Here is a 285,684-nt window from a genome sequence, read left to right on the forward strand (position 1 = left end):
GACAGAGCCTCAAGCTGTCGCCCTGGGTAGAGTGCTGTGGCATCACAGTTTACAGCAATCTCCAACTCCTGGGCTTAAGTGATTCTCCTGTCTCAGTCTCCCAAGTAGCTGGGACTACAGGCATCCACCACAACACCTGGCTATTTTTTGGTTGCAGCCGTCATTGTTGTTTGGCGGGCCCGGGCTGGATTCGAACCTGCCAGCTCAGTTGTATGCGGCTGGCGTCTTAAACTGCTTGAGCCACAGGCGCCGAGCCTCTAGAATGTTTTTAAATGCTCACCATATTTCACAACCCTTCCCAATCTGTAGTTCTCCACTTTAAAGGAATTACATGAAGAACTCTGGCAGAAAACGTGTAAGAGAAGATTCTCAGGGAAGCAACAAACAAGTATTTTGGGTTTTCAAAGTATTGGATTTTGCCAAGCTGGAGTACACTGGCTCACAATATAAAAATTATATTTGCTAAAAGAAAGGAACATGTCTATTCTATGCAGCCTGAAAAAAAAATTTTTTTTGAGACAGTCTCATATGGTCACCTTGGTAGAGTACTATGATATCATAGCTCACAGCAACTTCAAACTCTTTGGCTCAAAAGCTCTTCTTGCCTCATCCTCCTGAGTAGCTGGGACTATGAGCACTCACTATCTGCCTGATTTTTCTTTTTTTTTTTGCAGTTTTTGACTGGGGCTGGGTTTGAACCCACCACCTCCGGCATATGGGGCCAGCGCCCTACTCCTTTGAGCCACAGGCGCCGCCCCTGAATTTTCTATTTTAGGTAGAGATGAGGTCTCACTCTTGCTCAGGCTGGTCTGGAACTCCTGAGCTCAGGCAATTACATCTGCCTTGGCCTCCCAAAGTGCTAGAATTAGAAGCATGAGCCACTGTGTCTGGCTGTGGCTTTAAATATTTAAAGGTAGCTTGCTTGGACTAGAAAATAACAAACTGCACAGTCTACAAGGAATTGGTATGTATGTAAATATAGAATTATCTTGTACTGTATATAATGCATGTTGATATGGTGAAAATTCTTTCTGGAAATAAAATACTTCAGAGAAATTAAAAAGGCCATTAATTTCTAACTTTCAACAGAATGAGACACCACAATGAAGGCTTCATGAATAATTTATTCCATTTGAAGTTATGTTTTTTGTTTTTTTTGTTTTTTTTTTTAAAAAGTATAAACCTTTTCATTTCCTCAATCACAATTTGTACAACTCAGTGTTATGGCATTCGGCAGCAATAGTGTTTGTTCCTTATTCTTTTTTGTCACGTTAAAAAGAAAAGCAATTGGACCATATTAAATGTCACGGCTAAACAACAACTTTAAGACGCCCCTTCGTAAAGTGACCAAGCGATTTTGAGAAGGTTGATGCTGACATGTCCAGTAATGATGTCACAATTTGTAGTTTAAAGCCAGTAACTTTAAGATTCACAAATCCAGTTTACTTTCAAAACTAAAGCTATTTTAAAACTTCATGAATACATCAACCTGAGGAGTATTGTAGGTCCCAAATCCAGTTTTTAAATTTATACTCCACAAAAAAGAAAACACATATATAAAAATTTAAACCACAGTTCTGGGCCCATTAAAATACCAAGAAAAACCAAGGGGTTAAGATTTCCAGCTGATTTTTTGGGAGGTGGGACAAAATAAAAATGTATATTAAAAACATTTTTTCCTTAATTTAAACAAACTAAAATCTTAAGAGGAAACCCAGATCAAAATATCACTCACACAACCTTAAATGTATTAATAGACTGATATGCGATGCCATAGTGGATGAGTAGCAAATTATATGATGCAACAGCATTTAAAAACTTCCTTTTAATCTATTCAATTTGAACATTTTAAATAATGCGACATAGTATTTTGATATTACAGTATTAACATAGTGCTTGATTAAAGATCTGCAAATCTTTGTAGTAACACATTAAGTTAAAAAATTACCTCAGAAGGTAAATACGAAGACCAAAGGAGAATATTTTAATACAGTAATCTGTGCCATACTGACAATTGAGTACGAATACAGCTGAGGATAGTTGACTAAGTAGTAAGAGCTTAATTTTAGTGGTTTAAGAAAAGTTTAGAAATATTTAAAAATTACACCTACTTTAAAATTTAAGGATTACATATAAGTACACTTGGTGGCCTTCTGGCCAAACAATAAGGTGTACAGAAATTTATTCATACAGTGTTAATTCACAGTCCTGATAACTGAATGGCTTGCATAAGAAAGGTATGGCTAGATGTTTCTCACTGGCTGGAAGCAGACATTACATAATTAATCTTCTAAAATGCCAAAATACTGAACTTCCACCCTGTTTTGTAATGGGTAACTGCACAAAAAAACAGACAATAGCACTGTAACAAAGAAGTCAAGGTGTTGGTAATCCACTGCTATAAAGTATTATATTTTGCTTGCCTACTTAAATAAAACAAAACTACCTATACTTGTCTGTCACGGTATATTAGTCAGATCCATCATCCTGCACAAAAGTCTTAATTTATTTTCTGAAATAAGTTTAGTGACGTTTTCTAATGGCTATTTAATAACTTTCTATTTGAGTGTGAATTGATACATGAAGGGAAGGAAAAACATCCTGTGTATTTGGGAACAATTTCCTGATTCCCAGATCAAGAGGAATTATATACTGGGTTCCCTCCTTATGGCTCCACATAAAAAAAAGTCAGGGAATGACTTTTTAAAAATCTATTTTCAAACAGAGGTACGGTTACCATGAGAATATAACTTTTATTATTTAAAGTCACTATTGACCTAACCATATAAAAAAGGATACTCTTTTTATAGAAATTCCAAATAAGCATCTTTTCCTTCAAATGTCAGATAAGTTTTTTTTTTTCCCAAGAAAGTACAGGACAAAACATACCATCATAATCTGTGGTATGTTAGTATAATTTTTAAAAAATGCAGAGATGTGATCTTTAAATTTAATACCAAAATATGCTGACCATTGGGATTGCATTATAATTTCAAAGAAATGATTGAAAACTTTTGTCACCAATTGTGTTTTCTGGATAGAAAAAACAAGACTTGCTAATGTTTTTATATACACAATTTGAAGAAGTTAAATTCTTAAGAAAGTGATATTTAATCTAAGCATATAGTATTTACAAAACAAGTTTCAGTAAAAAAACAAAAACAAAAACAAAAGTAGTTCTGTAAATACAACTGACTTTGTCCTTGTAGATAATTAGTGACAAATAGAAAGTTTGTTAGACTGCTTCCAAGAAACATAGGTAGACTTGGCGACTGTGAATTCAAGTCAGCAATGCAAGTAGGAAGCTCACTTGGGCTCTCTTGTGAGCAGCACTGTAGAAAGGATTTTTCAAGCGGGTAAAGACTGCATAGAAGCAGTTATCTTGGCATGTGCAAACAAGAAGGGGAAAATTTGTATTGAAGGAAGGGGTGAATTAAAGTCCCTAAAATTCAAGTCCCTTCTTTAGGGAGGTGAGAACCTCCTTGGCATATGCCCTACCTTAATCTGAGCTGTGTAATAGAAAAGTACAGACTCTGATGTTTGGGACTGCCATGTCCAAACCAAGAAAATTAAATAAATAAAAAAGGCAAAGGGAAACAGGTTAAGTTTAAAAGGTGGTTCTTTCACTAGTGGAATAGAGTCTGAATACCAGAATTCACTGAGAATCTATTTACACCACAGTTTGATTGCACGCACACACCCATACATATGCATACTCTCACACACATTCCCAATCTTTAATTTAAAAAAATGTCAAACAATCAAGAGAGATTGTTCTTAAAATAATTTGTAAAATGCCTAGAGCTGGGCTAAATTTCAACCTTATAGCAGATCCTGAAGATAAACTTCATAATTAATATTCCCATGCCTAAATGTGCCACTGCTAAAACTGAAAAAAAATTAAGCATGTAACAATGAACACCAAAATTAGTTTAAGCATTCAATAGCAAATGTCTTTTTTGTAAAACTAATTTTCTTCCACTGGAAATGGCCTGAAATATTAGTCATAGCCCTAAACCATAGTACAAAATATAACTGAAGAATTCTCATTTTATTCTAAGTTAAACCACCTAACAATATCACTTGTATATTGCCATCATGTTATTCTGTAAAGGTGTGATATATAAAATGCTGTAATACCTGGTACCTTTTCAATTTATAAACACAGTGAACTTCATTACTGTACATGTACTTTGCAACTACAGCTTAGCTGTAAATCCTCCACACACAATGGTATGGACATAGTTCCCTCTATCCCAATTAAACTGTACATCAAGACAATACAAATTTACTGTCCCACCCACCCCCTTACAAAAAAATAATACTCTAAAAGCAACCCTACTGCAACTTTTTAATTAAGACGATTACATATATTTTAGACCAATTGCTTTAAAGCAAGAAGGCAGCATTAACCTTCTAGGAAAATTTTTATAAAAGAGGTTAAGAAATATAAGACAATTTATACATTTAAAAACTTACAATAAATAAGAGATGCAGGCATTTTTGAATACTAGATACTATAATCCAATACAAGAACATCTTGATGTTCTGAAGCCATATGTTGAAATTCATATGTTGAAATTCATTGTTCTTCATGTTTCCTCTCCATGCTTTTAATATTCATTTAACATGACTGGGTACTATGGCTCATTACTTTTCACAAATACTGTGACTGGGAAAAAAAAGGTTAATTTTTGCTACGAAAATGTTATAATACGTTGTGTGTGATCAGTCATCATCCTAAAGAGTTCAGTATAGTCCATGAAAAATAGCAGGGTTATATATATCGCCCCTCCCCATAAGTCAAAACAATATTTGTTGAAGTAATAAGAACTAGACCCCATCAGAAATGACTTTCACTGAGAAGATAACTGCAACTTAATCTGCAGTGAAATATCCTTTTTTCGTGTCCTGTTCTTGCACAGTTCTGTCAAGTGAAGATCACAGCATATTCATGATAAAGTTATATAACTGATTCAGCACCACAAAATGAATTGGGAGACATGAGCGTCTGTCCTGGATTGCAGGGTCACAGGTTAGCCAGGAGAGTGCATTGTACTGTTCCAAAACAAACCTGAAAAGCAAATAAATTATATATAAGTCATGCATTTATTTCTAATGTAGATTATGAGAGCAGTTTTTAATTACAACATTTAAGATCCAAAATCACCTTTAAAAAGAGTGGAAGGCAGGGAATGGAGAGTCCTTGAGTAAAAAATAACTAGGTTTCATAAAAATCATTCTTAAAAGTAGATTACTGATGACAGAAAAGCAGTCCCCTTTATCCCAATTAAACTGTACATCAAGACAATTGGCATGTGCAAACAAGAAGGGGAAAATTTGTATTGAAGGAAGGGGTGAATTATAATCTGAATGATACGACTTATCTAGAGCTCTGATGGTACATAACTACAAACTCAGGCCAAATGTGAGAAAAATATATATATGAGGATCAACATTATATTCTTTTGAAGTTGCAGTGGCAAACCCTTAATAGTAAAAGAGCTATACCTGAGGACATCTGAAGTCTGATTTGAGTCAAGTGGGTGGGAGTGTTTACTGTGAAGCAGCTCGTCAGATTGCACTGAAGGCACGTGGAGGTGCAAAGAGGCCTAAAAAGGTAACAGGTAATCAGTCAGCAATGGAAAAAAAATGTTATTTAGTTTTACCTTATTCTCCCAGTGCATCTTCCCTAATAAAACAAATTTTTGTCCTACGTTATGAATGAGCACCACTATAAAAATGCTTGTTCTCTTTGCTTAACTCTTTCATTACAAAGGTAATCTTTAAGGGCAAAACATATCCTACTTCCTTTTCTTTAGCTTTACTGTTTTTTTTTTTTCCAGTTTTTGGCCCGGGCTGGGTTTGAACCCACCACCTTCAGTATGTGGGGCCAGCATCCTACTCCTTTGAGCCACAGGGGCCACCCTAGCTTTACTGTTTTTGAGACAAAACAATCCCTTTAAAAAGGCATTTCTGATTCTTTTCTTTTTTTTTTTATTTTTGTAGAGACAGAGTCTCACTGTACCGCCTTCAGTAGAGTGCTGTGGCGTCACTCGGCTCACAGCAACCTCTAACTCTTGGGCTTACGCGATTCTCTTGCCTCAGCCTCCCGAGCAGCTGGGACTACAGGCGCCCGCCACAATGCCCGGCTATTTTTTTTGTTGCAGTTTGGCCGGGGCTGGGCTTGAACCCGCCACTCTCGGCACATGGGGCTGGCGCCCCACTCACTGAGCCACAGGCGCCGCCCCATTTCTGATTATTTTCTAAGACTACTCTACTTAGATGTGCAAAGTAAATGTTTAAGGGAGCACTAAACTGCCAAGTATAGTTTGTCCCTAAGTTACACAAAACTTACACATACCTAAGTCCAGTACTGAAAAAGTAACAGGAATAAGCATAAGTAAATATTTTACTTGCAGCACTGTAAAACTGAAACAAGTCAACCTTTGGCTGAAATGTGAACACTTTTAAGTAATACAGTGCACAGAGGCCTTCTTTTTGCCCACTCAATTTCAGAATAATAATAGAAGCCTGTTAACAACTGGCACACCTATTTAGTGATGGCAATGAATAGTGGGAGAAAGGAATATGCCACTCTACATTTCAATTAAACAAAATGAATCATTTTATGAGTCAGTACCATAATGGTGTTAAAAAGCTATGACAAGACAATAGTGGTGTTCACTATAGAAATTTTTGGTACCTCTCATTTCATACACTATAAAAGGTATTATTTTACATTTAAGGGTTCTCTCCTTTACAATTATGTGTATAAACTTTACTTTTTTTTTTTTTTTGAGACAGTCTCACTTTGTCCCCCTCAGTAGAGTGTTGTGGTGTCATAGCTCACGGCAACCTCAAACTCTTGAGCACAAGTGGTCCTCCTGCCTCAGTCTCCCAAGTAGCTGGGACTACAGGTGCCTCCTACAAAGCCCGGGTATCTTTTTTTTTTTTAAGAGATGGAGTCTTGCACTGACTCAGGCTGGTATTGAACCTGTGAGCTCAGGCAATCCACCTGCCTTGGCCTTCCAGAGTGCTAGGATTATAGGCGTGAGCCATGGCACCCAGCGATATGTATAAACTCTTGTGTCACACTTTCAGGAATATAACCAAAGTGCTTGATTTATGATTTATAAACAAAATCCTTACATTGCAGATCACTATACATATTTTGTTTGTTTTTTGTAGAGACAAGAGTCACACTTTATCATCCTCGGTAGAGTGCCGTGGCATCACACTGCTCACAGCAACCTCCAATTCCTGGGCCCAGGCAATTTTCTTGCCTCAGCCTCCCGAGCAGTTGGGACTATAGGCGCTCACCACAACGCCCGGCTATTTTTTTGTTGGTTTGGCCAACGCTGGGTTCGAACCTGCCACCCTCAGTATATGGGACAGGCACCCTACCCACTGAGCGACAGGCACCGCTCAGCAGATAACTATAAATTAAAAAAAATGTAATTAGTGTCAGTTCTGTAATTGCTATGATAAAAATATATTTTTTTAATTTTTAATTTAATTTTTTTGGAGACAGAGTCTCACTTTGTAACCCTTGGTAGAGTGCTTTGGCGTTACAGCTCACAGCAACCTCAAACTCTTGGGCTCAAGCGATTCTCTGGCCTCAGCCTCCCAAGTAGCTGGGACTTCAGGTGCCTGCCACAATGCCCGGCTATTTTTGTTGTTTTTATTGCAGTTGTCATTGTTTTACTGGGTATGAACCTGCCAGCTTTGGTGTATGTGGCCAGCACCCTTCCCACTGAGCTACAGGTGCTGCCTGATAAAAATATTTTTAACCATCTAACCAACAATCCCCTATTCTTCCAAGCAAAGAGAAACATATCAGTGATTTTATTGCCCATATATGAAAAATAAAAATGGGATATATAAAAAGAAGGTGAACAGAATTATGGTTAAGTTATGCCTTACCTGGTAATTCAGAACCAGAAGTCCTAATCTTGTTATACTGTATCTGAGGGTGAATGCCCACTTTACACTATCCTCTCTGCAAATATTGAGTAGAAAAGAATCTGTATAGTCCTTTGGACTTTTTGTAGTGTTTCCTAAAAAAAATGTGTCCTGAAATACTAAGGTAATAAACTATTAAGAAGTGTTACACAATCCTTTTTTTCTTATGTATTAAAATAAGTTTAAGAAATGCCAGGTAAACAATCTTATTTCCTGCTGTTTTTCAGAGCCTTTAGTGTACATACATATATTGTGACTATAAAAGGAGACCGATAGTTATGTGCTGTGCTTCCCAAGGGACCAAAGAATTATTAGTTTTGTTGATGATCCAAAGACTACTATTCTGCAGAAAATCCCTTCACAATATGTTCTTGTATTGAGATCTGTATAGACCACTGCACATATATTGGAAGGAGAAGAAAACTCACATGATAAAACTAATTATTATCTTGGTTGACACTCTTTAAATATATTATCTCATTAAGAGGCAATACAGATCACTGGCTATTGTACTCTTTATGAGCATGCTATGGAAGTCCATGTTTAATCTTAAATGTCACTGACTCAATGAGATATGGTCTAAAGGGTATCAAGATTTAACAGCATCAGGCTTGAAATATAGCCCGAAGAAACTAAAGCCTATTATCTTCTATTTTTACCTTAACCAAAGCTTAAATATTAAAATTAGCATGACTAATGGAATAAAAACAGTCACCTTCTGTGAGTTTACCGAAGTCAATCAGATCTGAACTTGTTATTCTGAAATAGGAGCAAGAGTGACAGCAGAAATCACCCCTTTATAAGCATCCCTGTCTCACTTTATTTTACCATTTTATGATTTATCTTGACTTCAGTTATATCACTAATGAATTTGTTTTAATAAGTCACTATGGATCTGAGAATCTCTTTACTGTACTTAAAACCCATTCACGAGGGCGGCACATGTACCCAGGGGGTAAGGGCGCTGGCAACATACACCGAGGCTGCTGCATATGAACCAGGCCAGCTGAAAAAACAATGACAACTGCAACAAAAGAAAACATAGCTGGATGTTGTGGTGGATGCCTGTAGTCCCAGCTACTTGGGAGGCTGAGGCAAGAGAATCACTTAAGCCCAAGAGTTTGAGGTTGCTGTGAGCTGTAACGCCACAGCATTCTATCCAGGGTGACAGCTTGAAACCCTGTCTCAGGAAAACAACAACAACAACAAAAAAAACCCATTCACTAATTTACACAAAGCTAGAAAGCTTATTATAAGGAGGCAGTAAATGAAATTAAAGGCCAAATGGGGTGGCTTATGCCTATAATCCCAACACTCTGGGAGGCCGAGGCAGGTAGACTGATTTAGCTCATAGGTTTGAGACCAGCCTGAGCAACAGCAAGACCCCGTCTCTAAAAACAGCTGGGCATTGTGGCAGGTGCCTGTGGTCCCAGCTACTTGGGAGGCAAGAGAATCGCTTGAGCCCAAAGAGTATGAGGTCACTGTGAGCTATGACACCACAGCACTCTACCGAGGGTGACAAACTAAGACTCTGTTGTAAAAAAAAAAGAAATTAAAAACAAGTGTTGTTACTATAATTATAAATCTTTCTTGAGTCCAGAAGTTTGAGACCAGCATGGGCAATACACAGAGCCTCCATCTCTACAAAAAATAAGACACTTTGCCAGGTATGGTGTCACATGCCTGGATCAGAGGTGAGATGATGCTTGAACCTGGAAGTTCAAGGTTATAGTGTATCATTGTACCTTAGTACTCACTCTGGGTAGCAAAGCAAAACTCTTAAACGAAAATTTTAACTCAAACATAATTCCCTAAGTAATGCAGCATAATAGCAGTGGCAGTACAGTTATGATTTAATTCAAAAGATAACATAATAATCATTTAAAGATTCAGGTTTTAGTCTTGAGTTTACTACCAATTTATAACTTTAGACAGGTATTTTTCTGGATTTAAATTATGATCACCTAAAAAAAATGAGAAGGTTAGATTAGAGATAATATATAAAAGTTTCTTTCAGCTCTAAACTTCCGTATGTGCAGTTGAAAATACAGATTAATCATCCCAAATTCAAAAGTATCTAAATTTGAAACACTTCTGGTGCCTAGCATTTAAGACAAGAATATTCAACCTATACTATGAGCAAGGGTCCTGGAGTTTGACTTAAGAATAATTAAAGTTCAAATTTAATAAAATTTAAAAATTACAGTTGTTTTATAATTAGGTAATTCTCTTTGTGGTATTGTCTAGACCAGTGATTTTTTTTTTTTTAGACCAGTGATTTTCAACTGCTGTGCTGTAACAGGTTCTTAGGTGTGCCACAAAAACTTTGAAAGAACATTAACTAAATTATTTTCGAAAGAAGTTCAAAGCACAGTTCAAAGCATATTCTTTCTTTCACTCTTTTTTGATTAACATAATTTGTGTGCCACTCAAGTTTAACTATAGGTTCAAGTGTGCCGTGAGATAAAAAAGGTTGAAAACCGGGGTCTAGACGGTCATAAGTAGCAATGCATTTAAGAACACAGAACTTGGACAAGCTATAAGATTTCAAAAAGTCACATATATTTCTCATGATTTAAGTCCTCAATTAGGCTTCTTTAGGAGCTAGCATAGAAACAGCAATACCTTAAGAAAAAGGGGACACTGATATTGTGCTTGAGGACATGCTGACCAGAACCAGTCAGGTAATGGACCCGCTTTGGCAGTTGATACAAAGTAACCCAGGGCCAATGGTTGCTGAAGAATATTAGTTACTTCATCATGAGATTCTGTTGAAAGTAGCCGATCAGTACCCTGACCCTTAAAAAGACAAAATTAAAAGTGTATTAGTTCATCTGGCATAGCTAAGCACCCGATATAAATACAGAATGGCTTACTGCAAACAGTTCATTACCTTATGATAGCAATTTAACAAACTTCTGACCGATATTGAAAAAAATCAATTGCTGTATACATAGAGTATTACAATTAGTAATAGCATTAAAAGATTGAGTTTTAAGAGTTGCATGAGAGGGCAGTGCCTGTGGCTCAGTTGGTAAGGCGCCGGCCCCATATACCGAGGGTGGGGGGTTCAAACCTGGCACCGGCTGAACTGCAACCAAAAAAAAATAGCTGGGCGTTGTGGCGGGCGCCTGTAGTCCCAGCTACTAGGGAGGCTGAGGCAAGAGAATCGCGTAAGCCCAGGAGTTGGAGGTTGCTGTGAGCTGTGTGATGCCATAGCACTCTACTGAGGGCCATAAAGTGAGACTCTGTCTCTACAAAAAAAAAAAAAAGAGTTGCATGAGAAAACGAATATGACAGTTGTTTATGTCAAGCCAATGTGGAAGGGGTTATGTGTACACCTTCACAGCTGAGTGAAAAATACAAATATGTTCAATGAAATTTCTAAATTTTTTTTTCTTTTCTTCTTTTTTTTTTTTTTTTTTTTTTGAGACAGAGTTTCACTATGTTGCCCTCGGTAGAGTACAGTGGTATCACAGCTCACAGCAACCTCCAACTCCTGGGCTGAAGTGATTCTCTTGCCTCAGCCTCCCAAGAAGCTGGGACTACAGGCGCCCGCCACGACGCCTGGCTATTTTTTGTTGCAATTGTCATCATTGTTTACCTGGCCTGGGCTGGGTTTGAACCTGCCAGCCTTGGTTTATGTGGCTGGTGCTGTAACCATTGTGCTATGGGCACAGAGCCTCTAACTTATTTTCTAATGTTCCCTCAACTAATGCCTAATAATTGTACTGCAATCTAAAAAGTAGATTTGATTTGGCTTTGTTTAACTAGCACTATATATAACATGTAGTTGATACTATTTGGAAAGCATTATGGCAACAAAAAGGAAATTACTAAGTGATGTTCACATCCTTTTTATTATATCATTACCTATAACAGAAACAAATATTTAAATGTTCAATATTTTGGGAATAATAAATTATGGTATAGGGGCGGTGCCTGTGGCTCAAAGGAATAGGGCGCCGGTCCCATAAACCAGAGATGGCGGGTTCAAACTCAGCCCAGGCCAAAAACCACACAAAAAAAATAAAAATAAAAAATAAATAAATAAATTATGTATAACGAAAATACAATATTAAAATTCCAATTATACTTATTGAAAGTTCCAATATAGTCTGGGTACAGTGACTTGCGCCTATAATCCCAGCATTCTGGGAGGCCACAGTGGGTGATTGCTTGAGCTCACAGGTTTGAGACCTGCCTGAGCAAGAGTGAGACACTGTCTCTAAAAATAGCCAGGTGCTATGGCAGGCACCTGTCGTCCTAGCTACTTGGGAGGCTAAGAGAAGAGAATCGCTTGAGCCCAAGACTGTGAGGTTGCTGTGAGCTATAACACCACAGCACTCTACTGAGGGTGACCAAGTGAAACTCAGTCTCTAAAAAAAAAAGAAAAGAACATTCCAATATAAGCATGTGGAAGGAAGGTAATTCGCTAAATGCAATAATGGTTTTATTAGGGAGGTGAGACTATTGGTATTTTTCCATATATATGTGTATATTTCTTTCACAATCTCATTTCTTTACAGTTGAAACAAATAAACAAACAAACAAACAAACAAAAACAAAAAGAGGAGGAAGCAGGTAGTGCCTGTGGCTCAAAGGGGTAGGGCACTGGTCCCATATGCCAGAGGTGGCAGGTTCAAACCCAGCCCCGGCCAAAAAACCCCCCACAAAAAAACAAATAAATAAAATTAAATCAGATTAAATGAAATAAAATTGGTTTAAGAAAAAAGAAAAAGAGGAGGAAAGGACAAAAGGTAAGAGTAGGCAAAGATTCTTCCCTACTAGATTTTTTTTTGCTCACAGCAACCTCCAACTTTTGGGCTTAAACAATTCTCTTGCCTCAGCCTCCAAAGTAGCTGGGACCACAGGTGCCCGCCACAACACCAGGCTTTTGTTGTTGTTGTTGTTATTGTTGTTTGGCAGGCCCAGGCTGGATTCAAACTTACCAGTCCTGGTGTCTGTGGCTGGCACCATAGCTGCTGAGCTATAGGTGCTGAGCCCCTACTAGATTTTTTCATTTATTTTTATTTGTATATACTCATAGAATGCAAGTACATTTTGCTATCTTCATATATTGCATTGTGGTGAAGTCAGGGCCTTTAATGCGTCTATTACTTGAAAAATGCATATTGTACCTACCAAGCAACCTTGCATCCTCTTCCACAACCTCTCCACCCCACCAAGTCATTCTACTCCCTGCTTCCAAGTATACAAACTATTTAGCTCTTCCTTATAAGTGAAAATATGCAGTATTTGACTGTGTCTAAGGTGTTTCACTTAAGATAATAGCTTCAGTTCCATCCATGTTGTCGCATAAGACATTTCATTCATTTTTATCAAAGAATAATATTCCATTGTGTATATATGCCACATTTCCTTTATCCAATCCTTTATGAGACACTAAGGTTGACTTGCAATAAGCATTAGTGCGGAGATCTTTTTTTTTTGGAGACAGAGTCTCACTATGTCACCCTTGGGAGAGTGCTGTGGCATCACAGCTTACAAGCCACAGACTTAAGTGATGCTTTTGCCTCAGCTTCCCACGTAGCTGGGACTATAGACGAGGGCGGGGATCTTTTTATATATTGATTTCTTTTCTTCTGCGTATACCCAGTACTGGGATTGCTGGGTTGCATTGTAGTTCTACCTTCAGTTCTTTGAGAAATCTCTACACTATTTTCAATAAAGATTGCACAAATTTACATCCCCACCAGCGTATATAAGAGTTCCCTCCTCTCTGCATCCTTGCCAATATCTGTTACTTCTTGTCTTTTTAATAGCCATTCAGATTGGTATAAAATGACACTGCACTGTGGTTTTAATATGCACTTATTTTACGATTAGTGATATTAGACATTTTTTCATACACTTCTTGCTCATTTGTCTTCCTTTGAAAAATGTCTATTTGTGTCTTTAGCCCACTTTTTAATGGAGTTATTTGGGGTTTTCGTTGTTTTTGTTCAGTTGTTTGAGTTCCTTGGAAATTATGAATATTAGTCCCCTGTGGTTACAAATATTTTCTCCCATTTCACAGGCTGTCAGTTTACCATGTTACTTCTTTTGCTGTGCAAAAGCTTTGTAGTTATAATTAAGTCCCATTTGTCTATTTTTGTTTCTGATGGCAGGGCTTTTGAGGTCTGAGTCATAAATTCGTTGAGCAGACAAACGTCTAAAAGTGTTTTCCCTAGGTTTTTCTCCTAGTATTTTTATAGCCTCTGATGTTAAATTCAGGTCTTTAATCCATCTTAAGTTGTTTTACATGGTAAGAGATAGGGGCTCAGTTCATTCTTTTGGATATAGCAATTCAATTTTCCCAGTACTGTTCATTGAACAGAGTGTCCTTTCCCCAGTGTATGTTGTCAGCTTTGTTGAAGATTATCCGACTATATGTAGCTTTCTTTCTTCCCTACTTTAAAAAAGCAAATTCTAAACATACGCTTACTATATTCATCAAATGATCACTATACATACTTTCAGTCAAATAAAGATGTGTTAAACAATGAATCCCAATCGGTTGATTTTTGGGGTTTTTTTTTCTTTTTTTTTTTTTTTGAGATAGTGTCTCACTATGTTGCCCTCAGTAGAGTACCATGGGATCACAGCTCACAGCAACCTCCAACTCCTGGGCTTAAGCAATTCTCTTGCCTTAGACTCACTCCCAAGTAGCTGGGACTACAGGTGCCTGCCACAAAGCCTGGCTATCATTTTGTGGCAGTTGTCATTGTTGTTTAGCTGGCCCAGGCCAGGTTGGATCCTGCTACCTTTGATGCATGTGGCTGGCGCCGTAACAACTGTGCTATGGGTGCCGAGCCTTATTTCTTTCTTTTTAAGACAGGGTCTTTCTCTGGCACATGCCACTACGTTTAGGTAGTTTTTCTACTTTTTGTAGAGATGGGGGTGTCTCAGTCTTTCTCATGCTGGTCTTGAATTCCTAGCCTCAAATGATCCTCCCACCTCGGCCTCATGAAGTGCTAGGTATATAGGGGTGAGCCACCCCACCCGGGCCCAATTAGTCTTTCTTTCTTTCTTTTTTTTTTTTGGCCGGGGCTAGGTTTGAACCCGCCACCTCCGGCATATGGGACCGGCGCCCTACTCCTTGAGCCACAGGCGCCACCCTCTTTCTTTTTTTTTTTTTTTTTTTTTCTTTTTGAGACAGAGTCTCAAGCTGTTGCCCTGGATAGAGTGCCATGGCATCATAGCTCACAGCAACCTCTAACTCTTGGGCTCAAGTGCCCAATCGAGTGCCTCGGTTTTCCTATTAGTTTTTTTAGTAGAGATGGAGTCTCAAGTTTTGCTCAGCAGCCTGAGCAAACCCATGAGTTCAAGCTATTCACCTGCCTCGACCTCCCAGAGTGCTAGGATTACAGGTGTACAATGTCTATTTCAAATAGAAAGACAAGACAGCCTGCTTTCATAACTGCTAAAAATCAAAGAGGAAGTGGGTGGTCAGTGTTTTACCTGTTCTTATGAGAATATTAAATAATTCCATACTTTTTTTCAGATAAAACTGTTTAATTCTCAATTTATTCTTATAGTTGGGAATAATTCATTGTTCCGTATAGGTTTTTTTTTTTTTTTTTTTTTGAGACAGTGTCTTACTATGTTGCCCTCGGTAGAGTGCCATGGTTTCACAGCTCACAGCAACCTCAAATTCTTGGACTTAAGCAATTCTCTTGCCTCAGCCTCCCAAGTAGCTGGGACTACAGGCACCAGCCACAATGCCAGGCTATTTTTGTTGTTGTTGTTGTCACTGTTGTTTAGCAGGCCTGGGCCGGTTTGAATGTGCCAGCCCAGGTGCATGTGGACGGTGCCCTAACCACTAAGCCCGGGCACCAAGCCAGGGTTTGTTTTTCTTTTTTTTTTTTTTTTTTTTTTTTTTTTTTTGTAGAGACAGAGTCTCACTGTACCGCCCTCGGGTAGAGTGCCGTGGCGTCACACGGCTCACAGCAACCTCTAACTCCTGGGCTTCCGCGATTCTCTTGCCTCAGCCTCCCTAGTAGCTGGGACTACAGGCGCCCGCCACAACGCCCGGCTATTTTTTTTTGTTGTTGCAGTTTGACCGGGGCTGGGTTTGAACCCGCCACCCTCGGCATGTGGGGCCGGCGCCCTACTCGCTGAGCCACAGGCGCCGCCCGGTTTGTTTTTCTTTTAAAGATAGAGTCTCATTTTGTTGCCCTGGAGAGCACCACGGTATAGTGTCTCATAGCAACCTCAAACTCTTGGGCTCAAGCGATCCTCTTGCCTCAGCCTCCTAAGTAGCTTGGGACTACAGGCACCTGCCACAATACCTGGCTTGTTTTTTTAGAGACAGGGTCTCGCTCTTGCTCAGACTGGTATTGAACTCCTAAGCTTCAACAATCTACCCACTTTGGCCACTCAGAGTGCTAGGATTACAGGCTTGAGGCACCACACCCAGCCCCATATAGGTTTTTTTGTTTTTTGAGACAGACCCTCAAAGCTGTTGCCCTGGGTAGAGTGCTGTGGCATCACAGCTCACAGCAACCTCCAGCTCCTGAGCTTAGGTGATTCTCTTGCCTCAGCCTCCCAAGTAGCTGGGACTACAGGCACCTGCCACAACACCTGGCTATTTTTTGGTTGTAGCTGTCTATGTTTGGCAGGCCCAGGTTGGATTCAAACCCACCAGCTCTGGTGTATGTGGCTGGCACTTTAGACGCTTGAGCTGCAGGCGCCGAGACCCCATATAAGTTTTTGTTTTTTTTTTTGAGACAGAGCCTCAAGCTGTTGCCCTGGGTAGAGTGCCATGGCATCACAGCTCACAACAATCTCCAACTGCTGGGCTCAAGCTAGTCTCTGTTTCCACCTCCCAAGTAGCTGGGACTACAGGTGTCTGCCTATTTTTTTTTTTTTGGTTGCAGCCATCTTTGTTGTTTGGCAGGCCCAGGCTGGATTCGAACCCGCCAGCTCAGGTATATGAGGCTGGCGCACTAGCCGCTTGAGCCACAGGCGCCGAGCCCCCCATATAAGTTTAATTAAAATTTTTCATTTCTTGATTCTGTTACATATAAAATTACACATGCAAAAAACATGTAAAAAGACATGTTTTGAGCACATTATGTGAGATGAAGGTCTATAGTAAAAGTTAACCTTTTACATAATTTTTGAGATTATCTCGAACCCTAGTAAAGTGTTATATTTCTTCAATCATTCTAAATTTCATAAAGAATGCCATTTTTCTATTTTTTTTTTTTTTTTCCTTTTAAGACAGAGCCTCAAGCTGTTGCACTGGGTAGAGTACTATGGCATCACAGCTCATAGGAACCTCCAACTCCTGGGCTCGAGCAATTCTCTTGCCTCAAGCTGGGACTACAGGTGCCCGCCACAATGCTTGGCTATTTTTTGGTTCTGGTTGTTACTGTTCTTTGGCAGGCCCAGGCTGGATTCGAACCCACCAGCTCTGGTGTATGTGGCTGGTGGCCTTAGCCACTTGAGCTATAGGCGCCATGCCAATTTTTCTATGTTTATTATATTTAAATTATATGCATTGTGTTTTCCTTTTATTTTTAATTATATAGGTAATATATACGAATTATAAAAAGTTTTTGCAATGTGTAAAACACACAAGTATAATCTTATTATAATTTCTTTCCCAAAGGAGCTACTTTGGCATTTTAGTATTGTGCTAAATAGTTATATGATCTATGAATAATTTTTAAAAAAATTCGTCCATTAGATTTTCAGGCCTTAGCATAATTTTCAATTGCTTAAAAAGTTACTTGATTTTATTTATCTTTTATTTACTTGTCTGTAAGCAGATATACCTTTTTAAAAATATAGTTAATTCCTCAACTTGTATGTCCTTCAAAAGCATCAACTGTCTCAAGACAATGGATATTGCCTATTGTACCAAACATCTTACAAATTCAGCTTCTGGAACATAAAATGGTGGGCCTGCATGTTTACTTGGACCATAAGAAAAAACAGCCACAGGTGATGAAACTTTTTTTTTTTTAGTGACAGAGTCTCACTTTATTGCCCTTGGTAGAGTGCCGTGACATCACAGCTCACAGCAACCTCCAGCTCCTGGGCTTAGGTGAGTCTTTTGCCTCAGTCTCCCGAGTAGCTGGGACTACAGGTGCCTGCCACAATGTCTGGCTATTTTTTGTTGCAATTTGGCTGGGCCTAGATTTGAACCCACCACCCTGGGTATATGGGGCCAGCGCCTTACTCAATGAGCTACAGGTGCCACCCGGTAATGAAACCTTTTTCTCAGCAAGGACATTACGTTTGCATAGCATTCACAATCACCTGGATTAATGGCTGCTAATGCTCCTCTACCCCAAATCCTATCAAATTCACTAATATTTGTTCTAGGAAGATCAAAAATGTAACAATACAATGAAATGGTCCCTGAAGAACTCTTAAAATATTTCGGCTCTAGGAATTTCTGTGATTGGTTCTTCTGAGTAAGAGAGATTCTGCTTTGCAAAAAATTCTCACACCCCAAGTTCACAAATTTCCACACCAAATACACTGTGTCCTAGGTCTGCAAACTATTTCATCTAACCTGCTTTTCCACAAAAAGGAAAAAACTACCCTCTTTCCGCTCTCACCTTAAAGAAAGTATCCACCTTTAAGAAAAGTATCCGAATGCTTCTTTAATAACCTGCATTATTTCTATCTCAAAGTCAGTTTCTGATAGAGGATTTCTTGGTTATATACCAAACACTTCTTATAGATGTCCTTATTCTTTCTTTCTTTCTTTTTTTTTTTTGAGACAGAGCCTCAAGCTGTCACCCTGGGTAGAGTGCCATGGCATCACCGCTCACGGCAACCTCCAACTCCTGGGCTTAAGCGATTCTCTTGCCTCAAGTCTCCCAAGTAGCTGGGACTACAGGCGCCTGCCACAACGCTTGGCTATTTTTTGGTTGCAGCCATCATTGTTGTTTGGTGGCCAGGGCTGGATTCGAACCCGCCAGCTCAGGTGTATGTGGCTGGCGCCTTAGGTGCTTGAGCCACAGGCGCTGAGCCAGATGCCCTTATTCTTAATGAAATGCAGTTCTGGGGTTCACCCACTTGTCTTGCCATTCTTTCAGTGTTAGTACTTGATTTTTCTGTACCTCAGTATCAGGGTACTCTTTAATGACAAGTAAAGTTTTTGTAGTATCTTCATTTTCGTATGTCTCCAAGGCCTTGTTCACAGCAGGCTGCCTACCCAAATATTTCTATTCTTTTCCTTGTTACAGACCTGATGAGAATGACAGCTCTTAGAATCATATAATAATTCTCAAAGATACTGTAATCCCATACCTGAGTAAAAGATATCATGAAGTGACACAAAAACTACAAAGGGAGGACTAATGCCAAGTCATCTAGAAAATATGGATTCAAGGGAAAGCGGAGCCTTAGAGACCCTCTTAAGAATGTACAATTCAAAGCACTGATGTCTATGAGGTATAAGTGCCTGAGTAGATTGTTAACCTCACTTTGTAATTTCTAAGAAAAAAATTGTTCTATTTCATATATTAATACATTACTAAGTTAATGAATGACTTTATAGATAAACTAAACTTTTATAACAAAGTTACCTTGCCAGCATCACTTCCATGGGGGTAATGAGATCCTGGAGAATGTACAGGAGACCCAGTTGGAGATGCAGGAAGAATATTAATGATATCAGGGTCAAGATCATCTCCTGTATCTAACAAATCAAAGATAACCATTCCATCTGGTCCATCTAAACCAGGAGAAAGAAAAGGAATTAAATAATCCATTTTCTATACCCTATGGTCATTTACCAAAAAAGTGAAATGAATAAATTTTAAGGAAAATGTAAGGTTAATTTAACCAGCATTTACTTAGTGTCTACCATGCGCCAAATCTTGTGCTAAAGGCCATATAAATAATCATGCATCAACAAGTATGTGGTAGTCTAAATAATGCCCCCCCAGATGTCCACATCCTAATTGCAGGAATCTATGAATATGTTACCATAAAGGACTTTGCAGATATGATCAAGCTAAGGATCCTGAGATGGAGAGATTATTCTGGATTATCCGGGTGGTTCCAATGTAATCACAGGGGTCCTAATAAGAGGGAGGCAGTAGGGTTAGAGTTAGTGAAGGGGATGTTAATGATACTACACTGTGGCCATGAGCCAAAGAATGCAGGTGGCCTCTAGAAGGCAAGAAAACAAATTTTCCCTCAGAGCCTTCAGAACAAATCAACCTTGCTGACACTTTGACTTTAGCCCAGGGAGACTCATTTTGGACTTCTGACCTCCAGAACTGTAAGATAGTAAACACATGTTGTTTTAAGCCACTAAATGTTAACAGGGGTGTCCAACCTTTTTATTTCTCAGCTACACACAGGAAAAATAAGAGTTGTCTTGGGCCACACATAAAATACACAAACACTATGAAAGCCGATTAGCAATAAAAAGGTCTGTGTACATTTTTTGTGATATCCAACACCACAGATAAACCAGCATGTGGCCCATAGGCTACAGGTTGGACACTCCTGGTGTAATACTTTGCTACAGCAATAGAAAACACAAAGCAGGGCAGTGCCGGTGGCTCAGTGGGTAGGGCACTGGCCCCATAAACCAAGCGTGGCAGGTTCAAACCCGGCCCTGACCAAACTACAACAAAAAATAGCTGGGTGTTTTGGTGGGCGCCTATACTCCCAGCCACTCGGGAGGCTGAGGCAAGAAAATCGCCTAAGCCCAGGAGTTGGAAGTTGCTGTGAGCTGTGTGATGCCACGACACTCTACTGACGGCGATAAAGTGAGACTCTCTTAAAAAAAAAAAAGAAAGAAGAAAGAAAAGAAAACTAACACAAAGCAAACACAGTATCAGTATGTAGGAAATAAAAATGTGTTTTAAATGGGACTATAGGAGTCCCCCTTCCCATCAACAGAGAATATGCTCCAAGACACTCTGCTCCCAGTAGATGCCTCCTAAAACTCTACATAGTGCCAAATTCCATAAATCCTATATGTATTTTCCTAATCATAAATACCTGTAACAAAGTTTAATTTATAAGTTACACAGAGAGATTAATAACAATAATAAAATAGAACATATACAACAAGGTACTATAATAAAAGCTGTATGAATGTGGTCTCTCTCTTTTACTTTCTTAAAATATCTTATTCTACTGAACCATGACTAACTGAAAGCACAGAAAGCAAAACCACAAATAAGGGAGGATTACTGTATTCATGATTAATACTCTATCCTTTGTTTATTAAATAGTCAAATTATATAACACACTAAAAGAAGGGAGAGAAATACCCAGACTTGTGATTTTAGAGATGTGACATTTTTTAAGGTAGCTCAGAGTAACAACAGATTATTTATTTTCTCTGCTACTAAAGAGATCTATAAGTTCACCTAGAAAAGTACTCTTTCCCCTAAAAAAAGAAAAGTTATGCATAGTACCCCCTACTCTGACAGTTTATATTATTATTTTGGTGAATCAGGATTTTATTTTATTTATTTAATTTTTTAAAATTTAATTTTTTAAATTTTTTTTTTTTTTTTTTGTAGAGACATAGTCTCACTTTATGGCCCTTGGTAGAGTGCCGTGGCATCACACAGCTCACAGCAACCTCCAGCTCCTGGGCTTAAGCGATTCTCTTGCCTCAGCCTCCCGAGCAGCTGGGACTACAGGTGCCCGCCACAGCACCCGGCTATTTTTTTGTTGCAGTTTGGCCGGGGCTGGGTTTGAACCTGCCACCCTCGGCATATGGGGCCGGCACCCTACTCACTGAGCCACAGGCGCCGCCCTTTTAAATATTTTTATTTAATTTTGTTTTATTTTATTTTTTAGAGATAGGGTCTTCTCTGTTACCCAGGCTGGAATACAGTGGTAGATCATAATTCACCACAGCCTCAAACTCTTGGCTTGAAGAGATCCTTCTGCTTCAGCCTCCTAAGTAGTTGGGACTACAAATGTGGACCACTGCACCAGGCTTATTTTTTTTTCTGTAGAGACAGAGTCTTGCTATGTTGCCCAGGTTGGTCTCAAACTCCTGGCCTCAAGCAATCTTTAGCCTCCTGAAGGGCTGGTATGAGCCACCAAGCCTGTCACAAACTGAGATATAAAAAGATATAAAATGTGCTTATATACAGGTATTTCAAAAGCATAAGCATAAACCTGTACAAATGTTTTATGAACAACTATTACCTTTTAAAATAAGTAAAGATTTGGAGAGTGGCTCATGCCTGTTGTAATCTTAGGAGAATTGCTTGAGGATAAGAGTTTGAGACTAGCCTAAGCAGGAACAAGACCGCCCCCCAAATTCCATAAAAAATAGAAAAATTAGCTGGGCATGGTGGTACACATCTGTCTTTAGTCTCAGCTACTTGGGAGGCTGAGGCAGGAGGATCACTTGAGCTCAGGACTTTTGATGTTGCAGTAAACTATAATGATGCCACTACACTCTAGCCCAAGTGACAGACTGAGACACCATCTAAAAAAAAATAATATAAAAACAAAAATAAAAATGTAAAGATTATAATTCATAGCACCAGTTCTGAGATAAATAAAGTAGAAAAGTGGGTGCATTATTTTCCAGTTGCGGCTTTAACAAATTTTATAAACTGCTGACTTAAAACAACACGCATTTATTCTCTTACAGTTCTGGAGGCCAGAAGTCTAAGATTAGTTTCATTGTGCTGAAGTCAAGTTGTTGGCAAGGTTGCACACCTCTAAAGGATCTAAAGGAGTATCTGTTTCCTTGTCTTTTCCAGCATTGAGCACTGTATTCTTTGGCTCATGGCATTTTCCTCCATCTTCAAAGTCAGTGGCATAGCATCTTCTGAATTTACTTTCGTCTGATGCCACCACACGATCTTCTCCTATTCCTTATAAAGTCAAACCTCCCTCCCCCTCCCTCTTATAAGGATACTTGTTGTTATTGTTTAGGACCCATCAGCATAATCTAAAATAATCTCTTCATCTCAAAATCCTTAACTTAATCACATCTGTAAAGTCCACTTTCCGTAAGGTAACATTCACAGGTTTCAGACATAGGACATGAATATGTTTTGGGAGCCATTATTCAGCCTACCAAAATCGTCAATACTTAAAAATCTTTTAGGAACAATTCACCTACCATTGTTGGGATTAAAAGCTAAATCCAAATTTTCAGTGGTATAAGTAGCTGAAGCTACTTGCACAGAAGCAGAAGTAGGGAACACAAGTATATGAGTACATGATGTATCCTGTGGGGTATTTAACTGAGACGTCTGCATGTTTAGAGTAGTGCTTCTTCCAAATACAGAACCAGTTGACACAGAATCTGAATAGAGAATGAAAGGCATTTTCTTTTAAAAATGAAGAATAATTTTTATATGATACTCAAAAACTTAAATGTATTAAGAATTAAATCTGATATAAATTAAAGATAGCTAACCTGGCATAATAACAAAAGAGCCTTGAGGTTCCATAGCTACTAAGCAAGCACTCAAAATGCTGGGGGAGTCTGCAGCAGAGATACCACACATTCTACACATGTCTTTGAGCCTTTTACTTAGAGACTGCAAGTTTCGACGACTCAGCAAACAGCTCCAATCTGTGGGCATCAATAAAAATACATACGCATATATATTCAAAGTAACAGTATTGTTAATACATTATAGAACCAAAGTTAAAATGTGAAAGAAATAGTACATGATTTTTAAATTAGTATATTCCTCAAACAAAAGCCATTCTCAAGCCAAAAGTCTTATTGTTGATGCTACTCAATATCCTTTATCCCCCTAACTTTAGTGTACACTACATTCAATAAGTATTTGTTGAACAGAGGACAAATTGAACAAGCTGAAAGTAGAAAAAAACTGAAGACAACAAATAACTGTGGTAATGACACTGACATTAAAATTAAAAAATAGTAAAATGTCATTTTAAATTTTGAATTAAGCCATTTATCACCTAGACTATGTGGTTCCTCTTTAAAAACAAAACAAAAATTTTATTTTCTGCTTTTTTTTTTTTGAGACAGAGTCTCACTTTGTCGCCCTTGGTAGAGTGCCATGGTATCACAGCTCGCAGCAACCTTCAACTCCTGGGCTTACGTGATTCTCTTGCCTCAGCCTCCCAAGTAGCTGGGACTAGAGGCGCCAGCCACAATGCCTGGCTATTTTTTGGTTGCAGTTGTTATTGTTGTTTAGCAGGCCTGGGCCGGGCTCAAACCCACCAGCCTCAGTGTTATGTGGTCGGTGCCCCACTCAGTGAGCTATGGGTGCTGAGCTGATTTTCTGCTTTTTATTCAGCATATACCTAGATGTGGTCTGAATAGCTTATGAATTAAAGCAAAAATATAAATAATAAAAGCATAATTTTACCTTTCAATTCTCCATGACCAATTCTTCCTAGACGACCAATTACAACTCTCCACGGTAATGAACTCATTTGTACAAGTCCTAAGCACCATTCCCAAAGTTTCTGTAGACCAAATCTTCTAGCAGAACCTTTTTTCCGACGAGCCCTATTATATGGAAGAGACAGTCATAAACATTTCTAATATTTATATGACATTTTAAGAGAGCTCAAATTTGGGAAAAACCGGTCACTTAATTTTAATGCTTTACACTTCACACAAGTCCTCAAAAAAATATCCGTAAAATCATAGGCTTTGTAGCAAGTTTATGTTTTCTCAACATATAGTATAATATAATAAAAAAATTTAAGTATATATTATAAGTGTCCACAAACCACTTCAATTCATTAGAAACAATGCTCTATACTAGCAAACTTTTTGGGAGAAACAGAGTTTCACACTATTCCCCAAGCAAGAGTATCAGGGGATCAGCCTAGCTCATAGCAACTCCAAACTCCTTGGTTTCAGCGTTCTTCCTGCTTCAGCCTCCTGAGTAGCTGGACAATAGGCACCTACCACAACACTCAGCTAGTTTTTCTGTTTTTAATAGACATGGGTCTTCTCTTACTCAGCTGGTCTCAAACTCTTGAGTTCAAGCAATCCTCCAGCCTCAGGCTCCTAGAGTGATCAGACTATAGGCAGGAGTCAATGCAAATTTTCTTTTTAAAGAGCTAATATTTTAAGTTTTATAGGTCAATAAGATTCTGTTTCAGTGATTTAACTTTGCTGCTACAGCACAAAAGCAGCCACAGATGATACCTAACCAAACAGGAGTCACCATATTTGGCCCATGGGTTGTAGTAGGCCAATCCCCGCTCTATATGTAGGTTGAAGAATGCCCAACAAACACCACACTTCTAGGACCAGACAATACTGTTTTGTGTTTTCTGCATATGTGTCCTTTATTAGGCAAGTTTGTTACACAATTACCACGCAGCTGAGCAACAGTAGCTACCACGAGAGTACCAAAGCACTGTGCCTTATTAATTTATATACAATATTTCACTTCATCCCAACAATGCTATGAGATAAATAAAACCATCCTCTAGATTTCACAGATAAGTAAGCTGTAGCTCAGTTGGCTAATCTTATTTTGTTAAGATTACATGACCAGTAAGTGGCAGGCCTGAGAATTTGAACTCAGATCTCTGACTCCATCATTGTACCTTTTAACCATTAACTCACTTCTACTTTATTAAGATAGTAAAATGGCGCGGTGGCTCACGCCTGTAATCCCAGCACTGTGGGTGGCTGAGGAGGGAGAATCGCTTGAGCTCAGGAGTTCGTGACTCGCCTGAGTGACAGTGAGACCCCAGCTCATGAAAAAAATGGAAAAACCCAGCTGGGCGCCGCGGAGAGCGCCTGTAATCCCAGCGGCTTCCGGAGGCTGAGGCAGCGGGGTGCCTGCAGCCCGAGTCTGAGGTTGCAGTGAGCTACCACACCCACTGCACTCTGCTCAGGGGCATAGGGTGGGACCCTGTCTCAACAATAACAAAAAAGATAGTAAAATGGCAATACTATCTTTTTCTACTCTCTTCCTCATCGTTCACAGATAAGCAAGCATATTCTTTCCAAAGCTCAATTAGCACAAATACCATATAAAAAAATCAAAACTGTGTCAAAGATGTAGGGTAGGAAGCACTGTTCTAAGATTTTTTAAATACAGTCAATAAATATTTATAAATAATAATACAAAATTAATGTTTCTACATTGTTTCTCTAGCAACACTACTCAATCATTATTTCTGCATATAACCTATTTTCTAAACTTAAAGTAACAGAACTTTTTTTTTTCTTTTTTAGAGACAGAGTCTCATTTTATCGCCCTCAGTAGAGTGCTGTGACGTCACAGTTCACAGCAACCTCCAACTCCTGGGCTTAGGCAATTCTCCTGCCTCCGCCTTGTGAACTATAGGTGCCCACAACGCCTGGCTATTTTTTGTTGCAATTTGGCGGGGGCCGGGTTCAAACCCACCACCTTGGTTTATAGGACCAGCACCCTACCCACTGAGTCATAGGCGCCGCCCAGAACTTTTACATAAGAAGAAAATAAAGGATATAACCCAGATCTTACAACTGAATACCACTGCATGGATTTTATTTTCAGATTCTCTTAAGCAGTGTTCATTCACCTTGAAACATGTTAAAAGTTAAGATTTATTAAGCGGTAACTCAATAGGAAGCTAACCTGTTGTGTCCTACCTGCTATATCCTTTAAAAGTAACTTGCTATGATACATACTGCCAAGGAGAATTATAAGAAGGCCATCATTTTCAGAAGACACCTTAGCATTTAAATGGTAAAAATTGCAGTCAACTATTTTATTTCTTTTTATTTATTTTTGAGACAGAGTCTCACTTTATGGCCCCTGGTAGAGTGCCATTGTGTCATAGCTCACAGCAACCTCAGACTTGTGGGCTCAAGCAATTCTCTTGTCTTAATCTCCTGAGTACTTGGGATTACAGGCGCCCGCCACAATGCCTGGCTATTTTTAGAGATGGGGGTCTTGCTCTACCTGGTCTCAAACTTGTGAGCACTGGCAATCCATCCGCCCCAGTCTCCCAGAGGGCTGGGATTACATGAGTGAGCCACCGTGCCCAGCCCTCAGTGAACTATTTTAGTAAAGTAAATGAACTCAGTTAATTAGGGTCTATGACTTGGATGGTACATGAGGAAAGTTTAAATGTTCTATAGATGCTTTAGTAGATTGCTTAATTGCAGATGGGCCTTCTCATTCCATGTTTCAAAAATTTTCAGCTAAAATCACTGCCTCAACCTTTGTAACACAGAACTGCGGGATCTTAATCTTTTATTCTCATGTAAAAGAAATTAAAATTATTTTTAATTATCTTAATTATATAATTACTCTTCTGGGATGCCAACATCAGAGGATTGTTTGAGCTCACAAGTTCGAGACCAGCCTGAGCAAGAGCAAGACCCTGTCTCTATTAAAAAGAGAAAAACTGAAGCAAGAGGATCACTTGAGCCCAAGAATTAGAGGAGGTTGCTATGAGCTATGATGACACCATGGCACTCTACCCAGGGCAACAGCTTGAGATTCTCTCACAAAAAAATAAAAAATAAAATTATTCACTACAGAAGACACCCACAATCCAAGTCTTAATATTTTAATGTATACAAACCTTCCAAATGGCTTTCTAGTCATTAAAAAATGATACATAATGTGTGCATATCTATGAATTTTTAAAAATGAGATGATATGATACACTTAAGGAAATATAAGTACCTATTTGGAACATTGATGTTAATGATACAAGTTTCTAAAAGTTCTCCATACAGATCTGTACAAGATGCAAGAATCCACCTTTGATCATGTGATAAACAGTAGCCCACAAAAAGAACATTGTATTTCTGTCCAGCTTCTCCAAATGTTTCTCCTAGCTCTGTCTGTTTGTCCTTCACTGGAGCCAGAATAAAAGGAGGTGTATAAAGCCGAATACACTCTGGTCTCTGTAAAATAAAAAATTACGGTACTATACAATCTTAGAAAAATGTTTTATAGAAAATTATCTACTCATTCATAAAATAATTGAAAATGAGAGGTAAACAAAGAATTTCACTTAGTTTTGCATAAAATCATAAAATGTATAGTCATTCAATAACTTTGGTCAGGAAAAATATACTTACATCAGGACTCTTAAGAGCAGTTTCCAAGGCTAAACCTGGACCAAACCCAGTCAATGTTTTCACATTGGTTGAGGTTGGAAGTGGTCTCCGACACTGGGTAAAGGCCGAAAAAGCCAGGGATTTTAAATGTTGAGTATAGATTTGTCTATCTTCATGCTTCACAGGTTGCAACAAGTACTGACAAGGAATAATCTAAGAAATAGAGGCAAATATTACAAATGTTAACCTTCCAAAACAGAATAAAAGCAACTGTGGGTCTAAAACTCTAAAACCAGTTTACGGGAAAATCTAAACAAAACTTAATTTACATAATAATTTAAAGAATTATGTTTCCCTATCTATTAGATAGCTTTTTAGTAGTAAATTTTAACCAATGGATCCTGAATAAAGGACTATTTAAAAATCTTTAAAATTTTCTACACAGCAATTATACTAATATTACCATTAACTAGTCCTATTATAGTATATAGAATAAGGAATTCAAATTTTCTTCAAACAAATTGTGACTAATTTCTTTCTACAGGAAAAATATTTCATGTGTGTAATGCAATCTTTTTATTTCCTATTACTGCTGTGGTATGGTATAACTTTAACATTTACCTATAATAGGCTCTCTTTTAAAAAAACCCCTCTTAATATTTCATTATAATGTCACTTAAAGTAAAATCAATATAACAAAATTTGGCTTTTAGATAACCAATTTGAATACAGGAAAGTAATATCTCAAACTTCTGACAACAAACTGCTAAATATATAAGTAATTCATAACATTTATCACTCTTACCTGGACAGAAACAGTACTCTTGATATGTGGGGGAAGAGTCTGGACCATTTCTAGAAAGCATCGAAGTAGCCCCAAAGTCCATATATTAGAAGAGTTAGTGCTTTCATCTTTATTTTCATATGTAAAGGGATCAATTATATAAACAACAATTGCAGGTGGATAGGTTATGGCATGTGAATCACCATCTGTGGGGATTCCTACTTTATCCCAGTCCATCGTGCTAAAATTTGAGGTAGAAATAAGAAAAAAAGTTGTACTTGAGGTAGCATCAAAGCAGGTTTTTTTTTTTTTTTTTTTTATTTGCAGTTTTTTGACCAGGGCTGGGTTTGAACCCACCACCTCTGGCATATGGGGCTGGCGCTCTACTCCTATGAGCCACAGGCACCGCCCAAAGCAGGTTTTTAATAACCTTTTCTCCCCTCTTTTAGTTGGGAGATGTCAGAGAAATTCTCTGAAAATGGAGGGCATTTCCTTTTTCCCAAAGTGACCCATAAACATGTACATGTAATTTCAGTGTACAAAGACCCCTGCATTAATAGATCGGCCTTTAAAAGAAAAAAAGAACCAGGCATGGTGGCTCACGCCTGTAATCCTAACACTCTGGGAGGCCAAGGCGGGTGGATTGCTTGAGCTCAGGATTTCCAGACCAGTCTGAGCAAGAGTAAGACTAAAAAAAATAGAAAAACTAGCTGGGCTTTGTGTTAGACACGTGTAGTCTCACCTACTGGGGAGGCTGAGGCAAGAGGATTGCCTGTGTCTGGGAGTTTGAGGTGTCTGATGACGCCCCCACACTCTACCCAAAGTGAGTCTCTGTTGGGGAGAGGGAAAGAAGAGAAGAATAAATGGGCACAATACAAGGGTACTGGCACACCTCCTGGGAGTGGGACTCAACTACAACAGGGACTTTACCTAACAAATGCAAACATCATAACCTAATAGTTTGTACCCTCATAATAATCCCAAAAATATCTTTTCTTTTGAGAGTCTCATTTTGTCACTCACCGTAGAGTCCTGTCGTGTCATAGCTCACAGCAACCTCAAACTCCTGGGCTCAAGTGATCTTCTTGCCTCAGCCTCTGGAGTAGCTGGGACTACAGGTGTCTGCCACAACCCCTAGCTATTTTTAGAGATGGAGTCTCACTCTAGCTCAGACTAGTCTCGAACTCCTGAGCTTAGGCAACCCACCTGCCTCGGCCTCCCAGAGTGCTGGGATTACAGGCATGAGCCACTGTGCCCAGCCCAATATCTTTTTTTTTTTTTTTCCAGACACTAGAGCAGCAACATCAAACTCCTGGACTCGAGCAATCCTCCTACCTTAGTTTTGCTATTTTTAGTAGAGACAGGATCTCGTTCTTGCTCAGGCTGGTCTCTAACTCCTAAGCAAGTGATCTACTCACTTTGGCATCCCACAGTACTAGGATTCCGAAGTGAGCCACTACACCCAGCCAAGAATAAAATTCTTAAAATCACAGAGTATCAGAAACAAAACATTGGTTAACGCTTAAGAGATAAAACTGACGCAAAGGTAATTCTCTTAGTTTGAGACCTATTATAAATAGCTCTCAAAATCAAAAGCCGGCTAGAAGCAGAGATAGACTAGAAAGAAATGAAGTTTTCAGACTTAATCAATGGTCTATAATTTTAAATTATATACATTTACAGCATATTTCATAACTTCAGTGATGAATAAGCTTCATTATTTGATGGGTGCTTTGATTTTTTAACTTCTAATCTAGATACTTGAGATGGGTGGATCAATCTGGGTAACAGATTGATTTTACCCACATATGAAGGGTATAAATTTGGGTATAATTGCATCCTAGGTAGTGACAGATAAAACTAACCTTAGGCTAACCTAACCTATATCAGAAGCTCATTCAACACCATCATCATAAAAGGAATGAGAACTGCCATCATCATAAATAATTTGGAATTTGGCTTGGCACCTGTAGCTCAGTGCTTAGGGCACCAGCCACACACACTGGGGCTAGTGTGTTCAAACCCCGCCCAGGCTGCTAAACAATGATGACAACTACAACAACAACCAAAAAAAAAAAAAAAAAAAAGCCAGGCGTTGTGGGAGGTGCCTGTAGTCCCAGCTACTTGGGAGGCTGAGGCAAGAGAAACGCTCAAGCCCAAGAGTTGGAGGTTGCTGTCAGCTGTGACACACACAGAACTCTAACAAGGGTGACATACAGTGAGACTCTGTCTCAAAAAAAAAATTGGAATCAATGTGTAAAGTATTTAATGAACAATCATACTGCAGATAAGAAAACATGCTCAAAAAGTTAGACTGTTTCCAAAGTCACAAAGCTAGTAAATAGCAGAGCTGAGATTCAAATCTTATTAAGAAAGCCTCCGAATATGTGGCTCAATAGTGGCTTCCCTGACCTGAACGGTGGCTCATGTCTGTAATCCTAGCAGTTAGGGAGGCCGAGGCGGGTGGACTGCCTGAGCTCACAGGTTCAAGACCAGCCTGAGCCAGAGTGAGACCTCATCTTTTAAAAAACAAATAGCTGGGCATTATCATCGGCGCCTATAATCCCAGCTACTTGGGAGGCTGAGGCAAGAGAATCGCTTAAACCCAAGAGTTGGAGGTTGCTGTGAGCTATGATGTCACAGCACTCTACCAAGAATGACAAAGTGAGACTCTCTCTCTCAAAAAAAAGTGTCTTCTCAATCACTGGATTGATTTGCACAGGGAAAGCTACTTGACAGTTATGTCACAGAAAAAACTCAAATGTCATAATTGTACTGAGTAAATGGCTTCAACGTCTTAAATTCTGATCCTGAGATTCTAGGATGATTCTATGATAAAAGATTTTATGAATAGTTTTCATTATAATTTTTATACATATTCAACATTATAAAAACAAAAATTTCAAGAATAAGATAAGAAAATGCTTTATGTTCATTCATAATAACTATTTTATTTAGGGGAAAAAAGTATCATATAGTTCTTATATTTCTGCAAACATCAGTATTTTATTTTATTTTTTTTTGGTAGAAACAGAGTCTCACTTTATCGCCCTTGGTAGAGTGCCGTGGCATCACACAGCTCACTGCAACCTCCAACTCCTGGGCTTAGGCAATTCTTTTGCCTTAGCCTCCCGAGTTAGCTGGGACTACAGGCGCCCACCAGCTATTTTTATTGTTGTTGTTGTTGTTACAGTTTGGCCGGGTCCTGGTTTGAACCCACCACCCTCGGTATATGCGACCAGTGCCCTACTCACTGAACCACAGGCGCAGCCCAAACATCAGTATTTTTAATGTTACCTTTCAGACACATCAGGATGTGGCTGAGTGGGAAGGGAAGACGACTCTCCAGAAATTCCCGCCGTCTGAAGAGCTGATGACTGTTGCCCTCCTAGCTGACCATTCTGAACTGTACTTGCTTGTGCAGACATGGATCCTGCAGAATTACTGTTCATACTGCCAAAGGGTGGAAATGAAGGTAGTTTATTTGATGATACTCCACTATTCAGGTTGGAAGATGATGACGATGAAGTTGAAGCTGTGGTTAAAGTTGAATTAGCTGTGGGAACTGAAGTAGATATGGCAACACCTGAAGTCAGTGTCATAGTGCTGCTCACTGCAGATGCTAAGGTGGCAGACGGAGTATTACCATTTCCAGTATTTGTCATCTGAGGTGGAGTAATCAAAGATTGACTTGAAGAGGCAACTAAATTTGGCTGGGAGAGTAGAGAGCTGTCCAATGGCTGGGAAGCAAGATAAGGACCTAAAGAATAAAAAATAGGTAGCAGATTTAATTCTTTATTTCATCAACTGGTTCTTTTATGCTATTATATAAACAAAATGATAATCTAGTTGATGCTTTCTTGGCAATTATCACCTCTAACCACTTGTTAACAATGTGACAAACACATAGTATTAGCTTTCTATCTTCCCCTAGAAACTGAAGAAACAAATATAAGATGGAATTGAAAACAGTAGAATTTTCATTCAAAATTAAGGAAATGACTACTATGAAAGTGTAACAAAATTCTATTTCATAGGCTCAGCGCCTGTGGCTCAAGTGGCTAAGGCGCCGGCCACATACACCTGAGCTGGCAGGTCTGAATCCAGCCCGGGCCCGCCAAACAACAATGACGGCTGCAACAAAAAATAGCTGGGCGTTGTGGTGGATGCCTGTAGTCCCAGCTACTTGGGAGGCGGAGGCAGGAGAATCACTTGAGCCCAGAAGATGGAGACTGCTGTGAGCTGTGATGCCACGGCACTCTACTTGGGGCGACAGCTTGAGGCTCTGTCTCGGAAAAAAAAAAAAAATCTATTTCATAGGCTAATTGATTAAATGTAAAATATAGTATTTAGCAAATTTTTTGTTTGTTTGTTTGCAGTTTCTGGCTGGGGCTGGGTTTGAACCCTCCACCTCGGGCACATGGGACCGGTGCCCTACTCCTTTGAGCCACAGGTGCCGCCCATTATTTAGCACATTTTTATCACACCATTCAAAGGATACCTAAATCAAAAGTTGAATACTGGCTGGGTTCAATGCCTCACTCCTATAATTCTAACACTCTTGGAGGCCAAGGTGTAGTTTGTCTGAGACCAGCCTGAGTAAGAGTGAGACATCCCCCCCCAGTAAAAATAGAAAAACTAGCCAAGCATTGTGGTAGGTGCCTTAGTCCCAGCTACTTAGGAGGCTGAGGAAAGAGGATCACCTGAGCCCAGGAGTATGAGGTTGCCCATGAGCTATGACGCCACATAGCTCTACCAGAGCGACAGAATGGGACTCTGTCTCAAAAAGAAAAAGAAAAAGAAAGTTGAATATTGAAGAGTGGGCATAGTTACTCATGCCTATAACTTAGCACTCAAGGAGGGTGAGGTGGGAGGATCACTTGAGCTCAGGAGTTCAAGACCAGCCTGAGCAAGAGTGAGACCTATCTCTACTAAAAATAGAAAAATTAGCCAGGTCTCATCATGGGCACCTATAGTCCTAGCTACTTGGGAGGATAAGGCAGGAGGATTACCTAAGCCAGGAGTCTGAGGTGGCTGTCAGCTAGGCTGATATCATGGTACTCTAGCCCAGGCAACAAAGTGAGATTCTGCCTCCCCCCACAAAAGTTGAATATTGACTACATTTGGAGCAAATTAAAATATAAAGTAGTAGAATGTTATCACTGGGTTCAAATTATAGGAATATGTAATGCGATTCAGTTTGGATTAAATCTAAAGGAAAAGTCACAGAAATTTATTTCAAGAGTGTTACAAGCAAGTCTTCACTCATTTTCTTAGCTACAATAAAGTACTATATTTTGGTATTGTAGAGGTTAACTGAAAATTATTTTATTTCTCAACTACTAACAAATTGAGAATCGTAATGTTAATAAAACTTAAAACATGGCTTGGTGCCTGTGGCTCAAGCGACTAAGCCTCCAGCACATACACCTGAGCTGGTGGGTTCGAATCCAGCCCAGGTCCGCCAAACAACAATGATGGCTGCAACCAAAAAATAGCCGGGCATTGTGGCAGGTGCCTTTAGTCCCAGCTACTTGGGAGGCAGAGGCAGGAGAATAGCTTGAGCCCAGGAATTGGAGGTTGCTGTGAGCCATGATGCCACAGCACTCTACCCAGGGTGACAGCTTGAGGCTCTGTCTCAAAAAAAAAAAACTTAAGACATCAGACCCTACAGAATCAACAGAAAATAGTTTATAGCCCACAATTTCCCCTCCTGCTTGAGGGGATCCCTATACCAGGAATCAACAAACTTTTTCTATAAAGTGTAGACAGTAAATATATTTGACTTTGCAGCCATATGATTTCCATTACAACTATTCAGCTCTGATTCTGTAGCACAAAATTTACGTAAATAAATGAGGACAGCTGTGTTCCAATGAAATTTTATTTATAAGAACAGCTGGTGGACCACATCACACTTCGCTAACACAATAAGTACAAATTCAATATCTAGGCTGGGCACAGTGGCTCATGCCTATAATCCTAGCACTCTGGGAGGCAAGTCGGGTGGATTGCTTGAGCTCATGAGTTCGAGACCAGCCTGAGCAAAAAACAAGACCCCCATCTCTACTAAGAACAGAAAAGCTGAGTCAAGAGGATCGGGTGAACCCAAGAGTTGGAGGATGCTATGAGCTATCACACCACGGCACTCTGCCCAGGGGTAAGGATTGAGACTCTGTCTCAAAAAAAATAAAAAAATAATATAATAATAATTAAATACCTAGGTCATATCTGCAGACTTGTGCATAGAGCTTGAGTTTAGAAAACGCTTCATTGTTACCATCAGTTGCCTGAGAAAACCATTCTGCTACCAACTTTTCTGATAGTTTCTTTGATGCAGTAGATCCAACTCTCATGATTCCATCCGTTAAGAGTCGAGAAATGGGTCTATGTTGACCTAATCGACAAGACTACAAATATACACACAGAAAGCAGAATGAGTAAATGTATTATAGTTTTTTAGGTACACATTATAAAGTATTGAAGTTATTTAAAATAAGCTTAATCATTTGTAATTTGTAATTAAGTCATTTGAGATAAAAACAAAGGTGAAAAAAAGTCACAAATCTTTTTCACTTTTACTTTAGAAATTCGCTAAATTTCTTTCAAAATTAAAATATCTCTAATGAAAAACATCTAGATAATAGCAATAGCATTGGAACCACTGGTCTGAATAATGAAAGTCTGCAGAATGCAAAATTAAGTGACCACAAAAATATAGTAATTTCAACTACATCTACCCCAACTGATAAATTATAAATGCATATATTCTGAAGAAAAAGCAAATAAAAATTGGTATATAAATGCACTATATATCTGCCAGATCCTTCCTCTACTTCTGTGGGCCAATGATTTTTTGTTAGAAGCAGCCCAGTGACAAATGAATTTACATTAGATTAAGAAAATGCAGATGATTTCTTTACTGTAAGAATTTCAAAGCTAATATGAACTGTGAGTTTCTAAACGTTTCTTCAAATTTATTTCACCTATAGAAATGTTTTCCTGAGAGGATTTTCAAATGTTCTAAATAACACCCTTTAGGAAATGTTTGTTTATTAAAAAAAACACATTAGGCTTGGTACCTGTAGCACAGTGGTTACAGCACCAGCCACAATACACCAAGGGTGGCAGGTTTGAACCCAGCCCAGGCCAGTTGAAAAACTGCAACAAAAAAATAGCTGGGCGTTGTGGCAGGCACCTGTAATCCCAGCTACTTGGGAGTCTGAGGCAAGAGAATCGCTGAAGCCCAAGAGTGTGAGGTTGCTGTGAGCTGTGACATCACGGCACTCTACTGAGGGCAACATAGTGAGACTCTGTCTCAAAAAAAAGAAAAATAAATTAGATATAACTTGTAATTATGTGAAAATTTACAAGGAAGCTAAACCAGCCAGACTTACAATTCAGATCATAAAAAAAATTAAAATGTAGGTCAGGTGTGGTGGCTCACAACTCTAATCCCTGCACTTTGGAAGGCCAAGGCAGAAGGAGCAATTGCTAGAAACCAGGAATTTGAGGTTGTAGTGAACTACAATAGCACCAAGACCCTGCCCAGAAACCCCCCAAAAGAGGGAGAAAAAATGGAAAACTTTAAAGACTGAATTTCCAAGCATTTCTGGGGAAAAAAAGGTATGATAAAGTAAGACTCTACTGGCTCAGCGCCGGTAGCTCAAGCAGCTAAGGCGCCAGCCACATACACCAGAGCTGGCGGATTCGAATCCAGCCCGGGCCTGCCAAACAACAACCCCAAAATGACCAGGTGTTGTGGCAGGCACCTGTAGTCCCAGCTACTTGGGAGGCTGAGGCAAGAGAATTGTGTAAGCCCAGGAGTTGGAGGTTGCTGTGAGCTGTGATACAATGGCACCCTACCCAAGGCGACATCTTGAGGTTCTGTCTCAAAAAAAGGAAAGACTTTATGTCCCATAGCATTTATAACTTAATAATCATTGCACTTAGGGATGACTACAACATGGAAATTATTATTTTTTTAAATTTTAACTTATTTTATTTTTTTTTTAGAGACAAGAGTCTCACTTTATCGCCCTTGATAGAGTACCATGGAGTCACAGCTCACAGCAACCTCCAACTCCTGGGCTTAGGCAATTCTCTTGCCTCAGCATGCTGAGTAGGTGGGACTACGGGTGCCTGCCTAGCTATTTGTTGTTGTTGTTGTTGCAGTTTGGCTGGGAGTGGGTTAGAACCCGCTACTTTCAGTATATGGGGCCAGCGCTCTACTCACTGAGCCACAGGCACTGCCCTACAACATGGAAATTATTATTATTTTTTTTGTGTGTGATTTTTGGCCAGGGTTGGGTTTGAACTCGCCACCTCCGGCATATGGGACCGACGCCCTACTCCTTGAGCTACAGGCGCCGCCCAACATGGAAATTATTAACTAAAACAACAGTCAAGAATCTCAGACATGAAATAGACCTTAAAGATATCTAGTATAGCTTCATTTTACTTATAAGAAAAGTGAGATCTAGTATCATTACCTGAGATCCTAATGAATTAGGACTAGAATTTTTATAATGTAATTTTTTCCCTACTCAATAATGCTACCCTTTCCTATTAGAAAAAGTTACTTAGTCTGACATCATTCTGTCCTAATTAACTGAACTGTCCAGCATATTTTATATATAAACATACAAATCGTAAGGTAGTTGTTTTATAAATACCTACCTCATATATTGCAGTAAGATCTCTAAAAAAGCTTTTGGCTCCATTTAACAAGGCTTCATTCTCTGGACATAGTACAACATAGGCTATATCTCTTTGAGATCCATAGGGTTCCAGCATAAGTCTCTCCCAATAAGGAAGAGCAAATGGAGAAAGCACCAGAAAATCATAATCATAACCCAACAAAAACGTGGGGATTGGCAGTGGTTCTGGGGATTCATCAGTTCCTAAATAAGAAAGACATTTTTAGAAAACACTTAAAAACAACAAATCTTTTTATTTAAATGTCTGAAGTTAATGAAGTCATTATTAGTAAAAATATTTGATTAAAAAAATTTATAACCAGTGATTGAGACATTTCAACGGGTGGGAATTCTTTTTCTTTTTCTTTTTTTTAGAGACTGAGTCTCACTCTATTGCCCTCGGTAGAGTGTTGTGGCATCACACAGCTAATAGCAACCTCCAACTCCTGGGCTCAAACGATTCTCTTGCCTCAGCCTCCTGAGTAGCTGGGGACTACAGGTGCCCGCCACAACACTCGGCTATTTTTTGTTGTAATTTGGCCAGGGCCAGGTTTGAACCCGCCACTCTTGGTATATGGGGCCGGCGCCCTACCCAATGAGCCACAGGTGCCATGGGAACAGGTGGGAATTTCTAAATAGTCTATATAAAATATATTTGACTACCTTGTTTTTTTTTTTTTTGAGACAGAGCCTCAAGCTGTTGCCCTGGGTAGAGTACCGTGGCATCATAGCTCACAGCGACCTCCAACTCCTGGGCTTAAGTGATTCTCTTGCCTTAGTCTCCCAAGTAGCTGGGACTACAGGTGCTGGCCACAACGCCCAGCTATTTTTTGGTTGTAGTTGTCGTTGGTTAGCAGGCCCGGGCTAGATTTGAACCTGCCAGCTCTGGTGTATGTGACTGGCACCTATCTTGAGCTACAGGTGCCAAGCCTTGAGTACCTTGATTTAACTGGGAAAAAATCTGAATGAAAAAAACCCACACAAATATAATTTAAAAACATGAGAGAGTTTAGAATTCAAAAAAAATTTTTAGATATGAGAGTGTCACTATGTTGCTCAGACTTGAGCTCCTGGCTTCAAGTGATCCTCCTTAGTCTTTGGAATAGCTGGGACTATGGTGCCTATCACTGCACCCAGCTGGAGGGGTGTTATGTTCATTTTTAGTAAATTTTGGCTGAGGAAATCTTTCTAATATTAACATAAAATCTATCCATTTAAAAGTAGATTCATCTGCCCATAGGCTGTGGCTGATGCTGGTAATCATAGCAGTTTGGGAGGTCAAGGTGGGAGGACTGCTTGAGGCTAAGAGTTCAAGACCAATCTAGGCAACATAGCCAGACCCCATCTCTACAAAAAAATAAAATTAGCCAGGCATGGTGGCACATGAAAGTAGTCCCAGTTAGTTAGGAGGTTGAGGCAGGAGAATCAATTGAGCACAGGATATTAACCACTGTACTCCAACCTGGGTATCAGGTGAGTATACTGTTTTTACTCACAGTAAAAAATATGATTGGGCAGGGCACGGTGACTCATGCATGTAATCCCAGTACTCTGGGAGGTCAAAGTGGTGGACTGCCTGCTCATGACCAGCCTCACAAAGAAGGGTGAGACCCCGTCTCTAGTCTCTAAAAATAGCTGGATGCTGTGGTGGGCACCTGTAGTCCCAGCTACTTGGGAGGCTAAGGCAGAATCGCTTGAGCCCAAGAGTTCGAGGGTGCTATGAGCTATGACGCATGGCACTCTACCAAGGGTGACAAAGTGAGACTCGGTCTCGGGGAAAAAAAAAAAAAAAAAGATATTAACCTGACTATATAAATTTAAAATTCTGTTAGGAGAAAACACACTATAAACAAAGCCAAATGATTAAAAACAAATTAGAACAAATACCTGCAATGCATATGACAAAAGGTTCATTTCCTTGTCATATAAATGGAACAAATAAATCCACAAGAAAATAGAAAACAAGATCTCCTATACAACGTTGTACATGAGTCAACAATACTGTAATGTGTATTAAAAATTTGTCAAGCTGGTCTATCTTATGTATTCTTTATCACAATAACCTTTTTTAAAAAAGAAAGTGACCAACAACCTAATAGAAAAATGGGTAAGGAATATGAAGAAGTTTACAAAAACAGAAAGAGCTCTTAAACATAAAAAGATGCTCAATTTCAAAAGAAAAAAAATTGAAATTAATACTAGCAAACGTTTATAATGTTTACTATGTGCTAGATATTATTCAAAGCACTTTGCATGCATTACCTCATTTAATCCTCACAAATACCATATAAGGCAGATAATATTATTAATCTCACTGTAGGGATGATAAACAAGAATGAAGAAGTTAAACAACTTCTCCAGCATCACAAGAGAAGTTACAGAGCAGGTGTATTAATGCAAGACATCTATTCTCACAGTCTATACTATTCAATCTCTCATACTACATGAAATAACCATTTTTCACTCAGCACCCTACTAGCAAGGGTTTGCAGAAACTGACATTTAACTATTGGGAGTGTAAACTGATACTGCAGAAAGTAATTTTGCCAATTTAAAAAAATACACACATGCTTTAAAGCCAGGAATTTGTGCATTATTGAAAAATACGTATATGATAATGATGGAAACAATCTATATATAGGTCCATAAATAGTACACCAGTAAAATACATTGTCCTATATAAAAAACAATGGATACATATGGCCATTTAAAAAACTGGTAAGCCTGAACAACATAGCAAGTCCGTCGCTATAAAAACATTTTTAAAAAAACTAGCCAGAAATGGTAGTGTGTGCCTAAAGTCTTAGCTACTAAAGAAGCTAAGGGGGAAGGATCCGATGAGCACAGGAGTTAGAGATAATAGTATGCTACTGGGCATATGTCACTGCACTCCAGACCTGGGCAACAGAATGAGACTGTATCTAAAAAAGAAAGGTAAGGGCCGAGTGATTATTACCCTCTAATCCAGGGGTACTCAAACTACGGCCCGCAGGCCACATGCGGCGGTGTGATTGTATTTGTTCCCGTTTTGTTTTTTCACTTCAAAATAAGATATGTGCAGTGTGCATAGGAATTTGTTCATAGTTTTTTTTTTTTTAAACTACAGTCCAGCCCTCCAGCAGTCTGAGGGACAGTGAACTGGCCCCCTGTTTAAAATGTTTGAGGACCCCTGCTCTAATCCCTCACTATTTTAAGTTCAATTTCATAAAATAATTGACAATAAAAGTAGTTAGCCTTTAAAAAATATGTTAGCAGTAATCCCAGCACTCTGGGAGGCCGAGGCGGGTGGACTGCTTGAGCCTTGAGCCAGAGCAAGACCTTAAGACCTCATCTCTAAAAATAGAGATGAACACCTGTAGTCCCAGTTACTCCAGAGGCTGAGGCAAGAAAATCACTTGAGCCCAAGAGCTTGAGGTTGCTGTGAGCTGTGATGCCACAGCACTAAACCCCAGGGAAACTGAGTGAGACTCTGTCTCCAAAAATAAATAAATGAATGAATAAAATAAAAAATTAAAAAGGTGAGACTTTACACCCTTCATATTAACCTGGATGGAAGTGGAAGACATTATTCTTAGTAAAGCATCACAAGAATGGAGAAGCATGAATCCTATGTACTCAATTTTGATATGAGGACAATTAATGACAATTAAGGTTATGGGGGGGAAGCAGAAAGAGGGACGGAGGGAGGGGGGTGGGGCCTAGGTGTGTGTCACACTTTATGGGGGCAAGACATGACTGCAAGAGGGACTTTACCTAACAATTGCAATCAGTGTAACCTGGCTTATTGTACCCTCAATGAATCCCCAACAATTAAAAAAGAAAAAAAAGTGAATAAACATTTTTTAAAGATTATAAAAGAAAGCTCTATATGTACTGACAAACATAACCTCCAAAATCAGTAAGGTGCAAACATAAATATACATCTACTATCTTTGTTTTTAAAACAATGTCAAATTTTATACTAAGAAACATTAATAACATGAATTTTTCATACAATCAGTTTTGTATGATATTTTAATTATTTACCCATCAAGAAAAGGAAGACAAGGAAATGACAGGCAAATCTATTATTTTTATATATAATGCATAGTGAAACTAAGCACAAAAGTCAAACTATTATTCCAAATGTATTTTAAAAGCTCCAAGTATATACTACCTTTCAAAGACAATCTTCAACAAATAGTTCAAACGTTCGAAAGCTTCTCTTTCATCACAGCTGACCATAAATCTACTGCTTACCTATGTATTCATTCACTACTACGGTTGCAACTAGCAAATTTCTTTGTCCTAATTCTTTTCTAAGTATCACCCTCTAATCCCTCACTATTTTAAGTTCAATTTCATAAAATAATTGACAACAAAAGTATTTAGCCTTTAAAAAAAAATCTTAGCAGTTTGGCTCTTTCTTCACGCAAAATCTTTTTTTTTTTTTTTTTTTTTGTAGAGACAGAGTCTCACTTTATGGCCCTCGGTACACGCAAAATCTTACTGCAAAATCTAATTTGTAAAACAGATCTAAATGAAGACGCTCCTTTTGAAATGAGGTTGAAAAACCCAATAAATTGAATGTTGAAACAAAGGCTAGGATTGTATCACAAAGGCCTATGAGCTTATGCCACAAAAATATTTCAAGAAGATTACTGTGTTTATTCTAGTTGGGCACAGAAATATGAGGACTGATATAAAATCAGTCATTACACATCACTATAAATTACTCACCATAAGAGCCTCGGCCAGCCATTTTATGAAATTGTTGCCAAGTGAGAGGACCTTGAACCCCCCAAGGTCTTACTGTTCTTTTTTTCTGAATGGCATCCTGAAGAACTGGCTGAAGAGAGAGGAGCATTCGAAGTATATCCTGTGAGCACTGCATACTCACATCTACAAGCATTTTAAAAAAAAGTGAATAAGAATTGCTATTGCCAACACAAAATTTTAAGATAATACAAAACACATCTAGGGAAGTTTGGGTCTTCATCAAAAAGATTAAGCATCTGCTTATACAGAGAACTGTGTTAAATTCTATATTAAGTGATATGTAGAAATGGTTCTTCTAGATTAGAACCAAGAAGACATACAATAAAGTCACTGTAACTCATCTCCTCAAAAAGAGTCATTCATTACCTGATTGATCAACTTATGTCCAAAAGAGGCAAACCTATAGAGACAGAAAGTAAGACTAATGCTTGCAAAGTGGGTTGGAAGGAAATAGGAAGTGACTGCTAATGGGTATGGGGCTTATTTTGGAGGTAATGAAAATGTTCTGAAATTAATTGTAGTGGATTGCTGCACAATTCTATGAATACCAAAACCAATTAACTGTATGCTTTTTTCTTTGTTTAAAACAGACTTACTTTGCCACCCTCTGTAGAGAACTGTGGCATCATAGCTCACAGCAACCTCAAACTTTTGGTCTCAAGTGATCCTCTTACCTCAGCCTCTCTGGTAGCTAGGACTACAGGAGCCTGCCAGAATACCCAGCTATTTTTAAAGATGGGGTCTTGCTCTTGCTGGTCTTGAACTCAGGCAATCCACCTGCCTTGGCTTCCCAGAGGGCTAGGATTATAGGTGTGAGTGACCACACCCAGCCTCAACTGCATGTTTTAATGAATGAACTATACTTTGTAGACTTTAAAACTCATTCAAACATGTATTTCAATATATATATATTTTTTTTGCCATTTTTGGCTGGGGCTGGGTTTGAACCTACCACCTCCAGCATATGGGGCCGGTGCCCTACCCCTTTGAGCCACAGGCGCCGCCCTATATTTCAATATTTTGATCATCTTGCTATACACCAAGTACTATTCTAGGTACATAAAATATGTATGAAGAAACAATTAAGCAATAAACACTATTCTATGTCAGAAAGCAATAAGCAAACAGTATAGAAACAAGCAAAAAAAGTGGCATGGAATGGGGTTTGCGATTTTAATTGAGAAGATGACATCTGGCAAAATTTAAAAGAGACAGAGTTACCCACTTAACCTGGGGGGAGAGAATCCAAGGCAGAGGAAAGAATTAAGCCAAAGGCTCTTATGTGGGAATGTTCAAGGTATCCCAATAATGCACATTTATGTATTCTAGCATTATTTGTTTTTATATTTAGAAGTTTTAATTATAATACAGTAGAACCTCAATAGTTGACCACTTCTTTAAGCTGACCTAATTTTCATAGACCAGACATGCACCACATGTATGCATCGGTACAGTAGGCCTAGTTTATTAAGTTGACCACCTTTGTTGACCAGTTACAGTTCCTTGGGTGGTCAACTTTCAGAGGGGTATTTCTTTTTTGGTTGTTCTATCTTCTTTGGACAAATTCTTGGGATAAAATTCATTTTTATGTCTATACCTTTCTAATTCTATTGGTTTTTGTTTTATAAGATACAGTGTCTCTGCTGCCTGGGCTAGAGTACAGTGTGTCATCATAATTCATGACACCCTCACCTGGGTTCAAGTGATCCTCCTAACTTAGCCTTCCAATTAGCTGGGACTACAGGTGTTAGATTTTCATTCTTTCTTTCTTTTTTTTTTTAGAGACAGGGTCTCACACTTGCTCAGACTGGTCTTGAACTTCTGGCTTCAAATAATCCTCCCATCTTGGAGGATTATAGGTATGAGCCAACGAAGCCTCGCCAACTTTCTGTTTAAATCAGTATTTACTGTTATACAAAACACACATACACCAGGTAAAGCTCAGTATTTTCTTGGCAAATACGTTGGTTCTTAAATAATAGACTGGACTAGCTTGTGTCGGTAGTCTCAGCACTTTGAGAGGCTGAGGTTGAAGTATTATTTGAGCCCAGGAGTTCAAAGCTGCAGTAAGCTATAATCAGATCACTGCACTCCAGCTGGGCAAATAGTGAAGAAGTCCCTATCTCTACAAAACATTAAAAAACAACTATCCAGGCATAGTGGCATGCACCTGTAGACCCAGCTGCTTGGGAGGCTGAGGCAGGAGAATCATTTGAACTCAGGAATTTGAAGCTCCAGTGAGCTATGACTGCATCATTGCACTCCAGCCTGGATGACACAGTGATACACTGTTTCTTTAAAGATAAAATACATACATACATCTGTACATACATCCATACATACATGCAAACAACAGTAAATAAAGAGGGCCATTAATGGTATTGCTGCTATTGCCATTACTACTACTGTTGTTTGAGTTCTTACTATGTGTCAAATACTGCTATCTGTTTTCAAAGTATTAACTCATTTGATTCTCTCAACATTTTTTTTTTGAGGCAGAGCCTCAAGCTGTCCCCCTGGGTTAGAGGGCCATGGCATCACAGCTCACAGCAACCTCCAACTCCTGGGCTCAAGCAATTCTCCTGCCTCTGCCTCCCAAGAAGCTGGGACTACAGGTACCTGCCACAACACCCAGCTATTTTTTGGTGCAGCCGTCATTGTTGCTTGGTGGGCCCGGACTGGATTTGAACCTGCCAGCTCAGGTGTATGTGGCTGGCACCTTAGCCGCTTGAGCCACAGGCACCAAGCCAAGATTCTCTCAACATCTTGTAAATTATTGACCCTTGCTTAAGAAACTGAGGCATAGGCAAGGGGGCTCAAGCCAAGGTGGGTGGATTCATGGAGCTCAGGAGTTCGAGACCAACCTGAGCTAGAGCGAGACCCTGTCTCTAAAAATAGCTGGGAGTTGTGGCAGGTGCCTGTAGTCCCAGCTACTTGGAGGCTGAGGCAAGAGGACTGCTTGAGCCCAAGAGTTTGAGATTGCTGTGAGCTATAATGCCATGGCATTCTACCAAAGGCAACAAAGAAAAAGACTCTTGTCTCAAAAAAATAAAATAAAATAAAAAACACACAAAACAAAACAAAGAAAAGAACAAATAAGAAAAAAAACGAAGGCACAGAGAGGTTAAATAACTTGTCCAAGGTCATAGGTAGTACACAGCGATGGAGTCACATTTCAAACCCAAGCAGTCTGACTCTATAGCCTCTATTCTTCATATTATATATGACTCAAAATGATCTTGCCTTTTTTAAAAAAAAACCTAAGAAATTCATTTTTATCTTTTCTTGTTTTAATTTGGTCCTTGAGAATAATGAATTGGATGAATCATGATACCATGTCATATATAAAAACTTAATCATTGGTCCATGCACTGTCCTCTTATTTAATTTCACAAATTTCCCATAACAATAAAAACAGGCTCGGCACCCATAGCTCAGCGGTTAAGGTGCTGGCCACATGCACCGGGGCTGGTGGGTTTGAACCTGGCCTGAGCCCACTAAACAAACAAACAAAAATAGCCAGGTGTTGTGGCGGGTGCCGGTAGTCCCAGCTACAAGGGAGGCTGAGGCAAGAGAATCGCTTAAGCCCAGGAGTTTGAGGTTGCTGTGAGCTGTGACGCCATAGCACTCTACAAGGGCGATGTAGTAAGACCATCTCAAAAAAAAAAAAAAAAATTAACAACTGCAATTTCACTGACCAAAAACTAGAATATTACCCAAACCAATTTTACTAAGTGCTCCTCCCTATTCTGTTCCTTGGTCATTTTTGGACACATACAAAATTTCAAAAATTAAATAATACTCTGAATTTTATGTGCATGTAAATAATACATTTCATTTTGCTAGTTTCCAAACTTCATTAAAGGTAATACTTTAAAAAGGCATCTTACTATACATAATCTTATGGGACTTGTTTCTTCCTCTCTCAATATTATTACTAAGATTATCTACTTGTTATATATAACTTTATACATTTTCATAGCTTATTTAACACTATCTACACTACCATAATTACTTATACATTATTCTGTGATGGGCCCATTTTTACTTCCTTTAATCCTGCATTATAGCTTTAGTAGTCCTCGTAATCTGTAAGTAATTTAAAAGGCAGAACATCGGCATAGCTCCCAAAAATATTAAGGACACTGTTTTCCATGTGTATAAAAATAATAATTGAATTAGCAAATGACACAAGAACCAAAGAAAAGTTTGTCATATGACATATGACACCTAAGAATATAGTTGTTTTTTTTTTTTTGAGGGAGGGAGTGTAAACCCAGGCAAGCAACGGGAAAAATTTAGATTCTTACCAAGAACCACATATTTGGTCTATAAACAAAAGTTAGAAAAGTTAATCAGTGAAACACAGTTAATCAGGTATAGGTTGCTAAGCCTGAAGGAAAAATTTCTAACTGATAATTTTAATAATAGCTGTTTAAAATGTGCTGAGCACATTTAATACGGATTAACTCATTAGAGCTTTACAACACTATACAAGTCAAATTCTACCTTATAAATGCTTAAAAGATGAAGAGACCTAGATGATAAATTAACTTGTCCAAGACCATACTGCTAGTGAGCAGCATAACTAAGTCCTATTCCCAGCGTTTGATTTAGAATGACTGAGGTAGAATGTGAAAATAGGCATTTCTAGCAAGATCTCAGGTGATGTTTGAAACTGCTAATCTGGGAAACTAGACTCTGGAAACCACTATCATATTAAGTAACTCTCCCACTGTCCAACAACTGCTCCCCTAATCCTTAGCCATAAAAGCAATCACAGGAAAATTTTCACTTCTTTTCTTGTTCAAGAGAGTAATTTCCCGTATCTGTACCCATAAACTATGCCTTTCCTTGTTCTTAGAATGGACATTTCCTATTTAAGGGTATACTTACCCCTCCACTTGTGCACTAATTTCTATTACCCTGTTTCCCCAAAAATAAGACATCCTCCGAAAATAAGACCTATTTACAGGAAAGATAAGACGTCCCCTGAAAATAAGACCTAGTGCATCTTTGGGAGCACACCTTAAAATAAGACACTGTCTTATTTTCAGGGAAACAGGGTATCTCACTTAAAGACTTTGCTCCTACAATTTTATTTTCTTGTGCCTGCATCAGTATTTCCTCTCTATGGAGGGGTGGGGATGGTAAAATGTCAGATGTTGGTCAAAGGGCACAAAATTTCAGTTAGAAAGAATAAGCATTTGTTAACTGTTGCACAGTATAATGACCACAGTTAATAATAATCTATTACATATTTCAAAATTGCTGAGAGAACAGATTTTAAATGTTCTCACCACAAAAAATAAGTAGGCGAGGTAATGGATAAATTAGTTTGACTTACTCTTTCTACAATGTATATGTGTATCAAAATACTACATTGTACCCAATAAATATATGTAATGATTGTCTATTTTATTTTATTTTTTTATTATTTTTTTTAAATGTATACCTTTTTATTTATTTATTTATTTTTTGCAGTTTTGGCTGGGGCTGGGTTTGAACCCACCACCTCCGGCATATAGGACCAGCACCCTACTCTCCTGAGCCACAGATGCCGCCCATGATTGTCTATTTTAAAAATTCTTCTCTATCAGATAATTCCCAGTGCATCCTCCCCCCCAAAAAAACTCTTCTAACTCTGTTATCCTATTTATAGCAAAAATCTCCAAAGAATCGTCTAAAGCTGGTTCTCCCATTCTCTCTTGAACACTCTAGTCAGGTTGACTGAAACTAAAAGGTCACCAATCTCCATGCGGTCATATCCAATGGTCCTATCTCAATTTTTACTTTGATGCATTATAGTGTTTGATACAGATGATCACTTTCTCCATCTTCAAATATTTCCTATACTTGGTTTCTAGGACACCATGCTTTCTTAGTATTCCTCTGTCACCTGTGCTAGAGAGCCATTGCCTTGGCCTACATCACCGCAACCTCGCCTTCCTGGACTCAAGCAATCCTCCTATCCCAGCGTTCAAAGAAGCTGGGACTACAGGTGTAAGCCACTACACCTAGCTAAGTTTCCTATTTTTAGTACAGACGGGGTCTTGCTTTGCTCAGGTTGGTCTCAAACTCCTGAGCCAAGTGATCCTCCCACCTCAGCGTCCCAGAGGGCTACGATTACAGGCATGAGCCACCAGGCTTGGCCAAGCACCATAGCTTTTCACACTGACAACTCACATAAAAAGATCTTAATCTCCTCACTCAATCATTCCTCTGAATTTAAAACTCAAATTTTCAAATGTGTACTTGACTTCCTCTCCTACTGTTTCAAGTTATCCTTGAAGATTCATCTTTTCTTAGAAAAGGATCACGAAATCCTGTAGGTTCTATTTGCCAAATATATCTAGATTCTACAATTTACATGTCTATTGCTTACAGTCTTATTCATGCCACCATCATCTTTCACCTGGATTACTGCAACTGCATTCCAACTGATCTATCTACTTCTACTCTTGCTTTCACCACCTCCAAACCCCACGCAATTTTCTTTTTTTTTGTAGAGACAGAGTCTCACTTTATGGCCCTCGGTAGAGTGCCGTGGCTTCACACAGCTCACAGCAACCTCCAATTGCTGGGCTTAAGCGATTCTCTTGCCTCAGCCTCCCGAGTAGCTGGGACTACAGACGCCTGCCACAACGCCCGGCTAGTCCCACGCAATTGTCCACACGATAGCCAGGGTGACCTTGGCTTATAAAAAATAAACAGAAAGGGATCATGTTCCTTCCATGCTCAAACTGTCCAATAGCTTCCCATATTTAGTATGAACTACAAAGGTCATGGAACTACTCAAGCAATCCTCCTATTCCAGCCTTCAAAGAAGCTAGGACTACAGGTGTAAGCCACTATACCTAGCTAAGTTTTCTATTTTTAGTACAGCACCATGATTTTGGTGCTTAGCCACCTCTTAGATTTCATCTCCTACCAGGTTTTCCATCACCTAATGCACTGGAGCACCATTAGCCTTTTTTTTTTTTTTTTTGAGACAGAGTCTCACTTTATTGCCCTCAGTAGAGTGCCATGGCATCCCTGCTCACAGCAATCTCCAACTCCTGGGCTTAGGCGATTCTCTTGTCTCAGCCTCCCGAATAGCTGGGACTACAGGTGCCTGCCACAATGCCCGGCTATTTTTCTTTGTTGCAATTTGGCCAAGGCTGGGTTTGAACCCACCATCCGCGGTATATGGGGCTGGCGCCCTACCCACTGAGCCACAGACGCCAGTCACCATTAGCCTCCTTAATGTTACTCAAACTATATAAAGCACAGTACTCCCTTAGGGTCTGTGCACTTTGCATTGCTTCAAACACTCTTCGCTCATTTAACCACACAGCTTACATTCTCCCATTTGTATAAGAGTCTGTCCAAATGCTCTCCACTTCAGTAATATCTTCTCTGACAAAAGATCTCAAATAGTACACGTCTGTCTTTTTCTACTCTTTTACCTTGCTTCTCTTTTTTCAAAGCTTCTTACTATTATACAGTTTTTTTGTTGTTTATTGTCTGTCTTTTCCACAAGAAAAAGAGTCTCGAAAAGGGAAGAAAGTATGGCTAATTTGTTCAACAGTGAACTTAGGACAGTGACTAGCACATAAAAAGTGCTCAATAAATATTCAATGAGTAAAAGAATGTTGAATAAAGAACATAACTAACAATTTTCTGCTAATTAACACACGTGCAAAGTGCCTTTTACATTCCTATATAAGTACGTAATTAATATTTATGATAACCATACTTTTATTAATGAGATTAAAGTAAATTGTTAAGAAGAAATTCTCCCTTTAAAAATGTTATCCTTAAAGGAGTTTTAAGTCCTGCCTTGAGCATCTCCATTAGCTACATAAGAAACTGCCTTTAATACAGCAGTTCTAAACCTGTGGGTCAGGACACCTTTTTTTCCATTTGTAACAACGTAGCAGTTAGGAAGGTTGAGAACCATTGCTTTAGTATCTTTCCCTAAGAAAAGCAAAGTCATACACCTAAAGGAAAACAACCAACCAAAAAAATTGTTAGTATACTTACCATTTCTTTTGGACCAGGGATGTAAGCATGAACTTTTCACAAGTGCTTCATCAACTTTTCCTCCTGACATATTATCCATGAACTGACGTCCATGTTCTAATGCAAGGTAGCAGTCATTGCAAAAGTCCCGCTCTTCAACACGTACCCAATTGCTAACACCACCACTTTTGGGGAAAGGATCTTGGTCTGCTGTTCCAAAGGGTGAAAATAAATTAGTGCACTGATCTTGTAGTAATAATATTAAATCATCAGGTAATTTTTCAGATTCCTTTAGTCCTCCATTAATATGTTCAGCAGAGGTAGCCCTGAGAGCTTCGAAACGTTTTTCTGCTTCTTTGCCACAGTCTGTGTTGCGTCCTATGATATCTAGTTCATCTTCAAGAAATAATCCTGAATTGTTTCCAAATTTTCTGTTCATGACAGCACTGAAGCCGCAGGTACACCTATATTGTGCTTCCTGCGTTGGATCTGGAATGTAAACTCCAACATCGGCACCCTTGATATTCATGTTGCAGACACAGATACAACAACTATCAAAGTTACAGTCTTTAAATAAATTCATAACTGATTCTGAAAGGATGAGGTTTACATAAAGACTGTGTGCTTCAGGGATGGAAGGGACAGTTGCAGGTTCCACAGAATTAAGAGGTCTGCATGTAGATGGGGTAGAAGCTGGTGAATATAAGTCTGAATTTTCGTATTTGACTGAACCTTGAGCACTAGCAGGTCCACCAGCTCCACGAGGAGTCCGAGGAGTCCTTGGAGTCGGAAATCTAGGAGTGGATGGAGAGGGAAGAATTCCTGCTCCACCATTACTAGGAGGTGCACTGCTAGGAGGCATCCCAAAAGAAGCATGGGTTTGAGGAGTATAAGCAGGGCCATATTCTTGATCCATGTTACTTCCATCACTATTGTCATGAGGATAAAAGAAAATCAAATACATAAACAAAGAAACATATTAGCAATGTGAAACAGAACTAAAAATCTCAAATGTTTCTCAGTAACATTAAAAACGATGAAAAGATAATTAGTACAGAAATTACCAGTATAATCAAGTCTTATTTCTAGTTAACATATTCACTCTAACTGATTGTTGTGGGCTAAGGATCAATCAACTAGCTCCAAAATTAGAATTAAAATCTGTATCCATACCAGACATAAGTGTTTATGATCTATAAATTTCTTATACTGGAAATAATCATATTTCTCTGATTCTACAATGTTATTGATTGGAAAAAAATAAAATCACGATCTTAAAGATGTTCATGTGTTAAAAGGGAAAATGGTAATTTTAAGATGCTATCTACCAATAGGCTCAGTGCCCTTAGGTCAATGGTTAGGGCACTGGCCACATACACTGAAGCTGGTGGGTTCGAACCCAGCCCAGGCCTGCTAAACAACGACAACTGCAACAAAAAAACAGCCAGACATTGTGGCAGGTACCTGTAATCCTAGCTACGTGGGAGGCTGAGGCAAGAAAAATCACTTAAGCCCAAGAGTTTGCTAAGACACCCCAAATTCATAGATTTTATAATGTAAAATGTGGGAAACACATCAAGTGTACAAGCAGGAGTGAGCAAAGGAAAAGGTGCTTCTGAAGACAAATAAAGCATAATGGTCTTAAGTCTTTCAACAGTTTATTTATACCCAACTATTATCATTGTAATTAATCAAAAAAATTTTTATTTATTTATTTGAGACAGTCTCACTTTGTCACCCTCGGTAGAGTGCCGTTGTGTCACAGCTCACAGCAACCTCAAACTCTTGGGCTTAAGTGATTCTCTTGCTTCATTCAGCCTCCCAAGTAGCTGGGACTACAGGTGCCCACGACAATCCTGGGCTTTTCTTTTGCTGTTTTGCTTGTCATTGCTGTTTTAGCTGGCCAGAGCCAGGTTTGAACCCGCCACCCTCGGTATATGGGGCTGGCACCCTACCCACAGAACCACAGGCGCCACCCCCAAAAAACTTTTAGAGTTCACTAGGTGCCCGTGACACAGTGGTTACGGTTCCAGTCACATACACCGAGGCTGGCAGGTTCCAACCCAAGTCAGCTAAACAACGACAACCACAACAAAAAATAGCTGGGTGTTGTGATGGGCGCCTGTAGTCTCAGCTACTTGGGACACTGAAGCAAGAGAATCACCTAAGCCCAAGAGTTTGAGGTTGCTGTGAACTGTGATGCCACAGCACTCTACCAAGGGTGACATAGTGAGACTCTGTCTCAAAAAAACAAAAAAAACTTTTAAAGTTTTTGAAAACAAATATTCTTTTTCCAGCATGCCTAATGGTTCTTTGGAGAAAAAAATAAAGATGTATAAGCATTTACATACTATAATAACAACATAAATCATACCCATCTTTGATAAACGGCATTGCAGGCCCTGAAGGAAGCAATTCCAATTTTCCAACAGTCCAACTCTGACGGTAAATACACTCTTCTGGCAATTTGATAGGTGGCAGATATTGGCTTGGTAGAGTTTTTAGAGGTGCAAACATGGAACATCCCACCAGAACTTGACAATTTTCAGGCTTATAGACATAAGAAAAATCCTACAATATAAAGACCATGGGCTTTCAGTATCTTATCTTCCAGGGGGGAAAAAAAAAACAAAGAAAAAACCCAAACTGACTCTGGATTTATTTTCCTTTCTTTAAACAGAATAAAAGAGAAAAAGAATTCTATTCTTTTCTTAAATGTAATCTTAATAGTGTTACCACAATTCAGTCCTCAAATCTGTCAGCTACGAAACTAAAATCACTATGAAAGGATTTTTGAAGATAGCAACAAACTAATTCTATAAGAAAATATAGGAAGTGAATTATTTTTCTAGAAAAATAAAATACTTACTTTAATTTCAGAAGGTTTTGGGCTACAGAATCCCTCATCAACCTCAATTTTGAACTGTGCTCCTATACTAGAACTATTTCCTTCTAGAACAGTTCCTCCAGGTGTTGCATCCATACTACCATATTCTTTATTATTCATATTCATTGGGGAAAATCCCATAATATGTTGTTCCAATGATGGTGGTGTAGGATACATCTTATGAAGATCTGCAGTGCCTATATTTAATAAAACACACATTTTAACAGAAGACTAAAAAGAGGTGAATCTGTGTTTAAAACAAAGGGAGCGGGGAGCTTTGTTCAGATTAAAAGTTTGTAAATTTATCTGGAACACAGATTTGGAAAGCTTACTTATGCAAGATAACGGGTCCAGATTTCCTGTCTTTGACTCCTTGCAGCTGGCTTTCTCATCTGATCCATTCGCTGATTTTTTAGATCCAGGCTATTTTAAAAAAGCACATATTTATCTGAAGTTTTACATTCAATATAATCTCAAAATAGTAATCACTCAGACGTAATTTAAAAGTAAACCCACTCATTAAAGGTAATATTTTGGATGTATCATAGAACCAAATACATACTAGACATAGTCTAAAGATAAAAAATATATCTTTTACAATCACTGACTCCAGATTAATTTATCTGAATATTTATTTGATAAGCCTCCAAATTAAGAAGGAAAGAGCTAGTCCATCCAAAGAGGACCAACATTTAAAAAACACACAAGGCGGCTCGGCACCTGTGGCTCAAGCGGCTAAGGCACCAGCCACATACAGCTAAGCTGGCAGGTTCGAATCCAGCCTGGGCCTGCCAAACAACAAGGATGGCTGCAACCAAAAAATAGCCGGGTGTTGTGGCGGGCGCCTATAGTCCCAGCTACTTGGGAGACGGAGGCAGGAGAATCGCTTGAGCCCAGGAGTTGGAGGTTGCTATGAGGCTGTGATGCCACAGCACTCTACCCATGGCGACAGCTTGAGGCTCTGTCTCAAAAAAACAAACAAACAGAAACAAAAAACAAACAAACAAAAAAACACACAAGAAGCAAGAATATCCTAAAACTTAAAATCCATTAAAAAAAAATAAAACCTGCAAAAAGAAGGATTTGTAATTATCAGAATTGCTTTCCCCCACATCTGAACGTTCAGAAAAGAGAGAATTGCTTCTTAGTAAAAGAAGCTTACTTGCTTATTTGTCCCAGTAAATAGAAGAGATCAAGTTTCCTATATAATCAATCTTCCCTCTGAATCCTTATATACTTTTACCTTGTTGTAATAATCTCCTTACCACGCAAAAATACCATAAAAGGTAAAACTAAGCAAAAACTTCACAAAGATCTCATGACAAAACAATAGAATGCTTAACTAAAACTAAGTTTTAATGCACTGAACCAAGTTTTACCATCTCCAATGTATCACCAATGTTTTTAGAGCTGACAACATTTGCTCCATTTCTTCTGTTAGACACTTTATGATAAATATGTAGACTGAGCTCTCACTACAACCTTTCTACCTTAGAGGAACCACAGCTGATATGTATATGGTAGTGGAGAGAAAGTAGAAATGTATGAAAGTATTCAAGGATATACATTCACTCAATAAAGGGTGCCCTAAAATATACAACATTATGGGATACGGAGTAAAAGTTTATGTACGGCTATATCTACCACATATATGTATATATATAAACACACATATACATATATAGACACATACACTGAGAGGATTAAAAGCATATGTTATATAGGACAAGAAAGACCAACTGTACCATACAAGTTTCCAGGCTACTTTTATGCATATGAAAAAGAAATTCTCTTGTATGATAATGAAGTACTCAATTCATGAAAAAGGAATTCTCTTGTATAATAATGAAGTACCCAATTCATTAATTTGCCAGAGACCTGACATGCTAGAAAGAAAATCTAGTGTTAATTTCTTTTTCCTTCACCTTTCTCTGTAAATGGTTGTTAAAGACTCCATCTTTCTTTTTGCTTTCATTGTTATAGTATGTACCTGTCTTAATAGCTGTGGAGCAAAATTAACTCAAAAGAAGTGCTTAATAAATTGTCAAAGTTTGTAATTTTAACATTAATTACTTACATATTCTCTAAACAAGTCCATTTCAGAATAATTTCTCAAACTAGAGAATTTATTTATTTATTTACTTTTGAGACAGAGTCTCATTATGTCGTCCTCAGTAGAGTACTGTAGCATCACAGCTCACAGCAACCTCAAACCTGGGCTTAAGGGATTCTCTTGCCTCAGCCTCCCAAGTAGCTGGGACTACAGGTGCCCACCACAAAGCCCGGCTATTTTTTGGTTGTAGTTCTCATTGTTGTTTAGCAGGCCTGGGACAGGTTAGAACCCACCAGCTCCTGGTGTATACGACCAGCACCCTAACTACTGCTCTATGGGCACAGAGCCCATAGAGAATTAAAAAACAGTAATTTTCCTTCCTAAAAACTATAAAAAAGAACATGGCAGAGCTAAAATTAACCTTAATTGTGTGTCAAATATGCAAACAAAAGGAGACAACCCAACTCAACAGTTTATAGGTGACACTATGTCAAGACTACTTAAATATGAGATTAAAAAAAAAAAAAAAAAAACACCATTATGCTCAGCACCTATAGCTCAGCAGCTTGGGTGCCAGCCACATACACCAGAGCTGGCGGGTTCGAATCCAGCACCGGCCTGCCAAACAACAATGACAACTACAACCAAAAAATAAAAACAACCAGGCATTACAAAGTGAGACTGTCTCAAAACAAACAAACAAACAAAACCATTAATGAGATTTTTATTATAAAACTGGCTGGGTGAGATGCCTCATGTTTGTAACCCTGACATTTTGGGAAGCTGAGGTAAGAAGATAGCTTAAGAAGTTCATAGACAATCTGGGCAATACGGCAAGACCCCATTTTATAAAAGCATTTAAAAATTAGCCTGGTGTGGTAGTGTACTACTGGGAGGCCGAGGCAAGAGAACTGCTTGAGCCTAAGAGTTTGAGGTTGCTGTGATCTGTGATGACGACACTACACTCTACCTGGGGGTTAGAGCAAGAATTTCTGCCAAAAAAAAAAAAAAAGGAAAGAAAAGAAATAACTATTTCTTCATCATTAATGGATTACTTACTGTTAGTTCATCTTCATCAGAATTGAAGAGATTATCCAGGTCAGTATAAGAGACAGCCAGGTCTGAGTCATAAATCAAACTGGTTGATGGTGGACGGGCATGACTTGTAGGACGCGGAGTATCTACATATGTCAATCAGAAAAATAAAACAAAAACTCTACGGCTGACCAAGTATTATTTTATTTACTTACACTACATATATATATATATAGTTTTAATATATATTATATATATATAGTTTTAATATATATATACTATATATATATAACCTTACATTTATAAGGGGATTATGCAATAAGCAGTTATAATTTTCTGTGTAAAATTTAAAAATGTTTCTCATAGAAATTATAAATGGTGATACCTTTCTCAGGAAGCTCGCCAAAAACCATGTAATACATAACTAAATACTCCACATAAATAATTCATGTATCAAATAAAAATATAAACACTATTAGGACAATAAAATTAAACACACACACTTTAATTTAATGGGTGGAAGGAGGGTAATTGGTGGGACCTCACCTACAGTGCATTTTACAAGGGTACATGTTAAATTTACTAAGTGTAGCGTATAAATGTCTTAACACAATAACTAAGAAAATGTGAAGGCTATGTTAACCAGTTTGATGAAAATATTTCAAATGGTATATAAAACCAGCACATTGTACCCCATGATTACATTAATAAAAAAATTAATTTAGGGCGGCGCCTGTGGCTCAGTTGGTAAGGCACCGGCCCCATATACCGAGGGTGGCGGGTTCAAACCCGGCCCTGGCTGAACTGCAACCAAAAAATAGCTGGGTATTGTGGCGGGCACCTGTAGTCCCAGCTACTCGGGAGGCTGAGGCAAGAGAATCGCTTAAGCCCCGGAGTTGGAGGTTGCTGTGAGCTGTGGGATGCCATGGCCCTCTACCGAGGGCCATAAAGTGAGACTGTCTCTACAAAAAAAAAAAAAAATTAATTTAAAAAAATTGTGGGTTTTGATCTAAGGGATCATAGGCAATGATCTCATTCAATCTTCTCATTATAAAGATAAGAACTATTATTGGTTATAAAACAGGAAAGAATTTATTTTTTCTTACAAATTCAGACAGAATCTTACTCTGTCACCCTCAGTAGAGTGCTCTAGCATCATAGCTCACAGCAACCTCCAATTCTTGGGCTTAAGCGATTCTCTTGCCTCAGCCTCCCTAATAGCTGGAACTACAGGCATCTGCCACAATGCCCGGCTATTTTTTTTTCTGTTTGTTTAGCAAGCCCAGGCAGGGTTTGAACTGACCAGCCCTGGAGCATGTGGCCAGTACCCGAACCACTGAGCTATAAGCATCCAGCCAGGAAAGAATTTTTGATAATCAAAATAATTTCTATTACCTGAACTTGTGTTTCTCAATAAAAGATAAATAGGCTTGGGCAGCGCCTGTGGCTCAAAGGAGTAGGGCGCCGGCCCCATACGCCAGAGGTGGTGGGTTCAAACCCAGCCCTAGCCAAAAACTGCAAAAAAAAAATAAAAAAGATAATAAACAGGCTCGGCACCCATAGCACAGTGGTTATGGCACCAGCCACATACATTGAGGCTGGCAGGTATGAACCCAGCCCAGGCCAGCTAAACAACAATGACAACTGCAACAAAAAATAGCTGGGTGTTGTGGTGGGCACCTGTAGTCCCAGCTACTTGGGAGGCTAAGGCAAGAGAATCACTTAAGCCCACGAGTTTGAGGTTGCTGTGACGCCATAGCACTCTACTGAGGGTGACGTACTGAGACTGTCTCAAAAAATTAAAAAATAAAAGATAAACAATAAATCCATCATTTTAAGAAAGGTTCCTTTCTTTTCTTTTCTTTTTTGTAGAGACAGAGTCTCACTTTTTTGCCCTTGGTAGAGTGCCATGGCGTCACACAGCTCACAGCAACCTCCAACTCCTGGGCTTAGGTGATTCTCTTGCCTCAGCCTCCCAGTAGCTGGGACCACAGGCGCCCACCATAATGCCAGCTATTTTTTTTTTGTTGCAGTTTGGCCGAGGCTGGGTTTGAACCCACAACCCTGGGTATATGGGGCTAGCGCCCTACCCACTAAGCCATAGGCACTGTCCAAGAAAGGTCCCTTTCTATGAAATGTTGCAAAAAGCCAATTAGGAGTCCAACAATATCATATCAGTTTGTAGTAACAATCCTGGATTGCAATATTTTGATTAGGAAATAAAAGTTTTACCTTGCTTGATAGAGGGATTGAATAATGACATAGCATCCTCTTCATGTGACAATACTGTTACACTAGGTGTCCCATCTTCTACCTGTAAACAAATTTTACATGTTAGGCTAAAATATATAATTTACCAACAACGAACTACCAATTATCAAATAGCTTTATGTCCAGCATTCTGCTAAATGATCCACATACATTATTACTGATTCTCACAGTTAACAACTTACAGATAAAAAACAGAGGCCCTAAAGATGATCTGTCCCAGGATACATGGCTGGTAAGTAGTGGGAGTAGTGATTTTAACCTTTATCTGTAAGATTCTTTTTTTTCCCCAATTTTTCAGTGCATGTGGCTGGCACCATAACCACTGTGTTACAGGTGCCAAGCTGTATCTGTAAGATTCTAATGTCCATGTTGTTTCTATTCTACCTGCAGCTTTCCCAGCTGCTATTGTTTTCATATTTGCAAAAGGATAAAATTTCAAGTACCTGACACATAGTATAGCTAAGTAAAACTCTGTGAAATCAACTCTTTGTATTAAACATATTATTGGATCCTTTTCACAATTTTATAGCTTTCAGTTTTCATATTTTGTAGGTAAAGCAAAATTCCCATCTAACAGAGCAAAATTCCCATATTTTGTAGGTAAAGCAAAATTCCCATCTAACAGAGCAAAATTCCCATCTAACATATTTTGTAGGTAAAGCAAAATTCCCATCTTTTTTTCTGAGACAGGTCGTGCTCTGTCATGCAGGCTAGAGCACAGCGGCATCATCATAGCTCATTGCAACCTCTAACTCCTGAGTTCAACTGTTCTTCCTCAATCTACTTCCCAAAGAGCTGGGACTACCACCTGATGTGTCACCTCCCCAGCATCGTCTTTCTATTTTTTGTAATGATGGGGTCTCACTATGTAGATCAGGCTGGTCCCAAAACTCCTGGCCTCAAGAGATCCTCCTGCCTTGGCCTCCTGAAGTACCAGGACTACAGGTGAAGCCACCTCACCTAGCCACTAACAGAGTTATCTTACACTTAATAGATCCTCAAATAATTGATTTTTAATCAAGTAATTTGTTCTATGCCTCATACTTCACCAATGTAAGTTTCTACTTTCAGTCTATTCTATAAGTTCCTAAATCACATATTCAAAAATATGTAATTTTAGGCCAGGTACGGTGGCTCATTGAAATCCCAGCATTCTGGGAGGCAGAGGGAGGTAGATAGCTTGAGCTTAGGAGTTTGAGATCAGCCTGAACAAGAGCAGGACCCTGGTCCTAAAATAGCAGGGAGTTGTGGTGGGCACCTGTAGTCTCAGCTACTGAGGAAGATGAGGTAAGAGGGTCACTTGAGCCCAAGAGTTTGAGGTTGCTGTGAGCTATGACACCAGGACAGGCACTCAACAAGGAGTGACAAAGTGAGACTCTTGGTCTCAAGAAAAAAAAAAAAAAAGAAAACAAGTTATTTATGACATATTTTTAATTCACTGTCAAGATAGTCCAAAATGTCCTGATTTCAATTATGATAGAAGTTAATGTACTCTTTATCCAATCCAGAAACGTTTTTTTGTGAGACAGAGTCTCAGTCTGTTGCCTCAGGCTACAGTGTCATGGCATCAGCCTAGCTTACAGCAACCTCAAACTCAGGGGCTCAAGATGTCTCCTGCTGCAGCCTCCCAAGTAGCTGGGACTATAGGCATCCACACCCAGCTAATTTTTTCTATTTTTACTCAGGCTGGTCTTAAACTCCGGAGTTCAAGCAATCCTTCAGCGTTAGCCTCCCAAGATGCTAGGATTACAGTGGTTGAACCACTGCACCTGGCCCATACAACACAGAAACTTTTAAAGTAAACAAAAATCTTTTCATCATCAGAGATCAGCTATAATATGTACCATGTGCCTGATTTATTCATTCAAAAAAATGTTTTCTAAGTAAAATGATTACTCTTTCTATACTAAGAGAAGAAAGTGAGATAGGTATAGTAGTAAGTATGTTACTATATGCTGTGCTACAAAATCATCAGTGATCCCTTAGAGTACTGTGACTTCTCTTACCTTGTGTTTTTTTGTAGCTTCTCTCTCACTATTTTGTCTTTCTTTTTTATCAGGAAAAAGGAACTCTTCATCTCCTTCAACAAATGCGTATGGATCAATTTTAGGTTCTTGTTCTGTATCAGATACTATTGCTGAAAGATACTGATTTTTAATTTGATATTGCTGCACTAATTCATCAGAAACTTTTAAAGGTTTCTTACATCGCACCATTAACCTGCATTAGAAAAAAAAATCAGAAAATTATATTAGCCACGAAAGCATAAAAAATTTCCAAAATGACTCTAGTTACCATGAAATTTTTAGAAAATTATCTAACTTACTTTTTACAAATGAAAAAACTGAAGCATAGAAAGATTATATGATTTACTAAAGTCTCAAATTCAGCTAAAATCCAGGTTCTCCTATCTATATGACCCTTCCATCAAAATATGTTTTCTTTAGGTAACTCACTTTGTTCTCAAGTCCTTAAACACATTAACTTGCCCAAATCTTCACTGAAAGGGGCTCCTAAATCTCACCTGCTCCATATAGCGAATTTCAAAGTATGGGCTTTACAGGGTGGCAATGTACTTTTATAAAACTTACATAATCAACGTCATTATCCTTTCCTTACAGCCATCAATAGAGGTATTTTAAATTTACAATCTTTAAAGGCTTGATATGTGTGTCACAAAAATAACATTATTACTATTAATTCTGGTAGGATATTTTACATGGCAAAGTAAACTTTCAGGGTAAGTACCTCAGTATTTTTTTCTAATCGTATTGGAATATCGATTTTTTACATTAGTCTTCTGCTTTATTATGGCGACTTAAAAATGTATGCTTCTCTCTACTCTGCTAAAATAACCAATAAAATGACAAGGGATGACAGAACAAGAGAAAAGGTAACAGCGATGTTGGAAAGATGAACAGATCAGAAAAAGCTGAAATCTAAGGCTGAAAGAGGGAAGCCACAAGAAGCAAGCTGATCTGTACACCACAGAACTCTGGAAAACAGGGTGACTTTTATATCTCTGCAGATCAGGGTGCCCAAAAAGTATGAACACAGAATGACTTCTAGTTTGTACAGGACACCTTTAGTTAGATTCTCAAATTTCTATTCTATCAGGTTTACAAAGCTCGGGTCCCAAGTTGTCAAAACAATGGCTTCTTGCCAAATCATGTTCAAAATCCTATAAATGACTATTTCACTCTGCGGTAAAACCAAAATCCTTATAAATATCCTAACAAAACCTTCCATAATCTGGTTCTTCTTTTCCTTTCCAATTTCATCTTGTATTATTTCTAAGTGAGTCTTCTCATTCATACTGCTTCCAAGGGCTTTCCTGATGTTTCTCAACGGGCCAAACTCCTGCTGTTCCCTTTATTTGGAACATTCTTTCAAATATCTGCAAGAGCAACTCCTTCACTTCCTTCTAGTTTTTGTTTAAATATTACTTTATCTATAAGACCTTATACTGATTGTAATATGTCCACCTGCCTCAGCACTAACCCACACTACCCTGGATCTACTTTCTGCCTACAGAGCCTATCTTTTAACATGTTATGTAATTTATTATAGTTGACTGTCACTCCCACTAAAATATAAAATCCTTACAAGGATAGGAATCTTGCTTTTGTTCATTAATTATCTTAAATGAGTAAAGTGTACCTGGCACAAATAATTGCTAATGAACAAATTAAATTAAAAGCCACACGGGATTAAGGTATTCTTGCATTAATAATCCTAAAATACAATCTCTTGTTCTTTGAAATAAATCAGTTTTTAGACATTAGTAAGTGCTGATGCCACTACTTATCTATTCTGAGTCTTGAGAAAAAAACCAGTAAGTTATTTAAGGTTTGGGAGCAATGAAAGTAAACTCTTTAAATGATAAGGATATAATATCTCAATCCATTCACTAATGCACTAAACCAGCACTCTAGCCTTTATAAACTAAGGACAAAACAGGCCATCAGAACAAAAAAATCATTATCTAAACATGCTATTGAATGTTCAAATACATATCATTATTCCCCATATGCTTCAGATATAACCCCCAAACTAAAATCCCAAGTCTACAAAAACTTTCTTCCATAGGAACATAGTGCTAACACACTGTCAACAGGGACATAACATTATACAATTAATCATTAAAACAGTTCTATCCAGAATACTCAGATGAGTATTTCTTAAGAGTAGCTTTGTACCTCACTGCATCAGACCCTAAATAACTATTGCCTGAATTGTCTACAAGATGTTCACTAACATAAATATTTTCGAAACAGTACGCCTACTTTGACATGTACTTTCTTTTTTTTTTTTTTTTTTGCAGTTTTTGGCCAGGGCTAGGTTTGAACCTGCCACCTCCGGTATATGGGACTAGCACTCTACTCCTTGAGCCACAGGTACCACCCCAACACGTACTTTCTTAATGAACACTTGAAATGGAGGTTATTCTGCCTTTGATGTGGAAATTATGTAGAAACAAACATGGTTTACTAAGTTTAGACAGTGGCAAAGTTAGGGTTGGAAAGATTTTAAGAATTCACATTCAAATAACTATTCCTACAGTTGAAGTTATAAAAAATTTTCCCATCCACAGTCTGAAAGACACCACTGCGCTTATTTAGAGGTAAATAAAACAAGTCTGCTTTTCATAGTCAGTTGTCCTCTGGCAGAAGCACAAAAACTCCCATGCTACTCACGTGGTAGCTCCTAAACTCTAGAGTGCAATAACATGATTAAAAAGACCAATCCTATGAGAAACCAATCAAGGACACAAGTCCCTTCACAGTAGCTTCAAAGAAAATGAAATACCTAGGAATATACCTAACAAAAGAGGCAGAGGACCTCTATAAAGAAAATTATGAAACCCTAAAAAAAGAAATAGCAGAAGATACTAACAAATGGAAGAACATAACCATGCTCATGGCTGAGAAGAATCAACATTTTTAAAATGTCTATACTTCCCAAAGTAATCTACAGATTCAATGCCATCCCTATTAAAATACCAACATCATACTTTCAAGACTTGGAAAAAATAATTCTTCATTTTGTATGGAACCAGAAAAAAAAAAACTCGTATAGCTAAGGTAATTCTTAGTAATAAAAACAAAGCCAGGGGCATCAGCCTACCAGACTTTAGGCTATACTACAAGGCCATAGTGATCAAAACAGCACGGAATTGGCACAAAAATAGAGGCAGACATCTGTTACTGAATAGAAAATCAGGAGATGAAATTAATATCTTACAGCCACCTGATCTTTGATAAACCAAGTAAGAACATACACTGGGGAAAGAATCCCTATTCAATAAATGGTGCTGGGAGAACTGGATAGCCACACGTAAAAGGTTGAAAATGGACCTGCACCTTTCTCCACTCACTGAAATTGATTCAAGATGGATAAAAGACCTACATTTAAGGCATGAAACCATAAAATTCCAAAAAGAAAGCACAGGAAAAACACTTGAAGATATTGGCTTGTTTTTATGAAGACTTCTGTGGCAACTGCCCAACAAAAATAAACAAATGGGACTTAATATGAAAAGCTTCTGTATAGCTAAGGAGTCAACAACCAAAGCAAATAAACAACCTACACAATGGGAAAGGATATTTGCATATTTGGATCAGACAAAAGCTTGGTAACTAGGATCTGCAGCAGTGGTTCTCATGCTGCAATGTATTTTCATTGTTAAAAAGGGGTCGTGACACACAGGTTGAGAACCGCTAATCTACAGAGAACTCAAATTAATCAACATGAAAAGACCCACCAAACCCTTAGATCATTGGGCAAGAGAGATGAAAAGAACCTTTTCTAAAGAAGACACCTTTTCTAAAGAAGACAGATGAATGGGTAACAAACATGAAAAAGTGCTCATTGTCCCTAATCATCGAAGAAATGTGAATCAAAACCACCTAAGATATCATCTAACCCCAGTGAAATTGGTTCACATCACAAAAACCTCAAAACTGCAGGTGCTGGCATGGATGTGGAGAGAAGAGAAGAACACTTTTACACTGCTGGTGGGACTGCAAACTAATATGCCTTTTTTGGAAAGAAGTATGGAGAAACCTCAAAGAACTCAAACTAGACATCCCATTTGATCCTGCAATCCCATTGCTGGGCATCTACCCAGAAGAAAAAAAATCTTTTTACCATAAGGACACTTGTACTAGACTATTTATCATAGCTCAATTTACAATGACCCAAATGTGGAAACAGCTTAAATGTCCACAAACCCAAGAATGGATTAACAAGCTGTGGTATATGTATACCACGGAATTCAGCCACTGAAAAAGATGGAGACTTTACATCTTTTGTATTAACATGGATGCATCACAAGAATGAAGTAAGAGTCCTATGTACTCAATTCTGATATGAGGACAATTAATGATCTAGTACGCAGTGGGGGGTGGGGGAAGGGGAGAGGAGAAAGAGGGAAGGAAAGAGGGGAGTGGGGGTGTCACAGTCTGTGAACACCTTCTGGGGGCCGGACACAATAATTAGAGGGACTTTACCTAACAAATGGAATCAATGTAACCTGGATCTTTGTAACCTCAGTGAATCCCCAACAATAAAAAAAGAAAAAAACAAAAAACAAAAAAAAAAACCCAATCCTATTGTATAGGCTATTGAAAAAAATAAGTAAAACAAATGCATTACCTAAAGACAACTTTTCTTATTTTATTGAATTATTCTCAAGTCACAACAAATTCTAAAATAGAAATCATTTACATTATACATTCTTCTATATTTAAAGCTAATAAAAATAGAAATAAAAATTGTGATTTTTTAAAGATACCAGGTTAAAAACTAAAATCATTCTATCACTGTCCAATTTTACAGTACACATACACTTTCATGAATAGGAACAATACCTCTCCTTTCCTCAAAAGAACTTTCACATACAGCCAAATAATTAACTACAGAGATAGTTTCAATTAGATATAAAGCTAAGTACAAACTGGAAAAGGATGAGGTACAGCCATGAACAGGAAGAGTTGCAAAGCTTAAAGCAAATTTAAATTAGTTTTATAACATACATTAGTTGCATCTCCATCCTTTCACTATGACAATAAATGTATTATTCCAAAATGTATTCATATAGAATTCAACATGGCTTATGGTAGCATATGTTTTTATGACTTTATTCAACAAAAATTCTTCCATACAAGTTACAATAATAGTTCAGGATTGATAATTGCATAGGAAATGTTAAGGAAAAAATGATGTTAATAAATCTCAACCCTGCCCTTATTAAATGGCACTTTTCCCAGTATCATCTCCCATATTCAGAATCAATCCTTAAATTGAGTTAAGCTGTCAAAAATATAGCGGTACTGCACTAAAATAAAACAGCTAATATGAAAAACTGACTTAAAAGATTTAGAGTATAGTCAAATCAAAACAAATTTCATCAGACTTCTTTATATGAACATGAAAAAACTTTGTATGAAAAAAATTACATATTAGAGATCAAATAATGCACTGTAACTATATACATATATTAAAAATCTATTATATCAATACAACATAGGAGGCTAATTCTATTATTGAACATCACTGTTCAGATATCCTGATATATCCTGACTATAGAACAAAACGTGAAGAAATATGCTCAAGTATAGTTCTTTCTTTGCTCAGGATTTATTTTGTTGTTGTTGTTGCAGTTGTCACTTTTGTTCAGCTGGACTAGACCGGATTTGAACCCACCAGCTTCAGTGTATGTGGCTGGCTCCGTAACCACTGTGCTACGGGCGCTGAGCCTTGTTCAGGATTTAGAAAGGTTATCCTCTGAATCAGAATAGCAAATTATTTTAAGCGACCACAAATTCTACTAAAATTAAGTGCTAAACCCTTTTTAAAAAGCTACTGAACCACTACAATGTTTCTTGCCACATATATATGTATATGCTACGTATGTGATATGTTCCACCACAAATTCTTCCCTCCCCCAAGAAACTTCTAACAAATTAGAAAAGGAATTTTACTTTTAACACAGCTGATGAAAAGTTAGGCATAAACTGCTAAACAGAGAAGTTTTAGAATAAAAAGAAACTTAGAAATGATCAATTCTATTACTTTGTGCTAGTTAGACAGCCATCACAACCTAAAACTGCTGATTAGAAAAATCAAGAGAGCCATGGAAAAAAAAGAAAAAAGAGTATTGCTACTGCTTTCTTTCACTTATCCATTATTAAGGAAGGACAGCGCAACCCTTCAACAGCAAACACTGAAAAACATTTACTTACACCAAACAAAATGGACTTCACCTAATATAAATAAAAAAAAACAAACCTCTACATTTCTCCCACCATAATTTTCTAAGAAGGCACACATCTAAAAGCCAACTGAAAACACTAATTCTTTATTTCTAGTGAGTATTCTTTCCATTTGCATTCTATACCTTTCACTGAGTTATTAATAGTCCCCTCTTAAACTTCAGACACATGATGCCAACAGTCTGATAGAATCACTTTCTAAGCAGTTATCTCAAACTGAATTCATGTTTTTACAATGTACATGCATTATACACACATAGCTAAAGTCATTATAAGACACATGAAAACCTGAATATCTCAATCCCTCTCCTTCAAGATAACATGCATTAACTATCTCTACTAACTTACCAGAGTGGGGAAAAAAAAAACCCTATGGATATACCATCATATAAGTATCCATGTATCACGTATCTTGCTCCCAAACTTTAAAATCTGTCTAGAGAGCTTTCCATATCAGCCTCTACAGATTTTCCTTGACTTTAGATGGATATGCCATCATTTAGTCAGACCTCAATTATTCAAGGATACTTTTATTTTGAAAAGCTACTTTAAAAAAATCATAAAAACTAAATTTGGTTAAGATTTAGCCTAATAGGGGTAAAAAACATGGTAGAGATACCTTAAAACCCCTTCTTCCTCATCTTTCCATCTCATGAAATAAATACATATGTAGTCCTTAACTCTCCAGTTACTCTTCTACTTTACTATACTCAACCAGCTACAAGGTTCTAAAGCAGTGATTCTCAACCTGTGGGTCGCGACCCCTTTGTAACAATGAAAATATATTCTGCATATCAGATATTTACATTACAATTCATAACAGTAGCAAAATTATAGCTATGAAGTAGCAACGAAAATAATTTTATGGTTGGACATCACCACAACATGAGGAACTGTATTAAAGGGTCGCAGCATTAGAAGATTGAGAACCACTGTTCTAAAGCATCTACTCCACAGAAGCTACAACATCCATCTGTTCCTGAATTAATTCCTGCTGTTTCTAATTTCCTAGTGAGGAATCACTGTCTGGAACTGTTCAAACACTTGTCCAAACTGATTTCTTTCACATATATGTATCTCTTTTTATCAAATATCTTTGAATAATGTTACTTGGTTAATTTTTCCAAAATCCTTATTTTCCAAAACTTAATCTCACTTAAAAAACTTGCAATAGTGCCCCCATCATTTCAAGGATAATATATAAACTTATAAACAGTATTTTTCTTTTTTTTTGAGACAGAGCCTCAAGCTGTCACCCTGGGTAGAGTGCTATGGCATCACAGCTCACAGCAACCTCCAACTCCTGGGCTCAAGCGAGTCTCCTGCTTCTGCCTCCCAAGTAACTGGGACTACAGGCGCTGGCCACAACGCCCGGCTATTTTTTGGTTGCAGCCATCATTGTTGTTTGGCGGGCCCTGGGCTGGATTTGAACCCGCCAGCTCAGGTGTATGTGGCTGGCGCCTTAGACACTTGAGCCACAGGCGCCAAGCCATAAACAGTATTTTTCTATTGTGTTCTGAAGATCCCCTTTTCTCATCTCACTTCTCATCATGACACATACTACTAAGCAACACCCCTATAATCTATCCATACCAAACTACAAAAAACTCTGGATATGGAATTAAATTATTCTCTATTCTGTAGCTCTGTGTCCCTACTATATTTTCTTCATACTCTATCAAAGAATGTAATATGTTATTTTCCAATAGAGTACAAATTTTATTTAGGGCCAAGACTAACTTTATTTTATACCCCAATGGGGTCTCACAGCATTTTGCATATAAGAAAAACTTCAGTTTTATTCAAAACAAAGAAAATATAACTTTGAAGAATATGAATTAAAAAAGATAATCTTAAGAAAGATTATCATCTCTGCACAGCCAGTATTTTTTTTAAGAAAAGAATGAGAGGGCGGCGCTGGTAGCTCAGTGGGTAGAGAACCAGCCATGGTCAGGCCAGCTAAACAACAACAACAACAAAAAAATAAAATAAAATAAAAAAATAGGCGGCACCTGTGGCTCAAGGAATAGGGCACCAGCCCCATATACTGGAGGTGGTAGGTTCAAACTCAGCCCTGGCCAAAAAAAAAAAAAAAAAAAAAAATTGCAACAACAACAAGAAAAATAGCTGGGCGTTGTGGTGGGTACCTATAGTCCCAGCTACTTGGGAGGCTGAGGCAAGACAATTGCTTAAGCCCAAGAGCTGGAGGTTGCTGTGAGCTGTGACACCATAGCACTGTACCCAGGACAACAAAGTGAGACTCTGTCTCAAGAAAAAAAAAAAAAAAGAAGAAGAAGAATGAGGCCAGGCAAGTGGCTCACACCTGTAATCCTAGCACTCTAGGAAGGCCCAGAGTCTGAGACCAGCCTGAGCAAAAGCGAGACCCTGTCTCTACTAAAAATAGGAAAACTGAGGCAAGAGCATCGCTTGAGCCATAGTTGGAGGTTGTTGTGAGCTATGATGCCAGGGCACTCTACCCAGGGCGACAGTTTGACACTCTTGTCTCAAAAAAAAAAAAAAAAAAAAACCAAAAAGATAAATAAGAACAACGAAAAGGGGTTACCATAGCTCTCTAATGTCATTAAAATTAACTGCTATACATTTAACTGTACTTTTAAAACTCAATGCATGAAAAAAGATAATGGATATTTACAATGACTAAGTAATAAAAAGTCACAAATTTACTGATATAAAGGTTTTTGAATGGTTTACTCTATGACTGGAAAAGTGTTTAATCATACCACATCTTTAAAACTATGATGCTTCTAATCAGTGTAACTGGCTTATTGTACCCTCAATGAATCCCCAACAATAAAAAAAAAACAAAAACAAAAAAAACTATGATGCTTCTATAAAGAATTTAAGAAGGTTGTTTAAATGCAATCAAAACAGCCTAATGACATATTATGTCATTAGAATAAATGACCAAGTTATTCCCACAAAATCCTTTTCACTATAAGGGGAAAAACCCCCACCTTTGTTTTAGCATAATGTAAGGCCATGCCAAGTCTTTTACTATGGTTTGGAGGGACAAAAATAGCATGAGGAGATCCTTCTAATGAAGCTCATCAGTAAACATATTCACCCTTTCTAATTTAATTATTGTTCTAGAGTTCAAATTTCTGTCAAAGATTCATTAAAGCACCTCAACAGCATTAACATTTTGGGTTGGATAATTCTTTTTTGTAGGCGACCATCCTGTGCATTGTAAGAGGCAGCATCTCTGGCCTCCACTTACCAGATGCCAGTAGCAAACCCCCAGCTGCAATAACCAAAAATGTCTCTAGATACTGCCAAACGTCACCTGGGGATGGGGCAGGAGGGATGGGAAATTGTCCAGGTGAGAAGTATTATCATTAAATAATAATTCCAGAAAAAGGACCGAATCATCCAGATGATTAAAACATTAAAATAAAAGCAAGTATAGAACAATTATATTCCACAAATGCTTCTTAGTTCACATAGCAGGTAAGCCTCTGATGTTTGACCTTTTGTGTATTTACCGTATATATCAATATATTATTTCACTACAAAAACAATGCTTATCTCTGAAAGTGAATTGTGACACAATACACATTTTAGTAACTAGTATAATCAAAATATTCACATGACACACAGAATTAAAATAAAAACCCTTTTATTCAATCTTTTTTTTTCTTTTCTATAAGGCAGGAAAAAAATGGTGACCAGAAATAGGCAGAAGTAGAGCATGTTATTTCCTTAACTTATATAATCATAACCCAGCACCACTCTACCCTGTATACTACTCTTCTATATTATGCTTCTTCCTTTTCATTCTTATTCAGTGAGAAAAATGTCAAATAATTTTAGAACAGAGTCTAAGGTTAAGCTTTATTAGCTTCTAAGATACCTTCATTTCACTTACAGATACTTATGTACACAAGCAGCCAATACACTTATTTAAAGTCATGGCTAGAAATTTATGTCTACAAATACAATGTGCCCATTAAAACTCACTCGAAGTTTTAAAAACTGAAAACATACCACCATATTTTTACATACATTAAATAAGAAAATATAAGCTGGAAAGAAAACAAGTTTTTAAAATAATAAAGGATTCTAGGGCTATATCGTCATTTCATTCATCCAAACATTTGCCAAATTTCTACTATGTGCAAAGGATTATTCTAGAGGGGTGTGTGTGCACATGAATGTTTATACTAGAGAAATACAGCAGTAAACAAGACTGAATCCTTGCCCTCAAAGAGCTTACATTCTAATAGGGATAAGACTTTCAACAAATACAAATATATTTTCAGATAATGATATATGCTAAAGAGAAACTAAAGGCAGTGTACAGGAAAGGCAGTGATTTGGGGGAGAGAAGAGAGACAACAATTTAGATGTAATTGTCAGGAAAATCCTCCCTGAGAACAAAACTGAATGATAGGAAGGGATGAGCAGTTTCTCTGTCCCTGTAATGCAATGCTAAAAGGCCATGAGGAATGAGCTCGGCTTTTTGAAGAAATAGCAAGAAAACTGGGATAGCTAAATCAGGAAGCGAAGAGAATAGTAGCAGGTAATAGTGAAGAACTAAGTAGGCAGAACTGCATACAGTCTTACAGATCAGTAGACAGTGTTTTGGAACTTTATTCTAAGTGTAAAAGGAAACTACTGGGAGGATTTAAGCAGATAACTAACATGATATTTACCCTACAATGGCCACCCTGACTGCAGTGTGGAGAATATAAGTAGAGATAAATAGAAACAAGGAAACAGCTTCAGGCAAGAGCTGAAACTTTCTAGTCTTTTCAGATTTGTTTCTAAGACATCATCTGCTTTCTCAAGAGACCCACTGACTATTAAATAAGCTAACTGTGACACTAATACATAACATATACTAAAATACTTATTGAATGACAAGGGATGCCAATCAACAAGCTCTGCCCATATATACAAAGTTTCCAATGAGCCCATTTATTCCCTTACTCTAAAATATGCATAGGCACATTATTATCATAAATAAAACAAGAATCATAGTAAAAACATTAATTCTGGAAAAAATTCAAAACATTGAAGAAGGGAATATTATTGTTTTAAAAAGATAAGAATTTAGGGCTTGGCGGCCCTAGCACAGTGGTTATGGCACCGGCCACATACACCGAGGCTGGCGGGTTCGAACCCAGCCCAGGCAGCTGAACAACAATGACAACTGCAAAAAAAAAAAAAAAAAAAGAAAATAGCCGGGCATTGGGGTGGGCGCCTGTGGTCCCAGCTGCTTGGGAGGCTGAGGCAAGAGAATCATTTAAGCCCAAAAGTTTGAGGTTGCTATGAGCTGTGATGCCATGGCAATCTCCTGAGGACAACACAGTGAGACTCTGTCTCAAAAAAAAAGAATTTAGAAATTTTTTTAAAACATGAGAAACAAATATTAAGAATTCAAAAAAGGGTTCCATTAAAGCTGAATAATGCCCTCAGAAAAAAGAGAGAAAATGAGAATACAGAAACTCATTTGGTTTATCAAAAAGAATGGAAAAATGGATATAATATTATTCAAGAAAGAGAATTTCCAAGTGGCAGAACAAAACAAAAAGACTTCAAACTGAATGACCTCTTCAAGTGCCCAGCATATGCTCATGAAATTTCAAAATTCTAAAGCTAAAAGAAAACTCCAAGACTCTTCATGGAAGTAACAGATCACATACATAAAAATCATGAGCAAGAGGCTAGACACAGTAGATCACACCTGTCATCCTACCAGTCTGGTTAGAATACTGAAGTGGGAGGATCCTTTGAACGCAGGAGTTCAAGACCAGCCTGAGCAAGAGCAAGACCTCATTTCTACTACAAGTAGAAAAATTAGCGAGGTGTTGTGGCAGGCACCCATATTCCAGACAGAAATGACAAAGCTACTTGGGAGGCTGACACAGAAGGACTGTGTGAGGCCAGGAGTTTAAGGCTGCTATGAGCTAAGCTTATGGCCAGGCACTTCAGCCTGAGTAGAGCGAGACTTTGTCTCACGAAAAAAAAAAAAAAAAAAAAGGGCTTGGCTCCTTTGCTCAGTGGTTAGGGCACTGGCCACATGCACCGGAGTTGGACCAGACTTTTCACTGAAAGGCTGGTTCGAACCCAGCTCTGGCCTGCTAAAACAATGACAACAACAACAACAAAATAACAGGGCGTTGTGGCCGGCGCCCATAGTTCCAGATACTTGAGAGGCAGAGACAAAAGGACTGCTTTAGCCCAAGAGGTTGAGGTTGTTGTTAGCTATGATGGCACAGCACTCTACCAATGGCAACAAGTAAGACCCTGTCTTAATACAAAAAAAAAGTGAGCAAGAATGAGACTGGTATTAGTTATTTCATCTGAAGCACTAGATACTAAAGACAATAAAGCAGTGTGGAAAAGTTCCAAGGAAGAAAAAAAAAAAGGTCCAAGGGAAAATTATTTTCAACTTAGAATCAAATATGTAACCAAGTTATCAATCCAAGCACGAGGGCAAAAAATCAAGTCATTTTCAGAAATGCAAGGATGTTGGGTGGTGCCTGTGGCTCAGTGGGTGGGGTGCTGGCCTGGCCAAACTGCAACAAAAAGCAGCCAGGCATTGTGGCGGGTGTCTATGGTCCCAGCTGCTCGGGAGGCTGAGGCAAAAGAATTGCCTAAGCCCACGAGTTGGAGGTTGCTGTTGAGCTGTGATGCCACTGCACTCTATGAGGGTGACAGAGTGAGACTCTGCCTCTAAAAAATAAAACAGAAAGGCAAGGTTGTCAAATTTATCTCCCTCTCTGATGGAGCTAAAGATGTTCACTGACAGAAAAAGGGAAAAACTAAAGAGAAGCCACTAGTTATAAGAAACAGTGATATTAACTTATAGAGTTTACTAAACTGAAATCCTATAAAAACCAGAAAACAAGTCTGGTCAACACAGTAACAGAAAACCTTGATAAAAAAGTAATAAATTCCATAAAATGTAAGTAATAGTTACATTAGTATTAAAAAATATACACACATCAATAATGAAAATGTGACATTTTAAGCAAATAATAAAGTTTAAGACATTTATCTATCAGTAGTATTTAACCAATAAGAAAGTAATTCATTGACAACAGACTGACAGAGAAGGAAAAGTAATCTTTGTGTACTACTTGGCTTTGCACTAGTGACAGGTAGACAGTTCTAATGAGTATAAAAGTGTTTCATTGGTTAATTTTCACCTTTTAGAAAAATTTCTAGATAAAAATGCAAAAGACTCATTGGATAAAGTACAAATGTATTCAGAACATAGAAAGAAAAGGGACAACTGGAAAAAAGACTTCTTCTGCCCTAAGAACTCCATAAATAAAGCAAAGAAGGTAGACCATAAATGGAGGAAGATATCTATAGCACATATCACTAATATAGTATTAATACAAAGAATATGTGAAAAAGAAATCAGGAAAATAAAGGAAAAGGAAAATGGACCAAAAAATGTGACAGGCAAGTCACAAAAGAAGAAATCTAAATGTCCAAGATTTAAATGTGCTTAATCTCAGCAGGAATCTGGAAAATGAGTATTTAGACAATGAGACATTTTCCATGCAGATTAGCCAAATTAAAAGTCTCCTAATACCAAGTATTGAGGAAAATGTAGTACAATAGCCATTCTCATACTCTGCTAATTTATGAGGGTATAACCTTGTATACCAATTGTTTGGACACCAACCCAACCTTAGTGTAGAAAATGAACATACCTCATGGCCCAGCAATTCCACTTTTTGATGTATTTCCTGGAGAAATTCTTACATAAGCATACAAGGACATGTGTACCCCAAAAGTTCACTGTTAAGATTTGTTATTATGAAAACTAAAAATAACATGTTCATCAAGAGAATAGATTAACTGCTGTATTTCATAACAAGGAAATCCTATAAAGCAATTAAAATGAACTAGAGATACATGTATAAAAACATGCATAGAATGATAAATATCAACATCAGTACAGTGGAAAGAAGGGAGGGAGAAGAGTACATGGGAGTTCAACTGTATGAAAAATCCTTAAGTTGGTTCATGGACATGTGTTTATATATTATTTTCTCTACTTTTTTGTGGCTAAAATATTTCATAGTAAAGAAGTTCCCTGAGGAAAAAACACAGTAAAGAAATTATGCCAAGTTAATACTTGAGGGATTTATTATTATAAATCCTACCCTAAATCCAATCCTTGAATCCTAGTATTAAGAACTTACATCACTTCCACCCTTAAATTATAATAGTGACTATTAAGAAAAATACATACTCTGTAACTGATGTTACACTTTCCTGTCCAAAAGGTCCAACTGGATCATCCTTGAATTTATCACTTGGAAGTTGAGGTGGTAAAAACTCTACATCTTTTTTCTTTGGGACCTTGTAATACTTCCAGGCTATATTAGCTTCATCTTCTTCCAAGTTTACTGCTGTACCAACATATACTGTAGGTTCTACAGCTTCCTGGAATTGAGGTGGAAAAGACTGGGACAAACTGTCTATCCTATCTTCCATTGGTTTAGAAGGAACCAAGGGATCCGGTGTTGGCATTTGATAAAAATGTTGACTCTGAGGAGTTGAAGGTGTTTTAGTCACTCCTTCATCAACCACATCACATGGATGAGGACTAAGTGGGGGTGGCTGAGGTGAACTTGCCATTTCGGTGCCATGCATCTGAGGAGTCTTTGCTACATCATTAGTTCGTATGTTTGAAAATCTCACTTGACTGTCTGGAGCAGTGATCACAAGTCTTTGGCTGGCTGAATCTGTGTCCATGCCAACATCATCACTAACAGATACACGGTGGTGAAAAGGAGTCAAGGGGCGTTTCTGAGGCTTTTCACTCTTTTCTTGCTTCTCATTGGTCTTGTGCTTAGGAAGTACCTGTTGTTGCTGACCTAAAGATGCTGCCTGTCCTTGTTGTCCAGCATTTCTTGGTTTGAGAGTTTTGTGCCTGAAAAGTTCAAAGAAAGGTTTAATATTTATAGTATCACTGTTAAAGCATGCAAGTTAACAATATGTAGTATAACAGTCATTCTCATACTCTAGTATCATTTTAGATACCATTTATTTTTCACATATCATCCTAAAAGTAGAATGATTTGAATTTACCTGGGGAAAAAAATTTACTCAGTAACCAAAAATATAAGAGCATACAGAAAGATTCATAAAAAACAATTCTCTCAAGCTCATTTAATAGCTATGTGATCAGATAGCCAAAGATGGTTTCCCTTACAGAACAAAATACCTGTCTGAATTAAACACAGAGGGGTAGGATTCTAGTTAAGATAAAAAGATATGAAAAAGTTTGAAATTTATCCTTTTCTACATGTAACTAACATTTCCCTATTAGTAACTATCATAAATTCATAGCTTAGCTGAACTCAGTCATCACCTACAATCCTGCAGCACCTGGCTAGAAAGCACATTCTACTTTACTGAAGTTAGATTAATCTAGAAAGTATTGAAATAGACTCATTAATGGGACTCACACCCTACCTACCTTCTCCCAAGACTTAGCATTACAGAAAGAATGAGTAGACTAAAAAAGTTAAAGGGGCTTGGTGACTGTAGCACAGTGGTAACGGCGCCAGCCACATGCACCGAGGGTGGCGGGTTTGAACCCAACCCGGGCCAGCTAAACAACTATGACAACTGCACCAAAAAAAAAATAGCCAGGCATTGTGGCAGGAGCCTGTAGTCCCAGCTACTTGGGAGGCTAAGGCAAGAGAATCACTTAAGCCCACGAGTTTGAGGTTGCTGTGAGCTGCGACGCCACAGCACTCTACCCAGGGCAACAGAGTGAGACTCTGTCTCAAACAAACAAACAAACAAATAAGTTAAAGAAAGGAAAGCGCCTACAATAATTTTTTCCTCATAATTTGAAGCAATTCTAAACTGAAAGCCTTAAAATATATTCCTACAGATTTAATAATTTCATTCAGAGTTCATGATTTTTTTCCGTGCATTCTCAGATTCCAAATTCACTGATATTGATACATATAAATATATTGTTTACACGAAGAAACTACTCAAAAATGTGGTAGGAGGTGGTGGGTTCAAACCTGGCCCTGGCCCCCCCCCCCCAAAATAAAATTGCAACAACAACAACAAAAATAGCTGGGCATTGTGGCGGGCGCCTGTAGTCCCAGCTACTTGGGAGGCTGAGGCAAGAGAATCACTTAAGCCCAAGAGTTTGAGGTTGCTGGGAGCTGTGGTGCCACGGCACCCTACCCAGGGCAACAGAATGAAACTCTGCCTCAAATAAATAAAGTTAAAGAAAGGAAAGTGCCTACAATAATTTTTTCCTCATAATTTGAAGCAATTCTAAACTGAAAGACTTAAAATATATTCCTTACAGATTTAATCATTTCATTAAGAGTTCATGATTCTTTTCCCATGTATTCTCAATTTCCAAATTCAATGATATTGATACATACAAATATATTGTTTACACTAAAAAACTACTCAAAAATGTGGTAGGACATGGAGTTTAAATGTTCAGAATTAGGTTTTTTGTTAAATTTATTTTTTTGGTTAACTCAGTGCTACTCAGAAAGAATATTAAAAAGCAGGGGCAGCCACTTTTTGAATCACTTTCTATTGAGGGCATATACTGAGATACATTTGTGTAACAGAGCCTGGCATATCCTAGTGCTCAAGGGTAAAAAAAAAAAAATACACATGGAAGTTATGATAGAAAACTGGACTTGTGGCTTGGTGACCGTAGCTCAGTGGTTAGGGTGCCAGCCACATACACCGGGGCTGGTAGGTTCAAACCCAGCCCCGGCCTCCTTAAAAAAAAAAAAAAAAAAAAAAGCCCAGTGTTGTGGCGGGCATCTGTTATCCCAGCTACTTAGGAGGCTGAGGCAAGTGAATTGCTTCAGCCCAAGAGTTTCACGCCATGGCCATCTACCAAGGGGGACAGCTTGAGACTCTGCCTCAAAAAAAAAAAAAGAAAACTGGGCTTGTGTCAAAGGATATGGGAGAAAGCCACCGTTACTTGATAACAAAATCAAAGACATTATAAGAAACAAAACTAAAGACTAATATCCCTGAAGAACACAGATGTAAATTATTAACAAATGTAAATAATTTACAAGATATTACCAACTCAATTTAGCAAAATATAAAAGGATAATACATCATGACCAATTGGAATTTATTCCAGGAATGTAAGATGTAGACTTCAAAAGAAAAAAATATTATTCTTCATGTTAACAAAATAAAAGAGAAAATCATATTCTCTCAATAAATAAAGAAAAACATACAAAATTCAACACCTATTTATACAAAAAGACTTAGCAAGCAAATAGAAGAGCATATGTTCAACATGATAAAGACATCTATGAAAAACTTCAACTACTATCATAATGATGGAAGAATGAATGCGTAAACTCTCCCTAAGAACAAAGCAATAATACTAGCTCTCAGCATTTCTTTTCTTTTTTTTTTTTTTTTTTTTTTTGAGACAGTCTTACTACATTGCCCTCAGTAGAGTGCCATGGCATCACAGCTCATAGCAACCTCAAACTCTCACGCCTAAGCGATTCTCTTGCCTCAGCCTCCCAAGTAGCTGGGACTACAGTCGCCTGCCATAACACTCCGCTATTGTTGTTGTTGTTGTCATTGTTTGGCAGGCTCAGGCTGGATTTGAACCTGTCAGCTCCGGTATACATGGCTGGTGCCCTAGTTGCTGAGCTACAGGCGCCAAGCCTAGCTCTCAGCATTTCTACTTAACATTTTATTAAAGGTTTTAGCCAATGCAATAAGGTAAGAAAAAAGAGATCAGAGATTTCAAAGGAACTATGAAAATTATCTTTATTCTTAGTCAACACCAGAAACTATACAATGAAAAGGGTCAAGCTGATCACTACCTAATCAGTGTTAACATTATTAGACATAGGATAGCCAAATATTGTGTCTCTTCTGATATAATACAGACCAACACAGCCTCATCTATGAGTATTCTTGCAAAAAGAAAAAAAAACCTGAAGTTGAATCTAATCAAGCCTCCAGATCAGCACTGTCCAACAGAACTTACTACAATGATGGAAATATTCTGCATGTGGCTCTCAAGTACGTGAAATATGGCTAGTACAACTGAGGAACTAAGTTTTTCATTTTATTTAAATCCAATTACTTTAAATTTAAATAACCAATAATGTTCACTGGCAGTACTGTACAGCACAGCTCTAGAGCTACGTTCCATTTACAGAAATGCAAAGGATAAACAAGTTACAAGACACTAAAAGAAAATGTTATTAAATGACAAGTGAGAAATCAAGGTATGTATCGGACATTCTATAGGACTAACCTACCCTGTTTCCCCAAAAATAAGACATCCTCTGAAAATAAGACCTACTTACAGGAAAGATAAGATGCCCCCTGAAAATAAGACCTAGCACGTCTTTGGAAGCACACCTTAAAATAAGACACTGTCTTGTTTTCAGGGAAACAGGGTATATGGGGCCAGCGCCTTACCGACTAAGCCACAGATGCTGCCCAAGAAATATTAATATTTTTTTAGAGAAGCATACTGAGGTACTGTAGAAGTAAAATATTTCAGATTTGTTTGGCAGAGTGTAGCATAGAAGACTTGCCAAATTAAGTATCATGTATCTATAAAATAGAGTATTATGAACTTCAAGAAAAAATAGAGTGGATGTACAACTGCTACCATGGAAAAACAACTATCAAAAAAAAAGTAAGCTGCAGAAACACAGCATGATTACATTACATCTATCTAAAAGAAAGCAGCAAGGAAAGGAGACCTATACACACACACACAGGGGAAGGGTCTCCAAAAAATGTATATATATTTTAAGAAAGAAGAAAACTGTATTAAATTTGTAACATTCAGTCATATTTGACATCTGACTTCTGCATTTATAAGAGATAAAAGATACAATACCCAAGATAACAATCGTCTTGTTATACTTTTAATACAGTTTTTTCCTTTCTTAAAATGTGTAAACATTTTTTTGGTACTCTCTGGAGGAGGACCTTGTGATTTTACTTTATTTTTATTTTTGAGACAGTCTCACTTTGTCACCCTCGGCAGAATGCTTGTGGCATCACAATTCACAGCAACCTCAAACTCTTAGGCTCAAGTGATTCTCTTGCCTTAGCCTAAGAAGCTGGGACTACAGGAACCCACCACAATGCCCGGATATTTTTTTAGAGACTGGGTCTCACTCTTGCTCAGGCTGGTCTCAAATTCCTGAGCTCAAGCGATCTACCTGCCTCGGCATCCCAGACTGCTAGGATTACAAGCATGAGCCACTGCATCTGGTCTTGAACTTGTAATTTTAAATGTTACGTTTTTATGTATTGTGTGCATTTTTTAAATGAGCATTATTTTTTGAATGAAGGTATTTGTCATAAAACAACAACAGCAATGAAATAGCAGGACCTACCCAATGTAGGAATAATCCCTCTCTGACTAGTCCCTTTTTGAATACTTTCAATGACAAGGATCACATTACCTTATAAGGAAATGCATTCCCATCAGCAAATAGCTCCAGTTGTTAGAAGATAATTTCTTATGTTGAATAAAAACTTGCCTTTTCTGTATCTTCCAATCACTAGTCTTATTTCTATTTCTAAAGCTGTAGTGTCCAATAATGGTAGCTCCAAGTCACATGTAGCTATTAGACACATGACTAGTCCAAATTGAGATGTGCTCTAGGTGTAAAGTATATACCAGTTTTCAAAGACATTATAAAGGAATGCCAAATATTCAATTTATTTTATTACTGACTTTGTTTTTGATAAATCAAATTCAACAAAATATAACAAAATTTTTTAAAAAGATCTTCAGCAAGAAAAAAAGTCTAGATAAAGCAAACAGTAAGTAAAGAAGAATGGTTAACAAATAGGAAATCATTGTCCAATTCTCTTATTTTGTGTGTTTCATTTTTTTATAACAAGGTGAACCAAGATGCTTAAAAAAAAAAAGGAAGATTTGAGTTGCAAAATTAAAATGTTTTAAGGTCCTTGTTTGTTCCATAAAAAGAACAGAGTCTTACTAACTTTAGACATTACGGAAAGCAAGCATAATAAATGTTTAATTCAATTAACAGAATAAAAACAGAACATGAACTTCTAAGCTAGCAGAAAAAGGGGGGAAAAGGAATATAATCAACAATAACAATAGGAAAGAATAAGAAAAACAAAATGGAAAAAACGGTGGCATCATTCTTTTATCAATTATTCAAATATTTGAGTGTCTTCTACAGTTGTTCTCAAAGTATGGCCCATGAACCTTTTAAGAGGTTTTACAGGGTTTAAAACTGTTTTTTTTACTCTAGCACCATATTTGCCTTTTTCTCCATGTTGACATTTAGAAAAATTATGCAAAAGCAAAGGACAATACAACTGCTGGCCACTGAATATGAATTAAGGCAGTGGTGCCAAATGTACTAGCAGTAATTTTCTTAATCACCACACACTCAGTTTTGTTTTTATTGAAAGACAGTTTCACTTAAGAATGTCCTTCAGAAAGAAAGTAAAAATAATTTTTATTAAATCTCAATCCTTACAAACATGGCTTTTTATAAGCTGTAAGAAATACATATAAAGCATTTCTGCTACATAACTGAAGTACCTTGGCTACTAGAGGAAAAGCACTTGTACAACTGTTTGAGGTACAAGCTCAACTTTTTTCATGAAATGCCATTTTAATTTAACCAACAACAAACAACAAAATAACTGGTAGATAAACCATAATTTGGTCATTTGGCATACCTGATTCTTACATTCTGAAAAATGAACAAAATGCGCCAGTCTTTTTAAGGAAGAACAATTAATAAATTTGAGCTTGCAAGCAAAATTTAAAATTTTGGAAAATTTTATCTGCCTCCATGAGCATGACAGCTTTCTAACACGTAAATACTTTTCTGATAACATCATTGGTAGCATTAATGAATGGAATTTTTTGATACTACAGTTGGCCACCTGTATCTGTGGGTATCCACATCCTTGAACAACTGGAGGTGGAAAATATTAAAAAAGATAAAAATAAAAATTTAAAAACCAATACAGAGTAACAACTACTTACATAGCATTTACACTGTATTAGCTATTACAAGTAATTTAGAAATAATTTAAAGTATAGGGATGTGCATGGGTTGCAAATAATACCACACCATTTTTTACAAAGGATTTGAGCATCCACAGATTTTGGTATCTAGGGGGGTCCTGGACCAATACTCTGGGGATACCAAAGGACAACTGTATATGACAAAATGTGCCACCATTCACGTGATCTGCATTACCCAGTAACCCAATATTTTCTGAAATTTATAACATGATATTATAAAATCCGTCATGAGTAAAAGATCTGTTCAGGTATTAGTGGAGTACAAAATTTCACTAATATGACTTCAGACTTCATATTGCAACTAATCTTTGAGACACTGTCACTTGTCAAATCTTGGTGTAGTATCGAAAAAAAAATCCACAACTACCTGAAAAGCTATTAAAATACTCTCCTCCCTTTTCCAACTGCACACCTTTGTGAGCCTGGATCTTCTCCATACACATCAACAAAAACAATATCCAACAATTCTGAATGCAGAAGCACATCTGAGAATTCAACTATCTTATCATGCTCAACATTAATATCTTTAATGAGATTAGCAAAACTGTAAACAGTGCCACTCAACCAATTTTTTTGTTGTTTTGGAAAATACAATTGATAACTATACAAATATTTTATTCATGCTAACATGCACTGGGCTTATTGTTAATTTTTAATAAATTAAGTAGTGCTTTAAAATTTCTCTGAAATATAAATAAAAGTACTTTTTAGAGTCCTTATTAATTTTTAAGATTGTAAATAAGTTCTGAGACCAAAAATTTTGAGAATTAGTTTACTTTATGCAAGGCAATAGTAAGAATAGATAGGATCCCCATTAATCTGAGGTGAACTATTTGGTTATGTCCCAAGTAAACAAGGAATGTGAACAGCCACTAAGAGTCAGAAACTATTAACTGGGGCTATATACTGATAGCAGGGACTCTCTAAATTTTGACAACATTAAATCACAGTCCTTTTCTTTTATAGAGACCTTTTTCTAAAAGCTGGAGTGAACTGAACTTTTTGCTAGAACTCGATCAACCTGAAGAATCTTTCTAGTTGTTCTCAAAGCATAAGCCAAAAATGATTCCTTTAGATTCTTTTTTCCTATTAAGTCTCTAGTACTTTAGTGATAACATCTGAAATCTAATGTATTACTTTTTACATAAGTAGACTGCTTTCTAAGTGCAATATTCTCATAAACACTCCACTAAAGTTTAGTATCAATAAATGTGCTGTATACAATCTCACTGAGAAAACTTTCAGGCTTCTCACTTACTACAATGGTAAAAAAAATGTTTTAGGATAGCTCTCAAGATCAGTGGAAGCCAAGAAAAACTAACATTCTTTATATGCAAAATGTGGGAGTAAAATTGGTAGAATCTTTCGTGAAGTCACAATACTTAAATAGCCCTCTCGCCCCCAACTCTCCACCATATCACCCATCTGTTTGGCACTCACTCTCATATTTAAAAAGGACTTAAAATCTTCCTGAAAAACAGACTATGTGCCTCGCTTCTAATCAGAGTGTAGGCTTCCTAATAACAAGAACCTTATATACTAGTGTATTCTTAGTCTAGGACACCTTCTAGAGTAAGTGTTCAAAAAATCTAATAAATAACTGACAGAGCAATATATATGTTTTTAAAAGTAACACAAGCAGGGGCGGCGCCTGTGGCTCAGTGAGTAGGACGCCGGCCCCATATGCCGAGGGTGGCGGGTTCAAACCCAGCCCTGGCCAAACTGCAACAAAAATATAGCCGGGTGTTGTGGTGGGTGCCTGTAGTCCCAGCTGCTCGGGAGGCTGAGGCAAGAGAATCGCGTAAGCCCAAGAATTAAAGGTTGCTGTGAGCCATGTGACACCACGGCACTCTACCCAAGGGCGGTACAGTGAGACTCTGTCTCTACAAAAAAAAAGTAACACAAGCAAAAAACCTCTAGAAACAACTTGTAGGTCCATCAAACCCAGAATGATTAAATAAACTATGGTATTTCTACACTCAGTGAAATACCAAAACATTTTTTTCAAAACAATGAGGCAAATCTAGAAATAACAAATACAGAAAGATCTAATGCACATTAAGTAGAAAAAAATAAGCTGCCAAACATGTCAAAATAGTATTTCTGTTATAGAAAATATACAGAAATACAGAAAAAGTGTAGAGGAATAATATCTAACTGGCAAGCAGCTACTTCTAGGAAGAGGAAGTAGGATTTGGGGAGAGAGAATAGTCAAAGGGAACTTTGCCTTTATCTGTATAATTTAAACTTTGTAAAATGATATTTATTCATGTAAATTGTTTGTATAATTTTTTTTTTTCAAAAACAATTTTAAGAGGTAGGTACAGTGGCTCTTGTCCACAATCCTAGCACTTCGGAAGGCTGAGGCAGGAGAGCTGCTCAACATCTGGAGGTAAAGGCCAGCCTGAGCAAGAGCAAGACTTCCATCTCTACAGAAAATAGAAAAACCAGCTGGGCATGGCAGTGGGCACCTGTAGTCCCAGCTACTCAGGAGCGTGAGGCAGGAGGGTTAAGTGAGCCCAGGAGTTTGAGGTTGTAGAACTACGATGATGATACTGCACTCTAGCCCAGCAAGACCCTGTCTCCAAATTTAAAAAAAAAAAAAAAGAAAGAAAGAAATCAAGAAAAGCCAATATTATCACTCAGGGTCGAGCCTGTCTTTCTTTTTTCTTTTTCTTTGAGACAGAGTCTGACCATGTTGCCCTCAGTAGAGTACCGTGGTGTCATAGCTCACAGCAACCTCAAACCCTTGGGCTAAAGCAATTCTCTTGCCTCAGCCTCCCAAGCAGCTAGTATTACAGGCGCCCACCATTATGCCCAGCTATTTTCTTGTTGCAGTTGTTTTAGCTGGCCTGGGGCCGGATTCGAACCAGCCACCCTTGGTGTATGTGGCTGGCGCCATAACAACTGTGCTACAGGCACCAAGCCTCCAGCCTGTCTTTCACAAAGAAGCAATTTATTATACAAATTCAGTTTCACAAAACAGGAAGTGAGGCAACTCAGAGACTCGTAACAGCAGGGAGCTTCTATGACTTCTATATCTAAAAACATAGTAAGTTGAAACAGTCTCACCATATCCCAGAAGTTCGAGATGGTGCTAGAACCATGGCAGGAACTACTCGGTAGTATCTAGGACCATGGAGGAAAGGGAGTTGGCTCCAAAAAGGGGTAGGCATGGTGGGGAAAGAAAAATATGAGGGTCGGGAAATACCCTGGCTTATTCCCTCCTTACACCCTCCAATTTTCTGTTAGTGATTCACATTAGCAAAATCCAAAAAGCAAGGGAGCCTAGAAAATTGAATTCTCTGTAATACAGAAAAGAGAAAAAGCAGAAATAGATCTGAGAGCAAGCTGGAGGATAACTAGCACAATCAGTTATCAATGTGTACCCTATCAGCTGTATTCACAGCAAAAGACGACACATATATGTAGTGACTTTAAAAATTAAATAAGAAACCAGATTTGGGGCTCGGCGTCCATAGCACGGTGGTTATGGCGCCAGCCACATAGACCGAAGGTGGCGGGTTCGAACCCAGCCCCAGCTAGCTAAAACAATGACAACTGCAACAAAAAATAGCTGGGCATTGTGGTGGGAGCCTGTAGTCCCAGTTACTTGGGAGGCTGAGGCAAGAGAATTGCTTAAAGCTCAAGAGTTGGAGGTTGCTGTGAGCTATGACACCACGGTACTCTACTGAAGGTGACACAGTGAGACTCTGTCTCAAAAAAAAAAAAAATGTATTTAAAAAAAAGAAAGAAACCAGATTTGGGGCAGGGGGAGAACTTATAGCACAAAAATGCACTAGTAACTTTTTTAAAGTAAATTATATTTGCTGGAGGGGTAAACTGACCAAAGTAAATCACATGTATAGATTACACAAAACTTCAGCTCACCTAAATTTCTATATGTCTGGGAAAACTTCCCAAAATATGAAAAAAAAAAACCCAAAAAACAATTTTTTTTTTAAATAGAAGTTTGACATAAAGACCAAGGATTATTTATTTATTATTTTTGAGAGATGAGATCTCACTGTCACCCAGGCTGGAGTATAGGAGCATGATTATAGCTCACTGCAGCCTTGAACTCCTGAGCTCAAGTGGTCCTCCAGCCCCAACCTCCTTCACACCATGTGCCAGGATGTCCTGCTAATTTCTCTCTCCCCTCCCTGTTTTTTGAGACAGAGTTTCATTATGTCACCCTTGGTAGAGTGCGGTGGCATCACAGCTCACAGCAACCTCAAACTCTTGGGCTTAAGTGACTCTCTTGCCTGAGCCTCCCAAGTAGCTGGGACTATGGGCGCCTGCCACAATGCCCAGCTATTTTTCTTTTCTTTTTTTTTTTGGTTGTAGTTGTCATTGTTGGTCAGCAGACCCAGGCCGGGCTCGAACCCACCAGCTACAGTGCATGTGGCTGGTGTCCTAGCTGCTGAGCTATAGGCACAGAGCCTCTTTTTTTCCCTTTGAGATAAAGTCTCACTCAGACGCCCTGGGTAGAGTGGTGTCACAGCTCACAGCAACTCAAACTCTTGGGCTTAAGTGATTCTCTTGCCTCAGCCTCCCAAGGAGCTGGGACTACACGTGTCTGCCACAACGCCCAGCTATTTTTTCTTTTTTTTTAAGAGACAAGGTCTCACTTTGGCACAGGCTGGTCTTCGAACTCCTGAACTCAGACAATCCACCTGCCTTGGCCTCCCAGAGGCTAGGATTACAGGTGTGAGCCACTACACCCGACCTTTGTTTGTTATTTTGTTTTTTAGAGAAATAGGTTCTTTCTACGTTGCAGCACAGGCTAGCAATCTTCTTACCTCACCCTTTCTGGGATTACAGACATGAGCTGCTGCATGCAGCAAGACCAAGAATTTAAACTTAGTTACCAATATGCTATTTGTTTGTTTTTGTTTTTGAAATTGAGTCTCAATCTGTTGCCCTGGGTGGAGTGCTATGGTGTCATAGCTCATAGCAACCTCAAACTCTTGGGCTTAAGTGATTCTCTTGCCTTAGCCTCCCAAGTAGCTGCAGCTAGTTTTTCTATGTTTTTTTTTCTTTTTTTAGTTTTTTTGTTTTTTTTTGGGCAGGGCTGGGTTTGAACCCACCACCTCCGGCATATGCGGCTGGTGCCTACTCCTTTGAACCACAGGCAACGCCCTAGTTTTTCTATTTTTAGAGTTGGGGGTCTCGCTCTTACTCAGGGTGGTCTTAAACTGAGCTCAAGGGATCCAAATGTCTCAGCCTCCTTGAGTGCCAGGATTACAGGCGTGAGCCATGTCACCTGGCCACCAACCTATACATTTATGAATGTCAGCTTCTAAAACCATTTTAGACAAAATACTTAAAATCCATACCTTTTCAAAAAGAATGAAGCAAAAGCCTAGGTTAGGAACTAAAAAAGAAGAGCTGTTTGATAAAAATGCCAATAGAAGGAAAGAAAAGTGTAATTTCATTTAAGCATTCATCTGGTCTTGGTCTTAGACCAGAGACTGGCAAACACTTCTCTAAAGAACCAGACAGTACATATTTCAGGCCATACAATCTGTGCTGCAAGTACTCAACTCAGCTGCTGTGGGGTAAAAGCAGCCACAGATAGTATGTAAATAAATAGATATGGCTACATTCCAATAAATCCTTATTTATGGATACTAAAATTTTAATTTACCAATTTTCATGTGTCACAAAACATTCTTTAATATTTTTCGACCTTCTGAAACTGTAAAAGTCATTTTTAGCTCATAGTCCGTAAACAGGTAGAGAGCCCAATATAGCCTATTGATCGGTTTGCAGATCCCTCAGATTGCATAAATTATACTTAAGACTGGTGTGGTTTTAATTTTAAACTGTTAAACAGGGGCTAATTTGTCTCTATTTTCTCATCTATCAACCAGACTCAAGTTTTCAACAAAATTGCCAGACTTTAAAAAACGATACATTCTTTAATACAAAGTGTCTACGTAATAACAGTAAATCTATGCAAAAACATATCAGAACACTTGAGAGTCTGTCATAATGTATTCAAACAAATAGAGCTAATATAAAAAAAACACTGGCCCTAACCTACAGGTACTCCATTCCTTTAGCTCACTTCCATGTAAGCCCTGGGTAGGGATGTAAGGTCACTTTTGTTCACTTGACTGCAAAAGCGTGTGATCTACCTTTTCTCTGCAGAATAGTAAACTCTAGATAATATAATCTTGAAGTCTCTAAAAACCAAATCTCACCAAAAGCCCCCAATATATAAGCAGTCTAAAGAATTCCAAGTTTATCTATTCTTCTACCAAGCTTTAAACCAATTTAGTCCATCTGAAAGTTTTTGACAGCAGAGTTTTGCTCCCCTGTAGAATCATAATTTTTGAATTTTATTTCTGCATTACCTCTACAGCTGCTAAAAAAATGTTATAAGCAATTACTACACAAAGTCCAACACTACATTTACTATATTAAAAAAAAGATTGTAGAATTTTTTATCCATATATCATCTCTTTTGTAAGGACCCTTGGAGAGAAATTTGTCAGGCAGTCACATCAAGGAAGGCTTTTCTCAAGAAACTTGTGTGCCTTTTACCTTATGGATGCTATATGGTACATAACCCAGCATAAAATTCCCTTTTATTTGGCTACCAGGAAAACAAAGCATTCAGAGTCCACCTCTGGTTAACAGTGTAAGAACTCACAGCTTCAAATGACCAAATTTTTCTTTCTTAGTTTTCTTTTTTAAAAAATTCTAACATACTGTGTTTATGTAAACTACCTCAAATAAAGGGGGGCAATCACACACAGGCAATCAATTGGGAAAAAAAATCTACCTCAAACAACTGCAATTTGTTCTTTGTGTGGCTTCGACAAAATCCCAGGATGCCACTTTTTCAGCTATCTCTTCTTCACAGAGACCACCCGATGAAGCAGAATACTTCCTCCTAAGATTCAAAATTGTAAGGTTCTTCAGAATACATAAAAATTTTTATTAAACATGAATTTAGCATTAAAATTTTAAAAATTAGTTTTTTTAATTAAATAATACAAATGACTGTGTATGCTTTAAATATCTTCTAATTATTAATTACCAACATGCAATTTTTGCACTTGAAAAAGAAAATACATACTTGTTCTGTGCTCTGTTCATATTGCATTCTTGCCAAACTCTATCAACTACATGATTTGCTAATTTTCTGGGTATTTTTCCTCCATGGTGGCTAGTATTATCAGAGTTGAAGCCATCAGATACTGAAGAAAATTTGACCCACTTCTGGGCAGACTGAGGATCAACTAAAAAACAAAAAAGAATATGCTGTAGGAAAATAAAGGTTTAAAGACTTGGGTCTTTATAATTTAATGTGTGATACAACTTGCTCCAGGTACCTACTAAGTCTGTATTTTGAGGCAAATGGTATGTTACCTCTTTTAAGAGACAGGGGTCCTACTCTTTTACCCAGTTAGAGTGCAGTGGCATGACCATAGCTCACTGAAAGCTTGAACTCCTGACTCAAGAGATCCTCCTTTAGCTGGTAGGAACTATATGCCTGGGTCACTGTATTCGGCTAGTTTTTCAATTTTTTTAGGCTCCAGAGTAGTTGGGATTACAGGCACAAGCTACCACATCTCTCTAAAAATATGTCATTTTAAATACAGGAAGTGGAAAATCTAAAACAAGGGATCCAAACTGGATGGTAGTAAATCAATGCTGACTTCTTGACTTGGAGGATCAAATAATGGTTGGTTGGATACTAAACTTAGTTTTGGGAAATATATAAAGTATAGAGGAGTGATGAAGCATCATGTCTGTTAGTTTATTTTCAAACAGTTCAGAAAAAAGATAGATGATAATGAATAAACACAGGGTGATAAAGGACATGTTAACAGTTTGGAAATCTGGATGGGGGAATTCTTGGAACTCCACTTGCAATTTTCAAGAAGTTTGAAACTATTTTTAAATAAATTATTTTTTAAGTGTTTACTGTATTCAAAACAACAGATGACCAGAGCTGATGAAATAAATTAGTACAATACCTGTTTGGACTTCCTCAGGAGATGTAGGGGGTGTAAGAGTAACTGAAGACATAGCAGGATCTCTTGTGGAAGCAGGCACTTGGTGGACACCCAAGCAAGAAGTTGAACAGTGAGAGGATCCCACAGAGCTAGGAGTAGGAATGTCTGACTGAGGGACTAGAACAAAGCATGCTGGGTAGATCATTCTAACACCAGCTAAAAAAAAAGTGGACAGGAAAATTAATTACTGTTGTGATTGTAGTGGAATTAATTTCACCCAAAAGTACTATAATGGGCAAGTAGATATATCACGTTTGTGTTAAATGCAAAATATATTTTCATAAATACATGTTCTTCTGGCCTAAGGCTTTTTTTTTCTGGGTAAGAAACCACAATAAGCTGTCTATAGTGGTTATCTTTGGCCAGAGACTTAGAAGAGCTTTCTCTTTTCACTTTTAGATTTTCTATGAATGTGTTTGAGTTTTTAAAAAATCTTTATTTCCACATTTGAACGATTAATATATAATATGTATTACTTTCTAAATTTTCTTTCACAAGTTTAACAAAGGTAATCTGGGTGCTAGAATTATGGATCACTTTCTATCTTCAACATATGCCTCTATTTTAAAAGTCTAATAAATGTGTTTTGTTTCTGTTTTTGTCGTAAGTGCTCTGGTGGTAATGTGTACATTGAAATTAAACATTGGTAACCCATTTAAGAAATGAGGCGATCTTCATACATACATTACCATTAGATTCCATTAAACATAGTACTATAGATTCTAATCTTAATTATCTGCTATATTATATATTCTCTATGCCTCCAATGTCTCTCTAAGGTAGAGTGTGTATCTTCACCCCATTGTCAGGCTTGGCTATGGGACTTGCTCCAGAATGTAAGTGCATGACATAAATGCCAAATCCTGACAGGAACTTTAAATGTGCTTGCAGGATCAGGGCAGGCAGCCTCTCTCACTCCTGAGATTAGTGTATCACAGACAGGAGTTTACTTTGGGTCCCTAAATATAGACATATAGAATACAACCTGAAAAAAGGAGTTTACTTTGGGTCCCTAAATATAGACATATAGAATACAACCTGAAAAAAGCTGACCCAGGCAGAGTATATCAAAGCTATAGTCTTTAGGTACATTTTCTACCCTCTTTTTTCTTTTTGGAGACAGAGCCTCACTCTGTTGACCCAGGCTAGAGTGTCATGGCATCAGCAACTTCAAATTCCCAGGCTCAAGCAATTCTCCTACCTCAGCTTGCCAAGTAGCTGGATCTACAGGTATCTGTAATAATACTCAGGTAATTTTTTCTATTTTTAGTAGAGGCAAGGGTCTTGCTCTTGCTCAGGCTGTTCTTGAACTCTTGAGCTGAAGGGATCCTCCTGCCTCAGCCTCTCAGAGTGCTAGGATTACAGGTGTGAGCTACTGCGCCCAGCCCATTTTCTGCCTTTTAAATTAGTGGAGTGACAGTTTTACCAAATATTAAAACACTGCATAAACACAGTTATAAACTTTCCAGCCTCCAAGTATTAATTCATTCACACTTATTCCTATTCAACCCTTGCATGTTTCCTTCTAAACAGAATATATTTTCCCACCCCAATGACTATGGTTTGGCATGGTAACTAGTTTTGCCTAATGCAACATGAGCAGATATAACATATACCAAATCCCAACAGAAGCTTTCTTTTTTTTGCAGAGACAGAGTCTCACTGTACCGCCCCCAGGTAGAGTGCCGTGGCATCACATGGCTCACAGCAACCTCTAACTCTTGGGCTTCCGCGATTCTCTTGCCTCAGCCTCCCGAGCAGCTGGGCCAACAGAAGCTTTAAACACACTTACATGCTTAGGCTTGGACCCTATTATTCTTTTGTTCTTATAAGAACAGTGTGTCCCAGATACTAGGTATTCCTTTAACCTAGAAGGAATACAGAATGAGAAGATGTATGGAGCCAAACCACAGCCAAGCTGCAGCCCTTACGCAATGAAAGCAGGAAATGAACAAGAAATAAATGTTTGGTATTGAATGCTTCAAAAGTATTGGAGCTGTTTCTTATTCAGAAAAATGTAACTAATATACATAGTCATCTATTTTCCCTTTAGATTAATATTCAGAACCCATACCAACAAGAACTTCTACTGCAGCTAAAGAATCATCTTCCCAATCCATATCTTCCTGTTTTTCTTCAGACATCTCCTTCAAGCAACACGAGATAGGATAGAACTGTTTCCATTCACCAATCAATTTTTTGGTAGCTGAATCAGACATCTTGAATGCCTGACCCGTGAGAGTGCCATTTAGTCCAAATGGGCTTAAGATAACTAGAAACCCAAAACAAACATCAATTAAGTAACTAAGGATTGTTACACCAAATAAAATTACACTGAACAGTGCGGTAAGTAATTATGAATTCTAAAAAAGAAAACCCATAATGATCACTCCAGAGAAAATCGATTTATTATACTTCATTATTGTGAACATAAAACAGCACACTGAGTTTATTATAAAAACTGTTAATTAATAATTTATCTCCGCACACCCCCCACCAAAAAAATTATCTACCCCAAACTCTCAAGTAGATAACTGGGGTTATTTATATAACCTTCAACTTACTTGACTCCCACTAAGAAAAAACATTTTGTGAAAAAAACAATATGGATATATAAATCTAAGTACTTACAATGTACTGCTACATAAATTTTAAAAAATCAAACACTAGGTTTAAAATAAAGAACATAATGCTTAGTCCTTAAAAACAATTTAGTAATGTTATAAAATACTTCCTCTGAAATTCAATCATTTTCATGGCATAAATAGTATCAACAGTTCCTGTAGACTGTTAAACCTGGCTTATAGGGCTTGACACATAATATGACCTTGAAAACATTAACATGTAATATGCTATGTAAGAGAATACATTAAACTATTTTTTTTTTTTTGAGACAGAGCCTCAAGCTGTTGCCCTGGGTAGAGTGCTGTGGCATCATAGCTCACAGCAACCTCAAACTCCTGGGCTCAAGCGAGTCTCCTGCCTCCGCTTCCCAAGTAGCTGGGACTACAGGCGCCCACCACAACACCCAGCTATTTTTTGGTTGCAGCCATCATTTTTGTTTGGCAGACCTGGGCTGGATTCAAACCCACCAGCTCAGGTATATGTGGCTGGCACCTTAGCCACTTGAGCCAGAGGCACTAAGCCACGTTAAACTATTTTACCATTCATGTTGAAGAATTTTTTTAATATTACTTGTATTACAATACTCATTTTGTTGACTTAATACCCTAATAGGGAAGAAAAAAAGTAAAAACTGTATCAAAACCATTAAGCTAAAGATCAGAGAAAAATCCTGTCAATCCCAAAATGTAAAATTACCAACTAGTAAGGATCTTCTTGAAACAACAATAAAAGATCAAATAACTAAGATAATAAAATGTTTTACCTTGAAATGGACTATTAGACTGTTGAGCAAGGGTGATATGCTCTTCACTGAGAAGATATACAGGTTGATGTTGGTTAATTTCCACACTGGTACAAACATTGCTGTCTCCATGCAAGAAAAAGGTGAAAGAGCAGGACAAGTGTTCACTAATAAAGAAGAAAAAGTTATATATTTTAGTGATGATCAAAGGCCAAAAAATAAGTTAACCTGCTTTTCTCAAATAAGAAATTATACCACAGAAATGCATACTGTTTAATCCAGAAATTCTACTCTATCACCTGAAGGAAAAAAAATCACGAATTTTAAAGATTTAGCTGTAAGAAATGTTCTTCATAGAACTGATTATAATACAAAATATAAAGGCTGTAAATATAGAAACCAGTTAAATAATTTAGGAACATCCCAATATGTAATTACTATAAAGCCACAAAAATAAGCTAAGGTGGAAGGGTGGGCTTAATAGAGAAGAGTAGCCTACCAAAATAGTATGGTCTCAATTTTTCCTTTTTCTTTTAAAAGATGGGGTCTTGCTATGTTGCCCAGATTGGCTTCTAACTCTTGGGCACAATGAATCATTTCACTTCAGCCTCCCAAATAGTATGAATTATAGGCACAGGCCACCATATCTGGCTCCCAATTTTTTTTTAAAGGACAAAGTTTTCTTGGATTTAAAAAGTCTAGGTGGACAACAGAATTAATGGTGATTAATTTTTATTTTTGCTTACTTTCCCCTCTACATAAGATACTAAATACAAATACATGTTTTGATTTTTTATTACTTCTGTAATTGAGCTATATCTAATCAATTACTTAATATAATCTCTTCTCAACCAACAAAGTTATTTTAAAGCAAAGATGGATCTTACAGTTGATAAGATCTCCTTGAATCAAGGATATATGCAAAATAGTATATCTTATGAAATTTACGTATAGCTAGGTATATAGGTTGGAAAATAAAAGTTCCCAGCAGATGTATCCTGAAGATACAACTTAGAAAAATCATGTAGACCAAAAAAAGAATGACATCATACACTAAGAACCCACTGTTATTCCTTCTCCACACATTTATCTTAAAAATTCATCTTAAAGAGTGGCGCCTATGGCTCAAAGGAGTAGGACACTGGCCCCATACACTGGAGGTGGCGGGTTCAAACCCAGCCCTGGCCAAAAACTGAAAAAAAAAAAAAAAAAAAAAAAAAAAAATTCATCTTAAAGAACCAGTTCTTTAAATTATGACCATTAACCAACTCAAAACTTGATGAATATATGTATAATCCCTCTTAAATTTTTTCTGGACAAGGCAGGGCATAATGAATTTAAATTAAGTTATAGAAAAAAAAATGCCAGAGCTAACAGAAGTGGGGAAAAAAAGATGGTAGAAAAGAGGTGAACAGCAACATCAAACAGAGAATGTCTTCATTTTCTATATCTTAAGGTATCAACATAAGATGTATGAAGTTGACAGAATAAGAAAATGAAAATTGAGTATATTACTCAAGTTATAAAACTAACCAAGAAACTGGTCCAAAGCTAATGAGATATCTCAATTGATTTTTCAGTATCAAATCAAATCTTTGTTCTACTCTTTCATCTCTTTTCATTATTGCACCTGACTAGACTAAAAAAATGTTTTTAAATAGGAATAAAATTTTATTGGCCAGGCATGGTGGCTCAAGTGCTATAACCCTAGCACTCTAGGAAGCCAAGGTGGGTGGACTTCTTGAGCTCAGGAGTTTGAGGCCAAGGTGGGTGGACTGCTTGAGCTCAGGAGTTTGAGACCAGCCTGAGCAAGAGCAAGACCCTGTCTCAAAAAATAGCTAGTGTTGTGGCGGGAGCCTCTAGTCCCAGCTACTTGGGAGGCTGGGGCAAGAGGATCGCTTGAGCCCAAGAATTTGAAATTGCTGTGAACTATGATGCCACAGCACTCTACCAAGGGTGACAAAGTAAAACTCTGTCTTAAGGGAAAAAAAAAAAAAGGAATAAAATTTTAGGCCAGGCACAGTGGCTCACACCTGTAATCCTAGCATTCTGGGAGGTCAAGATGGGAGAACTGCTTTAGTTCAAGACAAGAGTTCAAGACCAGCCTGAGCAAGAATGAAAACCTGTCTCTACTAAAAATTAAAAATTAGCTAGTCATCCTGCCCACACCTATAATCTTAGCTACTGGTGAGGCTGAGGCAAGAGGATCACTTAAGCCCCGGAGCTTGAGGTTACAGTGAGCTAATCATGACACTACTGTGCTCTACCCAGGGTGACAAAGCAAGACACTGCCTCAATAAATAAATAAATAAATAAATAAATAAATAAAAGTTTAAAATTGAAGAGACAGAAAACTAGTTATCTTATTATAATTGATAAATCTTATCTTTCATGACAAGAAATCACTAGACACTATTCAAAGTGGATAGTACTTATACTGTGGTATACCTGTGGAATTATGATAGCAACTACCACTAGAACTAAACAAAAAGTTAAAAAATAAAACAATCTGGTTACTTCTGGGAATGGGACTGAGTGAGGTATTTAAGCAGGAATCTTTAGGGTTTTTAAAATTTATACTACCATTCTGTTTTAAGTTGTACTGTTTTCAACTTTAAAAAATTGTGAATTCTAAACATTTGTCAATGATTACTGCATCACTCCAATAGCTTTTAGTTTCATTTAATAAAGTTTTCATTTATGAATGATTTTCAGTTCACAGAAAAGTTGCAAGGACAGCCTAGTGGTTTCTCATATACCCTTCGCCCAGTTTCCCCTAGCGTTTTTGGTCCTGCTTTTGTTCTTTTTGTTTTTTTCTTTCTTTCTTTCTTTTTAAGAGACCAGAGTCTGGCTATGTTGTCCAGGCTAGTCTTGAACTCCTACCTTCAAGCAATTTCCCACCTTGGCCTTCTGAGTAGTTGAGATTACAAGCACAAGGTACTACACCTGGCTTGCTTCCCCTAACATTAATGAACATCTCAGAACCATGCTACATTTGTCAGACACATAATTAATACTGATAGACTATTATTAACTAAACTCCAATTTTTATTTGGATTTTCCACTTATGCTCCTTTCTCTGTGCCAGGATCCAAGTCAAGATAACATACTGCATTTGACCAGTGAAAAGGAGTCAATAAAGCTTGTTGCTCCTCTGAATAAAATGTTAATTTTATTGGAATAGCTAGCTATTGGTTGAAGAATTATGAAGGTTTATACAAGGCCAGTCATGGTGGCTCAAGCTTGTAATCCCAAGGGATGCCAAGGCTAGTGGATTGCTTGAGCTCACAAGTTCAAGACCAGCCTGAGCAAGAGCAAGACCCTAAAAATAGCCAGGTGTTGTGGTAGGAACCTTAGTCCTTGCTACTTGGGAGGCTGAGACAAAACAATTGCTTGACCTCAAAAGTTTGAGGTTGCTGTGAGCTGTGATGCCATGGTACTCTACAAGGGACAACAAAGTGAGACTCTGTCTCAAAAAAAATGAAAACAAAAAAAAAACAACTTATGTACATTTGCTTTGGTAAAAGGGGTAGAAATCTGAAATAATCAAGTCAGTATGAGTTAATAAACTGTTAACTAATAACAATTTTGAAACTGTCCGCTCAGGAACACACAATTGCTATTGCTCCTTCAAAGTAAGAAGTTCAGTTCTTAGCTTTACAGCAATCCAGCAGTATTTTCCAGCAATGGTAAAGTACGTGTACTGCAAAACACACAAAAAAAACCTAACAAATACAAACCAAACTCCAAATGCTCAAAACACAAAACAAAAAAAGCCACACACATTTAAAAGAACTCTGCATTAAACTTAGCATTATATTCAGATCCATATATACAACATAAGAAGCCACCAAGGAAAAACTAAGTGCTAGTCTTTTATTCAACAAACATTTTAAGTGAAGCACATGGCACCATGCTAGGCACAGAATTGATTACAATTATGGTAAGTGGTATAACAAAAAATAAGTACAGGAGGCTATGAGAATGTCTTATGAAGATGATCTAGAATTCAGGGGTCCTCAAACTTTTTAAACAGGGGGCCAGTTCACTGTCCCTCAGACCGTTGGGAGGGCTGGACTATAGTTTAAAAAAAAAAACTATGAACAAATTCCTATGCACACTGCACATATCTTATTTTAAAGTAAAAAAACAAAACAGGAGGCTCAGCACCTGTGGCTCAAGTGGCTAAGGTGCCAGCCACATACACCTGAGCTGCCAGGTTCGAATCTAGCCAAACAACAATGAAGGCTGCAACCAAAAAATAGCCAGGTGTTGTGACAGGCGCCTGTAGTTGCAGCTACTTGGGAGGCAGAGGCAGGAGAATCACTTGAGCCCAGGAGTTGGAGGTTGCTGTGAGCTGTGATGCCATGGCACTTTACCCAGGGCGACAGCTTGAGGCTCTGTCTCAAAAAAAAAAAATACGGGAACAAATACAATCACACCGCCGCCTGTGGCCTGCGGGCCATGGTTTGAGGACCCCTGATTCTAGATACTTTAAACTTTTTTTAATTTTTTTGAGACAGGTCTTGCTCTGGCACCTGGGCTTTAGCCCGGTGGTATCATCACAACTCACTGCAATCTCATACTCTTGGCACTCCTGAGGTGCTGCCTCAGCCTCTTGAGTACTTGGGACTAAAGGCTTGTGCCACGTGCAACTACCTCTTCATTAATAAATGTTGGCCTTGACACAGAATTTTTAGTTAAATAATTCTCCTTTAAGCACTTAAAATTGTTGCCTCTTCTACCAAGACATATGTTAAGTATGTCTTTTAAAGTTGCCTGTTTATAGCAGCATTATTTATTTATTTATTTATTTATTTTTGTAGAGACAGAGTCTCACTCTATGGCCCTCTGTAGAGTGCCTTGGCCTTACACAGCTCACAGCAACCTCCAACTCCTGGGCTCAAGTGATTCTCCCGCCTCAGCCTCCCGAGCAGCTGGGAGTACAGGCGCCCGCCACAATGCCCAGCTATTTTTTGGTTGCAGTTTGGCCGGGGCCGGGTTTGAACCCGCCACCCTCAGTATATGGGGCCGGCGCCCTACCGACTGAGCCACAGGCGCCGCCCCAGCAGCATTATTTATAATAGGAAAAAGTAGAAACACAAGTCCATCAATGAATGGATAAGAAACATGTGGTTTATCATACAATGGATTATCATTTAGTTTTAAAAAAGGAAATCCTGTCACATGCTACAACATGAATGAACCTTAAAGACATTGTGCTAAGTAAAATAAGCCAGACACAAAAGGACAAATATTGTATGATTCCACTTATATAACAAAATCATAAAGAAAAAGTAGAATGGGGGACGGTGCCCGTGGCTCAAGAAGCAGGGCGCCAGCCCCATATTCCAGATGTGTCAGGTTCAAACCCAGCCCTGGCCAAAAACTGCAAAAAAAAAAAAAAAAAAGGAAAGAAAGAAAGAAAAAGTAGAATGGTGGTTACCAGGAACTTGGGACAAGAAAAATGAGGAGTTACTGTTTTGTGGGTAGATTTTCAGTTTGGAATGATGAAAAAGTTCTGCAGATAGATAGTGGTGATGGATACAAACAATATAAATGTACTAATACCACTGAATTATACACTGAAAACTGGAAAACCTTGTTGCATATATTTTACAAATAAAAATTCCCTACTGATCTTAATTCCTAGTTTTTTTTTGAGGGGGAGGCAAGGCAAGATGAAACAAAGTTTACTGAGAAAAAGATTTATAGAGCAAGACATGTTCTCCATAAACAATGACAAAGCTCCCTAGATTTTTTTTTTTTTTTTTTTGCAGTTTTTGGCCAGGGCTGGGTTTGAACCTGCCACCTCCAGTACATGGGGCTGGCACCCTACTCTTTGAGCCACAGGCACCACCCAAGCTCCCTAGATTTTTATTCCACTAATTCAACAGTTTCCAAACTTGCCTTACATTAGAATCTTTAAAAAATTCCAAAGGCCATGCCATAGCCCCAGGTTAAGATACAAGCACCAATAATTTCTTTTAAGCTTTCTAGGTGACCCTCACATGTAGACACTGCATTAACCTATACAGAGGGAACCAAAAAAAAAATGCACATACATTTTAAGAAAGGAAAAAACTATATTAAAATTGTAATACTCAGGCTTGGCGCCTGTAGCTCAGCAGTTAGGGCGCCAGCCACATACACCAGAGCTGGCGGGTTCGAACCAGCCTGTGCCTGTCAAACAACAATGACAACTGCAACAACAAAATAGCCAGGTGTTGTGGCAGGCGCCTATAGTTCCAGCTACTTGGGAGGCTGAGGCAAGAGAATCGCTCTTAAATCCAAGAGTTTGAGGTTGCTGTGAGCTGGGACACCATAAGCACTCAACCCAGGGCAACAAAGTGAGACTCTCAAGGAAAAACAAAATTATAATACTCAAGTAATGTTTAACTTCTGCAATTATGATACAAGATACAATACACAAGACAACAAATTTTATTAGGCTATATTGAGCATTACAATTTTAATAGTTTGTTTCTTTCTTATAATGTGTGTACATTTTTTTGGTACCTCTGTATTTCTGCAGTCTTCAGAGCAGTTTTTTTGTTCTTAGATTTTTATTAACAATATTAGGGATTCTTAACAGATCTACATGAACAAAAGAACTATATTAAAATGTGGAAGATAATACCTTAACTGTGAATCATATATATATATGTACTCACTTAGCAAACACATTTCTCACATTATAAAATAAAGAATACGTAGAAAAGCAACAACATTGTTATTTTGGTTTACAACTTCAAGTGCTCTGAAAATGCTCTGAAACTGTTCCCTTTTACTCCTGCTTTTAAGTATTCTGTTTTTACTATTTGCTATCACTTTAAAACAGTGGTTCTCAACCTTCTAAGGCCGTGACCCTCTAATACAGTTCCTCATGTTGTGGTGACCCCCAATCATAAAATTATTTTCATTGCTACTTCATAACTGTAATTTTGGTACTTATGAATAGTAATGCGAATATCTGATATGCAGGATGTATTTTCGTTTTTGTTTTTTTTGTGGTTTTTGGCCGGGGCTGGGTTTGAACCCGCCACCTCTGGCATATGGGACCGGCGCCCTACTCCTTGAGCCACAGGTGCCGCTCCGCAGGATGTATTTTCATTGTTACAAAGGAGTTGTGACCCACAGGTTGAGAATCACTGCTTTAAAAAGACATAGGTGCCGGGCGTCGCCTGTGGCTCAAAAGATTAGGGCGCTAGCCCCACATGCCGGAGGTGGCAGGTTCAAACCCAGCCCCTGGCCAAAAACTGCAAAAAAAAAAAAAAAAAAGACATAAGTGCCAAGATATATAGTAGTCGACAGAGTCCACATCTGTCTCACATTTTTCAAGCCCTATTACCCAGTTGAAACATTTGGTAGCCCTTATGACCCCAGAAAAATGAAAAATGTGCTTGAGTCTACAGTAAGAAACACTGCAAGAAATTACTGTTAAAAAAAAAAAAAAAAATCTCAGACCAGGCACAGTGACTCACACCTGTAATCTCACTCTGAGAGGCTGAGGTGGGTGGATTACTTGAAGTCAGGAGTTCGAGACCAGCCTGACCAATACTAAAAAATAGGAAAACTGTCTCTACTAAAAATAAGAAAAACTGAGGCTAGAGGCTGAGCCCAAGAACTTGAGGTTGCTATGAGCTATATACAATACCACTCTGTCTCAAAGGAAAAACAAAACCAAAAAAAAAACCTCAATAGGGAGAGAAAAGAGAGAATTATGTATTTTAGTACATAAATTTTTCTCAAAAACATTCTTGGAAAACCTGATAATACGGGCGGCGCCTGTGGCTCAGTGAGTAGGGCGCCGGCCCCATATGCCGAGGGTGGCGGGTTCAAACCCAGCCCCGGCCAAACTGCAACCAAAAAATAGCCGGGCGTTGTGGCGGGCGCCTGTAGTCCCAGCTACTCGGGAGGCTGAGGCAAGAGAATCGCGTAAGCCCAAGAGTTGGAGGTTGCTGTGAGCCGTGTGACGCCACGGCACTCTACCGAGAGCAGTACAGTGAAACTCTGTCTCTACAAAAAAAAATAAAAAAAAAAAAAACCTGATAATACTGAAGACTGACCAGGCAAATCCTAATGACTCAAGCACCATAGAGAAATGCCATGGCCATAAGTACTATTAAATTGACACTTAAGATTTCAGAAATGATAAAGAATAAAGCTTGATGACAGGCATTAAGAAAAAAACAGCATAGATAAGCTCTAAGGGAAAAAATATAAAGACATGTGAAGTCTGCTGAAGGAATGATGCCTAAGTAAGCAGATAGTGGTAATGTACCCTAATGTAATGGGGTTTTCCCTGCCTTTGAGATGAGACTGTAGAATACATTGATAATTTAGCATATAATTCGAGGAGGGTTCACCAATAATCACGTAAAAGAAATCTTTCACCAATAAACACTAAATTCAGTTAGGTTTAAAACTCTAGAATTAGATCACTAATACAATAACATGTAACTATTGATGACTTGAAATGTGGCCAAACCGAAACATACTCGGTATAAGATAATACATGAGATTTCAAAGACTGCTTACAAAAAAAAGCCAATAATTTCATCAATATCTTTTGTATGTTTAATTACATGTTAAAATACTACTTTGAATATACTGAATTTTAAATAAAAGATATTAAAATTAACTTCACCCTGGATATTTTGGGGGGCTTTTAAAAACTTTTTTAATGTGCCTACTAGAGACATTTTATATTATACAATATGGCTCACATTATGTTTCCAGTGGACAGTGCTACACTAGAAGACAGGAAGTGAGTACTTGCAAATCTTAAGAGCAATCACTTGAGGCCAGGAGCTGGAGACCTGAGGCAACATAGTGAGATCTCAACTCTACAAAATCAATTTGTAAAAAAACCAAAAACCTGAGCATGGTGGCCAGCATCTACTGATGAGGCTGAAGCAGGAGGGTTGGTTCAGGCCAGGAATTCAAGACAAGCCTGAGCACCAGAGCAAGATCCTGTTTCTAAGAAAAATACAAAAAAATTAGTTGGACACATGCTTGTAATCTCAGCTTCTTGGAAGGCTGAAGGCAGAAGAATCCCTTAAACCCAGGAGTTTGAGGTTGCAGCAAGCTATGACAATTCTAGCCCAAGCAACAGAGCAAGACTTTGCCTCAAATAAATAAAATTAAATTAAATTACATTAAATTGGGGTTGAAAGCCAGGTATAGCAGCTCACACCTATAATCCTTAGACTAAAGTCTAAGAAAGAGCACTTGAGTTCAGGAATTTCAGGTTGCAGTGAACTATGAGCCTGGGCAACAGAGCAAACCCAGTCTCAAAATATATGTATGTGTGTGCGTGTGTATTAAAAATTGGGGTTGATGATGGGTGGAGCCTGTGGCTCAAAGGAGTAGGGCACAAGCCCCATATACCGGAGGTGGTGGGTTCAAACCTGGCCCTGGCCAAAAAAAAAAAAAAAAAATTAGGGTTGGCCAAGAGTGTTGATTCATACCTGTAATACTAACACTCTGGGAGGCTGAAGTGGGAGGATTGCTTGAGCTCAGGATTGGAGACCAGCCTGAATAAGAGCAAGACCCTGTCTCTACTAAAAATAGAAAAATTAGCCAGGTATGGTAGCATGTGCCTATAGTCCCAGCTACTTGGGAGGCTGAAGCAGGAAGATCGTTTAAACTCAGTAGCCTGAGGATGCAGTGAGCTATGATACCACTGTACTCTAGCCAAGGTGACAGACTCTGTCTCAAGAAAAAAAAAAAAATTGGGGTTGATAACTATCTTGCAAAAAGCAAAGACATCAAAAAGATTCAGCAATGTATTTTTTTCTGTAGAAATTACTTTTATGGCTATTTCTGTGGTCAAGGGAATGGACTAAGATTGAAGTATACATACACATATATTAAATTAAACATGCTCCTTATTAACATATTTCCCTTCTATACAATCTCATCCACCAGTTAGCAAAACCTTTGTCGATACATCCCATAAGATACTGGACTAACTATCTAAAAAGAGTTCCTTGCTAGTATCTTTCAACCCTAGAAGCATTTAAACCTCTTGCTACATATACAAACTTAACTGCCCACTCAGCTAAAGGGTGATAATAGATTCAATATAACAAAAAGTTTAACCAAACACAAAGAGAGTTCTTATTCAAGATAATCTCACTAGGATGTACCCTCAAACATCACCAGTTTGTTTGGAAAATCTTTTACTGAGAGATTAAAACCTACAGTAAGTCATTGGTATTTCTAACAGCCCATTTACTTGTCTGTGTTCTCACTATAAAACTCAGTGACTGTCATCTGATGAGTCCCCTACAATGTAGGAAAAGACCTAAACAATTCAGAATGAAACACTGGTCATTGTTTTAACCAGTTATCTGAAGACTGGTTTGTTCCAGTGAATAATCATCCTTAAGGTTCTTTATAGGTAAACAGGCTGTAGCTAGCCTTTGATTCTACTTCCTCTCTTTCAGCCCCTAAAGACTGTTAGGGTTAAAGAGATAATTAACTACATGTAAGACAAGTAATATTATAATTTGTCCTTTGTTCAGGTCAAACCAGTTTTGCAGCACAGATTTTCTTCCTTGACAACTCTTGTTATTCTTTTTCAGAATGCTTATACCAATTTAACCAAAAGTGAATTTATCAGTAAACAAAAATAGTATATATGATTCTTCTGCTTCCTAATGGTTTAGAAACACATTAACTTCAACCAATCTTTATCTACCTTCCCTGTATCACTCCACTGAATTCAACAGAAAGGAAGTCCTGAAATGTAAAAGACTTAGCTGCTTGATTTTCCTACCTGCTTTTCGAAAGGGAGAGGGAGAGTAAGGAAGTTCCTATAAAAAAAGATTTGAGGACCAGCGTTTACCTTTCCTAGATAGAGCTAGTTTTGTACCACAACTATATTTCAAGAGTAACTCAAGAAAACATACATTATTTCTGGTAACACCTTGCTAATAAAACACCATCTGAATTTAGCTCCCCTCCTAAATGGGTCAGCCCATGGAAAAACACTAGTACTCAACTACACGGTTAAATAATAAGCAAAATCTGTTGGATTCATGGATTTCCTTTTAATTAGAGATCCATGAAATCCACAGATTTTACTTATTATTTAACCATGTAAACTACTGGCAGATAGATTGTATTTTCAGTTATTAACAGACCATTAAAAGTTTTTTAGGAAAAAAGGTATTTCCAGTACCCTGCATAGCACATTGAACATATTCATTTACCTCTACTTCCTCATGAAACCCTCTCCATATAGACAATAAAGGATAGGAAGAAGAGGAAGAGAAGGGTATAAGTGACAGCAAAAGAAAAGAGATAGGCTGGGTGAAATGGCTCAACGCCTATAATTCTAGCACTTTTGGGAGGCTAACGCAGGAGGATCACTTAGAGCCAGGAGTATGAGACTAATCTTTCTCTACAAAAAATAGAAAAATTAATGAGAGATAATGGCACATGACTAGGAGTTTGCGGTTACTATAATGATACCACCACACTAGGCACAGGCAACTGAGTGAGACCTGTCTCAAAAAAGAAAGAAAAGCAGCCATAAAATCTGAGGACCTTTCAAGCAAAGGCAAAAATTGTAACTGACTTAGATAAAGGCAAAAGCAAAGGAAAACAGCCAAGATGCAAAGTGAGTCAAACCACAGAATCCTAGAAAGGCTCAAAAGTTGAAGGTACTGATATTATTTCTGAAGGGATATATGTAAGTATAACTGAAACAAAAGGAAAGAAGTTCAAATACTTAGACTTCTGTATTCACTCTACAACCTTATCGTAGACAGTCTCTTCACTTCCTTCCATTATCTATGAAAAAGCTAGGGATTCAATATTTGAATTGGTTGAAACACAGGGACACAGAACCCTTAGCTATAGATGAGGTGAAGTATTTAAAAGAAAGATTAAGTGAAAATCTGAACACTATGTGACTCCTCCCAACCTCCCGTCCCCAGTCGGCTCCCTAAATAATGACACTCAGGCTTATTTACACCCTTTACCAAGATACTGAAAGATCCCTCTGGGAAAACTGACTAACTTGAGTGGGGAACAGGGGACTGGAGTGGGGGCCATACACCTGGTGACAGGCACCCAATAAAAATGGCCAGGTACTCCAACCTTGCATCCTAAGTAAAGCCCTCAACTTCATAAGCTGTTCACATACACAGAATTTCCCATCAGCCTTTAGTGGTCAGAAGTCTAAGAGAAATGATTGCTCATCTTAGATTCTATACCAAGCTGAAACTACTATTCAACTACAAAGGTAGAAAAGAAGGTAATTCAGACATTCAGGATCTCAAAAGTATTGCTTCCCATATACTCTCAGGAAACTACTGGTAGATAGGCACCACCGAAACAGTAAATAAGTTTTAAAAGAAAAAAAAAGAGAGAGAGAAATAAGATCTAGGAAATGAGCAATCCAGCACAGATAGAAAAGCAAGTGAAATTCCCAAGATGAATACTATGAAACAGGACTACAGAACAAGCTCAAATTGGAAAAGAAGAATGAAAGGTTCCAAAAAGGGTATTAATCAACAGGAGGGAAAAAAAAAAGAAAAGAAACTAATGGATTACACAAAGTCTTTGAAGGGAGGGAGGGGAGATTTATACTTCTGGTAGATAGTCTACTAAGTTGCAATAAATACATAGATCAGGAATCAGCAAACTTTTTCTGTAAAGAACAAGATAGTAAATATTTCAGTGTAAGTATTTTTGGCTTTGCAAAAATTATTTATTGATAATTATTTAAGCATTTTAGTGTGAAAACAGCCATAAAACAATCCATCAAAGAATGAGCATGGCTGTGTTACAATAAAACTTGGTTATAAGAACAGGTGGCAGACTACACATGCCCAACCTTGATAATTAAGTGAAAAAGATAACCATTAACATCTGGGAAAACAAAAAGATGTGTAAGAAATGGAACACCTAATACACTATATGGCTCGGGAACAAATAATATTTATATGATCTGAACAGTATAAATAAAACTTGTAACTACACTAGCAAAATAAGGAAAGGGAGAGGGGAAGGCAGAGAGTATACATAAGAGTGCCTGGGCCAGGTGTGGTGGCTCATGCCTATAATCCTAGCACTCTGGGAGGCCAAGGTGGGTGGATTCCCTGAGCTTCCAGGTTCGAGACCAACAGGAAAGCAAGATAGCTAAACCCTTAATAGAAAGACAAAATTAAAAAAAAAGAAAGACAAAATTTCAGGCGGCACCTATGGCTCAGTGAGTAGGGTGCCGGCTCCATATACTGAGGGTGGTGAGTTCGAATCCAGCCCCAGCCAAAGTGCAGCAAAAAAAATAGGCATGTGGCTGGTGCCTGTAGTCCCAGTTACTTGGGAGGCTGAGGCAAGAGAACCGTCTAAGCCCAAGAGCTGGAGGTTGCTGTGAGCTATGACATTACAGCACTCTACCTAGGGCAACAAAGTGAAACTCTGTCTCTTAAAAAATAAAAAAAATAATAATAATAAAATTTCAACGCTAGGCTGTCAAGACCAACAAAAAAAGGAAAGAAAGTCAACAGATTAATTTTGAATTACGTGGGGAAAGGGCCAAGGAAGGGGAAGGGGGGGGAGGTATTGGAAGGAGGGTAATGGGTGGGGCCTCATCTACGGTGCATCTTAGAATGGGTACAGGCGAAACTTACTAAATGCAGAATACAAATGCCTACATACAGTAACTAAGAAAATACCATGAAGGCTACGTTGAACAGTTTGATGAGAATATTTCAGATTGTATATGAAACCCGCACATTGTACCCCTTGATTGTACTAATGTACACAGCTATGATTTAACAATAAAAATAAATAGGGCGGCCCCTGTGGCTCAAGGAGTAGGGCGCCGGTCCCATATGCCAGAGGTGGCTGGTTCAAACCCAGCCCCGGCCAAAAACCACAAAAAAAAAAAAAAAAAAAAAAAAAAACAATAAAAATAAATAAATTTAAAAAAATACATACTATATATATAATTTTTTGAATTACGGAAATAACTAAAAACTCAAGAATAAGCATGTTACTTGCTTCAAATTTTGAAAATAGGTAAATCAGAAGAAATAGTAGTAAGAATTAAAAGAAGTTACCTCTGAGGAGCAAATCTACTGGTTGAGGCTCAGGATTGCAGTTTTTCATTTTAAATCTTAATAATCTGCTTGACTTGTTAAACCATATAAAAGTATATGGCAAATACTGCTACCTACCCTATGCCCATTTTCACTTTTTTTGGGAGACAAGAGTTTTGCTCACTCACTCTACCAAAAGTACAGAGGCATCATCATAGCTAACTACAACCCTAAACTCCTGGGCTGAAGCAATCCTCCTAGCTCAGCCTCCCAAGTGGCTAGGACTACAGGCACATGACACCACACCTGGCTAGTTTTTCTTAAAAAAATAAATAAATAAAGAGCCTCACTTTGTCGCCCTTGGTAGAGTACCATGGCGTCATAGCTCACAGCAACCTCAAACTCTTGGGCTCAAGCAATCCTCTTGCCTCAGCCTTCCCAGTAGCTGGGACTACAGACACCAGCTACAATGCCAGGCTATTTTGTAAAGACAGGGTCTTGCTCTTGCTCAGGCTGGTCTCACTAAGCTCAAGCCATCCACCCACCTTGGCCTCCCAGAGCACTAGCTGGGTAAGCCAAAATGCCCAGCCATCTGGCTAGTTTTTAAATTTTGTTCTTTTTTAAAGATGGGGTCTTGCTATGTTGCCCAAGCTGGTCTTAAACTCCTACCCTCAAGCCATCTTCTTGCCTTGGCCTCCCAACTTGGATCACATGAGCACATGAGCCACCCTGCTCAACATTTCTCACTTCTTCTAATATCTATTAACCCTTTCTTCCTGCTAATGAAAGCCTCATTCTGTTCAGAGCGGGGCTATATTTCTAAATCAAAGATACTTGTTTTTCTTAATATGGCTCACGTATCTCAGCTAAAAATTTCCAGAGAAGAATCTTCTTGCTGACATAGGTGCCACACTTTCTTACTTCTTTCTTTCCTTCCTCTTCCTGCCTGCCATCCACTGTGAGGTCTCAAGCTACGACATCCACTAGGACCATGAAGACAAAAGCTAAACACTAAAGATGGCAGAGCAGGCCATGCACGGTGGATTGCACCTCTAACTCTAGCACCCTGGGAGACTGAGGAGGGAAAATTCCTTGAGCTCGGGAGTTCAAAGATAGCCTGAGCCAAGAGTAAGACCCCCATCTCTACTAAAAATAGAAAAATGAGCCAGATATCATGGCAGGTGCCTGCAGTCCCAGCTATTCAGGACTTGCTGTGAGCTAGCCCAGGAAAAAATAAATGCGACTATGTCTCAAAACAAACAAAAATAAAGATGACAGGCTCGGTGCCCATAGTATAGTAGTTATGGTGCCAGCCATATACAACAAGGCTGGCGGGCCAGCTACACAACAGTAACAACTGCAACCAAAAAATAGCCAGGTGCTGTGGTAGGTACCTGTAGTCCCAGCTCCTTGGGAGGCTGAAGCAAGAGAATCACTCAAGCCCAAGAGTTGGAGATTGCTGTGAGCTGATGCCACAGCACTCTACCCACGGCGACATAGTAAGACTCTGTTCTCAAAAAAAAAAAAAAAACGGGCGGCACCTGTGGCTCAGTGAGTAAGGCACCAGCCCCATATACTGAGGGTGGCGGGTTTGAACCCAGCTCCAGTCGAAACTGCAACAAAAAAATAGCCAGGTGTTGTGGCAGGGGCCTATAGTCCCAGCTACTCGGGAGGCACTCTACCAGGAGCGACAAAGTGAGACTCTGTCTCTAAAAACAAACAAACAAACAAACAAAAAAAAAAAACACCAAATAAATAAATAAAAATAAACACGGCAGAGCAGAAACCTCCAGGGAACCCTGAGTCCTTGAAGACATTATTAAACAGATATACCAATACTGAATTATCTAGCTCCACACTTCTTGCTATTAAAAAAAAAAAAAAAACAAAACAACCCTTACATAAGCTAGGTAGTTAGGCTTTTCTATTGTTGCAACTAATGAATTCCTAACTTATATAATTGTTTTGTTAACAATAAAAGTTGGTGTTAATTTTCAAAGAGAAAAAAATGACAGAAACTTTGTTTCTCCAGATTTATCTAGTCACACAGTCTATTAAAACTAAAAAGGATAGTTTAAAGAGGAAAAAACAAACCATTCCAGGTGCACGTGAAAAAAGTACACATGCTGGAAGATGGCACTTCAACAATGACTACAATCTCAACCAAATGTTTGCTTCGTATCCTCTTCATATCTTTCAGAAAAAACTATTAAGTTTTCTTTAACTTTTTCTTTCCCATGGCCCATCTTAACTTGCCACTGGGTTATCTTTCTTGAAGCTTTCTTAATTCAACAACTACTTAGGACTTAATGTTCTTACAGATTATGCTTTATATTATCTAAATCATAGAGAACTAAAGTAACCTACAGCCTTTAACTGCACAGGAAAAGGAGGTATCCACCTTAAGTCTTCTGTGCTTCCACCTGCTAAGTGTCATAAATTTGCTTAATTCAATGTTTAAGAAAATTAAAAAGCCTCCAAGAGTCTTATGTAGAAAAACACAAATAAAAATTACTTCAAGCAAAGCAAATTACTAAAGCAAACTGAGAGACTGGGAATGAGAAGGATTAACTCAATCCAAAACACAACCACATGTCATCATCTTTAGTAACTGTTAGCCTCACTTAATTCTAATATCATAGTACTGCGCATATTTCCACTTGTACTAAAAAAGGATATTTTGATGCATAAGCCTCTGCTTTCATCCCACATTTTCCCTATCACCCCAAATCAAAATTTAGGACACTGTATTAAAACACAGCCTATTCCCACTGCAAGAAAAAAAATATTGTTTTGAGACAGAGTCTCACTCTGCTGCCCAGGCTACATACAATTCAGTAGTGTTATAGCTCATTGCAACCTCAAATTCCTGGGCTCAAGTGATCATCCTACTTCAGCTTCCTGAGTAACTACTAAAGGCATGTACCACCATACCCAGATATTTTTCTATTTTTTGTAGAGACGAAGTCTCCCTATGTTGTTCAGGCTGGTCTCAAACTCCTGGGCTCAAGCAATCCCCCTGCCTCAGTCTCCTAAGTAGCCACAATTACAAGTGCAAGCCACTGAACCCAGCTGCAAGAAAATTCTTAGCATGTATAAAAGAGTGTAAAGTGGTCAAAGAAAACTGAATACTTATAGTACTTTGCCAAAGTTAACCTCCTGAATGTGTATGTACCGATAATAGCTTGTTTCATTCCACATTCTTTATAGGGCCATAAAAACTAACAAACCTAAAGAAACATCAAGTAAGAATTTAGGGCGGCGCCTGTGGCTCAGTCGGTAAGGCGCCGGCCCCATATACGGAGGGTGGTGGGTTCAAACCCGGCCCCAGCCAAACTGCAACCAAAAAAATAGCCGGGCGTTGTGGCGGGCGCTTGTAATCCCAGCTACTCGGGAGGCTGAGGCAAGAGAATCGCTTAAGCCCAGGAGTTGGAGGTTGCTGTGAGCTGTGTGAGGCCACAGCACTCTACTGAGGGCCATAAAGTGAGACTCTGTCTCTACAAAAAAAAAAAAAAAAAAAAGAAGAATTTAAATAAAATAGCTTACCTTTTATTTATAGGTTTTTCATCTTTTTCATAAGGCTTTACAAACCACTTGCCAATACGTACAAAGTTCCGATTCATTAAACACCGTTCCAACAGATTATGAATTGCTTTGAAAAGCAGAGTACGGCATTCATAGGAAAGTCCATTCTCCCACACTCCATCTTCCTCTTCTAAAAAAGAAATAAAGGAAACAAAATTATGAAGTAGTGGCACTATATCTATTCAGAGCCAAATAAAAAAAGTTACAGTTTAAACTATATTCATAAACTTTATTTCAGCCCAGAATATAATGCAATAATTATTTCAATATAACTCTAAACATTAAAATAATGGGTTTTCAAGTGACTCCATAAGTAATAAAAAAAATTCTAATTGCCATGCATTCTATCATCTGAAAATTGTTTTTCCACCTTATAAAAGGGCACTGGTATCATGAATACATTGACTTGGTATATCAATAAAAAGGACGCTTGTTTCTATAACCTGGAAAATATGAAACATATTCTACATCTATGATGCCAATTTCTAAGCTGGCTCACTTGTAAGTTACTTTGTCCTAATTCCTCAAGTCATTCAAGCTGCCAAAAAAAGTTAGTCAGTTAATAATTAAACTCAAAACGTTTCATGTCCATCAGCATTGTAATTCATGACTCCACTATAAAATGAAGTGATAAATGAAACTATTGGCACAGAGCCTAACAACCAAGGCACTACCAGCCACCTTAGGTCTCATTTCAACCAAATGATTCTCATCATTACTATTCAGTATAGGATGTTCTACTTGGGGGAAAAAATTAAAAATTTAAAGACTTAAGTTTTAACTTCTACTTCAGTCATATGAAGTTGATAGCTACCTTCCTGAGTATATAGCCTTAATTTTGTCAGAAAATTTATTTTCTTTTTGTTTTTGGAGTCAGGGTCTCACTTGTATTATTGCATTAAAAACATGCACACATGCATACACACAAAAAAAAGTAAAAATGTTGGTACCAGGTAACTCATTTAACTCAAATATGTCTTTCTTTTTTTTTTTTTGACAGACTCTCACTATGTTGCCCTCAGGAGAGTGCCGTGGAGTCACAGCAACCTCAAACTCCTGGGCTTAAGCAATTCTCTTGCCAGAACGCCCAGCTATTTTTTTTGTTGCAGTTGTTTAGTTGGCCTGGGCTGGGTTCGAACCCACCACGCTAGGTGTATGTGGCTAGTGCCTTAACCACTGTGCTATGGGCACCGATTCATTAACTCAAATATGTCTTAATGATCATTACAAACCATTCAAGTATGAGGCAAATATAGAAAAGAGGAGAAATCATCTAAAATTGATCTAGTAATTCTAAATTTATTGTTATGGATAAAAAAATAAGGCAGTATCATCTCAAAGAGTTCTTTCTCTTAAGATGTAATAAGAAAAAAATCCCATAGCTCAGTGGGCAGGGCACCAGCCACATACACAGGGGTTGGTGGGTTTGAACCTGGCCCAAGCCTGCTAAAACAATGACAACTGCAACCAAAAAAATAGCTGGGAGTTGTGGCAGGAGCCTATAGTCCCAGCTACCTGGGAGGCTAAAGCAAGAGAATCACTTAAGCCCAAGAGTTTGAGGTTGGTGTACCCACGGTACTCTACCCATGGCAACAGCTTAAGACTCTGCCTCAAAAAAAAAAAAAAAAAAAAAACTAACAATTTGATTTGCTTTTTGATTAATTTGGTTTGTTGTTGTTGTTTGTTCATTTGAGATAGAGTCTCACTCTGTCACCTGGGCTAGAATGCCATAGCCTTAGCCTAGCTCATAGCAACCTTAAATACTTAGGCTCAAGCAATCCTCCTGTCTCAGCCTCCCAGGCACCTGCCATCATGCTCAGTTACTTTACTTTTAGTAGAGATGAGGTCTCATTCTTGTTCAGGCTGGTTTCAAATTCCTATGGTCCCAGCTACTTAGGAGGCTGAGGCAAAAGAATCGCCTAAGCCTAGGAGCTATAGGTTGCTGTGAGCTGTGAGGGCACAGCACTTTACCAAGGGCAATAAAGTGAGACTCCATCTCTACAAAAAAAAAAAAAACTTGACAAGTAGTTAGCAAAAAGATTTTGGGAAGGGCTACCTATGTAAGACAGATGTTAAAACCATTGTGCCGCTTAGAATGCAGTGGATTTTTGAGGTAAAAAATAAAAATAAAGGATAAACTTCTAAATAGATCGTAAGAGGTGAACAATTGGGAGATATTTCCAACCTTTGTATGTTGACTACCCAAAGGACTGTAGCAAACTGCTCTGCATATGAAAGTAGTCAACGTAAAGATAGGCCTACTATATTGATACAGACATGTGGCACATGTCTAATCTATTAAATGTTAACTTAAGGTGGTGGTCAGTGTAGGAGGGTGGTCAACTATGGAGGTTCTATGGTAATTCTGTTAGAATTAAGAATGTGCATATTAGGCCTCTAAAACAGTAGGTCTCTAAAAATATAGTGGGGTGTTGTGGCAGGCACCTGTAGTCTCAGCTACTTAGGAGGCTAAAAAAAATCTTTGTAGCAAAAGCTATAACAATAATTTTATGATTTTATTTTTAAAATCTATTTCAGTTAAACCTGTAGTTAAATGACTTAAGAATAACAAATATGGTTTAAAAATTCTCCCTCGTTAGTCTTAGTTTTATCTACAGCAGCAGTTTTCAACCTATGGGTTGTAACCCACAGGAACTGTATTAAAGGGTTGCAGCGTTAGGAAGGTTGAGAACCACTCATCTACAGAAACTCAGGTGAACTCAATGCTTTAGAAGGGGGGGATGTCACATATCTCCAAATGACTTCAATTCTTATTCTTCTTATTATTTTATTTAGAGACAGAGTCTCACTTTGTTGCCCCGGTAAAGTGATGTGGCATCACAGCTCACAGCAACCTCCAACTCTTGTGCTTAGGTGATTCTCTTGCCTCGGCCTCCCAAGTAGCTAGGACTACAGGCGCCTACCACAACGTCCGGCTATTTTTTTGTTGCAGTTTGGCCGGGGCCAGGTTCAAACCCACCACCCTTGATATATGTGGCTGGTGCCCCACTAACTGAGCCACAAGCACTGCCCCAACCTCAATTTTTATTATGCATAAAAGAAAGAAGTAAAGACTACCTGCTGGGTTTCCTAAAGGCCCCATATGTGGAAGAAACTAAGCAATAATTACATCAAAGTAATATAATTTCATTTTTCATTGCTGAGGAAATAATAAGTCCTAATGACTCATTGGAAAGTCTCAATGAAAAGTCTGAAGGTTTTATTTTGGTAGGGTCACTTAGAAACAAGAAACCTATGGAACAAAGCTTCTAATATCTTGATGTTGTAATGACCATAGTAAAAGTAGTTTCTAACCAGGCACAGTGGCACAAATCCCAGCACTTTGGGAGGCTAAGGCAGGAGATTCGCTTTGAGTCCAGGAGTTTGAAACCAGCATGGGCAACATCGTGAGACCCCATCATTAGAAAAAATAGAAAAGTTACCTAGGTATAGTGGCATATGCCTATAATCCCAGCAACTCAAGACACGGAGGCAAGAAGATGCCTTTGAGGCCAAGAGCTCAAGGACACAATGAGCTAACCTGGGCGACAGAGGGAGACCCTGTCTCTTAAAAAGGTATAAACAACCCACCCAAGACATAGTAAGTAATATGTACCACTTAGACCAATTAAAACAAGTTCTTAAATCTCAACACCAGCATTATAATACTAAGGGGAGGGAGAAAGGAGCACATGGCTTGGCACCCATAGCTCAGCCGTTAGGGCACCAGCCATATGCACAGGGCTGGTGGGTTCAAACCTGGCTGGGGACTACTAAACAAAAAAAAAATAATAAAAATAGTTTGGGCATTGTGGTGGACGCCTGTAGTCCCAGTTACTAGGGAGGCTGAGGCAAGAGAATCACTTAATCCCCAGAGTTTGAGGTTGCTGTGAACTTTGATGCTACAGCACTCTACAGAGGGCAACATAGTGAAACTGTCTCCAAACAAAAAAAAAAGGAACACACAGCAAATCTTTATAGTTCATTTGAATCTAATCAACAATAGCCTACTCGGAAGTCACATAATGCTTAAGTATTTTGTATTCATATGTCCAGAGAAAAGTTTCAATTTTGTGTTTTTAGTACTTTCCCACTGCTATCAGTAGTAGGACTCCTAATCATCAAAGTTACTTGAAAATTTTTACAGTGTTTATTTGAGAGAAGTTCAAATACTTAATTTGATGCCATATTTTTTGAGGATATAGATTATAGCAGTACCAAAATATGACAGAGCAAAATAATTCTGTCAATGAAAAAAATTCAAAATCAAAACAATTGATACACCTAGTACTCAAAATTTTTCTCAAAACTAATATCTTTAAATATTGCCACAGTGAACTGGTAAAAAAAAATTTTTTTTTGAAGGGGGACAATATATGCACACAAAAAAAGGAGAAAAAGACTTTTTTCCTATATAATTTTGCTAAACTATTAAAATGTCACACATACTAACAAACAGTGAATGGCTTCAAAATTAACATGGTAGAAAATGCTAGCCTATTTTCTGAAAGAATAAAAGAGAAATGCTTAAATACTAAAGTAGTGTTGGTTCTGAACAATAATTAATAACCCATTCATTCAACAAATTAATGAGAGCCTTAAGTTGGCAGCTGCATTTTTCCATTCATCTATAAACCTAGACAATTTTGAAGAGCACCCGAGCATGTTGATTTTTATCTTTGACTTGAAAATTTATTTATTTATTTATTTTTTCAGACAGAGCCTCAAGCTGTTGCCCTGGGTAGAGTGCTGTCGCATCACAGCTCACAGCAACTTCCAAATCCTGGGCTTAAGCGATTCTCTTGCCTCAGCCTCCCAAGTAGCTGGGACTACAGGCGCCCACAACAATGCCTGGACATTTTTTGGTTGTAGTTGTCAGTTGTAGCAACTACAACAGGCCCAGGCTGGATTCAAACCCGCCAGCTTCGCTGTATGTGGCTGGCACCTTAGCCGCTTGAGCTACTTGAAAATTTAAAAGATAACACTCTCTCAAAACATAGTACACAGAAGAAATATGGCAAATGAGGTCACCTAAAAGACTAGCCAATATGACTAGTTGGGCCACAGGCACATTTTACCATAGAAGATGGAAATTAATTAACTCTCTTTAGACTACCTGGGACACAAAACAATTTACTAGTTTGGCTTGCACTAGATTGCTATGATTGGCTGCTGTTTATCTACCTGTCAATCCTGTTAACAGATATTATTTAAGGTTAAAGGCCACTATAATTAATAGCATTCAATAAAAGCACCCAAATTTAAATTTGAAACACCCCACTTAGTTTGAATAGTATTCATTATGAAAAAATTTGGACATGTTCTAAAATCCCATATTATAAACCCCAGGAGCCAGGAAAAAAAACACATTTTTTTAGCCCTGACTTTTTAGTTCTCAAGATACCAATTTTCTAAAAGAGTTTTATGACAATCTAACTTACTATGATTTTCTTTTAAGACGATGAACTTGGAGGAGAGAGCAGTTTTTGTTTTTATTTTCATTTTAAAGGAAAGAATAAAAGCCAATAATGACAGCAATAACATTTCAAAAAGGTTAGGACACAATAAAAATACATAGAAAACTCTTCTCCTCCAAGGACACACTAATTAAAATGAAACAATCTTGCAAAAAAAAAAAAAACAACAAAAAAGAAACAATCTTGCTCTCAAGCAAACTAAGACAACATTTAAAAGAAATGATCATAAAAAATAGCTGGGTGCTGGGACAGGTGCCTATAGTCCCAGCTACCTGGGAGGCTGAGGCAAGAGAATCACTTGAACCCAAGAGTTTGAGGTTGCTGTGAGCTAAGATGCCACAGCACTCTACCAAGGGTAACCAAGTGAGACTCTGTCTCAAAAACAAACAAACAAAAGAAAAAAACCGATCAATCCCATCCACTACATAGACTTTTGACCAGCGGCAATGAGCTGAGATTTTTCTCCCACCACCAATTTTACATTTCTGTCACCCACTATCACACAACCACTAAACAAAATCTACCACAAAAATTAACTTAAAAAAAAAAAAAAAGAAAGAAAGCAGTAATCTGAAAGGAGTTTTGTGCCCTAATCCCTTTTTCTATTAAAAAATAGATACTAACTCAACTATCCCTTCTACTGTAGAGAACAACAAAATGTAAAAATAAACAAAAATTATATATTTTAACTTTGGGATTCAAGAGATTTTTTTTGAACAAGTGTCTCACTAGAATATTATTATAAGGCTAAAACCAGGTAGCACAAATCCTGATACAAAAATCATGAGGACTTTGCAAATGATTTTGCTACAAAACAAGGAACTGAGGGTTTAAACCACATAGTAAATCAGATTTGGTTTTCTATAATTGATCTTTATCACTTGGCAATACATAGTGTAATTCCATTTCTACACATCAGCTAAACTTGTAAGGAAGGTAACTTTCAGTGATATAAGAATAGTAAAATTTTAAATGCACTGTATACCTGACCAAACTCTTCAAAACTGTCAAAATTATTAAAACCAAAGTCAGAGAAAATGTCAGTCTAGAAATAGTGGTTCTCAACGTTCCTAATGCCACGATGTATTTTCATTGTTACAAAGGGGTCACGACCCACAGGTTAAGAGCCACTGGTCTAGAAGAACCTAAAGAGAAATGACAACTAACAGCAATGTGGCATCTGAATAGGATCCTAGGACAGAAAAAGGGTTATCAGGAAAAAAATAAAGGAAATTCAAATACAGTCTATACCTTAGCAACAAAGTATCAATATTGGTTCATCAGTTGTTAAAATGTAGTAGTCTAATGTAAAATGTTAGCAATAAAGGAAATTGAAGGTTACACAGGAAGTCTTTAGACTAACTTTGCAACTTTCATATGAAATCCCACCCTATCCTAAAATAACAAGTTTATTCTTAAAAATACACTATGGATGATACAAAGGAGATAAAGGGGTTAAGCTTATTGTTATGACTAATTCAGTTAAATAAGAAAAATTGACAATTTTAAACTTAAAAAAAAAGGAATACCTTATCTCGTCTTCCCACCAAAAAAAGGAAAGCAATATTATCACCATAATCAAAAACATTTCAGTAACAAAATGTGGTGGGTACTGAACCAAACAGAAAGACACTGCCTATGAAGAGCAGGCTCAAGCTAAATTAACCAGCTTTTCAGTTTACCACCTGGGTCCTTCCGGTTCCCCTTTCCCCAGTGCTACACCTCCACTTGGAACTCAGGATTGCCTCCAGCAGCTGATGCCACCCCTACTGTCCAGCTGCTCTCTTCTCAGGGGAGCTTAAAAGAAGGAAATAGAGTGCCACAGATGGGAAGAAATGAAAAAAGGGTTAGCTAGAGAGACAGAGGCAGCCTAATTACCCCAAAAGGGAGGCAGACGGTGTCCCCAGAGCAAAGAAAAGGGCAAGACAAATATAGTCCATCTGAAAAGACCTTATTATTCTTTAAGATATGACTGGTTTAAGTAACATTCTAAAGTAAATGACAGGTTAAAAAAAAGCCATAACACTGTATAAATGCCACTGACTATGCAAACTAAAATAGCACAGGACAGGTTTTTGGAACAGTGAATATGATCACATACTACTCCTAATTGTATTTCAGTTCACTATTTCAATCACTTCCACTATGATTAATTTTTAAGTTATTTACTATTCAATAGCATTCAGCAAAATCTGGCAACAATTAAAACCTTATCTCCAAAACCACTTTCATTCACATTCAAGATCAGTATCTCTTTTAAAACATAAGTACACAATTTTTGAAAATTATGCTAAAAGCCAAAGTTAAACTAAAGAAAAATTTAAAACTATAGTTTCAGAAGAGAAAATGTGTCTCGTAAGACGAAACCTAAAATAAAAAACTAATCTACACAGTGCTGTGACAATAAACATCAAAAAGGCTCACCTCTTAATAGGCTTTTAATTTTCAAAATACTATTAGTTTACATGGTTAAAGTAAATATTCTATCTGGTAGAATTCTCTTTGATTCCACAAAATGTATTTCATGCAGTCTTTAAAAAAAATAAAAATGGTCTGTTCAGATGCTCTGCCCAACTCTGTTAAGACCAAACCCCCTAAGTTAGCTTTATCAACAAATATTTTATCAATGAACAAAATTAATATAGTCTGCAAACATCTTGGTAACATGGTTTTTATGACCACTTAAAAATTAAAGTAACTCTTTAATGTTATTAAAATAACATTGACTATGTTCAAGTCAATGAAGAAAAAGGAAGCTGGCACACTTAGTTTTTGGCATGAATTACAAAGCATCTTGCTAAAATCTCTAAGAAATTTCATTTCCTGATAGATACACATACATCATCAACACCTATAGACATATACACGAACCCATCATTTTACATATTTAGAACTATATTACATACTAGAACTAAGGACTAGACTCTCCAGCAGATATCTTATTAGGAAAGCTAGAAAAACTGGAAAGATTTACCATAAAAGAACTGCATCACTCTCAAAAATAATACCAAAGAGTATGTTCAATTGATAGTAAAAACGATCAAGTAAACCTAATGTAACATACAATCCTACACAAATGTTGGTCTTACTAAGTATGCTAATTTAAGATACAGATACCTGGATTATATTTCAACCAAAAATAAAATAGGTCCTATAGGTCAAATGAACAAAAGAAATTTCATAGTATTCAATTTCAAATAAGAACACTTTTTTCAAAAATTACCTAGAAATCCTAAATTTACCTGGCAAGAATCATTATCTAGGCCGGGCTCAGTGGCTCACACCTATAATCCTAGCACTCTGGGAACCCAAGGTGGGTGAACTGCCTAAACTCGCGGCGTTTGAGACCAGCTTGAGCCAGAGCAAGACCCAGCCTCTAAAAAAACAAACAAACAAACAAAAAAACCACCAAGCGTTGTGGCAGGTGCCTATAGTCCCAGCTACTTGGGAGGCTGAGGCAAGAGAATCACTTAAGCCTAAGAGTTTGAGGTTGCTGTGAGCTGTGATGCCACAGCATTCTAGTGAGGGTGACAAAGTGAGACTGTCTCAAAAAAGTCAAAAATTAAAAAAATAAAGAATCATTATCTAACTATCTTTGGTACATAGCAGCACATAACTTATCATTTACATTCCTATTATCAAAGATTCAGTTAACACTGTCTCCTACAATCTAAAGTAAACACGAGCTTCAAAAATCACATGAAGAGCTGTAATTTCTCTTTCTAAGGTAAGATTTGCTCATAAAATAAAAGTCAAGAATTACTCATATTGATTTGATCATAAAATTTCTTCTATGTAACCTTGTGATAAAAACCTATAAAAGCTAAACAAGTTGGTGGCTTGTTTCATATTAATATAGTCTTCCATATAACATTGTCCAAAAGAGTTACTTTTGAAAACAAAATTAACATATGACTTCACGTGGTTGTAACACAAATAACAACAAAATAATCACATGCCTTATAAAAAAAAAAACCACAAGATAAAGTTACAACATTTCTAGATACTTCTACAATCCTCTGCATATTCATGCAAAAGAATGGGCTTAAAGGTGCCTTACACTTGGCTTCAACAGTATTACATGACTTTGTCAGGAACTTTATACTTCCTGATCCTTTTTTTTCTTAGATTAATGTAACATGCTTTCCTTGGGCCCTAACCGCCTGTGAGATATTAAGAAGGAAGCTGGATGGTGAAAGGAGAAAGTTGAGCTTAAAAAGCCAGCCATAACATATACAACTTGAATTATTTCAAGTTAAAAAAAAATTAAAATAAAATAGGAAGCTGAAATTTTATGTGACTTCATACCTAACAGTGTTACACTCCCCCTCCCCCCCAAAAAAACCAAAACCAATTTGAAATACAGATGCTATTTGGGGAGAAGTATACAATGTTGGTATATCATTAGTTAGAAATAATACGTTGCTTTCACCTGATAAGTCATGGTGAATAAGGTCAGCAAAACTGGGGTCTTCACCCCACCAAAATATCCACAATTCTCTTCTTCCAGGTCTTTGATCTCGCCGCCAAACACCAAGTACATCTGCCTTCAGGCAGCGACTGAAACTGCTCAAAATGGGGTCTTCTTCTGTCACAGGAAATAGAATAGGGGCAGAAGTTGGACCTTGCCATACATATCTTTTCCACTTAATTCCCGTCAAGTCAGCCTGAAGGAAAGAAAGAAAGCATGATTTTTTGTGATTGCACAGTCAAAAGCATTCAATATAAAGTCTCTTAATTCATTGAGACATCGCAATTTTTCAACATATGCTTAAAATATTGAAAACAAGACCCCCAAAAGCCTTACAATTCTGATAATCCAACAACCAGGAATTTAAAGAAAAGAACAAAAACAGTTGAAAATTAATATCAACATGTTACTGAACAGCAAACCAATAATGTGTCCCAAACAGAAATAAAACAATGTTAAATATAAAGGTGTATTTTAATAGTGGATGTATTAAATGTACAAAACGTATGCTGGGTAATAAATTTGTTTTCCCTCTGTCCTTAGTTCTAGTCTAACTAGTCCACATTTGTTCCTTGATATCAAACTTTTAACTGAAAATTAATTCTTAAAGATCTCACATCATGAGTTTTTATTCCACATTTACAGAAGTCATGGCTCTAATGAAAAGACATCTGAACAATTCCTGAAAAAATGCCCATGTAAATTCATCACACACCCCCTTTAGGAAAAGTCAAAGAGCAGCTCACAAAGAACTGTCAATTCACGGCAGTCTATCTTCAAAGAAGCTGCTCCTAAAAGTACCAAAAATAGACTGAGTTGGAGAAAACAGAAATGTAAAACCTGCTGTACATCTTATTCCATCTAAGAGATAATTTTTAATGGACACTAAAGAAATCCAATGTATATTTATAAGCGGTAAGTGCATTAAAGATCTTAGTTTAGCACCATTAAAAAAAATTGACAAAAATAATTAAATAATTCCTTAATCTAACTTAAAGACGCAAAGCATAAGGTGCCAAAAATGAAACTGCTGATACATGACTGGCACTTTACACTTGCCAACTAGTTGTGCTCCGCCCACCTAATTCACTTACCTATCACATACTCTTTTAATATTTCTCAGAGCACAGGGAAAAAAATGAAAATATAAAGTCACAAAAACTTAAAGTCACCGATGAAACCAAGTTATCATCTAATTCAGGACTAGATATTTGCAACAGTTGGTACTTCTGAAAGTCTTAACTGTTAGTACCAGACCTGGGCCAACGTACACCAATGTCATCCAGATTCTCCACACTTTCCGTGTCTATAAAATAAGGAGCAGTCTGCTCCAAACATTCTTAAAAAGCAAGCAAAAGAGTCAAATATAGAAATACTTAGTGTAAAACCACGGCACCACCTCCGTTAGTCCCCTCCGCTCTCACAAAAACATAATGTTCTAATAAAAGCAAGATGGCTAGAAATTGTCAAAATGGAAAACTGTTTTCAAAGTTTAAAAAGAAAACATGAAATAGTATCTACTAGATTTTACAGAAAGATCTGAAGTCTCCAAAGGAAGAAATTAACCTTGTGCAAGTTTGACTCATACAAAAAAATGTGAAACGAAAAACTTACAGAGCCTAAGTTGTGGGGTCCTAACGCATTCGGGGAACCAAAGTAACCAGGGTGAAGCATAAAGCAGCAGGAGTAGGGGCAATAAAGGGAAGCGTGGGGACAGGATACTAGGTCAATAAGGGGAAAAGCAACTAACAGCTAAGCCAGGCACGGAGGGAAAGGTTAGTGTCCCGGCAGACAGGGCGCCCAAGTTGAAGACAAGACTACGGTGAGCAACAGAGTACGGAACGAGACAAGAGAAATGCCAACACTCGTCAAACGGCGAGCAGACGCGGGGCGGGCGGACGCCGGCTCCGGGCCGGCTGCGGAGCTGCGCCCGGCGCGGCGCCGGCCCCGGCTGGGCCTAGCCCGGCACTCGGGCATCTGGATCCGACCCGGCCCCCTCCCCCACGCCCCGAGGGCGCACCTCGCGGCCCCTCCGTCCCCGCCCGCGGGCCGCGGCCCGGCACTCACCAGGCAGAAGAGGTTACAGTGACAATCTTCTAGGCTGGCCCCGTTCGGCACGAAGGAGGAACTCATCGTCCCTCACAGCAGCCGCCGCCGGCGCCACAACCCACCATCCGCCATTACCGCCGCCTCCGACCAGAGAGAGAAGCACAGACACCGGGGAGGGCGGGGGGGTGGCGGCGGTGGTGGGGGTGGCGGTGGCACAGGAGGCCGCCGGGCCGCCCGCCCTCCCCGCCCACCCCCCCGCCGCCGCCGCCGCGAGCAGCCTCCGCCGCCCGGCCGGCACCCAGCAGCCCGGGGCCGAGGGCCGGAGACCGGAGGGCCGCGGCGCGCTCGCCCGGCGGGCCGGACTGCGGAGCCCGCGGACGCTCGTCCCTCTCTCGGGGACGGAGGGGCTGGGTGTCCCTTCCACAAGAAAAATAATAAATTACACAATAAATAATGAGGATCGAGTCCGAGACGGCAGAGCCCAGTCCCCGGAAGGTCTACCGGGCGGGGAGGCGCCCGCAGAGGGGCGGGAAGGGCGAGAGCCGGGAGGGAAGCCCAGGCCCCTGGCCCGGCAGCGGCGATGTCCTTAAGCCCAGAGTCCCCTCAGTGGCGGAGGTGGTGGCGGCGTCTGCGGGCTCAGACCATTCTCTGGCTGTGTCTTGGTGTTGTCCCTGGGCAAAGCCGGCCTAATGTCCGCCCTCCTGCGGCCTCACCGCCTGGACGCCGTAGTCTCCCCCATTTTGTAGGCCCAGCGGGCGGTGTTTTTCCCCCTTTAATCCGAATTCACGGGTTTTCCCTTCGCTTTAATGGCGGCCACAGGGACCAGCTCGCCCTCTCTGCTCGCCCATTGGCCGCCTTAAGGTCACGTGGGCCCGGGCTCCGTGGGGAGGAGGAGAGAGCAGCGAGTGAGGGAGGGCCGGGAAGCCTTTGGCCGAGGCGGTGAGCCGGGGGGACGGGGCGGCCAACCGGTGGCTACTGAGAGAGCGCCATCTGCTGGGTACCCCGGCAAGCGTAAAGTGACCCAGAGCTTTGGCCTCATCTTTCTCCTTGCTCGGGAACCTACAGCATAGGAGGGTTCAATTCACAAATCTATGAGAATTACAGGAAATCTAGTTTGAATTCTTTGGCAGAGAAAATGTTGACAAAAATTCCAAGGCATTCTCTATTATTGCACGAGGTCGTTGGGGTGTAACGCAAACCTCTGGACCCAGGAGTCAGATGATCTGGATGGAGGCAGTACGCCAAAAGTCGTGATATGAAGAAACATAAATGAAACAATATAGCCTTGTGACTACTAGCCTAGTCACTAGAGCTACTCTGTATGAGTTCCAAGCTCGAGCAAGTAAGTTACCACTTTGTAACTCTATTTCCTCATTTGTAAAATGGAGAAGTTAATACAAATTAAGCAGGTAGCCCAAAGTCCGGCACAGATAAGCATTTTAAGAGTTAACTATTATTGTTGTCATCATTACCTCATGTCGTCATTGTGAGGACCAAGTGAACTTGTGTCTGTATAGGTTTCACTAGGATATAATCTCCGTGAGAACCAGGGCTTTTTTTTTTTTTTAACTGTCTAGTGCCTAAAAAATTTTCTAGCACACCATAGGTGCTTGATACTTACAAATTTAAAAATGAATGAATGCTGAGAAGTAACCAAATAAAAAGTTGGTTCTCTTTTCCATAAAACACTCAATTATTGGCTGGATTACCCTTCAGTATAAGAATTCAGGACATTTTCCCCAAGAGTTTTAGAGAGGATTACAAGAAAGAAGAAAAAGATGATCGGCTTTTTGGTTTCAGACACAGAAATAAGATAAGGAAGAGAACATCATTGTTTGGAAAGCAGGGCTGTAAGAAGACACACATGTTGCCCCCCTGGCTCTAAGGCCTATCACCTTCAAAAGTCAACCTATAGCAAACACAGCTACCCTGCCAAGCACAAGAAAAAGTATAACTGGAGTGCCAAGACTGAGAGACACCTAAAAATTGTACACTGCAGATTCAGCCATGGATTCTGTGAAGGAATAACAACTACATCCAAAAAGATAGCTGTTGCAGCGTCCAGTTCATCTTAAGAATTTCCACAGTTAGTCATGAAATCAATGTTTTGGTTTTAAAAAAATCTTAAAAAAAAAAAAAGGAAAGAAAGAAAAGAACAGAAAAAGAAAATTCTAGAGTTAGAAACATACTGTCCTCAAGGTACAAGGATTAAGTTAAACAAAAAGGTGGCGCCTGTGGCTCAGTGAGTAGGGCACCTGCCCCATATACCGAGGGTGGTGGGTTCGAGCCCAGTCCTGGCCAAACTGCAACCAAAAAATAGCTGGGCGTTGTGGCGGGCGCCTGTAGTCCCAGCTGCTCAGGAGGCTGAGGCAAGACAATCGCGAAAGCCCAAGAGCTGGAGGTTGCTGTGAGTCCTGTGACATCATGGCACTCTACTGAAGGCGGTAAAGTGAGACTCTGTCTCTACAAAAAAAAAAAAAAAAAAAAAAGCATGGGCCCAGCACTGTGGCTCATGTCTGTAAATCCCAGCACTTGGGAGGCTGAGGCGGGTGGATTGTCTGAGCTCGCGGGTTTGAGACCAGCCTGAGCCAGAGCGAGACCTCATCTCTAAAACTAGCTGGGTGTAGGGGTGGGTGCCTAGTCCCAGCTACTCTGGAGGCTGACGCAAGAGAATAGCTTGAGCCCAAGAGTTTGGGGGGTTTGTTTGTTTGTTTGTTTTTTGAGACAGAACCTCAAGCTGTCACCCTGGGTAGAAGGCCATGGCATCACAGCTCACTCATAGCAACCTGAGCTCACGTGATTCTCTTGCCTCTGCCTCCCAAGTAGCTGGGACTACAGGCACCTGCCACAACACCCAGGCTATTTTTTGGTTGCAGCTGTCATTGTTGTTTGGCAGGCTGGGCTGGATTCGAACCTGCCAGCTCAGGTGTATGTGGCTGGTGCCTTAGCCACTTGAGCCACAGGCTCCAAGCCATGAGCCCAAGAGTTTGAGGTTGTTGTGAGCTGTGATGCCACACACTCTACCCAGGGTAACGAAGTGAGACTCTCAAAAAAAGGGGGGCAGGGGGGAGTATGTGGCAGGGTGCAGTGGCTCACACCTATAATCCTAGCACTCTGGGAGGTCGAGGTGGGTGGATTGCCTGAGCTCAGGAGTTTGAGACCAGCCTGAGCAAAAGCGAGTCCTGTCTCTACTAAAAAATAGAAAGGCAAGAGGATTGCTCGAGCCTGAGTTGGTGGTTGCTGTGAGCTATGATTCCACAGCACTCTACCCAGGGTGACAGCTTTAGACTCTGTCTCAAAAACAAAGGGGTGGTGGTGGTGAAAACATCAGTGAAGTAGGACTTATAATTTTAAATCATAATTGGCTCTATAAAATAAATAGTGGATTCTTCTGTATCACTTTTTTACCCACAGAATGAAAAGAATTCTTCATTCATTCATTTATTCATCTGTGGTGGTTAAATGTACAGCTCTGAAGCCAAAAGCCTGTCAAAAAACTTGTCCCATTTACCAATTGACCTCAGATCAAATTAATTTATCTAAAATAGGGATAATATAAATATTAATACTTTTTTCTTAATGTGCCTGGTGAGTGAAACAATGTAGGCATAGTGCTTTCCACAGTGCTCAGTTATGTTACCTATTAATATAATTTTAAAAATCATTATTGAGCACCTGCTGGCTCAACTGAGTGTGTTCCTGGTCTGTGGTAGGCCTAGAACACAAATATGAATAAGATACAAGATTCCTGAAGAGAGGCAATAAAGGAAACATATTCCATAGAATAAGATAAAGTACAATGGGGTAACTGCTTGAATATGATATGTATCAACTATATAGCACAGTAGGGAGACTAGAGGAAGAGCATCAAAGCCAGAGAAGGCGTCATAAAGTAGCTAGCATTTGAAATCAGATTTGAAGGATAAAATGAATTCTTATAAAGCCCTTTGAAGCAGTTAAATCTTATTAAACCCAATTTAGATCCAAAGGCCACATATCAAAGTCAATTATACAACCAGGACTAATTCAATCCAGGAGCTCAAATCAACTAAGGTCAGCATCCTTTATAAATGAGTGCCAGCACCAGAAGAAGGCAATCCCCAGATCCAGGGAAGTCTGAGCTCCTCTGCTCATCGCTCTCCCCTGAGAGATTCCTCAGATCTTTGTTCTGCTGTTTTCCTCAGTCTGAAATACCCTCTCTCACCTCTGGTCTAGGAGGTATCCATCCTTCTTAGAAGTCTGGACCTACATTGCCCCCACCCCTTAACTTGAACACCTTCCTGAGGACTCCAGCAGCAAGCAGAATCTGCCTGAAACCTACCAAGTAGGAAGTAGCATTTGATGGATCTTTCATTTGAATGTCAATCTTCTCAAAAAGCAAAGAGAGAGAGAAGACACGAAGAGGGAAAGATCCAGAGGAAAAAGTCTGAGAGAGGATCTCAGAAAGAAAGCTGGAGGGAAGGGGGGCAAGAAGCAGAAGAGAGAAATGGGGAGGAAGAGAGAATGGAGCAGAAAGCCTGAGAGAATGAAGAAGCAAAGTGGAGGAGGGGGATCCAAACTGTAAGGGGAACGGAAATATGGAGAGGCGGGAAAGAGAAGAGAGCATGTCAGCCACAAAGAACATATCAACAACCACGTACATTCTGTTAAAATGACACTTTGTATGATTTAAAGAGTAATGAACATAGGGACTTTGGGTGATAATTATGCGTCAACGTAAGTACCTCAATTACGTGTATAAGAAATGTTCCATTGGGGCGGCACCTGTGGCTCAAAGGAGTGGGGCGCTGGCCCCATGTACTGGAGGAGGTGGCGGGTTCAAACCCAGCCCCAGCCAAAAAACGGCCAAAAAAGAAAAAAGAAAAAAAAAGAAATGTTCCATTGCAGTGGAGGATGTTGATAATGGGGGGAGGGAGGCTATGCATGTGTGGAGGCAGGGGTAATGTGGGATTTAAAAGTAAGAGTAATAGAAATAAAGTAAAACAGTACACACACTTTGTCAAGATTTGGAAGATACAGAAAAGTATGAAGATGAAAATTTTAAATGTTCATCACCCCCCAAAATGACCATAACATCACCATCACCATTTTAACATTTTCATGTATTTTCTTCCACACCTTTACATATACATATATGTGTGTATGTAATAGACACACACACACACACATATATTTCCCTACATGGCTAAAATCATTATATATATATAAAGATAACTACACACAGTTATTGGCTGTCTAGTATGCATTGGGTCATGTATGGACAAGATAGAGGATATAAAAGGAGCTCATAATCTTGCTAGGTATGGCATTTGGACAGTCAGACCAGCTGGAGTCAAAACTCTGTGCTTGGTAGCTCCCTATTCATGTGTAAAATGTATATGTAATGATGACACCTAAATGTGAGAATTGTAAAAGAGATAATCCAAGTAAAATAGGGAAGCCAATCAGGAACTTTTATTTTATTTTATTTTGTTTTATTTTGAGACAGAGTCTCACTCAGTTGCCCTGGGGTTCAGTGCCATGGCATCATAGCTCACAGAAACCTCAAACTCTTGAGCTCAAGAGATCCTCTTGTCTCAGCCTCCCAATTAGCTGGGACTACAGACACCTGCCACAATGCCCAGCTAGTTTTTCTTTTTCTTTTCTTTTCTTTTTTTTTTTTGCGATAGAGTCTCACTTTGTCATCTTCAGTAGAGGGCCGTGGCATCATAGCAACCTCAAACACTTGATCTCAAAGCGATTCTCTTGCCTCAGCCTCCCCGGTAACTGGGGCTACAGGAGACACCTGCTACAGCACCCACCTATTTTTTAGAGAGGGGGTCTTGAACTCCTGAACTCAGGCAATCCACCTGCTTTGGCCTCCCAGAATGCTAGGATTATAGGCATGAGCCACCACTCCTGGCCCTAGTTTGGTATATGTATACCATGGAATTCTATTCAGCCACTAAAAAAGATGGAGACTTTGCATCCTTTGTATTAACCTGGATGGATGTGGAACACATTATTCTTAGTAAAGCATTACAAGAATAGAGAAATAAGAATCCTGTGTACTCAATTCTGATATGAGGACAATTAGGGTCCCAATACACAATGGAGAGTGGGGGATGGGGAGATCTGAGTAAAGGGAAGGGGGGTGGGGGGGTCAAGGAATAGGGTTCATCTTTTGGGGGCGGGACAGAAATATAAGAGGGTCCTTATCTAACAAAAGCAATCAATGTAACCTGTTTCTGTGTACCCTCAATGAATCCCCAACAATAAAAAAAAAATCAGGGGGTCTCACTTTGCTCAAGCTGGTCTCGAACTTGTGAGCTCAGGGGATCCATCCATGGTGTGAACTGAGGTCCCTGGCTAGCCTTTCAATCAGAAACTTTAAAGTGAATTGTAGAAGTCACCTCGGGTCAATAAGCACCTATTCTCTTCCACTCTTTGACATGTGGGTTCACATAGTGGTCTGCACTTTAAACTGTTCTATAGGGTAGCACCTGTAGCTCAGGTGGCTAAGGCACCAGACACATACACCACAGTTGGTGAATCTGGCCCAGTTGGTTTGAATCTGGTCCAGGCCTGCCAAACAACAATGACAACTACAACCAAAAAATAGCCAGGTGTTGTCGGGGGGCTGAGGCAGGAGAATTGCTTGAGCCCAAGAGTTTGAGGTTGCTGTGATGCCACGACACTCTACCCAGGGCAATAGCTTGAGGCTCTGTCTCGAAAAATAAAAATAAAAAACTGTTCTGTAACTCTTTCAGACTTTTATTTTAGGGGCTCCATTCTGAAAGAAATGCAGAGGAACCGGTTTACAACCTACCAGTTGGCCTCTAGGAAGGTGATAGAATTATATCACCTGAGACAGAGAAGTCCAGGAAAAGGCACCTGATGCTCCCCCACCTGATTCCGAAAAATCCCAAGTTCTAGAACAGTGCTGCCCAATAGAAATGTAATGAGAGGTAAATAAGTAATCTGAAATTTTCTGGTACCCACATTAAAAAAGTAAAAATAGGCCAGGTGTGATGGCTCACACCTGTAATCCCAGCACTTTGACAGAAGGATCACTTGACGCCAAGAGTTGAAAACCAGCATGGGCAACACAGCAATAAAGCAAGATTGTCTCGGGCAGCGCCTGTGGCTCAGTGAGCAGGGCACTGGCCCCACATACCAATGGTGGTGGGTTCAAACCCAGCCCCATCCAAAACTGCAACAAAAAAAAAGCCAGGCGTTGTGGCAGGTGCCTGTACTCTCAACTACTGGGGAGGCTGAGGCAAGAGAATCGCCTAAACCCAGGAGTTGGAGGTTGCTGTGAGCTGTGATGTCATAGCACTCTACCAAGGGTGATAAAGTGAGAGACTCTATCTCTCAAACAAAAAAAAGATCGTCTCTACAGAAACATTTCAAAAATTAGCTGAGCATGGTGGCACATGTCTTTTATCCCAGCTACTTACCCTGTTTCCCCGAAAATAAGACATTCTCCAAAAATAAGACCTACTTACAGGAAAGATAAGATGTCCCCTGAAAATAACACCTAGTGCATCTTTGGGAGCACACCTTAAAATAAGACACGGTCTTATTTTCGGGGAAACAGGGTAGGAGGCTGAAGCAGGAGGGTTGGGTTAGCCCAGAAGTTTGAGGCTGCACTGAACTATGACCATGCCACTCTAGCCTGGGTGACAAAGACAGACCCTATCTCAACATAAAAAAAAAAAGTAAAAATAAATAGGTGAAATTAATATTATCTATTTTATTTATCTCGATATATTACCATTTAACATAAAAAAATTGAGAAATCTCGTATTCCTTTTTTTAACGCCAAACCTTCAAAATCTATGTGTATTTTTACTTAATTAGCACATTTCAATTTGGACTAGCAACATCTCAAAAGACCATTAGCCATGTTTGACTAGGAGCTACTGTGTTGGATAGTACAAGTTTAGAATCTAAAGCTTAACACTAAGGACCAATTAAGCTGTAGAGTGAGTGGTCTTGAGCCTAGGGACAATATTGACTTTTCATAAGGCCATGTTAATGGTTTAATGTTGTGCTTAATTCAGTAGAAGAAAAGGCTAAGAAGTTATAAACCATTCTATTCAGTGAACACACAGACAGGACTTCATTGAACATAGAAATAAGCAGACCTAAAAGTAAATCAGCAAGTTAAGACAATTAAGGAAACACTTCAGTTCTAAAATCGAATATTCTGAATTATCTCAAAAGTTGCCCTGAGCATCCATTCTCAACCTCATATTTTACTTCTTGATAACCATTTCATTTTAATATTAAATTCAAAGTCAATTTCCTCTCATTTCCTTACTTTGAAATTAGGTTGATAGGCCAGCATGGTGGCTCACACCTATAATCAATCGTCCCACTCTGGGAGGCCAGGTGGAAGGATCACTTACTCTAAGAAGTTCAAGACCAGCCTGAGCAAGCATGAGACCCTGTCTCTATTAAAAATAAAAAAAAATTAGCCAGGCATTGTAGCAGTTGCCTATACTCTCAGTTACTTAGAAGGCTGAAGCAAGAGGATTGCTTGACCCCAGGAGTTTAAAGTTCCTGTAACCTAGGCTGACACCACAGCACTCTAGCCTGGACAACAGAGTGAGACTCTGTCTCAAAAAATATAAATAAAAAAAAATAAAAGTATCCTTTCTGTTTTCCATTTTATTCCCTCAGTCAAAGCATCAACAATGAAAGTGGGGAAGTAGAGGAAATGACTTTAGCCAATGCTAAATATCTGAATATTCCTTTCATACTAAGCAGATGATTTTTCTCTGACTGACCAAAGCAGATAAAACAAGTGCAGCTCTCTCTTTTTTTTTTTTTTTTTTTTAGGCCGAGGCTGGGTTTGAACCCGCCACCTCTGGCATATGGGGTCGCGCCTTACTCCTTTGAGCCACAGGCACTGCCCTTTTTTTTTTTTTAAGAGCTAGGTCTCACTGTGTACCCCAGACTGGAGTGTAGAGGCTTGCTCATAGCTCACTACATCCTCAAACTCCACTCCTGGGCTCAATCGATCCTCCAACCTCAGGCTCCCAAGTAGCTGGGACTAAAGGTGCCTACCACACCTTGTAGTGCTATGATACAACAGCACTCTACCGAGGGTGACATACTTATTTATAGTTCTTTGAACCTAATCCTCCTGCTAAAAAGTTTCAGGCAGAACTTTGTTCTCACTAGCAGGGCGGTGCCTGTGGCTCAGTTGGTAGGGCGCCGGCCCCATATACCGAGGGTGGCGGGTTCAGACCCAGCCCCGGCCAAACTGCAACCAAAAAATAGCCGGGCTTTGTGGCGGGCGCCTGTAGTCCCAGCTGCTCGGGAGGTTGAGGCAAGAGAATCACTTAAGCCCAGGAGTTGGAGGTTGCTGTGAGCTGTGTGAGGCCACGGCACTCTACAGAGGGCCATAAAGTGAGACTTTGTCTCTACAAAAAAAAAAAAAAAAAAAAGATTTTGTTCTCACTAGCTAATTATTCCTGCCCAGATACAAACTGATTTGCAATTGTATTCTCTCCCTCAAGAAAAGATTCAAAGGAGTTCAAAAGATATGACCAGCCATGGAAATAGGGAGATTATTCTAGAATCTCTTGATTCTACCAAGCGTTTGTAAGGGATTTAAAAGTAATATAAATTTATATAACTCAAATTTTATACCATTGCTACCCTTGGTTTTGATGTCCATTCACTCATTTATTCACTTACTACATGTTGATATTGACTACATGCAAGGTTCTATGCGAGGTACTGTGATGATTGAGCAATACACAGCAGTGCATCAGAGATGCATTCTGGCACTCAAGAAGGTCTTTAATTCTCGGATGAGAAGACATAAAATAAATAACTATAACTTGTGTTTGAAAATGCCTAAAATGAGTTTAGAACAAATACTATGGGATTAAAAGAAGAGGGGGGGCTGGGCGTGGTGGCTCTTACCTATAATCCTAGTACTCTGGAAGGCCGAGGTGGGTACATAGTTTGAGCTCACGAGTTCAAGACCAGCCTGAGTAAAAGCAAGACCCCATCTCTACTAAAAATAGAAAAAAAAAAAAAAAAAGAACTGAGGCAAGAGGATCGCTTGACCCTAAGCATTGGAGGTCACCGTGAACTATGACACCACAGCGCTCTACCCAGGGTGACAGCTTGAGATTCTGTCTCCAAAAAAAAAAAAAAAGAAGAAGAAGAAGAAGACAGGGCTACCCCAGGTCACAAGAAAAGGTTAGTGGCAAAAAACTTTGCATTAAAGTGGTTACTGGCTTGGCGCCTGTAACTCAACCGGCTAGGGTGCCAGCCACATGCCCCAGAGCTGGTGGCTCAAATCCATCCCAGTCCTGCCAAACAAGGACAACTATAACCAAAAAATAGCCAGGCATTGTGGCAGGCACCTGTAGTCCCAGCTACTTGGGAGGCTGAAGCAAGAGAAGCCCAAGTGTTTGAGGTTACTGTGAGCTATGACACCACAGCACCCTATGGAGGCGACATAGTGAGACTCTGTCTCAAAAAAAAGGTTATTAACTGATGAATAAGATTTGAACTTGCAGGTTGATATCTGTAATCCTAGCACTTTGGAAGGCTGAGGTGGGAGGATCACTCGAGCCTAGAAATTTGAGGTTGCAGTGATCTGTGATCATGCCACCACACTGCAGTCTGGGTGACAGAGCAAGACACTGTCCCTAAAAACAAATAATTGAGGGCTATCTCTACCACACAGTTCACTTTCTGTTCCAAATGATTCATGTCTCTCCCGTGTGCAAAATACACTTATTTTCTCTCCAAGTCACCAAAAATATTATCTTGGGCCAGGCGCAGTGGCTCATGACTATAATCCCAGTACTCCGGGAGGCTGAGACGGGTGGATTAAAAAGGATCTGGACTTGAAGAGATTTGGGGAAGAGCAATTAAGGCCAGTGTTTCCCAAACCGGAGTTTGAGTTACTGGAAATTCCATATAAAAACGGTTTTCGGTTGTGCTGGTAATTTGTCTGTTTGTTCTCAGGTTCATTTCCTTCTCACCCTCTACTTTGTTCTATATTGCAAGAAGCTGTTCCTTGCAAATGACATTTCACAACCTCCCTTACAGATTTCCTTGTGGCTTAGTTTGGCCAGTGGAGGCAAGCGTGGTAGATGAGGGGTTATGAGGAGGCTGGTCTTTCTCTCCCTCTCTATGTGCTTCAGGCAGTGTCCCCAGTACTGGCTGTATCTGCTGCTCCAGCTGCAGGTGGACAGCCCCTTTCTCCATGGTCCCAGCTTCTGCTGTGCAGTCTGTGCTCCTCGGCTCCGCTGTGTTTGCTATCTATTTCTAATAATAAATACTTGATAGCTTTAAACAACATTTTACTATCTCACACAGTCACTGATGTTCTGTAATCTGTGTGTGACCTAGCCATGTGGACTGGCTTCAGGGTTTCTCATGAAGTTGTAGTCAAGATGTGGGATGGGGATACAGTCAGCTGAAGGCTTAAGTAGGGCTGAAAGTTCATTTCCAATCTCACTCAGATAGTTGTTAACAGGACACAGTTTCTAGCTGGCTGTTAGCCAAAGGCTTAAGCTTTCTGCCAGGTGGGCTTCTCCATAGAACTGCACACAACATGGCAGTTTGCTTTTCTGAGAGAGAGAGAGAACAATCTTCTTATAACCTAATCTCAGAAGTAACATATCATCACTTTTACCACACGCTACTGGTCATGCAGACACCTGTCTGTGATAGAGTGTGGGAGGGGGCTACACTAAGGTGTGAATACCAGGAGGCAGGATCATTGAGGGCTGTCTCTACCACACAGTTCACTCTCTGTCCCAAATGATTCCTGTCTGTCCCGTATGCAAAATACACTTACTTTCTCTCCAAGTCACCAAAAATATTATCTTGGACCGGTCGCAGTGGCTCACGACTATAATCCCAGTACCCCGGGGGGTCGAGACGGGTGGATTGACTGAGCTCCTAGGTTGGAGGCCCGCCTGAGCCAGAGTGAAACTTTGTCTCTAAAAATAGCCAGGTGTTGTGGCGGGTGCCTATAGTCCCAGCTACTTGGGAGGTTGAGGCAAGAGGATCACTTGAGCCTAGGAGTTTGAGGTTGTTGTGAGGTGTGACCCCATAGCACTCTACTGAGGATGACAAGGTAAGACTCTGTCTCAAAAAAAGAGAAAGATTTCACCAAAAATAGTATCTTATTATTACAGCATCAGCTTGAAGTCCAAAATCTCATCATCTAAATCAAGTCTAGGTGAAGTTGAGGCTCCGTGGGTATCATTGTATAATTCTTGGGTATAATTCCTTAAGCATAGCTTCTTCACTAGTTTCTCTCCACCTGTGAAACAAAATAAACAACTTACGTGCTCTCCATACACCCAACATACAATGATGAGACAGGTGTGACAGGATAATAGCTGTAAGAAAGAGCCACTGGTCCATTTTTATTCTGAAATCCTTCTGAGAAAATGTTGACATTTTCTTTAGTCCCAAGACCTGGGAATAATTCTCCTTGGGGCTCAGCTCCATGTTATGGGGTCTTGGTTCTGCCCTCTGAATCATTCTCTTTTCTTCATGAAAGATAGTCCATGTTTGCTGTGAAAGAGTTTTCTCAGCCTACTTTGTGCCAGTAGAATATGAAGGATCCAGAGGCCTCCTTTCATTGTGCTATTTCTATTCCTTTTATTCCAAGGTGGTAATGTTTCTGTGTGTGTATGTATATATATGTACATGTGCGCACACACACACACATATATAAAGAATATATTTATATATGCTTAAAGAACAAAAATCTTTGTGGATCGTCTGTGAATCTTATTGGAGTTTACTTCATTAGACAAAAAGCATACCCATAAATCTCTTTTAGGTAAGCCTTTTCTACCTTGGGATTGTGATGAGATGGCTAAAGAACAATGCCCTTAAGCTTCTTAAAATTTTTTATCATTTTATTGAGAGAATACAGTATGTGAGGGACACTTTTACTCTTTTGGAGAACTTTTGTCTGTTGAATAACACTCTGAAGCATAACCTTAACTCTTTCTGAGATTTTTAACAAAAGATCTCACAGTCACACCCTTGGCTGCATCTTTAGATATACTGGCAGTACCTGGATTTGATCTTTGTTCAGAAGCTATATATATATATATATATATATATTTTTTTTTTTTTTTTTTTTTTTTTTTTGAGACAGAGTCTCACTCTTTTACCACAGCTAGAGTGCAGTAGCATCAGCAAAGCTCACTGCGGCCTCAAACTTCTGGGCTCTACATCACAAAGTCCCAAGCTGCAGATGCTGGCTCAGATATGGAGAGAGGGGAACGCTTTTACACTGCTAGTGGGACTGCAAACTAATACAGCCTCTTTGGAAAGATGTATGGAGAACCCTTAAAGAACTCAAATTAGACCTTCCCATTTGACTCTCCAATCCCACTATTAGGCATCTACCCAGAAGAAAAAAAATCATTTTAGCATAAGGACATGTGCACTAGATTGTTTATCACAGCTCAATTTAGTCACCAAGACATGGAAACAACCTAAATGCCCGTCAATTCAGGAATGGATTAACAAATTATGGTACATGCACACCCTGGAATAATTCTCAGCCTTAAAAAGATGGTGACTTCACATCTTTTATAATATCCTGGATGGAATTGAAACACATTCTTCTTAGTAAAGTATCACAGGAATGGAAAAGCAATTATCCAATGTACTCAATACTAATATGAAGCCAGCAGACCATCTAATCCATGCCCACATAGGAGAAAAACTCATTTCAATTCAAGTTGAGGGAGGGTTCATGCGGGAGGGGGAGGGCTTTTGGGGTGCTCTCACTGAATGGGCACAGGGTGGGGGTGTTTGGCACATCTTTTGTATGTGGGACATATCCACAAGAGGGAGTCTACCTAACAAAATCAAATATTGTGACCTGGTTGTTTATACCCTCACATTAACCTGAAATAAATTTACTTTTCACTAAAAAACAGAACAAAACAAAACACGACTTTTGTTCTTAAATGATCCTCCTGCCTCAGCCTCTGGAGTAGCTAATAACAGGTGTGCCACAACGCCTGGCTAATTTTTCTATTTTTCAGTAGAGACATAGTACCCGCCACCCTCGGTATATGGGGCTGGCGCCTTACCGACTGAGCCACAGGCGCCACCCTCTAGGCATAATTTAGATTATCATTCCAGGCATAATTTTCCTGAAGAATTTGGAAAATAAAATGTTGTAAATCTTGAGGCACGTCAGGAAGAATAAAATTAACTTTGGAGGTAGTCTCCTTTGTAAGACTTTCTATTTTCCAGATCAAGAGGGAAAGAAATAATAATTACCAAAGCCTTTTTTGTGCATTCAAATGCAGAGTAGCCATGAGCAAAGAAGTGATTTACAAAGAATAGTCACGAATCTAAATATGTACATATTTTGTGTCAGTAGTAGGTGGGTTTGATTTCAGTACACCACAACTCCATAAATTGTATTTATTTATACTGTGACTCTTTTTATATACTTACAAAACTTATGTAACACTTAGAAAACATACAAAATGATCAGAAAAAACATAAGTAACCAAATTAAAAATATATAATTTTTTGGCATACTTTACAAAGTAACAGCAGATGTTCTTATTTTATTATTGAAGACAGTTAAAGCGTTGGCTTGTTCTCTCTTTGTGCAACTAAAAGACCGCAGCTTCTCTTGATGTGATAGAATGCCATGTAGCTGAAATGACAAGAACAAGGCTTATGTCCCTACGTGGAAATATGTCTAAGAGTAATGTAAACAGAAAAGACTACAACAGAGCATATGTGTTCTGATTAAATTATATAAAAATGTGTGTAGTTATAATAGTGCTGTGGAAACAGCAATAGGCATCAGAAGAGCTAAGTTCTAGTCAAGGCAGGGCTATCACTTGGCTGGTTTTCTATATCTGAAGCAATTTATCTGCTGGCTCTCAGTTTCCTCCTCCGTGAAATGAAGGAGTTGACCGAAACTGATTCCCAAGCCATTCTCAGTGCTAAAGTTTAGTGATTCCACAGTTCAAAGATTTGGAATGGCTTATAAATAAAGTTTACCTTTTATTACCTGCTTCCCATAAAGTTGTTTAGTGTAATAATAATGTTAAAAGCCACCACATGTCTTCAGTAAGGCAGAAAGCTTTAAAAATAAAGGCGAGAAATAATATTAATCAATAAATAAGATTCAGTGACAGATAAGTATATTGTTTGCTTTAAACTTTGTTTTTAAAAAGGCAATTAGGAAGTCACTGAAGGTTTTGGAGTAGAAAAGTGACACAGTTAAAGTAGCATTTGATATCAAATGGCATACCTGAAATGAGGAGAGAATGAAGGCAAGCTGACCTGTTAAAGGACAACTGATAATAAACCAGGCATGAGGTTGTGAAGACTTGAACTTGGTGGGGGCATGTCATTTATTCATTTATTTATTTTCTGTTTCTGGAGACCCTCACTGTGCTGCGTGCAGAGGGATCAAAGATGCTGTGACTATACAGTCACTTTCTATCTTCTCTTTCTCAACTTTACTTTCTTTGTAGAATTTATCATTATCGACATTTTAACTTATTTATTCCTTTATTATCTGTCCCACCCTCCAGAATATAGTAAGTCCCACGAGAGTAGACAGTACCTTGTACACAAGTGCTTAATAAATATTTAATGAAAGAATAAGTGAAAATTACAATGAATATATGTAGAATCAAAGTCTTCTGATTTATTACATTGAATATATGTAGAATCAAACTCTTCTGATACATTTCTATGATGTATAGCTTTATACTCATCTAGCTCCAAAAATCTTACAGATATTCCTTCTTATATTTATGATAAAATCAATTTAAGAAATTATTCCTAGGCTGGGTGCAGTATCTCACACCCGCAATGCTACCTCTTTGAGAGGCTGAGGCAGGAGGATTGCTTGAGCCCAGGAGTGTGAGGTTGCTGTGAGCTGTGATGGTGCCACAACACGCTAGCCCCAGAAACAAAGCAAGACCCAGTCTCAAAAAAAAAAAAAAAGCATTAAATATTTGTACATAATTTAAACGTTTATAAAATGCTTTTATCCCCCTAATGTTATTGAACTCTTTCTATCCTCAGACTGATTACTACTTTCTTCCCCTAGGAGAACGAAGAGGAAAACTAGAGTAACAGATGTGCAGATTCAGGGAAAGGAAATTGTACAGTAGTGAGTTGAAGTCTTTCTAAATGCCAACATTTAGTTTTGACTGGTTCAGGTAATTCACTCTGAATAGAACTGATCTCTTATCTTCCAAAGACTGTCTCTTTCTTTTATCCTCCACTGCTTAGATTGTCCTAATTGGAGGGCTGATACTACTCCAAAAGCAAGGTAGGTCCAACTTGTCTCTCCGTCTTCCGTGCAAGGTGGAAAATGGCAGCTCCTCATCTCGTTCCTCCCTTTACAGGTGATCTTTCTCTTAGATTGGGGCCTGTTGCTGACCAACAAATAAATAATTCTTCCTTTTGTTCTGGTATCTCTTTCCTATGTTCTTTTTCCTATTCACCTTGGACTATTTTTATTTTTTTTTCTTGTTGTTATTGTTTTGATGCTTCCTGCAACGGCACTCATTGATTCTCTTCTCATCTTATGTGTGGGCAGCTGATAACCTCTTCTGTCCCCACTATCTCAGTTGACAATTCCACCCACTTTCTTGGGTAATTATCACTCGGATGCCTTGGGGAACTGAGACTTCTCAAAGACATCTCATTACATTTTTGCCATGGCCAGCATGATTCCTGGGGGACTCCAGTAACAGCAACATAATAATTACCATTATTATTTACTGGCCTGTAGTGCTAAGCAATTTACATAGATGATTTTATTTAATCCTTTCAACAACCATAAGAGATCAAATTTGAGCAGGTAAATCAAATTTGAGCAGGTAGAAGCTTTATTTGTATGATTATAAATTACACTATATACCAAACATAATAACTGGATATTTTAAGGTATATACTAGCCTTGTACACTAATATCCCTAACCTCTCAGAAGATTATTTTATGGAGATTGTACCTTATGTAGAAAAACTTACCCTGAGCTGGAAGAGGGGTTAAGTTCTGGTTTACATTTACTCAATTTGGGAACCACAGATAAAAGTGATGCTAATGTTTCTTGTGGAAGTCAGTTCAGTTACATTGCTGGCCTGTGATCAACTTTTCCTCCTGGCACTGTCACCCTTATGTTGTCCCCTCCCCTTGAATCAAGGCTGGGCCTATAACTTGTTTTATGTTAAGGAATAGAATATGGCAGAAGTGATGCTGTGCCTGCTCCAGGCCTAAGCCTTAAGAAGGCCTGGCAGCTTCCACTTTCGGAAGCCCTGAGCCACCATTTGAGAAGTTCACATGGAGAGAAAGATGCCCTGGCAGTACATGGTGAGAGACAGAGGTCAAGCCTTACCAGCATCCAGCTGAGCTTAGCCTTCCAGACATCCCTGATCAGGTGCCAGACACTGGAATCAAGACACGCTGGAGATCCCAGCTCTCACTGCCATCTGACTACAGCCATGTGAGACCCCAAATGAGACCAGCAGAACCGACCAGCAGAGCACCCACCAGTCAACCCACACAATGATGAGAAATTTAAAATAAACAAAGATTATTGCTTTAAGCCACTAAATTTTGGAGTGGCTTTGTTAAGCAGCAAGAGATAACCACAACACTACTACTACTAATAACAATAATAATGGTAAAGGATGTGGTTGCTTTGGAGCCCTGCTAGATAATATGGTATTAGGTCAAGAGGCCCAAGAATATCCAATGTCTAACTTGGACCACAGCCATTCTCTCCTTCTTCCCCTCACCAAGGTCTAGAGGGAGAAATATACACAGGAGACAGTGGCAAAGGAAAATAAGTAACACTTAACACCATTAGGACAGCAAGGACCCTGCCTAGTCAAAAGGGAGACAAGCTGGAGCAGGCTGCACCTTCACAGTGTGGCTGTGACCTGGTTGTTCCCTCTCTCTAGGCCTAAGAACAGGCCTGGGTTGGAGTCCCAGGGAGACCCTACCCACATACCTGATTGAGACAGGTCATGCAGGACGCCTCCAACTGAGCAAAACAGCCTGGTCAACGTCTCAGAATCTGACCAATCAGATTAGCTACTTCTCTCACAGAGAGGAGAGGGCAGGAGAAAGGAGGTGAGTGAGGAAGAAGTTGTGAAAGGGGCCCCTTCCCCAGACCCTGTATGTCTCATTTAATCTTCACAATAACTCTCAAAGGTAGATATGTTTCTTCCCGTATTACCCATGAGAAAATTAAATATTAAAGAGGTTGGGTAAGTTGTTCAAGGTCATAGGGGTGGGGAGGAGTCACCTGACAAAAATGAGAAGAGATGATTTTTGAGTATGGCACATGAGTAAAGTCACTCACATCCTCACCTCAGTCGTTTTTTTGTTCCAGTGAAAAACAAAGTCAAACGAAAGTGCTGTACCGTTAGAGGCACCCAAGGAAATAGAGCCCAAAGTTACTCTTTTTTGTGGCTTGATTATAGAACAGGTGGGAGGAAAGTACTTCTCCCCACTTCAGCAAAGGAGTGGCTGCACACCAGCTGTGGTTGGTGATATGAGTCAGTGAATAGCCACTCAGTAGTGCATGTGAGACTCCCCCTCCCCCCACACATCCTGAAGAGATACAGAAGGGACCTGAGTTTCCAATGATCTCCTGTGAGGAGTGCTGCTGCTCATATTATCCAACTGTCCTGCCAAACTAGAGTGGCCTGGGGAAATGTGTTACACAAACATTACGTCTCTGTTCCACCCCCCACCATTCTCCATTCAAGTTCCCAGAAGTTTGCAATTATCCTCAAAAGAAGTTTCCAGACAAGGCTTACTCAGCTTTGGTTTGCAGTGGGATGAGATTGTTCTGTTTTGTTTTGTTTCTTTAAACTTGGCTGACCATTTTCACCCCCACCCCCACAGGTACATAAAGGCCAGTCGTGAACCACAGACCCGTATCGATTCACACTTCACCTGCTTGTTTTTTCTTTCTTCTCCCTGGATTCCTGGCCCTACAGCCAACTTGATATCTGCATCTCCCTCTTTGCTTTTGCCAACCCCACTCCATTTCCTGCTGGACCTTCAGGCCTCTTGGACTTTGACCTCTTGCTGGGTTTTTAGGTATACTAACTCCACTGGCTTGGTAGCCCATATTGACTTAGCTGAGGCTCTTCATACTAAGTCCCAGTATTACAGAATTCTACCAGGTAACTGGACCTGGGTGTCACATATTACCCAAGCCCTATGCATTGGGAAAGAAACTTCATCTGGAAAAAAAAAATGACAGAAGGAAGGGAAGAGCTGCTTTTAAACTTCACTTGCTGGCACTACCAGTCAAATTTCTACCTGCCTGCCTCTGCACCCCTTTCGTTCTGACTCCAAGAGATTTGGAAGTATAAAAAAAATCTCCTTGGTTACAACAACTTTGGAGAACTGTTTGGCAGTATCGACTAAAACTGAACATATGTATATGCTTTTACCCAACAATTATACTCCCAGATACAGAAATGCATACATATGTTCATCAAAAGACATGCATGAGAATGTTCGTAGCAGGACTATTCATAATAACTAAAGACTGGAAACAATTCAAATGTCCGACAGTAGTAGAATGGATTTGAAAAAACAGTATATTCATACAATAGGCTGTACGGCAATGAAAAAGAATGAATTCCTGTTATGCACAACGTACATGAATCTTACAAACATAAACAAAAAAAGTCACACACAAAAAGAATATGTAACATACATGCCGTTTATGTGAAATTCTAAAACAGGTAAAACAAATCAATGTTGTTAGAAGTCAGAATAGTGGTTATCACGCAGGGAGCAATAACCAGGTGGGGACATGACAGGGTTTGGGGGCTGGTAACGTTCTGTTTCTTGATCTGGGTGCTGATTAGCATGTTCACATTGCAAAAATTCATCCAGCTGTATACTTGTGATTCATGTATTTTTCTATACGTGGTATACATGAATAAAGTGAATGAGAAAAAGAAAAATTTCCCTGCTTTCTCCTGAAAATGTAGTTATAAAGGACATTCAAGTTAAGTGACTAGGTAAATTCATTTTCTTTTGTTCCCACTTGTCATTTGGGGGAAACCTAGCAACATGTGATTCCTCTGCCAGATGGATACGTGTCCCCTCTGTAAGAGGACATCATCGTATGGGGAGTGTGGGAATGTCCGGTCACAGACCTTTTATGAAACTTTTTGTTCCTCTATGGAACAGGAAAGAGCTATGAAAAGACTGAGCTGTTTTAGATGAAAATCCTTTACTCTTCGCACTAATCTACTTTCTGGACTCTGTTTTGGTGATATCCCCTACTCACATTCTACCTCCAGACTATCTGGCTGCTAGGATTTTGGTTCCTTGAGCATTTTTCAGCTCTGCTGGCTTCTATGATTTGGGCCTTTCCCATTGTCTACACTTTAACCAACCCCAACTCTTGACTCCTCCCAAACCCTCACAGGTCAATCTCCTTCAGTCACCATCACCCCACTAAGGTAGAGATCCTCCGTAAAAAGAATAAGAGGAACTGGAACCAGGCAAGCCTATCACTATCACTTTAGAATTCAGGATCATTTCTTTCCTGCTGAAGGCCCCATATACCTTCTCTGATACTCTGTCCCTGTTCTAGTCTGTTCCCTTTTGGACTGTGTTATGGCACTTGGCAAACTCAAGCATGCTGGCTTGAGAATCTTATAAAGAGATTCCCTATTATCTGTCTTCCACATTGGGAATTGCTCTGGGCTATTATGTCCTTTCCCCTTGGCTTTTTTCTCTTTCTTTTTTTTTTTTTTTTTTGATATAGGGTCTTGTTCTGTTACCCAGGCTAGAGTACAGTGGCCTAGACTAGAGTGCAATGGTGTCATCATAGCTCACTGAAGCCTCAAACTCCTGGGCTCAAGCCGTCATCCTGCCTCAGATTTCTGAGTACTTGGGACTACGGGTATGCATACTACCATATGCCAAAAATGCCTGGCTAATTTTTCTATTATGTGTAGAGATGGGGGGCTTTATGTGTTGTTCAGTTAACTTGAACTCTTGGGCTCAAGTAATTTCCTGTCTCACTCCCCAAAGTGCTAGGATTACAGGCATGAGCCTCTGCACCCAGCCCACCCCTTTGCTTCTAATTCCCTCCTATGTTGGTTCTACACCTTGGCACCTCTCTAGGATAGTAAGAGTAACAAGTATGCTACTCGGCCATCATTATCCCATTTTATACTGTTGGGAAAGAGTAATTAAAACTCCATTTGCATCCATCCTGTGGTCTTTCTTACTGTTTACCTGGCTATTAGCTGTTCTCTTTCTAAAATGTTACAAGGCCAGGCACGGTGGCTCTAGGCTGGGTGTGGTGGCTTGCGCCTGTAATCCTAGCACTCTGGGAGGCTGAGACAGGTGGATTGCTTGAGCTCAGGAGTTCGAGACCAGCCTGAGCAAAAAAGCGAGACCCCATCTCTACTAAAATCAGGAAAACTGAGGCAAGAGGATCGCTTGAGCCCAAGAATTGGAGGTTGTTGTGAGCTTTAATGCCACAGCACTCTACCGAAGGCAATAGCTTGAGACTCTGTCTCAAAACAAGAACAACAAAAAAAAAAAAAAAAGGAAAGAAAAGAAAAAAAGAAAAACTAAAACGTTGCAAACTGAGATCTAATCCAATGGCAGCAATTAGTGAGAGCAGAAGTCTGCATTTTGGAAACTGATAAATTGGGGTTGAAATACTGGATCTATCATCTATGTATTAGTAGCTAGGAGACTGTACAAATGGCTTAATCTTTCTAAGCCTCAGTTTCCTAATCTGTAAAATAGGGATCAAGTCTTGGAGAGTTGTTGGGAAGATTCTGTGATATTATGTGAGGATAACGCATGGGTCACATGAGCTACTTTGTAAATGCTGGCTGTTATTGTCAAATGCCTTATTATAGGAACAGTCATTATCTACCTTCTCAGTTACTGAATGGTTTGTTAAAGGAGTCCAGCTAATCTAAAAAACTAAATTCATTGCTGAGGCGTACACAAATGAATCTCTCTTTGAGTGTCAGCCAAAAGAAGAATAAATAACAAACTCTGCAAAGAAGCACATTCTGAGGTACAGAAGTATGCAACTGAAGAATACAAATTTGCTGGGTGTAGTAGCTCATGCTTGTAATCTTAGCACTTTGGGAGCCCAAGTCAAGAAGTTTGCTTGAGGCCAGGCATTTGAGACCAGCCTGTGCTAAAGCAAGACATCACCTCCATAAAAAAACAGAAAAATTAGCCAGGTGTAGTGGTATGCACCTGCAGTCCCAGCTACTTGAGGCTGACCCAGGAAGATTGTTTGCACCCAGAAGTTTGAGGTTGCAGTGACCTTTGATGATGCCACTGTACATTAGCCCAGGCAACAGAGCAAGACTACGTCTCAGAAAGAAAAACCAACAAACAAAATAAAGAATACAAATTGAACATCAAAATCACACTACATAATAAGAGGCACAAATATTGGCCGGGCGCGGTAGCTCATGCCTGTAATCCTAGCACTTTGGGAGTCTGAGGAGGGTGGATTGCCTGAGCACAGGAGTTTGAGACCAGCCTGAGCAAGAGCGAGATCCTGTCTCTAAAAATAGCTGGGCGTTGTGGTGGGCGTCTATAGTCTTAGCTACTTGGGAGGCTGAAGCAAGAATCTCTTGAGCCCAAGAGTTTGAGGTTGCCGTGAGCTATGATGCCATAGCACTCCACCGAGGGCAACACAGTGAGACTCTGTCTCAAAAAAGAAAAAAAAAAAAAGGAAAGAAAAGAAAAGAAAAAGGCACAAGTATTTAAGAAATTGAAAAAAGTCAAGAAAAAGTCATAGCCCTAGAGTATTGCTAATCTCAGTAAATGGCTTTTGATTATAGTAGGGCCTCAGAGAAACCGGTTCAAAATTAGTATAAAGGGTAGCCATAAAGTGGGATCTACAGAATTCTTTTTTTTTTTTCCTTTGGGACAGAGTCTCCCTTTGTCATCCTTGGTAGAGTGCTATGGCGTCACAGCTCACAGCAACCTCAAACTCTTGGGCTCAAGCGATCCTGTTACTTTAGCCTCCCAAGCAGCTGGAACTATAGGCACCTGTCACAACACCTCGCTATTTTTAGAGATGGGGTCTCACTCTTGCTCAGGCTGGTCTCGAACTCCTGAGCTCAGGCAATCCACCCACCGTGGCCTCCCAGAGTGCTAGGATTACAGATGTGAGTCACTGGGCCAGGCTCTACACAGAATTCTAGAAAGAAATAGTAGTTAGGTTGAAAGGGACAGCAGGCTGAGATAGGAGAGAACAAGACCACACAAGAAATGCAAGGGTTTGGACAGCAATAAGGTAAGGGCTAATTAATCAACAGAAATCGAGAGTAAATAAGTATCAGTGGGCAGAACAAGATAGGACGACCAAAGTACATGCAAACAGTCTGCAGGGAGGAGAGCTGTTGGTTAGTCACACAGCCTCAGAAAAGGTCACAGGAAACACAGGAGAGGCAGAGGTGGAGGGAGAACAGACAGGTCCCCAGAGCCAGCAGAAGAGGAGAAGAGGGAGGGTCACACTATATAAACAATGTACTCTTCAATAGTCACTATACAGTGTGTCCCAAAAGTTGCCCCTAAAGTCACCATACATTGGGAAAATGGAAAATTATAGCTAAATGCATCTTTATTTGCAAAAAAGTAGCCAATGCGTAGAGAATATTTTATAAAATTTTATAATGAATATTTTATAAATAAAGGTATATTTAGCTATAATTATCCATGGGTTTCTTTCTGAGAAAATTATTTAGTGTGTCTAGCAGCCTTTATGGTTATACACCACAGCAGGGAAAAAGAGGAACATTCTGTCCTGGGATCATGTTTTCCTTTTAGATGTTCAATGCCAAGTATATCTTTAAAGAGTCCAAAAAAAAGTTACTTTTAAAGCCCCTGAGGGAATCTTGTGTTTCTTGTTTTTTGGGGTTTTTGTCTCAGAGATGGGGTCTCATTCTGTCACCCTGGCCGTGGTACGCATGATAATAGTTCGTGGTAGCTACAAACTCCAGGGTTTAAGTGACCCTCTGCCTTGGATTACTCAGTAGTTGGAACCTATATGCCCAGCCCCTCATGAGAATCTTCTGTCTGGAGATATATCTATTTTTTTTTTTTTTTTTATGGCCGGGGCTGGGTTTGAACCCACCACCTCCAGCATATGGGGCCGGCGCCCTACTCCTTTGAGCCACAGGCACTGCCCAGTGTATCAATTTTTATATAGATGAGCTACATTCCACTGAAAATTTGGGAGACTATGTGACACAGTAGAAAGTGCGTAAGTTTTCGTGTCTGACAAATCTAGTTGGAATTTCAGTTATCAACTATGTGACTTCATACGAATTATCTAACCTGTCTGAGTCTTGGTTTCCTCACTATGAAATGGAGATAGTGTCTATTACAAAGAGTTGTTGTGAAGGTTAAATGAGATAAATCTCACCATGCCTGATACATCAACGCTAATGGCATTTGATAAGTGGTTCATTCTCTTCCCTATCCCCACATCTTTGATGAAAAGAGCCATACCTTGTTTCTTCTTGTGAGAGTCCCTACACCTAGCAACTTACTTGGACTTTTTAGACATACTTGACTGCACTCTTTTTTTTTTCTTTTTCTTTTTAGTGACAGAATCTCACTTTGTCACCCTTGGTAGAGTGCCATGGCATCACAGCTCACAGCAACCTCCAGCTCTTGAGCTTAGGTGATCCTCTTGCCTCAGCTTCCTGAGTAGCTGGGATTCTAGGCACCTGCCACAACGCCTGGCTATTTTTGTTGTTGTTGTAGTTTGGCCGGGACCTGGTTCGAACCCGCCACCCTCAGTATATGGGGCCGGCACCCTACTCACTGAGCCACAGGTGCTGCCCTTGACTGCTCTCTTAATCCTAGCCTTTCTTAAAAGAACATAGAGAAGGGCGGCGCCTGTGGCTCAGCGGGTAGGGCGCCGGTCCCATATGCCGGAGGTGGCGGGTTCAAACCCAGCCCCGGCCAAATTAAAAAAAAAAAAGAACATAGAGAAATTTGTAATTACAATATGGTAGGCAGAATAAATCCCCCCCCAAAACCATCCATGTCCTTATCTCTAAAACCTGTGACTACATCACCAGTTCACAGTCTGGGGGTTGGGGCCTGCTGCTGTGGAAGCTGGGAAAGGCTAGGAAATACATTATTTTCTACAGCTTCCAGAAAAGAATGAAGCCCTGCTGATACCTTGATGTTAGCCCTGTGAGGTCTGTGTGGATGTCTATAGAACCGCCCGATAATAACTTTGTGTTGTTTAGACCACTAAGTATGTAGAAATTTGTTACAGCAGCAACAGAATACTAATATACAGGCTAGGCACGATGGCTCACACCTCATCCCAGCACTCTGGGAAGCCGAGGCAGGTCGATTACCTGAGGTTGAGACCAGCCCCAGCAAGAGTGAGACCCCATCTCTAAAAATAGCCGGGTGTTGTGGTGGGGGCCTGTAGTCCCAGCTACTCAGGAGGCTGAGGCAAGAGAATCGCTTTAGCCCAAGAGTTTGGGGTTGCTATGAGATATGACACCACGGCACTCTACCCAGGGTGATGAAGTGAGACTCTGTTTCAAAAAAAAAAAAAAAAAAGAATACTAATAGACAGAGGATGTCAAAACAATGTATACACATTTTAAGAAAGGAAAAAAACTGTACTAAAATTGTAATACTCATATATACTGATAACATCTGCTATCATGTATATATCTTGTAATTGCAGAATCAAATATGACTTGAATGTTACAATTTTAATATATATTTTTTTCCTTTCTATAGGCTTGGAACAGGGTTCAAGATTGAGGGGGTAATGGCTGTCCAATTAACCAACTGATGATTTATAATAATCAAGCAATAAGTGAATGATGGTATGGTAGAAATGATCTATCTTCCTAATATTTTTCTTCTAATCTTCAATTTAAAAGTACAGCTGGGTTGTGCCTATGGCTCAGTGAGTAGGGTGCTGGCCCCATATACTCACGAGGGTGGTAAGTTCAAACCCAACCCTGGCCAAACTGCAACAATAAAAAAAAAAGTGCTGCTGTGGACCAGCAAATTTGCTTGCTCTTAAGAGGGTTGAGAGAATTTTCTTAAAGTGTGTGGTAACAAAATAAGATACGTATGGCAGGGGTTCTATATTGAGCCTCAGCTCTGTCTCCATTCTGAATTCGATCCTGTACAGACATCTCCATAAGGCTGGCTAGCATTCTAGTTGTAGAAAGTAGTAAGGTACTCCACAGCATACATAATAAGGGCTTGTGTGCTGTCCCTAAGGCTCCCCCAAACTGAGACTCCCAGGAAGTGGCAATTCATTCAAGTTCCCTTTAGTGATAAATGGTTTATTGTCAAGATCCATATTCATGGAAACCCAGGGAAGGATGAGCAACCAGGATCAGGAAGAACAGGATTAAGAGGGTGGCTGTGGATTCAAGGCAGCTCCAAGGTCTCAGTCACAGATTTTGTAAACCTTTACTCTTCTGTGACTCAGCCACTGCCTTTGTGTCTGCCACGCTCTCTTACTCACTACTGCCTGGCGCTGACATTCATCTACTCTGTGTGTCTTTTCTGCATCAGAGGTTCTGCTTACTCATAACTTGGCTCACTCAAAACTTGACTTAGTCAAATCTTTGATTCATTCAAGGCTTCTCCTGACTTCTCCAACGTCTCTTGACCCCACAGCCTTTCACCTTTATTCATGCATTTGTTCAGTATTTGAAAAATACCTACTGAGTACCTACAATGTGCCCCCATGCGCTTTATTCTCTAGACGTCAATCAAATAATTACAAAAGCGCTCCAGGCACCTTCTGATTGGCTCAGCTTATTAGGATCAGTTGCTGGCCGTGCTGTGAACTGGCTGCCTTCAGGAGCAGCAGCAACAGGCTGTCCTGTTTAATTCCACATGGCCCTGCCCCTCCCCCAAAGTCCAGACAGAGCTGATTAAGCTAGGGATTGGCATTTGACCAAGGGCAATTAATACATTGGCTGGCCAGCAACCTGCAGTTTAAGTCAAATTAATAAGCTTCCCTTGGAAGGAAGAAATTACAGTGTAGAGACACGGTATAGAATTGACATGTTTACCACAGACTGATAAGCCTTGTACTCCAGTGCAATAATCTAAATGTAAGGACTTCATCCATAGGGAACATTCTCATTTGTACAAGAGAAAAATTAGAAGGCACTCGCTCGATTCAGGAACTCTGAAAGGGAGCAGGGCAGAGAGCAGGGGTGGTTTTGAATACAGCATAGGACTGTGTTTAGTGGTTAAGTGACAGCCAGAGTGAGGCTTGGGGAAAGTGTGCCAAGTTCCTTGCAGGAAGTATCATAGCCCTAGATAGGGTAAAACAGTGATAGTTCGCATGAGGTTTGCTTCTCAGGGATTCTCTGGGACACTTGGGTCCTTAGTGTGGACCCAAGTGCATAGATTTCAACACAGCACTGGCTCTTATGCCAGACTCCAGATCATCATGTTTCCCTCAGTGAAGCATTTTTGAGAAGCCATGGGATTTTATCAAAGCCCTAAAAAGGCATCATGGCACAACTATCGCACGAGACTTAGCGTTCCCCTGCTGGACCCCATAGATAAGAGTTTCTATGGAGAAGGTCAGATTGAAGGGCAGCCTGTTAACACTGTTGATTGTGGCTTGGCGACAAAGTTGGCATGGCTCAGTTACCCGTAAGTTCTATGTTGTGTTACTAGTGTGGCTGGAAAGGAGGTAAATCCCCAAGGAGGCTGAATAATAACAGCGTTCTCTAGGAGGCAGATGGAGTAAAGGGCTGGTAGTTCCTGGGAGGCTATGTATTCTGGGTTTCTGAACAAGACATTAGCACATTTGTTCTATTGTCTGAAGACAGACTTTATTTTGAAATGAAAACACACAGAGAACTAAGTTTCCTCTGGGACTATCTGGTAGTGTGCCGCAAGCTTGACTTGGAAAGAAGTATTTGGTGTTGGTCCAGGGTTACGTGGTTAGTGATTTATGTGGACCCTAGTCACAGTCTTGGAACACAGGAGCAGGAATCCAGAAGCTCCAGATCTGCCAGGAACAGGAGAACCCTGACCAGCAAACTGGATGTGTGAGCGTTTACTGTGAAAGCCCAGGGGTCGGGAGGGGCAGCACAAAGGATATCTCAGTCTGTGGGAGAACGGCCACTGCTGCAGACCACTGGCAGCCCCGGGCCCCACTTTGTAGTGTCCTTTAGGGACTTCTGGTTCAGCCTTCCCATGTTACTGGTGTAAACGCCAAAGCCCAGAGAAGCCAACTAACGTTGTCTACTTCAATTAATGGTAGAAGCAAAAACAGGACTTTCACGGTGACCTCCCTCTTACATGAGGTCTGGCAGGAAACGATCATGGTCAGAGCTGACGAGCGGGCAGTGAGATGCCCTTTCAGGGAGCAGCACGTTGACACGCATGCTGAGAACCCATGTGGTCAGCAGTTTCCCAGCATGGAGTGACGGTGAGGATCACACTGTCCTGGATCCTCTGTCATGACTGGCGAATGACATCATGCAATTATCGAGTTGGGTGGGCCAGAAACTTGAGTGGCCCTTCATCCCTAACCCATGTCCATTCCGTCACTGAGTCTGGTCCATACCACCTTTTATTCACTTTTTTTCCCTCTGTAACTATATCTTCTTCTCTTGTTTGGACTTCTGAGACAGTTTTCTAATGGTCTGCCCACATTTCCTTTGCCTCCAATCTACTTTTCTTTTTTCTTTCTCTTTTTTTGAGACAGAGTCTCACTATGTTGCCCTGGGTAGAGTGTTGTAGCACCACGGCTCATAGCAGCCTCAAACTGCTGGGCTTAAGTGATTCTCATGCCTCAGCCTCCCAACTGACTGGGACTACAGGCACCTGCCACTACACCCTGGTTTTTGTTGTTGTTGTTATTGTCATTGTTGTTTAGCAGGCTCAGGCCAGGTTTGAACCTGCCATCCCTGGTGTATGTGGCTGTCACCCTAACCACTGAGCACAGGTGCCAAACCACCAATCTACTTTTCTTATAGCAGTTTTCCCCTTACAGCCTTTTTTTGGGAAATTAATAAACTTTATTTTTAGAGCAGTTGTATAAGATTATAGAAAACTGAGCATATAGTACAGTTATATACTCTCTTAATCCACGTCCTACTCCACTCAGCTTCCTGTATTTTTAAAGTTATTTATTTGTTTTTGCTCTGATGTCCCCTATTATTAATATCTTGCATTAGTGTGGTACATGCGTTAGAACTGATGAACTGATGTTGATACTTCATTATAACTAAAGTCCATGTTTACATTGGGGTTAACTTTTGCATAGTTCTGTTCTGGCAAATGTAGACTGTCGTGCATCCACCATTACAGTATCATACAGAAGAGTTTCACCACCCTAAAAATCTGCTCGAGCTGGTCATTCCTTATCAGCGGTCTTTTTAAAACACAGAGCTTCTCCTTCCTCCCTCCTCCCTCAGGCTCACCTGGTTCCACTTTCTACCTTTCTGTCTCCAACGACTCTCTAGCTTTCTGTCTTTCTGTTTCAGTTCCTCAAGCCACACTCCATTCTGCCTCCAGGTTTTGCTCTTGCTGTTTCTTCTTCCTGAAATGCCCGCCCCTTTCTGCCTCCTGGCCCCACCCTCAGGTCTCATCTCAGTAATTACGATTACGTGTGTCATAATTGGGTTCGTGTCCTATCTAGACTATGAGCTCCTCGCGAGCAAAGCTGCCTATGTAGCCACAGCACCTGGCATGTAGTAGATGTGTAATAAACATCTGTTGACCAATATTGATAATTAAATTAATAAAGGAACAGAGCAACAGGACAGAGTTTCACCTGATTGTGTGGAGCTTGGGAAGAGTACTGAAAGTTTGCAGTGATTGCTAGGGGAATGGAAGGGAGAGCTGATGGGAAACAAGTAAATAGGATTATTCAAAAGGCTGAAAGCACAAGTGAAAATTTGTAGAGGTTCGAACCCATCAGATTATGTTCGAAGAGAGGGCTGGATGGATGGTTACAATGATGGAGAGTTTAAGATTTCCAGGCTGGAACTGTTCTGGCAGGAACAAAGTACAGGGTGTGGTTATGGGAGTGCACCGAAGAGAAATGGAAGTAAAGATCCTGAGTGTGAAAGATCAAGGGACTAAGAAACTGGGCCATTGAGAGGGTGGTCCACAGAGTCAGCAAAATCTCTCAGCCCCGAAGAAGAGTGTATTTAATAAATGTGAGGCTATAACCAGGTTGATAGATGACAGATAAAAAGAGAGATGGTGACCAGTTGAATGGAAAGGACCTCAATGGGGCAGAGATTTTTTTTTTTTGCTTTGTTTTGGGTTTTTTTTTGTTTTGTTTTGTTTTGTTTTTTAGACAGAGTCTCACTTTGTCATGTTTGGGAGAATGCCATGGCATCCTAGCTCACAGCAACCTCAAACTCTTGGGCGCAAGTGATTCTCTTGCCTCAGCCTCTCAAGTAGCTGAGACTACAGGTGCCTGCCACAATGCTTGGCTACATTTTTTTTTTTCTTTTACTTAGAGATAGGGTCTCGCTCTAGCTCAGGCTGGTCTCGAACTGGTGAGCTCAAACAATCCACCCGCTGTGTCCTCCCAGAGTGCTGGTATTACAGGCGTGACATTGCATGTCAATGCTGGTATTACAGGCGTGACAAACCGGGCAGAGGTTTTTTCATAAAGGAAAAATTGCTTAGAAGAGTCTTGGGGAACTAGAAAAATGTTCTGGTGCCTCCCTGTGTTGGGGCATGGGAGAATAAATAGCTTCTATTCGAAAGGACTATAGGGGAAGTGGTAACCTCAGGGGAAAGCCAGGTTTCAGTTCAGACTAGCAGGTGAGGGAGACTGACTAGGTCACTGGTTGCATGTAACAGAAACCAAATGTGACAAATAGGAAGTAGAGAACTGGGGAGTTAGGGGTCTCAGACATATTGAACAAAATGGTAGCCACAGGCACATCATTGTGGCTGAGGAGAGTGCTATGAAGGTCTTTGTGACCTAGGAAGATTCTCCAAAAAGGTGTCCTCTGTAGATAGTTCCATGAAAAAGTTGAGGATGTAGGGAATTTGTGTCCATAGGACACAAACAGAATGTTTAGTGGAGGAAAGAGAAATAGAAGCACAGAGTTCGAGTGTTCTGTGGGTTCCAAATTGTGGTATCAGGAAGGTGGTGTCTATAATGGTAGGTAGCTCTAGGGGCCTATGAGCAAAGGGTGCTTGTCCCGTCTGTCCTGAATTCCTGTTTCCTTCCAGATACCTGTCTGCTCCCCTCATTCGTCGTTACCCATTGGATCTGAATTTCTGACTTCCTTTGCCTTAGCCCCTCCCCCCTCTTTTTTTTTTTGAGACAGAGTCTCAAGCTGTTGCCCTGGATAGAGTGCCATGGCATCACAGCTCACAGCAACCTCTAACTCTTGGGCTTAAGTGATTCTCTTGCCTCAGCCTCCCAAGTATAGCCCCTTTCTTTACCCCAGAACATCTCTTAAATATATATATATATTTTTTTGAGACACAGTCTTACTTGGTCACCCTCAGTAGAGTGCTGTGGCGTCACAGCTCACAACAACCTCAAACTTTTGGGCTCAAGTGATTATCTTGCCTCAGCTCCCGAGTAACTGGGACTATAGGTGCCCACCATAACGCCTGGCTATTTTTAGAGATGGGGTCTTGTGCTTGTTCAGGCTGGTCTTGAACTCGTGAGCTCAGTCAATCCACCCACATCAGCCTCCCAAGTGCTGGGATGACAGGTGTGAGCCACCACACTTGGGCTCATCTCTTAGATTTTCATAGTGCCACCAAGTCTTCTGCTGCCTCCCTAAGAAGCTGCGCCCTAGATTGTTTCTTACACTAATATCCTCTGTGTGGATCTGAGGTTGACACAGGCTGCTCTCCTGAGCCCTGTCTTTTTTGTTGTTTTTTGAGACAGAGTCTCTGTTGCCTTGGGTAGAGAGCTATGGAATCATCATAGCTCGCAGCAGCCTCAAACTCTTGGGCTCTAGTGATCATCCTGCTTCAGCCTCCCAAGTAGCAGAGTCTACGTATAAATGTCTACGATGCCCAGCTAGTAGTAGAGAGAGAGTTAGGTTCTCACTCTTGCTCAGGCTGGTCTTGAAATTCTGAGGTCAAACAAACCACCCACACCCATCTCAGCCTCCCAGAGTGCTAGGAGTACAGGCATGAGCCATTGCATCTACTGAGTCCTGTCAAACCCCGCCATCTTCTAACTTACCACATTATATTGAGATGATTTTTATGGGTCTCTCTTGTCTTCTCTCTATAAGTCTCTTTCTTCCTAGCGTTTCTTGTGCTTATCAACAACCTTCCCCTCTAAGGGGTAGCACATTGCTTGTGACCTAGACAAGGGTTAATGTGTTGCATGATTGAGTGAGTAAATGGCCTTGGATCTCTTATTGCCTTATTCCCACAGCCTAGAAATATTGAACTTCAGGAGGTAGCCTCCCTGGCAAGACTTTCCCATTCTTGCCCACCAACTTCTACGATTACTGACTTCCCGGCCTTGATTCCACTCTTGCCAGACACAGACCATCTGCCAGGATAGAAAAACCCAGATCAAGAGACACCCTGTCCTGATTCTTGCTGGCTTGCCTTCCCAGCATCCTCCCAGGATATGGGCCTGACACATACTGAGTGTTTTCTCCATTTGTTAAAATGACATCTCCATCATCTCTGAAACTCAGATTAGGGCCAGGATCACCTGGTCCATTATTCCCTAGACTAATTCTTTTTTTTTTTTTTTTTTGTAGAGACAGAGTTTCACTTTATGGCCCTAGGTAGAGTGCCGTGGCATCACACAGCTCACAGCAACCTCCAACTTCTGGGCTCAAGCGATTCTCTTGCCTCAGCCTCCCAAGTAGCTGGGACTACAGGCGCCCGCCGCAACACCCGGCTATTTTTTTGTTGCAGTTTGGCCGGGGCCGGGTTTGAACCCACCACCCTCGGTATATGGGGCCGGCACCCTACCGACTGAGCCACAGGTGCCGCCCTCCCTAGACTAATTCTTTTCCCACCTTCAACATCTCTGCTTTTCCAGGCTAGGATAAGTGTATAGGATGGCTGAGAATTCACATGGCCATGCTCATCCCTTAATTTAGGAAAGTGATTACTTCTGGAAGAGGAGGAAGATGGGATGAGACCAGGGATAGGCTATGGGAGCTTCAGCTGAATAGATGATATTTTATTTCTGAAGATGGGCACATAAGCATTCATTATTCTTTAAATCTTTTTGGAATCCTGAAACATTTCAATAAAAAAAGCTTAGAATGAGAGTGCTCAGCTTTTACCTTAGTGGAAAATCTATAGGTGGACCTGAGAATGGAGACAGCATTGGCTGAAGGACTCTAAGGCTTAGGGGAATTAAATCAAAGTGTCGGCAGAGAGAGGACAGAGAGGCAACAGAGGTCTTTTGGGCTTAGAGCCAACATCTTAGACCACAAGGCTGCATGCTCAGTTTGAACATGAAAGCTTGTGAATCTATTGTGTTTACTGGTGAAAAGCCTCAAATAGGCAATTCCCAGTTGATTAGTTTATTTCTTGGTCTGTTGTCTGGAAACAGGAATAAGGTTTCCTATAGAAACAATATTACCAAAGGTGACTCTGCCCCAGGGCCAGCCCACAAAAGCTTACAGAACCCTAATGTACCTGAAATATTATACTAATAATCTGAAAGATCCTGACCACTATTTATAACAGTATTTCTGTGGGGAAGTGCATTTAGAGTTTTAATGCCAGTAACACCTATTCCTCAGCCCTGTGAGTCCTTCTGGACTCTTGACCTTATTCCCACAGTGCTGATTCTTATCAGAATGGCTCCACATGTGGGGGAGGGCAGGGGAGTTGCTTTCTGTTGCTGGAGGATTGGAGCTGAAGTTTCAAGCAATTCATCTTCACTGAGCTGACCCCAGCCCCTACCACATAGTCTGGCCTGTGATCTAAGTTTAGCCTTTCAAGCACAACACTGAGCCTCTATTACACACATGCCTTGCTCACTCTATCACAAGTCAATGCATAAACTCTGTCACATAAGGGATCTCATTTGTATGTTGCTGGGAGGTCGGGGAAGATGTCTAGGAGTGGGAGATGTTGAGACTAGTATGATCCCCAAGACACTGGGAAGGGCAAGCTTTTAACAGGGGGTAGCATAATCAAGAAGAGAATTCAGCCTGATGTTGGTTGGAATGAGTTTTAAAATGTGACTAAGGTTAAGACACTGGTGTTTTTGGCAAGGAGAAGTATCCCTGAGTGTGATATAGAGACTCAAACACTGTCACTTGGAGAGTTCACTTGGAGAACTGAAAACTGAAAGACTTACATGACATTTTAGAGGCCTAAAAATAGAATTATCATTTTTTCATAGACAAAATTTCTTCCATGTTGGATATGAAAGTTGTATTGTAATTGGATGTAATTTTCGTTGCATCCAAAGCCCCACCCTCACTGGTAAAGGATAGGGACGTGGGTGGTCCTGGTGGCCAGGAAAAGTGGTAAAGATTCAAGATTTGATCCTGAATGTAAAGGTCTTAGCAAAATAACTAAGAAAATGCTACAAAAGCTATGTTAACTAATGTGATGAAAATGTGTCAAACGATCTATGAACCAAGTGTATGGTGCCCCATGATCATACTAATGTACACAGCTATGGTTTAATAAAAATAAAAATAAAAAAAAGATTTGATCCTGTGAGAGCTGCAGAGGCCATTGAAGGAAAGTGTGAGTTCCTGAGGCATTCAGGACCAGAGCAACTTTGGCCAACTGGAGCTTAGAGTGCTAGTACCATACAAGGTTTATTTTGGTCAAGTGCTCTGATTGAGAGAATACTTTCTCTTTACTGTATACAGCAGGTGTCTTCAAACTGCGGCCCGCGGGTAACACGAAGTGGTGTGAATTGTATTTGTTCTCGTTTTGTTTTTTACTTCAAAATAAGGTATGTGCAGTGTGCATAGGAATTTGTTCATAGTTTTTTTTTTTTAAACTATAGTCCGGCCCTCCAACGGTCTGAGGGACAGTGAATTGGCCCCCTGTTTAAAAAGTTTGAGGACGCCTGGTATACAGTCTTGATGGGACTATAAATCAAAGTTCTGGGCCAAGGGGCTATGCAAATAGAGTCTCTCCTGGGATTTGAATCTTGCATGCCATGACCTAGACATTGAAAATATCGCTGGCACCTATTGTCCCAGCACTGTGCCCTCAAACTGCCAAGGATTTCCTGCCACCCAAAGCTGCCCAAAGCTGTCCTATTTCCTGTCTTTCTCCAGGTAGGTTGTTCAGCTTTCCCTTTAGTTCCATAAGTTACCTATCATCCTCCTAAAACATTCACTTTTTTTTTTTTTAGACAGAGTTTCACTATGTCGCCCTTGGTAGAGTGCGTGGCGTCACAGCTCACAACCTCAAACTCTTGGGCTTAAGCGATTCTCCTGCCTCAGCCTCCCAAGAAGCTGGGACTACAGGTGCACACCACAATGCCTGGCTATTTTTGGATTATAGTTGTCATTGTTATTTTTAGCAGGCCCGGGCCAGGTTCGAACCCACCAGCCCCAATGTATGTGGCTGGCACCCTAACCACTGAGCTACGGGCGCTGAGCCTAAAACATTCACTTTTTACTGGTTATCCAGAGTTTGTTTCTGTTTAGTGTGATTAAGGAACTCTAACTAATACAGACTCAGATGGAAAAAGGTTGATAGATCAGGGCAAATGGGCCACAACAACCTGTAAAGCAACTCAAAGCATAAATCTCCAGAACATGTAGTTACAAGCATATCATCTCCAGATACAAAAATGCTGAGCTCGGCATGATAGTTCACATCTGAAGTCCCAGCTATTTGGGAGGCAGAGCAGAAGAATTTCTAGAGGCCAGGATTTCAAGACCAACCTGGGCAATATAGAGAGACCCCTGTTTCTAAAAGCAAACAAACAAACAGGGACAGTTCCTATCCCTGAGATGGGATGAGCTCGACTTTTACCTAGGAAGCCAAAGGTAGATGGCTAGAAGAAAGGTTAATAGGAACATTATCCTGGGAATAGGTTCCCAATTCCTAGGCCTGTACTGTGTTATTTCTTCTGATGACAAAATAAATACGGTTGTAATCAATGGTAACCATGGTTTTATCTCATTTATTTTGAGAAATAAATATATTCATTTATTTTAATGGAAATATTTTTAGGAAAACATGCAGACTGCAGTGTCATTCCTTTATCATCATTTAAAAGAACTGAATGAAAATTCAATGCTAGTTTAAAAGTTATAACTGAGACAAATGTGTCTGGAAATGGCCAAACAGTTGGCCAGATAAAGTGAGGTATGTTTCAACTCAAACCAGTTGGCATTTTCTGTTCACAGCAAATAGAAAGTGATTAGCAAACTGGGTGTCTGAGCTTGTCTGAGAAAGGGGAGGCTACTTTATTCATTGATGCCAGGTCCAAAGAGGTGCACCAGAAGGCCTGCTGGACCTAATCCTATACAGGATAGCCTGAACCTCAGCCCATGGTAAGCCTGGTTCTTCTTTCACATCCCAGTGGAGCTCAAGTTGGTGAATTATAGTCTTTAGTTTGAAACAGTGATGGACTGAGGGGTTCAGACAGCCTTTTCTCTAGTTAGGCTGGTCTCTCTCCCACCTGACATGAGGCCACTGCCGCCTGGATAGCACTGGGAACATCAGTGTGCATGCTGCCTCTGGATTTCTGGCTCCTGGGTCCATGACCCAACCATGTCCTAGAAAACCCAATCACTCTTCCCACTGTCATATTTCTGCCTTCACTGGAGCCTGTGCTACCCCAAACCCTCCCTGCCAACCAAACTCTGTCCCACCTATGATCTCTGTTTCCAGAGTTCTGGGTGAGCACCAGACTTAGATAGAAGTGCTTTTAGACACAGAAGTGAAGGAGCTTCCCCCCACAAGAGGGGCTATACACTAGATCTGGTGCCATGTGACAGCTCTCCCTGCATAGTCCCTTCAGAGGCAGAAGCAGAGACTTGACCTCCTCTTTTTTATGATAGTTACCCCCTACCCTGTCGCAGCTACTTGAATCAGAATTGTGGCAATTTTTATCATCCCAGTCCCTCCTTCATCCCAGTCCCAGGGTCCTTTGTAATATAGGATAGGGAATTCTGCCTCTGTAGAATTACCACTTCTATGAATCCTCCATCTGAGATCTCTGTGCTGTGACTGGTCTCTGAATTCTGCCATAGATTTGCAAAATAAAAATTTCAAGGAGTTTATGCCTTTACTCCGATTTGGAAGTAAGAAAGAAAAACTGCCTTACAGATTAGTAAGTCTGCCTATATAGTGTCTCAATTATTTAATGAATAGCATCTTGTATAAATGTTGGGAGGTCATACTCTACCTGCACAATCTCCTAAGATACTTCCCTAATCCATCTTAAGCCCACAAACCAGGTTCCTTGACCACCAGCCACAGCACGACTCCAGGCCAACTCTAAGAATGGTGCTAAAACTCTGTTTAGTAACATGATGGCCTCATAGTATGTAGCCAGTCAAGTTCACTGAAGGCTTTGATTTATTCCTGGCAAACTCACAGCCTTCTGTTCTGGGGTTTGTTTTTTTTTTTGTTTGTCTGTTTGTTTGCTTGTTTGATTTATGAGACAGAGTCTTACTCTGTCACTTGGTTAGAGTGCTGTGGCATCAGCCTTACTCACAGCAACCTCAAGCTCCTGGGCTCAAGCAATCCTTCTACCTCAGCCTGCTAAGGAGCTGGGACCACAGGTGCCCACCACAACACCTGGCTAATTTTTCTATTTTTAGTAGAGATGGGGTTTCACTCTTGCTCAGGCTGGTCTCAAACTCCTGAGCGCAAATGATCCTCCCACCTCGGCCTCCCAGAGTGCTAGGATTACAGACATAAGCCATCACATCCAGCCTCATAGCCTTCTGCTTTTACTGGAACAAAATTTACCTTCTTAAAAAGAAGAGTTTCCCTCAGACTAAAAGTTAGATAAAGCATTCTAGTAGTTGAAAACTTGCTTGTCTCTGTCTCAGCTTTGACTTATCTGGACACGAACAGCCCAACACCTTCGAAACCACCTTCGGCAGTGCAGCGGGGCCACGTTACCCCAAGGTAAGTGAGCTGTGGCTCAGATAGCAATCAGCCCCTGTGAAGGAGAGTAGCCTGGTTGGTATCAACGACCTGATTTAAGAATGGAAATCATTTCCCATGACCACTTTAGAGGTTTGGAAATATCATCTGCAACTATCTTTAATATTATGTTCTTTTTCTTTATTTTAAAATTTGTTACATTCTGTTTTTTTTTTTTTTTGTTTTGTTTTTTTTAACTTAGTAACACTCAATGAAGCAGCATCCTGTAGTAATGTGCCTGGACCACTGAAGCCTGCAACAATTAAGATAAACCTAGATAAGCCCCTTTCTTTGAGTGTTTTGATTTTGTTAACTCAAACTTAGCAGTGAAATGGTCAGTTAAGTTTATTTCGAAGTACCAGAAATAAAGGCGACATCTCTGTTCTTGGAAATCCTCCCATGACTACAACTAACAACAGCAATCCAATGTCTCGTGTTCATGGTGCCCAGCGTAGGCACCTAGCACAGAGCTGGAGTCACCCAGCAGTAGGTCAGAGGGACCCTAAACATCATGAGGCCCCTTTTCCAGAAGCAGTGGTTGTATTTCCACAAGAAGGGGGCCCTGTCACAAGTACTTTGCTTTTCCATACTGATTCTCACGTCATATCATACCTCAAAAGGAAATCCTGCTAATCCAAGGCATTAAGTATAAGAAGATAGAATCTTAAAGTGCCAGAAGAAAATCTGATGAATATTCATCTTGTCTCTTAGATTAGGAAAATCCTTGAAATCATTAAATCAATAGACACAATGCTAAAATAAATAAGTTTGATGACATAAAAGAAATATATTCCCTATCACAAGATATCATAATAAAAGTAAGTGGCAATAATCATGTGAGAAAAGGTTTGTATATTTTAAAGTGTTATGTCTCATTTAAATAAATTCATAAGAAAAACACTGTCATCCAAGTTTAGAAAAATTGGTAAACGACCCACACACAGTTTCCCATGGACGAAACAAAAATGGCTAAAGAATGTGAAAAAGTATATTCATTGTAAAATCCAAAAAGGTTATTTTACTAGTATTATTTATCAGTGATGGTACCATTGACTTAAATAGATAATATCTAATGCTGGTGAAAATTCAGAGAGGAAGGTAGATTTGACCAAATTTTTTGTAAAACAATTTGACCTTATGTCTCAGCAGTCTTAGAATGCTCAGGCTCTTTGGACCAATAATTTTATTTTCAGGAATAGTCCCTAAGATAATAATCAGAAATATGAACACAGTTTTATGCATAAGAGTATTTATCCTACTATAATTTATCATTGAAAACAGCCTAAACATTCAACAATAGTAGAAGTGTTGAAGTAATTCACATGGTATATCCATGTGAAGTTCATGGCTCCCATATGCAATCATTAAAAATAATTTTGTTACATAGAGATACTTGTAAGATGATGATAGGGTATAAAAGAATAGCTCTCATAAACTGTATTTTAAAAATAAGATTAAAAGGGCGGCACCTGTGGCTCAGTGGGTAAGGGTGCTGGCCCCATATACTGAGGGTGGTGTGTTCAAACCTGGACATGGCCAGCTAAAACAGCAATGAGAATTGTAACAAAAAATAGCCGGGCGTTGTGGCGGGCGCCTGTAGTCCCAGCTACTTGGGAGGCTGAGGCAATAGAATCGCTTAAGCCCAAGAGTTGGAGGTTGCTGTGAGCTGTGATGCTATGGCGACAAAGTGAGACTCTGTCTCAAAGAAATAATAATAATAAGATTAAAAGACCAATTAAAATTAGTGGTAGTAGAAATAATTTTTTTCTTTTATTCTTTATACTTTCTTATATTTTCTGTATTTTTGTAGCCTAACAAATGTTTTTGAAATTACCTCAACTTCTCACAAATAGTGATTTATTTTCTTCTATAACTTTATACCATAATGAATTGACTGAGAGTGAACAAGGACTGCAATTTATATTGTAATTGACAAATCCTTTTTACATATTAGATAATTACATATTAAATAACTTGGTGCTTTAATATCTATATCTATATGCAAGATTGAATTAATCAGTAGAATTTTCTTTTTTTTTTTTTTTTTTGTAGAGACAGAGTCTCACTTTATGGCCCTCGGTAGAGTGCCGTGGCCTCACACAGCTCACAGCAACCTCCAACTCCTGGGCTTAAGCGATTCTCTTGCCTCAGCCTCCCGAGCAGCTGGGACTACAGGCGCCCGCTACAACGCCCGGCTATTTTTTGGTTGCAGTTTGGCCGGGGCTGGGTTTGAACCCGCCACCCTCGGCATATGGGGCCGGCGCCTTACTGACTGAGCCACAGGCGCCACCCTAGAATTTTCTTTAGACTCAAATAATGTTACAGTTTAGTCTGAAATGCTTCAACTTTTAGCAGGCCCCTCCCAGATGGCAGCCTGCAGTGCAGTGTTTTGTCAAAAGCTCCTGCACTCTACTGCTTTTGCCTTGGGTCATATCTGTGGGCTCCATCCTTTATCTTGTTATCTTGGCAGTTAGGTGACTTCCCTACAGGTTCTTCAACTTAAATCTGGTTCTTGATCTCCCCCAATACTTTTGCCTTGATATTTTAACAGTGCCCTGCAAACCTGATCTATTAGAGGTCTGAATTGAAACTGGAAAGCCAGTTAAGACTTCAACCCAGACCAAGACCATGCAGGGACTTTGTGAGACTCTGAGTTTGCCTGGAGTCTTGTCACAGGCCTCCAGAGCTCCCGCCTAGCATGGCACCCCCAATAAGGCGGTAAGGCACATACTGCTTGATTGAACTGCTTCCTTTCCCTCTCGGGCTAGTTCTTCAAGGACAGTCTACCAGACCAAGTGAGAATTTGCCTGGGCTGGCTGCCCATCCTGATGAGCTGGCACCCTCCGGTGGCTATGGATGGGTGTGTCTTGGCTAGCAGTGAGTTTCAGAGCTAGGTCTTGCTGCAGTGTCCCCCAGGCTGATTAGTGCCCTCTGGTGACAGTTTAAAGAAGCTGCTATCAGAGATCTGCTATCAGATCCTGGCAAGCCACACTCCTGCAATTCTTTTTTTTTTTTTTTCTTTACATACATGATTGCTTATCATCTTTACAACAATCCTAGAAGGGAGGCACTTATTTTTAGTCTCCATTTTACAGAAGAGGAAACAAAGGCTTGTGGAAATTACATAGAAGCCAAGGTTAAGCTTAAAGGTCAAGAGCTACCTGTTAGTTGATAGCTCAGTTTGTATTTGCAACTAGTCCACCTGGGGCTGGCTCTAGCTCAGTGGTTCCTTCACCTGTACAGTGCAACTTTAAAACTAGTTCACCTGACTCAGGGTCTATGCTTCATTTAGCTGTATAGTCTCTGTAGATGGTTGGGATAGTCTCAGATACCATGTCTTTTACCATGTCGAGGAAATTAGGTTGTGGCAAGAAGAAAGAATTTTTAAAAATATGTAGTGAGAAGCAGAGACAAGAGATAGAGTCCTACCAGGGTTTGAGTCCTTGGTTCCAGCTGTTCCTGAGGCCCAGGAGCATCCTGTCCTTCTCCAGACTCAGTTGTTTCATCAGATCATCCAGTCCTTCTAATAAGCTCCCCTGTGTAGAGCTGTTTGATGAGTTTTTCCACCACTTGCAATGCAGAAGCCCTATTGAATTAGGAAACAGGGAGGGCACTTTTGAACATAGTCTAGGTATTACCACCCAGAGCAGCATTAGGCAGGATATGGATGGATTGTCTGATCCACACTGTGTTATTCTGGTTTCAAGGAAAAGACTCGCTTAAATTAGTAAAGACAAAGTGACTCATTACTCAGAGACAAGTCAAAAGGAGGATGTATAGTGGCTGGCCACAGTGGCTCACGTCTATAATCGTAGCCCTCTGGGAGGCTGAGGCAGGTGGATTGCTTGAGTTCAAGAATTCCAGACCAGCCTGAACAAGAGTAAGACCTCATCTCTACTAAAAACAGAAAAACTAGCCAGACATGGTGGTGCATGCCTGTAGTCCCAGCTACTCAGAGAGGCTGAGGCAGGAGGATCTCTTGAGCTATAACACCAGGGCACTGTACCCAGGGTGACAAAGTTAGACTCTGTCTCAATAAAAAGAAAAAAGAAGAAGAAAAAACATACATGAACTCAAACCTAAGTCAACTGAAGCACAAAGCCTTAGAAAGAACTGGAACTTCAGCAGTTGTATTAGAGAACAGCCACTGCCGTGGCTTCATCTTTCTCAGGGCTTTTTCACCTGAGTGAATCAGCACCCACTCCTGTCTCTGGACCAGCTTTCTCAGCATGTGGCTGCAAAAACAAAAAAGGTCACTCTGGCTACCGTACCTCTGTGGCTTTTCAGTTTCAACTCCTACCGAAACAAAGCTTCTCTTTGTGATACTTATCATGGGTTCCTAAGTGAGAAAATTTGACTACTTCTGCTTATCTTTTTTCTTTTTGTTTTTGAGATAGTCTCACTCTGTTATCCTGGGTAGAGTGCCACGGCATCATAATGATCTTCTTGCCTCAGCCTCCCAAGTACCTGGGACTACAGGTGCCTAGTGCAACTCCCAGCTAGTTTTTCTATTTTTAGTAGAGACAGAGTCTTGCTCTTGCTCATCCTGGTTTTGAACTCCTGAGCTCAATCCACCTGCCTCAGCCTCCCAGAAGGCTAGGAGTATAGGCCTAAGCCACCGGACCTGCCCTGCTTATCTTTTTAAACCGAAGCACAGAGGCATAGGTCACTGAATACAGTTTGCAGCCACTCCCTTAAACCAGGTATCCCAGTAACTGTGGTCATGGTCATAGCTCACTGCACGCTAAGCTGAGTGGGTAAGGATTTTACTAGAAAAGGATGTGGGCAGGGCCAGTAACAATTGGCATCTCTAATCAAGCCCACTTAAGTGTAATTTGAACTCTTGCCAATAAGAACAATTAAACATGTTGTAAACATGGGCAACCCATTCCCCAAAGACCCTCTCTAATTATCTAGTTGGCAAGAGAGTTCACCTTCTGGTGCTTGTAGGCATGTGTGGTATCCTCTACCTCAAAATGAACCTTCTTTGAGTCCCCAGGTCCCGTCTGCACCTGCCTTAAACACCCTGCAGTCAGCTAGACTACTCCACTCACTTGGGAGTCTATTAATTTTTTTTCTCCCCTTAACCACACTAAAGACTTTGCTTAGTAAAGCATTTTGAAGATTTAGAAAGTGACTGCTCAGTCTGCTTAGGATTTATATCCCAAACAGATGTGCCAAGAAGTCATAGGAATCAAACTGCTATTCTGTGAGTAGAATAATATATTAACTTGCTTTTTAGTAGTTTCGATTACACAGCTGTACAAATTGCAATGGCGTTTTCAGAGCTAAAGTTGCTTTTAGTAAAAGCACATCATTTCTTCAGGGCGGCGGTTTTAGCATAGCAGGCACCTTGGGGGACATGCATGCATCCTTGTGAAATACCTCTCATTATTTGGGAGAAAATCATCCAGGTAACTGAGGTATGGTAGTGCTCAACTCAGTTTGAGGGGTCTTCTGCCCTTCATTACAATATCTGAACTGAATATTGTTTCATAATGAAAGTGATAATGGTACTAGCACCTTACACTTTTACTCTCTCTGAGTCTCAGTTTCATCAACTGTCCAATCAAGATATTACACAGTACCCATCTTATAGGGTTGTTGTAAAGAGCCAGTAAGATAATGTTCATAAACAGCTTAGCAAACTGCAAACATAATAAGTACTCACCAACTGTTACTATAATTATCATTAAATTTTGTTTTTTATCTTACTATTTTTAGAGTTTGTTTTTAGCACAGTTTCTAATTTTAGCCTTACAATAACCTGTGGGTAGCCATGATGGTGATTGTATCCCCACTTTATATGCAATGGACAGAAACAGAAAAGGGTTGATTAATCAGGGGTAAGCGATTTTTTTTCTAAAGCAACATAGGCAATAATCCACATATCTGACTTCCATCTGATTGTTCTCTCTGCAGAGAACTTAAGTCCTGTGATAGAGACGTTAGTGAAAAGCGAAATTTAATATTATACTGAAGGAAGAATCCCCTGCAACTTCACCTAAGAGTTATCACTTGGCTAGAAATACTGTGTGGACACTTACTTTTGGCAGCCTGGAAAGTCAGATAAAGGGACTTTTACCTATGATACAATTAAGTCTTGATTTGAATTATAACTAACATGAATTTTAAAGTTTTTCTGGAGTTTCATGAAAAGACTCAAAAGGAGAAAAACGTGAGCTCAAACAAGTATATGGAGCAACAAGCAAACATTAAAGTCAAAGTTATAATGGAGAAATGTCAGTAACGGTCCTAGAATAAGCAGATTTGGAGGCATGCTGCACAGTGTGGGAATTATACCTAGATTCTGTGAGCCTAGTTCTGCACGGGGAGCTTCAGAGATCTCAGATCAATTGCACTCTAGATCGTCCTACAAAATCACATACAAGTACTCTCTGGAGGAAAGCAACTCTTACTATGGGTCCTTTGGATTTCCACAAATTAAGTTAAATAAAATATGAGCTCAAAATAAAACTGTCAACACAGTTAGGACCAACAGAAAGAACAAACAATAAATTTATATCTGTAAGAACTGAAGAAGTGGGATTGGAACTGTCATGTATAGATTATCAAATAGCCTTTTATGAACCATTTAAAGAATTTAAATATGGGATACGATAGCGTAAGAAACAAGGAAGTATTACAATGATCAGAAAGATAAATAAAAGAACCAATTAGAACTTTTAGGTCTAATAGATACAGATCTAGAAATAAACATAGATACAGCTTTTAAATTAATAAGTCAATGAGAGTGTTGAAAACAGAATAAAAATAGCTAAAGACAGATTAGTGACCTGGAAGTTGTATCTGAGGAAATTACCCAAAATGTAGCACAGAAAGTACAGGAGATGCAAAATATGAAAGAGTGGTTAAAAGACATAGAGCACAGAACAAGGTTTAACATATGTCTAAAAAGAGTTCCAGAATGAAAGAATAGAGAGAATAGGAAAAAGGCAATATTGAACAAAATAATGGCCAGGAATTTTCCTGAATTGATTAAAGATAGCTCCACAGACAGAGAAAGCGAGCAAGGCATATATCAAGCACAATAAAGAGAATAGAATTCTCTAGAATAAAGAGAAATCCACATCTTTATATATTTTGATGAAACTGCACCAACACCAAAAAAGAAAAAAAGACCTTAAAAGTCCCAGAGACACCTGTAATCTTAGCACTTTAGGAGCCAAAGTAGGAGGACTGCTTGATGCCAGGAGTTCAAGACCAGAATGAGCAAGAGTGAGACCTCCATCTCTACAAAAAATAGAAAAAACTACCAGGTATAGTATCACATGCCTATAGTAGTCCCAGCTCCCTGGGAGGCTGAGGCAGGAGGATCACTTGAGCTTAGGAGTTTGAGGTTGCAGTGAGCTATGATGACACCACTGTACTCTAGCCCGGGCATCAGAATGAGACCTTGTCTCCATTAAAAAAAGAATCCCAAAGAGAGAAGTCAGGCCAAGGCACCAATAAAGAATAAACAATAAGCTACCAAAGACTTTTTTAAAAAAGGAAATATCACAGTAGTTTCTTAGTGCTCATAACAATATAGTAGTGACTATTATTATTTCTATTTTGAGGTAAGGAAATTCTGGCTTGAGAGAGAATTCCCAAGATCTACAAAGCAACAAGATTGTAGTTTAGAAAGAGAATGTTGAATGGAAAAAGCAGGTCATAACCTGCTTCAGCCGTATGCAATAGCACGGATAAATCTTAGAAATAATACTGAGTGAAAAAAGTAGGTGGCAGGAAACTATACAGAATACCATTTTTATAAAGCTCACAAGCAAAACTAAATAATACATTGCTTAGAAATACAGACATACATGATTAAATTACTTTTAAAAGCAAGCGAGACTAGGCATGCTTCCTCATGCCTGTAATCTCAGCACTTTGAAAGGCAGGAGAATTGCTTAAAGCCAGAATCAGCCTGGGCAACACAGAGAGACCCTATCGCTTAAAAAAAAAAATTATTTTTTTTTTAATTAGCTGGGTGTGGTGGCACACACCAGTAGTCACAGCTACTCAGGAGGCTGAGGCACGAGGATTATTTGAGCCCAGGAGTTTGAGGTTGCTATGAACTATGATGATGCCACTGCAATCTAGTCCAGGTGACAGAGCAAGACCCCTGTCTCAAAAGAAAAAAAAAAAAAAGAAAAGAAAAGAGAGAGAGGAAGGGAGGCAGGGAGGAAGGAAGGGAGGAGGGAAGGAGGGAGGGAAAGAAGGAAGGAAGGAAGGGCAACAGAGAGATATACGCAAAATTCAGGATAGTGTTTACCACTTGAAAGGGGGTCAGAAGAATGGGACCACGAAAAGCACACATTGCAAAAGCAAAGGTAATGTTCTAATTCTTAGATATAGAGGCAGGGAACATGTACTCATTATCACATTTCAAATTTGCACATCATCTATTTTATTTTGTATGCATCAATGTTGCATAAAAAATTAATTGCCAAAGGATGGATTTTTAACTGGATTTTTACAAAATATATTTGAAAATCACTGGTTATTCCTTCTGACTGATGGTTGATGAGTATAATTGAACTCTAGAATTTAACTTCTAAATTTTTTAGTGAATCTTGTAAAAGCTTTCTACATAATTAGTGGAAGGGAACGGTGGAAGCCATTCCTGGCCTAGGATGTTAAATTCCCGGTTTTCTGTGTTTTGTCCAAATGGAACAGTCTGCTTTAATAAAAGGTGTGCTATTTACATTGTTTGAGTGGATATCTTCAACTTTGTATTCCAGATGGCAAAAATAAATAAATTCTACATAGGAAAAATACACTCACAGGATAATTATTAGAAAAAAGTAGTTTCATTTTGTATTTGATTGAAATTGGTAACGAGAAAAAATTGGTGCCAGATTTTTTTCTTTTGGTGGTAAGATTATAAAATAAGTTTACTTTTGGGCAGCACCTGTGGCTCAAAGGAGTAGGGCACTGGCCCCATATGCCAGAGGTGGTGGGTTCAAACCTAGCCCCGGCCAAAAACTGCAAAAAAAAAAAAGAAAAGAATAATAATAAATAAATAAATAAATAAATTTACTTTCTCATTTCAAAAATTTTATGAACCAATTAGCTTCATTTTAAAGTAAATAAATATTCCAGGGTTGCTATTACAGTAAGATATTTACTCCATAAATTCTACATAGATGTACTTGTACTGGACTAAATTTACATATTAATCAAGGTCTAATTGCTTTTTAAAGTTAATTTTATGCAAATATATTTACTACTATTTAAACATTTTTCAGGATTTTTGGAAAGTATCCAAACCAAAATCATGAATTAACTATTAGAAAGCAAAATCAAATTATTAGATATTTTCACACTAAATCTTAACTTTTTGAAATGATACTGTCTTTTTAAAAATATTTATAATAAATTCAGAATTACTAGATCAATTTGAGATGATTTCTCCTATTCTCTATGTTTCCCTCATATTTTAATCATTTATAATTATCATTATTATAAATTATAATTATCATATTGCCGATGCAGTGGCTCACACCTATAATCCTTTTTTTTTTTTTTTCTTTGTAGAGACAGAGTCTCACTGTACCGCCCTCGGTAGAGTGCCGTGGCGTCACATGGCTCACAGCAACCTCTAACTCTTGGGCTTACGCGATTCTCTTGCCTCAGCCTCCCGAGCAGCTGGGACTACAGGCGCCCGCCACAACGCCCGGCTATTTTTTTGGTTGCAGTTTGGCCGGGGCTGGGTTTGAACCCACCACCCTCGGCATATGGGGCCGGCGCCCTACTCACTGAGCCACAGGCGCCGCCCTACACCTATAATCCTAACACTCTGGGAAGCTGAGGTTGATTCCTTGAGCTCAGGAGTTCAAGACCAGCCTGAGCAAAATCAAGACCCCATCCCTACTAAAAAAGGAAAAAAACATGAAAATTAGCTGGATCCCTATAGTCCCCAGGTATGTGGGAGGCTGAGGCAAGAGGATTGCTTGAGCCCAAGTGTTTGAGGTTGTGGTGAGCTGTGATGCCATGACACTCTACCCAGGATGACAGAATCACACACACAAAAAAAAAGGACTTGAGTTAAATGAGTTATTTGGCACCAACGTTGAGTTTTACTTTGTCTATAAACTTGATCTTCCCTCAAGAATTTCATCAAAAAAAAAAATAAGCATCTTATATTTGCTTAGTATGGGAGAGTATTTTCTAGACATAATACATTCAATTTTCCCTTCGTGAAAAATGAAGATTAATTTTTCGTAGGGGTAAACCAGCTTAGTGGTCTATTAGGTTTAATGTATAATGAATTACAAGATGTGATTTTAAAAAAATTTCTGTGTAATTTTGCATTCCTTTGATTAGTAATACAATTTGCAATTAATGCTATAATTTCCTAGAAAATAGAAAAGATTTTCCTAAAGATGCTTAAGATAAGCTCTTAATGGATCCCTATTGTATCTGCATTGACTAATATACCAGGTCTCCTAAATACTCAATATGCTCAGACTCCTACATACCTCCTATAAAACTCTCCTTGTACAGTTGTTTTTAGTTCTTAAAAGTGGCATTCACCAATTTCTTTTTTTTTTTTTTTTGTAGAGACAGAGTCTCACTGTACCGCCCTCGGGTAGAGTGCCGTGGCGTCACACGGCTCACAGCAACCTCTAACTCTTGGGCTTACGCGATTCTCTTGCCTCAGCCTCCCAAGCAGCTGGGACTACAGGCGCCCGCCACAACGCCCGGCTATTTTTTGTTGCAGTTTGGCCGGGGCTGGGTTTGAACCCGCCACCCTCGGCATATGGGGCCGGTGCCCTACTCACTGAGCCACAGGCGCCGCCCCCGCATTCACCAGTTTCAATATGTTTACTTGTGGATGGTAGACTTTGGCATTTGCAAGGGTTTTGCTCAGAGGCCTTTATGATTCCCCAAATTTAAAACAAACACATGTGGCTCACACCTGTAATCCTAGCTCTGAGAGACGGAGGTGGGTGGATTGCCTGAGCTCACAGGTTGGGGTCCAGACTGAGCCAGAGCAAGACCTCATCTCCAAAAATAGCCGGGCGAAGCTGGGCGTTGTGGCGGGCGCCTGTAGTCCCAGCTGCTCTGGAGGCTGAGGCAGGAGAATCACATAAGCCCAAGAGCTGGAGGTTGCTGTGAGCCGTGTGACGCCACGGCACTCTACCGGGGGCAGTAAAGTGAGACTCTGTCTCTACAAAAAAAACAACAAAAAACAAAAATAAAAATAGCCGGGCGTTGTGGCAGGTGCCTGTAGTCCCAGCTACTTGGGACTGAGAGGCTGAGGCAAGAGAATCGCTTGAGCCCAAGAGTTTGACATCATAGCCATGCGCTATGATGCCACGGCACTCTACCAAGGGTCACAAAGTGAGACTTTGTCTCAAAAATAAATAAATAAACAAATAAATAAAACAAACAGAACAGCAACAATAAAAACAAAACTCTGTAGCATGAAACCTGGTCTACAGAGAGAATCACCTTGTGCAGACAGAAGCAGACTATAAGAGAGCCAAAATCTTGAGAGCTCCCCTGTACCCAGGGTCACTGGCTTCCTAAAGCCTGGCTGCCGCTGGATACTTCTTTACTCACATAATATATTCCCTCATTGCTACTTCAAGCGGGTTTCTGTTCCCTGCATGTTTATGCCAAACTAACCTGGTAATAAATGTAATAAATCATTCCATTGCATGGGCCCAGCGATTCTCAGTTAATCTTTGTGATATCTTACTCATAGTATTATGAATCCTTTTGTTAAAGAAAGATACCCAAGCTCATTTCTGCAAACGAGATTTCAGAGCTCAACGAACATCCCAAGTAAATAGCATCCCTTATAGAAGGCCACGCCTTCTTCATTTGGCTGGTCTATAGGTCACACTGTGCAACTAGGTTTAGGGGATTTCAAAGGATTTCAACGTACCAGTTCTCCACGATATAAGAAGTGTCTCTATCTTTGAAGCCTAATACTGAAACCAGATGCTTAGCTTTATGACTTCCTTCTCTCAAACGACAAGATAAGAAAAACATATATAAGTCATTTAGTGTTATCAGGAAGTAATTATTAGTTTTACTGAAAACATAATGCCTTTGAGGCATCGACTGACAGTTCTAATTTAAACCATTCCTGAAACGAATAAATATTAAAAATGAGCAGTACATAAACTTCGCTTGCCTATGGCCAATGTAAGTATTTATGACTCTCTATCATGTGTGTTCTCCTTTGCAATTTTTCTCTTTCATCTGAAAAGTGATCCTTTTACCTTTTGGAATCATATTTAGATACAAAGTAATGACAGCTTGGGTTTTGCCCCCTGTATAATAAATCAATTGATGCAATTCCTTTCCATTAAGAATGGCTCACTAGGGAGTATATATTCAGGGTAACTTGAATACATGCTTCTGGGGGAGGGAAAAAAGCCACTAATAGCCAAGTGAACAAGCTTTAAATTAACTTTATATACAAGAGCCTGTTAAATTTTAAATCTACAGATAAAGTCTCACCATATCTAAATCTATGTTTTGTAAGTGTTCCTGAAAGTGTATATACATTTTATAATTAACATTTTAGAAACATCAGGATTGAAACTACATATAATGTCTCAAAATAGTTTGTAAGCTCCTTAGAGCAGGCGTCCTCAAACTTTTTAAATAGGGGACCAGTTCACTGTCCCTCAGACGGTTGGAGGGCAGGACTATGGTTTAAACAAAAAAACTATGAACAAATTCCTATGCACACTGCACATATCTTATTTTGAAGTAAAAAACAAAACGGGAACAAATACAATTCACACCGCTTCATGTGGCCCGTGGGCCACAGTTTGAGGACGCCTGCCTTAGAGCAAGGACTACATCTTTCCTAACTTTTTATCCCCAGCACCTGCATGAAAGGTGAACTGGAGAATTGGATTAACAACCGTAATGGGAGGCTCGGCGTTTGTAGCACAGTGCTTACTCTGCCGGCCACATGCACTGAGGCTGGCGGGTTCAAACCCGGCCCAGACCAGCTAAACAACAATGACAACAATAACAAGAAAATAGCCGGGCATTGTGGCAGGCACCTGTAGTCCCAGCTACTTGGGAGGCTGAGGCAAGAGAATCACTTAAGCCCAAGAGTCTGAGCTGTGACGCCACGGTGCTCTACCAAGGGTGACATAGTGAGACTCTGTCTCAAAAAAACAAAAACAAATAAACAAACAGAAAAAAACAACAGTAATGGCAGACTTGTGCCAGAAGAAAAGAGAAGAACCATTATGGAAAGTATGTAATATCGAACATAGCAAATGGGCAGAAGCTATGGGATAGGAAAATGTAGAAAAGACATGAAGACAAGTATGAAATCTAATTTTTTTATATTGAAATACAGTTAATTATATCTAGGATATGGACACTGGCGAATTTCCTGAGTTCCACCCACTCACTTGGGGGCTAAGTGGATCTCAGGATTATGTCAGATCTCAGTGAATCAGGATGGCAGTGAGGGGAGACGGAGGAAGAGGCATTGCTATTAGGTAAAGGTCCATCATGCAGCTGCTGTGCTCACATCTTATTGGTAAAGCAGGGATGTATGTATCTCAACCACAGATTCAGTTGTGGGGAGAAAGTGCATTAATTTTCCTAGAGCACTTTGTTTCTAAGCGTGGTGTATTAATCAGGGTATAATAACGTATAATAACAAAGCAGAAATTGCCGTAGATGTTTCAGTCAGGAAGGGATTTAATATGGGGGATAAAATGTTTATAACTCTTTGGAAAGGGCTGGGAGAGCAAACGTCAGGGAATACTACCAATAATCTGAGGAGATAAAGAAGGTGCAGAAATCTTAAAAGCTATCTGGGCTGCCTACAGGTCAAAGCAGAGGGACCCCAGGAAGACACCCAGAAGCTTCTGTTTACTGAGGTCCTGTGGGGCCTTTGATGTTAGAGGAGCAATAGTGAGTTTGGCTACTCTTTTTTTTTTTTTTTGGTAGAGACAGAGTCTCACTTTATTGCCCTTGGTAGAGTGCTGTGCCATCACAGCTCACAGCAACCTCCAGCTCCTGGGCTTATATGATTCTCTTGCCTCAGACTCCAGAGCAGCTGGGACTACAGGCACCCACCACAAGGCCCGGCTATTTTTTTGTCGCAGTTTGGCCAGGGCTGGGTTTGAACCCACCGCCCTCGGTATATGGGGTTGGCGCCCTACTCACTGAGCCACAGGTGCTGCCGGAGTTCCACTACTCTTCACCTTCTCAAATCTTACTCGAAGGCTGACTGAATCTAAACAGTGGTGTTCACGGGAGAATTTGGGGAAAGCAGCAAGTAGTCACTAGACCTTCAGTACTGGGAGGTGCTAATAAGAATAGGGATGGTTTTGAGTACAAATGGACAATATCTGGCACATGGTGGAAATTTAATCTTAGTTCATTTTAAGATCTTTTATTCTTTTTCTGGGTTACGAATGATTTCTGGGTGATTTATGTAGTGTCAGGCATGGGGGCCAGGGGTGGAAGCTAGAGTGCATTCAGTTCTTTTTTCCCTTCAATACGGGGTCTTGCTCTGTTACCCAGGCTTGAGTACAGTGGTGGGATCATAGCTCACTGCAGCCTCAAATTCCCGGGCTCAAGCGATTCCCCCCACTTTAGCCTCCTGAGTAGCTGGGATTATAGGCATAGGCCACCACATTTGGCTAAGAGACAGCCAACCACGGTGGCTCATGCCTGTAATCCTAGCATTCTGGGAGGCTGAGGCAGGTGGATTGCTTACGCTCACAAGTTCAAGACCAGCCTGAGCCAGAGCAAGACCCCGTCTCTAAAAGAATCACCTGTCATCCCAGCTACTTGGGGAGGCTGAGGCAAGAGGATCACTTGAGCCCAAGAGTTTGAGGTTGCTGTGAGCTATGACGCCTTGGCACTCTACCAAGTGTGACAAAGTGAGATTCTATCTTAAAAAAAAAAAAGAGAGAGAGAGAGATACGATCTTCACTATGTTGCATAGGCTGGTCTCAAACTCTGGGGCTCAAATAATCCTCCAGCTTTGAGCTTCCAAAGTGCTTGGATTACGGGCATGGTCTATTATGCCTAGCACCATTTTTTTTAATATACTAGCTATGACATTTCAAATTAAATTATGGAACTATTAATCTCAAATAAATTTTGAATCAATAAACTCATTAACCATTTAATTATCAATGTCCTCACTGTAGTAACATGAGTTTTTTGAATATTGGTATTTTGCATCAAATCAAAGAAAAAAAATTGGGGGGGGCAGAGTCTCACTTTGTCACCCTTGGTAGAGTGCCAGGGTGACATAATCCACAGCAACCTCAAACTCATGGGCTTAAGCAATTCTCTTGCCTCAGCGTCCTAAGTAGCATATCAAAGAAATTTAAATATTTTCCCCAATGTGTTTATATGATCCATTTCTCTTTAATAACTGGATGATCAAAAGTTTCCAAAAATCTTCAATATTTGTTATTTCAAATTTAACTTGGCATCTTAATGAATCACTGCTTTCATTATGATTCGTAATTTATTTTTGTTACAATCTTCATACTTTATTAATTTTTTCACAACTGTTAATTTTTATCTGAATTTTCATTCATTAAAAAGATACATTTCATGATGACAAAAAGGCACTTCCAAATTAGAAGTCTCTGAATTCTCACTTATTTTACTGAAGCATTTCAAAACATCATTCCATATTATAGTTAAAATGGTGTATTTCAAGTTCCCATTAGCTGAATCCCAAAATGCCCACAGCCACTTCATTGCCATATTACAAAAGGGGAAAGAAATAGAAGAGAAACTGAAGTAGGGAAATACAGGGCTTTACCTGATTGTTATTAAAGTATCTTATTTTTGCAAACTTTGCAAAAACATATGACCATGATATTTCTAGAAAGAGGGCTATCAAGGTGAAGATCCCTGGGTGGGCAATTGTGGTCTGGGTCATCATAGGTCCACATCTTATACCTGCCTGATCTTTCCTAAGATCACTCTTAGTTGACATTCATGCTGTGCCACTGTGGGGAGCCAGCTATCTCCCACCACGCCTGGCGATAGTGGTGGGCAGGAGGCTCTACCAAAGGCAATACTATGCAGCCACTTCTCTGGAGTCTTCTTATCCTTTCCCCAGGCTCCATCTGAATGTTGAAGCTTAGGTCTTTTCTGCACTAGATTATCTAATCCTCTTTAGAGACTCTGCTGTTGCTCTTCCCCTTGTTGTCTTGCCCAGGAGGGGCAAGTCATGGCTCCCCACTTCCCCCCATGCCCCTGGTATCCACCATGTCTATCACATATCACTTCCCTTTTAATCCCTTTCCTCCACTCTGATCCAGGGGCACCTTTATGTGCTCTGGGTAAAAGAAGTCTGTTCCCCCCATGACTTGAATCCTTTTCAGGTCAAGGCTTTTGAAACTTAAAAATCTTCTCTCTGCTTTTGTGTGTGTGTGTGTGCGCCTGTGCCTTCCTGAGGCAATGAATACCATATCATTTGTGAAGGGATATGATAGGAAGGAAAGAACAAATGAAAACAAAGAAAAGACAAAAGCAAAAGACTAAAACTGTAAACATACTATCTCTCCACACTAGTATCAGCTTGTCCCTCTGCACATTACTGAACGAGAAGGAGGTAGGTTCCTGAGCATCACGGTCCCCTCTCTCCTACATTTCTCTTTCCTCTCCTGCCCTACCCCAGCCATTACCACCCAAAGGTGAACCTCCTCCTCATTTAGTACCTGTGAATCTCCTACCATAGCCCCTTCAAGGAAATGATACCCTTTGGAAGGGTTTCCAAGGTACAAATCAAGAAAATCTTGTGAGTAAATCCACCAGGTTTACTATGGAGGGATGGCTATTGTGGTTATCCCTCTCTCTCTCTTCCTTTCTTTTCACCCATGTCTCTCTAATTCACTCCACCTTCCCCACCCTGTGTCTTACAGCCATGACACCTAGGTTCAAAGGTCACAGAAGCAGAGTGTCCCACATTCCTAAGTCTCGTTGTAATGATGGCGGCAGCTGGGGAAAGAGGCTATCAAGGGATGGTAGGAAAATGAGGCGAGAAGTAGAAACTCACAGCAGGTGTATGTTTGTTATGTATGTTTTTATTTTACTCTTCCTTTAGAGTAGTGATTTTCTTTTCTTTCTTTCTTTCTTTTTTTTTTTTTTAGAGACAGAGTCTCACGTTTTCACCCTCAGTAGAGTGCTGTCACATCACAGCTCATAGCAACCTCCAACTCCTGGGCTTAGGCGATTCTCTTACCTCATCCTCCTGAGTAGCTGGGACTACAGGCGCCGGCCACAACACCCAGCTATTTTTTTGTTGCAGTTTGGTTGGGGCCAGGTTCAAACCTGCCACCCTCTGTATACGCGGCCAGTGCCCTACCCACTGAGCCGCAGGCGCAGCCCTAGAGCAGTGATTTTCACCCAGTGTGCTGTGAGAGGATCTTAAGTGTGCCAAAAACATTTTTAAAAATCATTAAATTATTTTCTTTTTTTTTTTTTTTTTTTTTTTGTAGAGACAGAGTTTCACTTTATGGCCCTCGGTAGAGTGCCGTGGCCTCACACAGCTCACAGCAACCTCCAACTCCTGGGCTTAAGCGATTCTCCTGCCTCAGCTTCCCGAGTTGCTGGGACCACAGGCGCCCGCCACAATGCCCGGCCATTTTTTGGTTGCAGTTTGGCCGGGGCTGGGTTTGAACCCGCCACCCTCAGTACATGGGGCCGGCACCCTACCGACTGAGCCACAGGCGCCGCCCTAAATTATTTTCAAAAGAAGTTCTAAGTATAGTAAGTATATTCTTTTTTTCACTCTTTTTTTTTTTTTTTTTGATCAACATAGTTTAACTACAGGTTTGAGTGTGCCATGAGATAAAAAAGGTTGAAAAACACTGTTATGGAGACTCTTCCCCAGAGCATATTCTGCACTATGAGGTCCTGGATACCCTCTTATGTTCTGTAGGACAATGACATTTTGTCATCCTACCATGCTTCTTGGCCTCACCTTCTTCACAGCTCACCCATGTCTCTCAAAATCTACCCACCTTCCCATTGCCAATATCTCTTTTCTTCTTACCTGAAGACTCAAGCCTTTGTGCTCAAACTTCAAGATCCAACTCAAGGGGGCGGCGCCTGTGGCTCAGTCGGTAGGGCGCGGGCCCCATGTACCGAGGGTGGCAGGTTCAAACCCAGCCCCAGCTGAACTGCAACCAAAAAAAAATAGCTGGGCGTTGTGGCGGGCGCCTGTAGTCCCAGCTACTCGGGAGGCTGAGGCAAGAGAATTGCTGAAGCCCAGGAGTTGGAGGTTGCTGTGAGCTGTGTGATGTCACGGCACTCTACTGAGGGCTATAAAGTGAGACTCTGTCTCTACAAAAAAAAAAAAAAAAATCCAACTCAAGGAACATGGCATCTTCAAACCTTCTTAGTTCTCTTCTCCCACCTCACCTCACCTTCACCATTCTTTTAGCTGGAATATGCCCCCACCCCTGAACTTCTGGAACATTTCATTTACCTTCCTTTTACAGCATTGATCACCATGAACCTTGTGGCGAACTTTAAGCCCATGCCATAGTGCCCTTGAGAGAGATTGATGACCATTAGTACTCTGCGGGCAGGATCCATATCTGGTTTACCTCTGTCTCCCATAGCACCTGGCTTAGCACTATTTACATGGCAGATGCTCAGTACTGTTCTCTGAATCACGCCCCTCCCCTCCCCCCCTCCTCCATGCAGTTTCCATTCCCCTAGAGCCTGGGGCTCTGTATGTGCTCAGGGCAACCCCCTTGCCTCCTTGGGAAATTCCCTCTGTCCTTCTCCTCTCCTTGTTCTTTTCCTCTACATTTCTCATCTCCCATCCCTATTGCACCACCCAGTCTCCTAGTAAAATCCAGACAATGATCCTTTAAAGATATGCCCTTTTAGCTTGGCGCCCATAGCTCAGTGGTTAGAGCAGCAGCCACATAACATCAGGGCTGGCAGGTTCGAACTTAGCCCGGGCCTGCTAAGAACAACAATGAAAAAATAGCTGGGCGTTGTAGTGGGCGCCTATAGTCCCAGCTACTTGGGAGGCTGAGGCAAGAGAATCACTTGAGCTCAAGAGGTAGAGGTTGCTGTGAACTGTGATGCCATAGCACTCTACTGAGGGTGATAAAGTGAGACTCTGTCTCAATAAAAATAAAATAAAATAAAGATATGCCCTTTTGGCAGCTGCTACTCTCTACTTCGACGCTGTTCTTCCTGATGTTTCCATCCTTAGCTCTACTGATACAGGCTGTCTTGGAAGTTCATGCTAGCCAGGTTTCATATGTTCACAATGGTAGGCAGGAGGCCTCAAAGTTCAACTTGTTCCTAGTCTCCCCCAGTCCCAGGGAGAGCTCTTCTTGGAACTGAGCCCAACATTAATAACATGGTAAAAAGAGGAGACTAGAGTAGCACCTGCCTTATAATCATGGTACATTAGCTTTTTTATGTAAGTGGTCTTTCTTGTGGGAGGCAAGACCCAACTTGTTCTAAAATATAAATCCATGTAATGATAAGCTGGGTTCTACTGGAACTTACATTTAACCTCTTGCTGATCTCAAAATATTAAACCTGAGAGTTGAAAGAAGAAAATATGCCTATGATGACTGGGTAGTCCAAACTTCTCTAGTCAGTGCCTACCACACATGTGCGCATGCACATATGCCTCCACAGCTAGAGAGAGGTGTATTTGGTATCTTCTACCAATGAGACACTTGAGCTTAGAGAGGTTTGCTGTTTTGTTCCAGGTCTTACAGCAAATAATTGAATCTAGCTAGAAGATCATGTATCAGAGGTAAAGGTCTGAAAAAGGGCAAAATGTTTTAAGATTTGTATAAACCCCACTCTTTGGGGGAATTAAAACTTGCATTTTTTGCTTGAGGCCAGTAATCAAATGGGGCAGGTAAATGTCCTTTTGGGGGGTGAGTGACAGGCTAAAATGCAGTGGTGTCATCATTGCTCACAGCAAATTCAAACTCCTGGGTTGAAGTGATCCTCCTGCCTTGGCCACCTGAGTAGCTAGGGCTATAGACGTGGGCCACCACGAACAGCTAATTTTTCTATTTTTTGTAGAGGGGCGTCTCGCTCTTTCTCATGCTGTTCTCAAACTCCTGAGCTGAAGCAATCCTCTTGCCTTGGCCTCCCAGAGTACTAGGATTACAGGCCTGAGCCACTGCACCTGGCAGAAAAATGTTCTTTGCTGTTCGTTTTCTAGCATTTTAAACCACAGGAGATGATCCGGAATTTTCTAATCACAGGTCATGAGATTGTCTTCGTTAAAGATAAGTCAACCCAAATCACCAACTATAACTGAATGACAGCCTGAAGCCACAACCTGCGACACTGGTCACACAGACCCAAGCCTGATCACTAAAACTCTCCCTTTAAAAAGTGCTGAGCTTGGGTGGTGCCTGTGGCTCAAAGGGGTAGGGCGCAGGCCCCACATGCCAGAGGTGGCGGGTTCAAACCCACCCCTGGCCAAAAACTGCAAAAAAATAAAAATAAATAAAAAAAAGTGCTGAGCTTAGTGTATTCTGCTTACATGCAGGATGATGGTCTTTTGAGATGCTAGTCTGATGCGTTCCTTATTGCTGCCAAATTAATAAACTTCTCTTTCCTTTTCCTCAAACCACTTGTCTTCATTCTTTGCTCTCCCTGATTCAGTCTCGGGGACAAGTACCAAACTTTGTAGGAATTTATTTGAACTCTCATCTCTCAGTTTCATATATATGACAATGAAATTTTCCTTTTACAAAGAAAATTATGATTAGATGATGTGATGGAGGATGAGCAATTGTAATGAAAATCAACATAATTCCAGCAGACCCTACTAGCTACCTACTCCAAACATGTTTTCTCCTTTTCCTTTATTGATAGAAGCCCTACATCTTTGGGGGTATCTATTCACCCAGCTAAAAGACCATTTTCCTTTAAAAACTACTTGGCCTCATGAGTAAATCTGAACAATTAGATAGAAGCAGAAATGTTAGGAGGTCCTTGGGGACAGACTCGTTAGCGGTAAACTCAATCAGCTTTGGAAGGTGTGATCCTTTTGCTCTTCCTCCCATTTTTCTGTCTGGAATGTGGCTGTAATCTCTGGATTTCTACTAGCCATCTTGAACCATCACTACCGATTTAACAGAATGACAAATTTATAAAATGGAAGGAACCTGGGTCTCTGATAACGACCCAACCAACCCTAAACCCCACCTCCACATGAAAGATAAATGAATTTCCTTTCTTAAGCCATTGTTATTTTAAATTTCCAATTATATACAGCTGAATCTAATCATGACTGACAAGCCTAGTAGCACATTTTATTGAGTTTTAAATTGACAAATTAGGATTTACTTAAACATCTTTCTTTCTTTCAAATATGTTATTAAATGATTATAAGCCTATTTTGACTTCTAAATAATATCCTTTTCCTTTAAAGAGGCATAAGGAAGTTTCTGGGATGCTGATTTTGTTTGTTGCTCAGACATGTTTAAATCGTGAAACTAGATTGAATTGTACTGGAGGTAGGCACATTTGTATATATGTATTTTATACATCAATAAAAAATTTAAAATATTCAGTGTAAATTTTCCTTCTGAGTAGAATTACCAATCACTTTAATTAGGGTTAGAGATTTTAAATGGCTAAATTCTCAGAGTAATGAAGATTAAATAAATAATAAAGGAAAAATGAAATAATAAATGTCAATTACTTGGGAGGTTTTGTCATTTTGTTTTGTTTGAGACGGGGCCTTACTCTGTTGCTGGGGCAGGGGCTGTTCCTATGTGCAGTGGCATCATCATAACTCACTGCAACCTCAAACTCCCAGGCTCAAGCCACCCTCCTGCCTCAGTCTGCTAAGAAGCTACACGCCTAATTTTTCCTAGTTTTTGTAGAGACGGGGGTCTCAGTATGTAGCTCAGGCTAGTCTTGGATTCCTGGCCTCCTAAGTGATCCTCTCACCTCAGCCTCCCAAAGTGTTTGGATTACTGGAATGAGCTACTATGCTCAGCCTAAATTATCTAGTTTTAATCTATTTAGTTATGCATCCCACGGATATTTTTGAAGAACCTACTATGCATCAGGCACTCAGGGCCAACTATTACTATTAGTGCTAATTTAATTGCCTATTTGATTATATTCCTCCCACTAGACTATAAACTCATGGGACAAGGACTAATCTGTTTTGTTCACATTATACACACAGTTGTTTAACACAGTGCCAGGCAGATACTGGCTTTTATAGGAATGAACGACTGAATGGATATAAAATAACCTCTTGTGGACCGCTAGGAAAATGTATTTCAAGTTCCCAAACAACTGACTTACAAGTGATCTTCTGGAATTCACTTGTAAATTAGGGGCAATCTAGGGCTCTTCAGAACAGTATTAAATCATGAACTACAAGTGAAATTTCAGGCAATGCTCTTAAAGCTTCAGAAATTATGTAGTCTAAAACATAAGAGGGTAAAAATCATAATGCAATTAGCACAAGAAACCATCAAAAGCCCTTAACTACACTAGTTAAAAGGAGTGGAACAGATTAACTTTTTGATATTATAACGAAAATGCAAACACTATGACTAACACACACCATATCAAAATAGAACATTTTCATTGCATGGCAAGAAAGAAAAGATGTCTGTGTTTTAAGCAATCAAAGAACAAAATTGAAAATGCAAGCAACTGGAAAATGGCAGTCCATAGAAATTCTCTTAAAATACAGTAAATGTATGACTATAGATTTTCAATGTAATTTAGAATATACTCCTAAATTCTGGAGTGGCTTAAAAAAAAAAAGTCTAGATTCAAAACGAGAGAAATATCAGTTTGACATCTGTAGGAGACCTATTTTGGGGTGCATGCCCAGCCCCCAGTCCTTTCTATAGAAACTGCCTCTTGACAAAAGAGCAAGCTTAGACAGCCATTTCTGTCAAACACAGCTTATTGGACAACTGAAAATCTCTTGACCTAAGCTGAACCAATCAGAATCTTTATCTTGAGAGCCTGACTCAGTGGGCACAGAGTCTGCAGGTAGAGGTGGGTTACAGAACTAGAAGGACAACTAGAGTTGGGGCTGAGGCTGGCACTCTAGCTAGCCATATTTAACAGAAGCCAAAATTATGGGGGAGCAGAAAGTATAAATAAGCAAAAGAAACCCAATTGAAAAAACAGGAAAATGGAATGTATGCGTAAAAAAAGGGCTGAAACAAGTGGCCATGATTAGGGAGGAGAGTAGGGGGAAGAATTCTATTCCTGAATTTTCATTTCCACAAATTCTGACTGATTTTGTGTCTTGCTTTTTTTTTTTTTAATCATTAAAGTAATCAACTAACACTCCTGTATCCCCAACCCTACTTTTTATTTGAACAAGTCTTTCTTTAGCACCCACCATTTATCAGACACTGTTCTTTGCACCAAGGATATGGTAGTAAATAAAAGAGAAAAAAATCATGAATTTCTTGGGGTCAAGTAGGATAATTATAATAAATATTCAAACAGAGAATTATACTACAGTGTAGTGAACGTAATGGTAGAGACAAGCGCAAAGTATTATGAGAGAATATCTTGCTTTCCTTATGGGGAACTTCACTCAACATTTTATTTGAAATGAAGTTTAAATGAAGTTTTGTGTCTTGCAAGGGAAAGAAGTTCTGCTTGGATGCCTTATTTAAATAAGTATATTTAAACATCTATCTATCTATATACTGTTCTCCCTCACACTCCTCCCTGCCCAGGAGTGGTTAAGAACATGGACAGCTTATCTAAGTCAGAATTTAATCTCCATCACTCATTAGCTTATGACCTGGTACAAATTTCATAATGTCTGTGTGCATTGTTTGGTTTTGTTTTTTAAACTCATGGGATTACTGTGAGGACTCAATGGGAGTAATTTACAATCAAGCTTTAGAAGTATACCTGACATGTTATAAATGCCTTTTTTTTTTTTGTAAGATGGAGTCTCACTCTATCGTCCTAGATACAATGTGTGGTGTCATAGCTCATAGCAACCTCCAACTCTTGGGCTTGAGTAATCAATCCTCTTGCCTCAGCCTCTGGAGTAGCTGGGACTACAGATGTGCACCACTAAGCCAGGCTAGTTTTTCTATTTTTAGTAGAGACAGGGTCTCGTTCTTGCTCAGTCTGGTCACAAACTCCTGAGCTCAAGCAATCCACCTGCCTCAGCCTCCTAGAGTGCTAGGATTACAGGCGTGAGCTACAACCACCACCAGCCATTTTCCATTTTTGTTAGTGCAGTTTTGTTGTGACTGTCAAATTAATCTTGTGTTTGTTGCAATCTGAAAAAGTGTCAGCTGGGACGGCTGTGTAGCCAGTACTTGCATATGACTGCCATATTTAAGGTCTGGTCCACAGCTTTGCTAAGTTAAGTTTTGTTAGTATACAGAGACTAGCTTGCATTAGTCATACTAACATAGATGGATATCAATGTACCAGTTATTTTATCACGACAAATTTTATTATCAAATGGGACATTCTAGGGAAAGTGCTGGCTCCACTGACTCAACTTTGCTATCAGAGACCCAAGTAGGCTGCTTCCTTCCCATTAATGCGATCTCTTTACAAGCAGTCTGAAATATTATTTTTTTCTTAGTAATACCTTCATTCCAGGCCTGCTCTCCGGGAGTACTCAAAGGCTAACCTTGATTGGATTTGGGACACGCCCAACTCTTCAGTCTTGTTTTAACAGCGTATTTCTCAGATCTGTCATTCCTGCTGATGGATGATTGCATCCATCACCTTTTGGGTCTTTTCTAATTTTATTTCTCAGAGAGAAACCTTAAGGGGTGTGTGTAGTCATCGCTAATATGAAAGATCATGTCAACCATTTTAAAATAACTTCATTCAATTTAAAATTACTATGTGCTTGCAGCCATGATAAAATGAACTAATATTCTTTAAGTTGAGTCTAAAATTGTCTTCCTCCCATCTTCTTGGAATCCTTGCCTATTTAAATAACTCCAGAGGGGCAAAGCTTAAAGCATTGACTTGTCTACGTGAGAGAGAGTGCTTGGCACTTAAGTATGCTTTAATAGCTATCAGGCTACAGAACAGATGTTTGTATGTTTCATGGGCATCATAAATATTAAGAACGATGCTATATGGTTTGGAAAGCATTTCCCATTAATTGTTAATGCTCACAGCATGGATAAGAGAGAGAAAGGCCCTGGGGGAAAATCAAGATACATTTTTATGTCTAACATTACTACTGCATTTTGATTTCAGGGCTAAAGCTGGAGAGAATTCGTCTCTGATTTCTGGAATATCATATGAAAATTCTAATTAATGTAATGCTTGAGTGTTGCTTGTTCCTTACAGCGCCATAATGAGATATGTAATATGTAGCTATAATAGGAGATAGGGTGGAAGGAGGAGCCAGGGCTGGATTCTAAGGCCAGTTCCCCTTTTTCCTGGTTCAAGAATCAAGGACTCAGTCTTTCTGAATTTAGTTATTTAACTTTAAGAGTGGAGGCTAATAGCAACTACCTAAAAGGGTTGTTATGATAATTTAATAAGAAATATGTGTAACAATCCTAGTTCAGTGCCTGGATTGCAGTTGATTCTGCTTTGCCTTAAATTAAAGATGGTGAGGGAGGGTGATTGGTGGGATTACACCTGCGGTGCATCTTACAAGGGTACATGTGAAACTTAGTAAATGTAGAATATAATTGTCTTAACACAATAACTAAGAAAATGCCAGGAAGGCTATATTAACCAGGGTGATGAAAATGTGTCAAACTGTTTATAAAACCAATGTATGGTGCCCCATGATCGCATTCATGTACACAGCTATGATTTAATATTAAAAAAAAAAGATGGTAAAAAAAAAAAGGTGGTGAGTATTTCATGTGGGCTATGCCCTTAAAGTGGCAATGTGTGCCTAAATTCTTTGAATTTTTGGCAAGAAAAGATTATTTAGTGTTTCTAGCCATCCACATGGAAAGAAGGCCTTACTCAGTGAGACTTCAGGTCCTTTACTGATGTCCCAAATACAAATCTAATATCTGTTGACCTTTCCTAGCTGTCATGGTATTCCTTAATTCATTGTTGAGGGCCCACTAGGCATCACGAACACAATGTAGTCTCGGACCTAAACAAGCTCACTGTCTTGTAGAGGACATAGATACAAAACCAACTGTAATATCATGATACGTATTACCTTTAATCAAGGCAATATAGAGGCTTTGGAAGGTCAGAGGGAGTACACAGTTCTGTTAAGGTAATAGCTGGAAGTGTATTAAGGAATAAGAAATCCAGGCACCTGACCCACACACCAGAACATATGAGATGTCATGAAAACCAGAAACGTGCTCTTTAACTAAGCTTTCTGTACAAAACTCCTTCCCTTCCCAGTAAAAGACAATTTGGTTCTGCTTATACCAATGAAGACAATGCTTTCAGATGGAAATTAAAAAAACAAAAACAAAAAAACCCCAGAAAACAAAAAACTCTTTTCTAGAGCTGACCTATGTCTGTTGATTAGTTTTGCCATGAGCAGCTGCAGATGAAGTCAACTGAAATTCTGAAATCAAATCATGCATAGCACCAAGCTGTTTTTTCTGGAATGAATTTTAAACTGTTGAACAAAGTCTAAATTTTAAATCCTTTGATACATCTCCCAAATGGTCTGATTCAGTAAATTGCAGAAGAAGAAAAAAAGAAATGAGAACAAGAATTACAGAAAAATGAGATTTCTTTTTTAAATAACTTGGACTCTATATTGGCCAGCAAGAAGGGTTGAACTGCTTCTTATAATAATAAAAATATTGGGTTCTCCCTAACCAAGGAGATAAATTTTGAACAAATATTTTAAATACATTGTTTTGAAGAGGCACCAAGTAATTAATCTGTTTCCCTGCAAGAGGAATGGGAAAGGCACAAAGGAGGTGACCTGTGGTTACCTCCAAGGAGGAGTCTGAGTTTACCAGGTGTGAACTGAGCAGATGCAAGAGAGGTGACAACCTTGGCATGGTGAATCTTGGGGAATAGGGTACACGTATTTTTCTTCTCTTCCTCTTCCCAAACTTCTTCAAAGATTGGTCTGCACTTGCTGTCTCACTCTTCACTCACTCAGTTCACTGCAGTATGGCTTCTGCCTGCACCATATCACATGAAGGGCCCCTTCCACAGTCACCAACAACTCTCATGTTGATCAATCACTGAATTGATTTTTCTATACTCTGATTGCTTCCTCTTCCTGAGAACGTTTCTTCCCCTGGCTTCATGGAACTATATTCTCCTATTTTTCTGCTTGTTCCTCCTTAGTCATCTCTTAAGCTCTTCTTGTTTTACCTGGCCTTTATCTGTTAGTGTTTTTAGAGTTGGTCCCAAGTCTCTACTCTTCACATCCACACCTTCACCCATGGGTATGTCATTCACTCCTATGGATTTATTAACTCTCTATATAATGACTCACAAATCTATAATCTCTAGCCCAGACTCCTTTTCTGAAATTCAAACCCCATATTCATCTACCTTCTGGATATCACCCAGATGGCTGACAGGCACACCAAGCTCCAAAATGGAGCACATCCTTTCACCTCAAAATCTCTTTTTCTTCTAGTGTTACATAGATCATTAAATGACATTACTCAGTTGGCCATGCCACAAACTTGGGTGTCCTTCAAATTGTTTGTTTTCCCTCCCCTACCCCATGCTGCTCATTTTAATCAAATACTAAGTTTTGTCATTTATAATTCTTAAGTTTTTCTTTTTGTAACTCTTAAAAATTGTGGTAAAATAGACACAACGTAAAATGTACCACTTTAATCATTTTTTAAGTGTACTGACTCATGGCATTAAGCACATTCACATTGCTGAATGGTACAACCATCATTGATATTCATCTCTAGGGTTTTTTCCATCTTCTGTTGGCTTTCAGATGTTTGTTTTTTATGCCTGCACATGGAGATTTAGAATATCTATAACCAGTGGACCTACATAAGGGAAGAAGAGAATACAGCCATTGCCACAGGAATCCAGTTAGTCTCTCTTTTAGCACCAGGAACTAAAATCCAGGATCCTCTTCACTTGTGCTTCCAAGAAAGAGCTTCCCTTTAAATCCCGAAGTGGGGAAAGAGCCTCTAGGGACTAGTGGCTCTAAGCCCTTTGCTCCATGGAAAGTAGGCAAGAATAGGTGGGCAGGACCGTCTCCTCCAAGCTCAGTCAAAGAGCTATAGCAAACACCAAGCCTGGAATTTGACCTGAGTAAATCTCCATTCCCCTGTAAATCCAGGGTCTACAACAGGGAGTTTCATCCATATACCCTCTCCACACCTGGCTAGGTGGACCTGAAACTCTTTCTGCTACAGGCCTGGACTCCCCCAAGTAGAGCAATCATATTTCCCCAACTTCTAAGCCTTTTCAACCTCAAACTCTTCCAAGTACCTGTGTAATCTCTGTACCTTAGTGGTCACAAAAATAGGTATTATTATAGCCTACTAGAGAAAAAAGGAACAATGAAAAGTGTCCTTTAGAATCACAGAATATTAGTGCTTCTCAGAGGATCTTTTCCTGTGCCCTTATTGTATAGAGGATAAGGCCCAGAGAAGCAAAGTGTCTTGGCCAGAGTCACACAGCTTGCTTGTGAAGGAATGAGACTGTACCCAGACACTTCATCTGAATGCTCTTTTCACTCTTTCACTCTTTCACTCTCACTTCCATCGAAATGTACTTACAGAAATGAGAATATTACAAGATAAGAAGGATGACTTATGAGGAAGGTTGGCTTGATGAAAAGAACCCAGGAGTTGAAATGAAAACAATAAAATTTGAGGCCTAATCATCATTACTGATGATGTGTTACTGAACCCTAGTCTCAGTTTCTTTATCTATAAAACGGGCTAATTTTACAATAAGGCTACTGTGAAGATAAAAGCACTTAGTAAATCATAAAGCATTATACAAACAAGGAGCTCGACATGAGGGGTCTGAGATGGGAAGAGGGCAAGGACAGTGTACACACTTGGGCTTTAGGACCCTGAAACTATAGGCAAAGTGTTTGGTGTTTGAACATTTTTCTGGAAAGAAGATCTATAAGTTGCATTACATTGTTATTTCCCAGAAAAGGTTAAGAAGAGCCTCTGATGTTAGTGCTCAACACCACTATCATTGATCTGAGAACTGTTCTAGTTCTATAGGGAGAGAAAGAGGAACAAAATTTAATCCTTGGGTTGGAGGAAACATTCTTGAGAAATTCATGGGGTTGCCAGATAAAATACAGGTTGCTACCTAAATTTGAATTTCAGAAAAACAGCATTTTTTTTTTTTAGTATGTCTCATGTGATATTCTTCTAAAGTTCAAATTTAACTGGGCATCCTGTATTTTTATTTGCTAAATCTGGCAAGCCTAAAATTCATTCGCATCAAGAGAGAAGAGGTAACTTGTGTTTTGACAAGCTTGTCTGAAAGAGCTTGTTATAACACTTTCCATTGTCAGAGAACAGGATTGAGTTGGTGATTGTGTTTAAAAAGAAAAAATGAAAGTGAGACAGAAACTACATTGCAGATTAGACACTATAGGAATTATTTTGAGTTGAAGCGGGTCACCTTATTGATGGCACAGCAGGGGCAGATTCAAGCTTTGCCTGGCCTGAAATACATATGGTATTGGGGACCCTCAGGAAAAAGAAGGCGAAATTGCGAGGACAAAATCACATATAGATGTGTATGTCCATTTAAATAAGAAAAAAAGCACAATAAATTACTGTAGACTTAAAACCTGGTACATAGCAAATACTCAATAAGAAAATAAACAGTAGAAGTCAGTGTTTCCTATACATGACACATAACACCAATAATATCAGGTGGTCTGAAATTGTACTGTTCCTTTGAGTTTATATAACTGATGAAGGATTATTACCTGGTATATGAGAGTACTTAATAAATATTTGCTAATGAATATCTAGTTTCTTTTTTTTTTTTGTAGAGACAGAGTCTCACTTTATGGCCCTCGGTAGAGTGCCGTGGCCTCACACAGCTCACAGCAACCTCCAACTCCTGGGCTTAAGCGATTCTCTTGCCTCAGCCTCCCGAGTGGCTGGGACTACAGGCGCCTGCCACAATGCCCGGCTATTTTTTGGTTGCAGTTTGGCCAGGGCCGGGTTTGAACTCGCCACCCTCGGTATATGGGGCCGGCGCCCTACCGACTGAGCCACAGGTGCCGCCCATGAATGTCTAGTTTCCTATGAAGATGTTTATCAGGAAAGAAAAGGAGAGAGATGTCATTTAAAAAAAATCCTCTTTCCCTCACCCTAAGAACAATTACTATTTTTAAATTTCATTTTTAAAAATAAAATTTTTATTTTCTTTAATTTTTTTTAGACATGAGGTTTTGTTTTGTCACCCAGGCTGGAGTACAGTGGTATGATCATAGCTCACTGTAGATGCAAACTCTTGGCCTCAAGTGATTCTCTTGCCTCTACCTTCCCAGTAGCTGGGAATATAGGTGTGTGCTACCATGCTGGGCTACGTTTTTCTTCTACTTCTTTTTTTACTTTTTTTAGAGATGGGGGTCTCACTATGTTGCCCAGGCTGGTCTAGAACTCCTGGCCCTAAGTAATCCTCTCACCAAAGCCTCCTGAGTCTTTTCTCCTTTCCTTTCTTCTTAAAATGAAAGCCCATCCATAACAAGGTAATATGCTTGTTTTTAATTTTATAGTTTATTGGTAATGTAGTAATTGGCTACTTGGTCTTTATATTAGATATATCAATGTAACAAGTACTAGGATTTTAAAAAAAGTAACCTGTCTTATTTTTCCCCTATATGATACATAGGCTTTTAAAAATGAAGGGTTTTTTTTCCAGGTTCAGTTCTGCTTTAAAAAATAACTACAGACCAAAAAAAAAAAAAAAAATATATATATATATATATAGAGAGAGAGAGAGGTGAGATAAAAGCCATGCTTTTATCTTATTCGATATTATATGTCATAAGCAATGTTAGTAGAGAAATTCTTGATAGAGTTTCTCCTGAAAGTATTTGAAAGTTCATACAAATTTATGCATGAAAAACATATAAAAGGGTACTCATCAAAATGCTAGTAGTAATTATCTCTTGGTGATAGTGAAATTACAGGCAATTTTATCATCTACTTCTCTGTCCATATTTTCTGATTTTTCTCAAGGAAACATATTAAAATGTAGAGAAAACTCTTGGGAAAAAGAAAGCTATTGCACGAGAAATGATCTTCTGGGATATTAAACTTGACATTTGCAAGTCTGAGGTTTCACTTAGCACATTTTCTCACCAGTAATGGACTGAAATTCCAGCTCACCTTGCCATCTGCTAAATGGGAATGAAGGAAACACCTTCTTCACACAGTTATTGTCAAAGCAGTAGAAAGTGTATTTAAAAGCACCCTACATGTGGTATACTATGTGCTTCATAAACTATAGCTATTGTTATTAGTAGTATTAATATATGCTAGGGAACCTAAAAATAAATTCCCTCTGTACCCACTAAGCTTTACTTAAACATGTTCTCAAATTAGCAGCAGGTAAATACTTGGATCCTTTAGAAATGCAATCAGAGAATTAAGATACTTTTTTGTTTCTCAATTTTCAATTAATGAACTATTTCAAATATATGGAAAATAATAAGAGAAACCCACCTTCCTTCTCACTCTTCCTAAAAGGCTGCTTGGGAGGCTAAGGTGGATGGATTGCTTCAGCTTAGGTTTGAGACTTGCCTGAGCAAGAAGAGCAAGACCCCATCTCTACTAAAAATAGAAAAACTAGCTGGGTATAGTGATGCATGCCTGTAATCCCAGCTACTCCAGAGGCTGAGGAAAGAGGATTGTTCAGGCCCAAGGGTTGGAGGTTGCTGTGAGTTATGATGCCGTGGCACTCTATCCAGGGTGACAGAAGGAGACTGTGTTTCAGAACAAACAAACAAACAAAAAAGTGAGGCCAGACGCAGTGGCTCTTGGCCATAATGCCAGCATTTTGGGAGGCTGAGGCAGGAGGATCACCTAAGCCCAGGAGTTCAAGGTTACAGTGAGCTGTGATTAAGCCACTAAACTCCAGCCCAGGCAACAGAAAAAGAACTTGTCTCTAAAAATAATAATGATAATAATAATTATTATTATAATGGATCTAAGTATAGATAGCATGGATGTAAAGTATAAATATAAGTAGAAATAGTATAGAAGTGAGTATGGAAGTGATGTAAGTGAACTTTAGGGCAGTGGTTGGTTACCTCTGGGGTGAGTGGTAAGGGGAAAGGAGACTTAGGGGTTTAATTGTATTTGTGATATTTTACTTTTTGTTTTTTTATTTTAGTGCTGAGGTCTCTGGAGTGCAGAGGCGTGATCATGACTCACTGTAGCACTGAACTAGGCTCAAGCAATCTCCCGAGTAGCTGGGACTAGCAGCACATGCCACCATACCGGCTAATTTTTTTTTTTACTATTATTAAATAATTTACTTTATAGAGACAGGTCTCACTATGTTGCCTGGGCTGGTCTGAAATTCCTGGCTTCACGTGATCCTCCTGCCTTTGCCTCCTGAAGTGCTGGGATTACAGGTGTAAACTATGGTACCCGGCTGTAATCCATATTGTAATTATGACTTTAAAAATATAGAACTTAGAAAAGTAATTACCTCTTAATAAGTTTGTTCATTTAGTAAATTGAATTTTATTCTAAAATATTTATATTCTTATATAAACACAACAGAACTAATTGATCAATTTAGCAAAGCACTGCAGTTATACACAGCAAGAAAATCTTTTCCTAATCCTTATTCAAATGTAAAGTGCCAGGTCATTGTTAGGAAAGAATGATTAATTCTCCAAATTATCATAACAATCTTATCCCCTCAAATACTGTTTTTTGACCTAAAAATACAATTTATGAAGAGCTGGTAGCACAAACTATTAAGTGGAATGGAAAATTACCACAAATTCATGTCAGTTTAAATGGCGAACCCATGCACCTCTTGTCACTCTTTTTCTTCCTAAATAATCATAAACCATCCACTTCAAAAGCTATTCTAGGATTTTGTCTGTGGTGGCTACCAAGCTTTCTTCTGGGGTTGACAGAATTGAGCACCTTACTCATTTCAAAAACTAGTAAGTCTTCAGAATTTCAGCTCTTCTGTTGCCCATATTTTGGTGAAAATGATGGCAGCAAATGAATTATCTCATCAATAAGACTTTTCTTTCTCAGCTCTAATCCTTCTAGGCCAAGAACTCAATGAACACATCCAGTATTTTCTAAGCATCATTGCCCCTGTCAAGAGCTTTGCTTGTCTTTTAACCTTTTTATCACTTTTCCTGGTCAGAATACCATTCTTCCTGAACGCAGAAAAATAGGATTTGAGGAGATCCCGTAACCCTTGCTTTGGCTTTTTCCTTAACATTACACCATTCATATCAGGGAGTCTAGTCTCTGCCATTGTTATTAAAAGCATGGACGGAGGCGGCGCCTGTGGCTCAGTCGGTAGGGCGCTGGCCCTATATACGGGGTGGCGGGTTCAAACCCGGCCCCGGCTGAACTGCAACCAAAAAATAGCTGGGTGTTGTGGCGGGCACCTGTGGTCCCAGCTACTCGGGAGGCTGAGGCAAGAGAATCGCTTAAGCCCAGGAGCTGGAGGTTGCTGTGAGCTGTGTGAGGCCACGGCACTCTACCGAGGGCCATAAAGTGAGACTCTGTCTCTACAAAAAAAAAAAAATAGCTGGGCGTTGTGGCAGGCGCCTGTAGTCCCAGCTGCTCGGGAGGCTGAGCCAAGAGAATCGCCTAAGCCCAAGAGTTAGAGGTTGCTGTGAGCCGTGTGACACCACGGCACTCTACCCGAGGGCGGTACAGTGAGACTCTGTACAAAAAAAAAAAAAAAAGCATGGACGAGAATGAAGGAGCTGAGTCCTTCTTTCTGCCTCTTAGGAGCAATTAATGTTCAGCTTTCTTCTCTCCATACTTCTCAACCATTTCATGATAGAGAAATTCTCTCAGAATTAAAGTAAAGATTAAGTAAGGTAATATATGTAAAAGCCTTGGAATAGCGCTTAGCACAAAACAGTGCTCAATACACTTGAGCTATTATTAATATTTATCCAAATTAATCTACAATGTAAAAATAAATTAGTCTTTTCAACACATGGTGCTGGAATAACTGAATATCAACATGCGAGAGAATTAAGTGGCTGCCTTCCTCACACCACACACAAAAGTGTATAGATGATAGATTTAAATGTAAGGGCAAAATTATAAAATGATCAGGAGAAAATATAGGAGTAAATCTTCATGATTCGGGTTATGTGACGCTTTCTTAGAGATGTGACACCAAAAAGTATAAATGACAAAAGAAAAAAATAGATAAATTAGACTTCATAAAAAGTAAATACTTTTGTGCTTCAAAGGACCTCATCAAGAGAGATAAAAGACAACCTACAGAATAGGAAAGATTTGGAAATCATACACAGTCACGTGGCACACAAGGATGTCAATGACAGATGACATATACAATGGAGGTCTCATAAGATTATACTACCAAATTTTTACTGTATCTTTTCTATGCTGAAATATGTGTAGATACATAAATACTTAGAATTCAGTTACAGTTGCCTACAGTTTTCAGTACAAGTTTGTAGCATAGGAGCCGTGTCCTATAGCCTAGGTGTATGGCAGGCTATACTTGTGGTCCCCAGTCCTCCCCCCTCTCCAAAGTTAGGAACCTGGGCGCACAGCAGGAGATGAGCAGCAGCAAGCAAGCAAAGCTTTGTTTGTATTTACAGCCACTCCCCATTGCTGTGTCATTGCCTGGGCTCTGCCTCCTGTCAAATCAGCAGAGGCATTAGATTCTCATAAGAACAGGAAATCTACTGTATACAAACTTAATATCATTAGTAACTTGACTGTAAACTGGGCATGTGAGAGGTCTAAGTTGCATCCTCATTAAGAGAATCTGATGCCTGATGGAGTTGAGATGGTGATACTAGCGCTGAGGAATAGTTGTAAATATAGATTATCATTAGCAGAGAGGTTGGACTGCACAGAGACCATAATAAACCAATTGTTTTAAGACTCATATCAGAACCATTCCCCTCCCCAGGTGGTAGAAAAGTTGTCTTCCATGAAAGTGGTCCCTGATGCCAAAAAGGCTGGGGATTGCTGAGCTATACCATCTAGGTTTGTGTAACACTTTAAGATGTTCGCACAATGACAAAATCACCTCACAGTGTATTTCTAAGAACATAGTCCTGTTGTTAAGCAAAGCCTGACTGTATATCATAAGAGACTAAATATATCCAGAATATATCCAAAAACTCTCTTATAACAATAAAAAGACAAATGACCCAATTAAAAAATGACAGAGGATTTAAATAGACATTTTTAGAAGGAGGCCAAGCAAATGGTCGTCAATAAGCAAATGAAAAGATGCTTAACATCATTAGTCATATCTGGGAGGCTGAGGCAGGTGGATTGCCTGAGCTCAGGAGTTTGAGACCAGGCTGAGCAAGAGTAAGACCTTGTCTCTAAAAATAGCCTGGCATTGGGGTAGGCACTTGTAGTCGCAGCTACTCCAGAGGCTGAAGCAAGAGGATCACTTGAGCCCAAGAGTTTGAGGTTGCTGTGAGCTATGCTGCTACGGCACTCTACCAAGGATGACAAAGTGAGACTCCATCTCAAAAAAATACATCATTAGTCATTCGGGAAGTCCAAATCAAAACCACAAGGACATACTATTTTATGCCTACTAAAATGTGAGTAAAGAAGACAGATAATGACAAGTGTTAATAAGGATGTGGAGAAACTAAAACTCTCATAACATTGCTAGTGAGAATGTAAAATGATGTATGCCTATCCACTTTAAAACAATTAGGCGGTGCCTCAAAAGGGTAAACACAGAACAACCGTATGACCCAGCATCCTACTTAGGAAAAATGAAAACATATGTCCACAAAAACTTGTATGTGAATCTTTATATCAGCATTATTCACAATAACAAAAAATGGAAACAAATGTCCATCAAGTGTTGATAGGTAAATAAAATCCATACAATGAACTATTTTTCAGCAGTGAAAAGGAATTAAGTACTGATGCATGCTACGACATGAATGAACCTTGAAAACATAGCAAGTGATGGGTTCAAGCAATCTTTGTGCCCCAGCTGCCCAAGTAACTGGGACTACAGGCACCCACTACCATGCCCGGCTAAATTTTTCTGTTTTTTAGTAGATATGGGGTCTAGCTTTGCTCAAGGGGGTCTCAAACTCCTGAGCTCAAGCAATCCTCCCACCCTGGCCTCCCAAGAGTGCTAGGATTACAGGCATGAGCCACTGTGCCTGCCCAAATTGTACACTTTAAATGGGTGGCTTATAAGGTATGTGAATTGCATCTCATTAAAGATGTAAAAAAATAAATTAATCCAGAAATTTAGTAAATTCCCAGTGTTCAGGAAACTTAAGAATATTAGATCTCAGTCCTCTGTTATATAAGAAAGAAAATGGGTGATAAAGGTCTATGCCACCCTATCTCTCCCCTAAGTAAGAACTTTTCTTTGCTTACTAATACAGAAGACTCGTTACAAGTTTATTCTTTTCTGGGAAATGCAGAAGCAATTTCTGTTTCTCTCTATATATCTACTCATCTATCTGTCCACCTGTCCATCCATCCATTCATCTACTTATTTTTAACCAGAAGGAACCTTAGGGGAAAAAATCTAGTTCAATCCTTTCATTTGGATTATCTAGAAATCCAAAGGCCCCATGAACAGACATATTTATTTATTTCATATGGTTTATTTATAAAGCCAGGTCCCCATGAAAATACGTATTCAAACAATAAATTTGCTAGGGCCATATTCTCAAAGCCATCACATTTGGCAGCAAGTCTTAACTAAATATAAGGTAAAAACTCAACTCAGGGATTAGACAACATTCTTATTCATCATCTCCACAATCCATCTGAGAATACTTTGATCACCCCAAAAAGAAACCTTGAATGAGAAACAATAATATCTCTTTCACAAAGAAGTTGAAACTATGATGTTTGAATTCAATTTTGTTTTAAAAAATAAAAACTGTGAACTCTGGAGGACAGAGTCCATGTCTAATTTATGTTTGCTTTATACCACCTTACACATAGTAGATGTTCCATGAACATATGAATGAAGAAAGGGAATCATTAAATAAATAAAACTACTTTTAGTAGGGTTATGTTCCTGGGCTCAATTCAGAAATGTCTAGTTTTGCTAGTTTGGTAAAATCCTTTTGAATTCTGATGTCATGATCCAATATTTCTATGTCCCTAATTATTTATATATATACACAAATATGTATATTTTATATATTTGTGTATGTAAAAAATATTATATATGTATAAATATGTATAAAATATATATTTGTGTATGTAAAAAATATAATACTTTAAAAATTATTATGGATCTCTTATGGTTGATTTATGTGATTTGTAGTGTATTTTGCTTGAAACCATAATGTAGTGTTATTTTTCTTAAAAAACTATTATTAAGGTTCAGTGCCTGTAGCTCAAGAGGCTAAGGCACCAGCCAAAGCTGGAGGGTTCGAATCCAGCCCAGGCCTGCCAAACAACAATGACAACTACAACCAGAAAATGTCCGGGTGTTTTGGTGGGTGCCTGTAATCCCAGCTACTTGGGAGGCTGAGGCAAGAGAAATGCTTAAGCCCAGGAGTCTGAGGTTGCTGTGAGCTGTGATGCCCCGGCACTCTACCCAGGGCGACAGCTTGAGGCTCTGTCTCAAAAATATATGTGTATATATATATATATATATATATATATATATATTAAATCGGGCAGTGCCTGTACCTCCATGAGTAGGGCGCTGGCCATATACACCGAGGCTGGCAGGGTCAAACCCAGCCAGGACCAGCTAAACAACAATGACAACTACAACAAAAAGAAGAAAAAAAATATAGTCGGGTATTGTGGCCAGTGCCAGTAGTCCCAGCTACTTGGGAGCCTGAGGCAAGAGAATCGCTTAAGTCCAAGAATTTGAGGTTGCTGTGAGCTGTGACACCATAGCACTCTACCCAGGGTGACAGCTTGAGACTCTGTGTCAAAAAAAAAATTATTAAAACGGGTGGTGCAGGGCGGCGCCTGTGGCTCAGTGAGTAGGGCGCCAGCCCCATATGCCGAGGGTGGCGGGTTCAAACCCAGCCCCTGCCAAACGGCAACCAAAAAATAGCCGAGTGTTGTGGCGGGCGCCTGTAGTCCCAGCTGCTCGGGAGGCTGAGGCAAGAGAATTGCGTAAGCCCAAGAGTTAAGAGGTTGCTGTGAGCCGTGTGACGCCACAGCACTCTACCCGAGGGCGGTACAGTGAGACTCTGTCTCTACAAAAAAAAAAAAAAAACAGGGCGGCGCCTGTGGCTCAGTCCATAGGGCGCCAGCCCCATATACCGAGGGTGGCGGGTTCAAACCCGACCCCGGCCAAACTGCAACCAAAAAAAAAAATAGCCGGGCGTTGTGGCGGGCGCCTGTAGTCCCAGCTACTCGGGAGGCTGAGGCAAGAGAATCGCTTAAGCCCAGGAGTTGGAGGTTGCTGTGAGCCGTGTGAGGCCACGGCACTCTACCGAGGGCCATAAAGTGAGACTCTGTCTCTACAAAAAAAAAAAAAAAAACAGGTGGTGGCTATACCTCAGTGGGTAGGGCGCCGGCCATATACACTGAGGCTGGTGGGGTCAAACCCAGACAGGACCAGCTAAACAACAATGACAACTGCAACAAAAAGAAGAAAAAAATATAGCCAGGTATTGTGGCCAGTGCCTGTAGTCCCAGCTACTTGGGAGGCGGAGGCAAGAGAATCACTTAAGCCCAAGAGTTTGAGGTTGCTGTGAGCTGTGATGCCACAGCACTCTACCAAGGGTGACATAGTGACAGTCTGTCTCAGAACAAAAAAAGCAACTATTATTAAATCAATGGTACATCTTACATTCATTGACATCTCAGAACTGAGGAAATTAGCTTGCCAATAATGGTTACTGTCAAAGCTCTATGTCATCAGAAAATGGGAGAAGTGTATGCGTAAGTCACTTAAAATTGCTAAACAAGGCTGGGTGGAGTGGCTCATGTCTGTAATTCCAGCATTTTGGAATGCTGAGGTGGGAGGATCAGTTGAGGTCAGGAGTGCAAGATCAACCTGGGCAAATAGTGAGATCATCCCCATCTCTACAAAAAAAATTAAAAATTGGTTAGACATGGTGGCATGCAGCTATAGCCCTAGCTACTTGGGAGGCTGAGGTGGGAGAATTGCTTGAGCCCAGGAGTTTGAGGTTGCTGTGAGCTGTGATGATGACTCTACACTCTAGCCAGTCAAAACAGCAAGACCATGTCTCCAAAAAAAGAGAGAGGAGGTTGGAGCTGCCTCTCAAACTATCTGTCTATCTCTGGATGTGTGTATGCAAAAATTAGATGACATCTTATAGGAAATTGTGATAATCAGTCCCCAAGATAGGTCCATGATCCACACCTTGTGGTATTCATTCCTCTGTGTCATCTTCTCCTTTAATTATGCACTAGACTTAATGACTCACTTCCAATGAATGGCATAAGGCAGTAGGCTGGGATATGACTTAGAGCCAAGGTCATTAAAGGCAACAGGGCATCATTCTCTTTATGTTACATCACTTGCTCTGTGGGAAGCCAGCTGTCATTCATCGAGCAGACCCATGGAAAGGGCCACATGATGAAGCACCGAAATCTCTTGCCAACAGCCACGTTAGTCTGAAGTATTGTGTATCTTCTAGACTCAGTCAAACCCTTAGACTACAGCCTCATGAAAAGACCCTGGATCAGAACCACCTACCTAAGTCATTCTAGACTTCCTGAGCCTCAGAAACTGTGTGAGATAATATTTGTGCTCCGAGTAGCTACATTTTGGGGTAATTTGTTATGCAACAATAGACAACAAACACAGGGATGTTGTAGATGGTTCAAGTGTCTTGTTGGACTAAAGGATTTGGGGTTTTATGGTTCTTTTGACTTTAAGAGTCTACGATCAGGTATGAAATGATATATTTGTCTACAAGATTATTCCCCAGTGGGAGTTAATTCTAAAAAGATTAAAATAAATCACCATTGATATGCATTATTGGGGGGCCACAGACAGCTTTATTACGTAGAACCTTACTTTAGTGTGGTGATGAAATTTTACCTCTACGGACACCAGGTTAGCCGAAGGGTGGGACAGAAAAAGTTCCAGTCTCAAAAGGCTCTGAGGTTCCAGGACTGAGAAGAAGCATTGATTAAAAAGCTGGGACTCTTAAAGGGACTTTCAAAAACTCCCGAGCATTGCTCCTGTTTCCTCCTTGCTTCTTCTGTGCTCCTTCTTATCCCGTGTCCATGTCTGGTTATCTGGTCCCGACTTTGTACTTTCCCGATATTATCTCATTGAATTCTCTTAACACCCTCTTGCGGCAGGCTTTATTATGATCATCTTTTTACAGAAGAGGAACTGCCCCTGACTTTGTCTTGTTTATCCATCCCAGCTCTACTCATTTCTGACTGCCGGGTCCCTGCTCTTAGAATCCTTCTTAACATTGGAATCCTATTATCCAACTCTACTATTTCTTATTTCTTTACTATTGGTTCCCCCCCAGCAGTTCTGTCTACCTGGGCCTGCTTGACTTATCTGTGTTTGCTTAAATGTGGGCTTTGCTCCACCCAGCACCTACGCTGCCCATTCCCGATCTTCCAGATCGTGGAGGTCATTATCCACTCCTGGCTATGTTCCAGGGCTGGGAAGCTTCCCAACATTTAGCTGGTGTTCCAGCCCAGCCTCTCTCTCCTTGCTGCCCTGGTGGATTCGTCCTTAGTATTAGTAAATTTGGAGGTCTTTGGGGGCAGGCCTCAGGGCTATATCATACTTCAAACACTCTCCGGTGGGGCACCCATCAAGGTTAATTCTGTCCTAGAAACTTAGTTGTTTGTGATGTCTGCTCCCACCTTGTACTTGTATTGAATCTTTCTTTTACTTAAACTATCTTAAATGATTACCCAAAGTCTGCTGTCTGACAGAGAAAACAGTCAAAGTTCTCTTCTCAGACAAAACGAAACAATCGTTGGAGATTCATTTTAACCATGTGTTTATAAAATTTTAAAGATTGTCTCTGAGATATGGCGGTAGTAATTGCCTCTAACTCTCAATACAAGTTTAATAAAATAGCAATGATTTCTGAGAATAAAGAGCTAGGGCAGAATAGGGCCCAAAGAAACAGTTACTTTTATAAACATGTTAAGATCCACTTGAAAGTAACTAATTCATGAACCTGTTTACCTTGGCCATATCTATAGAATTCTTTATTTCGTGCCTGACCTTTCTGCTCCAATATGAAGCTAAATCAGGACAATGCACACTAGTTTTATGAAAGATTCTAGAACAAACTTGTATAAACCTGTGCCAACAGCTGCATTATAAAGAGATGAGAAAGAGTTATTTTGGATGAGGTTAGCACCTATAAAATACTCAAGTAAATTGTGACTATTACTTTCAGTCAAATAGATGGATCAAAGACATCCTCTCTCCTTTTGATCCTAGTTGTTCGAATTTCTATTGCCTTCCTCATCAGTAGAATTCACTAGCTCTACAGATAAAATCTGCAGAAACCTCAGCAATCATCAGGCAACTCCACAGCCTTTTAACTATATGGCTTACCTTATTTTAGCACCTTGTATTTCCCTACCACTTTCTACCATGACATTCCCGCATTGAAATCATTACGTAAAATGAAATGTGAAGGGAAGCAGTTGTCAACCCTAGAAAGATCTGAGCATTTACGCACCTGGCTCTTTCCAGTGGGCAGTTCAAAGGCAAAGCAATCTAGTCACAGGGGGAGGAGAGTTAAACTGAAATTATGACTATTTGGTGTCTTCATGACTTTGAAGACCAAAGTGTGTTTGATCCTTATTCTAATACCTGCCTCTTGGTAACGCTGTATAAAGTGCACGGATGCATCTCAGCATCCACTTACTATCTAATTCTTGCTCATTCCATATAAAGAAAATATTGTGTACTTAATAAATGCTAATGACAGTGTGGGAAATAAATACTTCCTGTGAAAAGTAGTGCTTTTGACTCCTTTAGTCAATATAAAAGAAATGCGTGCTTACAACAGAAGAGTTGGAAAATGTCAAAGAGAGGAAATAAATTTTAAAAAACATGTTTATACCCACCATCCAAAAGGTAACCATTAATAATGCTTCAGTGCTCTTCCTTTTGGACTTTTATTCATGCATAGTTTAAAAAAATTGCTGTGATCATATATATAGTGTGTATATACTTTTGTGTCCTATTTTCACTTCCAATTATAACATAAGCAAAAAATGCATACTTTGAAAGTTGATGTGAGTTCAGGGTTTAGTAAAAAATATGTCTTTCGTTTGAATTGGAAAGCAAGATTATAATATTACTTTGAACCTTATACAACATATTTCTTCATCATTCTACCACTCCTTTTGCAGTGAGTTGAATATTATCTTTTCTAGATTTTGGAGAATGTTATGTTTTTGGACAGTGAATGTGATTCCTAGCAGTTGTTATATTTTATGATAAAATACATTTGAATTAATAATATTGTTCTAAATCTGCTCCTTCATAGTAGGTCCGACTTTATATCATATTTTCTTCAATTCGTTAACATATCACTAAAGACCTAGCATTGCCTTTGAAGTAAAAGAATTCTATTTTTTATAATAATAATAGGCTTCTGGAAGCAGTGATTTAAAAATTCCATATTACAAATATTTATTAAACTCTTCAATGTTACATCAGTTTTCCTCCCACACACCCATACTGCAGTTCTGGTATAAGACACATAAGGAGTAGTAATCAAGAATTAAGTTTTTTCTTTTTAAAACTGTCAAAAGCTTGCTACACCAGCATCCAGTGACAGGAGGAGAAATGTCTCCAGTCTACTACACTTCCCTGCAAGCCAGGTTTTAATTTGTTGAGAAGCTGGGGGTGGGGGGGTGGGGGGTAGGGAAGCCTATAAAAATCTTGGCAAAATACAGAGCTGCTAATTTAATCAATTTTAGTAGTTAAAGCAGTGATTTCAAGTGCTAACACAATCTGTTGAAAGAACTAATTTCAAGGTAGGGGAGATTCATTTATTTCTACTTTCCCTTCCCAGTTTTCTAATCTAAGGATATGTGGGCAGCCATCATGCATCCACTGAGAGACCTCCCCACCGTTTAGGAGTCTTAGGCTCTGACTCAAGCCCAGAAAGAGCAGAGAAATAGACTCCTCTCCCTGGGGAGGGGTGTCCAGGTGCAGATGAAGTAGACCTCAAGTGATCAACACTGTAGTGATAGAAACCCGCCTGAGAGTGGACTGAGAACTAAAATCGTGCTGAATCACAGGAAAGAGCTGGGTGCTTTCTCTGCATTGCTCCTGAGAGAGAGAAGGGGTGCCCTGCCTCTCACCTGACTCAGAAACCTCCCACTTCTCATTACCTCTCATCTTTAAATTTCTTTTACAGCACTGTAGAGATACCACATTTTGATGTACTAACAGACATGTTTCTAATTCCTGGTAGTTCCTTTGTACCCCCATTTAAATCTATGCCATGAGTTATTAATTACCTTGGTAAAGGATTGTTACAGCAGAAAGTAATTTTGGGGTATGATGAACCCAAACCCTGAAGATTTCAGAGCATGAACAATTTGGATGACTTCTAAGTGCTACCTCTGAGACTAAAGTTTCCTTGAGTTTGAAGGATGAAGAGAATCAGAAGGAAGGTTTACAAGGAAGTGTTCACAGACTTTTCTCAGCTTCCCCTCATACCTGATGAGGATGAGGACTCCTGGATAGAGTCCAAGGAGGTTTCAAGATACCATAGTCATGATGGGCACGGTGGCTCATGCCTGTAATCCCAGCACTTTGGGAGGCTGAGGTGGGAGGACTTCTTGAGCTCATGAGTTCAAGACGGGCCTGAGCAACATAGGGAGACCCTAGCTCTGCAAAAAAAAGAAAAATGACCCAAGAACAGTGGCACACACGTGTGGTCCTAGCAACTTGGGAGGCTGAGACAGGAAGATCACTTGAGCGCAGGAGTTCTGGTTGCAGTGAGCTATGAAGATGTTACTGCATGCTGCTAGCCTGAGTGAGAGAGTAAGACTCTGTCTCAAAAAAAAAAAAAAAAAAAAAAAAGATAACCCAGGACTCACTCAGCAAGGTGAAGGCACACAAAACTATCTGGGCTGCCTGCCTCTGCAGGTAGGACCGAGCAGACTCAGAGCGCCCCCTGGAGCGCAGTGTGGTAAGGGGAGGAGCAAAATGTTTTCCACATACCTGAGAGTAACATAGACCTGGCCAAGGGCTTAGGCACCCCCCTAGTTTTTTGCAGTCTAGGAATGGTGAAGAACCTTTAGAAATAAGAAAATAGAATGTATTGAGAGAGGCTATGCAGGTAGGAAGGAAGACAACAAAACAGCCACCTCGACCAAAGACAGAGAGATCAGATAGGATGTGTTCCCTTCTGGCAGATGCTGGCATGGTCTAATAAACAAGGACCAGACACTATCTGTCCCTATCCTGATGCTGTGGCACTATGTTTCAAAGGAAAAGAGCAGTGGGAGCCCTGCACTGACTAAGATTTAGTATCTGCCACGTGGCAGAAGAACACTCAAAAGAGAAATTAAGTTGTCAAAAGATGGCGAAACGTACCTTTCTTGCAAAACTGATTTGTATCAGGAGATTTATGCCAATCACATATATCCCACAGAATTTCCAATAAATGTACACCATAAACAAATACTTTAAAAAATATCAGATGCATTAGACTTTGAATAAGAGTTCGACATCGTGCAGGAATGTGAAGGAAAGAACATCTTTGTTGTGTTCTGATCAATATCTTCAGACTGGAATCACAGCTTCACTGTCGTTCTTGGGGGATGAGGAAACTATTTTTCTTAGTTTGTTCAAGAATGGATGAATTGATTCATTAAGCTTCTGGAAATAACTAAAGAATGGTACTGCACTGCCTGCTCTCAGTAACTGCTCACTTCCCATGGTGAGGTAATCCCAAACGTCACTCCATCACCCACCTCCCCATCAACTGCCATGTCTTTGCCATGTCATGGTGACCTGGGATAAAGACTGTGATGAGGGCAAGGACCGTCACAAATCATAGATTAGACAGACCAGAGGGGACCCCGGGTGAGCATTTATTTCAATTCTTGTTTCCAACCAGGTCTGCAGACCAGTCATTCAAGAAGAATGATTACAATTTTTTTTTTTTTTTTGAGAGAGAGTTTTACCCTGTTGCATAAGCTTGAATGCAGTGGTGTCATCACAGCTCACAGCAACCTCAAACTTCTAGCCTCAAGTGATCCTCCTGCCTCAGTCTCCCAAGGAGCTGGAACTACAGGTGCGTGATTACTACACTGGCTAACTTTTCTAATTTTAACAAAGACAGGGTCTCATTCTTGCAAAGGCTGGTCTCGAACTCCTAGCCTCAAGCAATCCTGCCTTAGTTTTCTAGGGTGCTAGGATTACAGGTATGAGCCACCAGGCCTGCCAATTAAGTTTTGAAATCCTATTTTTCATTTATAGATACCATTTATTCTGCTAGAAATGTTGGTCCTTTGAGAAAAGTTTCTGGCCTAAATGAGGATGATAAAACTTTCCCTCTCGGAGGCAGTTTCCTGATTACTAACATGGTGTTTATGCTGTGTGAGAAACTAGTAATTGGACACTTCTATGAAATGCTGTCTTTCCCTCAGATGCTGCTTGTGTGGAGAAACACAGGAGAGAACCAGAAAGAGCACTCCAGTTGTGTCAGCTGTGAGAAAAGAAGCAACAAAAAGCGGAAACTGATGCAGGACACACCATTATTTAGCCCAGTCAGGGTCACCTCCTGGGCAGTAGCTGTGACAGGGAAGCCAAAACAGAGATTTTGGTGGCAACACATCTTGAAGTCCTGAAGTCTCGACCTTGTCTTTGGACGTTAATCTGGGACAAGGATTGAAGATGAGTTTGAAAACAGCATTCTGTTCAAGCATGGTAAGAAAACCAGGTTTAAGTGATCAATAAAAGTTACAGGTTAGTGGAAAGTGTAGTAAAGCGTGCACAGGAACTTGTGGATTTTGTTTTTCCCAGTGACATTTTTAATACATGAGTAATAACAACACATACATTCTCTTTGTAAAAATGTAAGCATTAGAATTATGGTTAATGTCCTCTTTGATCATTTCTCCTTGCCCCCAGTCTAAGAGTCTCCTTAGAGGAGAGTCGTCCTTGTGGGTTTGGGAAATGGCTCTCCGCTTTGCTGGCCAGTGCCCTGGGATAAGAGCAGATGCTGGAGCAGGGGGGGCGTGAGTCAGCTATTCCCTCTATTCTTGGACACATACAAGTTCAAAAGAGATTCACTGAGGGTTTCTCAGTCCAACCACGTCATGATGCAATGACGAAAAAGAATGTATAATTTTGGCACATAGTTTTTCATTTTTTAATTTACAATATCATTGCCAATTTGTTTCTTTTTGTGTATCTTTGCAAATTTTTTTTCTTTGAGCATTTTCTTTTCCTTCATCTTTTTTTTTAGAGATGGGGTCTCCCTCTGTTACCCCAGGTTGGAGTGCAGTAGTGCCATCATAGCTCACGGCAGCCTTGAACTCCCAGGCTCAAGTGATACTTTCCCCCCAGACTCCCAAGTAGCTGAGACCACAGGCACAAACCATTGCCCCTGGCACTGAGGGCATTTTTTAAATATGGTAAGATATATCAAGCCCAGCAAATCTTCCATCATTCACCTAGCTTTTCATTCAATTTCTGTGTCATCAATCTTGTCCTCACATCTTTAGAATAGTGTGGCAATTGGGCGGCGCCTGTGGCTCAAGGAGTAGGGCGCCGGTCCCATATGCCGGAGGTGGCGGGTTCAAACCCAGCCCCGGCCAAAAAAAAAAAAAAACCACAAAAAAAAAATAAATAAATAAATAAATAAAAGAATAGTGTGGCAATTTCAAAGCGGTTTTTCTGATTCCCTGTCTTCTCATTTACCCTTCTTTCTGCTCACAACACACTTCTCTCCAATTTATCTAAACATGGTTATAGTTTTTAAAAATCCTTGTTATTTTGTCAATCTTCATGAGCTCCCTATGGCCTGCAGAATAAACTCCCAGTTTCTGGGGTGGCGTTCCACAGTCTGATCCCATGTGGGTCTACACTCACTCCACTCACTACTCAAACTTCACTTCAGCCATTGTTCCTGAACGTCCTATGGGCCATGTTTGTCTCAGCATCATCACTCCAGCCTTTACCCTATCTGAATTCTGTCCCTTTCATTTCTCTGAATTCAAATTGTTCTTTTGAGTAGTGTGCTAGCTCTGTGGGTTACACAGAAATAAATTTTACTGTGTAGAAATTCTGCACCCATTTGCAGTACCATTTGACAATACATTTCAATAACCATAGGCACAGTTCAAATCCCAGGATTTAGCAATCCCACTCCTGAGAATTTATTCTTTAATAAACAGAAACAGAGGAAAGGTTAAGTCAATTATGATACATATACTTAATAAAATAGAATACGGCTATTTAAAATTGTAATTAGAAGCACTATACAGCTTATGGAAATGCTTATGATAAACAGAAAAAGCAGAGAATAAAATTGTGATTAAGTCTGGAAACCTGGAGAGGGAACTAAAGAAACAGTTGATTTGAGAGGTGGTGGGATGCTGAGAGAGTGGGTAATTTCTTTTTCTTTTATTTGAATTCCCTTGTTGCCATCTTAAGGCTATTCTTATAACATATAGCTGCTTTAAAGAATAATCTAGGGTTCTAATTAAAAATATCTGATCAGATCCATGAATTAAATCCTTTTCCTCTTAAAATTTCTTAGTATGATGGTAAAGAAAGGGGGGAAAGGTATTTAAAACACAACAGTAAAAAGAATGAAGGAGAGAGGACCTCTATAAATTAGGACTAAATTCATCTGGAATAAGAGAAAAGTCTAAAATAACAATGTCTTAACATAGAAGTTTATTTCCCTCACATGTTCCAGAAATCCAGAGGTAGTCAACCCAGTGGTAGGGATGTTGGTCCTTATTTTTTGCTCAATCTTATTTCTATTTCCAAGACAACCTAATTGTTCAAGATGGCTAACATCAGCAACACTGACAACAGGAAGAAGGAAGGATGAAGGACCTCACAGGCACGCTTTTACTGATATTCCATTGGCCAAAACTTAGTCACAGGGTTGCCCCTAGCTGTGGAAAGAAAGGAGGATTCAAACTTTATGCTGGGTGGCCATATGTCTACTTAAAAATTGGGAGTGGGCTGGCTTGGCGCTTGTAGCACAGTGGTTAGGGGGCCAGCCACATACGCTGAGGCTGGCGGGTTCGAACCCGGCCAGGGCCAGCTAAACAACAATGACAACTGCAATAGGAAAAAATAGCCAGATGTTGTGGTGGGTGCCTGTAGCCCCAGCTACTTGGGAGGCTGAAGCAAGAGAATCACTTAAACCCAAGAGTTTGAGGTTGCTGTGAGCTGTGACGCCACAGCACTCTACTGAGGGTGACATAATGAGACTTTGTCTCAATAAATAAATAAATAAAAATTGGGAGTGGAACATAGTGGTGTGCATCTGTAGTCAACGCTACTTGAGATGCTGAGCTGGAAGGATCACCTGAGCCCAGGAATTCAAGGCTGCCTGGGCAACATAGCAAAACTTCATCTCTTAAAAAAAAAAGAGGCTAGGCATGGTGGCTCATGCCTATAATCCTAGCACTCTGGGAGGCCAAGGTGGGAGAATTGCTTTAGCTCAGAAGTTCAAGACCAGCCTGAACAAGAGTGAGACCCCATCTCTACTAAAAATAGAACCATTAGCTGGGAGTTGTAGAAGGCACTTATAGTCCCAGTTACTTGGGAGGCTGAGCAAGAGGATCACTTAAGCCCAAGAGGTTGAGGTTGCTGCGAGCCATGATACCATGGCACTCTATCCAGGGTGGCAGAGTGACACTTGGTCTCAAAACAAAACAAAACAAAAAGGAGAATTCTCTTATTAAGGAAGAAGACACTGGGAGACAACTAGTATTCTACCATAGGAGCCATTAGCATACAAGACATTTTCTCAGACTTTTAGAGGACAAAAAGCAAGCAGAGGCTTGCTGCCTATAGCTCAGCGGCTAGGGTGCCTGCCACAAACCCCAGGGCCAGCGGGTTTGAACCCAGCCCGGGCCTGCCAAACAACAACAACAACTACACCAAAAAAATAGCATTGAGGCGGGCTCCTGTAGTCCCAGCTACTTGGGAGGTTGAAGCAAGAGAATCGCTTAAGCCCAGGAGTTGGAGGTTGCTGTGAGCTGTGACGCCACAGCACTCTACCAAGGGCAACATAGTGGGACTCTGTCTCAAAAAAAAGCAAGCAGAGAACTGATGTTGATTAATAAATCAGGGCAAAGCAGGTTGTAGCAAGAATAAGCCTTGGATAGCTTCAGACAGGAGAATTAAAACTGACCTCTCCAAGCTGGGACTGACTCTTCCATCCATTCTAAACTGCTAATGAGCTCCAATAGGAAATTTAAAAATGGGATTATTGTATTTTTCAACTACGAAATTTCTTTCTTTTGACTTTACAATTTCTGTCTCTTCTTAATTTAATTTTTTAGATAGGAGGCCTCACTCTGTTACTCAGACTGGAATGCAGTGTTACAAACAGCTTACTGCAGCCTTGAACTCCTGGCCTCAAGAAATCCTTCCCCCTCAGCCCCCTGAGGAGCTGAGACTATGGGCACATGCCACTGTGCCCAAAAATCTCCTAGTTGGAGATTGGTGGCTTGGCACACAATAAGAGCCAGATTAAAAAAAAAAAAAGCCTGCTGGGCACCTGTAATCTTAGCCCTCTGGGAGGTTGAGGCCTGTAATCTAGCCCTCTGGGACGTTGAGGCCAGTGGATTCTGGAGCTCACAAGTTCGAGACCAGCCTGAGCAAAAGCGAGACCCCCGTCTCTACTAAAAATAGAAAAATTGAGGCAAGAGGATGGCTTGAGCCCGAATTGGATGTTGCTGTGAGCTATGACACTACAGCACTCTACCGAGGGCAACTTAGTGAGACTAGTTTCTTAGTTTCCTTTAGTTCTTTGTGATTTCTCTTAGCTCTTTAAGCCCATGTAAGATAATTGATTTAAAGTCTTTGTTGTCCAGACACAATGACTCATGCCTGTAACCCCAGCACTTCGGGAGGCTCTGGTGGGAGGATTGCTTGGGGGCAAGAGTTTGAGATGGTCCTGGACAATATAGCAAGACTCTGTTTCTATTAAAAAATTTGAAAATTAGCCAGGTATGGTCATAAGCATCTGTCATCCCAGCTACTTAGGAGGCTAAGGCAGGAAGATACCTGAATCCAGGTGTTGGAGGCCGCAGTGAGTTATGATCACGTCACTGAACTTCAGCCTGGGCAGCAGAGAAAGACCCTGTCTCTAATAAATAAATAAAATCCTTGTGTAGTAAGGGCTTTATAAGAGACAGTTTCTATCGACAGCTTTTCCTACTGTGTATGGACCGCCATACTCTTCTGTTTCTTTGTGTGTATCATAATTTTTTGTGTGAAAAACCAGACATTTAAAATATTATAGCATGGTAACTCTGGAAATCAGAATCTACCTTCCTCTCCACGGTTTGGTGGTGGTGGGTGGTGTTTATTGTTGTTGTTTTTGCTACAATTGGTTCACTTAGTGACTTTTCTGGACTAATACTGTAAAGTCTGTATTCTTTGTTTTGGGCGGCCCCTAAAATCTCTTTTCAGTTAGCTTAGTGGTTTATATAATGACTCAAGAGAGATTCTCTTAATTTCCTTGAACCGGTAAGTCCCCTGGCCTTTGCTGAGGGGCTGTGTGTGTGTGTGTTGGAATATAGTTTTGATGCCCCAACAGGCAGTTTACCTCTCTTCCTTAGCCTTAACTTCCTGCTTGTGCAGAGTCTCTAAGTCAGCCCAAGGCAAGAGATTAAGGCATTTTTAGGATTTTCTTGGGCATCTGCACAGTTCTGTACATGTATGTGGCCTTTTAAATTGTCAGAAGTATGTTAAAGCTTTAAAAAGCCTCGTACAAACATCCCATACCCACGTTTTTCCTTTTTAAGTGTTTTGTGTGTGTGTGCCTTTTGTAAGCCCAAACTTGTAAGACCACAATGGGCAGCAGTGATGTTAAACATATGCCAACAATTAATTGTTTCTGACAAATGCCTACGTTTAATACTTTTTGCCCAGGGAAACTTCTGAGTCAAGTTGAATAAAGACAAGTTCTGAGAATGGAGAACTCTAGAGAGTCACTAGACAGGTTGAATATATATATATGTGTGTATATATATATATATATTTTTTTTTTTTATTGAGACTACTTTGTCACCCTTGGTCATGGCGTCATAGCTCACATCAACCTCAAACTCTTGGGCTCAAGCGATTCTCTTGCCTCAGCACCCCAAGTAGCTGGGACTACAGGCACCTGCCACAATGCCTGGCCATTTTTGTTGTTGTTATTGTTATTGTTTAGGAGGCCAGGGCCAGGTTCGAACCCACAGCCCCAGAGCATGTGGCTGGCTCCCTAACCAGTGAGTTATGGATGCCCAACAGGTCGAATATTGATAATTCTGAGGGTGTGGAGGGCTACCCATTCTGTCCCTCCAGGTTTTGGTTTTCACTGATACTGTACATAGGTGGGAAGCTGTTGGTCTTCAAGCCTATTGCAGAGCGGAGGAAGTAGGGATGGAATTGGAGCAACTTAAAACACCATAAATAAAACTTATACAGTTTTACTGGATTCAGCTATTTTTCTGAATTCAGAACATTCCTTGGATTATTGTAAGCTTTTTGTTAACTCCCACAGTTCTGAAAAAGTGGATTTTAATATTTTTTTCCCCAGTGTTCTTTTTGCTTTCATAGAGAAGTAGATTTTCAGAAGTCTTTATTCTGACATTCTGGAAGTCAGTATGAACATAAGTTTGAGCTGAGTGAGAAGGGCTAGTGCAACAGTAGTAGGTAAGATAGGAACATGGGCCACCTACATATGCAATTTATTTAACCTCTGGCTCTGCATACGCCCAGCTCTGGAAGTATCACTTCTGTCTTAGAATGGATTGCTACTGCTGATGTTATGCCTTAATGAGCAGCTCTGACTGTAGGTATTTGGTCTCTGCTAGGGCACTGTTGTATGACAAGAGATTTTTTTTTTTGAGACAGAGCCTCAAGCTGTCACCCTGGGTAGAGTGCCATGCCATCACAGCTCACAGCAATGTCCAACTCCTGGATTTAAGCGATTCTTTTGTCTCAGCCTCCCAAGTAGATGCGATTACAGGTGCCTGCCACAATGCCTGGCTTTTTTTCTTTTTCTTTCTTTTTTTTTTTTTTTTTTTGAGATAGAGTCTCATTTTGCTGCTCTTGGTAGAGTGCCATGGTGTCACAGCTCACAGCAACCTCAAACTCTTGTGCGCAAGCGATTCTCTTGCCTCAGCCTCCCAAGTAGCTGGGATTACAGGTGCCCGTCACAACGCCCAGCTATTTTTTGGTTGTAATTGTCATTGTTTTTTGGCAGGCCCAGGCTGGATTTGAACCTGCCAGCCTTGGTGTATGTGGCTGGCACCTTAGCCACTTGAGCTATAGGTGCCGAGCTGCCAAGAGATGTTTTTTGCATAGTGTATAATTCTATGCTGCAGGTGATAAAGCTGTGGTCCCCATGTGTCTCAGTTACGATTTTCATATTGGGGCTGCATATAAGCATCACATGACACATTTTCTTATCATGGATTCCTCTAAAACCATGGGATATGAGGGGCCCCACAGCCCGAGGAGCTGGGTTGCTTGTATTGTAGCCTAGAACAAACCACTGTGGAGCCCTTTCCTTCTACGAGCCTCCCTCAGAGCTGGTGAACTTCCTTGTCACTTGGTAAGGTTTAAAGCAGTTTTCCCAAGCGTCTCCAGAGCCCAAAGAAGCCTGCTAGGCATTGTACTTCCTTCTTAGTGGTGGGAAGTGCAAGATGAAATAATTTGACTTGAAACCACTAGATTCCAAAAAACTTCATTCGTGTGGCAGCCCTCTGATTCTTTGAAGAACCTCTGGAACACATATGTCTTACCTAGGCCTTCAACAAGTATTTGTACTCTTGCTCATCTGGTCCAAATAACATAACGTCATAAATATAGTGGACCAATGTAATATCCTGGAGTGTCCAGATGGTCAGGATCCTTTCAGAATTTCTTTTCCTTTCAGTATTTATTATTATAACAGAGAGGAAAATTAACATAACCCCAGGGGAAGATCATAAATGTATACTGTTGTCCATCCCAAATGAATGAGAATTTATTCCAGATCGGGAAGGATAAGAAAACATTGGCCCTGTTGCTTCTCAGCTTTTTGTCTAAGATCAAGTGAAGATTACATTGGCCCAATTAGCCAGGCCGGTGGCCCTCACCTGTAGTTCCAGCTACTTAGGAGGCTGATGTGGGTGATACAAGAGGATTGCTTTAGCCCAGGAGTTTTTCAGTAATCTATGATCATGCCACTGCACTTCACATTGAAGTGACAGAGTGATACTGTGTCTCTAAAAATAAAAAGAATGCATTGGTGCATTGGTCAGATGGTCAGGTAAATGGCTAATACTACGTACCTGAAGCCATGTTAATCTGCTCTAACTAAAAGACCACTTGTAACATGTGCAATTGGGGCTACTAGTTGGATGAGTTTGCCATTCTTCAGGAACCATCTGGCATTTTGGTTGGGGTCAGATTGGTGAAATAAGTGGGGGAAACATCACCCCTGCATTTGTTGAATTTTTAAAGGTAGTTTTAATCTCTGCTGTGTTCCCTGGATTGCAATATTATTTTTATTTAGTTTGTCTTGGATGGAGCAGGAGTAAGTAGTTTCAGAAACTTTAATTTGGCCTTTCCCACCATGATAGCCCTTATCTTACAGTCTAAAGAATAAATTATTGGCCAGGAATGGTGGCTCCTACGTATAATCCTAACACTCTGGAAGGCTGAGGTGGGTGGATCAACTGAGCTTAGCAGTTCAAGACCAGCCTGAGCGAGAGCAAGATCCTATCTCTACTAAAAATACAAAAACTAGCCAGTCATTATAGTGAGTGCCTGTAGACCCAGCTACTCAGAAGGCTGAGGCAAGAGGAGCGCTTGACTCCAAGTTTGAGATTGCTGTGAGCTATGATGATGCCACAGCACTCTACCCACGGCGATAGACTAAGACTGTCTCAAAAAAAAAAAAAAAGAATAAATTATTGGGAGAAGCAGTCTACCATGGATTTTGAATATCTCTGCACATTCTTGCTGACTATGCCAAGAATGCAAGACCCTGACTTCTCTCTACTTAAGAGATTTCTTAGTGCATGCAGCAATGAGCCTTGAGAGATGAACTAACAGCTCCCTCGAGAACAAGGAGTTGGCTTGCGTAGTGCTTATAACAATCATAGATTCCTTAAGTTCACTGCTTTCCTCCTGTTACGTGACACACGGCATGTACAGGCATCCATCCGGACCCTCTCTCTCTGCAGGCCCTCTGCAGGATCCGGGGAACAGGAGAGACAGATGCAGACTTGATGCTGATGCCGCTCACTGTTCTCTAATGAAGTCCTTTGTCTCTGACCCAGGAGTCTTGTATTCAGCCGGCAACCATGAAACAGTAACACACTAATTTCAGGCTAATGGCTTTTCTTTCTTTCTTTTTTTTTTTTTTGAGACAGAGTTTTGCTTTATCATCCTCGGTAGAGTGCTGTGGCATCACAGCTCACAGCAACCTCCAACTCCTGGGCTTAAGTGATTCTCTTGCCTCAGCCTCCCCCAAGTAGCTGGGACTACAGGCGCCCTCCACAACGCCTGGCTATTTTTTTGTTGCAGTTTGGCCAGGGCCGAGTTCGAACCCACCACTCTCAGTATATGGGACCGGCGCCCTACCCAGTGAGCCAGAGGCATTTCCAGGCTAACGGCTTTTAAGAAAGGCAAAATCCTAGTTTCTCACTGCAATGATTAGGGGAGGAGGGAGGTTTCCTTCTTTCCAGGTATTTCCAGTCTATTACATATTGACTTTATATAACTGGAAATTGAGAAAACCAGGTGGGTCTCTGGACCCACTCTGAGCTAGAACTGGGCCAAGGACTCCATTTATTACCTAGTCCCAATATAGTCCCACTTTAACACAGAGATCATAATGAGGCTTTGGGTCCCCAGATATCAGGGTTACTGTAATTCAGGCCTTATATCCAAAAACCCTCAAAATGTTTAGGTAAGGTAAGGCACAGTAGCTGAACCTATAATCATAGCACATTAGGAGACTGAGACAGGAGGATCACTTGAACCCAAGAGTTCAAGACTAGCCTGAGCAATACAGCAAGACTCCATTTCTACAAAAATTTAAAAATTAGCCAGGCATAGTGGTACACACCTGTAGTCCTAGCTACTTGTCAGACTATTGTGGAGGGATTGCTTGAACCCAGGAAATCAAGGTTATGGTGAGCTATGGTTGTGCCACTGCCCTCCAGCCTGGGCAACAAAACAAGATTCTGTCTCTTTAAAAAAAAAAAAAAAAAATGCTTGGGTATTGACCTTTTCTGAGGAAATGGCCATTGTTTCCTCTGGAGAAGGATTGAGGAATCATGATTATAAACCCTTGCTGTAGTGGTTCCTCCTGAAGACCTGGTCTCTCCTTCAGTCAGTGGGTTCTGGGTTATTGGGGTGACTGCCCTCACACTTCCTTGCTTTCTTTTGGTGATGCAGGTTGAACAATTCACTTGGCTGCCCCCTGTATCTTACCCTGGGAATATAATGTTCTTGTTAATTTTCTCCCTAGCTTTCCTTGGGTCGGGTCCTCCCAAGGAGGATGTCTCTGTGGTGTCATTAATTATGAAAATTGTGCCCACCTAGTTTCTGAGAGTTAAGTGCTATCACCTGGGATCCTACATGTTCCTCTCAGGGAGCCCAGTTTTGTAACAGCATTTTCTACCATAACACTGGCCCACACGTAACAACCCACACGCAGTGAGTTTCCTACCCATGCTAGCCTAGTACCCGTCGGTCTGCACACTCCCATTACTTTCTGAATAGTGTCCTTTAGGCCCTCACGTGTTATTGGCTGGCGTTATCAGAATATCCAACCCCATGAGCGCACATCTCTCAGGCTTTACATCCCTTCCTCCACCATTTCCATGATATTTCTAGTATTTCTACTTCATTTACAGTGGACCATTGCTTTCTCCAAACTTCGAGGCAACCAAGCAGCTTAATAGCACCATCTCCTGGGACCTGTAATAGTTGTTAAATCTTGTGTCACAGGATATTGGTCCTGCAGCAATAAGCTCTGTTATCCAACTTATTCAGTGAGCCTTGATCCAGCACCCTCAAGATATGGTGCAGCTGTGCTTTCCTGGCTTCTACTGGAGTATGTGGTCTAGGTCCTGCAGCTCCTTTGGAGTATAATTTCCTTCTGTCTCAGCAGACCCAGCACTTTTCCTGCTGGATTATGTTTCAACTTGACTCTAGTTTTTGGTTTTCTCGTGAGAAGAGGAACTAATACTAGATCTTATGCAGGGCATGGGTTGTCCTGCAAGGGAGAATCTCTTATACCATTTTTAAGAAAGGGGAGACTGCTAGTGTTCAACAGAGAAGAGTGGGCTACTTTTACAGGCTCACCTCATGGGATTCAGAAGAATTCGTATCGCATTGATCCCACAGGGTTTTGAGTTCATCAATCCAGATGCTCCCATCCCAAATCTCAGGGTCCTGCTCCTTATGAATCAGAGCCCTGACCTTGGTATACTAGACCGAACATGGAGAAAACTCTGCCAATTAAGTCCTGCTCCTATTCCTCAGCTTTTTCTGCACTCCCCATCCCCAGCTGCAGGTGCTGAATCTCTTTATATGCTGCCAAGGAGGGCCTCTGGTTTCCACACTTCACCTTGTAGGTGATTATGACCTTTACCCTTTCATTGTCTTTCTCTAGTGCATCAAGAGCTGGAAGAAACAGCCATCCAATTCCCAACTCCTTGAAATTCAAATGCTCCTCCAGTCTGTCCCCTTCCACCAGTCTCCTATTGCAGGTCCCTGATGCTACAAGTTTTAACAATGATACCACAACCACAACCCCTTGCTCAGGGCTACCATCTACACTAGTGACCAGCTTTTGACATCATAATCTGGCTGTTGTGTAAAACAGCTCCATTATCCCATTTTACAGTCCGCTTCTCATGATAACTCCTGGTACCATCTACTCTCCAGCTGAAGGACTCAGCGTTTGTTACTACTGTTCACACAAGTTTCCTTCCTATACAAAATTATTCTCTTTCCTTTTATTCTTCCTTACCAAAAAATATACCTTCATGCCCACGTCTTTCTATACCTCTCTCTCCTCTATTTACTGATTCCTTTTAACTCCCAAGTCCAGAAAAAGGGGAAAAGATTGTATATAAAGTCTCAGTTGAGCTCCTCTAAGAGTCTGAGAAAGGAAGACTACGAGTAAAGGAGTCAAGTGTTAAACTTAATGGTAAGATTTTATTCATCACACCTGTAAGCCCAGCACTCTGGGGGGCCGAGAAGGGTGGATTGACTGCTCAGGGTTTGAGAACAGACTGAGCAAGAGCAAGACCCTATCTCTAAAAATAGCCAGGCGTTGTGGCGGGCACCTGTAGTCCCAGGTACTTGTGAGGCTGAGGCAAGAGAATTGCTTGAGCCTACGAGTTTGAGTTGTTGTGAGCTATGACACTACAGCACTCTACCCAGGGTGACAGAGTGAGACTCTGTCTCCAAAAAAAAAAAAAGATTTTATTCAAATAGTGGGGTAGGGGAATTAGATTTGATCTCCCAGCAGATAGAGAAGCTATGAATACACAGGAGGTTGTATTTTACCTTCCATTCTGACAATGGAGATAGGAGAGAAAAACAGAGGTCCCCAAAATTCAGGGAAAGCAGAGAAAGTGACTTTGGTGTTATTAAAATCAATTTGCTTTGTGGCGGGCACCTGTAGTCCCAGCTACTCAAGAGGTTGAGGCAAGAGAAGTGCTTAAGCCCAGGAGTTTTAGGTTGCTGTGAGCTATGACGCCACAGCACTCTACCCAAGGTGACGGAGTGAGACTCTGTCTCAAAAAAATAAAATAAAATCAGTTTGGTTACCTGTAACAGAGAGAGAGATACCAGAGCCTCAGTCATCCGGTGTGATGAAGTTGATCTTGTTCTTAGGCTGGGGTCTGTCCATCAGACGGAAGTAGACTGAAGTAATCCTAGAGTGCCTGGGGATGTGGAGGATGCCGTTTCAGGGGGGCTCTGCCAGTTCCAGGCATGAGCTGCATTTCCGGGGCCATTTCTCTCCAGAGACCCAGCTGGCTGCAGAGGAAGCCGGGTGCAGCCCCCAGGGCAGGGCACATTCCTGCTGTCTTACTGCCTGAGCCTCCAGGGAAACTCTGCCTCTGAATAATTTCTCCCACAGTATCAGCCACCATCTGAAAAACTTCTTTCTGCACTGCTGCCAGCCCTTCTCTCTGTTTCCATTTGTCTATTAAAGACCTTTGAAGGCCAGGTTTGAAATTCTGAGGCTCATTGACAAGCTTTTGGAGTTTATGCTGACTAGGAGATGAAGTGCACTGCCAGGATAGATCGTCCCTGCCTAGTTCCAGGATCTAAATTGGGACGGAGTTGAAAGAGACGCCTTATCTGAAAAGTGAAAGACAAGAGCAGGTAGAAAGCAGATCAGAAAGTCCAGTAAGCGTAAAACCTCAGCAGAGCGCAAGGTAAAAAGAAAGCATTGAAAATCAAAGTAGGGGCGGCGCCTGTGGCTCAGTGAGTAGGGCGCCGGCCCCATATGCCGAGGGTTGCGGGTTCAAACCCAGCCCCGGCCAAACTGCAACCAAAAAATAGCCGGGCGTTGTGGCGGGCGCCTGTAGTCCCAGCTGCTCGGGAGGCTGAGGCAAGAGAATTGCTGAAGCCCAAGAGTTGGAGGTTGCTGTGAGCCGTGTGACGCCACGGCACTCTACCGAGGGCCATAAAGTGAGACTCTGTCTCTACAAAAAAAAAAAAAAGAAAGAAAATCAAAGTAAATTACTGAAACATACCTCTTCTGGCTGGCTCCCTGGCCAAACTGAGTTCCATGATGAGTTTTCGATGGTATTGCCACCTCCGGCCCCACCTCCCTCAGGTAAGGAGGTGTTGACTCTCTCAGCTCCCCTTCTGGAGCCGCGGGGGAGCGGGAGCATTAGCCACACAAGGCTCATCCATCTCACTCACCAGCTTACAGTGATCATCCTCACCCTGAACGTTTTCCTCCCAAGTGGCTGATTTTTCATCCTCGGTCTCTGGATCATCACAAAATTTCCTCTTTTCTTGCATCTGTATTATGTAAAGACATAAAAAGCTGTATATATGGAATTTCATCTCATTTTCCTCGTGGTTGACAAAACAATTCAAGCTGTAAAATAGTATAATAATTTAGGGAATCATTCAAGGACCATCTCTTCCTCAGAGCCCCAAATATACATAAGTCAAACGATATTACAATAGAGTGTCGATTGCCTTTCAGTTAGTGGGTAATACCCTTAAGTGGCCCAATCAGACAGTATTTGCCCCAGCGAATTTCTTCCTCTTCCAGTGTGTGTCTGTACACACACGAATGGAGACAAATACCAAATGTGTACACAGAGTCAGAAATAGAAGATGCATTTGTAATCAGAGAGGGCACCTATAACCAGGTGTGTACACAGAGGCCAGATACCTGGGGTATACAGAGACCAGATAACAGGTGCGTATGCAAGCAGAGGCAGGGAGTGCACTCGAAATCAAAATCAGAGAGTAGCCTATAACCAACTTGCTCTGTTGCTCAGCTGGACTGTCTGAGGAATATTAAAGTGGCTTGGCTACTGGCTGGAGTATAATGGACGGGGGAGAGAAAAAGGGGTCAGAAAATCATGTAAGGCCTTGGAGGCTCACTGCAACTTCAAACTGCATGCCTGCCTCAGCCTCCCACATACCTGGGACTACAGGCCCCCACCACCATGTCATGCTAGTTTTTTTCTATTTTTTGTAGAGACAGGGTCTCACTCTTGCTCAGGCTGGTCTTGAACTCCTGAGCTCAAGCGATCCTTCCACCTCAGGCTCCCAGAGTGCTGGGATTACAGGAGTGAGCCACCGCACCTGGCCCTGCTCTACCTTGTTTCCTCAAAAATAAGACATCCTCCAAAAATAAGACCTACACACAGGAAAGACAAGACATCCCCTGAAAATAAGACCTAGCGCATCTTTGGGAGCACACCTTAAAATAAGACACTGTCTTATTTTCGAGGAAACAGGGTATTTAATACAACAGGCTGGCTGCCTGAGTTGGTGGTACTCTCTGCCCCTCTTCCTAGCTTTAGTTTTATTCTCAGCACATGCCGTCAGTTTATATACTAGTCTTTTATTTGTTTGTTTATAATCTACCTCTCTCTCTCCTATGTCAGTTCATCAGGGATTTTTGTCTATTTTGTACACTGCTGTACTCCCAGGGTCTAAAATGGTGGGTGTCAGGTACATAGCACACCCTCATGGGGTATGTGAGGAAATGAACAGCCCAAAAAGAATTATTAGATTTATTTTTAAAGATAAACATATGTATTAGAGTTCTTCAGAGAAACAGAACTAATATGATGTGCATATATGTGTGTGCATAAATTTGTCCTTTAATATTCCCCTAAATAGAGCGGCACCTGTGGCTCAGTGGGTAAGGTGCTGGCCCCTTATACTGAGGGTGGCAGGTTCAAACCCGGCCCCAGCAAAACAGCAATAAAAAAATAGCTGGGTGTTGTGGTGGGCGCCTATAGTCCCAGCTACTTGGGAGGCTGAGGCAAGAGAATTGCCTAAGCCCCAAAGCTGGAGTTGCTGTGAGCTGTGACACCACAGCACTCTACCATGGTTGACAAAATGAGACTCTCTAAAAAAAAATTTTTTTTTAAATCTCCCTAAATATATACGTGTGTGTATATATGTGTGTGTGTGTGTGTGTGTGTGTGTGTGTATGGAGAGAGAAAGATGATTTATTTTAAGGAATTGGTTCATGTGATCATAGGGCCTGGTAGGTTTGAAATATGTAGGGCAAGCAGCAGGCTGGAAATTCAGTTAAGAGTTGATGTCGCATTGCAGTTTTAAGTCCAAATTCCTCAGGGCAGCAGGCTGGAAACTAGGCAGGGCTTCTACGTCGCAGTCTTGAGGTACATTCCTTCCCCTTCAGGAAACCTCAGTGTTTGCACTGAATGCCTCCAACTGATTAGATGAAGCCCACTCGCCTTACAGAGAGAGGGTAATCTGCCTTACTCAAAGGCTACTAATTGTAAATGTTACATCAAAAAAAATAGCTCCAAGGCCGGGTGTGGTGGCTCAAACTTGTAATCTTAGCACTCTGGGAGGCCAAGGTGGGTGGACTGTCTGAACTCACGGGTTCGAGACCAGCCTGAGCAAGAGTAGGACCCGCCCTCAACCCATCTCTACTAAAAATAGAAAAAATAGCCGGGTGTTGTGGCAGCATCTATAGTCCTGGCTACTGAGGAGGCTGAGGCAAGAGGGTCGCTTGAGCCCAAGAGTTTGAGGTTGCTGTGAGCTATGACACCACAACACTCTACTGAGGGCAACAGAATGACACTCTGAGTCTAAAATAAATAAATAAATAAATAAATAAATAAATACTCCACAGCAACACCTAAGGCTGTTGTTTGACCAATCAACTGGTAGCATATTCTAGCCATATTGACACATAAAACTACCACATCAAAGAAAAGAAAAAAAAAAAAGCCCTGAAAGCAACATGGTCTGTATTCTGGAGGGGTGATGGAAATGTGACGGTGTAAAGGCACAATGAAAATTCTATGAAAGGGTAGAGATTTTGGTGGTGGTCAGCTGGAAAGGCTCTGAGTCGACTCTTAGGGGATAAGTGGAATTTTGGTAAGAGGAAAGGCATTTTTCAGGCTAAGGAAACAGAAGCTTGAACGTGCTCGACACATTTGTTTAATGGCTGTGAGTCTTCAGGAAACAAATCCTAGCTACCCTGGCATCCATCTCCTGTACCTCCATGTCTGTACTAACATTACACCGCCTTCATTTGTTCACTGTGTTTATTTTCCCATGTATAAGTCTTATTTCTACGTTCTTGAGAGCAGGCATATACTTTTTTTCAATCCTCATAATTCCCCATAATTAGACACTTTATATCTAACTAAAGTACCTGCCTTGTAGATTAACAACAATGCACACACATGAGAGAAAAACTCAGTTGAATTCAAGGAGGGGAGGGAGTTCGTTAAGTTCTCACCTAACGGGTACGATTCACGGATAAATGGAACACTTCCTGGGTGAAGGTCACAACTGTAACTCAGACTGTATCTTACAAACGCAAACAATGTTACCTAATTGTATGTACCCTCACATTAATCTGAAATAAATTTATTTATTTATTTGTTTTTATTTTTTTGAGTCAGAGTCTCACTATGTTGCCCTGGGTAGAGTGTGGCATCACAGCTCACAGCAACTTCAAACTCTTTGGTCGCAGTTGTTGTTGTTTAGCAGGCCCAGGCCAGGTTTGAACCTGCCAGTCCTGGTGCATGTAGCCGGTGCCCTAATCACTGAGCTATGGGCACTGAGCCCAGAAATAAATTTTAAAAAAATAAAGCACATGCCTAAAGTGGACTTAGGGTTTTGTTTTCTGGTATTAATTTTTCATTGAGGAACTACCCTTCCCCTGGCTAAGTCTGTATAGTTTACTTCCATTTGGTCCCTCTCCTGGGACCAGGAGTGGGTACATGACACAGCGTTGGCCAATCTCTCTTGGAAACACGACTCTTAGGTGGAAGTATGAGGTCAGAAAAGGGTCAGAGTTGATCCTTTGCAATAGTCAGCCCAGACTATCATAGATGGGTTCCTGTCTTCTCAGAGCCTGGACCATCAGCTTTTCCTAATAATATGTGAACTACCCTACATCTTTCCAGTAAATATCTTTCTTGCTTAATTTGGCCAGAGAACTTTAGCTAGTACAGTCTTGACATTCAGATCAGATCATATGATAGAGTAAAATATCATTGTGTATTATGTAAGTGTGGAGACAAGGTGTCCAAAAAAATAACAAACAGTTTAATCTTAGCTTGTCAATTGAGGCACAGCATAAAGAGGACATAATATTGGGCTTACATCATGCATCAACTGCATTGTGCTAGGTGCCAGGAAGGCACAAATGTTAAAAAGGTGTGGTCGGGCAGCGCCTGTGGCTCAGTCGGTAAGGCGCCGGCCCCATATACCGAGGGTGATGGGTTCAAACCCGGCCCCGGCCAAACTGCAACCAAAAAATAGCCGGGCGTTGTGGCGGGCGCCTATAGTCCCAGCTACTCGGGAGGCTGAGGCAAGAGAATCGCTTAAGCCCAGGAGTTGGAGGTTGCTGTGAGCTGTGTGAGGCCACGGCACTCTACCGAGGGCCATAAAGTGAGACCCTGTCTCTACAAAAAAAAAAAAAGAAACTTCTCAAAAAGGTGTGGTCGTGGCTCGGTGCCTATAGCATAGTGGTTACGGCGCCAGCCACATACACCTAGGTTGGCAGGTTCGAACCCAGCCTAGCCAGCTGGACAACAATGACAATTGCAACAACAACAACAAAATAGCTGGGCATTGTGTTGGGTGCCTGTAGTCCCAGCTACTTGGGAGGCTGAAGCAAGAAAATCACTTGAGCCCAAGTGTTTGAGGTTGCTGTGAGCTGTGACACCATAGCACTCTACCAAGGGCAACAGAATGAGACTGTCTCAAAAAAGAGAAAAAAGTGTGGTCTTTGCTGGCAGAAGCTTATAATCTAGTAGGTATTCTAAAAGGATGCCCTAGAGTTTGACGTTGCTGTGAGCTACAATGATGTCATGGCACTCTACTCAAGGTGACAGTGAGACTCTGTCTCCAAAAAAATAAGGGGGCCATCATATTTGCTATAGTCCATGTTCTTTCTGTTGCAAGCAATAGCAGCAACTGATTCACATTGGATTAAGCAAAAAAGGGGATTTATGGGCTTGTGCAACAGGGAAGGATGTGGTAGGGTGAGAGACTCAAAATTACTGGATTTGTTCTCTCTCTCTCTCTCTCTCTCTACACACACACACACACACACACACAAAACAAGGCACCTCTAAGCTAATAACATGGCAGTTTCTTACCCAAGAAAAGGGAGGGCTCCTTTTCCTCAGTTCTCAGAGTGTAGATCCTAGGAAATGACTCTGACTGCTCTGGAAGATCTGATGTGAGCAGTAGCCACTAGGATGAACTCAAAATCATCCCTTCCCTCACTAGCTGTCTGGGATGGAAGGAAGAGGTATTTTTTCTGTCCTTAGGTAGGGACTGTACAGGTCCGTGACACTAGGAGAGCTGCAGAGGCCTAGGAGCTCAGGAGTGGGTTGAATACCGCAGATCCAGGTCCGAGGTTCTGGTGACCCTGGGCACCAACGACTTCAAAGCAGGGGAAGCAGCAGCACTGGTTGGAAGCCTGGGGTACGGCTGTGTAGAAGTCCTCATCTTCAGTGGTATATGACGACATTAGAAAGGGTCCTCCTGGTACCTTCTCTACAGGATGTCGTGAAGGTTTGCTCAGGTAGCATGTATGAACAGTTGAACTCAGCATCTTGCTTGTAGTTATCTGTGGTGGTATTATTATTAATTTATTTGTTTTTAGATAAAGTCTCACTCTGTTGCCCAGGCTAGAATGCGATGGCATCATACAGCTCACAGCAACCTCAAACTCCTGGGCTTAAACGATTCTCCTGCCTCAGCCTCCTGAATAGCTGGGACTACAGGCACCATCACAATGCCTGGCTAATTTTTCCATTTTTTTTTGGTTTTTGGCCAGGGCTGGGTTTGAACCCGCCACCTCCGGCATATGGGACCAGCGCCCTACTCACTGAGCCACAGGCGCCACCCAATTTTTCCATTTTTAATAGTGACAGGGTCTTGCTCTTGCTTAGGCTTGTTTCAAACTCCTGAGCTCAAGCAATCCTCCCAGCTTGGCCTGCCAGAATTCTAAGATTACAGGCGAGAGTCGCTGCACCTGGCCTTAGTGTCATTATTCTTATTAACAGGCTCATCAGGATGTGGAGACCTCAGCAGAAGACCCTAGTGAAGGATAAAAGAGGAAGAAAAGGGAAAAGGGAAAGAAGCCTTAGAAATAACAGGGGCTGGGTGGCTCCTGTGGCTCAGTGGGTAGGACACCGGCCCCATATACCGAGGGTGGCGGGTTCAAACCCGGCTCTGGCCAGACTGCTACAAAAAAATAGCCAGGTATTGTGGCGGGCGCCTGTAGTCCTAGCTACTCTGAGGCAAGAGAATGGCCTAATCTCAAGAGCTAGAAGTTGCTGTGAGCTGTGATGCCACAGCCCTCACCAGGGGTGACAAAGTGAGACTCTGTCTCTAAAAAAGAAAGAAAGGGCGGCGCCTGTGGCTCAGTCAGTAGGGCGCCGGCCCCATATACTGAGGGTGGCGGGTTCAAACCCGGCCCCGGCCAAACTGCAAAAAATAAATAAATAAATAAATAAATAAATAAAAATAAAAAAATAAAAAAGAAAGAAAAATAAAAGAAATAACAGGGGCTAGCAGGCAAGAGGTATGGATGGAGCTGAGTTAAGAGAATGGTATGTATTGTTGTGAGGGACAATCCACTGTTTTTCACTCCCAGGCCTGTGAGATCTCAAGGTACCTAAGTTATTCAGGCCAGAGAGGGAGCGAAGTTAGAATTCACAGTGGATTTTAAGTGCTTAGCTGAGAAGCTTGGATTTCATTCAAGAGGTTGTGAAGAACAAATGGAGGGAACTGTATTAAGATTAATCCAGAGCTGTATGCAAAGAAGTCAGAAAAGGGAGGCTCCAAGAAAGAAAAAAACAATTAAAAGATTATTATCGTAGACTGTGGGGACGGCATAAGGAGCTGAAATAGGATGTCAGCACTGAGAATGGAAATGAAGGCACAGATGTGAAAGAGACTCTTGGCGACGGAACTATCCCAGGATGTATGAAGCATCTGCTTGCCCAAGTCTTCAATGCGTTCCAGTCTAAATCCCAGAGTTTCAAAAACCGTACAAAACAGCACCTTGCCATATGCAAGCCAACAAGCTATTGGATTTTTTGTGGTTTGCCTTTACTGTGTTAAACTATTGAATGGTTTTTCCAAACTAAACTTCTTTTAAATAATTATTTTATTGAATACCACATTGAATGATTCTCTAGCACAAATATCTTCATTGATTTCTATTCCCAGATAATTTTACATTGGTAGATTGTAAACCATTTTACCATCTGTTGACCCATTATACATCAAATAAATTATTAATAAAGTATATAATAAGTGGCAAATACGATACTTAGCAAAACATAATTTTTTAAAAATTTGCTTGATGATGCAAGAAACCATTATTTCTATACTGTAACTAACTAACGTTAAATTCTCACATCAGTAGTTTATTTTCCTTTCATATAGATTTAATATATTTATTCCCCATATTAAGGTAAGAAAAAGAAATGAAATAAATCCAGAGGAAAGAAATATGACAAATAAATCTGTTAACAAATTGTAACTAGAGATCCAGGATTAAATACAAATAGATTGAGAGTAATAACTTTGTTTTTGCCATTATTGAGTTTTGCCACTACCTTCCTGAATTCAGAATTTTGATACTAAATCCAGAACTAAGAATTAGAAACATTTGAAAATGGAATTAAAAATATGCAAACCTGGATAATTTGTCCAGTTATCCAGGAATGAAACTATTTAATACAATTTTGTGGTATTTCCTCATCAATTAGCTGAGTGTACTGACAAGGCTATTGTGAGATTAAATAAAGTAAGTTCTGTTGAACTATGAAGTGTGATGTGCACTATATGTAAAATATTATCTTTTTAGTTTTCTAAAACACAGAAATTTAGAATATGTTTAATTAACATTTATGCAGAAATATAAACCATAAGTGAAATGGATTTGAATTGAATATTCGTAGACAATTTACTAACCAAACACATTTCTCAGCCACATCCATTGGGTCAGGGAGATAACACACACAGGGGACAGGGCACAGGTGACCCACAAAGACTTCCCCACTAGCATTAGCAGGTTTGCAGTACAAGGTAACTTACTTTCCCGGAAGTCCTTTCTCTGAAGCCTTAAAATAGCATCATTAGGCAGCACCTGTGGCTCAGAGGGTAGAGTGCCAGCCACATACACCCAGGCTGGTGGGTTCGAACCCGGCCCAGGCCAGCTAAACAACAATGACAACTGCAACCAAAAAATAGCCGGGTGTAGTGGTGCGTGCCTGTAGTCCCTGCTACTTGGGAGGCTGAGGCAAGAGAATCACTTAAGCCCAAGAGTTTGAGGTTACTGTGAGCTGTGACGCCATGACATTCTACCGAGGGCAACAAAGTGAGACTCTGTCTCAAAAAAAGAAAAAAAAATACATATAGCTCCATTAATTTTTTTAATTGAAAAGAGATTTTTTATTAATTTGTTAAATCTAATAGTTATTGAGTGCATATTTTGAAGAGGTAAGCCGAATGTCGTAGTGGTTTAAAGCTGGACAACTCGCGTATGGTTTAGTATTATTAGTATGAGAACAGAAGCAGAATTTGGGGCCTAACAGAACTGGATTTGAATCCCGACTACCAATTTCTAGATTTGTTCCCTTGAGAATATTACTTAAACCTCTCAAGATCAGGCTCCTCAGTTATAGAATAAGATACCTCATGTAGAGCTAGGTTTTCTTTAAAGACTAAGTGAAATAAAGTTTGTAAAATACTTTGCACGGTTTCTAATACAATGTAAATAATATATGTGGGCACGTGCTAATATGTGGGCATGCTAGTTTTTTCTAGACTTAATGTGGTTATCAATGATGCTTTGCAAACAGATTCACCAACTGGTTTTAGAACAAGTGGGAGACTGAATGGAAAAGTTAAGTTTCATTGCTACCTCACTTCTTTCCCCAAAATAAATTCCACTGGATAACAGATATACTGTAAACATAAGAAATAAAACCATAAAAGTACTAGAAAAAATGTTTTACACACTTCTGAAATAGAAAAGCCTCTCTCTAAGTATGACACAAAACCCAGAAGCTAGAAAAAAAATAGAATTGATAAATTCAACTGCATAAACATTTTAAAAACTCTGCACAGCTTAAAAAACACTATAAACAAAAGGAAGGATGAAAAATGAGAAAATTTGCAAACACACACCACAAAGACCTAGTTTCCTCAAGAGCTCTAACAACTCAATTTAAAAAGACCAGGAACCTAACAGAAAAAGAAAAAATGAACAGACAATCCACAGAAGAGGAAGTACAAATGACTCTAAAACATATGAAAAGACACTCAAAATCTCTCATAATAGAAATAAGTGCACACTCAGAAATCCTTGTGGCATAAAGTAGAAAGAAAAGAAATGCACATTTAAATAACAATTGAGATACCACTTCTCCCTAGAAGATTGGTGAAAAAGCAAATAAGTTGATTCCACACTGTATTGGTGTGATATGAAAAATAGGCATTCTCTCTCTCTCTTATTTTTATTTTATTTTATTATTATTATTTTTTTGAGACAGAGTTTCACTGTATCACGCTGGGTAGAGTGCTATGGCATCACAGCTCACAGCAACCTCCAACTCCTGGGCTTAGGCGATTCTCTTGCCTCAGCCTCCCAAGTAGCTGGGACTACAGGTGCCCGCAGAACACCTATTTTTTTTCTTGCAGTTTGGCTGGGGCCAGGTTTGAACCCACCACCCTTGGTATATGGGGCCGGTGCCCTATCCACTGAGCCACAGGTGCCACCCAAAAATAGGCATTCTTACATATTCTTTGAAAGGAATGAAAATTGGCATAATTCTATGGAGCTGTTGTAAAATATCCTGTAAAACTACACGGGCACAAATCCTTTGAACTAACCACCCACTTCTAAGAATTTGTCCTACAGATGTACTTTTGCCATGCAATGTAACATGTATACAGATATTCTCTGTATTATTATTTATAAATGCAAAGCATTAGAGATTGTTGAAATAAATTATGCTATATCCAAAAAACAAGATACTATCTGGCCATTCAGAGAGAGAGCGAGACAGAGAGAGAGAAGTCTCCACATACACAGATGTTCCTGTTTTCTGTTGTTATGTAATAATCCATTACATAATTTAGTGATTCAAAACAACAATTTATTATAATCTCTCATAGTTCTATAGGTTGATTTGCTCAGCTGGGCAGTTCTGTCTTGGAGTCTTTCATAGGACTGGAATATGATGGTGGCTGGAACAGGAGTCATCTGAAGGCCCCACTGTTTGCATGTCCAAGGTGTCTTCTTAATTCATGTAATCTTGTGTCTTAGTTTAAATAGATGGAATAGATAAGAACTACCCAGGAATCAATGTCTCTGTCTCTCTGTTTCTCTCTCCATGCAGCCTGTCTGCAGGAATAACTTGGGCTTCCTCACAATATGGTGGCCTCATGGTACCTCATGACAGGCTACCTCCCCCTGAATACACATTCCAAGAGCAAGTATTCCAAGATGTTAGAAACAGATGCTGTCTGTCTTTGTAAAGCCTGGAACAGGTACAGAGTTCCTTTTGCTGCCTTATTCCACTGGGTAAGCAATCTCAAGGCCACATAAATTCAAGGGGGAGGATAAATAAACTCTACACAGAGAATGACAAAAGTTTTTCCAGCCACCTTCAATTCACTACAACTAATATCAAAGATTTCTTAGGTGTATTAAGTGGAGAAAAAGGGAGATGAAAAAATGTGTATTTAATATGGTACTTATGCATTAAAAAATAATATTTTAAAATGTGTTAATATTTGCAATGATACATGTGAAACTGGTAATAGTGTTTTAGGAAGGTGAATTAGATGGCCGGTGAGAGGGATGGAGTGGGGAGACTTCCTACCGTATACCCTCTTGCATGTTTTTAATTTTATAACATGTGCATGTTTAACCATTGAAATTCTAAATCTTTATGAAGACACAACATTTGGCACAATTCATGTCACAAGTGAAATAAATAGTGGTGGATAATCTGGCATTACTTCACAAAGTCAATTAAAGAAATACTAGTTTGTTATGAGCTTTGTAGCCTCTTGCTTTTCTGTCTGAAAAGCCTGTCTGTCTAAACGATGATTCAGCTAAAATGGAACCAGCGGTCAAAGCAGCTATAACTGCATAATGAACACAAAACACAAATAAACAGCAAGTCTTCAAGAAGTAACCATAGAGCTAAACTTCCACATTCTTCACATTTTTTTACTAGAATAGTAAACGGTTGTTTAAAAAATTCTTGCTCCATGGATGTGGAGAGAAGGGAACACTTTTACACTGCTGGTGGGACTGCAAACTAGTACAACCTTTCTGGAAGGAAGTATGGAGAAACTTCAAAGCACTCAAGCTAGACCTCCCATTTGATCCTGCAATCCCATTACTGGGCATCTACCCAGAAGGAAAGAAATCCTTTTATCATAAGGACACTTGTACTAGACTGTTTATTACAGCTCAATTTACAATTGCCAAAATGTGGAAACAGCCTAAATGCCCACCAACCCAGGAATGGATTAACAAGCTGTGGTATATGTATACCATGGAATACTATTCAGCTATTAAAACAAAATGGGGACTTTACATCCTTCATATTAACCTGGATGGAAGTGGAAGACATTATTCTTAGTAAAGCATCACAAGAATGGAGAAGCATGAATCCTATGTACTCAATTTTGATAGGAGGAAAATGACAATTAAGGTTATGGGGCGGGAGGAAAAGCAGAAAGAGGGACAGAGGGAGGAGGGTGGGGCCTTGGTGTGTGTCACACTTTATGGGGGCAAGACATGATTGCAAGAAGGACTTTGCCTAACAATTGCAATCAGTGTAACCTGGCTTATCGTACCCTCAATGAATCCCCAAGAATAAAAAAAAAAAAAAAAATTCTTGCTCCAACAGAATGATTTTTCTTTAGAAATGGTACAAAACTTAATGTTTAACCATTAAGTCATATTTGAATAAGACGAAGGGAAAGCAGAAATGAAGGGAAGAAAGGAAGAAGGAAATCTCATTCCTATCTTTGTGAATTATTTTTACAAAAATATCGGAGTTATAAAACTAGATGTTTTACTTGTTGTGACTGTGAATGGTTTGTTAACTTGGAGCAACAGTATGCCTTATTTATAAATCATTGGTATTTCAGCTAATATTAAAAAGGCATTTGGAAGGCGTTTTTAAAAAAACAACAGGTAATGTGAATCTTTTTCCAGAAATTGTCAGATAACTGCAACAAAACAGTAAAGAGATTGAGCTGAGGCTGGGTGAGGTGGCTCACGCCTGTAATCCTAGCACTCTGGGAGGCTGAGGTGGGTGGATTGCTTGAGCTCATGAGTTCAAGACCAGACTGAGCAAAAGCAAGACCCCCGTCTCTACTAAAAATAGAAAAATTGAGGCAAGAGAATCACTTGAGCCTGAGTTGGGAGTTGCTGTGAGCTATGACACCACCGCACTCTACACAGGGTGACAGCTTGAGACTCTGTCTCAAAAAAAAAGAAAAAAAAGAGAGATTGAGCTGACTATAAAAAACACTGGTTTTCAGAAACTGCATTTTGGGACCAACTGATGGTCTTCCTGCTGATGAAGAATAGTTAATCCTCATGTTAGCACTCTGGGAGGCCAAGGCAAGAGAATCACTTGAGGCCAGGAGTTCGAGGCCAACCTGAGCAACATATTGAGACCCTGTCTTTACAAAAGGTAGAAAAACTAGCCAGGTGCAGTGGTGTGTGCCTGAAAGCCCCTCAGCTTTCAGAAGGCTAAGGCAGGAGGATTGCTTGAGCCCAGGAGTTTGAGGTCACAGTGAGCTGTGATGACAATACTGTACTACGGCCCAGGGAACAGAGCAAGACTCTGTTCCTCCAAAAAAGAAAAAATAGATCGAATTCTTTGTGACTTTTTTTTTCTGAAATGCAATTCAAATGCAATAAAATACAAGCTTTGCTTTTGAAAGAATACTAATAACATTTTAGTTGCTAAGATTTTATTTTTATATTATACATAGAAAATACTCCTACTCTTCTTAAGAAGCATTTTGAAAATCCAAAGACAGAATTTTGATTGTAGCTTTTATACTATGTTGTCATTATTTCTCATGATGCCAAAAAGGAGGGTACAGCATATGAGTGCTCTAAGCAGCCTGTGAGTATCTTTGCTTACAACAGAATTCAGAAGAAACGATAAATATGTGCCACTTAACGTGAGGGCATTGTGAAAGAAAATGATAATGTTTTATGGCAAAATGGATCCACTGAAATAGGAAAGTTTTAAGTTAAGTAGAAAACTAAATTATGGTAGCCTCTCTTAATTTTCCTTGATTCATTAGAGATAGAGAGAAATTGAATGTGGTGAACATTTGTTGGTTTTTTTGGCTGTGTAGCACCCCCTCTTCCCTCTTTCTAACCCTTGGAGGGAATTCCATGTTGCATGTTTTGTTGATGTGTGGGCTAGCTTGGAACATGCCTCCCAATGCCAGTGCCCGATAAGGGCAGCACCTGTGGCTCAAGGAGTAGGGCTTCAGCCCCATATACCGGAGGTGGTGGGTTCAAACCCAGCTCCAGCCAAAAAAACAAAAAAAACTCCAATGCCAATGCCCAATGTGGGAGAAAAGGCCAGATCCTTCCTCCAACTGCCCCTTGATGTCCCTAGATAGGAAATAAGTGGCCTAACTGGAGCAATAAATTGCTCCCTGCTAGGATTTGCCTCTTGAGTAAGTGAACCAGAGACTGGGAGAATCTGGGAGTCAGAATGCCAGTAGCAGTAGTATGGGGCTGAGACTGTGTAGTCCCTGCTGCCTTACCACTGTGGCTTCCCTCTGTCCAAATTTACTACAAGCCCTCCAGCCTTCCGTCATTTTGGGAAGTCTCCAATGCCTACCTATATTAATGAGATATGGGTTCCGTTGCTTGTAGCAGAAACCATAATATGCACTTAAATCACAAGTTTATTTCTCTTTCACATAAAAGTTGGAAACAGGCATTTTAGGATGCGATGGTGGGTCTAGAACCCAGAATACTTCTAGCTGTCTGCTTTGCCATCCCTAAAGTATGAAATTCTTCCTCGTGAACCAAGATGGAGCTCCAGTCATCACACAGGTCATGAGAAAAAGGAAGAGGTATTTGCCCCCACCTTTTAAACATAAATCCACAGTGTGAGACCTCATCTCTAAAATAGTCGGGCCTTGTGGCGGGCGCCTGTAGTCCCAGCTACTTGGGAGGCTGAGGCAAGAGGATCACTTGATCCCAGGAGTTTGAGGTTGCTGTGAGCTGCGACACCACAGCACTCTACTGAGGGTGACAAAGTGAAACTTTGTCTCAAAAAAAAAAAAAGGAAAAAAGAAAAAATAAATAAAGAAGGAAGAAAAGAAGTTGTGAATACTTCTTCTGCTTATATCCTGTTGGGCAGAACTTGGCTGCATGGCCAGAACTAACTGCAAAGGAGGCTAGGAAATGTGGCCTTATGTGCCATGGGTTCTAATACTGAGTAAGAAAGAATAGAAATTAAATAGCTAGCACTCTCACTCTCACCTTCCATAATTGTTTCTTTACTTAAGATAGCCAGAGATGGGCAGCGCCTGTGGCTCATATACCGGGGGTGGCGGGTTCAAACCCAGCCCCAGCCAAAACTGCAAAAAAAAAAAAAAAAAGATAGCTAGAGATGATTTGATGATTTTTTTACTTCCAACAAAGAATCAGGTCAAACGCAGTGAGGAAAACCTAAATGGAATGACTTGGAGAGGCAGTATAATACAGCAGTCTCTAGCATCCCAACGCGCTCTGGGGTGTAAATAGGTAACTGGAAGTCATCCTTCCATATTTTTTCTCCTTCCATATTTAATCAGTCACTCCATCCTCTTTATTCTACCTCTTTGACAACTCACAATTCCACTGCTTTTGCTTCGTTCCCTGTATCAAGCCTTTGCCCTTCTTCCCCAGTCCCTGCCCCTCCCATGCCGCTGCTCCTGTGTGGAGCGCTCTTTCTGAAATCCACATCTGCACAATGTTTCTCCACTTTCCCTGCATAATGCTTCCATCAGTTTTCTGGAGGATACAATCCAAAGAAACTCTCTTGTGTGGCATGCAAGGCCCTTCATGATGTAGCCCTTTTAGTCTTCTCTCATCCGTTTTAGTCTCCCTTTGCCTGTAACCCATGTGTCCAGTAGCTTGGATATTTTCCCACCTCTCCTACAAGCCTCCTTTGATGAGCACTGACCTTGCTTCCATGTAATATTCAGGTTTTCTTATGGTGTGGCAGGCAAGAGAACCAGGTGCTACATGCTGGCCAGATGCTTAGAGATGAGCACTGCCCTCTTTTATGGGTATTTTATGAATGAGAGATCTCGCATAGTAACCAGAGTATTACTTGTGCTCATTTCTACCCTCAGTCCTAAATATCAGGCTAGATACAAACCATAATTAAACATCAGTAAAATGACAGGTCACTAGAAATCAGGAGGCAACAGTGGATGATCATATGCTCTGATCTACATATATTTCAACATTCATCAATAATTTAACTCAACATAAGTCATCTGTATGAGCTCAAATTACTATATCCTAGCATAGTCAGAAATTAGAGATAAATGCATGAAGGTCATATTTTGTTTTGCAAAATCCTGCACCATATACAGATGTCAATTAAGTGAGCAGTGTAACAGCCAATTATTACTCTCTGACTATAAGAAGAAAGAAAATGCAGTTAATATGTGCAAATAACATTGATGATGAATATAAAATGAAGCAATGTTTTCTTATCAGGGTGACAGTGAGTAAAATGAAATAATAGCACAAGGACATTTATTGCACAAGTTTTTACAATAGGATAAATCCCTATCCATATATACTATATGTAGCAAGAAGTCAGATGAAGTAGGATTAAACTGAAAAAAGTCCAGGTTCATATTACAAAAGGCAAAAAAAAAAAATGTAAAAGTAAACTGAAAGAAAATAAAAATATTTGAATTAGACAAAATAAAAAAGTTTCCAGTGAAAGATCATCTCAGGAATGGATTACTGAGCATATTGCAGACTCTCACTGGGAATGGACAATCGCCTGTCTAGGACAACTTAATTATGGTTCTGCCTCAAGGTCTTAGTCTGAGATGAAGACTTCTGCACTAGGATTTTATAGTTCTATTGAAAAATATATAAAGCCTGCACAGTTTTAAATGTAAATGTATTATGAGGAATATAGCAGAATGCATCCATATAAAGACCAAACTGTGGATTTATAGAGGTGAAATCTATAACCTGGATTTTGTGGGATCCAGGTTCTACACAACCTCTAGAGAATATTTTTCTATAAAAATCCTGATATAAAAAGAATCATAAATTTGATAGTTCTTAACAATCCAGTCCTTCCCTTCACCTTAAAGGTATATGACATTGAATTAATACAATATTATATATAAATGATTTAAGTTGCTCTTTTATACTCAAATATGAAATTACTCATCTACAAATCTAGTCTTTCCAATTAGGCTTTGGGATGAATGCAGTAAAATCAGAATTAACCATTTTTCTTTCTTTTTTTTTTTTTGTGTGTGTGTGTGTGTGGTTTTTGGCTGGGGCTGGGTTTGAACCCGCCACCTCCGGCATATGGGACCAGCGCCCTACTCCTTGAGCCACAGGAGCCACCCAGAATTAACCATTTTTCAATCCACTTATATGATTGTTTGATGTAGGCAAGCAGGTAATCATTTGCAAGTCAGGTTCAGATGAAAAGATATTCTTTAGTCATTAGATTGCTATAAACATTGAAAATGGCAAAGAGTCAAAGAGGTAAGCAAGAAAAAAGAATTGATTTTAAGTATATGCTTTTAAAATGTTAGCACAAATGTGTCTGTTTAAAAATCATAAATATTATACATACCCAGTGCTTAGACAGAATACAGTATACCAAAAATCATTCAAAATCTTTCAACTAAGAAATAGCAGTCTGGTATATTTCTTCCCAATCTTTTATATTTATAATATACATTATTAACATATGTCACAATGGACTTTTTTTTGTGTTAAGAATTTGTTTTTACTTAATTTCAGACTTACAGGAAAGTTGTAAAAGTAGTATAAAGGACTTCCTTCCACCCTTCACCCAGATTTCCCAAATGTTAACATTTGATCACACTTACTTTACCCTTCCCTCTCCGTCTTTCTGAACCTTTTCAGTGTAATTCAGTGATATGTGCCCTTTTTTACCTCCATCGTTCATTATGTATATCCTAAAAAATAAGGAATTCTTTTGCAGTAACCACAGTACAGTGGTCAAAATCAGGAAATTAATATCAATACAATACTATTATCTAATCTTGTTCATGTTTCATCAATTCTCCAACAATGCCCTTCATAACAAAAGGAAATCCCGGATCATGGTTTGTATCTGGCTATGTCTTTTTAATTTTCAGTCTCTCTTAGTGTTTCTTAATATTGATACTTTCGATGAATAAACACCAGTTATTTTGTGAAATGTTCCTTAATTTAGAGTTATCTGATGTTTCCTCAAGATTATGTTCAAGTTATGCTTTTTTTTGGCAAAACCTCTACAGAAGTGATATTAAGTTCTCCTCGGTGCATCCTGTTAGGAGGCACATGATGTCAATTTGTCCCTTTACTGGTGATGTTAACTTTGACCATGGACATACAGTTTTGCATCCAACATTTTCCTTCACAATAATATTATAAAAATGTCCATGTCTTTCAAAATACTTAGAAAAATAATTACACTGTCTATTAAATATTTCATTTATGAATGTACCATAATTTAACTTCTCATATTTCCGTTTCATGTATTACTGCGTTAGTAAGAACTTCCAGAAAAACATCATATGACAATGGAGTTAGTAGACATTTTACTGCACTGCTGATCTTAATGGAAACACAGTATTTTTACTGTGTTATCATCAAGTATTTTATTGGCGATTGGCTTGAAATAAGTTTTTCATAATGTTAGGGAAATAGTCTCTATGAGTGTGATTAAAATTCAAAAACCAATAGAGAAAAGGCATGGAAAGTTAAAAAAAAAAAAAAAAAAAAGAATTCAAGAGCCAGCGAGCACCCATAGTTCCTAAGTACGGAGGAAGATCACTTGAGCCTTGAAGCCAGCCTGGGCAGCATAGAAAGACCCTGTATCTAAAGGAATTAATTAAATTAAATTCAAGAGTCAAGAAATACCTGGTTGTTCAATTACTTAACCCATTTATGGTCATAAACCCTGTAATTGCCCACCTTCCACCCTGACATACACGTATGTTATATATACGTGTGTTTGAGCGGTATTTCTTGGCTATGCTTTTTCTCTGAACCTCTGGAAATTGTCTCTTATTTATTCCTCTAGAACTTGCCATTCAGAAACTGCTCCCTCAGCTCTTCTCTTCCTCGGAACAAATCCATTCCATCAACAATTTCAAGTTCTACCCTCCCCACTCTAGGTTTTGTCTAGCTGCTGCCCTTGGCTGAGGAATGAAAGAAGAGGGTGGGATATATCATCATTTCTCTGGTAAAAACTAACTGGTTAAGGATATTGTGTCAGTGCAAGCTCTCCAAGAAACAGGTGCAGTAATCGAGTTAGGAGTACCAGAAGTTTATTGGGGGTAATACTTACAAAAGATAAAGGCAGGGTAGAGGAAGCAGAATCTGGCAGGGAGAACCTCAAACCATAATGCAGATCTGACAAAGTCTTGGCTAACCCATAGGGAGATCCGGAGCAAAGACTGCACAGCAGAGGAGCCTTGTAGAGGGCAGCAGGGGCCGAGCCTTCGTATCCCTGCTATGCTTTGTCATTGACTAGGGGCAAACCAAGAAAGCATAGGCTCCAGCTCAAATGCTGCATCCAGAAGATGTGGTAACCAGAGGCTGTCGGTTAACTGTACTCCCTACGGCTAAGAAGTTCTTTCTCGAATGGGGATCAGAGTAGCTCACCACTATGACCGCTATAGGTATCTTCTGTGTAGCAGGTACCCAACTGCCGCTCCCTTCTGAGGCTACTGTGTGGATTCTTTGGAGGGCCTGATGGAGCTTCGTCACAACTCAGATCCCAGGTTTAAAAAAAAAAAAGGAAGACAAAACCCCATACTCCCCCACTGCCAAATCCCTTAGTTCACAGTCTTGGGAGATCTGATTCCTGCTTCACTTATTAACTCTCTGCCCCCATCTCCCACAGCACTAGTTGATACCCACAGCCACTTTCTGTTGGGGTACCTTCAGCCAGGGGGCTAGCTTTCTTGGACAGGTAGCTGCCTTCTATGTGCCCCGGGGAAATGTTCACATCCTTGTCCTGAAATGCAGGGAACTGTAGACTACTACCCTAGACCCTGTCTCTGCCTCTCCCTCTCTCTCCTGCCCATCCTTCCCTTGCTTGGACAGGCACAGGTAGTAGATCAGATGTGCCACACAAGCAGAACTCCACCCAGGAAATCAAAATGCCATCACCCCTTCTTGCAGGCACCTCCCCCTCCACACACAATTTCTAATAGATCTTGTAAGCATCTCCTATTTTACTTGGCTTGGTATGGGGAAGGAAGGGACTTGCTCTTCAGCATAAACACTGCAGCCCTCTCCACCAGGCCCACAGCTCTCCTGTCCCATCATACTCATGAGACCACAGATGTGCTCTCTTAAGTGAGTGACAAAGGGGTAGAGTTCCTGAATATATTTCAGGATTGTACATACCCGGTACAAACTTACAAGAAACTCCTTCTTTGTGTATACTGTAGCAGGAAAAAAAGAATGAAACCCACTGTTACAGAGACAGGGCTTATAAAAAGACCAAAGAGATAAATAAGAGTGAAGATGATATCTTCTTAAGGCTTTGGGGAACAGACAGATAAACAAATTTAGTTCATTGTAATAGTGGACTTTAGTAATTTGCCTCTCAAGCATTTATTATTTTTTTTCCAAGTCACACTAGAGTTACTGTATACAGTTGCACAGGTTGTTTACTGCACAACTCCAAGGGGTGCTAATCACATTGCAGACTATGAAAATGGGGACCCTTAGAGCTGTGCAGTGCATGGTCTGTACAACATTCACAGCAGACTTGGCCACAGTCTTAATTTTCCTTTGTGACCCACTGCTCACCCTCTCACAGTCAACACAATCTGATAGGATGCCGCCTCTGGCTCTAGAGTTAAACACGTGACAGGCCTAATGAATCCCATTCCTGTGGGCTTCTGGGTCAATGGCGGGCACATGAACTAAAACTAGTCCAACTAATTGAATTCCAAGTCTCTTGATGGGAATGTACAGCCTTATGACATAATTTTCCAAATGCAAATTCTGATTTTTTTTACACTAACGGTACTTAATGAAGACAGCAACCATCAATGAAATGAGTCAACAGTAAGGACTTATGTTTTTCCCAAGCAACGATGATGGCATCGTCACTTAACTTACTCAACTTAGCCACTCTTATCCGGTCTCTCTTGTGCCCAGCTGACACTATTGATACCAGGCTGCAAAAGGTCTAATAAATAGGGTCTTAGAAAAGAGTTTTTCTCTGATCAAAATGGAGACTCAACCAGAAGCACCGCCATAATCTTTTAGTAACCAGGCAAAGTGAGAACAAAACAGACCAGCACATGTTGGGAGGTAGTGCATTCCCCTCGCTGCAGGTGATCAAACTCAGGCTGGGAAATTGCTTATAAAACATGTAGTAAAAGGGATTTAAATGTCTACTGGGAGCTCGGACTATTATATTGCCAAGGTGATGCCGTCAATGTCGGCTTTTAAAATAGTTAAAATATTCCAACATATGCACACAAACAGAAACATGATATTCTAAGAATTAAATAGATTTGTGCTATAGATTTGCCTCCAAAATTTTTTGGAAGCATTAGAGTGTGAGATGCTTTTCTTTGCAGGGAAACTAAATTGTGATGGCTGTATGTCAAGATTATGAACCAGATTCTTGGGTGATTTTCTTCACAATCTTGTCGAGAAGGTCTATTTCTTTGTGCATTACGTTATTTTTATGTTGCTAATTTAAAATTTTAAGAAGCCTCCTCCCATATATTTTCCCTATATAGCTATCTAAAAAGCACATACACAACATGATCACTAATTTTTTTTGTCATTTATGTCTTTCACTTCACCAGTTTATTTACAGATTTATGGTTCACTGACTTTCCCAGTCTGAAAATTAATGCTAAATCAATACTTTGTATAAATTTATTATGATTTTACTGTAAATTATTTTGCAATAGATGGTTTGACTGATGTGGTGTAAAACTCTATTGTATATAAATGAAAACATTAAGCGAATTGAAGGCATAAAATCAGCTAGCACCCTAATATAGCAGCTTTTGAGTGAGAAACTATATAGCATTTTTATGTAGCATATGGGAAAACTGTGCAGCCTGGGAGTTTTTAGCATTAATTCTACAGTTGTACTAAATCTAACATGCCAGTCTCTATCTACAATCCAGCCAGATTTAAAGTGCTAAGTTTTCACTGCTGCACTGAATGCTGAATTATCTAACATGGTGCTGTTGGAGGAAGCCCATCTTCATAAAGCATGTCTAGGCTACTTAACATCCACACGTGGAATCGTCTTAACTATTAGGTATTCCAAATGCAGTTTTCTTTTAAATTCAGGAGTATCTCCAAAGTTGCTCTAATGTTTTGAGCAATCTATCATCTTTTAAGTAGAAGATGATCTCTACTAATAAAATGTAAATAATTTTTTCTTCAATTCTGATTATTACATTTTCAGGGCTTATCTTTCATTTCTTACCTATTTCTCTGCTTTTAAAAAATCATAAATTGGATACTGCATAAACTGACTTATAGAAGGAAGTCATTGTATATAATTCCCATCATATTTTTAAAGGGACTTATAGGGTCTGACAATTAATGTCACGAGATCATCTTAGAATAAGTGGCTACATACCTCATTGTTGAATATCACTATGGTCACCTTTTACATACCTCATTGTTGAATATCACTATGGTCACCTGTAAAGTACTTCCCTTGGGAAGCTATGCACAATGCCAACGCCTAGTCCACCGTTCAAAGCAATTTTGGAACTCTTTTTCCGGAATGGCCATCAGAACTGCCATCATTTTACCCCTCAGTTTTTTTTTTTTTCTTTTTTGAGGCAGAGTCTCATTTTGTTGCCCTTGGTAGAGTGCCATGGTGTCACAGCTCACAGCAACCTCAAACTCTTGGCCTTAAGCCATTCTCTTGCCTCAATCTCCCAAGTTGCTGAGACTACAGGCACCCACCACAACACCCAGCTATTTTTAGAGACAAGGTCTCACTCTGGCTCAGGCTGGTCTTAAATTTGTGAGCTCAGGCAATCTGCCACCTCAGCCTCCCAGAGTGCTAGGATTACAGACATGAGCCCCTGTGCCCAGCCATCCCTGATGTCTTGAATGTCATAAAAAGTCACTGGAGGTTAGATCAGGTGAGTAGGAAGAGTGTTCCAATACAGTTATTTGTTTACTGGCTAAAAACTCCCTCGCAATCAGTGCTGTGCAAGCTGGTGCACTGTTGTGATGCAAAAGCCATGAGATGTTGGCCAAGATTTTCAGCTAAGATTTTCCTGTTTCTCTGTCAATGTTTATTTGGTCTGCAATGCATCAGTCAGCTGATGATTTTGATGCACAATTCCAGGCATTTTTGTCAGTGCTGCTCATTACTGGCTGCCCTGATCTCTCTTCATCAGTGACACTTTCTCACTCCTCAGAAAAATGTTTACTCCATTTGTTCACTGCTCTTGCCTTCAAGGCATTATCCCCTAAACATTATCACCATTATCACTAACATGTCCCTGATTTCACTTCTGTTCTTGCCAAATTTAACAAGAAATGTAATAATATGTGTTCATTGCCCTAATTCAACCCCTAACATTCTCCCAACAGCACGCAAAAACCAAACACCACCCAGCAAGACACTGCCACGTGGGGATGAGAACACACTGATATACCAAGGTTATGAAATCTTACTGAGTTGTTTTTACAGTGCTGCCAATGTAAGCACCTGGTGGCAAGTTCGTGAACTTAACTGTCAGTCTTCGTATAGCATAAGTGTACAGGCAGCTCAATGAATTGTCACAAACTGAACATACCCATATAATTCTCAATCAGACCACGTCACAGCACCTTTCTAGCTCTCCAGAAGCCCCTTCATACTTGCTTCTGGTCATTTGCCCCTCCCCTCGGGGTGACCACTACCCTGAATTCTAGGTGATGGATGAGTTTTGCCTGCTATGTGTGTATACTTTTGAGAATGACTTTTCTCACTCAGTTTAGGTTTGTGATATGCAGCCATGCTTTGGCAGATAGTTTTCTCCTTCTCATTATTATGTACCATTCCTTTGTTTAAATGTACCACAATTTATTTATCCATTCTCCTGGTGATAGACTATTTGGATGGTTTGTAGATTTGGGCTATTCCAAATAATATTGCTGTGAGCATTCTGGAGCATTTGTTTAGTGAATATAGTATGAAATTTTGTTGTGTACATATTAAAGTACTATTTTCATGTGGTTAAAACATCTACTCCCATCTAATACATGCTCAAGATCACAAACAATGGCGTTAGACGGTAACTTATAGGTTTTCTGGTACAAGATGGATATGACATTTCAAAACATTCTAGTAAGACATTTAGAACATATTTAGATCTTTATAGACTTAAAACCTTAACTCACCAGTGTAAGAAATTAAATGTATTTGTATATAATAGTACTATATTTTTATTTTGAGTCCCTATTTTGCCTAAGGGCAGAAACTTGATTTCACTGAATGCAGAATACCCACTCCTGTCTTCCCTGGGCTGCACCTAAGTTCCATCAGTGAGCATGATCCTGGGGCCTCTAGTTGCCATTTCTTCAGGCCATTATTCTTGTCTGCAGCCTGCCAGGTACCGTGGCACTTTCCAGGTCTGCTGGCCCCTTAGCTGGGGTCGAGGCAGCATGCAGCCTCCAGGCTCTCTCATAGGCCTGTTGCCCGCACACTCCACGTACAAACTCATGTGTACCCTTCCTTTGTGCCCACATCCTGCTGGGCTCACAGACATTCTATCAGTCCAGAGTTAAGTAGGCAGCTTGAATCTCCATCTGTTCTTCCAAAGTGGTATTGATGGCATGAACTCAATACCATGAATCTTCTAGGCCTTAGATTTTTGAAACTCAAAAGTCCAGGTTCTTGTAACTCAAAAGCTTTTCACTTTTATCAGTCTTTGCTTGAGGTAATAAATGCTGATGACTGCAGGGTAATGGAGGAGCAGACGGAAGGGGATATTATTCCACCATTTAAACGTATGTTTCCTGTTGTTACTTCTTTGAATTTCTTTCATAACTTCATTTTTTTTTTTTTTTTTTTTTGTGGTTTTTGGCCGGGGCTGGGTTTGAACCTGCCACCTCCGGCATATGGGACTGGTGCCCTACTTCTTGAGCCACAGGCGCCACCCTCCTTTCATAACTTCTTAATTTGAAAAACAAACAAACAAAAAACCTTTCGCAATACTACTTCAAGTTTACTGTGGTTACAGTTAGATTTACATCACAGTGTCGACTTTGGTAAAATTGATACCAGTTGCTCCTAAAATAGTTTCACATTTCTGGAGAAAAGAAAATTTAATAAATACAACTATTAGCTATCATTTATTAAGCATACGGTGTAGGCCAGGTATATTGCTGTCAACACGGTAAGCATTTCCTTATTTAATTTTTATAACAACCCTATGAAAGAGGTTATTATTTTGCTTTACATATTAAAAAAACGAAGGCACGTGTAGGTGAACTAACTTGTTCCAGGTCACAGAGCTAGGATTTGAACACACACAAGTCTGAAGTGGTATTGAACCAAGCAAGAGTCAATGCCAATAACCACCACGTTACAGGACCTCAATACAGAGAAAGAATAGGATCTGGCAACTTGGTTATTACTTTCTCCATTGAAACATTAAAATCCAGGAAGAAGTGCCCTTTCAGACAAGAAAAACTGATAGCTCCTTAGTACTGCTTTCAGAATCTTGGTTCCCACAGATTAAATGAACTAGGATCTACTGTGTAAATAGCAGAGTGAATTGATTGAACTATTTGTTATAATTTCTAAGGTCAATTTGGAACATATAAAATTATATACAAGCAAGTAGTCATTGAAAAAATGTTTGCAGAAGGCTTATGAACCAAAGTTGATAAAAAGTGTCAAACAATATGTGGACGCACACACTCATACACCCACCCCCCCATAACAGACAATCCCAACTGCTACAAGGCTTAAGCAAATATCTTTAATGAAATTTAAGTTTAACTAATGCTTTTGAAAACAAAAGCAGCTGGGTGTTTTAATATTATCAATGAGAAATCTGTGATCTAAAATCATCTGGTGGAATTAAAAGTCATTTTTATTCCACTGTTTTAAACTTTGATCATGAAATAAGGTAACAAAGCCCACGGTTTTATATTTTCCTTCCTAATAAAAAAAAAAGGAATGCATTCCCATAATGAAACTTTCAAACTTTATAGAAATACATGACATAGAAAATAAAAGTTCTCCATAAAATTATCTCCTGGTGATAAACTATTTGGATGGTTTTATCAGACTGATAGAGATTATCAATCTACTGATACAGAGATTATCATTATCAGTAATCTGGTATATAGGCCAGGCACAGTGGCTCATGCCTGTAATTCTAGCACTCTGGAAGGCCTAGGTGAGTGGATTGCTTAAGCTCAGAAGTTGAACATCAGCGTGAGCAAGAGCAAGACCCATCTCTACAAAAAATAGAAAAAACTAGCTAAGCATTGTCATAGGCACCTGTAATCCCAGCTACTTAGGAGGTTGAGACAAGAGGATTGCTTGAGCCTAGGAGTTTGAGGCTGCTGTGAGCTGCGACACTACGGCACTCAATACCAGGGTGCCTGAGTGAGATTCCGTCTCAAAAAAAAAAAGGAAGAAAGAAAAACTAGCCAGGCATAGCAGTGCACACCTGTAGTCCTAGTGATTTAGGAGGCTGGGGCCAGAGGATTGCTCAAGTTCAAGTGCTTGAAGTTGCTGTGAGCCATGATGCATGACACTCTACCCAGAGTGACAAAGACTCTGTCTCTAAATAAATAATAAATAAATGTGTTTTTAAAATAAATAAATAAATAAATAGTAATCTGGTATATATTTCTTCATATTTTTTTTTCTGTCTACATATGAGGTCAGCCTTGATCAGTAAACATAGTTTTGTTTTTGTTTCTTTTGCAGTTTTGGCCAGGGCCAGGCTTGAACCCGCCATCTCTGGTATATGGGGCCGGTGCCCTACTCCTTGAGCCACAGGAACTGCCCTGTAAACATGGTTTTAAAAAAATGCAATATTATATCTGTAATCCTAGCACACTGGGAACCTGAGGCAAACGGACCTCTTGAGCTCAGGAGTTTGAGACCAGCCTGAGCAAGAGGGAGACCCCATCTCTACTGAAAATAGAAAGTTTAGCTGGGTGTGCTGGCAGGCACCTGTAGTCCTGAGGCTGAGGGAAGAGGATCCTTCGAACCCAGAAGTTTGAGGTTGCTGTGAGCTACAATGATGCCACTGCACTCTACCCAGGTGACAGAGACTGTCTATAATAAAGAAATAAAGAAAACAACAACTGTCTATAATAAAGGAACAACAACAACAATACCAATACCAACTCCAGAAGCCTTGGAGAGCAATGGAGATCATTATCACAGCTTTGACAAAACAAATAACATGAAAATTACATTGCTTGTCATAATAAAACTTCCAAAATGCCAATTTTTTCTTCATTTCACAAAACTGCTTGCTCTCTCGCTCTCTCTTCCTCCAAACTCATAGCTACCTTGTCTCAAACCTACTTGCTCTTCTGTATCTTTTCTTTTAAGTTTCCCTATTCACAAGTGAAGCAGTCTATAGGTGTTTCCAGTTTTTAGCTAAAGTGACCCCCTTAGTTGGATAATTAGTCAAGTAAATAAAGGATGCTTCCTCCTTAGAAAGGTTGAGAGAGCAGAGCTGCAATTAAAAACACTCATAATTCAACATTTCTTTCCTTTTCACACGTACATGACTATCTATTATATAGGGTTTTATTATATGTTTTTTTTTTTTTTTTATTTATACCAGCAGTTCTCAACCTATGGGTCTCAACCCACAGGAACTGTATTAAAGGGCCACGGCATTAGGAAGGTTGAGAACCACTGATTTATAAGAATAAGATTAAAGTCATGTGGTCTTTGTAATTTATTTTTTATTTAACAGATAGACATCTGTCAATGTCAGTATAAATACAAATAGATCAAGATTATTTTTTATAGTTGCATAGTGTTTTATTGTAGGGATGTTGTCAGTTTATTTAGCTACTCCCCTATTGTTGGACATTGGTTCTTTTTAAATTTTTGCTATTTTTTGTAATGCTGCAATGCATATTCTTTTTTTTTTTTTTTTGAGCCTCAAGCTGTCGCCCTGGGTAGAGTGCCATGGGATTATGGCTCACAGCAACCTCCAACTCCTGGGCTCAAGCAATTCTCCTGCCTCTGCCTCCCAAGTAGCTGGGACTACAGGCACCTGCCACAACGCCCGGCTATTTTTTTGGTTGCAGCCGTCATTGTTGTTTGGTGGGCCCGGGCTGGATTCGAACCCGCCAACTCCGGTGTATATGGCTGGCGCCTTAGCTGCTTGAGCCACAGGTGCTGAGCCGCAATGCATATTCTTGAATGAGTAAAGTAGAAGCTATCTCATCCAAACCTACTGGGACCAGTAGTTGATCAATCAATTCAAATAGGGAATCATAAAAATCAATGCAACATGCTTTAAAAGTTTTATATTAACTTAAAATACATAAATGTGTTTTCATTCTCCAATTTTTTGGTAAAGGGTCAGGGCTTTTTATGATATTATATTCCAGTCCCACATCATGTTTTTTGCATAAACCATAGCCCAAACACATGGTTTATAATTTCCCATTTCAGTTGCTTTAAAGTATAGAGTTCAGAGGTCTGTGGGCATCTTTCAGTGTACTTCATAGAAGGTATATATAGTGTTGGTTATTCTACTGAATTGGTTAAATTTCTAGGAATTAAATCACACCTCACAAAGAGTATATGAAATTTTAAAGTTATATAGCTATTGCCAAATAGCTCTCCAAAAAGGTTCTACCTATTTATACTTCAAAAATATGTGAGAGTTTTTATTTCCCAGACATTCTTACCAATAACAGCTATTATGAATAGCTTAAATTTAATGATGCCATTTATTCAATAATATTTACTAAAATTTTTGAGTTAGTGTAAAACTAACTCAAAATGGATCATAGACTTAAATGTAAGAGCAAAAACTATAAAATGCATATAAAAATAGGAGTAAATATTGTGCTAATAAGTTGGGCAGAGTCTTCTTAAATATAGCACCTTTAAAGCACAAGTGACAAAAGAAAAAAATAGAAAAATTTGACTTTATCTGCAGAAACTTACCTCACTGGCACCTTCAGAGTGAGAACTATCGACTTTACCTTTTGTGCTTCAGGCCAGGGGTGGTGGCACCCACCTGTAGTCCTAGCACTCTGGGAGGCTGAGGTGCGTGGATTGCCTAAATCAGGAGTTCGAGACCAGCCTGAGGAAGAGCGAGACCCTGTCTCTACTAAAAATAGAAAAACTAGCCAGGCACTGTGGCAGGCACCTGTAGTCCCAGCTACTCAGGAGGCTGAGACAAGAGAGTAACTTGAGCCCAGGAGTTTGAGGTTTCTGTGAGCTGTGACACCATGTCACTCTACCCAGGGCCACAGAACGAGACTCCATCTCAAATAAACAAACAAAAAAACCAAAAAACTTAATACTTCAAAGTATACGATTAAGAAGGTGAAAGACAGCCCACAGAATGGGAGAGAATATATACAAATCATATAGAAAGAATTTCCCTTATCCATAGGCAATACAGTCCAAGATCCCCAGAGAATGCCTGGAACTGTGGAAACTGTGGATCGTACCAAGCCTTATATCTACTATGCTTTTTCTTGTACATACCAATCTATGATAAATTTTAATTTATAAATTAGGCACAGGAAGAGATTAACAAAAATAATAGTAAAATAGAACAATTAAAACAATATACTATGTGGGTGGTGCCTGTGGCTCAGTGAGTGGGGCGCCGGCCCCATATACCGAGGGTGGTGGGTTCAAACCCAGCCCCAGCCAAACTGCAACAAAAAAATAGCCGGGCGTTGTGGCGGGTGCCTGTAGTCCCAGCTGCTCGGGAGGCTGAGGCAGGAGAATCGCGGAAGCCCAAGAGCTGGAGGTTGCTGTGAGCTGTGTGACGCCACGGCACTCTACCGAGGGCAGTAAAGTGAAACTCTGTCTCTACAAAAAAAATATATATATATATACTATGGTAAAAGTTATGTGAATGTAGTCTCTCTCTCTTAAAATACTGTAATATTCTGGGACTGTGGTTGACTATAGGTAACTGAAACTGAGGAAAGCAAACCTACAGATTAAGGGGGACTACTGTATATGACAATGGACTTGTTTCTGGAATATATAAAGAATTTTTACAACTCAATGATAAAAAGAGATATAACTCAGTTTTGTGTTTTGTTTTTTTCTTTTGAGAAGGGAGTCTCTCTCTGTTGCCTAGGTTAGAGCACCATGGTGTCAGCCTTACTCACAGCAACCTCTGACTCCTGGGTCCAAGCAATCCTCCTGCCTCAGCCTCCTGAGTAGCTGGGACTACAGGTGCCCGCCACTACACCTGGCTTATTATTTTATTTTCTTTTTCTTTTTTTTTTTTTTTGAAGAGACAGAGTCTCACTTTATGGCCCTCGGTAGAGTGCCGTGGCCTCACCCAGCTCACAGCAACCTCTAACTCCTGGGCCCAAGCGATTCTTTTGCCTCAGCCTACCAAGTAGCTGGGACTACAGGCACCCACCACAACGCCCGGCTACTTTTTGGTTGCAGTTTTGGCTGGGGCCGGGTTTGAACCCGCCACCCTCGGTATATGGGGCCGGTGCCCTACCGACTGAGCCACAGGCGCCACCCTCTTTTCCTTTTTTTTTTGAGACAGAGTTTCACTATACGTTGCCCAGGGCAGAGTGCCATAGCGTCACAGCTCACAGCAACCTCAAACTCTCGGGCTTAAGTGATTCTCTTGCCTCAGCCTCCCAAGTAGCTGGGACTACAGGCGCCTGACACAATGCCCAGCTATTTTTGTTGTTGTTATTGTTGTTGTAGTTGTCATTGTTGTTTGGCAGGCTGGGTTCAAACCTGCCAGCCCCGGTGTATGTGGCTGGCACCCTAGCTGCTGAGCTACAGGCACTGAGACTTTTTTCTATTTTTAACAGAGACAGGGTCTCACTCCTTCTCAGGCTGGTCTTGAACGCCTGAGTTCAGGTAACCCTTCCACCTCAGCCTCCCAGACTGGTAAGATTAAGGGGGCATGAGCCACCATACCTAGCCAATAATCCAGTGCTGCCAATGTAAGTGCATGGTGGCGAATTAAATAAATTTCATTGTCATAAAATGAATGCATATTTGACTAAGACAAAACTTATAAAGATAAAACTTTTGATGTTTGTAATGTAATGTGTTATTTGCATTCTGGATTTTAAAATGCCATGTTTTCTATTATAGGATTGCCAAGTATATTCAGGATAAGAAAAGGCTTGATTTCTAACACATAAATTATAAATAAATTTAGAGGATCAAATATATAGCCATGTCTTAAACTTACACATATGAGGGAGAACATGACAGATTTGTAAGAGTTTATTTTTTATTTTATTTTATTTTTTGAGACAGAGTCTCACTTATTAACCCTCGGTTGAGTGCCGTGGTGTGACAGCTCACAGCAACCTCCAAATCCTTGGGCTTAGGCGATTCTCTTGCCTCAGCCTCCTGAGTAGCTGGGATTACAGGCACCCGCCACAACGCCCGCTATTTTTTTGTTGCGGTTTGTCTGGGGCTGGGTTTGAACCTACCACCCCCAGTATATGGGGCCGGTGCCCTACTCACTGAGGCACAGGCACGGCCCGTAAGAGTTTATTTTTTTAAAAAAAGAAACTCCTTTGAAAAAGTATAAATGTAGAATTGACCAATTTATGTGAAGTCTAATCAAGCAAATCTTCCTGTGATGATGGTGGTATTTAAGTTGAAGGAAATTTGCCTGAAAAACAAATATTGCCATATACATACTGGATTTTTAAAAAATCTACATTTTATGTTTTCATCTTAGCTTCTCCCTAATAAAATCTCTGCCTTGGCTGGGCGCCTGTAGCTCAAGTGGCTAGGGTGCCAGCCACATACACTGGAGCTGCCATGTTCAAATCCAGCCTGGGCCCACCAAACAACAATGACAAATACAACCAAAAAATAGCCGGTCATTGTGGAAGGCGCCTATAGTCCCAACTCTTTGGGAGGTTGAGGCAAGAGAATTGCTTAAGCCCAGGAGTTGAGGTTGTAATGTAATGCGAGCTGTGAAGCCACAGCACCCTGCCCAGGGCGACTGCTTGAGACTTTGTCTCAAAAGAATAAATAAGTAAATAAAATAAAATAAAATCTCTGCCAGTGTTTATAATCTCTTGCCTTCTCCGCAAGCAGCCTGGTAGCTTTATATTTATATGAAAGCCACAGAACAAACTAGGAATAAATCAGAGATGGGGAAAAGATTAAGGATTGTACCCAAAGAAATCAGTTGAGAATCAGCTTTAAGTATTAATGAAACACAATTAACATTTTATGGAGCACAAGTTCATAAAAATAAATATTCTAATTGTTTCTTCCTACGTCTTATAAAAGCTATTGCTAAATCCATTTAAGATTGAAAATAAGTTACATAATGCCATGGGTGAAGATTTTCTTTTTCTTTGAGACAGTCCTACTCTGTCCCCCTGGGTAGAGAGTGTTGTGGCGTCACAGCTCACAGCAACTTCAAACTCTTGGGCTCAAGCGGTCCTCTTGCCTCAGCCTCTCCAGTAACTGGGACTACAGGCGCCCACCACAACACCCAGCTAATTTTCCTATTTTTAGTAGAGACAGGGTTTCGCTCTGGCTCTGGCTGGTCTGAACTCCTGAGCTCTAGCGGTGTGCCAAGCGTAGCCTCCCAGAGGGCTACAATTACAGGGGTAAGCCCCTAAGCCCCGCCCAGCGAAGATTATTTAAATAAAGAGTTGCCGGGATGAAAAGTGAATTGTCCCAGTAAATTCACTGACAATGTATTGCTGTGCCATCTTTTTTAAAATCCTACTACACAATATTTATTTATTTAAGGAAAAGGGCATGCAGAGTCATCACTTCTTAGAACTTTAATTTTTCTATCTGTAAAAATACAGTACTAGTTTTCTCTTCCTTAAAGTTTAATTCCTAGCAACAAATGCTTATGTGCTTTCGGTTTCTGACTGATTGGAGCGCCCTCGTGTGTGTCTCTGTTGTAATGTTTTACAGATATCTGAAAAATCATACTTTGGTTATCTCAGCAGCAATACCATTAATGATGCCTTTATTTTCTTATTTTTGATAGCTTCAAGTATTAATCAACAAAATATAAAGAGAGCAGTTAATCCTACACAGTTCACTATCAAACTTTTTATGTGCCAAATTGTATTCTAAAACAAACAACCAAGTTATCTGGGCGCCATGGCTCAGGCCTATAATCCTAGCGCTCTGGGAGGTTGAGTGCCTGAACTCAGGAGTTGGAAACCAGCCTGAGCAAGAGCAAGACCTCCTCTTCACTAAAAATAGAAACGTTAGCCAGGCATTTGTGGCTGGGTGCCTGTAATCCCAGCTACTCAGAAGGCTGAGGCAGGAGGATCACTTGAGCCTAGGAGTTTGAGGTTGCTGTGAGCTATGAGGCCATGGCAGTCTACCCAGGGGGACAGAGTGAAGCTGTTTCAAAACAAAACAAAAGAAACAAACAAACAAAAACCCCAACTAAGTTATTGGAGTGGGGTGGGGGTCGCTGGTGGATATTTTTGGTTTTCTTTGGAGACAGAATCTTACTCTGTCACCCTAGGGTACAATGTCATGGAGTCATAGCTAGCAACCTCAAACTCTTAGTCTCAAGACTACAGGTATCTGCCACAGTGGCCAACTAATTTTTCTCTTTTTAATAGAGGGGGCCTCCCTCTTGCTCAGGCAGGTCTCAAACTTCAGAGCTCAGGCAATTCACCCGCCTTAGCCTCCCAGAGTGCTAGGATTACAGGCATAAGCCACTGCACCCAGCCTATAAATTACTGTTTGATCGAAAGGTTAATTTAATGACAAAGTCATTAAAACTTCCAAGATAAATTTTTCATTACAACATTTTACTTTTAACAGTCACGGTGGTTCACACCTGTAAACCCAGCACTTTGGGAGGCTGAAGATGATTGCTTGAGGCTGGAAGTTTGAAACAAGGCTGGCCAACACAGCAAGACTTCATCTCTACAAAATTTTTCTTTAAATTACCTGGGTGTGGTGGTATATGCCTGTAGTCCCAGTTACTCAGGAGATTGAAGTAGGAGTAGCTTGACCCCAGAAGTTGGAGGTTGTTATGAGCTGTGACCTCACTAATGCACTCCTGCCTGGGCAATGAGAGCCTATCTCTAAAAAATTTTTTAAATTAAAACATCATGGGCAGTGCCTGTGGCTCAGTGGGTCGGACGCTGGCCCCATATACCGAGGGTGGTAGGTTTGAACCCGGCCCCGGCCAAACTGCAACTGCAACAACAACAAAAAAAAACAAAACATCGTTTTAGTATCATTTTTAAAAGGAAATATGTAGTCAATTAATTATGTAACAGCTTGAGTTTTTCCAAAGAAAAATTTACTTGTTTAAATCATAGTATAGTGATTTCTTCTACTCAGAAAGACTCCATTGCAGGGAGCCAAAAGAGAATCTCATTTTGGGTAGCGCCTGTGGCTCAAAGGAGCAAGAGCAAGACCCCACCTTTACAAAAATAGAAAAACTAGCTGGGTATTGTTGTTAGTGCCTGTAGTCTCAGATAGTGGGGAGGTTGAGGCAAGAGGATCACCTGAGCCCAAGAGGTTGAGATTGTTGTGAGCTACGATGATGCCCCGGCATTCTACCCAGAGCAACAGAAAAGAAAAAAAAAGTAGCATAAGAGTGGATAGTGATTAGAGAATCAAACAGAATTTATGAAATGAAAATTGTAATACTTGGGCAGTGCCCGTAGCTCAGTGAGTAGGCCGCTGGCCACACAGACCAAGGCTGGTGGGTTCAAATCTGGCCTAGGCCTACTAAACAACAATGACAACTGCAACAACAACAAAAAAATAGCTGGGTGTTGTGGTGGGTGCCTGTAGCTACTTGGGAGGCTGAGGCAAGAGAATCGCTTAAGCCCAAAGTTGAATGTTGCTGTGAGCTGTGATGCTACAGCACTCACTGAGGGTGACACAGTGAGACTTTGTCTCAAAAATAAATAAATAAATAAATAAATAAATAAAAAGAAAATTGTAATACTTGTAAGTACATCATCAATTGGAAGATTAAACACCTAAATGGGACCACTGAAGAATTAATTAGTGACCTAGAAGACAGTCCCCAAAATGACTCAGATTGCCCAGAGACAAAGAAATGGAAAGAATGAAAGGAAGATTAAAGGTCATGGATAATAAAGTATAAAAGTAAAATGTACATGAGGAGTTTCAGATGAGGTTAGGCTCATGCAAGGTGAATGGCTGTAGACCATCAGAAGGAGACAATAGAGAGAATGGGGAAGAGCTCATATTTGAAGATTATGACTGAGAATTTTAAAAAATTAATGAGAAGACTGGGTGTGGTGGCTCATGCCTATAATCCTAGTTCTCTGAGAGGCCAAGGCAGGTGGATCACTTGAGTTCAGGAGTTTGAGACCAGGCTGAGCAAGAGCAAGACTCATATTTAGCTGGGCATTGTGGAGGGTGCCTATAGTCCCAGCTACTTGGGAGGCTTAGGCAAGAAGATTGCCTGACCCTCAATGAATCCCCAAAAATTAAAAAAAAAAGAAGAAGAAGAAGATTGCCTGAGCCCAAGAGATTGAGGTTGCTGGAGCTATGATGATATCATGGCACTCCATCCAAAGTGACAAAGAAAGACTCTGTCTCAAAAAAAAAGAGAGAGAGAGAGAAAGAGAAGTAACGAGATTCAAATATTTAGTTTGAAGAAACTCAGGAATTCCAATCCGATAAATAAAGGAAATCCACATCAAGACATATTATAGGGGCCACACCTACGGTGCATCTTAGAATGGGTACAGGCGAAACTTACGAAAGGCAGAATACAAATGTCTACACACAATAACTAAGAAAATGCCATGAAGGCTACGTTGAACAGTTTGATGAGAATATTTCAGATTGTATATGAAACCAGCACATTGTACCCCTTGATTGCACTAATGTACACAGCTATGATTTAACAATAAAAAAAGAGACATATTACAGTGACATTACATAAAACCAAAGATAAAGATTCTAAAACAGCCAGAGAAAAATACAGCTTACCTACAAAGGACAAATGGGACAAATGAAAATGACAGCAGATTTCTCCACAGCAGCTGCACCTATGATAGTGTAATAACATCTCTAAAGTCTCAGAGAGAGATACTTTTCAAACTAGAATTATATACTAGCAAAACTATGTGTCACGAAATCTTGAAACAATGATTTTTTTTTCAGTCAGTGGTTGATGGAAGATACTATGTATCACTAGCTAGAGAATCAAATACCCTATTGGCAATTCTTGAAGTTTCTAATGAGAAATTCCGAAAAACTGGAGTTTGTAGAAGTTGTACAAATTCATAGGTGAGAACACAAAAAGACTAATGAAACAATGGATCTAACCACAACCACCACCAACCCTGCCTCAACTTTTACTCTCAGGAGTGCTTTGGTTATACCAGAGGTGTATGGTTCAATTTTGCAGATCTTAGGGGAAGGAACAATTCTGCTCCATTTCCTCCTGGCTATCACTCACTAAAAGGCTTTCCTAGGCCTCTTCACTCCTGGGAGGAGTGGTTATTATGAGTGACTGAAGTCCAAGGCAATCACTGGCCCTTGCTTACTTCTTCCTGACGCAGGTATCTCTTCTTTTCTACCTCTCACAAGAGTCTCCTATGCAGACTATGTCTTGTTAGTTTCAGGGAGAGGAAAGAAGAAATTCAACTTGACAGAGCTCCATAGTGGGAGTTACTGGATTCTCATCCCTTGTTCATACCTCCTTATAGCTTCTCTAATCTGGACTTTCAAAGAGAGGAGGGAACCCAGGCATTTCTTGGTCCCTAGATTAAGACCATAATAATACCTCAGGGCCTGCTCTGTGTCTTCTAATGTGGATGACCATCCTCCCCGTCAGGTAATGAAGACTCACTGCTGTCCCTTCGGAAACTACGAGAGGCTTCTCTGCTTCATCCGAACACAGGAGAAATGACCAATCTTCTCTAGACTCATTGTCCTTATCTCCAAAGAGAAGAAAAGTACTGAATTCACAGGGAATCGAAAGTTAAACATCTTGGGCGGCGCCTGTGGCTCAAGGAGTAGGGTGCCAGTCCCATATGCCAGAGGTGGCAGGTTCAAACCTAGCCCCGGCCAAAAACCAAAAAAAAAAAAAAAAAAGAAAGTTAAACATCTTGAGGAAATCACCTAGCACTCTAAAGAAGCTAAATGATTATTGTGTTAGAACAGAAACAGAACAAATTGCAAAAACCCAAACTGGACCCAAATAGATGCTGGATTTGAAGTACGATAATAAAACTAGCATTCCAGATCAGTGGAAGAAAGATGGCTTATTCAATAAGTATAATGACAGAATTGGTTAGACATTTTTTAAAAAGCTGAATCAGGGTGGTGCCTGTGGCTCAAGGAGTAGGGCACCGGCCTCATATGCTGGAATTGGTGGGTTCAAACCCAGCCCCAGCCAAAAACTGAAAAAAAAAATAAAAATAAATAAAAAAATAAAAATAAAAAGCTGAATCATGACTTTATGCCAAAATAAACTACATATATATCAAAAATTAAAAATAAAATATGAAACCATAGGAGTACTGAGAGAAATATGGATGAATATTTTTATAATCTTGGACTGGGAAAGGCCTTTTAAAGTACATGTTACCAAATTCAGAAGCTTAAAAGCAATTTTTTTTATAAATTTGGCTACATAAAAATTGAAGACTTAGACCTTTTCAAAAAACACAAAAGCAAGCTCAGCACCCGTGGCACATTGGTTAAGACACCAGCCACATACACTGAGGGTGGTGGGTTTGAACCCGGCCCGGGCCAGCTAAGCAATAGTAGCTGGGCATTGTGGCAGGAGGCTGTAGTCCCATCTGCTTGGGAGGCTGAGGCAAAAGAATTTGAGGCTGTTGTGAGCTGTGACACCATGGCACTCTACTCAGGGCAATGTAGTAAGACTCTGTCTCAAAAAAAAAAAACCCACAAAAGTATAAAACTGTAACTCAAAGTGCTGTAAAAACAAATAACGAGAAAACCCACATAAAAATAATACTATAAAAAAAAAGAAGAGACAGGGTGGTGCTTGTAGCTCAAAGTAGTAGGGCGCCAGCCCTATATGCCGGAGATGGCAGGTTCAAAGCTAGCCCTGGCCAAAAACTGCAAAAGCAAAAACAAAAACAAAGAAGAGACATACCATGGTCTTGAGTAGGAGGAATTAATGTCATAAAGGTGCCAATTCCTTCCAAATTAATATGTAAATGCAATTCCAATTAAAATACATTGATTTTTTTAAAACTGGATAGTAATTTTAGTATTCATATGGAAAAATAAATGAGAATATTTGAAAATATTTGGAAAAGGAAGACCAGCAAGGGGGAGTTGTCTTACTGTACGTTAAACTTAAAAATCGATCTATGGTGAACAAAAAAGTATGATATTAGCACAGGAATGGACATATAGATCATTAGAAAGAATAGAATCCACAAATTGATTAAACTACATGGGACTCTATAGCGTAAAATTCCAGAAGTAAACAAAAAAAAAAAAAGAGAGAGAGAGAGGGGAGAACATAAGCATCGAAATCTAAGTTCTGACGCTAACTTTTTGTATAGCCTTGACAAGGTTAATTGTGTGCTGAAGTTTCCTCTTTAAAATCAGGATAATAATGGTATTTGCTTCAAAGAATAATAGTGAAAATTAGACAAATTAAAACAAAATGTGAGGCCAGGTGCTGTGGTTCACACCTGTAACTCTAGCACTCTAGAGGGCCAAGGTGGGAGGATACCTTGAGTTCAGGAGTTGAGACTAGCCTGAGCAAGAGAGAAAACTCATCCCCACTAAAAATAGAGAAAGTAGCCCAGTACTGTGGCAGGTGCCTATAGTCCCAGCTACTGGGGAGGCAGAGGAAAGAGGATCACTCGAACCCAGGAGTTTGAGGTTGCAGTGAGCTATGATACGCTTAGGTGTATTAATTAAAATAAAGCCTCTACAGATGGTTGCTGGTTATACAGTACAGAAGCTATCTGTCAGACTTTTTAATAAGCACTCTAAAAGTCTAAGATTTAGAAACTCTCTTTCTTTAAAAAAGCTAACAATATAAAAACGAAATATAAGCAATAAAATATTCAGTCATGAGTGCTTCCAAATTTATCTACTTTTCACTGAGCTGGGATGTAGCTCAAACATTGCTGATCCACACAAAATACTGATAATTAGTCTGTTTTTATAATGTACTCCTTTTAATACATAACTCAATGAACAAGTTCATTTATATCATAATTACCTATGATTATTAAAGTATTTAGCAGTCTGCTGTGCTTGAGAAAATATGAAAATCAACAAAAGCATATTTATTTAAAATACTGCTGCTGGCCAGGCAAGGTGGCTCAAGCCTGTAATCCTAGCACTCTGGGAAGCTGAGGTGGGTAGATAGCTTGAGCTTAGGAGTTCAAGACTAACCTGAACAAGAATGAGATCCTGTCTCTACTAAAAAAGATAGAAAACTCAGCTGAGTGTGGTGGTGCATACCTATAGTCACAACTACTTGGGCCGCTCAGGCAAAAAGATCACTGGAACATAGGCGTTCGAGATTTCTGTGAGCTATGATGCCATGGCACTCTGGCCTGGGGCAACAGAGTGAGACTCTGTCTCAAAAAAAAAAAAAATCTTTCATGTGAAAACCCTAAATTAGTTTCATAGTAGGGCTGAGTACATTGGGTACTTTTTCTTCCATTCTTGAGATACTTTACTAAGAAGAATATGTTCCAGCTCCATCCATGTAAACATGAAAGAGGTAAAGTCTCCATCTTTCTTTAAGGCTGCATAATATTCCATGGTGTACATATACCACAATTTATTAATCCATTCGTGGATCGATGGGCACTTGGGCTTCTTCCATGACTTAGCAATTATGAATTGGGCTGCAATAAACATTCTGGTACAAATATCTTTGTTATGATGTGATTTTTGGTCTTCTGGGTATATGCCCAGTAGAGGGATTACAGGATTGAATGGCAGATCTATTTTTAGATCTCTAAGTGTTCTCCATATCTCTTTCCAAAAGGAATGTATTAATTTGCATTCCCACCAGCAGTGCAGAAGTGTTCCCAGTTACAACCTAAGAATAGGAGGAAGGGGGAAAGGGAGGGGAGGGAGGGGGGAGGTGGGTAGAGGGAAGGGGATTGGTGGGATTACACCAGCGGTGCATCTTACAAGGGTATATGTGAAACTTGGTAAAAGGTCTGTGAAGCTAGTGAATGATGCCCCATGAATATATCAATGCACACAGCTGTGATTTAATAAAAAAAAGAAAAAGAAAAAGAAAAAAATGCAACTGCTAACAAAAACAAATTCATAATTTGGTACTTTAACAAATATAAATTCTGGCTCGGTGCCCATAGCACCGTGGGTATGGCACCAGCCACATGCACTGAGGCTGGCAGGTTTGAACCCGGGTGGGGCCAGCTAAATAACGATGACAATTGCACGAAAAAAATAGCCAGGCGTTGTGGCGGGTACCTGTTGTCCCAGCTCCTAGGGAGGCTGAGGCAAGAGGATCACTTAAGCCCAAGAGTTTGAAGTTGCTGTGAGCTATGGCACCTTGGCAGTCTATTGAGGGTGACATAGTGAGACTCTGTCTCAAAAAAAAAAATAAAGTTTTGTACTTACCTTCTTTAAATTAGGCCAAATCAGTCCTAATTTAGTCCACTAAAGAATTTATAAAAATATTTCCAGTATCAGGCTTTATCTCAGGTAGAAGACAATGGGATATGACTAAAATACAGTCAGCCCTCCAGATCTATGGTCCTGCATCCTTAGATTCAACCAACTGCAGATCAAAAATGCTAAAAAAAATACAAACAAAAAACAAAACCCCAAACAAATCAAAACCCTACACAAACACAAAAATTTACATTGTATTAGTTATTATATGATCACCTAATAACTAATTTAGAGATGATTTAAAGCCCGCAGGAGGACATACATAGGTTGTATGCAAATATTACACCATTTCACAAAAGGGACTTGAGCATCCTCAGATGCTGTGGGGGTCCTGGAACCAACCTGTGAATTCCAGGCAGCAATTATATTCTGTTTTACATATAAGACAATTATATTCTGTTTATCTTACATATAAGATAATGTCATTGTTATTAGTTACTTAGATAGGAGAGTTAGCACGCTCATCTTTATAAGAGTGTTTTAAAATGCACTGGCATTTGTTTTATTCAGGTAAGGTAAAACAAGAAGACACAGAGATGAATATCATGAATAAAGACTTTATAGTCAGGTGGCGCCTGTGGCTCAGTCGGTAAGGTGCCGGCCCCATATACCGAGGGTGGCGGGTTCAAGCCTGGCCCCGGCCAAACTGCAACCAAAAAATAGCTGGGCGTTGTGGCGGGCACCTGTAGTCCCAGCTACTCGGGAGGCTGAGGCAAGAGAATCGCTTGAGCCCAGGAGTTGGAGGTTGCTGTGAGCTGTGTGAGGCCACGGCACTCTACCGAGGGCCATAAAGTGAAACTCTGTCTCTACAAAAAAAAAAAAAAACAGATTTTACAGTCACAGCTCCCTGGAAACAGCAGGTAGGCGCTGCCACAAAGGGCCACAGGGGGCAGTACTGGGGTTGTCAGGAGATGGAAAGAATGAAGAGAGAACATTGTCAAGGTTTATTATGGTTTTTCGCAACTCAATTCAAAATTGCCAAGATGTGGAAACAACCCAAGTGCCCATCAACCCATGAATGGATTAATGAACTGTGGTATATGTATACCATGGGATATTATTCAGCCATAAAGAAAGGTGGAGACTTTACATTTTTGGTATTTACTTGGAAGGATTTGGAGAATATCTTCCTAAGTAGAGTATCTCAAGAATACAAAAGCAAACATTCAACGTACTCAATACTAATATGAAACTAGTACATGAACAACCACATGCCCGTAGGAAAGAAAAACACAATTAAATTCAAGAAGAGGGGAGAGAGGAGGGAGGGGGTTTGGTAATCTCTCCCCTAATAGAAAAAATGTAGGGGTTATGGTGCACCTCCTGGGTGAAGAGCTCAACTACAACTTGAACTTTACCTAACAAACACAAACAATGTAACCTAATTGTATGTACCCTTATGTTAATCTGAAATTTTAAAAAAGAGTTTGTTATGATTTCTGTAAGAAGGAACAGACCAGGCAAGATAAACAGACCCGGGATTGGTTAGTTTGTATAATTTCAGCAGGCATTGGGGTAGAGGGGCTGTCTCAAGTTATCCAGTACCTGGCCCTGGGGTGATTAGGGCAGGGGAGATAGTAGAGGGGCCTATAGCATAAGAATCAATAAAGGAGGGAGTTAGGGGATAGGGGCTTTGGATTGGTTGGCTTGCTTAGGAAAGGTGTGCTCTCAGGCAAGTCCTTCACCATCTCTAGGAATTAGCTAAGCCTGGGAGAGGCAGCCCCTCCCAGTCAGCAAGGCCTAAGACACCAGAGCATCAAGAATACAGGCAATAAGAAAATACAAATAATACAAGGGCAAATGGGAGATGCTGTCTGTATATAAGTGTGTATATATACACATATAGTGTACATTCCTATACATCTTTACACATACCAGTAAAAAGCAGAAAATACCTGTAATTAGAAGAGATATTACATATTCATATAATATAAATTCAGGGAGTATTTTAGCATTTGCATCACTCCCAATAAACTTACAATTAAGTTCCTGAAACTAAGCTTTGAAAATTAAACTTCTATATTGAAATGGTATAGTGACAACTGGGTGATCATTACAAAGTAGTATATTTAACTAACTCATGATGAAGTATATTTAATTTATGAGGCTTACTAATTTGAATGGTTTGAATATTGATTTGTATTTTAACAGAATTAGTAGCCCCTAATAATGAAATATTTTTTAACTAAATTTTTCTCTATATTATTAATTGATGGCTAAAGTATTTCTCTACAGATCTGTGAAAAATAAAATAATCAAATACAAAGGTTTTCGAGTCAGGAATGAAATAATAAGTAGAAAATTATGGGTATTTTTTTCACCTAATGAAATGTGTAAGAATTAATATGTGGTGACTTTAAAATTATATGTTAGGTGAGTGCTTTATGTTTTTGTTAGTATATTGTTTATGATTATACAAATAAAGAAAAAGCAGAAAAGTAGATTATAAATGTGGATTTGTGTGTACAATAATCATCTTAAGTAGCAATCCAGGAAAAAAAAATCTCAAGTGTGTCTATCTCAACTTTGAATAATCATGAACTAAAGTGGACAATTTGATTTTTATTTTTTTTGAGACAGAGTCTCACTTTGTCGCATTGGTAGAGTGTGGTGGCGTCATAGAGCACACCAACCTCCAACTCTTGGGCTCAAGCAATTCTCTTGCCTCAGCCTCCTGTGTAGCTGGTACTACAGGTGCCCACCACAGCGCCTGGCTATTTTTAGAGACAGGGTCTCACTCTTGCTCAGGCTGGTCTCAAACCTGTGAGCTCAGAGCTGATTTTTTTTTTTTTTTTTTTGAGACATAGTCTCAGCCTCTCAAGTACCTGGGATTACAGGTTCCTGCCACAACCATTGGCTAATGTTTTTATTTTTAGTAGAGACTGGGGTCTCACTCTTGAGACTCCTAGTCTCAAACTCCTGAGCTCAAGTGATCCCCCTGCCTTGGAGTTCCAGAATGCTAGGATTTACAGGCATGAGCCACCACATCTGGCCTGATTTTTTTTTTTTTTTTTTTGAGACAGAGTCTGACTCTGTTGCCCAGGTTAGAGGACCATGGCATCAGCCTAGCTCATAGCAACCTCAAACTCCTGGGTTCAAGCAATCCTCCTGCCTCAGCCTCATGAGAAGCTGGGACTACAGGCTAGCCACAACACCTGCCTAAATTTTCTATTTTGAGTAGAGATGGGATCTTGCTTTGCTCAGGCTGGCTTCCAACTCGTGAGCTCAAGTGATCCTTCTGCTGTGACCTCCCAGAGTGCTAGAATTACATGCATGAGCCACCATACCCAACCCAGAGTCCAGTTTTGATACTGGTGGCAACTGCCCAGATGTTGGGGTGGCAAAGACCTTCCCACCCTGTTTAGGTGGCTTGTCCTCAGTTGTTTTTTTCCACTGCTTGGCTCCACGTGATTGTTGTGTGCTTTCCAAGCCTAAGTCTCTAGTATCTCTCCCAATAATTTCACAAGTTCCCCAATATCCTTTCAATAAATCCCTTTACTGGCCCAGCACAGTGGCTCACGCCTGTAATCCTAGCATTCCTGAGCTCAAGAATTCGAGACCTGTAGCACAGTAGCTAGGGTGCTGGCCACATACACCAGGGCTGGCTGTTCAAACCCAGCCCAGGCCTGCCAAACAACGACAACTACAACAAAAAAATAGCTGGGCATTGTGGCGGGCACCTGTAGTCCCAGCTACTTGAGGGGCTGAGGCAAAAAAATTACTTAAACTCAAGAGTTTGAGATTGCTGAGAGCTGTGAGGCCATGGCACTCTACCGAGGGCAACAAAGTAAGATTCTGTCTCAAAATAAATAAATAAATAAATAAAGGAACAACCTAAATGTCCACCATGTGGCAAATAAATAAACAAAATGTGGTATGTCCATACAATGGAATATTATTCTGTCATAAAAAGGAATGAAATACTACACATGCCTCAACATGGATAAACCTCAAAAACATTGTGCTAAGTTAAAGAAGCCAGTCACAAAGGCCACACATTTATGATTCCATTTATATGAACTGTCTGGAACAGGCAAATCCATGGAGACAGAAAGTAAAGTTATGGTTGCCAGTGGCTGGGAGAATGAGGGATTGGGAAGTAAGAGCTAATGGGGGGGTTTCTTTTTGCATACAAAAATGTTCTAAGTGAGTGATGATTACACACTTCTGTGTAATATTAAAGCCAATTAAGTTGTTTTTACCTTAACGGGTGAATTTTATGTTATGTGAATAAGAAAGCTACTATTAAAAAGCAACCTCAAACAAACTTGGGGTTTGTTTTCTGATACACAGAGGTGACTTTCAGATATGTGCTGATGGCATGAGGGGAACAAGTGTAACTATGGTAACTGCTGCTTAAGAAATAGCAGCAGCTTCTAATTTTATATCCTCCTATATTTTGCTGTGAGTTTCGCAGCTTTCGATAATGCTATACTAGAGGCCAAAACAAAATACCTTTTATATTTTATTATAACAGCTGAACTGGGAAATAAACTCACCAATTGCTTTTTAAGAAAGGAAATGAGCTAAAAACAACATAGATGTTAAGTGGAGCTTAAATAAACCTTTGTTCAGTAAGATGAATGTACCACAGGAAAGGGAGAGTTTGGTAGTAAAAATAGTTTAGTGTTAGATTGTTTTAAAAAGCATTTTGTTTCATTTACTATAGATGGCCAAACATCCTTTCAAAACATATGGTAAATCCGTTGGATAGTAAAAAAAAATCACATTTTGTTTCTATTTCCCTATTCCCTACAGTTCATCTCTGTATTGTAAATCATTTCCATTGTGGGAGGATAGTAAATGTAAATCAACCTGAGGGGGAAAAATCAGTAGTTGTGCTCAAAAACTCGTGTTTCTTAGCATTGCTGCCTCTTACAGGCATTTTATGAAGAATATTAAGGCCTGAGTAGTTGATATTTTTTATGATTTTTTTAAATTGGTTTGTTCTTTCTGGATCTGATCAAATCGGGCGTTTCATTTCTTTTTTTGTTTTAGAGACAGGGCAGAAGTTTCTTCTGAGCAAACAGCTCTTCTTAAAAGTCAAGAAACCTATTTACAAAGAGAAAGAAAAGATTTATGTAATTATAATATAAATAGTTTAAATAAATTTTAATACTCTTTTAGGAGAAAAGATCTGGAACTAGCAAAGAAGCATCTGAGAAATGGTATTGAATTTGTTCTGTAAAGCTAAATGATAATTAACACAGATAGTGCTTACCATGTCCTTAGACCATTCTGAATGTTGTACAGGAGAGGGCATATGTACATTCATATGAACACATATGTGCATACGAATGTGTGTATTCCTCACCATTCTGTAAATAAAGTTTTTACACCACAGCTCCATTAAGAGGAGGAAATGGAGATAGAGCAAGGTTAAATAATAAGTTGAAGCAAAACTCAAGGACGTTTGGCATCCTAATCCATGACTTCATTACGCTGTGTTGGGGATCAAGAGCTCTGAGGGAAACACGAAACAAGCCAACAAATCCTTCCTATATCCTGTTTAGTATTACTTGGTATAAAACACCAATGGCTTTTTTTGGACATAAGATAAATCTAAAGCTTACTGTAATTTCTTCTATAAGAAAGTGAGTCCAGCCTAAGCAAGAGTGAGACCTGTCTCTACTAAAAAATTAGCCAGGTGTTGTGGCAGGCTCCTGTAGTCCCAGCTACTAGGGAGGGTCAGGCAAGAGGATGGCTTAGGTTGCTGTGAGCTAGGCTAATGGCAGGGCAATCTACCCAGGGCAACAGAAAAAAAAGGAAAAAAAAGTGAGTAATTTGTTCTTTGATCTATAAGACTCTCCAGATTTAATAAGTAATTTTTTTTTTTAAGAGACAGGATTCTCTTTGTTACCCATGCTGGAGCATAGTAGCATGATCATAGCTCACTGTACCTCCTATACCTAGGTTCAAGCAATCTTCCCACCTCAGCCTCCTAAATAGCTGGGCCTACTGGTACATGCCACCAAGCCCTGATAAATTTTGTTTTTTTTGAGACAGAGTCTCAGTTTGTCACCCTCGGTAGAGTGCTGTGATGTCATAGCTTACAGCAGTTCTTGGGCTCAAGTGTTCCTCTTGCCTCAGCCTCCCAAGTAGCTGAGACTACAGGAGCTTGCCACAATGCCTGGCTATTTTTAGAGACGGGGTCTTGCTCTTGCTCAGGCTGGTCTCAAACTCTTGAGCTAAGACAATCCACTGGCATTGGCCTCCCAGAGTGCTAGGATTATAGGCATGAGCCACCACGCCTGGCTTTGCTAATTTTTAAAAATTTTTTATAGACACAGTGTCTTGTTATGTTGCCTAGCTTGGGCTCTAACTCCTGACACCAAGTGATCCTTCTCACCTTGGCTCCCAAAGTATTGGGATTACATGTGTGAGCCATTGTGTCCAGCCCTAATGACTAGTTTTAAGATTCTAAACAGTATTTCGGTCTAGTAAATACATTTTAAAAGATGTATTGAGGGCGGCACCTGTGGCTCAGTGAGTAGGGCGCCAGCCCCATATGCCGAGGGTGGCGGGTTCAAACCCAGCCCCGGCCAAACTGCAACCAAAAAATAGCCGGGCGTTGTGGCGGGCGCCTGTAGTCCCAGCTGCTCGGGAGGCTGAGGCAAGAGAATCGCGTAAGCCCAAGAGTTAAGAGGTTGCTGTGAGCCGTGTGACGCCATGGCACTCTACCCGAGGGCGGTACAGTGAGACTCTGTCTGTACAAAAAAAAAAAAAATAAAAGATGTATTGAAAGTAGGTTAATAAATCCACGTCTTTATTTTCCAGAAGGTTAACCATTTAACCACATAATAGAAACAAGTTTTTATACAATGAATATATCTAATTTGATAATTTGCATGAATTTTTGGCTAAGAAAAATCAAAGGACAACATATTTTTGTAAGATTATAACCAACTCCATAAAACTAATTACTTTGGAACAATTCTCAAAAGACATTTTTTAGGAGAGAGACAAAAATTACATCCATGTACTCACATATAAAATTCTAAATTCTGATTCATCTTACTCAAGATCATTTCCGCTGTGAGCTGTGTGATGCCACGGCACTCTACCGAGGGCCATAAAGTGAGACTCTGTCTCTACAAAAAAAAAAAAGATCATTTCCTAGAACCACCAGCTCTAGAACCAGATTGCTCTATGACATATTTTTTTAAAACACGCATTTAAAATGTGCCCATCTCGTGCCAGCTGCAACTGATTGGTAATGGATGACCAAAATTCTGTGTTAAGACAGAGTCAAAGCTCAATCCAGGCTGTGATATTAATTGTCATTATCTACAATAAGTATGAATAAGCAGAGTGGTAGCACAAATGCTATATATTTATCCCTGAATTAGTGGATAACAATTTCTATAAATAAAAAGAGAATAATTGTGGTTTCTACCCTCACGGAACTTAGAGTAAAAGTATTTATGCCAAAGCAGTAAAAATCATTTTTTAATAAAAATAATACCATTTTATTATCCCCCCCCAATTAAAAACACTCCAAATGACTCCTCTCATGGTTAGAGAATGAATACCTGAGTAATCAGCTGTGTCGCATAAGGGTGAGAGAGGAAGGGATCACAAATTTCTATTAAAGGATGCAAGCCGAGGCCACGATGTAAAGAAAGTTAGAGATACAATTAGGCAGGAGGAGAGAAAAATACATTCTATGAGTTAAAGGGGAACAGGAACAAAGGAAAAGAAGAAATAAAATTTTCCTGTTTGGGGTCAAGAGTCCTAAGAAAAAATATCCAACACTTGGAAATAAGTAGAAGATATTACTGGGGTCCTTTCCATGGAACGCAGAATGTCATTTAGACTTGCTGGGAAATATCTGATTATGAGGGGGTGAGCATCTTAATTTGACTTTCTGTTAACTAGGTTATTTTACAACTTTAGAGGGGTAGTGGTTAACTTAGAGAAAATTGAAAACAATAGCAAATAATTCCTGTCAGTGAGCAATCCAAACCATTCTTGTCCTTAGCAATACAAAGACAAACCTCGTAAAGATTCATTTGTCTTCCATCTGGTAAAAAACATAACTCCAAATATTATGTCTCTTACCGAATAGGAATGCGTATCTGTACACAAATTTATTTCAGCCTTCCTTTAATTGATAATGTTAATTCTCTGTTCCTCAAAGTTTTCTTTGACCCAGTCTTACTATCTTACAGGTGCTCTCATTAATCAACAAGTCGAAGAAAATGTTTGACTTATTTTCTATTTATATTTGCATAAGAGTCATGTTTTTAACTTTTTAAAAATTATATTTTAGCAAGAGTTTATGTAGGAAATTAATAAGCTAGATAAGACGAAAAAGGAGGACCTACAAGACTTTGGGTTAAATAGTAATAGGTAACAGGAGGGAAATACTTGCCACCATGCAGTTAACAAATACAATTGGCCCTCTGTATCTATGGCTTCTGCATCTGTTCAGACCAACCATGGATTGTAAATACTGGGGCAAAACAGGATAGTTGCATCTGTACTAAACATGAGTAGACATCTTTCCTTGTCATCATCCCCTAAACAATAAAGCGTAACAACCATGTACGTGGCATTTACAATATATTAAGTATTATAAGTAATCTAGAGGTGATTACAATATAAAGGAAAACATGCCCAGGTTCTATTTTGCATATACTATGCCATTTTATATAAATGACTTGAGCATCTGTAGATTTTGGCATCCCTGGGGAGTCCTGGAACCAATCCCCTATAGCTACATGGGATGACTGTATCTACTCTCTTCCAGGATGATGAAATGGTGACCGAGCATTTATTACTCTCTAAGGTTATACTTGTACCTGTACTCCCTAAGGGTGACTGTGTAGGTATCCCCCTTTCCACAGCAATTTCTGAAGCTGTAAATTTCACAAAGAATTTCAGGAAGAAAGATTCCAGGAGATGGGAATAACTCATAGTGCAGAATGCTGCAAAAATATCGAGCAAAATATTTGAAAAGTGTCCATTCATTCATTTATTCCATTACTATTTATTGGATACTTAGTATATGCCAAGAACTGTATTAGGCATGAGGCACAGTAATAAACAAACCCAAAATAGTCCCTATGGACATTCAGATAGTGGAAGAAACAAACATTAAATGACTAATTTAAGAAATAAGTATTCTGGGCGGCGCCTGTGACTCAATGAGCAGGGCACCGGCCCCATATACCTATAGTGGTGGGTTCAAACCCAGCCTGGCCAAACTGCAACAAAAAAAAATAGCCGGGCGTTGTGGTGGGCACCCGTAGTCCCAGCTACTCAGGAGGCTGAGGCAAGAGAATTGCCTAAGCTCAGGAGTTGGAGGTTGCTGTGAGCTGTGATGTCATGGCATTCTACCAAGGGTGATAAAGTGAGACTCTGTCTCTAAAAAAAAAAAAAAAAAAAAAGAAATAAGTATTCCAAGACTCTAGCGACCGCCAAGACGAAGTAGTTCACGAAAGCCTACTCCACTGCTAATTATAAATGAATACTCTGGATAAAATACAAAAAGAAACTACTTGTGCACTCTGAAAATATGTAAACAAAAGCAAGTCAAACTCAGAGAAGAAACCTACATGGCAGTGAGTCTCTGTGTGTACGTGTGTGTGAGAGTGTACACCCACATTCACGTATGTTTTATTTGTGGACAGGAGCACAGTGAGTTGTGGCAGTGTCTAGGCTGAACCCCCTGAGAAACACTGTCTGTGTAGATTGAGGAACTTAGACATTAGGTCCATGGGCTTCAACAAGTTGTAAGGGAGAAATCTCCATTTTTTTCCTTCTCTTGCTATGGCAGTGACAACTAAACTACAACTCCTGGAGAAACTCCATCATTCTGACTCTAGGACAGAGGCAGGGAGTTGAGAAGAATCCCAGAGAGGACCGCTAAAGAAGGGTACTTTTTTCTTTGCATGTGAACCGGCATATACCCAGGCTCATTCCAGAGGTGCATATACACAGAACACCCCAAAGCAGCAAAGGCCTTGAAAACTGAACGTTATAAAGCACTACACAATGGGCGGCGCCTGTGGCTCAAGGAGTAGGGAGCTGGTCCCATATGCCGGAGGTGGTGGGTTCAAACCCAGCCCCGGCCAAAAACCACAAAAAAAAAAAAAAAAAAAAAGAAAGAAAGAAAAAGAAAAAAAAATAAAGCACTACACAAGCTCAAGACCAACCCTGGAGGTGCACAGATACATGCAGGTCTGATCCAAAGCAGCACAGCCCAGGCTTTGAAAATTGTTCTGACAATTGCATTGGAACCAACTGGGGGGGAAAAGGCACGATAGACCTTCAGTGTCAATCCAGGATGACTGACTTCTGCAAACAACAACAATCAGCATTCTATGGAAAATTTAATAGGACTCAGAGAGTCACACTTAACATTCAAAACATCCAGGATACAAACTGGCATTATGAAATACGCAAAGAGTCAAGAAAAGTGACCAATTCCTAAGGTGAAAGACAACAGATACCAAAGACAAGATGATAGAAGGCTATCAAATTATTGAAGGCTTTAAAACAGCTATTATCATCATGTTCCATAAGGTAAAAGTGAACATAACTGAAATGAGTGGAAAGATGTAAGTTCTCAGCAAAGAAAAACAAACAATGAAAAAGAATCAAATAGAAATTTTAAAACTGAAAAACATATCTGAAATTGATTGATTGATTGATTGAGACAGAGTCTCAGTTTGTTGCTCTCAGTAGAGTACTGTGGCATAACAGCTCACAGCAACCTCAAACTCTTGGGCTTAAGCGATTCTTTTGTCTCAGCCTCCCAATTAGCTGGGACGACAGATGCCTGCCACAACACCTGGCTATTTTTTAAAGATGAGATCTCACTCTGGCTCAGGCTGGTCTCAAACCCGTAAGCTCAGGCAATCCACCTGCCTCGGTCCCAGAGTGCTAAGATTACAGGCATGTGCCACCGCGCCCGACCATATCTGAACTTTAAAAACCACTAGATGTATTGGCTGTGGTATCTCAGACCTGTAATCCCAACACTTTGGGATTGCCTAAGATCAGGAGTTCAAGACCAGAGTAGGCAACACAGCAAGACATCATCCCTACATCTAGGTATGGTGGCACATGCCTGTAGTCCCAGATACTCAGGAGGCTGAGGTGGAAGGATCTCTTGAGGCCAGACATTAGAGGCTGTAGTGAGCTATGATCACGCCACTAGGCAACAGAGCACCACCTTGTTTCCAAAAAGAAAAAAAAAAAAAAAGAACTATCATGTGATCTAGCAATTCCACTTCTGGATATATATCCAAAAAATTTGAAAGCAGGGTCTCAAAATGGTATCTGTATGTTCATGGCATTATTATTCATCAAAGGAATAAAAACCAAAGTATCTGTTGACAGATGAATGTACAAACAAAATGTGGTATATACATTCAGTGAAATATTCAGTCTTAGAAAGGAAGGAAATTCTGATACAAATATACAGATGAACCTTGAGTACGTTATGAGAAATAAGCTAGTAACAAAGAAAAATACTACATGATTCCACTTAAATGTGGGATTTGATTACCTAGAGTAGTCAAATTCATAGAAACATAGAGTAGAATAGTCTTTGCCAAAGGAAAAGAGAATGGGAGTAGTTGTTTAATGAATAGAGAGTTTCATCTTCGCAAGATGAAAAAGTTCTGGAGATTCATTGCAAAGCAATATAAATATACTTCACGTTACTATACTGGACACTTAGAGGTGGTTACTGAGGCAAATTTTATGTTACATGTATTTTACTGCAATTAATAACTAAAAAGTAAAAAAAATAAGTATATATAGCCAAAAAGCCAATAAATAAATAAGCCAAAATAAATGCAATCAAAATTTATTAACAATATCAATGAAACTGATAAACTTTTAGCCAGATTGACCAAGAAGAGAATAAAGAAGACACAAATTACCAATAGCAGCAACGAAAGTGCTAATATCAGTATAGAGCTTACAGATTTAACAAGGCCAATAGGGAATATTATGAACAACTTTATGCCAATGCCTTGCACAACTTCCAAAGCTCACTGTAGAAAAAATATAGAACCTGAATAATCCCTAAACTATTAGATAAACTGGAATTTGTCCTTTAAAAATCTTTCCATTGGTGTGGGCTGGGAGCAAAGCCAGTTGGACCATCAGTGGTTTTCTCACTCTTTGAAGATTCTTCAAGCATTATGTCAACGGACACAGATGTTTCTCTTTCTTCATATGATGAAGATCAGGGATCCAAACTTTTCCGAAAAGCTTGGAACAGCAGGTTTTGCAGCAATTGTCACATATGGATTATACAGATTGAAGGGCAGGGGAAATACTAAAATGTCCCTTCATTTGATCCACATGTGTGTGGTAGCCCAAGGCTTTGTTGAGGGAGCAATGACTCTTGATATGGGCTATTCCATGCCTGGGGAATTCTGGGCAAATCCTAAACCTTAGAAGAGATGCTGTCTTGGTCTTGTTGGAGGAGTTAGCTTTAGATATTAAGGTTACTCATCTGTGCCAAAAATAATTTGAATGGGTTCAGACAATAATATATTTTAAATATTGGCTTCCTTTCTTGTGGGCTTGATTTGGCTGGTGAACAAATTACTGGTGACTAGTTCACTAACTTGGACATGCAGGGGAATCAAGTTAACACAAAAAAGAAACATGTCAACTAAATGCGCTTGACAGTGTTAAAATTTTAGTCCACCTTCTTTTTTTTTTTTAATTGTTAAATCATAGCTGTGTACATTAGTGCAATCAAGGGGTACAATGTGCTGGTTTCATATACAATCTAAAATATTCTCATCAAACTGTTCAATGTAGCCTTCATGGCATTTTCTTACTTATTGTATGTAGACATTTGTATTCTGCCTTTAGTTAAGTGTTGCCTGTACCCATTCTAAGATGCACCGTAGATGTGGCCCCACCCATTACCCTCCCTCTACCCTAACCTTCCCCCTTCCTTCCCCTTTCTTGGCCCTTTCCTCATAGTCTTGTGCTATAATTGGGTTATAGCCTTCATGTGAAAGCTATAATTTAGCTTCATAGTAGAGCTGAGTACATTGGATACTTTTTCTTCCATTCCTGAGATACTTTGCTAAGAAGAATATGTTCCAGCTCCATCCATGTAAACATGAAAGAGGTAAAGTCTCCATCTTTCTTTAAGGCTGCATAATATTCCATGGTATACATGTACCACAATTTGCTAGTCCATTCGTGGGTCGATGGGCACTTGGGCTTCTTCCATGACTTAGCAATTACGAATGAGGCTGCAATAAACATTCTGGTACAGATGTCTTTGTTATATTGTGATTTTTGGTCTTCTGGGTATAAACCTAGTAAAGGAATTATAGGATCGAATGGCAGGTCTATTTTTAGGTCTCTAAGTATTCTCCAAACATCCTTCCAGAAGGAATGTATTAGTGGGCATTCCCACCAGCAGTGTAGAAGTGTGCCCTTTTCTCCACATCCATGCCAACATCTCTGGTTTGGGGATTTTGTTATGTGGGCTACTCTGACTGGGGTTAGGTGATATCTCAAAGTAGTTTTGATTTGCATTTCTCTGATGATTAAGGATGAGCTTTTTGTGTGTTTGTAGATCGTGCATCTGTCTTCTTTAGAGAAGTTTCTCTTCAAGTCCCCTGCCCACCCTGAAAGGGGATCACGTGTTCTTTTCTTGCTAATACGTTTGAGTTCTCTGTGGATTCTGGTTATTAGATCTTTATTGGAGGTATAACCTGCAAATATTTTCTCCCATTCTGAGGGCTGTCTGCTTGCTTTACTTACTACGTTCTTGGCTGTGCAGAAGCTTTTTAGTTTAATCAGGACTCAGTAGTTTATTTTTGATACTGCTTTAATTGCCTGGGGAGTCCCCCTCATAAAATATTCACCCAGGCCGATTCCTTCAAGAGTTTTCCCTGCACTTTCTTCAAGTATTTTTATAGTTTCATGTCTTAAGTTTAAATCTTTTATCCAGTGAGAGTCTATCTTAGTTAATGGTGAAAGGTGTGGGTCCAGTTTCAATCTTCTACAGGTTGCCAGCCAGTTCACCCAGCACCATTTGTTAAATAGGGAATTTTTCCCCACTGAATGTTTTTAATTGGCTTGTCAAAGATCAAATAATGGTAAGTAGCTGGATTCATCTCTTGGTTCTCTATTCTGTTCCAGACATCTACTTCTCTGTTTTTGTGCCAATACCATGCTGTTTTGATCACTATCGATTTATAGTACAGTCTCAGGTCTGGTAGCGTGATTCCTCCTGCTGTGTTTTTATTGCTGAGTAATGTTTTGGCTACTTGAGTTTTTTTTTGATTCCATATAAAATGAAGTATTATTTGTTCAAGAGCTTTAAAATATGACAATGAAGCTTTAATAGGAATTGCATTAAAATTATATATTGCTTTGGGTAGTATAGACATTTTAACAATGTTGATTCTTCCCAGCCATGAGCATGGTATGTTTTTCCATTTGTTAAAATCTTCGGCTATTTCTTTTCTTAAAGTTTCATAGTTCTCTTTGTAGAGATCTTTCACATCCTTTGTTAGGTATATTCCCAAATATTTCATCTTCTTTGGCACTACTGTGAAAGGAATAGAGTCCTTGACTGTTTTTTCGGCTTGGTTATTGTTGATATATATAAAGGCTACAGATTTATGGGTGTTGATTTTGTAGCCTGAGACACTGCTGTATTCCTTGATCACTTCTAAAAGTTTTATAGTAGAATCCCTAGTGTTTTCCAGATATACGATCATATCATCTGCGAAGAGTGAAAGTTTGATCTCTTCTGACCCTATGTGGATACCCTTGATCGCCTTTTCTTCCCTAATTGCAATGGCTAAAACTTCCATTACAATGTTAAAGAGCAATGGAAACAATGGGCAACCTTGACTGGTTCCTGATCTAAATGGAAATGATTTCAATTTAACTCCATTCAATACGATATTGGCTGTGGGTTTGCTGTAGATGGCCTCTATCAGTTTAAGAAATGTCCCTTCTATACCAATTTTCTTAGGTGTTCTGATCATGAAGGGATGCTGGATATTATCAAAAGCTTTTTCTGCATCAGTTGAAAGAATCATATGGTCCTTATTTTTTAGTTTGTTTATGTGCTGAATTACATTTATAGATTTACATATATTGAACCAGCCTTGAGACCCTGGGATAAATCCCACTTGGTCACGGTGTATAATTTTTTTTTGATGTGTTGTTGGATTCTGTTTGTTAGGATATTATTGAGTATTTTTGCATCAATATTCATTAGCGATATTGGTCTATAATTTTCTTTTCTTATTGGGTCTTTCCCTGGTTTGGGGATCAAGGTGATGTTTGCTTCGTAAAATGTGTTGGGTAATATTCCTTTTTTTTCTATATTTTGGAAGAGGTTTAGTAATATAGGTACTAGTTCTTCTTTAAAGGTTTGGTAGAATTCTGACATGAAGCCATCTGGTCCTGGGCTTTTCTTTTTAGGGAGATTTTGTATAGTTGATGCTATTTCAGAACTTGATATAGGCCTGTTCAACATTTCCACTTCATTTTGGCTAAGTCTTGGTTCGTGGCATACTTCCAGGTATTGATCAATTTCTTTCAGATTTTCATATTTCTGAGAGTAGAGTTTCTTATAGTATTCATTAAGGATTTTTCGAATTTCTGAGGGGTCTGCTGTTATTTCATCATTGCCATTTCTGATTGATGAAATTAGAGATTTTACTCTTTTTTTCCTGGTTAGGTTGGCCAAAGGTTTATCTATTTTATTGATCTTTTCAAAAAACCAACTTTTGGATTTATTGATCTGTTGTATAATTTTTTTACAATCAATTTCATTTAATTCTGCTCTGATTTTGGTTATTTCTTTTCTTCGGCTGGGTTTGGGTTTGGAGTGTTCTTCCTTCTCCAGTTGCTTGAGATGTCCCATTAAGTTATTAACGTTTTCTCTTTCCGTTTTCTTGAGGAAGGCTTGCAGTGCTATAAATTTCCCTCTTAGGACTGCCTTTGCAGTATCCCAGAGGTTCTGGTAATTCATGTCTTGATTGTTGTTTTGTTCCAAAAATTTGGTGATTTCCTTTTTAATCTCGTCTATAACCCATCTATCCTTCAGCATAAGGTTGTTTAGCTTCCATGTTTTTGTATGGGTATGCAGGTTCCTGTTGTTATTGAGTTCAATTTTATTCCATGATGGTCTGAGAAGATGCAAGGAATAATTTCTATGTTTTTAAATTTGCTGAGGTTAGATTTGTGGGCTAGGATGTGGTTGATTTTGGAGTATGTTCCGTGGGCTGATGAGAAGAATGTGTATTCAGTTTTGTTGGGATGAAATGTTCTGTAGATGTCTGTTAAGTCCAGATGTTGAATGGTTAAGTTTAAATCTAAAATTTCTTTGCTTAGCTTCTTTTTGGAGGATCTATCCAGCACTGCTAAAGGGGTGTTAAAATCTCCCACTACTATGGAACTGGAGGAAATCAAGTTGCTCATGCCTGTTAGAGTTTCTCTTATGAATTGAGGTGCGTTCTGGTGGGTGCATAAATATTAATAATTGAGATCTCATCATATTACCTTTAACAAATATGAAGTGTCCATCCTTATCCTTCCTTATTTCAGTTGGTTTAAACCTATTGCGTCTGCGAATAGGATTGCAATGCCTGCTTTTTTCTGCTTTCCGTTTGCCTGGAGTATAGATGACCATCCCTTCGCCTTGAGTCTATATTTGTCTTTTAATGTAAGATGTGATTCTTGTATGCAGCAGATATCTGGCTTAATTTTTGTATCCAGTCAGCCAACCTGTGCCTCTTTAGAAGACAATTTAAACCATTCCCATTAATTGAGAATATTGATAAGCCTTTTGAGAGTCCGGTGGACATTTTTAATTCTTTTGTGACTGTGGAAGTTGGAATTTGATCAAAATTTTCTGGGTGGGTTTACTTTTGTGGTGGAGGATTATGCTGGTCTTTATGAAGGATAGGTCTGAGAATATCCTGGAAAGCTGGTTTAGTTATGGCAAATTTCTTCAACATGTGAATGTCACTGAAGTATTTAATTTCTCTGTCATAAATGAAACTCAGTTTAGCTCGGTACAGGATCCTGGGTTGAAAGTTATTTTGCTTTAGGAGATTAAAAGTCGATGACCATCCTCTTCTAGCTTTAAAGGTTTTAGCAGAGAGATCTGCAGTTATTCTAATATTTTTGCCCTTGTAGGTGATGGTTTCCTTTCATCTGGCTGCTTTCAGAATTTTCTCCTTCATATTAACTTTAGTGAAATTGATTATGATGTGTCTGGGGGATGTCTTATTTGGGTTGAGTCGTGCTGGAGTTCTGAAACTGTCTGCTATCTGAATTTCAGAATCTTTTGGCATGTCTGGAAAGTTCTCCATCATAATCTTATGGAGAAGAGACTCTGTGCCTTGTGAATCCACTTTGTCACTTTCAGGGATCCCTATAAGACGAATATTGTTTTTTTTCGAATTATCGCAGAGCTCTCTGAGAGAGTGATCTTTTTTTGCCCTCCATTTCTCTTCATCTTTGAGAGTTTGGGAGCGTTCGAAAGCTTTGTCTTCAGTGTCAGAAATCCTTTCTTCTGCTTGCTCCATTCTGTTACTGAGGGATTCTACTGTGTTTCTCAGATCTTTTAGGGCTGCAACTTCTTGTCTCAATGTGTCAAAATCTTTGGTCATTTGGTCTTTGAATTTGTTGAATTCTTGAGATATCTTTTGGGTTAGTGCTTGGAATTCTAATTCGATCTTATTTGCTATCCAGATTCTGAATTCGATTTCTGACATCTCAGCTATTTTTTTGTGCATGCAATCTTGTGCTGTGTCTGCCCCATTGATTTTTGGGGGAGTTGATCTACTCTGATTATTCATATTGCCAGAGTTTTTCTGTTGATTTCACCTCATGATTGTTTTTCACCATTGCCTCTGGCTGTCCTCAGAGTTGGGGAGGTGTCTCTCCAAGATTAGACCCCAGCGGGATCACTCTATTGTTGCTGGATCTTTGTAGGGAGTGACCCTGTGTAGTTCCTCTGGGGCTGCCCCAGCCAGGGAGTTCTGGTTGTGGAAGCAGCTCTGGAGTGTGACACAGCCGGATCCAGCAACAGGGCGGGAGGTGGTGCACACAGTTCTGGGAGTGCCTGGTGCCCAGTGACTTTGGCACAGAGAGCCCAAGGCTCCAGCAGTCTCTAGCCAGGAGAAGGGCTCTGGGCAAAGGTAGGGAGGGCTCTGGAAGGCACGCAGCTACCAGAGTTCCTGGCCAGATGAGTGGGCCGGTGTGGAGGTAGGGAGGGGTGAAGCCGGGTTGTGTGGCTCCCGCAGTTCCTGGTCAGGGCATGCAAAAGCCCCACAGGCATAGGTCGCAGGTCGGGGGTCGCAGAGTAGCTCTTATGGAGGTGCAGGCGGTGCTAAGCCCAAGGGTTTGAGGTTGCTATGAGCTGTGACACCACGACACTCCACCCAGGGCAACAGCCCGAGGCTTCAGTGTGCCAAAACCAGTCTCACTCTGCCCCTGAGGGTTAAGGCTGTAAGGCAGCTCAGTCCCCGCCTTTAGGCTGCTCAGTCATTAGGTTACTAGCTCCCGCCCAATCCTTGCTCTGCAACCCTTAGGGCAAAGCTTGCTGGGGCAGTTCTCTCACAATGGCTCCCTGTGGCCCACAGCCGAAAACTATTAGCTCCATCCAGCTCAGCGGCTCAGTCTGGGGCCCTAGACAATGCCCAAGGTTCTCTGCACTCCTGCTCAAGCTCTCCCCAAGGCAATTCAATTGAGTGCCAAGTCCAAAAACACCGAAACAGTTCACAGGTAAGGCCTTTCCAGTTTGTAGTCTCACTGCTGCTTGTACTTATGGCTGCTAGCGGGATTAGGTCGATCAAACACATGCAACCACTTGCCAGTTTTCCACTGTTTTTGTCCTCCTCTTGGGGTCCAGAAGTCCCTTGCTGTCTCCCTGTATCCTCAAAGAGATGATTATAGGCAGATCCCACCAGCCAGAGATGTCTGGAGTCTTATCTACCCAGACTCACCGTGCCCAGTTGCAGGGAAGCTGTTACTTGGCCGCCATCTTCAGTCCACCTTCTTAAACCATTAAATGAAATTAGTTCTACAAAAGACAGCCTGCCAACACTGAGGTAGTCACAGTTTGCTGCAGAATATTATATATTATGTAGGAGTCCTCTTTACCCCAGTTAATTTAACATTTTTCTGCCTACCTTGTGAACTGGTTGAGTACTCCAGTTTTGGGGACTCGTTGGATGTTTTCAGAATTCTTTTTAGGGCGGCGCCTGTGGCTCAGTCGGTAGGGCGCCGGCCCCATATACCGAGGGTGGTGGGTTCAAACCTGGCCCCAGCCAAACTGCAACCAAAAATAGCCGGGCGTTGTGGCGGGCGCCTGTAGTCCCAGCTACTCGGGAGGCTGAGGCAAGAGAATCGCTTGAGCCCCAGGAGTTGGAGGTTGCTGTGAGCCGTGTGACGCCACGGCACTCTACCGAGGGCCATAAAGTGTGACTCTGTCTCTACAAAAAAAAAAAAAAAAAAAAAAAGTCAATCAGAATTCTTTTTAAAAAGTGACTGGAATGTAATTTGTAAAGCCTCTCACAACTGAAAGTGTATGTGTATGTGTTTAAAGCAAACCTAGAAAGGTTACGACAGAGCTGCATGGTAGTAGTATTTATTTCAGAATCACAATTGTAAGCATGAAATTAATTTAATTATGGATTCTAGTTTAGCTCTTTGGAATTGCAAAATTATATTTTTGCCGCTATTGTAATTTTTAAATGTAACCTTGAGATGGAAATATGTATTTTAAGCACTGACTCATAGGTAAATGAAGAATTTTTTAAAGTGTATATATTTGTTTTCTCTGTAAGAATTAGACGTGTTAAACTAAACAGATTGCCTATAATGGGAGTGATTAGTGATTCACGAACAAGCTGGTTTGGTTTGGCTTGACATTATACACAGACCTTGATGTACCACAGAATGCTTGTGAAATTCTCTTCCGTAATCTGAATTTACATTCCATGGTGATAACATGGTATATGTATGATTATTAAAGTAAGTGAACACACACACAAAATATTTCCTTTAAATTTCAGATTAGTATGAGGGTACAAATCATTAGGTTACACTGTATGCATTTCTTAGGTAAAGTTCAAGCTGTAGTTGAGCCCTTCGCCCAGGGAATGTGCTGTATACCCTTACATTGTGCACCTTAGATGAGAGCTTATCAGTCATCCACTAAAAAAAATTTCTAGGCCAGATGACTTCACTGACAAATTCTACCAAACATTTGAGTAGGAAATAATACCAACTTTACACAATCTTTTCCAAAAACAGGAGAGGAACATTTCCCAAGTCCAACTATCATTACTCTCATTCCAAAACAGATAAAGATTTAAGAAAACCAATTATCTCCCATGAACACATATACGAAATAGGTGTTCCACAAAATATTAGTAAACTGAATGTAACATATAAAAAGGATAACACAGTACAGACTAAGGAAGAGAAACCATATGATTTTTTAATAAAGGCAGAAAACGTAATTGTCAAAATTAAATACCCATTCATGATAAACAACTGATACTGGCTGGTCAGAGTGCATGGGCATTTAAACTAATTGATCAATCAGTTACAGATTTCTTTACTCCACTCTCACTGCTTTACTTGACCAATGCCCCCTTCAACCTCTGTAAAAATAGGAATAGAAGGGAATTTACTTAACCTGATAAGTGACTCCTATTAAAAAAAATTACAGCTAACATACTTAATGGTAAAACATTGAATGGTTTTCTCTTAAAATCGGGAACATGACTACTCTCACCATTCTTGTTCAACATGGTGCTAACAGTTCTAGTAAACACAATAAATCAAGGTACATAAAGCATAGGGATCAGAAAGAAAGAAGCTATTTATATTTGTAGACAACATATCCACAAAAAATCTACGGAAAAGTTCTGAAAACTGTCTGACGTGGTGGCTCACACTTGTAATCCTAGTACTCTGGGAGGCTGAGGCAAGGAGATAGCCTGAACTCAGGAGTTCGAGACTAGCCTGAACAATATTGAGAACATGTCTCTACTAAAAATAGAAAAACTGGCCGGGCATTGTGGTGGGCACTTGTAGTCCCAGCTACTTAGGAAGCTGAGGCAAGAGGATCACTTGAACTCAAGAGTTTGAGGTTGCTGTGAGCTGTGATGATACCATGGCATTCTACCCAGGGTGACAGAGTGAGACTCTGTCTCAAAATAAAAAAAAAAAAAAATTCTGAAAACTAATAAATGAGAAATGGGCAATGTCATTCAAAGCCACAGCTTTTACTCCAAATTATCTCCATATCCTTATATCAAACTGCTAACTGGTTATCTTTACCTATATGCCTCAGGAACTCCTAAGACTCAATGTTTCTGAGCTGAATTTATTATATCTAAACATGGTCTTAGAAAAAACTCTATTCTTGGGCAGCGCCTGTGGCTCAAAGTAGTAGGGCACCGGCCCCATATGCTGGAGGTGGTGGGTTCAAACCCAGCCCTGGCCAAAAACTGCAAAAAAAAAAAAAAAAAAAAAGAAAAATCTCTATTTTCTCTGGTAATCAAATTTACTTATTCTAGTATTAACAGCTTTCCAATATTCATTTATCCAATTCATGCTAAAAAAAATGGAAATTCATCTTAGACTCTTCCTCTTCCCAATACTATTCAATTGGGTTGGTGAGGGTATTAGTTAATTTTTGTTATGAAACCACCCCAAACTTAGAAACTTAACACAAAATATTTTTTTATTTTCTATAATTCTATGTATCAACTGGTTTGATTCTTCTGGTCTAGACTATCACACTTATAACTGGATGATGTAGCTAGGTGTCGTGGCTCACGCCTGTAATCCTAGCCCTTGGGAGGCCAAGGCGGGTGGATTGCCTGAGCTCAAAGGTTCTAGACCAGCCTGAGCCAGAGCAAGACCTTGTCTCTAAAAATAGCTGGGCATTGTGGGGGTGCCTGTAGTCCTAGCTATTCGGGAGGCTGAGTCAAGAGAATTGCCTGAGCCCAAGAGTTTGAGGTTGCTGCGAGCTATGACGCCATGGCACTCTACCAAGGGTGACAAAGTGAGACTCTGTCTCAAAAAAAAATAAAAATAAAAATAAAAAAAATAAGAGAGAAAGAACTGGATGATCGGGCGGTCTCTGTGGCTCAAAGGGGTAGGGCGCCGGTCCCATATGCCAGAGGTGGCTGGTTCAAACCCAGCCCTGGCCAAAAACTGCAAAAAAAAAAAAAAGAACTGGATGATCTAGGATGGCCTCACTAGGCCTATCTAGGTGGCCTATGTTTGGGGCCTTAACTGATAAGGCTGAGACAACTGGGAAGGCTGAGACAGCAGGGGCCACTCTCTAAGTGGTCCCTCATCTTCTAGGCTAGCCTTGATTTTAATCACCTGGTGGTAAAAGAATTAACAGCAATGAATGTTAAGTACCAATATACAAGAATTTTTTGAGCCTCTAAAAACACTACAATTGCTATTATCCTAAGGGCGAAAGTCAGTCACAAAAATCAGTCCCAGGCTCAGGACCTGTAGCTCAGTGGCTAGGGTGCCAACCACATACACCAGAGTTGGCAGGTTCAAATCCAGCCTGGGCCTGCCAAACAACAATGACAACTACAATGAAAAAATAGCCGGCCGTTGTTGTGGGCGCCTATAGTATCAGCTACTTGGGAGGCTGAGGCAAGAGAATTGCTTAAGCCCAAGAGTTGGTGGTTGCTGTGAGCTGACACCACGGCACTCTACCAAGGGCAACACAGTGAGATTCTGTCTCAAAAAAAAAAAAAATCAGTCCCAGAGGACCCAAGGGTATGGCAACATGTAAAAGAAAATGGTGTGGAATGAAAGCATGTTTTTTGCAGCAACATGGATGGAACTGGAAGCCATTACCTTAAGTGGATCGGCTCATACACAGAAAAACAAATACTGCATGTTTTCACTTATAAGTGGGAGCTAAATGATGTATGTACATGGAAGCAGACTCTGGAATGATGCGCAGTGGAGATTCAGGGGCTGGAGGTGGGACAAATGATAGGCAGTTGCTTGGTACATTGTGTATGGCTTCGGTGATGGACGCACTGAAGACCCTAGTTCACCACAATGCAATATATCAATGAAGTAAAATTACACTTGTACCCCATGAATACACACTAATAAAATTTTTTAAAGAAAAAAACAATGGCATGAGTAGTGAAAGGAGATGGGGTCATACCTATAACAATCCACCACACTTAACCCTATTTATTCTATCTTATAACCTCTCCAATTTCATTCTTCCTCTTGAATCCCTCTTCACTGACAAATTTAAGACCTTACTTTGTACCTGAACTGCTTATAAGAGTTTCCTGAGCTTGCATTGCTATAATCCATTATTATAGCATGTGAGTTTTCTGAAAAACACACATATCTGCTGCTTAAAACTAAATAATATACATTTGGCCATTAGAATAAACTGTAAAATAAACTCTTAAATGAGGGCTACAGTCTTTTATTTTTTAGCCATTACATGAGCCTTACTCATCTCTTACTATACATATACATACACCCTGCTCTTCCAAAAATGAAAAACGATACTTAAAGGACCAAGGTATTTCAATGTCACAACCTTCCACATAATGTTGTTCCTATCTGGAATGTCCTATTACTGTTTGTGTCCTAGCAAATATCAAGTTAATCTTCAGGTTTCCTTCTTTCTTTTTTAGAGACAGAGTCACACTCTGTTGCCCTTGGTAGAGTGCTGTGGCATCATAGCTCAAAGCTACCTCAAACTCTTGGGCTCAAGCAATCCTCTTGCCTCAGTTTCTTCCTAAGTAGCTGAAACTACAGGCACCTGCCATGATGACAACTGGCTAATTTTTCTATGTTTTGTAGAAATGAGATCTTGCTTTTGCTCAGGCTGGTCTTGAACTCCTGAGCTCAAGCAATCCACCTGCCTCAGGTTCCAATAGTGCTAGGATCACAAACAAGAGCCACCATGCTTGACCTATTTTTCTTTGTGAGGCCAGAGTCTCACTCTGTTGCCCCAGGCTAGAATGCCATGCCTCAATCTGGCTCACAGAAACCTTAAACTCATGGGCTCAAGTTATCTTCCTGTCTCAGCCACCCCAGTAGCTGAGACTACGGGCATTTGCCATTACACCCAGCTAATTTTTCTATGTTCAGTAGAGCTGAGGTAGCTCTTGCTCAGGCTGGTCTTAAACTTTCCTGAGGTCAAGCAATCTACCTGCCTTGGGCTCTAAGAGTGCTAGGATTACAGGCATGAGCCACCACCCCATACCTCAGGTTTCATCTTAAATGGTACAAATTTAATAAAACACTTCTTCCCTGATGAATGATCCTACCTCTTGTTTCCATTGAATCTCACGCAACCTTCAATAATAGTGTTTACTCCAATATACTGGAATTATTCATTTGCAGACCTGTCTAACCACTTCCTTCACTGTGATATGGGAGATCTGTGGTTTTTATGAGTATTTATTTCTCCATCACCTAGTAAAATTCTTGACACTTGGTACTTGGCAAATGCTTTTTGAATTAATCAGTTAAAACTAAAATGTTTATTTCCAACATTTCAGACGTCAGTGGAAAGAAAAGTTATCAGATAAGAACAGTCTGTCACCAACTCAAATACTCTTATCAACTCAGCACTCTATACTTAAAATGTTTTAGTAAGTTATTTGAGTGAAATGCAGCTCCAAGTGCACTAGTGCAATAAAGTTTCGATATGCACTAAACTTCAGAGTGATGAATATGTTAAAACAAGAATTTAAACATTAGGTATACTAAATTTACAAATGTACCAAAACGTACTGGTGCTCTGAATTATGTCAGGTTGTTTCCTAAATTTTCATAAATTTTAAAGTTTAAAATACAAATACTCATGTTGTGATTGGAATGGTAGAAGATATAAAAGTAAAGTCTCCCATGGGCAGCGCCTGTGGCTCAAAGGAGTAGAGCATCGGCCCTATATACCGGAGGTGGGGGGTTCAAACCCGGCCCTGGACAAAAACTGCAAAAAAAAAAAGTAAGTCTCCCTGGAAAATTCACTACAGTCCAGAACCTGGCCCTCAGCCTCACCCACCCAGACATCTAATTTGTCAGGAAATCTGAAGTTAGTCATGTTCGGAGATACTTTAAGCATACTGTAGCTCCCCACCATCCTCCCTAGCCAATGTCTTAATTAGACAGAGAAGTTAATCTAGTACTGTTTTTGGATTTTTTAAATAAGCGCGTTTCTATCCAAAGGATATGGTCTGGTAATAGGAGTAATCTGATCTAAGTACAGACTCACAGTGGAGGCGAGGTTAAACACTGGAGTCAGGAGAAATTAAGATGCAAACTTCATTGTTAGGAATCTTGAAAAGCACACACCAGCTAACTTGGCCAGGTGGTTGTTAATGCTTTCTCTTTTTTTTTTTTTTGAGACAAAAGTCTCAAGCTGTCGCCCACAGGTAGAGTGCCATGGCCTCCTCCCCCAGCTCTTGGGCTCAAGCCATCCTTTTGCCTCAGTGTTTCTGTTTTTAGTAGAGACAGGGTTTCCCTCTTGCTCAGGCTGGTCTCCAACTCTTAAACTCAAGCTATCCACCGGCGTTGGCCTCTCAGAGTGGTAGGATTACAGGAGTGAGCCACCGCGCCCGGCCCTGTTAATGGTTTTAAATCAGGTCATCACTACTAAAAAGACAAAATACTTAGAACTTTTTCACTAGACATTCAAGTC

General features: G+C 39.8%; 1 protein-coding gene and 1 pseudogene across 3 annotated transcripts; one reads left to right on the plus strand and one right to left on the minus strand.

The window, feature by feature from the left end:
- Positions 1-1,104: 1,104 nt before the first annotated feature.
- On the minus strand, positions 1,105-123,644 carry MED13 (mediator complex subunit 13). Of its 3 annotated transcripts, none has more exons than XM_053568298.1 (30): positions 122,841-123,644; positions 120,735-120,969; positions 110,787-110,955; positions 93,202-93,347; positions 91,888-92,085; positions 89,775-89,969; positions 88,871-89,033; positions 88,574-88,684; positions 74,947-75,630; positions 60,441-60,654; positions 58,396-58,477; positions 56,188-56,309; positions 53,408-53,498; positions 53,058-53,272; positions 52,563-52,759; positions 50,210-51,117; positions 42,146-42,307; positions 37,407-37,630; positions 34,948-35,137; positions 32,025-32,487; positions 28,749-28,968; positions 27,965-28,156; positions 27,564-27,787; positions 24,282-24,424; positions 23,351-23,509; positions 23,051-23,236; positions 19,518-19,666; positions 10,591-10,764; positions 5,512-5,612; positions 1,105-5,074 (listed from the first exon to the last, which is right to left on the minus strand). In XM_053568298.1, the coding sequence occupies exons 1-30, from the start codon at positions 122,904-122,906 to the stop codon at positions 4,942-4,944; spliced, it is 6,516 nt and encodes a 2,171-aa protein (XP_053424273.1). In that variant the 5' UTR covers positions 122,907-123,644; the 3' UTR covers positions 1,105-4,941. The 3 variants fall into 3 exon arrangements, with proteins under 3 accessions (XP_053424273.1, XP_053424274.1, XP_053424275.1); XM_053568299.1 differs by lacking the exons at positions 120,735-120,969; positions 122,841-123,644 and adding exons at positions 99,700-99,777; positions 102,062-102,162 and having other exon boundaries at positions 110,787-110,857; XM_053568300.1 differs by lacking the exons at positions 120,735-120,969; positions 122,841-123,644 and adding an exon at positions 99,700-99,777 and having other exon boundaries at positions 110,787-110,845.
- A 148,505-nt stretch (positions 123,645-272,149) lies between these two features.
- Positions 272,150-272,408, plus strand: LOC128570306 (HIG1 domain family member 1A, mitochondrial-like; annotated as a pseudogene).
- The last annotated feature ends 13,276 nt before the right edge of the window (positions 272,409-285,684 follow it).

This window comes from Nycticebus coucang, chromosome 18, assembly GCF_027406575.1.
Source record: "Nycticebus coucang isolate mNycCou1 chromosome 18, mNycCou1.pri, whole genome shotgun sequence".
NCBI classification, from domain to species: Eukaryota; Metazoa; Chordata; class Mammalia; order Primates; family Lorisidae; genus Nycticebus; species Nycticebus coucang.

Excerpts from the sequence above, each read along its gene's own strand:
- MED13 (XM_053568298.1), bottom strand. The coding sequence starts at position 122,906 with ATGAGTTCCTCCTTCGTGCCGAACGGGGCCAGCCTAGAAGATTGTCAC. Across the intron at positions 93,348-110,786 it reads GAAAAACCTATAAATAAAAG|TGAACACTTGTCCTGCTCTT; the intron begins GTAAGCTATTTT and ends CTTCTTTATTAG. Across the intron at positions 19,667-23,050 it reads AGCTTTTAATCCCAACAATG|ATGGACCAGATGGAATGGTT; the intron begins GTAGGTGAATTG and ends CTCCTGGTTTAG.